The 246,893-nt window shown below is 39.4% G+C and overlaps 10 protein-coding genes across 15 annotated transcripts; 6 read left to right on the top strand and 4 right to left on the bottom strand.

The window, feature by feature from the left end:
* Positions 1–359: 359 nt before the first annotated feature.
* ercc5 (excision repair cross-complementation group 5) lies at positions 360–8,275 on the bottom strand. Its single transcript, XM_088296172.1, has 15 exons — positions 8,039–8,275; positions 7,741–7,916; positions 7,547–7,662; positions 7,343–7,444; positions 6,718–6,772; positions 6,396–6,542; positions 6,113–6,317; positions 4,301–5,212; positions 3,998–4,236; positions 3,785–3,904; positions 3,428–3,641; positions 2,673–2,817; positions 1,440–1,640; positions 1,274–1,358; positions 360–982 (listed from the first exon to the last, which is right to left on the bottom strand). Exons 1-15 carry the CDS (start codon positions 8,124–8,126, stop codon positions 485–487), a joined length of 3,303 nt encoding a protein of 1,100 aa, XP_088152298.1. The 5' UTR covers positions 8,127–8,275; the 3' UTR covers positions 360–484.
* Positions 8,215–12,776, top strand: blzf1 (basic leucine zipper nuclear factor 1). Of its 3 annotated transcripts, none has more exons than XM_088296176.1 (7): positions 8,215–8,526; positions 8,817–8,909; positions 9,547–10,001; positions 10,092–10,291; positions 10,829–10,957; positions 11,630–11,855; positions 11,947–12,776. In XM_088296176.1, exons 2-7 carry the CDS (start codon positions 8,891–8,893, stop codon positions 12,130–12,132), a joined length of 1,215 nt encoding a protein of 404 aa, XP_088152302.1. In that variant the 5' UTR covers positions 8,215–8,526; positions 8,817–8,890; the 3' UTR covers positions 12,133–12,776. The 3 variants fall into 3 exon arrangements, with proteins under 3 accessions (XP_088152302.1, XP_088152301.1, XP_088152300.1); XM_088296175.1 differs by having other exon boundaries at positions 8,215–8,640; XM_088296174.1 differs by having other exon boundaries at positions 8,216–8,551.
* On the bottom strand, positions 12,756–14,497 carry trmt10c (tRNA methyltransferase 10C, mitochondrial RNase P subunit). The gene has a single exon (XM_088296173.1). The coding sequence runs from the start codon at positions 14,284–14,286 to the stop codon at positions 12,841–12,843; it is 1,446 nt and encodes a 481-aa protein (XP_088152299.1). The 5' UTR covers positions 14,287–14,497; the 3' UTR covers positions 12,756–12,840.
* A 191-nt stretch (positions 14,498–14,688) lies between these two features.
* On the top strand, positions 14,689–15,795 carry txnl4b (thioredoxin-like 4B). Its single transcript, XM_088296838.1, has 3 exons — positions 14,689–14,891; positions 14,972–15,123; positions 15,318–15,795. Exons 1-3 carry the CDS (start codon positions 14,760–14,762, stop codon positions 15,481–15,483), a joined length of 450 nt encoding a protein of 149 aa, XP_088152964.1. The 5' UTR covers positions 14,689–14,759; the 3' UTR covers positions 15,484–15,795.
* Positions 15,796–16,235: 440 nt separating this feature from the next.
* mrpl16 (mitochondrial ribosomal protein L16) lies at positions 16,236–18,088 on the top strand. The gene is made up of 6 exons (XM_088296477.1): positions 16,236–16,343; positions 16,426–16,514; positions 16,882–16,953; positions 17,072–17,220; positions 17,307–17,600; positions 17,689–18,088. Exons 2-6 carry the CDS (start codon positions 16,448–16,450, stop codon positions 17,878–17,880), a joined length of 774 nt encoding a protein of 257 aa, XP_088152603.1. The 5' UTR covers positions 16,236–16,343; positions 16,426–16,447; the 3' UTR covers positions 17,881–18,088.
* Positions 18,089–18,822: 734 nt separating this feature from the next.
* cenpq (centromere protein Q) lies at positions 18,823–21,724 on the top strand. The gene is made up of 8 exons (XM_088296542.1): positions 18,823–19,055; positions 19,140–19,206; positions 19,456–19,555; positions 20,143–20,208; positions 20,382–20,511; positions 20,714–20,833; positions 20,992–21,066; positions 21,357–21,724. Exons 1-8 carry the CDS (start codon positions 18,948–18,950, stop codon positions 21,489–21,491), a joined length of 801 nt encoding a protein of 266 aa, XP_088152668.1. The 5' UTR covers positions 18,823–18,947; the 3' UTR covers positions 21,492–21,724.
* LOC148337170 (C3a anaphylatoxin chemotactic receptor) lies at positions 21,483–25,032 on the bottom strand. 2 transcript variants are annotated; one of them, XM_088296540.1, is made up of 3 exons: positions 25,013–25,032; positions 24,144–24,276; positions 21,483–23,084 (listed from the first exon to the last, which is right to left on the bottom strand). In XM_088296540.1, the coding sequence occupies exons 2-3, from the start codon at positions 24,267–24,269 to the stop codon at positions 22,143–22,145; spliced, it is 1,068 nt and encodes a 355-aa protein (XP_088152666.1). In that variant the 5' UTR covers positions 24,270–24,276; positions 25,013–25,032; the 3' UTR covers positions 21,483–22,142. The 2 variants fall into 2 exon arrangements, with proteins under 2 accessions (XP_088152666.1, XP_088152667.1); XM_088296541.1 differs by lacking the exon at positions 25,013–25,032 and adding an exon at positions 24,362–24,486.
* Positions 25,033–31,958: 6,926 nt separating this feature from the next.
* Positions 31,959–40,822, top strand: LOC148337169 (ephrin-B2a-like). Of its 2 annotated transcripts, none has more exons than XM_088296414.1 (5): positions 31,959–32,265; positions 33,862–34,145; positions 36,601–36,693; positions 37,868–37,981; positions 40,042–40,822. In XM_088296414.1, the coding sequence occupies exons 1-5, from the start codon at positions 32,153–32,155 to the stop codon at positions 40,425–40,427; spliced, it is 990 nt and encodes a 329-aa protein (XP_088152540.1). In that variant the 5' UTR covers positions 31,959–32,152; the 3' UTR covers positions 40,428–40,822. The 2 variants fall into 2 exon arrangements, with proteins under 2 accessions (XP_088152540.1, XP_088152541.1); XM_088296415.1 differs by having other exon boundaries at positions 32,167–32,265; positions 33,899–34,145.
* A 7,750-nt stretch (positions 40,823–48,572) lies between these two features.
* On the top strand, positions 48,573–132,399 carry gpc5a (glypican 5a). 2 transcript variants are annotated; one of them, XM_088295260.1, is made up of 9 exons: positions 48,573–48,919; positions 51,620–51,781; positions 67,919–68,379; positions 68,457–68,690; positions 69,476–69,606; positions 69,788–69,913; positions 94,623–94,743; positions 104,790–104,952; positions 131,173–132,399. In XM_088295260.1, exons 1-9 carry the CDS (start codon positions 48,778–48,780, stop codon positions 131,316–131,318), a joined length of 1,686 nt encoding a protein of 561 aa, XP_088151386.1. In that variant the 5' UTR covers positions 48,573–48,777; the 3' UTR covers positions 131,319–132,399. The 2 variants fall into 2 exon arrangements, with proteins under 2 accessions (XP_088151386.1, XP_088151387.1); XM_088295261.1 differs by lacking the exon at positions 104,790–104,952 and having other exon boundaries at positions 131,173–131,307.
* A 13,461-nt stretch (positions 132,400–145,860) lies between these two features.
* LOC148337167 (glypican-6-like) lies at positions 145,861–224,476 on the bottom strand. The gene is made up of 10 exons (XM_088295374.1): positions 223,861–224,476; positions 205,859–206,017; positions 186,029–186,420; positions 173,645–173,810; positions 165,515–165,645; positions 163,193–163,336; positions 162,674–162,703; positions 152,892–153,022; positions 151,963–152,138; positions 145,861–149,861 (listed from the first exon to the last, which is right to left on the bottom strand). Exons 1-10 carry the CDS (start codon positions 224,042–224,044, stop codon positions 149,638–149,640), a joined length of 1,737 nt encoding a protein of 578 aa, XP_088151500.1. The 5' UTR covers positions 224,045–224,476; the 3' UTR covers positions 145,861–149,637.
* Between the last annotated feature and the right edge of the window lie 22,417 nt (positions 224,477–246,893).

Below are 246,893 nucleotides of genomic sequence, written 5' to 3'. Positions count from 1 at the left end.
TTGAGGGAGGAGAAGGAGGAAAATAAAGGACACTTTGGCAGAGAAACGGTGTTGGTTGACGATGTTAATATGCATGGTCTTGTTTTTATGTTTGTTTCAGGCGGGGGGCGAAATAAGGACGGAATCACTTTAAAGGGACGAAGACGGGTGGACGGTAGGAGGGGGGGTGGGGTGGGGGGGGGGGGGGGACTGCTGTCAGACCGGCTGATGTCGGACCTGCAAAATGCGGTAAAGTGCCCATTTATGTTAAATGTGTCAATTTGTACAGGATTAGACAGTTTGGAGAACCGTGTCAGTGACTTGATGTGCGTTAAAACGTTTGAGTGGTCCTAAATATTTTAAATATCAAAATCCCGGCATACAAAAAGAATCTTCACAATTGTGTTAGAAAATGCACATGATTTAATTTATTATGAAACAATCAATTATTACATTCTAAATAGTATACGTTGTTTTAAAATACTAAAAATAAAACATTTCCTCTTTACTTTCCTCGTCTTCTTCCTCTCCTGCTTTTATTACCTCGACCTCTCATGCTTCCCTTGAACACAGATTGAGCAGTAACCATAGCAACTTTACCATCATTACTGTCCTCATCAGAGCTGCTGCTGCTGCGCTGTCTCGTGTGCGGTGGTGCACTCTTGGAGGCCTTCGTTAAGTGCGACTCCTGGCTAGCGCAGCTCACATCATTAAGAGATGCAATCAGAGTTTCTCCAATTCCCTCCGAACCCAAAAACCCACCTCCCCGCACAGATCCGTCCCGTTCGGTCACACTTCTATTTTCAGCTTTCTTCTGGCCCTGTTCTATCGTCTTCCCTTTCTTGGATTTGGTCGGTGACGCAATTTCCTCGTCAGACTCCACATCCTCGTTTCCGTTCTCCTTCCTTTTCATGCAGGTGATGGCACGGCGGAGACGTTGACTTCGAATCGCCTGCTTTTCTTGTTGCTCCATGCGGAAGAAGGTGTCAATCCGCATCTGAGTCTACAACAAGACAGCGGAAATATTATGTAAGGCTTGTCTCTAAATAGATCCAAATGGATTTCTGCAGCATGCAGTGGTGGAGGGACTATAAACTCAACATTTTTTTGAGAGGTACAAATATTTTAGTGGAGTTTGGTTGTCTGATTCCTTTTAGGCAAGTGGGCGTGGCCTTCTTTTGGAAGGTTTTAGACGTGGCAATCAGTCTCCCAGAAAGATTTTTTGAAATTCTTCAAACTAGGCACACAATCACATTCCAGTCGGAGGAACAATTCTTATTCATGTGCAAATGACCTGTTGTGTGTTAAGTTGCTTGATCACAGGCTGAAGCGTCTCTGCTGTTTTTCTACTCGCCCACCCGAAACGACTTTGACAGAATGTAAAAGGTCTGGTTAAGGAAAGGGTGTACCATCTTGTGCGACATTCTTATGCATTCATTTGACCTTGAGTGGAAGGATATTCTTTGATCACGTCCAGTTGCGGGCGTCCCCAGCTGAATGAGCTGTCTGACTCGTCCACGGCGGGCTGCAGGTAAGCCTGAGCCACCGCAGGGTTTGGGAAACCGGGCTGAAGTTTGAGCTCCCTCAGCTTTTTTTTCACTTTGGTGTCCCGAGGATCTGCAGTCAAACGCTTTTTCTCTTGAGCCTCTGACCACCACATACTACAAAGACAGAACAATTTCTACATTCATGTAATATTTAATGAAAGGGAAATATATCATTTGTGTTTGGTATTTTCTGTCCAGCCTCAGCCAAAAGTTTCATCTGAATTGGACTCAATGTTCCCTTTAATTTTATACACGTTTGTGCGTTCACATAAACACCCTGAGCTTTCCTTGAACCACGGTGAGCAACATCGGAAATCCACCAGTATCACACTTGTCCAAAAGATTAGAAGAGAAGAGATTATAACAAGCAACATGATGTATGTTATACAGAAAAAGAAAAACAAAACACCTTTATATCAAAATAGTATGGGGGGAAAAATTGCGTTCTCTTGCAAAGATAGTGAGATAATGCGAAGTTTTTTTTTGTTTTTTTTTAAATCCACGTTTATGTACATGCGGATCATCTTCCGGCTAAACGAAAGAAACAAAGATGGCGCATGTTCACCCATGGGCAAGTTTAATAAAATTTTAATTTGAATTTAGCTTGAAATATAAACAAACAAAAGACATCTGAAGCGAGTGCTAAACAAAAGATCGCTTGACCACAAGAAGCGTTCAAACTCAAAGTCCTTCTCTGTGATTACTGCTGTCTCCGATTTATTGTTGTCTTTCAAACAGCCGCGCATCAGAGGCTAGCGTAGCCCCGGAAATACACAAATGCGCAATTAACTAAAAAAAAAACCAAACTGAGTTATCTTGCAATCTTAGCGAGCAAAAACACAGTTATTATTTCTTCCATAAAAAATAATTAATTGAACCTCAAAACAATTGTGTGGTGCTCGCCAGCGTCACTGTGTGCGCTGAGAAGGTGAGGTCCGTGCGCCATTGCTCACGTGTGCAGCTTAGCAGGAACATTATTTGGACGGGACATCTTTGTAGGATGTCTTTTTAAGCTTTGGACTATAAATTATTAATTACTAATAAACGATTGTGATGGTCAGGTATAACAATAGTTTTGCCCAACACAGTTTATAAAACTGCTCTCACAGTATCAACTTTACAAATGCGTGCGGCAGTGAAACACACCTGAACTGCGTTAATGGCTCCAGCCCATGTCCAGGGAATTCATTCAGGATTTCCATACCAGTCACATGTCCCACCCCAGGCACACCGTCGGTGTAATCACTTCCAAGCAGGTAAGCCAGGTTGATCAGTTTGGTCCTGTCCAAGCCTGTGATGAAGGACAGCAAAGCGCAGAGAAAGAGAGAGAGACAGTGGATGTTGGGTGTATACGTTACATCCGCTATCAGGACAACAAGATTAACAACGGTTTCAGATATACGAGATGTAAACACATCGGATAAGCACTTGGCTGCGTCCTCATTGCCCCTGTCAACACAATTTTGATTTGTTTCAATGTATGAATGCCTGTAGTCAGAAGAATAACATGGCAAAAACTGAATTTATGACGCGGTATATACAGTACATCTGAAATTAGATTGGGCTTTTTAGATCTGCACACCTGTTGTATGTGTAGTCAATCTGAAAGGTGTAGAAAAACGGTGTACAGGTGTTCTAGTAAAGACCTTTTCATCAACGCTTGTGTGTTTGGATGAACCATATTTCGGTAGTCAGTGGAACAATTATACAATAAGAGTCGCGCAGTGTACTTCCAACCTATTATGAAACCTTTTTCACTTTCTATAGGTGTGGTGACCAGATATCCCCGTCTATACAATTTATTATGTTCATATTCAAATAAAATAAAAATGTCTTTTCGGATATGGAGATTTTTCAAATGCGCAAAAAATAACAACACAGATTAAATGGAGGCCACTGACCCAGTTGGTTCTGCACGTCACTGTACTGGTAGTGCTCCACATATTTATTCTGGCTGAAGAAGTTCTTGTAAACATGTCGCCCTCCAAACAGCCAAACGTCCGAGTCGTCAGTTATAGTCCCGTTGGTTTGGTCGGCTCGGTCGAGTGCGGCGCACTGCGCCTCGGCTTCCATCGGTGCCACCAGGAATGGAATGCCGAACAGTCGTAGGAGCTCCTGAGGCCACGAGAACAGCAAATCAAAGTCATCTTATTCAAAGTCAGTTCCGCAAGTTTTTACAATCGCAACAGTATCACCAAAGCTCAACATTTTTCTATTTTGAATGCATGTTTGTCAAAATGCTGTTTTTTGGAACTCACCTGGCTCTCCAGGTACATCTGACCCGTGACGGAGTTTGCCATCCTCTCCTGCTGCTGTTTCTGCTCTTTCAGATTGCTCTGCTCCGCCAGCAGAGAACTCTCTAGAGACTGCAGCTCATCCTGCAGCACAAAAGCAACACTCTAAATGACTTGTCAAGAGTGTTGAGACACACTTCTACACAAAAACAAACTACGCTAATTCATTGAGCTTACCACATCAAAATCTTCCCATTCATTGACTGCAGGAGCTGAGCAGGACGCTTTTTCTCTTCCCTCGTCCAACTCTTCCCCCTCGTCCGTCTGCGTTTTCTCGTCTTGCTGTTCGTCGAACTTCAAAGACTCGTCAGGAATGGTGGCAGCGCTGGACTGACTTTCTGCTTGCATGGTCTCATCTTCATGGATCTCCTCTGCAATGGCTTCACATTCCTCTTCTGATACGTCAACGAAGCTCTCTAGGAGAATTTTTTTTTTTAAATTTTTTTTAATGAATGAGAATTTATCTGCGTCGACTGTTACCATCTGATTGACCGTCATCACTTTCTGGTTCAACATCAAGGATGGTCTGTAGAGCGGTGGATTTATTATTTATCTGCTCAGGCAGCTCAAGATGTCTTGGCGCACCCATGAGAGGTTTCCCATGTGGATGCTCAGACACACGAGCAGCTTGTTCTTCCACAAACATCATTCCCTGCTCCGAGTCGCCTCTCTCGTCAGGCTTTCGCTGACTAAAACATATCGTCCTCGCGTCAGTCAGTTCGGCTTTGAGCATTTCCTTGTCCTTGTTCACGTTACTCGTCTCATCACTCACATTTTGCCCGTCAGATCCTTCCTTCACTTCATGACGAGCTGCGGCAATGAGAAACGCTTTATTTCTCTGTCCAATGACTTCATCCATCCAATCTGAGCCGATATTTAACAAATCAGTGGGTGCATCTTTTCCTGCGGTGTAACCCTTGAAATTTGTTTTTTCTTCGACATCTTCGATAGTGTCAGGTTTGTCGTTCTCTTCCTCAGAACTACTGATGACGATTTGCAACTTAGTGGCAGAGCTGACGCTTGGATTCCTATGCTTCAGTCCATCCTCTTCCTCTTCCTCCTCAGCCAGAGCTTGTTGGATGGCGATCAGAGTACGTGGAGAGACGCTGGCATCGCTCTCTTCCTGTTTCGTCGTCTCCACATCCGAGCCGTCACTCATGGCGGCCTGGATAGCCTTCATTGTACGAGGTGAAGGTGGCGAATCCAGTTTCGATACTGATGCTTTACAGTCTTGTGAACAGGAAACTTGCTTTTTGTCTTCGTCCTCGGACACCGGTCGCCACAAAGGCTCCGGTTTGTCCACTGCTCTTTTTATAAAGCCTGCCAGGGCGTTCCCGGTCCAGGGTGCAGAGGCTGGTTGGCTCGCTGAGGGATTTTTACTTTTGGTAGAACCTGCAGAGCAACAATCAATACACAGTTTGACCACATTATATTTGAATACGACTGATAGATTTGCACAGTTCTCATAAAATATAACAGAAGTACAAGAAACACATCTTTTAGGATTAGTTTAAAATTTGAACTGTTATGTAACAACAATGGAATCCACCTGCTACCTTTAATTGACTAATTAAGTGATTTATACATCTTTTCGCTACCACTTTTTTTCAGAACGATACCAGTACAGCGTTCAGTCTGGGTATAAACAGATACCAATTTCAAAATTGACAAAAAAAAACAAAAACAAAACTTCATAAAAAAAAAAATAGTATAGTGCCAACTACTGCATAGGAGGAGTTACTCAATGCATTTTAATTTTTTTTTTTTTGTCTAAAGTATCGGTGGCTGGTATCGACAGCCTCCACGAGACCTGACACCTTAAAAAACGGCTGATATATGCCCGATACCGATATGCATCGATACGCGCCCATCTCTACTAAAAACAGGTGTCTTTTAAATCTAAATTCAAATGAATAATTTAAATAAAAATATACATTGATCAAAGCAACCTCCTGTATAAAACATATTGCTTTTCGTGATCCAGTGTAATAATGCTCAATATTACATTTGCTACCCGTAACGCTACAGGATAAGCTATCAAGAAAATGGACGGAAGGTAATTAGCTGTAAATATTAGAAAAACCTCACCATATGATACACCACTAAAGACTATTTATTTTAATACAATAAACTAAACATTATTATATTTGTGAAGCAAGTTTTTTTTTTTTTTCAGAAAGGTACAGTACTGGATCTGGATGCACGGTAGCGTATCCAACGTTTTCAATGTGAGCATCTATAGTCTATAAAATACGCCGACAGCAAAAACTTGCAAATCCATGTTGAGCTCGCCTTTAATGAGGATGTAGTGAGAGTTGTCTTCTGAAACAAGTCGACGTGACTCAACGTCATGACTCTGCTGGTCTTGTTCCGAGAGCTGAGGCGCGCTGCCGGCACTGCGCTGGTTCATCTCTTTTTCCACTCCCTCCAGACGTTGATTGAGCTTGTTCCTGTGCAGCAAGCCGGACAACTGGTACTGGGAAAAGTCTGTGGAGAGCTAGGAGTGAATTTAGAAGTTAGGAGGCATGCGTGCATTTATGTAGCTGTGTAGAGATGAAGGGTATGACTGAGGTACCTCGGGGGGTTTGTGGTACAGTGTCCGACGCCGCTTTGAAAATTCTTTCATATCTTTGAGGATCTCGTGCCTCATTTCAAGTGGCAGACAGGCGAATTCCTCTGAGTTGATGTCTACAGAGTTGGGGTCCGCATACATTTCTTCCCCCTGCGGGATACAGCGGATGCTACTCAACTCAACATTATTTTATGGAGCACATTAAAATATTCATCCTACTCAAGTCAGGCTGAGTGTTTATCAGTTGTGAATGCATTACGAACACAATGACAACTGACGGCAACAAGATAAGCACAGGTGCAGGAAATGTACTTTTTTCTTTTACCTGATAAGTATCATCATCTGTATCCTCAGACTCTTTCTCTTTCTCCTCCTCTGAACTGTGAAAAAGATATTTGGGTTTGAATAAAGGGTTGTATATAAAAATGAATAAATAAATTAAAATGTTGAAGAAATTTCTTTCATCATCAAATTAATCTCAACTTCATTCGGAAAAGACACCATATATGTTATTCTACTAACAAGTATTGTTCTTAATGGCTTTTCAGGAGTGTGAATATAAGAGTACAGTACTCGATTAATCTGTTGATTATTTTGTCAATTGCGTGATGAATTGATTAAAAAAAAATATTATTTCAAATTGCATTGCACAATCAATTTTCGGGAATTATGAGCCCAATAGAAGTTTGGTCTGTAACATGTCAGAAAAAAAGGCAAAACTGTTTAACAGCATTTTCCAACATAAAAGCAATTATTGGGATTCAACACAAAGACAATCAGCCCACATTTGTGGAGGACTACTAAAAAACTGGGTTATATTTACTGTTAAGAAGTTAAAATTCTGAGCATTTGGATGATTTATAATTAAAAACAATTTGATTATCACAAAACCCTCATTTGATCATTGATTAACCGATATAAAAAACAAAAGAGCATTTTGGCCGTCTGACCTGCTTTTCTGTTCCTCATCGACTTGTGCCAGAGCTGGTAGAATGAACATATCATCCACCTCATTTCGCTTCACGCTGGATAGGCTGGGGAGAGGATCCTTACTGTAGAGAGACAAAAAGTTTCGTCCTCGTGGATGTATATTCATTGGTCCAGATGTTTGGCCTTTATATAATTTGTTAAAAGCACCTGTCTATGATGCTTACCTGTCACCTCCAAGCACAGCTTTGATAGCTTGCCTCTTCAGGAACGTCTTGAGGAGTTTCTCATTAGTCTTTTTGGACTCTTGGCTCAACTCTTCCTTCCTTTGCCTCCTCAAGGCCTAAGAAAAACCCCAGAATGAAAACATAAAAGGCGTGCAACCGTGTCCATGAGTAAAGAATCCAAAGTGTGCACCGACCAGTGTTTGTTTCTTCAGCAATGGAGCATCGCCATCAAAGACAAACACTGGCCTGATGCGAAAGAACAGCAGCTTGCAGATGCGGTGGAAGAGAGTGAGAAGGTGAGCGTTGTGGACACTGTTGCCTTCACGATCTCGGACCCCCTTCACGGCCTGATTCAGCCATATACTGATATCTGTTGGTGCCAGGTTAAGGTTCATGTTCGAGAGAGCACAGTTCATAACGACATTACAATTGAGAAAGAGGGTGAAGTGATGAGATGGAAACGTTTGATTAGATCCCCTAAAGTTTGGATACCAACAGCAAGAATTTTACCCTCCAGGGTCTCTGGATTAATGGGTTTCCCTGTGCTCTCCAGCAACCTCCAAAGTCCGTGCACTCCCATGGTGCAATTTAAAACTGCATGATAATATTAAAATTGTGCAATAAATAACCACACGTACAAATCAACTTTGTCTCGTCGTAGTAACAACAAATCTGTCCGTGGAGCAACCAGAGACGATGACAACGTTTCCGGCATCATTTGTACTTTAGCCCTGGTTCCGAGCTGTCGGCTCGTGCTTCGACAAGTATATCCTTCATCAAATGACAGTTATCGGTTATGCGACTGTATGAAATTATATTATTTGGGATTTTACTGGCTATTTGAGATCCAGAACAGAGTCTCAAATGTTTTAGAAAAACAATATAGCCTGAAAGACCTAGCTCAGGATATAATACACAGAATTCTACAAACTGTATCCGGTAACATCAACAGCTGGAATGCGGAGAACCATTGTCAAGTGGTATGTTGCTCTCAATATGATCTAGGTAAGTTAGATCTAATTGATAGAACTACTGGGTTGCTTCTTGCGACTTATTGAAGAAACCAGGGCGTATTTGCGGCGGCTTCCTCCAAAGTAAGCGCTCAATTCGCTAGCCTCAAAATTAGCCACGTCGGGAAGCAGCAGCAATCTTCATCTGATTGCATTATCAGCTCCCCTGCAGTTAAACGTGACTGTCGACTGCTATATAAAAGCTCTCGTCACGTGTGTGTTCTTAACAATTATGTATTTTCATGTTGTGTTCTATTCAGAGTAAATGCTGGAATACCCTGGACGTGGATCCTTATTTTTGCCTCGGACATCTGCTCAGTAGCCGACCCCCACCATGTCTACTGCTGTCAGGGGTACGTAACACTCACACAAACTCCTAATATCCGTAGGTGAGGAAAAAAGATTTTTGTTTTATCATCAAGACTAGTGTCACTCAAAAGTGCTTGGAAACAAAAGAAAGACGATGGTTTAAACTGTGTCACTGTTAAGAATTAAGAAAATTGTGACATTTTAATAACTTAAAAATGTGGGCAAAAATTGCCGCTTGTTTCAAATTAAGACAACAGAATGCCTGTGATGAGTGTTTCAGAAAAGGAATGTAACGGAGGCCACGCATGTTGTTTAAGTGTGGTCGAAATTATTAAAACAAGTACGAGTTCACAAGCTGCATAATAATGACAATTAATGAATTACATTAATTAATTAAGATTAACGAATTATTTGGAAGGCGGCACGTGGACAACTGGCTAGCACGATGGCTTCACAGTTCAGAGGTGCAGTGTTCGATTCCGGCTCCGGCCTTCCTGTGTAGAATTTGCATATTCTCCCCGTGGCTGTGTTGGTTTCCTACGGGTACTCTGGTTTCCTCCCACATTACAAAGACATGCATGATTTCTTAATACGAAGAAGAAGAACTCACTTATTTGGAATCGTTGGAAAAGCAATTGCATTTCTTCATTTGGGGGCATTTGTTTCAATCCTATCTTCCAGATTCCACCCGTGTTCCCGTAAGAGTTGCTGGCGATGGCATGGAAACTGCGAAAACGTCCTCCGCTACGGAGGTCAACGCAGATGCACTACTCTCAGGTCTTTCTGCCGTTCCCATCATCAAGGCAGCAAGTCCCAAACACAGCCCCAAGTCTCCCACTCTTCCTCCCCCTGTTGCCCCACAACCCCATGGTGTACTCCACCTGGGTAAAGTGAGTAAGGAGACCTGCATGGAGGTCGAGGCCATAAGGATTGTTGTCCCTCGTGCTGCAATAAGTAGAAGCTGCCGCGTAGCCGAGGCGAAGGTAGATGCTGGCCAACATGTGGAAGAGCGAAGTTCTTCCCCGCAGCCAGCGATGGATGATTGGAGAGGACAGCTAGAGAAGCTTCAGAACTCTGAACGCAGGCTTCTACAAGACAAGGAGGGCCTGTCCAATCAACTGCGTGTGCAGACAGAGGCAAGACACACACTGTAGATAGACGTTAGACGTCTTGTTTCTTTTTTTTGCAGGCATTCTAAAAATGATTACTTTGTGATGTATGACTAGGTGAACCGTGAACTCAAGAAACTGTTAGTGGCATCCATGGGGGATGACCTGCAGTACCAATTTGAGCGTCTGGCCCGCGAGAACAATCAGCTGATTCTGGAGAATGAGACTTTGGGTCGAAGTTTGTCGCACACGTCGGAGCAGCTGGAGCGCATGAGCATCCAATGTGATGTCTGGAGGAGCAAGTTTCTGGCCAGCAGGTATGAAAGAAACAAAAGTGCCACGTTGGCCAATTTCGATCACCACCAGTGACACAGTTACTCTTTTACCGCTCATTAAAGCAGACTATCCAATGAAAATCTTAGTTTTAACACAGTCAAATAGGTATTAATTGTGATTTGCTGTTTTCGCATAAATTGGTTATCCTGTCCGGCTCCATGAATAATTTTGACCTCTGTGCCTTTCAAAGCTGAGCTTCTACTTTTCCAATTTTGATGCAACTCTTTCATTTTAGCTTTAAAGCACGTGTGCCAATTCCGATCACATGAGCTACAACTGTTTTGCATTTAGTCATCCTATTGTGTGGAAAATAGGTTTGAAGGCACCACTTCAATGTCTGTGTAGTCAAGTTAATTGGGAGATGTCAGTGATTACTTAATAGTAAAGAAAAAATTGTTGTTGATGTTGTACAGTGGAAACAATTAAGTGGACGCAATAAAAACTAGGGCAGACCAGACTGACATAATTACCTTCTTATGTGGAATGACACCTTTGAACCCGCCTCATTGTGTCTCCAGAGTGATGGCAGAGGAGCTGACAAATGCCAGAACGGTTCTGCAGCGTCAGATCAGAGAGGCACAGGGCGCCATTCAGGACCTGCTGTTGGAGAGAGACGAGTTCTCGAGGGAAATGTTGCTCACTCACAGGTGACGTACATACGGAAATAATTGTGTAATTTTAATTTTTTTTTGTCTATACAAGGCACAGGTGAGTTGTTTTAATATTAATGTAGCAGTCCTTCCCGAACCTTTTGTCGGAATGTTTTAAACCTACACTCCCGTTAGTGAATGAAAAACTTGTAATTCCACTGGTCAAATATATCCACCTATTTTTACAAAGGGATAACATCCCATCACATTTTTTAGGAGTGTAACTTTTTGTTGAATGACTAGTTTTCATCAGCAGCATTTACCGAACGTTTTTAAATAATTTAGAATAAACACAAATGCCAAAACAAGCAATGGCAAAATAAAACATAAGGAAATAAGAACATGAACAAGACGTAAAATACATAACTGCATGAATAGATATTATCTTATCCTTGTGTTAAAATTGTAATAATGTTGACATTTATTCTAAAAGAAATATATATCTTTTGGCATGATATTTGAATTCATATTTATTTTTTGGTACTGTCATCAGAATGTATAGACCGGGTAAAATCATATTTCCAAACAAATCTCCATATAAAAGTAAAATTTGAAATATAAAACACTTCGGATTTTGAAGCATATCAGCGGCTTTCAAAGTCAAAATCTCACTTTCAGGAGTTGATGTGATTAATTCTGTCCCTCTGCCTTTGTCGTTGCTGTCGTCAGGTCCCTGGAGCAACTCCTGGTGTCTTTGCAGTGGGGCAGGCAGCAGACGTACTACCCCAGCGCACAGCCGCTCAGCACGGGAGAGATGGCAGCGGCCAATCACAAACTAGCGGATGCCATCAACTCTCACCTGCTGGGCAATACCTGCAGCGGTGTGGTCAAAAGCAGCAGCAGAGCGGCAGCCGACCAGCTGTGCAGCACACCAGCGGAGAAAATGGCTGAGAAGGTTCATAATTGTCGCATTTATGGGTCAAACTACTAGTTTGAATTACCACTGTCATTCGTGAAATTCAACGGCTTGCTGATGTGCGTTGTAGGTGCTGAAGACTTTAGATCCAATCTCCTGCGCGGAAAACAAGGCAGAGTCGCCGCTTGGTGACTCATCCCCCTCAAACTTTCTGGGCAATAAGAAGAGCATCGGCAGGTTTCACCCATACACTCGCTATGAGAACATCACTTTTAACTGCTGCGAACGCTGTACTGGAGACATCCTCGTGCTCTAGAACACCATCGTCTCAGTGCTCAACAACTCGTCTTTTTCCAACAAGTGTGCTCAAACTTTTTAAACAAATAATTTTCAATTTACAATAACCCTTTTTTCCCCTTCTGTAAACTAAAAATCTCAGTTTTCAGCCAACGTTACGAATTTCTTGTTCTTTGTAAGCACAAGAACTGTTAGTGCTTTTAAGTAATTGCCAAGCCAAGCTGTGTATTAGTACCTTAATTGGTGTCAAATTTTCTGTATAGAATTGGAAGTGCTATATTGCAATGTTGTACTGATCCTGATTAAGGATCTCCTGTTTTGAGATTGTTTGCATGTTTCAGAGTGATTACATCAAGCAGTAAAATGCAGTTATATTTTTGCAGCTGTTACATAAAATACTAGTTAAGTTGAAATGCATAGGAAATTTAAAACTTGTATTATTTTTTTCTTTTAATGTCATTATTTTTGGGCAGGGAAGGACATTGCTTTGTAATTAATGAATAACTGTATCTTTCTCAAAGTTGTCTATTTTTGTTTTGTTTTGCTAATTTAATAAAGACCAAAGCAGGTTCTACTGTTTAAAATGCCTGTTGGGTAACTATTTGTAGGAACCCCTAGAAAAGAAACAGCAATAGAACAGAATTAAAGTATTTCAATATTTTATTCACTTGAGTATGACATTCTCACGAACGTAAATGGAAACAAAGTGTCCGTTTTTGTCATGTCCTTAATCATCATCCCACCACTCCCTGTTTTTGCTCTCACGTCTTCCTTGCATGGTACTCTTAAGAGATGCTCGCACTCTAGTCGCAGCTGGTCGAGATGCACCAGACACTTGCGTCATCTCGGTAAAGCCAGACTCTCGTTTGGACTTGAATGCACTTTGGTCCCCACTTCTGAGTGTCTTGTGACGTTTTGGACCTCTTTGTTTTGAATACCTGTCCCCATTCTCTCCTGGTCTGTGATTGGTGACTTGTTGCTGGTTGTGGTAAAAGCCAACATGCTTCCTCTTGGGCACAAATTCTAGTGCCTCCTCCCATTTCCCCGTTTCCCTCATGCATATCATTATGCGTATCATCTGGTCCAGAGTCAGATTTTTGGCTCCCATCTCCCAGTTGAGGAACTCGTCCAGTGGTAAACGAGCTGTTGCCAACTGGAGACGCTTGGCATTGGCCATTGACAAACCGGAAAGAATCGACCGGTCTACGAGAGCGCCGATGATGTAGACTTTGGAGTGGTCAAAGGTACGGAGAACATTGGGGGAGTCCGCAGTGAGGTAAACAAGGCGATCACGAGGAAATACATCAACAGCATGAGCGTCTGTGTTGGTGATGAAGAGGCGATCCCAGGTTTCAGCACCATAGCGCTTGAGCAACTCCGTCATGTAGGCTCCATCTGGTTGTAGGTTACAAAAATGGAGATGGTAAGGCTCCTTGGCACGTCTGTTCCATCCTTCCACCTCCATCAGTTGGGTCACTGTGTTTCCAATCTCCCGCCTGGACATGTTGGACTCGTAGCTCATGTCAAAGACCAAAGGCTGGTCAAACAACATGGACTGGGCGCTCCTCCAGGCCAGCAGTCGGTCCAGGTTGCGATTCCAGAACTGGAGCATGAAAGTGTTTCTGAATTCGTTCTGATCCCCATCTGTGATTTGATCTTTTTTCTGCTGTAGTGATGCTTCCCTCTCTGCTTTCTTCTTCTGCTGCTTCTCCTTGCGTGCTCTTTTATGGCTTTCCCTCAATGCCAGATGTTTGAGGTACTTTTTTCGAGCTGACCTAGTGGTGAGGTCTGCCAGAATCTGCAATTCATCATCTGACATCTCTTGAGGTACCTGTTTACCAGCCAGTCGCCACATCGCAACCAGCTCCTGAGCTGCCACCAAACTGTTACTTGAACTCCCTTCTGGGATCTCATCTTCGTCACGCGCTTCTTCAGAATCAGCGTCGTCTTGTTCCGCTGATGAAGCTTGGGATCTCATTACGGATTTCCATTTGTCCAAGTCGACGTTCTCCTTTTTCTGTGGACTCCCAGTACTGAAAAGATGACTTGGTTGGCGGGGAGAAAGAGCTGGTGAAGCCCCGATTGCATGCGTTTTGTAGACTCGGGATAACGCAAACCCGCCACTCTTCCATAGTTCATTTAAATGTCGCTGAGTAAAGAGTCGTCGCAACATGGCAAAACAATTGGTATGATGCGGAAGTAAAAGTGGCAGTAGCAACCGGACAGCGACTGATGCAACAAATCTTATTTGCACAAGTTGGGATGTCTCACAAATAATTGTAGTACAAAATCACATTACGCCATGATCGTCACTGCCACCGAGTTGATCGATTATTTTGCAGTCCACGCTGGGTAATCGTGTGGAGGTCACGTTGTTTTGCAGTGTAACGTTAATAGATGTCGTGCTGAAACGGCGAATCTACATTTTTTGTTTAATTTTGCATTAATGGAATAAAATAATGGAAAAATGTTGGCGTTTGTTTGTTTTTTATTTAAGTGTACATTTGTTATACTTCTCAAAAGATAAATGGAAGCAATTATTTTTCCCTTGAAAAGTAAAGACGACGTATTTTCCTCACGGTAAACTCAAGGTGTTACACTGTAGTGACGACTTCCTCCGAAGGGAAACATTTGCCGATCCTGAAAATGAGTTTATTCTTGCCAAAATTGACCTGCAAAAAAGACATAGACGACGTTATCAAGACAGTAGCAGAAAAGGTGGTTGTTTTGAGATTTGGGAGCGACGACGACTCGATTTGTCTCCAGCTCGATGAAATTGTAAGTAGATAAAGTCATCTATAATATTAGTTAACTATTTCCTGCCTGAGTATCTAATCGCCGATTGTGTTGTTTTGTAGCTGTCAAAAACGGCTCATGACCTGAGTAACATGGCCTCCATCTACATAATCGATGTGGACAAAGTCCCGATTTACACCAGATATTTTGATATCAGTTACATCCCATCAACTGTGTTCTTTTTCAATGGCCAGCACATGAAAGTAGACTACGGGTGAGTACATCTTGTTTGTTAAACAAAGCACATTCCACATGCTATAGTGAGACTCTGGTTAAAGGTTTATACATATATAATTACAGCATGGCTAAGGCCCAATGACTTTATCTCAGTATTGTGTCAAGAAGTACAGAAAAAAATCTTGAAACAAAATATTACACAAAATAAAAACTGTTTTTGCTTCTCTTCAGCTCGCCAGATCACACAAAGTTTGTTGGCAGCTTCAAAACCAAACAGGATTTCATGGATCTTATTGAGGTCATATACAGAGGAGCCATGCGAGGGAAAATGATTGTCCAGAGTCCCATCGATCCACAAAATATTCCCAAATATGACCTCTTGTACCATGGGATTTGAAGTGAACAGTTCCTCGGTATGAAACTTGTCAACCATCATATTGATTTTGGTCTTACCAAAGAGTACTTGTTGGTAATTGTTACCGTGAGCAAGAGCTTTGTCGTGATTATTGTTTGAATGGCGAACTTACATTTTATTAGCATGTGAAATCAGATTGGTGGACAGGAATGTCTGAAACGCTACACTGCTATGAATGTTTTTTAATCATATAAACTGTTGTCATGTTTCCTATGGAAAAGAGTTTGGTTTCGTGTGAAATGTGTAATAATACAAATGTTAAGTTGCAATAAAGTTTTCTATTTTGTCAATAAATCTATGATCTTTTCCAGCTCTACAATATCTTGGCATTATGTATATATTTGTGTGTTGGGGTGATAGGGACAGTCTTGAGAAATTTCCCAAAGCAATTAATGGATTTTGTGTTAACTTGTGGCCATTTATGGTACAATACTCGCTGCCTTTTTCTAACTTCATGTTCGCCAGAGACATTGTAGACTAGAACACAAAGTGTAACTAAAGCAAGTTTAACAAGGAAGAAATAAATTCAGTGAACCCCGAAGAGCTCAAATTATCATTCATTGGTTTAAGGTCCAATGCTCAGCCACCACTATGTAAATAAAAGAATCACAACATAAAATCAGAGAATTGGCGAACAAGCTTTACTTCTTCATTTTGGCAGAAATGTAATACAGTACAAGAATATAGTAAGAACTGCACAGTGATTTTTGACAAGTTGCCCATTAGAAAGCGTTCTTCGTTTTTTCTTCCACTCCTACTCGACAGGTGGCGCTAGCAAAAACCGAAAGCAACACGCGAAGAAGTGCGGACGTGACGTACACTACCGAAGCGTGCGACCTTGTGTAATACTCGGCGTAAAATAATAAAAATAAGCCCAAAATGTTCTTACGATCGCATTGAGCCGTCTTGTTTTAATTGTTGTAGTGCCTCTATCAGGATTCAGAAGATGATCTCGCTTATCAAAACTGCAGTGAGTAGCGTGGCCGCCGTCTGCGCCCACGGTCACCAAAACGGTAACTAAATTGATTTTGTCTGAAGTAATCACTTTACCATATTCCCGTCTAATTTCATAACGAGAGATTTTTTTTATTTTTACTATGTGTTTTTTTTCTTTTGGAATCGATATTAAATGTCTTTACGTAATGATAAAAACGGCGCGGAAAAAAAACTCAACAGAGTATAACGACAATATCTGTTAGCATATAGTCACCGTTATGTATAATGTTGCATATTTCAAAACTTCAAAACGGTTGTTTTTAATAATGACGCAGCGGTTATTAAGTTGTGTTGAATAGACGCTTGCAGCTTGCTTTGTGTCTAATAGGATGGTTGGATTTTGTGCAGCATGTGGTCAAATCTTGCCAATATCTGTGCCTGCAGGTCTTCTACAAAATCACTTAAGAGTTCTAACTGCCGGAATCAAGACATTTGAAATCCCTCCTGACTTTAGTGGTAACAATTCTTCTTGGAGCCTGCGTAACACGATTCACGTCAAACTGGAAGAATATTGCTTGCATTATAACAAAGTGGCAGTGACAGTTCATTTGCCTGTATTTTTGTTTTATTTAAGATGTGATCCTGCCAGAAAAACCCAAACTGAAGTTTATGAACAAGGTGCCCAATTTGAAAAAAGCTAAGAAGGAGATGAAGAAACTACGGGACATTCAAGGCCCTGCTCGGACAGCAAATACCTTCACAACTGGACAGTATGCTATAGTGGTAAGATCACCTGTACAGTATATTGTACGCTAGTCTAAATTCAGTAATTTATTTTAATTAACATTTCACTTCCATCTGATGCTCAGGCAATGGGAGGAGGCTACCTTCACTGGGGTCACTTGGAGATGATTCGTCTAACCATCAACCGCAAGATGGATTCCCATACTACATTTGCTTGCTGGCGCGTCAGTGCTCCTTACAAGCCAATCACACGCAAAGGGCTTGGTCAGCGCATGGGTGGTGGCAAAGGAGCCATCGACCACTATGTGACTCCTGTCCGCTTTGGTCGCCTCATTGTGGAAGTTGGAGGAAAGGTGGAGCTGGGGGAAGTGGAGCACATTTTGATCGAAGTAGCGAAGAAACTTCCCTTTCCAGCTAAAGTGAGACAACAAAAAAAGTGCACTTACCTGACTAGAAGAATTGTAATTGCTCATTATATTAATTATTACATTATTGTGCTTCCTGTAGGTGATGAGTAGAGAAAGCCTGGAAGCCTTTCATCAGACTCAGGCCAATATGGAGGAGAACAACCAGAACCCGTGGACCTTCAACAGGATAGCCAAAGGAAATATGCTTGGTATCAGGAAGGTCCTTAGCCCATTTGACCTAAAAAATCATGGACGCTTCATGGGCAAATTTTACTTCCCAGGAAGGGTATGACAGACCCCCACGACAGAGACCAACAATGTCATCTCTACAGCTTTAACTTCATAAAGCTTTGGCTTTTTGGAATACATATGACTCTACAAACCTTTTGCATTCATATGTTATTTTATTTGTTCTTGTGTATGTTTTCTTGTAAAATTCCTTTCATTTCATTGCATCAATAAAACCAGTCTGTTTGAGTGAAATAAACCTTTTGACACAATTATATACACAAACGTATTTACACATTAAATGTGAAAATACAATTCCCAAAAAGTTATAGTTCTTGTGTATTTGCGCATCCCTTTTGAGAGAACATTTTTCAATTAGTGTACACTGAAGCTTTTACAATACAAAATTAATTGTACAATACCTGCAATAGTAGTACAAGTAACAATTATTCCCAGCGAACATCCCGCAATTGGGACCTTTATGCTTACAATTAGATAACATTTTGAATACAAGTAAACGCCTTCACTCAAATGAATCAAATTGACCAATTGGCAACCATTGAAATGTATTATTTGTACGCGGACTCCCTCTAGCGGGACAGTTTTATTTTCTTGTTTTAAAACACTTGTTGATGTTCAAACTGCGCATAGTGTTACAGTAGCTTACAATAATAAACGTTCTTTTAGGAATAAAGTATGTCTTATTTTGTAAACACTTAGACCAATCAAGGTCCTATATTTAATATTGGCCATTGCTTTTTTCGATATTTGTCCCAGATTTTGACTCATAGGTGTTATTCAACTCAGCTTGCTTGATAACAGACAGAATAGAGATGATCTTGAGTAATTTGTTTGTATACTTAAGTAACATATTGCAATTAGAATTGCATACTTTGTGTCTATGGTGAGGATAAAGGCGTGTTGGCGAAAGCAATTTTCCCTGACAAGATTAAGTGAGGGGTAACTAAAATAAGCGCATGCGCGTTTGTATAAACCCTGGCGCGGAAAATTGTGTTCAGGAAGTAAACGGCCATTGGCATTTTGAAAGTTGTAAATAATCCGCTTCATAACTTTACAAGTCATTCAACATTTGCTTAAGAAAGGTTTTACAAGACGTAATCGCTGCTAAAAATGAAGCCATTACGTGGTTCTAATCGAGAAGCATCAAAAATCCCCATTCGCAAAAACAAGTCTAAAAAGAAACCGACTCAGCCAGCAAACCCAGCAGCAGATCACCCGGTAAGACAAAAGTAACGCTTCTGATTCATACCACGTTCTCATAGGTTACTTCTTCCCTGACAGATTTACTATATTTTACTTTAGGATTTACCGCCCACTGACGACAACAATGGCACAACCAAACGCCACAACTCGCCAAAGAAAAGACAAGGTCTGAATAACGTGTTATTTTCTGGAGATACTAACACAACCTTTATTGTCATTGGGCGACCTTAATGATTCACTGTACAAATGAACTTACACATTTTCAAATGATCACTTCTTCAACATTCCTAGAAAATCACAATGCCCCATCACTATAGCTACTCATGTGGTCCTTGAAGGCTACCTGGTGAGTACGTTACACAGACTTGTTAGTCTTATGTGTCTGTCTTGTCTGTTTCTTGCATCTTCTGCACAGCTTCCGAAACTGCACCCAAAGTCAAAGTTTCAAAAAACCTCAAGCAGATCCGAAGATCCTCCATCAATGCACTGGAGAATATGTTGAACCTAGCAATACTGTGGGTTGGCTTTTTTTTTTTTAACCGATTTTACAGTTCGACAGGGTGTCCCATATGTTTCCATACATATCGTTTTTAGCATGTTGGAATTTTATATTCAAGATAGTGTCAAATAAATTAATTTAAATAAAGTGCCACAAATTTATATCATACTGATTGTGGGATGGCCAAGCAGTCTCATGGTTACAATCGAATTGAACAGAAAACATTTAACCGGGTTGATCAGCAAAACATACCTTCTTGTAAGAACGTTAAATTTACTGGATGAGTCAGATTATCAGGGGTGCCGAGTGTGGGGTGAATGGGTCATCCATTTGACGGGGGCATCCAACACACCACACCCTGGCGATTAAAAAAAAATTCAGGGCTTGTCCTTTGATGATTGTAGATTAAATGATGGGCATAAAGTTAGGGAAAATTAAGCGTGAACACTCTAGTAGTACTCCGGTAGTCATGTAAAGCATATTACATAAATAAAAGTGGTTTGCAGAGAATTATTTTTATTTTTCCTTTGTAAGGAAACTTTTTGGACACCCTAAATGAAAAAAAAAATTGAAGTGCAATGATGCTCTTTCCTATGTTTTCAGGGAAACTCTTGGTTTGAGACGGACAGATAAGGATAGCCAGGAACATCTAAATATTGTGAAAGACAGGTAAGCCATAATTTGGAAATAGTAGTACAACTCCCTTGAAGCTGTCTGACTTAAGCAGAAGAATAATTAAGGAATTGCCTAAAAATAATACATTCCTACAATTAATTGTGTCGTAATTGATGCACTGGAGTGACCATATCAAGGCCAAGTCTTACATGAAATCCCTTTTTTAGGTTCCTAATTCGTTGCGCTGAGCTTCAAGTTCCAATGCAGAAACACGACGAGTTCGGACAGTTCTGGCAACGGCACCGGGAGGAGAGCAGGAACTGTGAAGCCAGAAAGCAAACTCTGACTTCTATGGAGGTGAGCGTTTCAGAGGTTGAACCAGATGCCGCTTCAAATCTCACTGCATTCGGTATCAAAGCTGATAACATCATGATTGTTATCACAATAAATGGACTAATTTCATATACACAGTCTTAACAAATGTTTACGTTCTTGAAGCGGTGCACTCATTTTAAAGTATTGTGTGCATGTGTAAGGGTTAAATGTTTTGTCTTTCCAGGAGGACCTCAAGGCAGTGGCACAGATGCTGCAGAGCACAGAAGAGCAGACGTCCTCTTTGGAGCACACATGCAGTTCTCTGAGAGAACGACTGGAAGAGGAGGAGGAGAAAGTGAAGGAGGTGCAAAACATCAAGTTTCAATTCATTTACATTTGAAATGATTTTAATTCATCTATCCCTTGCACATTATACTAGTGATTTAATTTGTGTAAATGAAGGGTCTCTGCAGAGATTGGCAGTGATGTGGAGTTGTTAGAAGTGTGGTCTTGTTCTGTCAGATTTTACAAAGACGCAAGCAAGCAGTCCTCGGCCTCCCTGCTCTCCCGCTTCGGAAAGATGAAACAACCTTAGAGGTGAGCATGAATGCTGTACAATTTCACAATAACATAAATGTGTTTCACAAAGACTTATTGTGTAATATCTGTTTCCATTGTTGGACAACTCACTTTCAAAAAGAATGTGGTTAAAATGGCTGAGTTGCATTTCCTTCCCGGAGGAACTGCAAGTTTGAAAAAGTATTGATGGAGTAATATGTAGAATATTGAGTAAAACATCTCTGCCATTCTTAAAAAAAAAAAGAAAAAAAATCACGGAACACTCAAAAGTACTTCCTCAGTGTTTTCATATTTTTATTTTTCCTCAGGCTCATTTGAGAAAACAGATCCCAGACAAAGACTGTGAGACCATCTCGCGCAAGCTGGGGGCAATCTGGCAAAAGTCAGAAGAGCGTAAAAAAAAAACCAAACAAACAAACAAAAAAGCCACAAACCTAATTTAGACGAGCACATACAAATCATGTCGAGATACTTTGTAAATTTGAATTGTTCCCTGTTGGTGGTGCTTCTTGTTCAAAAGGCAACTAGCTGCTACTTTTTTTGGTTTTTTTTTACCGAAGTGGGGAGTATTGCAAATGTATACAGTAACTGAGTACTCTGAGCCACTTCGTTTAAAACGATTTTTAGAATGTCAAAAGTATACAATTGTAAGAATAAAAGTAAAGCCTGCACCAAATATTCAGACTGACTGATTGATTCTTTGGCACATTTTATTCTGCATCACACGTCTTCATTTTTATACACTAGCTTCCTCTCTCCACGGGAAATGTCCTATAAAGATATCGTAGCATGGAAATTGTGTCTGAATGATCCAGAAGAACGTCTGTGAGGTCACATGTTATCGATGTTGTTGAGGTTCAGGACTGAAATTCTTCTGCACCACACTCATCAAACCGTGGTTTATAGACCTTGATTTTTGCGCTGGGGCACAGTCATGCTGCAAGACAAAACCTTGCCAAGAAAATTAAGGAGATGAAAAAGGCTTTTGGTCAACCACTAACCAAAAAATCCGTAAAAATACTGAGTAACAGTCAGTATCACATTGTGACTCGATTGTTTCCAATCAACTAAACAAATAGTGTGAATTCTATTTGCTAAATCTGGGATTTATTGAGCGATCTCTTGCGAATGGACTCTGTGGAGTCATCATTGAAGAGTCGTTCAATGGTCGAGGTGACCGAAGCTCGGACGGCACGGCCAAGGCCTCGGGCGGCGAATACGTAGAGGACAGGGTTAAGGGCACTCTTGGCGTACACGAGGTACAGAGAGATGTACGTTCCGTAAGATGCACTTTTATAAAGTGTAACCTTATCAGGTCGTCCTTCAGCCAAGGCCCGCACGAATCGACACACAAAGTAGGGCACCCAGCAAATGAGAAAAAGCAGCATGGTGAGAAAGAGCACCTGGTACATCCTGGCCATCCTGCGTGAAGCTGACGGGGAGGAAGAGGTCGGACTAACGGGCACGGATTGCTGAATTGCGAGCAAAATTGACAAATTGCTTCCCAAAAACACCAGCAGGGGAAAGATGAAACCCGCTACCGTCTCAGTGACAAACAGCCCGGTGTCAAACTGGCCACTTTCAAGGCACTGGTATGTGCCGTTGTGTTCTTTCAGAACAGCGCTGTGCAGGTAGGGGGCGGACAAAATGGTGGCGAGCAGCCATGACGAGCCACAGACCAAAGGAATGACCCAGGCGGGGCGCCGCAGCCGAGCCCACACGGGCCTCAGGAGACACAGGCATCGTTCCAGGGCCACGGCGCACACCAGGAAGGCCGACACGTACAAACCCAAGCCTCGCAGGAACATGACCAGGCGGCATAAGGCGAAACCGAACGGCCAACTGTTGTTGTGGGCCAGGTATCCCAACATGAGGGGAGTCCGCAGGATCAGCACCAGGTCCGCCAGCGCCAGGTTGAGGACGTAGATTCGAAAACTGCTGGCAGCGCGAGTCTCGCCCTCGCTGCCTCTGCGAACGAGATGGCGTCTGCTCAGTCCAAGCGCCCAAACCACCAGCATGTTTAAAGGTACGCCCACCTTTTGGGAAAAAGACAACACAAAGACTACTTGACAAGCTGTCAACTAAAATATTATACGCTGCATAAACATTAAGACAGCTGCCAGCCCAGGTAAAATGAAAGTACGTCTATATCCGTCAATGGTAGCGAATGAGTTAATTAATTCATTCAGTGATTTCTGAAAGTCAGATCCCAATAAATCAACACTCCGAGATTTCAAATTTAGTCTTTGGTTTTTAAAATCAGTGATTCCCAATGTTTGCTAACAGCAATTCTCTTTTCTCTGTGGCCAAAAAGAATTGTCTCAAGTTTGTTTCCGTTTAGTTGAAGGTAAATTTGGGTCATCCAGTCAAGAATTCGTTTTCGACAAAAACATGACATAACACCTTAATGGAGCCCTGAGTTTACTCCAAATTTTGGATAATCACAGTAAACAGTTTGTGGAAGATTTTGTCTTTTTTTTTTTTAGCCATTGTATAAAGCAAGGTCTAAGCAGAAGCGTCAAACTCATTTTTTTCCCCCCCTGAGCCACTAATTATGGTTTCCTTAAGGATGCCCATTAAGACTGAAAAAACCCCAAATGTATACTCACTTCTTCATAAGAAACAACTGCCCTGACATTTGATTCATTTTTTTAAATTTACAAGCTAATAAAATTTCAATTGAGAAGTCATACAAACTTATTGCACAATATGCGCTAAGAAATGATTTGGTGAAAGATTTTTTTCCAAAATGAACAGAACAAATCCATGATTTCCATTCCTCCTTTTGTTTTTGTGGGCCACATAAAATGACGTGGCGGTCCAAGGCTGCCGCTGCAGGTTGGTTCATGTCCTGTTTTTAAGTCATCAAATGCACTTACTTTGGCTTTTAACAATTTGAGATGTTGACTTTAATTGTTTTGTATGACATAATGTCAAACCAATGCAAGACTGGAACCTCCGAACCGTGAGGTAGACATGTTCACCACTTGGCTACCTTGTTGCCCCAAAGCAACCACTTTCAATATCATATTTCTTAGAAAACTTTGGCCCAGTCACAGAGGAAATATTTGTGATAAAGAGAATTCGTCACCCACCAGGAAAATGAGCAGAGTAGCAGTAATCTGGACTCCTCGGACTGCCTCTGCCTGCCACGAGCTACTCGAGCCGCCCAGCAGTTGATTCACTTTTTGTGTTTCATTCAGGGCAGCCATCAAGTGCATCGGGATACTGAAACGGTGACAAAGCACATCAAATTTGAAATTTTTTTTTTTTTTTTAATTCAACTTTTCGCAAAGCCGAAAACTTGACTCACCGGCATGTAACATGAACAAAATGCAAGATTGCATACAAGCATGGGGCTTCTTGTGCAACTTGCCGAAGATTTCCACATCGCACCCAGACCACATGTATGTACCGTAAACTTCTGTTTGCTTTGCAAACGGTCTAAAATCTAAAAAGTACACACTCTGCATTGTTTTGGTTTAGATGGACTTAATTTCCTGCATTGTGCCATAAAATGGAGCCTCTTGATACCTTCAATATGTAATCAAGCTCGTGTATTATACAACACGGGTGTTTATACAGTGGCTAGATTGGCTACACTTTAAGTGTCAATCAAGTGTCATTAGATGAGAACGAAACACGTTGTAGGCTGCACACTTAGATGATGCATGTGCTCGATGTTCTCGAACAGTCGTGACTAAATAGTCAAGAATGTATTATTTCTTGGAGCCGAAAGCTGCCTTGGGGGCGTCTTCAAACATGCACCTACGCCTCACCTGTTTTCGTGGGAACAGAACACATGCAGTCACACCTACTTAGGGCTACAAAATATAAAACAATCTTTGATCATTTGTACTCACTGCATTTGTAGAGCACATAGTAACCCTAAAATATTGCATGACCTCTAAAAGCCAGCGACGGTCCAAAGTAAAATGTGCAAATGGAAAAATTGGTGCCTTACCTTCTTTTGGGGTGTGCGGCTTAAAGAGATCTAGTTGGAGACAGAGAAAGACGGCCGGTTGGCTATTAAAATTCTCCCTCGCTCTCTCTCTTTCACCCACCTTTCTTTCCTGTGTGCGATTGCTTCACAGGCATCCTCCTATGAACGCTGCAGAAACATGTATTCAAATCCAATTAGTCAACAATCATATTTTTTTCCCTCCCCAACACAATGATCATTTGGCAAAGTTAAGTGCTATCTTTTGGCCTGATGGAATACTTAAAAAGACTGCAAGCAAAGACGCACACCAAAGATTAAAAACATTGAATAAAACAAACCGACTTATGTCATCTTTCATACAGCAGACAGTTATAGTTCCACTTGAGACAACGTAAGTGGAATGGTTTTATGCAACAGTTGATTCTCTCCTGTAGATGTCACCACTATTCAGTTATTTTCATTTGTTAAAGCATGAAAGCAGAAGGTGGGTGACATCAAATAAATGCAATTTTTAAATCTGAAACCCCCCACACACACATTTTACAGTTTAATAATAATAATAATAATAATTATTATTATTATTATTATTATTATTTGTTTATTTTCACTGATATTTCTTTTTCTCCACAACTCAACACAATTTCAAACCGTGTTTATTCTGAATGAGAATAATAATCTATGATGAAATTTACAATTACTTTCTCAAATGTTTTAGGTCCAACGACCCGCTCATAATATTAAGGACAATTCAAAACGTTGACTCCTAATTGTCATGGGAATTATTATTATTATTATTTTGCATATTCATGATGCTGTTCAGTAGAAAGGAGCTTGTCCAAATTCAAATGAGTTCAATTCGATTTTTCTCCCTTACGTGCACTGCTTCCACTTACAGTACGAAGGCAGACCGAGCGCAGCTTTAATTTGCAAAAGTACAGTTTTTTTTTTAAACAGGCTCAGTGAAATGTATTATAATATATCTTTAATTTGTGTAACCGAACTCGTTTCCTCTCTGACGACCACCCACACTTCCTTTACATCTGCTAATTTTAGATGCAGAGTTTAAATCGGGTGAAACCAGATGCCTTTATGTTACAGAATAAAAGATAGCTTTGTTGCTAATAGTGTAAGTCTCAATATTATGCGAAACAATTGTGTCATTGGGAATAAAAGAAAAGAAAAAGCTGATTTTTAATTTTCTGCCTAAATTGCCACGTCTCGAAGAGAGCAGGTGAAATGTCATCAGATCATTTCAGCTGTATGTCAGTCAAGCTTTGTGCTTAAAACCGCGCATGACGAGAAAACGGTGCGACGTCATGTATGTGGCCCACGTGGAAAAAAAACCCATGAGTGACACACACAAACAGTTTAGAAAAGCGAGTGAAAGTCGTCAGGAATTTGGCTAAGTTAAATTCCACAGTGTACTTTCACTTGCGGGTTCTGGAACAGTTTAAGAAAGAGTTGAAAGTAGACAATGTTAAACACTTAAGATGATTTGACAAATTATTTTAGGGAAGTTTGAGGGTAGTCGAAGACAACTTTGATTCAGTCTTTTTTAATCACCCAGATTCGCATGAGTTCATTTGCAGCTCTTCAGTTCAGATAGTCCTTTTGAACGTCAACAACTGTGTCAACATGTATGAGGAAACAGTAAAAAGAATGACAGTAATAAGACAGTGATTAATTAATAATACCAATCGGACTCACCCCTCCGCCCCAAAAGAAAAAAAATTGAAACCTCAGTTGTTCATTTCCATATCGTGGGGGTCCCCCGTGATTTGACAACTCTTCCCCCACCCCCTCATGTCCACCATTAAACTATTGCGTCATCTCTTTTCATGTTTTCTTGATACAAGCGTCATTTCACACTAAATCACGCAGTGGGTGAATCCAAGCAGATTTTCATTTTAATGAAGCGTGCTGTTCTTGTTGATAGTGATGGCGCAACATTAAATCTCAAATTTTAGGTCAATCGGCGTTTGGGAGCTACAGCCCGCACAATTTTAATGAGTTTGATGAATATTCAACTTTCAATTTATATTCAATGAATATTACATGAATAGTTGACCTATGTATACTTTGACTCCTTACTCCTGCTAGATGAAAAAATACATCTCTGAAACTTTTATGCCTTTTAGAGATCATGTGAGAGATTAAACAAAAATTAGTTCATGTGACCCACAAGGTCAATTTTAGGGTCAAATTATTGGTAAAAAAAAAAAAGGTCAAGTTACGGAAATATGCACCAGCCTTTTAAATGATTGCAGATTTGGATCCCTTGATGAATTCCATTTCCTAAAATATCCGTTTTGTGTAGACTGACGCTGTAGTTCCTGAGATAAAAGGTTTCGAAGCAATCTGGCCACGCCCCTTTTTTGCTTGGCCTAATGAAAATTCGATGGGCTGCAACTACCAAACGCCCGCTCCGATTGACCTAAAACTTGAGATTCAGTGTTGCTGCCATCACTATCATCAACAAGTACAGGAAGTTTTATTAAAATCAAAATCCGCTTGGTTACATTCTTCCAATTTTTCGAGTGATTTGACATGGAATGAACCACAATCACCAGAATACTGTTTGTTTGTATCAAGAATGCTCATGAACGGTTTGCATGAGGACAACCATTTCTTTCTCTTTCTCTCTTGTGAGAGTTGATGGGGAGGCACCTTGTGTACTCTGAATCATATCACTATGACTTGGTTGTCGGGCAATCACATGCAAACGGTGCACGGCAGTGACCTAAGTGAGAAGTCTTAACGAGGATTGTGTGCCCACTCACAGTCATTTGGTAGTCTCAAAATCCCCATGTTGGGACATTCCCATAACTGACATTTTTGGTCCAATTCATCTCATCACCTGACACAATTAAAGGTGTCATTGCGTAGACTATCGCTTTTAATGCATGCTGGACTCATTATTTTAGACTAAGCTTCTCAAGTTGTTTTTTTCTTAATTCAAAGTCAGCTAGCAAAACAAAAAGACCGTAAATTGGACGGATGGACATTTAGCATGGAGCCAGAGGAGGTGTAGTTGTGCCAAAAACTTAAAAGTCGACCGCTCCTCACGCTAGCGGTTGTGGCGTTTTAACGCTTCACGACGAAGACAAAAAGTTAGCATGCTAGCATGCTAGCATAGCGGAACACATGCTTGCCACACGATCACTAAATGCCGATTGAGTAGATAAAAATAAACAAAGACGAAACTTTTTAGTTTGCGCTCCAGATAGTCTGACATTTTTATGTCTCTTCCTCCAATAACCGATGATAAACGGCAGTCTCGTGGAAGCAGTAGCCCGGTATTCCCCGACCCTGACTCTAGGCACATATTTGACCTTACAAAAATTTCATTCCACACTTCCAAGCAAATTGCATCAACCGGTTGATTATACTTACTGCCATCTAGAAGGACATTTACGTGTTTTGCCTGTTGTTATATATCACTGGCATAGATGACGGAACAAAGACACATTATGTGTAATAAATGAATAATAATGATTTGAGAATCCCTGGATTAGTCACTGAGTGTTTATCAAAGGGGGGAATCAAATTTCGGTGACCATGAAAGTCTGAACAGAAACTTCTGAGTTATAAAAAAAAAGGTGCACTCATTCTCTCAAACACTTTATGACCTAATTACATAAGTGCATGAATGAGTGCCTGGCATAACATCTGTGAATTGGCAGCATGACTGAAAACAACCTGGCAAATTTCAAGAAATGAAAACACCTCACTTCTGTAGGCAGCATTTACATACAAGACAAATGGCAATTCAGAACAAAGTTTTGATGTATGATTTTGCGATGCGGGATTTTACGTGACTCACGCAGACAAATGTTTAAAAGACACCCACATTCGGATGTGCTGCTCAATGGGAGAGACGCTCAGAGGGCGGAGGGAAGAGACGCAGTGAACTAGCATCCGTTGGGAAAAGAGGAAGTCGGGCTACATCAAGACAGGTCAGTGAATACTTAACATCCACCAGCGATACTAAAACATTGCTTGGATTTCTCTTCATTCTTAAGATCATTGACATTACATAATTTTGAAAATCGATTGCATTACATCAATGTTACAAATGTATAATGTAAAAAATATACTTTTAAAAAGGGCTTTCAAATTAAAGCAATAACTTAGAGCATGAATCTGAATTATTTTAACTGTTTGATTTACTTAAAAAAATCATTTTATTAATAAGAATTTTAAAACTCGGTGCTTCGCAAACCAACCCAGCTGGACTGAGGTGCTCGTGGGCAGTTTTGAGAAATGTTTAGAAAATAAATGTCTGTAAAGATGTCTCCATTTAGAAGAAAGCTATTAGAATAATCTTTGAATTAAATAAACTTCATATTTGGTGATTTTGCAGTAATTCCAAGACATTAATCAAGTAATTATTTGTAGTAGAAAAATGTGATTAATCGCAATTAATCATGGAATTTATTTGTAATCAATTAGTTAAAAAATGTAATCACTTGACAGCACTAGTTTTAAATAGTAGTAATTCTTAATTTTGTAAAGTTGAAAATGAAAGTTCCAGCACTATCAAGTGTTGAATGGTCAGTGATGATTTCATTGGTTTTGATGCAATGAAAAATCTAATTGAACATCAAAGCTAATTAGGAATGTGTCAACAGAATATGTTCAAATGTTCAAACGACAGAGTACAATGATGAACTGACTCAGAGTTTGGTTGTAAGCAACTGGATATTGACGGTTTAAAATGATCTTTTTCAGCATTCCACTAAAAGTGAGTTGGTCATGTCGGTGACGACCACAAAATCCCAGAATGAGGTTAATGCTAATCGTGATAGGGGTTGATTTCATGTGACACCTGCCATGTTAGCATTAGCTTCAGTTTGGGAGAATTCACCACAGATCAAATCATTGCCACTACCCAGGAATGTGGGCTAGAAATAAAAAAAAATAAAGCACCAAAAGGTACCAGCAGTGTGGAGCAACTCTTCACTAACTCTTCATTTCACATTTTGACACCACCATCATTGTGAGACGCTTCCTAGCTTGTAGCCTTTGTGCCTGTATCAATGATTTCATCAAAAAGGATTACCTTTTATGATCCGTGTTGGAATATATTTATAATCCAGCCTCTGTTTCCTTTGTTGCGCCTGGATTTGCACTTGAACAAAAGCTTGCATTGCTTTATTGTTTGTGAAATTATGCAGTGTGCATGTTTAGCATTTGTTTACTAACAGATAATCTATGAAACACTGTTTTCGGTTCAGATCGTACATATTTTAGATGTAGTCACTGTGGTTCACTTGTACGGTATATATTCATGTTTACAAAATGTCACTGTGCATGCTGATTTTGCAGTCACCAAATTTCCAAAGTTTAAAAGAATTATAAATACGAAAGATGTTCAAACGCTTTGAGCGTATGCAGCTATGACACAAACAGACATTCGTGCAGTGCCGTTCACCCCTCATTTGTGATTGCTTTGGTCTTCTCGCAGCAAATCGTGTCATCTTTTACACCACTTTCTCATAAATTCAGAACGCTCTAAAAATGGGGATTACAGCATAAAAAGCAGATTTAAAAACCCATCACAATATAATCAGGTAAAATTCAAATCAGTCTCAACAATGATGTTTTTATTTCATTTCATTTTGATTGACTTTGGTGAGTCTGTTCAAGAGATCCATCCATCCATTTTCTAGAGCAGACCAATTAGCCTGTTCAGTGTCACGGGAGGTGGAGCCAATCTCAAACCAATTCATGCAAACTGCACACTGGATCGATCATAAATCACCTTTTGAGACGGACAACCATTCACTGTCACATTTACTGAGGAAACAGAAGCCACACCACCTGCACCAAAATTAGACGATTTTTGCCGCTACACCATCAGTGGCACATTCAAGGGAGTGAAAATTCATTTCAGATGAATATCGTCCAGTTGTCCAGTGTTTAATGTTGTTGCATTATCTCCATGCACATTTGTGGACGCTTGAAGGTGACAGGGTACAGACCCAAATGTCCTTCAAAGTGATGCGTCGCCTGCAGCTGAGCCACTGACATTAATCATACACTCAGCGGACATTTCGCCGGGTTCACCTACACAGTCTAATGAGATCTAATTTTATTAAGACAATTTCCTGTACAGGGACACATTTTCACAAAAATTGCCGCTCAAAAATCTTAACCTCAGGCTACATTCTGAGCCGGTCAACCAAGAAGGTGGGAAATGACAGAGACTACGTTTCACTCTGACAGACTTGACAGTGATTCCCAAATATGGATGTAATGCCCAATCATCCACCATAGAAAATATTAGGGCTGTCAAAATTAAAGAATTAACTCAAGATGAATTTTTCTTTAAAATTCACACGATTAAATATTTTAACTCAGTTAACTCACTTTTATTTACTTCAAAAATAATTTGCATATCTTGCTCAGTCAAATTCAAAGACGGTACCATATTAGCTGTACATTTTCGAGTCGAAAAATGTGATTAATCGCAATTAATTACAGATTCTTTTGCGATTAATTCGTTAAAAATGTAATCGCTTGTTTGCAAGTTTCTCTCTGAGCAATTGAATGTGTGAGTAATTCGAGATTAATTCACAAGACAGTATACACACAGTCCTTTTTGTGATTTTTTTTGTGATGTGCTGGGAATGTCTTCTAATGAGAATATGTGTTACATTTATTGGATGTGAATAAGATGCACAAAGCACAATTTTCAAATAAACAATCCGCAATGAAACAGGATTATTCTGCCTTGTAATCATTTTGCAGTCCATGAATCTTGACAACCGCAGACTTAATTAAATTATGAAGGATCAAAACTGGGTCCTGTACCATTTCCAATGATCCAATGTGATGAGAGCATGACTAAAATGCGCCAACCAACCCGGGTGGCCCCTCCACGCATGAGCCGGCAAAGGGGCGGGCCGGCCGCTCAGCTGATGGCTGAGCTGCTCCACACAATCTCATTCCTCGGTGGGTGAATGTGGTCACGCGAGACGTTTTCTCGCCAATTACTCCCAATGTGGAAGGCTTCATGAACTTGCGGCTGCAACTTGATGGCATCTCGCCGCAGGATGCACCTGAAGGCACCACAGGCGCACATGCACAGGCAGCGCACGTTGACCTGCCCCCACTGCGTGTTATGATAGCGAGCCCACTCGTGGCTTTTGTCCCGTGATGGGGAGAAGAATCACATGGAGCCACGGTGCCGTCATCCTGCTGGCCGTCATCATGAGCTCATGTCGGGCCATCACTCTGGACTCCATCCTCTGGAGCGGCGCCAACACAAAGTGGGTACTTTTTATTGGACTTTCTGTTGCATGGTGTTGCACAGTAATAGTCATCCTTGTACTTACCACTGATGCATTCATTTTACTGCTCTAATGTGGATCAGGCAAAACGATTTGCACATGATTTAAAATCCTCTATTTTCAGGCTCATTATAGGTCTGTTTATGGGTTTATGGTTTATGGTTTTAAAAAGTTCCTCCGACAAACATTTATAGCACAATCCATTCAATCAGGTGTGGGCAAACTACGGCCTGGGGGCCATATGCGGCCCGTTAAACGTTTTAATCCCGCCCGCCGAACTTGAAAAAGAATTAAATGAATAAACCTTGTTGATGTTTTATTTTCAAAATACTGTGACATATATATATATATATTGTTGTAATGCCTTTGTTCATTTTCATTTAAAATCAAATGCAATTTTTTTTCCTCCAATGGGGTGAGGTTACCAAAACACTCCTTCCATCTGCTCCTGGTCCAGCCCCTCTGTTAAATTTTAGAACCCATTGTGGCCCGCCAATCAAAACGTTTGCCCACCCCTGTATTAAATCATACTTTTACTGTGGACACAACCCTGGTTAAGATTCAGAAGCAAAATTGTAGAAATGGTTGCCTCACAGTCCCTAGACCTCAACCCCACTGAAAACCTGTAGCGCGAGCTCAAGAGGAGAGTGCAGAGGAAAGAACTCGGGTCGTTGGGTGATTTCGAAAGATTGTGCAAAGAGGCTTGGTCGAATATCCCTCATTCTGTATTCTCCCGTCTTGTGACACATTTTCGGAGAAGATTAGGTGCTGTTTTGTTGGCAAAAGGGGTTTGTACAAAGATTTTACTTCGGGGGTGCTTGTAATTGTGCCACATATGATTTGATGTGAAATATTCTTTCTTATTGTGGGATTTCCCCTCCCCATTGAATAAATGCGCTTAAATTAAAGGTTGGATTTTCCTCATTAGAAAAAAAGGTCCTATTATATTTAGAAAACAAGCTGACTAAGTATTAAAAGCAAAAGAACACATCTTAACAAAAGGTGCCAATTATTATACAGGCTGGTGTATTTTACAATCGATTCTGATTTAACTCAATTCAGTACGTATCGTGCCAAAACACTTTTCAGGTAGCGGATTTGTACACGCTCCCCATGAAAAAACAGAAAGAGTTTCCCACGTGAATATCGAGACCCTGTGTGAGGCGGCCATCTGTCTTGTTCAATCAGTTCTGTCGAAGGGGGGCGTGATGGAGGGAGGGGAGAAAGCGACTATCATTTACACGCACTTTTTTGCAAAACGTACTCAGACCGCCGTACAAGAAAGAGCATGACTTCCATTCTTTCGTCCCGAAACATCAATTTTGGGGTCCCGATTGTCTGTTTTTGCATCTGCAGTGGGTGTTGACCTTCTAAGCGGTGCGGGCCGTAAAGGTCAGAAGACTGAGCTATTGCTGTCCCCGATCCGTGATTTGGGGCATGTAAGCCCATACTGATTAAGGCCATCCAATATAAAAGCATTCAAAATGACGTCCCCTTTTGAGGAAATGATCCTCAAACAGTATTTGTTCTCTGGTCGTCGTTGACTATTGATTGTCCTCATATTGTTCTTCACAGCTTCACTCCAGGTCAAGGTCTGGTCCTCTTCCCTCAGATTGGGGACAAGATGGACATTGTCTGTCCGCGGGCGGATGCCGCTAAGGGCGAAAAGGAGGAGTTTTATCGAATCTACTTGGTCTCCCGAAGTCAGATGGAGAGCTGCATTATAGACAAGACGAACACGCCCCTGCTGAACTGCGACAAGCCGCACCGGGATGTCAAGTTCACGTTTAAGTTCCAGGAGTTTAGCCCCAACCTGTGGGGCCTGGAGTTCCTCAAGGGGAAGGATTACTACATCACCTGTAAGTTATTTTGTAATTTATATGCGAGTAGGCGAGCATCTTCAGATTGGCACAACCACCTGCCGGGTGCTACAGGTGTGACGGCTTTTTGCCGTAGCAGCAACCCCCGTGCCTTTGCACACAATCACCCACCCATCCTGATCCAACAAGAGGCCATCATCCTTGTCGCCCTCTCAATTTGTCAGCTGGCGTGAGAGTCGCAAGCGTGGCCTCGTTATCGGACTGCTGTCAGAAGAACCGGCGCATCTTAGTGGCAAGCGATGCATGAGATAGTGAACAAGTGTGAGCACACAGCCTCCCCCGCCTCGCCACGCTTTGACAGCACACTCGGTCGGCTCTGGCAGGACAGTGCCATTCTGAGGGCTTACATGCCCCAAATCACACGAGGCTTTTACAGCATCAGGCAGATTTGACGTGAGCTTTCATGGCAACGTGGCGTCTTGCCTGTGCGATGTTGTTATCTGACCTAAATGCTCCTAACAAGTGTGTACTTGTGTGTTCGTCTTTGTGCGGACGCGCGGGCGTGTGCTTGCGACTGGGGTGACGGAGAGTTCTTGGTGTAGTTTTCCTTCTTTATATTGCAAAGAAACGCATTAACGTTATTTAATAATCCTTTAGCATCTCGAGTTGTATGTTTATTTTGCTCAAAAATCAACTGTCAAATAAAAAATTCATTTGTTAAATAATTTATGAAGATAATTTATTTCATCAAAAATGCTACAGTTTCCAGGATTTTTTTTATTTCGGTTCGTTGATATCTCCTTGCTTATATAGCCTACACTAGGCAAGATTACAATTTGTGATTGGATAGATCGATAGATAGATAGATAGATATTATTCCTAAAAATATGGCTAGCTCCTTAACAAGCTCTCCAGACAGATAGACTGAACGCTTGCTATGTAGCTAGCTAGGTAGCTAGATGCTAGCTACGTTTGTTGCTGCACAAGGTATCCCAACAGATAAATCTAGAATAATGTGCATGGCGGTCTCCTTGCAAAATTCTGAGATGAGCACTTATGGGTGGGAATTAATTGAGCAATTTTGATTGCATTATCATTCCTTATTGATTCAAATAAAAATGTTACTTGTTAAATAATTTACAAAGATAATTTATTTAATAAAAAATGCTACAGCTTCCAGGATATTTCAGGCTCTATGTTTATATAGCCTACTGTCGGCAAGATTACAATTTTGTGATTAGATATATTTTACAAGTGGCATGTGATAACATGGATGTTATGATCATTATACATTAAATACGTCTTTATATGACGTGTTAATAAAAAAGTTGTATTCCATATTGGAAGTGTTATCTCCTTTAGAGGAAAAAAAAAATCAAGCTTTTGTGAGTAATGCCAGTAGCCCTGGTATCATCTTTTTTACATAAAATATACCAAACTTTAGAATGCTTCTACTGTGATGCCATGTTTGTAAAATTCTGACTCAAAATATAATTTGCATGAAGTCAGTTCTGTGTAATAGGGACAAAAACTTTATATAGGGTATTTTATATCCCGATATTGTATTTTACTTAAAACAGCAAGAAATGAATGCCGATTTTCTGTTTTCTCCATTGATTCATAAAACATATTTTAGGTATAAAACACAATAAATATATGTATATAATAAAAACATTCATACAAATGAATGAAAATACAAATATCCCTGTACAATCTTGAGATCAAGGAACACAATTTTTCATCTTGGCTTGAAAGTCTTGCTTTACCCGAGTGCAGTGTCTCAATCTGAACACCAGGGGCACCATATAAAAGGAGTATGAAAACAAGAGATGTAGATAAGAGACCAAGAATATCGCATCTAAATGATAAATGGTGATAATATACAGAATGCGTTTGTATGTCATTATGTATCACTGATATCATCACTCATTTGCGCTGTAAGAGAAGTCGACTAGCTGAAGTGTCAATCCAGCAAACAAAAAACGATTCTTAATCATGCAATTACTGCTTTTTGATTCCCATCACATGTGCAAATGCAGTAATGTAGAGATTTATTTACATCTGTCCGATTCTTGATGATACAGCATGTGCACACTAGACAGAAAATTAGGCACATATGCACAATCCAATGAACTTGTATCTAAAAATGCTGCCTTGATACAGATAATTTTGTGCAAAACTGTCCGAGGTAGTGATTTTGTTTCCTTATGTATCTTATTGAGAGCAACAGAAACACCTTTCTCAAATCAAGCAACAATAATTAATACATTCTTTAATTTTGGACAGTGTCAATCAAAACTTTACTTCTAATGTTGTAGGAGCGGAGGCAGTATTTTCTTCAGGAGTCTTGCTGCGGTTTGTGTGCACATCTGCATTTTCCTTCCTTAAAGTGATGCAACATTTCGCAACTGGCAAAACACCTACCACTGCCTGATAATCATCTTTGACAATTGCTTCAGTTGGAGTAACTATGCTTGCTTGCTCCCTGTATCAGCCACATCTACAGGCGCTCTACAAAGTCTGGATAACACCAATGGAGGAGTGTGCAGGACCAAATCCATGAGGCTGGTGCTGAGAGTCGGGCAAAGTAAGACCTTGTAGATGAATATGTTTGGAAGCATTACAGCGTATAACACAAGGCATGAAAAATGGAGGGATGTACAGGAGGTATAGAAATTGTTAGCATCCAAATGGAATATAATGATATCAGTGCCTCCCAAAGGGTTAGATAATCTCGTCCATCAACTCATTCTCGTGCAGACTGGTGTCATAAATAATCCCAAATCCCTACTTCAAACCTCTAACTGCCCCACACCATCAGTTTCTAGTTGCATGCAATCATTTAGACGGGATGGCAGTCAATAATCTCCCCCTCCAATTGAACTGATAGTCCATTTTTATTACATTGCATCTGAAGATATTTATTTAAATACCTGTTCCCAACAAGTGTTTTCTTCTGCTTTAATTTCACTGTTGGCTAATCCTACACAGAAGAGAGTTTAATTCTGAGCTAAATGCACATAATACATAAATAAGTCATGTCAATATACGGTAAATGCTATACCGATTGCAGGTTTTTCAAAGTCCATTGGAGACCGTTTCCAAATATTCGACCCACCACTCTTTTGCGCAGCTAAATGCTTGGAAATGATGAATTTGTTGAAGCCCCAAACTGCAGTTTTTGCAGTGTTATTCACATGAATAATTGATCAGTTGGACTTCAACATGAAAATTCAGCGTTTTGTGTGTTTGTCAACTGATCTCGCAACTACGCGTTTGCTTTTATGTTGCATTTAGAAAACACCATTGCATAAACAAACATTTATCAGCAAGAGAAACCAGTAACAACTGAAAAGATTGAATTGTCATATTGAGTTAAATGGGTGCATATGTTAAAGTCAGTTAGCGGGACTCATGGACATTTAAGACGGTATATTAAAAAAAGGAAGACGTGTGCCTTTGCCTTGAAATTGAACTTTCAATTGAGTTAGTAGCTATACATTATTGATTACGTGCATGCAGTGTGAGATAGAATATTTCAACGCAAAAGTCATTTTAGCGCTGAATTACTGAAAAGACCCATAGCAATATTTTGGAGAAAAAAAATCAAAAGCACATGCCCACATTTTATAAGTATAAAATTCGTCAATAATTGATTTTTGTTGTTTGTCCAGTTATTGACAAAACACACATTTCATGTTGCTCAGAGTTGGTGTGTCTGTCCTTTCCTCCTTTGATGTGTTCAATTGCTTTTGTTGCAGGTTCCTCAGATCCCCGATCAACACTGCAGGAATCGCCGACCAGATTTTCACCCACACAACTAAAACCGAAAACAAAGGATGCAGCTAAGGATAATGACACCAAGAACAAAACCGGCAAGTTCAATATATCACATATTGAAATGCCGCTCATTAGAGCATCATGTTTGTTTCCCTCCCACCTCCAAATCTGTGCAACACGGAATGGTGATCTGTCAACGCCCGTGGAGGTCTGCTTACCGTTCCTTCTAAACGCAGGATGTCTCATTAGTCCAGGTCAAGAAATATGCGTTGTTTGTGAACCAATTTGAAAGGAAAAAAGAATGGCGGTCAATCAAGTCTTCAACTGTGTCCACACCCACAACGGCACTCCCGTTTTTTACTGCGCCAAGCTGCATGTTCCTACAAAAAGACAGTCAAGCCCGCTCCAGTGCTAGTTTAAACAGCGCCCCACGCTCGACCAGGGATCAGAACTGTATCATGTACCTGAAAATCCTGTTTTGAAAAGATCCTTTAACAAGAAGCATGCAAAGTCAATGCATGCCGAATGTAAAATCGAGGAATCAAAATGCACTGCCCTCTCGTTTGGCTTTACGTTTTTAAGTCATTAGTGATCGTAATTCTTTGGCTCGTTCACTGGCAATTTTAAAGATGAAGACTAACGCGTTTTTCGACATCGTAGTTGACTTTCTGAAGTGATTAAACTTGGCCATTAATTTCACTTTTCCACTCCACGGTAATGCCAATGTCGGACTTGATGCCTTTTGTCTTTATTTGAGGTGGTTGGTTGTCCACGCGGACTCAGTTCCCGATCAATGTGGCCTGAATGAAAGTGGGAATGGGATGTCTATCGCTATATGTACTTGTAAATGACTGACAACCACCCCCGGGTTTTAGTTCGCGTGTTTATGGCTCCTGCTCGCCTAAACTCTGAGAAGGAAAACTGATGTCGAAAAGGCATGGCTGGATGGTTTTCCATGGCAACATATTAGCGCCTTAGTAGTCCCTCAAGGCCGCGCTGATAATGCTAATGAGTATGAATCATGGTAACAAAGAACACTGGAGGGAAACCGGGTCTCTTTATTTACTTCCTAACATGTGACTGTCGTCCACAATAAAGAGATGAATTTGCTGATCTGCTTTGGTCAATTGATGATGATTTGGCTAATTAAAATGCAGCGTAGATGTCCTGGCTGGTAAACGACTGTTTAAGATCACCTAAATAGCTCAGGAGTATCTCAACCTTTTCCTTTTACCCTTTTGTGGTCTGTGGCGTTTGGTACAGTATACCGTTTGATTCATAGCTTGTGTTCCCTCCAAGAGGTTCGGTTTACACAACAATCACCTAGCAAAACCGGGAATTTTTTGTTTTCTTTATATTAAAAAAAGAAATATCCGAAATTATGATAACTAAAAATGATATTTCATGATGTGAAGAAAGTACATTCCATGTAGCAGCTTCTTGTCTTCACGCTCCTCCAATCGAAAACATTCGGCGTACGTGTGACTTTAGAAAAGGAAGTGTGTAAGGAATGTGAATAGCGGTGGAGAGGTGTGATGAAAGTCATTATCTTGAGAGGCACAAACAATATTGCTGTGGGCTGCAATTGTTGTTTTGGTCATGACACAATCGTGCATGCCCAGACTGAACTGGCAGTATATAGCACAAAAGTGAAACATTTTCAAATGGTTGCCAAATTAAATCTGGGAAAAATGTAAATGCACTATAAAATATAGTGGAAAGTATTCGCAGATGAGTGGGATTCGATCGTTTCTGTCGCTGTAATTGCCTGGAGCTCAACATTTTATTCATGTGAAGACACCTGTTCTTGTTTGCTTTGAGCACTCGCGCTTGTTAAGTCATGCTGCCAAAACGCACTTTTGGACAAAACGTGAGCAGCGCCATCTTTCCCTGCCGCCTTTGTTTTGTTTAGACTTTCCGCTTTGTATTGACGTGTGTCTTCAAGTGGAAGCCCTCTGGTTGATTGGCCTTGAGCAAATACGAGTCTGCGTGTGCCTCCTCAGTCCAGCCCTTTGATAAGTGCCTTCAGGCTCCAGTTTTCACAATGAATTGCATGTTCACACGTCACAACGATTGAATGTCCCCATCCCTCATTCTGATTCCCTCTTTTATCTCAGTTTCTGCTTGCCTCTTTGTGTCCTGTTGCCCCTGACAGACGCAGGCTCAGAAGCAGGGCAGCTCAACCCCGGTGGCAGTGGTGGCTCAGCGCCAGGACTGTTGATATGGGTTGTCTCGGCCTGTGTGATCCTCCTCCTCCTCCTCATCATCCCGTCGGCCGTGCTGTGGAAGTGCCGTCGCTGTGTCCCAGATAGGCAGCAGTCTGCGTCTGTGTCCCTCAACACTTTAGCGGCGCCAAAGCGGGACAGCATCAGCAGCGACAACGTTGGCTCGGACCGCAGCGAGATGGTCTTTCCTTTGCAGGCCTCTGACAGCAGACTCTGCCGACATTTTGAGCGCGTGAGCGGCGAATATGGACCCCCTGTGTACATTGTGAAGGAGATAACGCCACAGAGCCCCACCAACATTTACTACAAAGTCTAATTTGGGCTGCTTCCATTGACTTTTTTTCCTTGCCAAGAGGACAAATTGGAACATTGGCCTCTGAGTCTTTTTTGTGGACAGACAATCAGAGAGACGAGTCACACTATTACACACGTAGTAAATCAATGATGAATCAATTCTGATTTCTCATTGAATCTGTTTTGAAATATTCTGGAATTTATTGTCTCAATGTCATCTTGTATCTTCTGGAAATGTGTACAGTATGAATTAATTTCTCTCTTTTTTCTTTTTTTTTTTTTTTGTATTACCAATATATCTGATGTTGCACCCCAAATTGTTGAAACACCTTCCACTACTTTAAGCACCTTCATATTTCTTTTGTAGAACTTGAAATTGTTTTAGGTGAAATAAAATTGTTAATTTGTGGGTTTTTATCCAAGTTTTCAAACATTTTGCCATCCTTTGCAGTCAGCGTGCATTTTTATTTATTTTTTTTTTAAATCCATGGGTATGCGATAGAATCCTTCAGAATTTACATATATTTGAAATGGCAAAATATTTTGTCTGGCTAATTGTCATGACCTAAAGCCAAAGCAGGAAATAATTAAATAATGAAGCTTTAATTACAAAAAAAACAACAACAAATTGTCAAACATTTTTTTTAATCCTTCACAGAAATAATACATGTATAAAATGACAGCAGATCTGACAAACAATAGGGAGAGAAAGGAGCAATTTTCTATGTTAGCTGAAGAGCAACCGTTTTAAAAAAATACAAAATAACTGCTGTTCGTGCTTTCCTTTGGGTGTGATTAGAAGTGTGACATTGCTCAGAGTGCGTGTATTTTTATTCGACGACTAATGTGCAAGGGACATTGAATGTCAGTCTGCCCTCAATAGTATCATGCTGTGAGCATCTCTCCGCAATGTTGGGCTTAACAGATTAGCGTGAGGAAGGGTCTCTTGGATATTAAAATATTTACTTTACAGTAAAAAAAAAAAATAATTATATGAATGAGATATGATGGGGAATGTTAGCCTTTGGACTCTGCCCGTAAAATGAAGCGTTGACACTATTTTAAAAATCAGATTTGCCTCACTCTGAGAGAGAGCATAATTTCTCGATTTCATTTTTGAAAAAACAAAAAACAAAAATTGCATTCCAAGTCAACAGGTGGCGCTATAGCCGCCATTATTGATATACCTAATAACAATAAAACATTGGACATTAACTCATTCAATACCATTGACGGATAAATACGTCAAAATCCTTTTTTTTTTTACTGGGCTGGTCGTGAATGAGTTAAGAAAATGCATTATTCTTACAGCAATCACCAATCCCAAAAACCTTTTTTAGTGACTTGAAACACACTGACTGAAATTCAAGCAAAACATATACAAACAACTCTAAAATTGATTCTGCTCATCACATTCTCATCCACACCCACGTGAGCCATCAAGTTGTCGTAAATTATGGTCCCGAAAAAAAACAGTCAGCGGTTCATTGTCTCACAGTCTCTCCTGTGGCAACATGAATGCCATCCATGGATGAACACGTTTCATGCTCCCTCAGCCACATCATGCGATACATTTTCAACCTGTCAGCTTCCATGAGCCCTTCAGTCACCAGGGACGCGCTTTCACTTACTTCTGATGATTGCCGTAATTGCAGGTCTGCTTTTGTGCTGCTTTGGTTGCTTAATGTTGAACACAGGATAAATGCAGTTATTATTATTTTTGTTTTTATATAATGGCCAGTGAGAGTAGATAGATTTTAGTTATGTTTACAAGGGGACGCTCGCTCCCTTATGGCAAGGGTATTGTGCTGTTCTACTTTTATACTGGAGTAAGACCACCCTCAATGGCTCTACATAAACACCAATAAAATTTCTTGGACAACATCCTGTTTTTTGTTCACGACACTTTCTTGTCATAACTTGTGTCTTAAAGCAAGAGGTGTGGTTTTTGTGAGTTTTCTTGCAAGATGTTTTTTTTTTTTTTTGACCAATGTGAGGTTTCGCAGCTGAATAAGCCGTGGTCAGGCGAGGTGAGTTCAGTTGACCCCCGGGGTCATAAGAAGACAATGGCCAGTCGGGCCTCTATAGGAAGAACAAAACAGGGACCCATAGGCTTTTGGCTCTTGATGTGGGTGGGAGGAGCTTAGCTATACTAGGCCATTTTGGAAAGAAGGTACAGAAATGCATTTGAAGTCAGGGCTTTGAAAAAGTCACTGTGGCGTGTGCCAACATATGGCTTTGAATTGTCTCGCACAAGTTTGAATTTTCTCGAAAAAATAGCAGCCTAAAATGCTGTTTTTCCAATATCTGCTCCAGTCCAAGTCCCGTTTGTACTGAGAGAAGAAGAGTGGAGAGCGCTTACAAGGAGAGCCATATGCTTTTATCTGACCCCACAGGACGATGTGAAGTAAGCTGCCTGATGCCCCCACCCCCATCTCACTTCCACGCGGAAGAGCTGGTCGCACGAGTGGCTTTGTGTGGAGAGTCGGGGGTTGTGGTGGAGCGTGACCTCAGTTGAGAAACCACGAAAAGAAGAAGACACTTTTGTGAAAAGCAGAGGTGGCAAAAGTACTCACCCTCTGTACTTATGTAGAAGAGCAGATACTTGTGCAAAAACAACACTCTGCTTAACGTCAAAGTGCTAATTCCACTCCTTTACTTAAGTTAAAAATTAAGGAGTCTCAGATGTACTTAACTACAAAAGGAACAATGTTTTATTTTTTTGTTTTTGTTTTTTTTTTTACCGTAAATTACACATGTGTTCTGATGCAAAGATGAATACAAAATTGTTACCCGCTTTCATAACTTGTACTGAAAAGATGAAAATAGGTCCTGCATGAGGATCTTGATATGCTTTAACAGCTTTCTCTCTGCCACATTTCATAACATTCAGGTAAAAAGTCTTTTGGAAAAAAGAAGTTCTCAAGTAAACCTTCTTAGCACTCATTAGTTACTTCCCACAACTGGTGTGCCGTGAAAGGGAGCTTCCTCTTACATGAAGACGTTACAGTATGATATTTAGTTTGTTAGTTCCCTCTGCTGGTCGGTTCACAGACTGGATTTACTGTACTCATCTTACTTCAACATATTCTGATGAATCAATTTAAAGAAATACATTTGTATGGAACATCCACGTTGATGTTTTCCATTTGACCTCTGAAGTTGTATTGAGATTTATGGGGATTGTTATTGTTATTAAGAAGAAACCAGCCACACAAAAACTCTCTTCCAGTCTTTATTGGCAAAGGCATTGCATTGCTTCTTTGACCCTCTCCACTCCCGTCATACCTCAGTGTTTGAAAAGCAACATATATTTGATAGCAATATTTTAATTGAAGACCACAACAAGAGTTTCTCATTGTTTGACCTGCACAATTTGCACAATCTATAAAGTAAAATATTAATAATGACTCAATGTATGGATTGATGTGATAATGATGTCTGTACAGTCATATCTATAAATATCTAAAAAACTAAACATTATTAATGTGCAGTCATTGTAGTTGGAAACTGGTGTAATTTATAGAATTTGGCAGTTGTGCAAATTTGCAACAATGAGCATTTTGCAGAAAAGTGTGGAGTGGGTGGGATGGACATATTTTTGCCTTTTAGTTTACTTTGCATTACAGTGACAGTTATTTATTGATTGATTCATTGATTCAAATATGCTGTTTAGGTAGCTAAAAATGTTTGATGTTTATTTGGGCCTTACACCATGTCAAGTGGCCCACACTTTTTGTGCAGTTCTTCTGTTGTCATGTAAAGGATTTATGGTATTATTGTCTCCACTCTCAGCAGCAAGAAATGAAGCATGTTCGGATAGAAAAACCTTCCCATTCTCAAATGTCAGTGAATTTGAATTTTAAAGACGTAAATTAGTTGAAGTTAAAGATTTTTCTGAAAAAAAATGACAAAGAAGAAGAAAGACATATGTCAGAGTAAGATATCGTGTTTTTATGCTAGATATTGTTAACATGAAAATGTCATTTCATTTATTGCTTTCTGAATGATTCAAATGTTTGAATAGTTTTTGCACATCCATTAAGATTGGACACTATGTCGTTAAGTCCAAATGTAAAAAAAAAAATACATTAAAAAAAACAAACGCAGATGTTTGAATCAATTTTAAATATAATGTTTGTATGAAGGTGTTTTACATTATAATGCTGCCGTGTAATGGATAGTCTAAATATATTGGGTCAAAAATTTGGAAAGACTTTCAAATTCAAATGGTCTCAAAAACAGAAAGCTATTAACTGATAATGCATAGCTTTGAACTGAAAGTCATTCAAGGTCATAAAGCATCACAAAGCTCACTGTGAAAATATGCATGTGCAACGCCGTTACCTGGGCAAAAGGTGCCTATTTTGAAGATATCTAATAAAACATTGTTTTGAATAACTCTTTTGGTTTAATTCCTCAATAATTCTTCCTAACATAAAATACTTAAATATTCAACTACAATTCAGGACATTTTAAAATAATTTAAAACATTAAAAAACACTGAATCAAAGCGTGTAAAACTTGTATTTTGACTGTAATTGTATTTCACATTCATCAAGCGTATTAAAAGAAAATTACTACATTTTCCAATTGAGATTGTTTTAGATTTGACAAATACTGTTCGTCCAGAAATGTTTAATTTGATATGATTTTCAAAATGGGAGTGGAATCGCGTACAAGCCCTTCCGTCTTCATTCCTCCCTTGCATTGCTTTTAAACTGTGCAAATTCAACCAACCAAGCAAGAAATACGCATCTAAACGTATTCCGTTAATAAACGCACATTTAAATAATCCAAGAAGCAACAGGTCAAATATTCGATGCGCGATTCGTCTCTGCGTTTAGCTTTAACGTCGCTAAAAAAAATATAACTAATAAAAATCAAAACTTTCATTCAAAAACATAGTTTTCCACAATCATCATTGGGATTACCGATTATCAATCTCGTCAAATACCAGTTCGATTAAACTAAATGTGTGTTGGGTGTAGGCTGTTTGTCTTTGATTATGTTTGAGGTTAAAATTGGAATATTAGAAGAGCCTTTTCCCTTGTATCTAGCCAAAAGACGGCCGAGATGTAGTGCTGTGGGATCGTAGTGGTTCTGTCGGAAGTACCGTAGTTGATGTATGCAAATGTGAGGAGAGTTGGGGGTTGTAGCTACATATTTACGTTGAGTGGGAGCCGCCCTTCATTGAGCCACATGGTTCCCAACTGGTCGCCTTCGCGCCACTTTCCTGCGCCCGCAACCTTCTTCAAGCGGCGCATCGGCACCGCACATTCACTCGCAATCAGCGCCAGTCACGTCTCGTCCTTCGTTTTTGTCGCCGCGGGTCCAAAAGTTTGCGGAATTGTTGCGCGTTTAGTCCGCTTTTGTCGGCGGGTGCAGAGTGAACGCCAGTCCGAGCAAGTAGCGAAGATGGTGGATTTCGGCTGGTGAGTGTCTGTCGAGCGCATGTTTATCAGCGAGGAAGTCTGCTTTGGGCTGTTTTATTTTTTGTTAAGTCTTTGGTTTGAGATGGGGAATGTTCTGCTGGTGTTTAACGCGTGCATCGTTCCGCCGTGGTGGTTGAAAAAAAAGCAAAGCGTTTGGTGCAAATTATGTTTTGACGACGAAAACAGTGTAACATGAGGCGCATGGCAGCCCCCTCAGCTTCCACCATTGAGGGAATGAGGGAGATTTGAAAAGCTGTCCCGAGCTTTCCTCGCTGCGCTTTCGCAACTAGTTCCAACTGCTAAGCACACGGTAGAACTGAGTTTAATAAAAGAGCTGCGGTTTAATACTTTTTAAAAGCAAGTGGGGAAAATGCGGCGAATTGGCTGGCCAATTTCGAGTGCAGTGGTGTGTGAGTTAAAGTGCCCCCCAGAACAAAGCAGTAGCACATGGGGCAGTCTTAAGGCCGCACGCTTTAGCTTGCTAGCTTAGCAGCGTCAACTTGCTCCACTACAATTCCAACTAAATCTGTTCTAACTTGAACTGTAGACAGTCACACACGCATCGCTTTGTTTCTGGCACCCATCACAACAGAGGAGATAAGTAATGTACTTTATTAATTAAATGGGCGTGTTTGTTGTTGAGCTAGCTAAGGCTAACTTGTAGCATCACATTTCGTAATAGAGCCAAAACCTGACTTCAGAAGCCCCAACGGTTTGGTTCTAAAACCAGGCCACCGAATTTCCACTCCAGTTAAGATATATGTCGACAAAAGACACTTCGCGCGAAATTCAAGCGGCACCATTTGCCATGTTTTCGTCGTGCTAACGCGAGCTAGCAGCTGCTAAGCTAACTCCCTCAACCAGCGCAGCACGCAGCTGCCCGTTCTTCGCTTTAACGGCGGGGCTTTTGTGTTGGAAAGGGATTCGGAAGCACAACACGCGCGACAGAGACCTCGAATTAGACAATACACGGCCACAATTCTCAAGGTACGTTCAGGTGGCGTCAGTTGAGAGCGATTTACGCTAAGGTTGGCGCACTTCTCGGCGCCATGTTAAAGACGGTGGGGGAGGGGTGCAAAGCACTCCGCGCGCACGCGCTCCCGTGGAGCAAAAAAAAAAAAAACTCTGAGATTGCCGCTTATTCATATTCATTCATATAAAATCACTTAGTGTTTTGCGCACAGCGTTTGTCTATGTATTATCAGAAGATACCTTGTAGAGCACACGCGTTGCATTTGTACCTGTTGCAGAAGCAATACTTACATGTCTTCTGTTTTTCTTTTCCTTCCAGGGCTACTTTGGAGTGGAAAGCAGTACAACCACGAGCTCGTTTCGACCATGACACTGATCAGTCTGTGTATTGTCAAAGTGCTTACAGTGCAGGTAGTTCTGTGTAAAACCTACTGCAGTGGAGGCACTTAAAGCAATATGCAGACACGTGTCTGTGTGTTTACAGTCACCCCCGTCTTGCATGCGTCTTTTGCAGAACTGTCTTTGTGCTAAGGTGCATCTAGTGCAGATAGTGAAATAGACTAGCACCTACTGCCCTAAGTGCTCCTTCTGGCATAAGGGGCTGTGATATGCGCCACCAGACCAATCCTAATTTCTAATTGGGCTCAAATGTCTTGCAGTTCTCTGCTAGTTTTGCATAGTTGCACTACAAGAATAGATGAGTTGTGCAAATCTATGCAAAACTGATGGTGGCCTGCTTGCTCTCCACCTGTTTGGATCTTTTTTTTTTTTTTTTTGGATGTGGCATCCCCGCAATCTCAACTCGCAATAAATGCTTTCCTGTGCATTGGCCTAAGTGTTTTCCAGGTCTCCTCAAGGTGCTCCAAGGTTCGGCAGTACTAAAGTGCTTATAGTGCAGGTAGTGCTTTTCTCCTATCTACTGCAATGTAAGCACTTGAAGTATTTCTAACTTACAGACTCATTTTGAAGGGTGCATGTCCAGTGAGCCTAAGTTATGCTTATCATCACTTGGTAAGTTTTGCTGGTTTGCATCCAGCTCAAACTGGTGTTTGCTGTGCAAATCCATGCAAAACTGACTAGGTGGATGAAATATCGCCTGGGATTTCATGAGATTCTAACTCTACTGAAGTACATGTGCATATGTGAACGTGGCTTGGAACAGATTTGTGGAGATGTCCTTTTTTTGTGCAGGTGGGGATTAGTAGCAATGCTATATATTTTTGAGGTATTGCACTTGTCCCGGCCTGTATAAGAATTAGGATATGGTCAGACAGAACTGTATGGAACAATGAACCCCATCTGCTCATTAATCTGTCATGTATTTCCCCCCCCCCATGTGACACTGAACAGAGATGCAAGTGCTACAACGTTTTGTATTTGTGCTCATAAATAAAAATTGTTGAAATGGTCCAGCTTTGTTGTCTTTGTCATTACCCTGATGTACTTGTTATAGGTCAGTATATGATTTACCATGTTTGCTACAAATATTTGTCACCCTAATAGCTCTCAAACCCCTTTTTGTTTTTTTTACGGTTAACCAGCTAGTAATTGGAGCTGAAAATGTGCATCACTTTGAAAAAAAACAAACACAAATTATGCTGCCTAGCAATTTGAGTCGATATTTTGCGAACTGCTTCAATAATATATATCTGGAAAAAAAAAAGCGCGCCAGCGTGTAGTTGCACTTTTTATCCAGTAGATGGCGATGTCGCCTTTATGGTCGCCTCTCAACCGGGAACAGGTATCAGGAACCGCCTCTGCCAACTTGCATCGATGCTGTTTGGAGAGACGCCACTCATACAGCTCTAACTTTGTATCTGACTGGATGTAATGACTCTCCCACCGGTTCCCCGACATCCTCCCCGAAAAGCTGCCATGTAGTCGCAGCACACCTGAGCGGAACACAATACTTCTTCATAGCTTTTGGCGTGGATACAAGCGAATACTTTCTGAAAGTACAGCACGATGTGGACCAGTCGAGCTTTTCTTTTGGCGTGTTTGTGCGCCGTTTGCTTTGGGAACCCGCACAAATGCGACGAAGTGCGTAAAGTTTTTCAGCTTCGACAAATTGGACCGAGCCAGATGCTACCTTTAAGTCCCAGGCCAGGTATGTATGAGCTTTCAAACTACCTCCCATGTTTTTATTTGGATGTACGGTTCTATACGAAAACCCGCAGATGTAATGTTAGCGCTTGTCACAGATTGCATTGTTGCTGTCAACCTGTCATTTTCAAACGTCAAAAGCTGCTTTTGCACAATCAAGGCTAGTGCTGTCAAGCGATTAAATATTTTAAGTAATTAATAAAAAGAAATCCGCAATTAATCGCGATTAATCACATTTTTTCAACTATTTTTTTGTGAAGGTTGTAACAGATATTTATTGGAATAATATCTTAGAATGAATGTAAAATCACTAAATATGACGTGTATTTTAATTCAAAATTTTGTTTGATTCTTGAATACGATCTAAACGGAGTAATTTTCATTTTTTTTTTTTAGAAACAATTCTCAAAACTTCTACAGTACATTTAGGTCTACCCACAAGCACCACACTTCAGCAGTGTTGGTTTGCAAGGCCCTGTGGTAACTTGAGCACAGTGTTTTTGTTTTGAGATGATGTGCTAAAGATGTACAGCCAATATGGTCCAGTATTTGAGTTTGGATTTGCAAAGTATGCAAATTATTTTTGGAGTAAATATTTATCTGCATTAAAATTTTATAGATTCATCTCAGAGTTAACGCTTTAACTTTGACAACCCTAACTGTAGCACATTCTCGACATATGCTGCATCTATCTGTGTGAATAAATGCCAAATAATGCATTTTAATTTATTAAACATATATGTCATGTTTAAAAATAATTTCCCAAATGCATATGCCGTTAAAAATCCCGTCAGAAAGCGTTGCAGCAATGTAAAGCAGCTAAATGAAATTGAAAGCGTTATATTTTTGGAAGTGTTTTTTTTTAGTTTTTTTTTTTTTAGATAAACACATGTAGTTTAGTCAATGAGGCTTCACTGGAAGTTTTCTTTAAACACCATGTAATTGACATTTTTAACTGAATATAAAAGCTGATGTACTTTATAGAGTCTACATGTTGGCTAACAACTTGCTAATTCCAAACTTCACCACACATGCCCTCCAAAGCTGCTATTGTGGCAGCACATTAAAATGTCAGAACAAGACTCAAACCTCAATTTCAAATGTGCATGGACACTTTTATAGCTCAAAACTGCTGTTTTAGCACAAGTGCATCCTCAAAATGTCACTTTTTCCAGGCATCATTTGGTAACTCCTGCGACATCACCACTTCAACTGACATCACACCAGCTAAAACATCACCCACACTTAGCCTTTGCTCAGACCAATTGCAATTTGAAACATGGAAAATGCAAAACATTTTCTCCATGATTCTATCAAATATAAGCCATCCTCGGGAAATGCAGAGGATTATAAGTGAATGTGATGAGTTTGTGAAAAATAAATGGCATTAATTCCAAGAATCCAAGAGGGTCACAACACTACTGAGGCTTCCGCCAGATTAGGAAAGGTCACCAATAAGAAGTTTTTTTCCACAGTGTCCAGAATAACCCAAAAATCTGTTGAGCTTGATTCCCCTGTTGTTGTGGAAAGGGTTGAAATTCCTCCACATGTGCCATCACATGTTGAACCTCACATGGAGTTGACGGCTCCTTTGGGCAAGTCTGTCTGCACCCTGTCTCAACATGCCCGAGGGCCATTTGCAGAGCTTTGGCTCCTTTTCAAGATGTTCCAGTTGTCCTGCATGGGTGCACTGCAGATTGGTGACATTTGATTGGAGTGGGAAATCTAACACATCTCTCTGTGATCTGATAATGTCTCATTTATCACAAAAATCAACATGTTTGGGTTTTCTTGCTCCAGTCAAGACTTTACCACTTTGGTATTGCTTAAAAAAACATGACCATTATTGTTTTAGTCCCCATCACATTCTGTTTCTATATATGTGTTGGGCTGGGCTGCACTTGAAGCCACCTGAAGGAAAATATCATTTTGACATCACTGTTAATGCAAAAAAACAACAACTTTCCACCCACATTGTATGGACCAAAGTAATTTCGGCCATAATTTCAAGATAACGTAAAATGTTCAATCTATTGGTACTTTTTGCTCGACTTGCTGTTTAAAAAGGAGCTGAACAAACCTAGAGGTTTTTCTTTCCCTTTCAAGGAAATCCACATTTATAACTCTATGTGACTCCCACAATCATACTGTATCTGTGTTGCAACTTGTTGATGACACTGTGACACTCTAAGTTCAGTGGCCACTTCCCTCCGAGAACATCCAGATTGAAAACTTGCAATGGCGAGGAAGTGTTGACCACTTGTTAGGAGTCGTCTTGGTCTCATGATGTCAGAATGCTGCACGATGAAAAGGATTGTTTATAAAACAATTGTAATTAAACCAAGAAGTAATTTTCTGCTTCATGGATCAAGCACCTGTTATGAATTTTGCACTTCTGCTTCTTGTTAAAGAACAGCAAGTTGTCCAAAAAAGTACTGAAACATTGATCCATTTTAGAAAAGGTTAAATTAAGTTCACCTTGAAAAATGACCGTTGATTCTAAAGTCTTTTTTTAGTGACGTATACTGTATGTGATATTCACAGGTTAAAACTAACAGCACTGTAGTTTGCAAGGAACCAACCAAACAAATTTGAAATAGCTCAAGGCGGTATTAACAATTGGCCAATGTCAGTTAATATGTAAAAGCCTCCATGTCGCTAGATCTAGACGTTGTTTATAGTTTGTTTTCGTTGAACCTCCCAGGCTCAGATCTTCAAGTATGCAGGTCTAAAAGCCAGACCTGCTGCACCAAAAAGATGGAGGAAAGGTACCAGATAGCGGCGCGGAGGGACATCGAAAACCTCCTTCAGACCTCCAGCTCCAGCCTAAAGTTTCTCATCTCGCGCAACTTGGCTGCTTTTCAAGGTAAGACTCGGCTGGTCAGACACCGATCCCCGCTGAGGCATTTGGAGGTGTTAAATGGGGGTGATGTGGGCGCTTTTGAAAACAGAGTGTCAGTGTGAATGTGTGTGCAGTGAGGCCCCTCTTCAAAGCAAATAAGAGCATCTGTCCTGCTTCCACAACTACCCGTCCACTCTGATGTGGTGATCAGACTCTTGAAAGTGCCCCAGGAGGCCTTCAGTGCAATGTGACTAATTTAAACCCGATTGCACCGCGCAGGCAGTTAACACATCTCTGACTACTCGGCATGGAGTACTTTTGTCGGGTTTGTTTGTGGAAACGTGCCTATGAGAAAAATACAATCATCAGTTTGTCAACTGGTGCCACAGCACTGACAAATTACGCTCAGCGGGCACAGCTTTCGAAGGGATGCGGTCCATTTTGCTGACATATTTTTTACGGAGGTTTTGATGGCGCTTATGAGGTGACTAAGCACGATGAAGCTGACGGTGGAACATTTAAAAAAAAAAAAACTAAAATATAAATACAACACCTTACTGTTTAAAGTCATAGTTGGTGTTCTTTGCATTTATTAGACGGCTATTGTAATAGTGCGTGCTATAAACTTTTCAATTGCAAGTGGCTGTTTAGAAGATACATTTGGGACAAATTATAAAAAATCCTTCATCCCTCTTTCATTGTTGTTGCTTGTTAGCATCTTGCAGACTGATGCCTTTATGCATGTTAGCAATTGTGACATCAATTTGCTGTGAAGACTGAAGCAGTTCTCAAAACAATGAAAACTGAGGCAGTTTGGTATCATAAAGTGATTTTTCTCCTCAATTTCTTTCTTTAAATGACCTACAAAAATATATTGTGACATAGATTAACGATAGTAATTAACATCCGGGGAGTTGTGAAAAGAATCAAAGGGATTCTGATTCTTACACCCTTTCACCCTGCACTTAACATAGTCCTGTCAACCAACTCGTTCATTGTGATTGTGCTGCCACGGCAAAACGGTAAAATGCTGTGCTACGAGCCGGATGCTCACGCGTCAGAATTGGAAAAATATCAGTTTTGGGCAGCTGCGCCCTGTGAAGAAATCGCGGCGCATCCAAGAGGAATGATGGTGGTGGATTGATTTTTGAGTGACGGAGAAAATAGAGGCGATATTTGATGGAGTGTGTGCAAGCGTACGTACTGAAGTGTCCACTTTCTGCAAAGTGACTGACGGATCATTTGGAGATACATTCCTCGCTTTCAAGCCTCCAGTAGCGAGTGGCTCCTGGCTTCAAGGCAACAAACTTCCTCTGCGTGAGAAATCCTCCCGCCCAGTGTGAGATGTTTTCCCACTTCCACTGATACCTCTCATATGACGAGACAAGCTTATGACTTAAATGAGCAACTCTAGACATATCATTAAGACAATTTGCTTTAGCAGTGCCTCTCCGTTTTTAGACGTACAGTTATCTCGTTCTTTTAAAATGTGAATGATTTATGGCAGAGCAAAACTTGGTTGTAGGGTTTTAGTCGTGGTTTGTTCAAGAATGATTCTTTTTTTTTATTGTAATGTCACTATTTAGGCAGTAACTTCAGCTAAGACATTTGCAATTCTTTAAAAAAAATGCAATGTTTGGAAAATATTTTTGGGACAGTAGTAAATGTTATATATTTGGGGCAGTACTTAGATGAATTCGTGCTTGGAGCTTTGGGTGACTGTTCATATGAGAAACTCCAAATAGACTAGACTACTTGTGAGACTGCAGCGAGGCTCACTGATCATTATTTTATCATGCACTGCTTTATAGTTATTGTCAGGATTTGTTTTGTAGACTGAAAAAAAAAAACATTATCCCCAACTGAATTCTTTTACAAACCGCTCTGTACTCCACCCACTCCATTTCCCTGAAAAAGTGTAAATATGCCGACAGGCGTCTTACGCTGGGATGGCAGCGAGTGTGCATCAACTCTCAACAAACATTGGCAGCTGCTCCCGTCAAGCTGCACTGTACAAGCCAGCAGCTGACTCAGATCATCCTTTATATTCGCACTTTGGTGTCAGACAACTGCTCCAAGATTAAAGGTTTAGCGCTCCCCAATGTTTCTTAGAAGTCTATTAACACGGTCACAATCTACTAAATTGTGAGAGGATTTGGCAAAGCGTTGGCGACAGACAACTTTGGCAAAAAAATTCCAGTTCACATACACAAGTAAAAATATCAAACTGCGATAATAGTTGCCAATTTCCTCACCAACTCCATGTACTTTGGTGGGATTTTGTAGTCGTGAACAACTCGAGGCATGTAGGAGATGAAACTCCACGAAATATATTCGCAGTGCATTAAAAGAACACCAGAATGGAAAACTCTTTATACACTCATCGCACAAAACAACCTACACACAAAAAGATTATGCAATAAAACCAGCCCTTCATGGGCCCCTTTTTGTCTGAGCTTTGTTTGACGGAGAAGCTTGAGTAAAACAATTGTACCTAAACTCGGGAGGGCTGACAACCAGTCCAAGGTATACTCCGCTGCTTGCCCCAAGTAAGCTGAGATAGGCGAAGGCCTACCTGAAGTAACTGGTGAGCAAATAAATTCATGTAAAATCCTATTCCTATTTGATTGCTCATTGTAGTGTTTTCTTCGTTCTAAAAAGTGTTTAGACATTGTTTAACTTTGCTGATTTGCGTGCTGAAAGACATGCATAGCTTCATTAGCTACACATTAATATTTGAAATCCATACGGAGTCCTCATTATTGAAGGTAAAGTCTAAATGGAAATGTGAAAATGTCTTCTCATGCATGCTTGCACGCGCACATACACCCCCCCCCACACACACACACACACACGTACACCCCCGCACGCTGAACCACCCATGTGGCATTGTTCTGTTTGGCAGCAGAGGCTTTGTCAAATGGCACAAAAATTGTAGTGGTAACATGTATGGGAAGCACAGAGGGACAAACATCACATGTGGGGTCTTACATCTTAACAAAGTGGGGCAAAAGCTTTTTTTTCTTGCTAATGTTGTGAACATAAAAGAAATGCAAGTCAAGCATCGCCTCAGTCTTTCCTAACCAATTCAATGTTTCTGAATAGAATTAAGTCAACTGCTACTTATTCAAGTGTGAGTTTTGATTTTGTTTTGGACTGTCACACAATTCAACGTGATTAATAACATACCCCCCCCCTCCCTCGAGTGACACATTTTCAGAACAAGTTACACAACTGACATTCTAATTGCTTTATCTAGTTTTCTTGCACTCATGGGCATGGTGAAACTAAAAAAAAAACAACTTCTGATTGAGTTTGCAACAGATTGTCAGCCTGTACTGTAATTGGAGACACAACAGAAGAATGAATACACAGACAGGGGAGCGGTGAGTCAAAAGGGGATTTAAGGTTAATTGCCATTTTTTGGGCAAAGCCTTCAATTAGGCATCTTCAAATAACACATCTGACGGGGAACGAGGTACAAAGACATGAGAAGAATGCAGACATGATGCATAGAGATGAAAAAACGACAACACAAAATGCCATTTAAAAGGTATTATATAGTATGTATATAACTGTGGTTTTGTCTGTAATGGACCTTGTTTATAAAACTTCCTCGAGCATCTTTTAGAAAATTGCTCAATATGTTAAAAATAAAGAGTAACAGAAAGCACATAAGCTGCTAATTACAAGCAGAGCTTCAAAGCGCGACTCATCTGTTTGCAACGCTTCGATACATTTTTCTCATTTCTTCTGAGCAAATTGCCACAACGTCTTACTATCTAATCCTCAAACCAACTCGGACGCTGCCTTTCAAGTCATCTCACGGCGCAAAACATCTAGCCGGCCGGGCAACTGGGATGGTAAAAATGAAAAGATGAAGACCAAGCAGTAGATGGCCTTTGAGCTTCTTCCCAGCATATTACTTTATCTCCTCTCTTCTTCTGTCTGAAAGTCTCCCAGGATGGAATGTTTTCATATGCTGGTTTTGAGGTTTCAGCACAGTGCGTGCGCACACACGCACGTACGCACACACGCATGCAGCCTGCTGAGCCTGGCTTCAAGAAAAAAACCTTTTTTTCTCCAGCCGAGGCAGTTTTCTCTACCTTCCATGACAACCAAACTGCTCCATGCCAGGCAGGGGGCAAATAAAACTAGGGGACATAAACCACTGGGAGTCAGCTGCTGAGATCGTGAGGACCACTGTTCAAAAGAATGTTCTTATAAAGTTGCCAATTTGACCTTTTTGCTTCCTTTGTGGGGCCTTCAAGGAAGAGAGGGGTTCTTGGTGACTGCTATCAAGCTGCACTGGCAGATACTAGGGCTTGAGAAAAAAAAAGAAAACCGGCCACAAAAATTGGGAGTGCGTGGTTTTACAGAGGGCCAACGCACCCAATAGGCCCAGGGACTCCAAGGGGCATAAAACAGGTATGGGTGGAAATAAATCACCTTGAATATGAATTATATTAGTATCTATTCCATGTTAAATTGGAAGAGATGGTAGATGCATCAAATGCAAAGCAATGCCCGATTATATGAAAAAAACCCAAACAATTACAAATAAGTCCCAATGACTACGCAAACTACAGTCCATGCATGTTTCAGGGATGTGGTCGTAAACACCCCCCCCCCCAAAAAAAAAAAAAAAAACAAAACAAAAAAGCACACAAGTACGGGGAGAACATGCACATTCTCCACACAGCCTAGTGCCCGAAAACAGCTGGGATAGGCTCCAGCGCCCCCGCGACCCTCATGAGGAGAAGCGGTACATATAATGGATAGATAATATAATATAATATAATATAATATAATATAATATAATATAATATAATATAATATATGATATATATTATATTATATTATATTATATTATATTATATTATATTATATTATATTATATTATATTATATTATATTATATTATATTATATAACTCCTGTCAGTCTTGGCCAATGACAGAACAACTATGAGCCCTATATGGCAAACATTTAGCCGTTTTATTGACACTGTCAAAAAGGTATTCTCTAAACAAAGGTTTTCTCGATGTGAACTTTCATGGTTCCCTGCAATTACAATTGGACTCACAAATGTGTGTTTGCTTACTGACCCTGAAAGGTACCTGCTGCTTTTAAAGCTTTTTGAATAGAAGACAAGTCTGAATAGTGTTGGCCCCACAAAGGAAACTACAGTTTGTTGTCTAACTCTTTGCCAAACAAAAAAAGCTTACAGTTGAGAGGGAAATTAAACTGTTTAACTTGGTGCGGATCGAACATGAGTACTACCGCTAATACAATTTTTTTTCATTTAGCATTATATGGAGTTATTCTGTTAATAACTAGTTTGGCAAAAACTCTACATCATCGGCAACATGTTTTTGTGGGTGCAAGAAGTTGGTAGCTGGTGCTTCCGTGAATGGACACGCAGATGAAGGACGAGGAATGTCTTCATTCAGTGTTTGGTTTTGTTTGCAGCTCTCGCCGCACTCACTGCCTTTTATTTTTAGTGTGACCCAAACCATGTGCAAAAATAAAACATAGAAGCCTTACCACGGAGTGACAATAGCTTATGATTCAAAACCATGCCAACGATTCAAATATTGCAATACTTTAGTTTAGGTTGGTTCACAAAGAATGTCTGTAATGACATTACTTTAACCCAGTGTTTCTCAACCTTATTTAGCCAAGGCAGAAAGGTCAGAAAAAATCTCACGGCACATCACCAACCTGAAGTGGCCATAATTTATTCTTTTGTACGAACGGCAACAGGTGGATGCACAGATTTATTGCACCTTCTGCCGTCTAAGAACATTTAATTGTTCTGCCTGTCACTATACGTTGCTGGCATTGTTAGATGAACAAAGATATATTTGTGGTTAATATCGCTGAACTGCATCAACAAATAAACAAGAATGACATAAATATTTCCTGGGCAGTACTGACTTTTGTAAGCTACGTTCCAAGAACAATAACTGAACTGCCCAGCGATTCATAGAACATGCTGCAGCAATTAGACCACTCTAAGAGGAGATTTCACCTCATTTTGCTGTAAGCATGACAGAAACAAATAGAGAAAAACTAACAAGATGTCTGGATTCAACATCCGAAAACCTCCCTTGAAGATGTTGGCTACTTTGATTAGGCCTTTTTTTAATGCAGACCAGTGTAATAATGTTCAGAAAAATTAAGTAAAAATTGGATAATTTAGCGCTGCATATCCGATGATGTATGGGTCTCACGACTCATATATGTGCCACACAGAAATGGGCATTTCGTCCATTCTTGGGATGTAGGCTGAGAAAGATTTTTTTTTTTTTTTGAAGAATGGACAAAGCAAGGACGGAAGTGGGTTTTTGTCTGTCCCTGTAATCGCCCTTAACTGGGTCAAGTACGGTGTGTATAGAATTCAAATATTTGCACTTGGAGCATAATGAAATCTTGTTATGCCGTCGCATGTATTGTCCCTTTAACTGAGTTCAATAGATAGATAGAGAGAGAGAGAGAGAGAGAGAGAGAGAGAGAGAGAGAGAGCAAAAACACGGAAGCGATACGTGTGTGAAGAAGCAATTGAGAGCCAAAATAAGCATCTTAAATTGCGTTTAATCTGAACAAAGGGATGAAGTACAATAAATACAGCCATCTCTGCAGTGCGACCTCATTTCATGCTTTAAAAGGACGACGATACAGGACGATTAATTTATGAATAAGGACGGTGGGACGATGACGGAAGGGCGCCCAGGTCGCAGATGGAGGACAGACTGGCAAAATTGCGTAAAGTGCCCTTCTCTGGTGCCACTGGTCAGGAATTCCTGTTGTAGGCTCTCAAGGGTTGCATACAGAATCATTCTAGGGTAAAAGGCCTACTTTTACGGTCATGACCTTTATATGTTTATTTAAAATAGGCTTAGCAGTTAGAATAAAATATATACATAGGTTGAGGATCTCTCCCAGATGCTCTAGACAAACACTGCCACTTTTTGCATTGTAATACTACATTTCGATTAACATCTTCTCTCAATGAAAGTAAGCAAACCATTTTGAAATACTATTGCTACCAATCATGCGCAGTAGCTTATCTCAGAACTATAATTTATTTTCCAGGATTTTGGGCTCTAATCAAATCTGAGTCACTCTACATCAGTGGCTGTACTGTAGTATAATAGTTTCCTTTCCAGAAAAAAACTTGATGCGGGGCACAAATTGGCTCCGAGCTTGAGAATAGGAACTTGGCTGGCTTCTTTTATAGGCGTCTTTTAAAGGATCTTTTGTGCTGAGAATGGAATGAACCAGTAATGCTCAATTAGGAGCAACGTTTAATTTAGTGATTGACTTTGTGGTAATATATTGTTTACAAGCTTTTACTGGACTGATAGCAATTCTATGAGTAGTATGAAAAAAATAGAATGAATCACTTCAACAACTTTTGAAATACTTTCAGACTAATGCGAATCAACTAGTAACCTATTTATTATATGAATCCATTCCTAGGCCTTTGCTTTTTGCAGAAACATTCCATTCTAAGCATCCAAAGCTACATTAATTTGTTGATCCATGAAACTTATCATGGGGTCAATGTTTGGATGGATTGCAATAAAACTTTGATGATTATGATTACGATGAAGTTTTTATAGCAGCGTAATTGGAGCAAAAGTTGACCTGATCCAGCACTTTGGTTTAATGAGCAAAGACGAGAACATTTAGAGCACCGGGATAAAAATCAACTGCACCACAATTTAGACCTGCTTTCACTTGGTCTAAAATCCAGTCTATTTTCTGTCACCGAATTTAGCGAGGCTCAACATGGAATGCTAAATTAAAAAGTGCATGTGCGCCTGAAATATGGTCTTTGATTTCAACTCCATGGAAGACCTTTTGAATGAACTCGAGCATCGATTGTGATCTTGACCCTCTCTTCCATCCGTGACATTTGACCAAGAAAATTTTCGACTGTATGGATGGAAACGTTCCCCAATGACACTTTCACGAAGAATGGCTGTTCACTAAGTACCATAAATGCAAACCATCACCTTTGTATGGAGCATAATTTGTTTGAAAAGAGACTTGCTGCAACAAGTGCACTCGCACAGACCTGGCTCATTGGAAGATGAACAGTGAAGTATTTTGAATATGTTGAGCACTGGGTGAATTGGTTTGAAATCCAGGTTTTACTCTCACAGCTGCCCTCCACTCTTTTGTAAGGTACCTTTCAATCGGCTCGCTCTTTTGTTGTCACTTGCGTGTGTGTATACATGCGCATGTGTGTACCCCATCCAAAGCGGGGCCTCCTCAAGATTCCCACATGAATTTGGGCTCTGCTTTGTGGACAGTTGATCCAGGGGAGGACACAGAGTGAGGAAGAATGAACGACCGATGGAGAGAAGGTTTGGGAGGATGCCAGATCCTATTGAAAGTCTTTGCACAGTGTTTGAAGTCAGAGGATGAGGATTTAGTGGGAAACGGGATTAGTCAGAGTCAATAGCCTTCAACAATCCAACCATTTGGGGTCCTTCAGAGACACAAACTAGTTGGAGTAACTACTACTCTGCTTTCCCGCCGTCCACCAGCCACTTTTCTAATCATGTTGTTTAATGACGTGTGATGATGATTTTATTTTATATATATATATATATATATATATATATATATATAATCTCATATAGGAGGAGTACAAATAAAGTGACTCATGACCATGAAAAGGGATATAGCCAGAAAGCAGACTATATTCCAATGTAAGCAAGACAGAAAGCTCACAGAAAACGGGAACAAAGGAATGACCCAGCTTTTTTTCTGGTGAGCTGGTAATGCTTAAAACTTGGAGTTAATTACAATTGCAGCCAGGCGCTCATCTCTCTGTTCGACTCATCCCTTCATCGCTTATAAGGCAACTAAAAGCAACTCAGGGAAAACTGACAATGAAAGAAAAACAAAGCAAAGATTTACAGACAGACCATGGCAACTTGTTGCTAAGCATGAATTCACAGAGCTGAACCATAACTAACAAATATCAATTATAAGTTTTGAAAGCTCTTTTGTATGACACGTGATTCGTGTTTTGGAGACAGGGCAGCTTCAACAAACACCATCAGTTGTGTCACACTGATGCCAATTTTAGCTGGCTGACTCTGATTATCTCATGGAGCGGTCATTAGACAAGAGGTTCTCAAACTTTTTGCACCCTACATTTTGGATGTTATCAAGGTTTGTCCACACGCAAGACTCATTGGAGTTGCCACTTCCGGGCTAGCACCGTGACTTTAGTGCTATTGCACTTGTACCGTACGCATATTATTGCAATATGCATCTTGTTGCCGCCCACTTCCTTCGCTGTGATGAGGTCTGAAAATCAGCATTTTCCATAGTTGGTCCCCTCCTGGTGCGTTTGAAATGGAGATTTATAGCCGCTGGAGCTTGCCTTTAGGCCATTTTCTAAATGAGATGATGCAGTACTCCTAAACCATAACTGGATTTTTATGACATGTTTTATGCCCTATTAGAGATTCACAGAGTTGCATGGAAATGCGCAGAATAATTTTTCAGTGTCATGCTTGTGCCTTGAGTAGGCGCGTTCCTAAAAAAATGTTTGCAGTGGACAGCAATGATTGAGCCACCCTCGCAAACTGAGTGTCTTTTGTTTGGTGGTTTTGGTTCTCAAACCAAAGACCATTACAGACTTGCGTTCTTAAAATAAATCAGGCGACTCTCCTACATCGCACAGAACAATAACTTTATTTCAGCTACAGAGTAGAAGCTTTCCGGAATGCTTCTGTCTCCAGAGGTTCTCTGAAAAACGCTTCTTCTGATAGTTTGAAGGAAGTATTTCCTGCATTAGGAAGGAGACTCCAAGGATTAGTCTGCAAAGAAATCTTAAACACAGCAACACACCAAGCCTCGTGTGTGCTCTCCTCTTCAGCTCTTCCCCCTCATCCTGTCTGCTGACATGGCACACATAATGGCATAATTGTCCTGCTTATCTTCAACATCCTAACATGAAAAGTTTGTCAATCTTTGCAGCTAGAAAAGAACATGTGCCACCCACCCGACCCTTTTGATTAGCCCGCTGGATTACTGCTATTTGTCATGTTGAATTTTTTTTTCTAGATGCCACCTCCCCGTTTGTTTGTTCCTCTGAGTTCTCTTTAGTAGGATTATGCAAATATACTTTCCCAAGAGGGGTGTGGGTGTCGAGGGGTTAAATATTTATTCAGAGAGTGCTTTGTCGTTTTGTGGGCTACCCTGACCCACCCTCGGGCAATCGGAGGGACTCTAGTTTATTTCATACTTCCAATTTGAGTAAAAAGAGTTCTGGTTCGATTTTCCAAACCCTGAGCCTTTTATTTTTCTGTCACCCGCGTTAAAACTAATTGTCCACGTCTGTGCATTTTGGCAAACGTCAAGATTTGTTTTTTGTTTTAGCTTTAGCACTCCAAGTCGACAAAGAGCTAAACGATTTTCTTCTTGGTGACATTAATGACAATACGTATTCTAGAAAATGGATTTTTTTTTCTTTTTAATATCTTCAAGTCGAGTAATTGGCGTCTTGCAGTGCGCTGGGCCTGTTAAACAAAACCCTCCTAGTTCCTTTAGTCATGCTTTACAGTTTTCTAAGGTTGCTTGTCACAGGAAGCACTGAACTACTATCATGCACTGAAACTTTTTCAATCTGACTGGCCCTTTTCAGTTTCAGTGGCTGTTCTTTGCTTCGGAAAGATACGCAATGCCTCATATGTACAACCACTGACCTGTGTTTGTACACATATAAGATGTTTGACCTGGATGTACCAAGCACGCACACACGCACACACGCACACACACACGCTCATACTCTTCAACAAGAAACTCTTGTGTCCCACTTTATTGACCCCCTCTGCTTCTTTTCCTGAACGGCATATTAAAGGCTACGCTCACAACCGAACTCTGTGCTTTTTGAAGTGTTGGAGAGCTGCAACAGATCCTCAAATATTGACTCTTAAGCCTTGTGGAAGAAGACAGCAGTGGGGTGGAAAAATGAAGAGCAAAAGGGCAGAGAGGCTGATAAAGAAGGGATTGTTGTTTTTGTTATGAGGTGGATCTATTCAAATGCATGAAAGCAATCCTGAATATGTTTTCTTCTAAGTGGAAAATGTATTTTAAGAGGAAGTGCGGAGAGATATAGCCTGATGACAAACCTGAGACTGGAAATGTTATAAAATCGCCTGAATAAAGTCAGAGTCAGAGAGCACAGAGGTCCCCAACCACTGACCCGTGGCCCGATACCAGTCCGTGGGCCACTTTGAATAGGGCCGAGATGAAAGACAAAAAAAGCTTCTGGTTTGCTGATTATTTGAGACAAACAAATATCGTGACAGGCTTTTCTCTGTTCCATCCATCTATGATAGACTCGTGACTAGTGGTGCAACGGATCATTTCTGACCCGTAATCCGTACAGATCAAGCACCACGGTTCGGGCCGGGCACATCCACGGAATGGCTGATATAGCACACACATCTGTAAATCTTCTGTGCAGGCTGTGAAACAATATCCTCTCAATTGAAACTGACAGAAAAAGAAAAGACTTCAACATGACTTATCTGAATGTCTGTTTGTTGCTGTTTGCAGTGACAATTCAAGCAGGGGTGTGGGCAGGGGGGGCGTGTAAACAGATAATTCACCTGCCCGATTCATGTTTTTACGTAGCTCGGCCAGATTTGGACTATTCTTCTTCATGTTGCACTCCTCCCAACATGCTTGCACATGTCCCAACACAAACAAATACAAGCACACAGACTGGCCGTTGTCCTTCTTTCTGGTTTGTTTGTAGATCAAGCTTGCATGTAGACTGAGCTGCTCACGCACACTTTCTGCTTCATAGACGCTTTATGACCTGCAAGGACGTGCTGATTTGTCTACCGCTTGTATGCTCTATTTCCTTATCTGCTTCCTTGTTCCTTGTTTATATCATAGCTGGCAGTTTTATGCAGGTCTGATTTTATGATTCCTTTTCAGCTATAATTGTGTTTTGAAAAATGTTTTGCAAATATTCAGGATGAAATATAAGTGCTCGGTTGTGCGCTGTATTAGTGGTCAACTTCCCTGAAGTTCCAAATTTCTGGGTTGGAATATTATCTCCGGCCTTCCCTTGTGGAGTATGTTCTCCTCTTGTTTGTGTGGTTTTTCACCAGCTACTTTGGATTCCTCCCACATTCCAACAACCTGCTTGTTAGCGTAAATAAAGACTAAATTGTCAAAAGCAAGCAACCATTTACGCTCACAGTCCCAGAGTGTGAATGGTTGTTTCTTAATAGATGCATGCTGGGAGTGGTCTGGGCACTCTTTGAACTCGCCACACTGCTCTGTCCTTGGTTAAATGATTTTTTTGGATGCCAGGTTCTCAACCAGGGTCCCCGATCCTGGCTTTGCCTTGTGTACTGGATTTTTGGCCAAATGGTTTGTTGCTGTAAGATGTTCCACTCATCCTGTACATGGCGTGCAGATTTATCATTTTTTTAAATTTATTTAGGTTTATTGTGGCGGCACGGTGGACGACTGGTTAGCAAGTCCGCCTCACAGGCAAGGTTTGATAACGGGCTCCCACTAAATTGGCCCTAGGTGTGAGTGTTCGGATGAATGCTTGTTTGTATTTATGTGCTAGCAACCACTTCAGAGTGTACCCCGCCTACTGCCCATAGACGGCTGGGAGAGGCTCCAGCACGCCCGAGTACCGATACATCTAAGTACTTTTGATTAATAAAATTTCATTAAACACAATGACAAAAGAAAATAAATGTTCTTTCCGTTCTGATGGTGATGATTCAACAATGTTTCAAACTGTCACAATATTGTGCCAACGACTGCACAGGAAGACTTACTCAATGTCAGTTTTTTTGGGCCTTAACTCATTTAATCCCAGAAATTTTCATGAAGGAAACCCCTCAATTCCAGCGTTTTTTTGGATTTTGACTAATTTTGCGAGGCCAACAGAATAATGTGTTCTAATGCTAATAAAAACACAGAGCTCGGTCGCAAAAAAAAAAAAAAAGGCTAAAACGTATAAATACGTCTTTGGGAGGCGGGGATTACATTTTTGAAAACGTATATGTGTGTATTATGGATTGAATGAGTTAAGTGCCCGATCCGGTGGCCGGTATCATACTCGCTCAACCCTATAGTTGTCAGTCCGGGACCGGCATTTTCTCACTGACCCACTTTAATGCGAGCAAAAAAAGTTCAGATCATCCAAAATAGCCTCTGACATATAGAATGTAATTGAATATAGGAACACAGACATATTTGCAGGAAATAGTTGAATTAAAAACACATTGAGGCCAACAACTATCAAACAATCCAGGCCTACGTGTAACTTTTACGAGACCCACTTTTGGATCGCGACCCACCAGTTGAGAATCACTAGCCTAAAGCACAACAATCTACAACCGTAATTCTAAACATACAGGAATGTTTAACCAATAACTTTTTGGATAGTGTTATTCGAAAAGCAATATTATCCTTTAGCAGAAAATGTTTTTGATACACCGTATATGAGATCCCATCATACATCATGTAACTGCACCTGTGTTCTACCCTTTGTTTAAACGCCGATCAATATAACCCCCATGCCCTCCAGCATGGCAACATGTATTGTTTGATCTTGGAATATTTTTATCCATGTTAAAATATCACACTGACCTTATAACAAATGTTTTCAGATAAAGGAAAGAAGTATGTGTTAGCACATGACCGGAGGGAGTGAAGTCAAAGTAGTTTTCTACTTTTCAGTGCCAACTGCCAGAGGTCTCAACCTTTAGTATAACTCATCGCCAGATTAGCTCACACTGTCACAGTTAACTAGATCATCCTACTGAGAAAAAAAAAAAAAGCGTGCATCATTTGTGGGAGGCGGGAAGAAAATGGGATCAAATGTGAAAAGCCATTTAGACACAGATCAAAGCTCTACCTTACTTGAATTCCACTGAGAGTTTTGTTTAATTGGCATTGAAAAGCCGAAGTGTCTGGATGACGACTGGCCATTCTCAAGCTTTCAGAAATGAATTTTCGTGAATATTTATGCAACATAATGTGTTCATTTGAACTCTAATCATTATTTATACTCTCACTAGTCGCAGCATTGCATGCATTTGATTAGTCAGTTTCTTATTTTGAGTGGTGACAAAAGTATTTTGATTTGAATTTGAAATAAAATGCCGCAAAGATGTGATTCACTTTCATGGAAAATGTGACAGGATTTAATTTATAATATAAGAAGATCAAAGCAGCTTTAGTGAAGAGATTTTGTCTCGAGTCGGTGGGCGGAGAAAGTCATCTTGACTTTTTTCCTTTCGTTTGAAAGGAAAAAAAAAAAACCTTCTACGGGTTTTCCTCACAACTCCCCCTTTCCCCCCCAGCCTCTTGAGTCTTACGGTCGTCAGGCTTGCCTGCAGGCCTCGCTGCTGGCCAAGGCCTCCTTGCGAGACACTGCTTCAGTTTCTTCTGGGTTTAAAATATTATCAAAAACAATGTGTGTGTGTTCAGACTTGCTCAATGTGCAAGATTTTTTTACCCAGGTAATTAATCATGCCCTTTTATGTTTGTCTGGATAATGAAGGACTGAATGACAAGAGTTAGTTTTGAGGTTAGGAACTAAGATAAAACTGTCAAATTTGTTTGCCACAAAGATTTTTATGTAATTTGACAGGTGAGATTCATTAGTTCCACAGCCTTGTATGTTTACCTCTACCCGGGACTCGTGTTGGAATCCCTGTGGGATGCCTCATTAATCTGATAGCTTTGCCTCATTCGCCCGAGGCCTGTAATACTCTCAAACTGTATTTCCCGAGCATATTTTCCTGTGCTGTTGTGGTTCACTTGCCTGAATTTGCCTGAATTTGTAAGAATTTGAACGTGTTGATATGAACTGGCTACCTGTGCAGAGTGTCGCGTGCCTTTGGCCTGAAGTCAGCTGGGATTCGCTCAAGGTCCTCACCCCCCCCGAACAGGATGAGTGATATATAACATGGATGGACTTGCAAAGCCTTCTGTGCAGTCCCCGCTGTGTTTCATGTTGCCTGTGTGAGACAATGTGCTTGCAGGCATGTCAGACCCCTCCATCACCACATTATCATGTCAAAATGTGCCTCGCCAACCACATTATCGCAGCAAAAATAAAGACGACTCATTTAGCACCCCTATTGTGATCTTTGTTTTGTGATTAATTAACAAGATATAAACATTTATTACGAGTCAATTAAACAAGTCTCCAAGTTACATTTAATATCCACGACCACAGTAATGCATTTTTGTGTCTGTGGCAAGTGGAACATTTCCCCATCATATCCAGCAGATGGTGCTGTTGTGACACTAGCTTGCTCCCTTTCCTTGCGGAGCAGGAACACACTTTTTCCCCATCTGTGCCGTGCTTGGACCCAGCAAAAACAACACTCTTAAACCCGTTGGGGTAAAATAATAAAAAATAATAAATAAATAAATAAATGAATAAATAAATTGCTCCCACTACTTGGATTTGTTTTATACAATACAACCAATTATTTGTACTGAAGAAAATGGCTTGTTTTTATACAAAAATAAGTTAATATATTTAAAAAAATTACGACTCAAAGTTCTCAAATCTGGCGTGGTTCAAATGACCTGGTGGGATTTTGCTCTGGGCGTATATTGTTTTTCTGCTGTATAATGTACCGTTGCCTACCAACTGTAAGTGGTTGGTGCATCCTTTTCATATAAACCCCACTTGATGGTGCCTAAAAACAGATAAATGCAAAACTGGGAGATAGTTGTGGGAGATTTATTTATTTATTTATTTTCTTATTTATTCCCTTGAATTATCTGTTCTCGGCTAGCCGAGCAAGCAATTAAAACTGCAGGAATGGAACATGAAAACACACATTTCTTTTACTGTACATCTTCCATTTGTTGCATCAGGGTTTGCATCAGCTTGGAATTAATTCTGCTCATATATTTCAAGAAAAGGAAGTTATTCTGATTTTATGTTCTATCCTCTCCTCTCTCCTCATGTTGCAGCATTCACAGACATTCTTTTTTTTTACTTTTATTGAGCTTCGTTCTTTCACACTCGGCACCCACATTTACAAGCTTCATCATCTATCTTACCTGAAGTTGCAAGGTGATGAAGAGTCTTTTCACCTTGTGTCTCTCTGTTTCTATCCTTTCCACAGGCACATTTGAGGTTCTGAAGAGGCAGGCAGAGAACCACACCATCGCCCTGCTGCAGGAGTCCTACCGCAACATTGCTGATCAGGCCGAAGGTCCTGTGGGCGAACTCTTCACTGATATTAGTCTCTTCCTGCTTGGGTCTGAGCTCAACGTTGAGGACTTTGTCCAAAGATTTTTTGACACTCTCTTCCCGATGGTCTACAATCATTTCATCAATCCGGGACTCAGTGACCTATCAGCAGGCTACACCGAATGTGTAAGGTTATCGAGCCGTGACGTTAGGCCATTCGGCGGGGCGCCCGGTTTACTGGCTGATCAGATTGCTCGCTCTGGCGTCTCTGGCAAGCTTCTGATCCAAGCTTTGCACCTTGGCATTGAAGTCATCAACACGACTGATCACTTGCAGTTGAGCCGCGAGTGCAGAAAGGCTTTGCTCAAGATGCATTACTGCCCCCACTGCCAGGTAGGATTGCACTGTTCCAAAATCTGTTGATTGATTTTAAACAATTCAGACTGATTCCAAAGTCGTTTGTTTCACAGGGTTTAACTCAGTCCAAACCCTGTATGGGCTACTGCCTCAATGTGATGCGGGGTTGCTTGGCAAGTATGGCCGAGATTGACATCCACTGGAGGGAGTTTGTCCTCTCACTAGAGCACTTGTCAACTCGGATGCACGGGCCGCAGGATTTGGAGCAAGTGCTTCTGGGAATTCACACACTGCTGCACGACGCTCTTGGACTTGCACAAAGAAACGGAGCTCGTATTGCAATACAGGTCAGATCCACTTAGAGGCAACTTTGAGAGAATTATTCAGTATTTACTATTTATGAAGGGACAAAAGCAGAAGTGGCAAAAGTACTCACTCAGATTATTGTGTAAACCGGTGCTGGCGGAGTTGTATCGTAAATATATGCTCTACTTGATATAATTAGATGCTTTATTTTGTAGGCTACACCTGTACAACGCAGTATCATCCAAAACATGAGCAGTATCAAACACTGAACCTTAAAGTTCATCCGGGTTTTATGCACTTAAAACCTGGGAGGTATTAATTTATCATAATATTAAACATGTCTCACTATGGCCTCTGTAAAGTGCAATAAAAGCATAAATATTGGATTCATTAAAAATTATTTCGCAAAATATAATAGTGACATTTTTATTACAAAGTTCTTTTAGAGACTCTTATCAGATGCCGGAGTACCTAATGAAGTGGCACTGAGTCAAAGCATCTGCTTCGTACGGTTTGACTAATATCTAAAGGGGCATAGACAAAACTCCAGAAATTTCTTGAATTAAATTTAACGACGTATGTAAAAATGACATTCAGCTTGAAAAATTGCTCTCTTTGCAGCACAGGAATGTATGCAACATCGCCATCTAGTGGCGACATTGTGACCTATCGACACTAAACAGGAAATGCTCAGCTTTGCATTGTGCCCGCCATGCTCTCAGGAAATCATTCTTCACTTCAGAGCAATGCCTGTCATCCTGAAATACAGTATGAGTTACGTATCCACACGACAAGCTAATATTTGTCTATCTCCACTGGGTGACAGGTGCACAAACTGTGTGGACCACCCACCAGGAAGACTGTGCAGCCAGCCAGCATCCAACACAGCAGCAAAGAAGCCATCCACCTTAAAACTCCATCCAAAGTGTCAGGAAACTCACTTGCTGTTAAGCGACGGTATGTGAAAAATAAATAAATAAAAATAAATAAAAATAAATGTATATCCCGTCATAGGGCATATATAATGAAACCCTAAAGTTTTGATGAGTAGTTGGTTATCTGTTTTATTGTAGTACATTGGATGTATAATGCCGTCTAAATCAGCTTCCTCTGTGCCGGCATCTAATTGATTTTATAGGGACTTTCTGAACAGTCTCCGCCTGTACCGGACGTACTACGGTGGCCTTGCCGATCAGTTGTGTGTCAGTGAACTGGCCTCTGATGATGGCCTATCCTGCTGGAATGGAACCGACATCGTTAAAAGGTTTGAGCCTCTCTTCCTCTGTTAAAGCTCAGTTTCAAATCACATCATGCTATGATTGTATTTTCGTGTATATATATTTATGAGCGAGAGAAAGAGAGTCAGGGAGAGTTAATCAGATAAAATATGGCGTTAGTTGCAAGTAAGCGATGAAAACATCAAATGATCTAAATCCGCACTCATACTGTGACGGCTTTCGTTTCGTTTCATTTGCACAGTGTCAAAGGTTTGCTCCCGTGTCATCTCCTTATGAGATCATGACATGAGTGGGTCATTTGGACACTCTTTGACCCATTTTGCAGACACACCCTCCACAACCCCAATCTGACACTGATGTAGGGTCCCTCTATTATGTGGTTGTAGATCTTGGATATGAATGGTTGTGAAGTTGAGTAGACAAACTAGCCTCCTCCGCAGCATCGGTTAGCGGCCTTTTCTGCTTCACATCACAGTCCTTTGTCTTATGTGCTCATTCAAGGACCACCTCATATATCCTCAGACTGGGCTGTTTTGCTCGGCTGTCAGCCACTGTCACTGCTGTTGAAATGGGAGCGGGGCTTGTATTTCAACCTTCTCTCAGACTGGTCATGCGACTCAGTTTTGGTGAGAAGCAATCTGATGCAGAAAACAAAAACAATTTGTTCTATCAAAGTGCTTTTTGCATTGGCACTAAAGCATTTGGTAAGATTTCTCATTTTTGTAGTTATATTGTTCAAAATAACATCCCAAGTTTCCATTACAAAGAAGACGGCAGTCCCCAAGACGTGGGTTGTTTTTTAATTTGCAGAAAAAAGCAGAGTAGCGCACTGCCCATCATCACTGCCTTCCTTCAGCCTGCTGGGAAAATATTTCTTTGTTGTCTTTAGCCCGCCCGCCTTCCTTATTCATAATAATTGCCGTTAATAGGAATCTATATGCCTCATGTTTTCATTTTGATGTCTTTTATAGAGACACAGGAGATAAGAGAACATTGACTCAATTGTCTTCAGATCCTCAATCTACTGTTCTCCTTCTACTAGCCTCAAACCATAAATGAGTGGCTGGAAGTCAATACAAGCTGTGACAAATACAATAAATAACCTCCCGCCTAGGGGTCATAAGCCAACATCCACCGAGAGAGAGGGGAATAAAACTCACTGCTGGATGGTGGCTGATTTACAGAGGCTTAGCGAGGCCTCGGCGACCTTAAACGATTGGTTTGGTTCCCGTGTGTGTCTAAATCTGTACATATGAGTGTGTGTTGATGCCTCTCATAACAAATGGCCATGCGCTGCGGCACAAATTACTTTATGGTCTTAAAGTAGTGGTGAGAACAGCTTTGTCTTGTTTAATAAAAAAATGGATAAGCGCACAAACATGACTCAGGAAGCCGAGATTTATGGGAGATTTAATGCACGTCCTCATCTGGGTCGGTGGTAAACAAAACAAAAGGAACAAGCAGATAAGATCACAGGGGAGGAAACAAGCAGCTTCAGACTCTGTACCTTTTGTGAAAGGAGATGATGGTGTCTCACTTCACTGGAGATTTGTTAAACATATTTTTTTTTCTTTTTCGCTTTGGGTCTCCTGGCTTTGTCCTTGCATGCACTGTGACAAAGTGATTTAATTTGGGGGAAAAAAACATCATGTGTTTATTTTATGCCCTGTTTAGTGAGGTGCTAATTTGCCCAAGGCATGGATTGGCCTCAGAAAGTCAATGTGAAATACCTGCAGAACAAAACGTTCAGTCTGAACATTTGCTAATTAGTCTTTTTCACATGGTCGGAATTTCTTACCCGTATTAAATAGGGATGGCTATTTCACAACATTCCATGGTTCTTTTTAATCAGGATAATGTCACTCAGTCAGTTGATAAAGTTATGTTATACTAGTTGATTTAAATGTGATGGGAATCTAAATGTTATGATGCCAGCATCACATTGCATAGAATGATGCTGTTTGGAGAAGTGGTGCACTGGCTGAAGTCTGCGTGAGTCTAACTCAACTTCCTCTAGCTGATGTCATCGTGTGCCTTCTTTAAAAAAACAACAGCGCCTCTGCTGGTAGCAGCAAGGAATTATCAACAAGCTCCTCTGTTCACGTCAGCTCCTCCCACCAGAGGTTCCCTTGAGGAATGAATGAACACACAATTTGTTAAAAAATGTTGATTTTATAAACTCTAAAGTATATTTTTCGCACAGCAAACTGATAAAACAAACGTCTCGGCTGTCATTAAAATCGGTTTTCATTGTACCGTATTGCCAAACCAAAAGGAAAGAAATGGAACACAATGCCACTTTTTAAGGGGTAAAAATCATTCTCCACTTTTCATCCCCTTGAGAGACCAGTTAAAATGTTTGAATGAACTAGACAGGCAGAGAGACTCCAAAATAGAACACCTCTCAGCCTTTGGAAAGAGAGGAGGCTGTCCTCGCCTTGTCAGAAAGGTTAACACATTCCCACATGCTTTAACCATCCGTCATGGATACAACACACACACACCCACACACACACACACACAGAAGAAATGGCTGGCGGCCATGAGCTGCCTCCTTTTTGTGAGTACACACTCTCACTCACATGGCAATTATAGTGGCAAAGAAAAATAAATAAATCCACCTACCATTTTTTCCCTCTGGAGTGACAAAGATAAACTAGCTTCCGTCCTGGGAAAGGAACTCTCACACCCCACATTTACTTGCTAATTCCTGCTTAAGTCTGACTCTAACCCTTGAGATCTTGTGCAGAGGTTAGTCGGCTTATTTTGCACAAAATAATTTTTCTCTCCCCCTCCATTTTCTATGTCATTGAAGAAAGTTTTTGCTAGGGTAAAATAAAATCAGGATCTTCAACAAGTATGTAAAGGAGTCTGATGTTTTATTCATGATGATCTCTGCTGCGTTTGACTCGGTTTAATGCGGCCCGTATCGCCGCTGCCAACGTGCTCCAGGTGCGAGTCGGCATGTTTTCTGTATATTTTCAAAGTTCCTTATTCTAATTGAGTACATTTATTTCTTTAGGATAATAAGGCATCTTGACCTTGTATGCTGTTGGAATTTAGCACTAGGAGGGATGAATCCTTTGGCTTCTGTCTAAATGATGCTGGATGGCTGGCGGGCACATCTTCAGCATGGCCTCTCTTTTAATAGGCTGTGCTGCATGCTGGAGTGGTTGTAAGCGCTCACCTTTGACCTTTCATCTGTCTTTGCTGTCTGGGAAAATCCTGAAGAGGTTAATCACATGCTAATAAGAGCCACTGTAGTGCTGTCTCTTCACAACTTGTGGGTCTCTTTCCCCATCTCTTTTCATTCCACTCTTACTGAATTTGTCATGCGTCTTTATTCTCAACCCTCTGCAAAATGTGAAGCTTGCCATCGTGTAACTGAAATGATAGTTCATAAGCCCTGCTAATAGGAAGACCCTGAAGAAGCATTAAGAGCTTACATTTTGGTTGTTGGAACTTGGAATAAAAATCACTGTTCCCTACAGATTGTAGCCTTAAATAAACATCACAGCTGGTTATCTTTGTTTGAGCGTTATCACATATCAACGTGAAGTCTTCAAACATTAATAACCCTCCTGGACAAGCTTTTGCATGTCGTCTTATGAACCGACGCTTCATATTCAAGATGTAAATCGAAAAGGCTTATCCTTCAGGGCTGATTTTTGTACTGCTCTAGCTGACCTTGACCAGCAGATGGCGCTATGTACTTTGACACGGCACATTGCTGATACTTGGGCAGCTTCTTGTGCATCAATTTTGATGATGTACACCATGGCATGGCGCTCCTTATCTGTGTTGTCATTGACGTTGACAGACGGCTGATGAAATTCAAGTGATACATGCTGAATGTCCAAGTCTCGCCATCCCCTCTGCCATTTATTGCAATGACGAATTGACCTAATTTTGAACTGAGGAGACAACCTTTTTAACATATGCTGTCAAATATATTATGCATCGCTGTCCTCTTAGTCACTCTCATGTGTAGAAGTAAGAGACGTCTCCTTCCGCTGCATGGAGAAACACCATGCAATAAATGTGATATAAAATTCCAGGTACCTCTATGGCTGCCAGCTGTTCAAAAATGTCGACTTAACGAAAGCTGAGATATTTCTTCAGAGCTTTCCCGTGAAGCAGCAGGCTGTCTTACTGTCTTGTTTAGACCTCCTGTCCCTAGAATGTGAGTTTGTTTTGCCAAAAGGGTTTTTAACAACCTTGTAGTTACACTCAGTTGCGTGCATGGACAGAACATTATGGATCACCACAAGATTGTATATGCTGATACCTGCTTCTTGCATATGCTTGAAAGATTTGCAACATTGACAAATTCTAAACTAAGGTCTAATTAGATGTTGCTTTATCCAGGTCCCACATTTAGTTAATTAAAAAAAAAAATACAAATGTTTGTAAACCCGCTCACGAACCAAAAAAATGCGTAATAACCTTTGTGACAGCATCGTCATATAAAAATGTTCCTTTTTGGGCAAATTTGTGGTGCTGATCTCAATTTGAGACATGGACGGAGACAAGTGCGCATGTGTAGACGTGGCGAAAGCTGAGACAGAGGAAGAGGGGAATAGGGGACGTTCTTGAGGATCTCCTCAATCACGACAGCTGGCCACTGGAGATAACCACAAAACCACGGGAGTACTTGAGAGCTGGGTGCCGCTTGGCTAGAGTTCCACTCCAACATGACCTTATATCCTGCTTGGGTTTAGACACGGCACTTGGCCAGAGTACCACATCCTGACGATCATCCCAAGTGACAGAATCAAGACCTCTGGCAGGCTGGCGAGATGGAGTTCATAAGCCCCCTTGTACGCACATGGACACGTTTGTGCGTGTGTGTGTGTGTGTGTGTGTGGGGGGGGGGGTTTGGGGGGTCCGAGTGATTCATTTCCAATCATGCACACATATCACTACAAGAGACTTTGCAAGAGGCGGTGCATGTGTCATTTACTAATCATTCATTTTTCAACGATTCTACTGTCGCGAACATTAATTTCCCCCATTCAACACACACACACACACACGCACAAACACGTGCACACTGGAGCTGGAAGCTTGCCGCTAACATCTGGAGCATATTGTGACCCAGCCAGGGAGCAGGGCATTAACAGCCAAGGTCTTATTGTCCACTGATGAGCTGTCAGGGCACACCCCGACACCTACTGTTGAGTGCACACACGCAAAAGCATGCATGCACATACACACGGCCTCCGTGGATATAAATCATATTGAAAGAGGTGGGGGAAAAGGCTTCGTGCTCATTAGGTATGAGCAAAGGTACGGGCCTACTATGAGAAAAAGGCTTGTGAGTGATAGCTAATTGTTTAGAATGTGCAATCAGTACTCCTATCTCTCTCTTATCATGGTGTGTTTTAGACTACTGAATTCTGTTCTGGTGTCCCACAGGGCTCTGTCTTAGCCCCCCACCTTTTTATTATTATTTTTTTTATTTATTAGTGTAGTATCTATATCCTACCTCTTATAATCCCAATTTCTACCGACACGTTCACTGTTATGCGGATGACATCGAGCTCTACCGCCCCACCAAACCCACTACTGCTCTTCCTCCTCCTACGCTTTTTGACTGCTTCTCTGAACTTAAATCAATGGTTCTCAACTTCTGATCCAATTTTCTTCAACTCAACAGTGATAAAACAGACATCCTTTTAATAGGTTTTTCCAATTTCTTTCACATTTCCTTTTCCCTTCAGGCTAAGAGTCTTGGTCTTATCCTAAACAGCACTCTCTCCTTTCAATCACACATAAAAATCACATCATTTGCATACTTTTACTTATGTACCATTCTTCGACTACGCCCATCCTTCACCCCCGACACTGCTGCTGTCCTTGTCCTTGCACCGGGACTACTGCTACCCTCTTCTGTATGTTCTCCCCCTTAAGTCCCTTCAAAAATGACAACTTTTCCAGAACTCAGCTGCTCGCATTAACTCACGGACCCCCTTCACCAACCACATCACTCCAGTCTTCATCACTCCACTGGCTCCCTCTCCAGTACCGCATTCAATGCAAAATACTGATCTGCACCTTTAAGGCCATAAAGAACTAGATTTCCTGGCGCTCCTTCACATTGCGACACCCTCTCGCTACCTCAGACCTTTGTCCTGCCTCCACCTCTCCGTCCCGTCTGCACTTCTGACCACCGTATGGGACTGAGCCTTCGGCCGCTTTGCCCCCTCGTCTTTGCAAGGCAATGCCACCTGACCTCTGTGACACAGATTAATTTTCCCTCTTTAAAACTAGACTCAAACGCACCTATTCTGGACTACTTATTCACTTTAATGTAGCTCATTATCTTTTGCTATTTTAATTGATATTTTATGTTCTGTTATTTTATTGTACTGGTTCTTTTAATTGTGTTGTACGGTGAGCTTAAGTGGCCTGAAAGGCAGCTATTAATTAAATTCATTATTATTGTGGAATATGTCATTTCTATGGGTGTTTTAACATCGGAAGGTGCACTTGACATGAATGGCACCCAAAATAAAATGTTATTCTTGTTATTCATTTATCTAATGCTTGTACGTGAAAGACTCTTTTTAAATCAGTAAAGCAATTTTAGTAATGGACATCTATTAAAAAAAAAAAAAAACCTTCTGGCTTTTATTTCCTTGTTTTCTGTTGACAAGAGGAAAGTGCATTTCCCAAGTATTTGTCCTCTTTTATTGGGCAGATCAGGCTTGGAATGAATACAGATTGAAAGCAATGCAAAGTGTTGAATTCAACAATTTCCTGCTACAGTTGTGGCTGGCAAGAGCTGTGTGCCATCTTATCAAGGGCACAGCATTTCATATTGATTTTAGAACAGCACATGGACCGTGTCCATGCTGAGTTGTACTCCAGAAGAGACATTTTTCTTTGTTTTTTTTTTTTTTTTTTTGCGGGACACAAAGACTCTCGTATCTTTGTATCATTGTCTTGGCTTATCTCGCAACTGCAGGCTTTTGACAAGTCGCGAGGCACCTTGTGTTCTTTTGATTTGCAGCTCATTTGTTAACTAAACATGCTTCCCATTTACTTACACTGAGTGAAAAATGTAGTCGTCATTAAATATTCATTACTTGTGCAATTTGTCTCAGCTTTATGCAGTTTCTGCCTGTAGAGTATTCGGGATGTGTTGGAAGGTCAAATGACTCTTATCGACTAGTTTTGAAGGCAACCTTTATGCTTGTCAGTGTGCTGTTATTGATTCATTTTCAACAAATGAAAGACAGATCCTAATCTTAGATGTTTTCTGTTGGATTTGTGTTTGGTGTAAAGTGCCTTTATCAGAGTCTTGTGGGCAGCAACTTTGTACTCGCAAATTCCTTATACTCTTCAGAGGAAATCTACCTTTTAGCTCATGACCTACCTGAAAGAGAAGTGTTAATATGCTCTCATTAATCTCACCTCCTTATACTAAAAACTCTGAGCCCAGAAGCTCTCTAAACGGTCCGAAAAACTTCTTTCCGACATAAAACACAAACGTGCTGCAATAATCCGGCATACTACCGAATGCCCTGTGACCGGAATTTGCGCCTCATCACCGCAATTTTGTCATGTCGTTTCTATGTGGTCCATGCTGGTCTGTTTAAAAAAAAAAAATCTTTCACCTTCTCCGTGACTGCCCTTTACCTGACAGCCAAGATAAACGAGCAGAGTCCAGGGAGGAAGTTAACACAAACATGCATCTCTGCCCACTGGCCCGTGCTCATTGGCTCCCTCCTGCAAGGCCTTATTTACCTTAATGTTGGGAGGGTGTGGGAGTGGAGCTTGAAGGGGAGGTGCCTGCGTTAGGTGTTTGTGTGTATGAGGGCGTGACGTGTGATTATTCGCTATGTTGCCGTCGACAACCTTGAACTGCGCTGCGATAAAGGAAAGAAAACACAAACAACTCCACTCGCTCTGCCCCCCTGTTGTGCGTGTGTCCCAGATGAGGCTTTATGTCACCTTCAGCTAATGACGGTGTTGATGATGTTTGTGAGTCAGTGCCGCATACGTTTACCATCTGCTTCGTTCCACCAAGTTGGAGCTGTCCCCTGCAATGCTGCCACGAGGAGTCCGATGTGCGATGGAGTTTAGGGGGCCCTCGGTGCACACGGAAAGTGGCGGCCTGCTCCAGATGAGTCACAGTCAGTTCAAGCAAAACGTCTGACCACAAATGTAACTGAGGCAATGGCGGCTTTGTGTTTTTGGGCAAGTGGGGCAATGCCATATCAGTTTCAGAAGATGACACTTTGATGAAAGTTTTTTTTTGTTTTAATTTTAACATTTTTAACAAGAAGTTGCGATTCAACAGCAAATGTATTCTACACCTATGTAATTTGTATTTATCCTTTTTATGGTCACAGACTGAAGTGGCGCTCATCCCAGATGATTGGGAGTAGCGTATACCAAGGTTGTTATAGTTAATGAATACTAACAACAACAAAAAAAAAGATAAATAAAAACTAAAAAGCTTTAAAAAAATCCAAACTAATTCTTACGCTAATGAAACTAATTAAAACTATGATTATAGCGAAAATACCCTTGTATGTATTTATTTCGGTATCATGAGAATAAGCGGTTCAGATAAAGGATGGATGGATAGAAGGTTAGTCATTTGAGAATTGTAGTTCACTTTATTACACAACAGAGTGACTTTTTTTTAAAATTTTGAACTCAACAAATATGTCATACATAGAAAAACTGATATTAATACAAAAACTAATATAAATTATGACAAAGCATTAAAATAAAATGAAAAAAACCCGATCCTAAATACTAATTAAAACTCACTGGATTAAAAAAAAATAATAAAAACCACAAAATTAAAAAACAACTATAATAACAAGAAATAAATTACAAACTAATTATCTTGATCTATAGCAGGATTCACTGATCTGTTTTGCACCTTGGACATTCTACCTTTTAACAGGCTGGACTTAGAGGTGTGGTGGATAAACTCAGCAAAAACAAAATACCATGATGGTATATATATATATATATATATATATATATATATATATATATATAAAGTTAAGTCCATGAAAAATAGAACTCACTATAACCCCAAATGAAATAGAGCCCTTTGCTGTGTGTTCAGTGTGCCTTGAAATATCTACCTTTTTTAATTGCAGCCTCCACGGCAAATAATGTGTAATGTTGTTGCTCATACAACAGACAACAATCTTCTTTTCCCATCTTAATTAGCGTGTGCAGCTGATGTGGTTGCTGTGTGGTTAGCTGCAGGTTATGAGAGCTGTGACTGACAGGTGCTTGACCCCAGCTGTTGAGTCGAGTGTAAAAGGAAAGGTGTTGGCCGCTGAGAATCTTTAGATACCATCAGATGACCTCTGAGATCAGCTCAAGCGCTTAATCTCCACGGGGCTCTTTGCCTCTTTTTGACAAATCTTGACATTTTTTTTTTTTTTTTTGCTGCCTCTCACTCTCCAGCTTTTTCTTTGTGTCTGCCGAGATGTTGCAGTGAGTTGGCAGCCTGTATCAGATCCTGAGGTAATTTACTGGCAGCGATAAGGAAGTGGTGCACACAGTCTTCCATTATAGTCCACTGTGACAGGGCAATTGGAGGCCTATAGAACACAAGTGAAACAGGTGAATTAGGATGCCACATAAAATGGTGTCTTGCCAGGAAAATGATTAAACAAATTCAGTAGAAGAGTGGAATTGATAGGAGGGGGACAATAAATAATGACGTTCATATTAAGTTGTACTCTTTTTAGTAAACTGCTGTAGAGTGACTGTGATAGTGTAAATGACCATTTGAGTGGGTTATTTTTTTAAAGATTTGTCCAAAATAATCAATTAACCAATATTGACTTCATATTTAAATTAATCTGCAACTATTCAAAATGTAATTGGAATGTAAAAAAACTCAATTAAAGAAGCAGACTGATTATCTTTGCATTTAATCAAAATAAGACATTTGCAAACATCTGCTTTTATTCTGGAAAATAATTAAAGGACCCATGACTGAATACATTTCAAAAAGGTTGATGAGTACCGGTGCCTCAATCCTTCTCTTGGGATATTGATTAATTTCATCACTAAACAATACCAAATAAAAAGTAATTATGAAAAAAAAACTTTTGTAATACACTTTAATGAAAAATAAAGTTGCTTCTGATGATGGAATAATTGACAGAATAATTAATTATAAACATATTTGATAATGGCAACCTTAGTTATTTAAATTTTGCACTAAATAAGAAATCTTTATATGGAATGGTTACTAAATTGCACGTTGACTATATGGAAAAAAACATTTGGGGAACCCTTTCCCTCCCCTGAATCTTCATATTAGCAATATACTATATGTACTGTATATATTTTGAAAATTGCTTTTAATTGCTTTTTTTCACAACACAAATGTTAATTAATGAAACTAGCAACAGCAGCATGCTCATTATTTGTCCATATGACCATATTAATTTGCTTCTTTTTGACAATATTACAATGTAAGGTTGTTATTATTTATTATTACTTAGAATCTAGTCATTTATGGTTGGCGTGCTGTTTCTTTTCCAGTCAAAGCTTTTTTTTTTTTTTTTTTTTTTGCGATAACAATACTCTTGATATTTGTCTTTCTTTGCACCTACAAATTCCCCTAATTCAACAAGATAAAAGCTGAAAAGTTTTAAACCACCTCCAGGATGCAGTGGACATGTCTCCAAAATGGAACCACAGAGGGACAATCCCAAAAGACATAAAAGTGGCTCACAAATAACATTTTGGACAATTTCCAACTTTGTGGGAAGAGTTTGGCAAAGGCCTGACTCCAGCCTGACTGTGCACCAGTGCACAAAGCAAAACCCGTAAAAGGCATGCTTGGATGAGTTAGATGCAAACACCTTTAACTGTCCACCTGAAAAGAAATTCCCTTTAGTGTCAATTTCATCTGTCCAAACATACGAAGACAGGCACTCACAAGCACCAGATCATACGAACATGGCAGTAAGGGAGACGAGGGGGCTACTGTAAGGTGCCTTGCTTTAGGGTAACTTCAAAATTGTGTGTGTGCATGTCCAGTCTCGCTTCTTCAGACAGCCCAGGGTCGCTACCTCGGGGTATCTTTGAGAAAGCGCCTTACTGCTGTGGGCTATAAGACATAAGAAAAGGGCCCTAAATCAAGACATAGAGCGCCATGAATCATGTCAGCGGCGGAGCTAAAGAAGAGCGATGACACCATCTGTAGCAACATATGAATGGCTAACACAGCCACAGTGTTGTTGACACAAGCTGAAGCGGTGTGAAGAGGTTGTGAAGATGCGCGCTTCCGCTGGCTGCTGAGCCTGGAAACCGGTTTCAGTCAGAAATGAATTAGTTTGTTGAGTGCGGCATTTGTCACTCTGACGTTTTAGAAAATTGCGTAGGGGGAATGTGGTTTAAGTTTTATGGTGTATTTTGAAGTCTCTATCAACATATTTATAGTCAAGATCAGGGCGCCGGATTTCTTCTCTTGTTGTAGCAAGTTCTTTCATAGTCAACTAGATAGTTGAAATATGTTTTTAGATAAAAACAGAAACATCGTGTTGTTACAGTCCGTGTATGTCACTCAATATAAAGTGTACATTTACTGCTACCATCGAACTTTCCTAGCATAACTCATATTTTCAATATATATACATTGAGTAGATCAGGGCTGCCCAATCTTTTTCCGCATGCGAGCTACTTATAAAATAAAATAATTTACCTATTTGATTTATACATATATTTATTTGAAAAATAAATTGCATAACTGCATAAAACCATATTGCACAATACAACTAGTGCACATTTTCTGTTCTAACTTTACTTATGACTTGCGCTGAATGGAATGAGTCAACAATAGAGACCGGACGGGTGCTTGGACTTAATGTTTGCTCGTGCTGCGGATGCCGGTTGTGGTGGTGGATGGGATATGACGGGCTGCTCTGTATGTCAATGCAATCCGACCGACACCCCCTTTACGAGCTACTGGTCGATCGCGATCGACGCAATGGGCACTCCTGGACCAGATGATTCATACTTTTGGAAAGAAAAACAGGGACATGCAAATTGGTGCGCCAGGTATGGACACAGAATTTCTTGCAATGGTGAAATTAGTTTGTTTTGGGTCGGTCTGGGTCCTAATACTGGCCCAGATTCTTGGTTTTGACATGATTAATGTCAAAGTGATGGAATTTGGGCCAGCAAAGCTGCTTTGTTTTCATTGGCTGAAAAAGTCGGGTTGGGGGCGTGTCATTATGTTAATTAGCCCTGTTTTGTAACTGTGTGGAGAACGGCTTGCTTAAAGATGCTTTTTCAGCTTCACTTGGTTGCTTAATTTCGCGCATGAGCGGGCAGGCACTCCGGAGACCCATCAGCTTGTATATAAAATGACATTTTTTACGAATATTGTTTTTACAAATTTGTCTTATAAACATGCCTTTGTTATATTTTGTACATAGCGGTGTTGTTTTCTGATCATCAAACATTTTTTTTGTGTATGTGACAATAGAAATGCATATTCATGAGAAAAATTATAACAATCACAACTGTTATTTTGCCTCTCCAGTTCCCGCTCTAAAGGCAGTGTTTTAATATTTTGATTCCACTGACACTTTCATGCTACTACAGCCTCTTGGCACTGCTAAATTATTCTCCTTGAAGAAGGACTGACCCTGAACCGAAGACGCGCAACTTCATGGCCAACACTCTGGCGTGTTATCCACAAGCTCGCCACATAAATTCACCTTCCCTACCAATGGCATACATTCCACCCCGAGGGCTTGCAGTGGTATTTATGAGGGTGTTGGTGTTTTTGAAGTGCACAAAGAGCATGGAGCATTGTCAAGTGCTTCGTGTAATGAGAAGTCATGATCGAGAGGGGAACGCGCAATCTCACTCATGAATTATTTCCATCTTTGCAGTTGCTCGATTTGACAGAGGGAAGATGGGTTCCTTTCACTGCAAAAATTTCGACTTAATAAGGAAGCGCACTATAACTTGTATTAATGGGGCTCAATGCGATTCAAGTGAATAGCGCGCATGTAAAAGCACAAACTCTGTGATCCGTCTTTGTAAAGTGGTCTAAAATTGAGCCGTGGAACCATGAGCCCAAACAGCCGACATTAGATAGTGTTTTGGAGAATATAAATAGATGTAAGGGCTCTTTGCCCTTGCACTCAAATACAGTTGGCTATCCAAAAAAAAGAAAAAGGGGAGATACAGTGTGGGAGCATCAAGCGCATCAAAATATGAAGGGGGAGGCGACGGGATCAGTGGGCTATGAAATTGAGTCAGATCATCTGCTTTTACATTGTCACATTGTCACAGATTGTTGATATAACATGGCACGAAAATGTTAAACATTTCTGCTGCATTGAATACGCTTCATTGTGAACCGCCATTCACTTTGTTTGGGTGTGGAGCCGAGTAAATGGCCACCAAAAACATTCGGTTCATATCCATTTAATACAAATTGCTTTGTTGTCAAATATAATATGCAACCCGGCAACATCTCAGCAAGTATGTGTTTGACAAGTTGTCAATAATAATGAACTTTAACATGTTGGGGGGGGGGAAATGGTGTCATCTTAGCGGCAGCATCGTTGTTGCTATTTTGAATTGTAAATTGATGAGAGAATGATTATTTTATGGCACGATTTTTATTTGGTATAATTGTGCTGTTGATGCGGACGTTTCAATTTCCTCGGATTTGACATATGGCTTACTGTATTTAAAATCAATTACCCCACTTTAATATGCATAATTGTTTTTTTCCACAGCTCACTGTTCATAATGCCATTATATATTTTGGACTAAATATCATAAAATTAACTACAAACCTTGAGTTTTGGTGATCCCTTTCACAAGCAGAAACACTTTATCCTTTCAGTTGCTGTAATGCTGAGCGACAAGACGACTAGAAAGAACAAATATGTACAAAGCATCTCACAGAGGGTGATTAGACTGTTTTTTGGGTCCCTTTTGCTCTTTTGTTTACTTGTAGTCACTCGACAGCGTCTTCTCAGAGATTTAGGGACAGTGTATGCAAATAGAGAAAGAACAGATGTGGCTCCTTGTTTCTGCCAGCTGTGCTAAAATAATTAGAGCCGAGCAGACAAAAATTAAAATCTAATCGGTTGCATGCGGCAGCTGAAATTGTAAACCTTAAATTGATATGTAATCGCACCTTGCATACTGATTAAAAAATCATACATCTCGCTCTTACTTTTCTATTTGTAGTTAAAAGTTAAGTAACTGTTACCTAACACTATGAGCACATTTCATGTTTATCAAACTGGCTGGTTGAACCGAAGCCGTCTTTTCCTGTAGCTGTAATATGCCTCTCCTCAGAAAATATATCGCCAGCTTCTTTCGGATTTGAAATCCAAGAATCCAGTAACATCCCTGGATTAATTTTCATAATCACTGAGCGCGCATGTCACCAAGCAGCAATCTGCCTTTGCAGTTGTAAAGTGCTTACATTCAACAACTGGAAGTATTCCCATTAGTTTGATTCTGTCGGGCAAAAAGATTACAAGATGATGACGAGACTTTTTTTCCTTGCAAAATAAGAAGTGACATAAAAAAAAAAAGACCTTTTTTAGTGAAATTGAACGTGTGAAATTACGCCCCATCAAATGTGAGCGTTCAAAGAAGGAGGTTCAGGTTTTAGAGGGACGGCCGCACCAGATGGGCTTTTCATCAACTGATAACTTTTATGGATTCATGTTGCAGAAACATTTTGACTTTGAAACCAGACTGGATCGCTGGGACATTTACGCACAAATGCAAATTAAAATGATGAATTTAAGGGACGATACCAATAATTGGCAGCAGGGTGAAAAAGTGGATGGAATATTGGCCTCGTATTTCTGAGGCTTGGGGATCGATTCTTGGCTCCGACCTAATTTGTGTTTTATTTTTCTCTGGCTTAATCTAAAATATTTCCTACAAATCCAAACAATTATGCATGTTTGGGTTGATTGAAGGTTCAATCAATATAAAAAGACTTAATACTGAATTGTGGCGGTATAGATGTAAACTCTTTTTCACCATTTCTGTGTTCCTGCTATTTTTGGGCATGGCTAAAATGGGAGCCCCCTTGGACAGCGAGCATGTGTCCCCAACCAACCGCTAAATTGTGAGTTGCTTTGTTTGTTTTTTACTTGGCCTATTTCAATGAATCGTGTGCTAGCTTGCTATTCTGTCACACAACAGCTTAGTGTCATTATTAAAATTCCACGCAAGGAGATGACGTTGCGGATGAGCCTGACGCTTTTCTAGCTGAAAGGAGCTCCAGAAGCATATTAGCTTGCGAGCTAGCGGACGACCCAATGGGATATATTCCAGTCACCAGAGGCTTCAATCGGACATAGTATCGCGGTTCAAACTTAAACAGTTGTGTAGAAATAAGAAAGTCCCTCAATGAATCAATATCCATTTTTCAACGGGACATTCAGCAGACACACCCGCATATTGAGAGCAGAGACAACGGCTTGATTTTTCGCGGTTTTGAAGCCTCTTTTTATTATCTTACCAATTTTTATCCTTGAAATTTGACAGGGTTGTTAACAACACTTCTCTGTGGCGTGTCAATTGATTTTCGCTTTACAGGCTTGTAAACGCAATAAGGACTCTCACGCGGTAGCTGCTGTCAGCCACCGCTCCTGCTCAGACATTCATATGCAGACTCACCGACATCACACAACACTACACAGTACTTTCCATGCATGCAATTTTTAGCGGGTTAAAATATTTTTACAACACGTGTTTGCGTATTGCAATTTTTACCAAGGGTGGATGAGTCTGTTATCTATCCCCTGCGATGAACAGGGTTTGTGTGTATTTAGATTACCACCTCAGATGAAAATGGAAATTATATTACTATTTAGAGACTACTCTTGTGAGGAGAAGCGGTACAGATAATGGATGGATATTTAGAAACTACACATCATTTCCAAATGGGTAGACAGCATGTTTAGAGCAAAATTTGACCAAATTACAATCTATTTGTGCTTTATATTGCGTTCAATCAAAAATAGTTCCACTGTGCAAAAAAAAAAAAAAATAGGTAAATTATTGCTGGTTGACTTTAATTCTGACATGTTTATTTGCACCATTATTCTACAGTAGTGTTTATCGAGTCTCATTGTTTGTGTATTTACAGAACTCCCCCTGAATTCATAATCAGCCTCTCAATGTTTGCCTTTGCATCTCCGTGAGGCAGGTGTTGAAATTTGGATAAGCTTGGTCAATGATTGACGATGGCAAAGATATCTAAGCCTCTTAAATTTTGTGCCAGAGGGGGGGGGGAAATGTTTTTCATCAGAATGACAGTTTGCATAATCTGCTCTGGATTGAGACCAAAGTATTACTATGTGGGATTCAGAGGGATATTTTTCTGCGTTCTGAAATGAAAACTTACCAAGAGATGGACAAGTATGTCCTGCAGTGTAAAGAAAATTGCATGACCTCTAATGCTTGCGTCTTGATGACTGATGTCATGAAATCACTGATTAGTCTTTTATTGTCTGCTCTGCTCTTACCACATCTGCTTAATCCTGGACATTATCGCCCTTATGGGACATGACCATCTTTAAAAATTCCCTCTGTCTGTGACCATCTGGTTTTATGAGGCCATTGTACCTCCTCGATAGCCAACTTTTCCATTTGTCCTTATTACCTTCCATAAAATGGCAGTATTTAAGAGGCGTTATAAAAGTTCCATCGCTATTTGACGACGTCCGATATCTGGTTGGCATTAACCACTTGCATGATGCAGTAGTCCATTTGCACACGGAGGTACTCGCAATTGCAGGCAAATTATCGGTATAATATAACATTCCTTTTACGGCTTTACTCTGCTATAATAATGGATATGTGAAGGGTGAGGTGATTTGGAGATCTGTGTACCACACCTTTAGCCATCCCGATTGACAAGTAAATGTGTTGGACATGTTGAGGCATGCAGTACGTCAGTAAATAGCAATCTTATTATTGACTTTTTAATCTGAACTGGATGGGCTAACCAGTGGTTTAACAACCCACTTAAGGCTAAAAGTACAGTATACTCACGAAACACTTGTGATAGTACACAGTAAATTTTACTTTAAAAAAGACAGTCAGGTCCCAGTAAACTGTAAAATTTGAGAGTAAAATATTTGGTGCAAAATTCTCAGAGTAAATTTTACACTGAATTTCACGCTGAATATTTTACTTTCAAATTTTAGTCTGTGTAGTAAGACCAAATATAGTCTTTTAAGGGTGAAATGTAGCCGATGAAATTTACTGTGTAATACAATCTACTGCAGGGGTGGGCAAACTTTATGATTGGTGGGCCACAATGGGTTCTAAAATTTGACAGAGGGGCCGGACCAGGAGCAGATGGATGGAGTGTTTTGGCAACCTCACCTCATCGGAGAAAAAAAATCCATTTAATTTTCAATGAAAGTGAACAAAAGCATTACAACAAAATTTAACACATCATAGTATTTAAAAAAATGAAACATGAACAAGGTTCTGGCCGAATTAAAACGTTCAACGGGCCGCATGTGGCCCCCGGGCCGTAGTTTGCCCACGCCTGATCTAATGAGATCCAATATGCTATAGAAAACATTTCGATAGTAGTCTACAAGATTTTAACAGGATTTCATCAGTTACTTAAATAGTCAAAAGACATGCAATAACAAACTTTATTTGTCTTTATATTTTACTGACTGCTCAGAATAACCCACATATTGACTTAATTCTACATAAGATCTCGGGCTCTATTATGGATGCAAATGCCAGATTTTTGTACATACACTCACAAGGCTCACTGTGGGTGTTTTGCCAGTTTGGCAGAGTGGATGGGTGGGAGTGCAGCAGAAAGAGTGTCTTGGAGATACGCCTGGCAGAGTGACAATTTGGTGGCAGAAAATCGATATAAAGCTGCTTAAATCACATCCAAGGGTAAGCACAGGTTTGAATACAATAAATTTAATTCATAAATATGTAAAGAGTGGCCATTTTAGGGGGTAGGCCATTTTGGCACTTTCTATCGATTGAAAACGACATCACAGTTGCGCACAGCTCTGCAAACGACCAATCACGGCTGACATGTTTTCTGAAGCTGAGCCGTGATTGGTCGTTATCCAAGCCCTGAACAACTGTGATGTCATTTTCAGTCGACAGCAAGGGGCAAAATGGCCACCCTCTGAGATGTACAAAAACATATTTTAATTTTTTTCAAATTTATTTTATTTTATTTATTTTTTACTGCTTAACTCATATTTCACAAAGATAATGTTAATCAGAATGTCGTGTTTCGACTAGTGGGGCTGCATACAACATATTGTTGCTAAGACATTTTTGGAGTTGACTTCCCCTTTAATATTCGAATACTAACTATTGTAGGATTTCCCCATTAACTCAAAATGCATTTTTATATTACAATACTGTGATCTATTCTCACATTTTCGTGTGTTGCTGCCAAATTCTAAGAAACTGATGACTGTTAAATTGTCACTGAAGCAGAATGTGGGAAGATTTCAAAAGAGAGGGATTTATTCCGATTTTGTCCAGGCTACGTACGGCCTTGAGGGCACATACTATCTCAATATTTGCCCTGTGCGAGTCAATTTGGAATACCAGTCTCAGAATAGATTAAAGTACTCCAAAAATACAATTTACAGTTGGAATATTTTGTGTCTTAAAATTTCAGACGTGACCTTTATTTTATTCAACAGTTACAGTTTCAATAATTTAAATATTTTGAACTGTGAATCTATTTCAAGACATACAGTTAAACGCATAAATGAGAAAACATCTTCATTTTCCTCGATTCATACTCCAGGTTTTGAGGCCTGGGGGGGCTTGGGTGTGGTTTTGACATTTTACAGACTACAGGAGCTGGTCAACATATTATGACGTCATTCGGGATCTATTGACCGTATTAGTGTTATAACCGAATCTTGGTTCTTATTTCTGAAAACTTTAACTTTTTAATGGTTCCCTTTGTCAGAATGCTTCCCTTTGACATTTAAGACCACCACACTTTGCAAAAGTCTGTCAAAGAAATGCTATTGACCCTTTCAGGACCTTCGTCACAGTGTTCGCTGGAGGCAAAAGAAACTCACGCTAGAGGCAACAGAACAGAAGCCTGTAGAAAAACATTGTCTTCTAGTTTTATTGGTTGCCAAAACCGTAAAATTAAAACAAAAACTTCTATTTCATCCGAATCTCTGCCAGTTTGTGAAATCACGGACAGCTGCGGTTGACCGCGATTAGGCGAACGGATTGGACTAAGATTATCATCAACAATGCTCGTATTTGCCGTGCACACCTCATATCCGATTTCACATGAAGTATACGATAATGGAAGTTTCCGCTTGGAAAATGATATGGGCTAGACTGAGTTGTGGCTTAAATTACTTTAAGAAGTCATTATTTGGGGGATTCCTTTTATTCCCTGCATGCGCTAATGCTGCCCGCTTGCTAACTCAACATTAAATGTACGTTTCAGTTGTGACGAGGCGATAGCCCCCACAATGGTGCCGATGATTTATAGGCCTTCAGTTTATTTTTGGTGTAAGCACTCTTTTTCTATTACGTAGGTGTAAATGTCTGGCCATTGCACGGTCGGCAGTCCTGTTAAATTGTCCATCCGGTGAGTGAGGCCGTAGGCTTAGGTTAATATTGTCCCCGTCAGTCAACTTGTTAAAGTAACATTTACGGTCGTGTAGAGTGACTTTACTTTTTTTACTTACATACTCACTCAAATGACCGTTTTGTTTTGTTTTTTTCATAAATAAACGACACATTGTTGATAAACGGTGACGGGGTCTTGAAGCCACTTTTATGCTGTGGGATGGTATAACCTCTGCACCTTTGTCATGTCTGTCTCTTAATTCTATATCTATTGTAGTTATTTCTTACTCTGACTATGGCATTTTTATTGGTTAAGGTTGTGATCACGTTTTTAAAATGTCTGTACTGTATTGATAGAATTATATTTGTATCATGGCCGTTTAAACGGCATTTTATTTGATGTGGTATTTTCTAATTACCAGCATTTATTTTTATGACGTGACATGACAATTAAGTTTGATCACAATTTGCAGGCTTGGAAATACTAATCCACATTTCATGTTGTTCTGATTTTTTAATTTTTTTTATTTATCTATTTTTTTTAAATTGCCCCTTGTATCCTGGATCATTATTATTATTATTTTTCCCCACCGTCTGCCTCTCTTCAGAGATCCTGTGGTTCTGTTTCTTATAACGATTGATTGTTGTGATATCACTCTGCACTGCTGCTGTAAAGATCATGCACCGGCAAAGAGAATTGTGATACAGTTATTATGAATTCAAATGTAAACATGTTCAAAGCCATAATTAAAAAAAAAAATAAAATAAAAAAGGTATACTCCACCGTCACGGCTCCTCCCGTCGACTGCCGGGCAGTTCCTCCTCCACGCATTTATATGCTCCTCAATTACTTTCTGTCTCTCTCCTTTGTTTGTTTCTGATGTATATATACTTACATTCATCCATGCACTTTGCACATACTAAATAATATTTACACACTCACATCCCATACACCTTTTTATATTAGGTAGTTAAAGTTCAATTGGCCCATGTTGTTATCTGTGTCACCTAATTTTCGCCCCAGGCTTTGAGCCAGCCTGTGACATTCACCAATATACTATACTACGTTTAGCCACCTCTTTAGTGTGCATATCTGTAATTAAGCAATATGAGTGAGCGCTGACAACTCAGTAATTACAGATTCCTGTCACAAAAGCGCAATTAACTGCTGACCAACTCACAGATCCTATTAATTCCCGCCAGTGCAGCTCTGTCTGGAAAATTCCATGTTGATGCGCTCGCAAAAGCCAATACGACTTTAAGGCTTAGGGCTTTTGTGTAATTGGAACAAACATGCCAGTCTGGGTGTTAGGGGCTCAATCTTTGCCAAAGGATTCAGTGAGTGTTGTTGTGTTATCGGTGTTGTCGCTGCCGTCATTAAAGCTTCACAGTTTTTAATAAGTTATATATGTTGCAAACAAAGCATACAATCCAAATGATTAAAATTATTTTCAGACATACCATGTGATCAAACTTTTCTGAGTAACTTTAAAATGAGTTCTCAGTTAATTACCTTACTTGTTTCCCAAGTCATGCGTGACTAGAATCAGCATTTAAGTAGAATGAAATAAATTTCAACTGAATGTTTTACCCTACAGAATAGAAATTGATTTCATCCACTATCGTCCAAGTTTGTTCACAGTGTGATGCGCGAGTGATTTGTTCCTCTCTCTAGTTCCCTTAATAAGGATTCCCTCTTGAGAACAGAAAATGAGAGGGCTTGTACCAGACCAACACATTATTCCTCACAGGCTGCTCCAAACACATGCATGGGACTTCCACTTGTGTAGCGATTTTCTACCTTCAATGTACTCGGTGCACTTTAACACCGTCTCCTCATTCAACGTATTGGGAAAGCAGCTTCAGGACCCACTGGGGGTTCAGTAGCTTGCTCAAGGTCACTCTGACGTGGTCACAGTGCTCAGGATCGAATACACAGGTTGGGCCGATGAACATTGAACTTGAACACTACCTGAGCCATGTACCCCAAATTAAATAGCATGAGATTGTAATTCTGACACCGTAACAAATAAAATAAAATTGATATACTCTTAACTCGTTCACTGCCATTGACGGATATAGAAGCCAAAAATGACATTCATTTTACCTGGGCTGGCAATGATTAATTTGTTGTTTGTGCAAATATGAAAGCTTCCAGGCCACAGAGTTATTTTGTGAGGGCTAAGAAGTACATTTTTGGCAACATACTGCACCGTATTTTCTCGACTATTAGGCACACCGGGTTATAAGGTGCATTACTGCACCTTAAGGGAAGCAAACCAGCAAAGTCAAACTTGATTCTACTTCCATTCAACATCCATTCATAAGGCACACCTGATTATAAGATGCATTGTTGATTTTTGAGAGAATTAAAGGGTTTTAAGATCGCCTTATAGTCCGAAAAATATGGTAATCTTTTCTTTATTTGTCCTGCAACCATGACTTCCACTCATATCTTGTGGCTTTTAGAGCCAACTTACTTATAGTGTGACTTCTAGATACCTTTCTGGGGTCTTAGCGACTGCCAAATAGTCATGATCTAGCAGAAATACGCAACTTCACATTCAATAGATGGAACCCATCAAACCTCTGGAGCTAACGCTAGTAGGAGTATTCCTTGTTTCGGCCTCTTTCCACTATGGAAGTGAACTATCCTGTCTCCTCCTTCTGCTCAGTAGTGAGCTCAAGTGCTGCGGTCTCCACAGGGACAAGCGGAAGGCAGGTATCACCTTCTGGTCTGCTAACCGCAAGGCTGCTTTGTTTCTCACTCAGCCAACCATGAAGAGAACGCTTTTTCTAACTCCGTCATCTCCCGAGTCACGGAACTCCTTTCTCCATTACATTTTGATGAAGCATCACTCAGAAAATTAAAAAAAACAAGAGATAGTAGACTATTTGGAGACAGCAGACTGGTTCTCCGTCAATGCCTGGATGCCTAAAAGAGAAGATTTTGCTGACGACAAAGTAACAACATCCCCTTAAATGTCTTCTGGCGTCAGTTTTAGGAAGGCCAAAAAGTCAAGTCAAGTCAAATTGAACATAGTTTGTTCTGACATCTCACACTTTTGGAGGATTTGGTTTGCAAAGACAACAGTGGAATCTGAAACAGTCTGTTCCGCCGACTTTAAATATTTATTAGCTGTGCAGAGAATTTTTAAACTTGTTACCAACTGACTTATACAGTACGGTGATACCGGCGGTTTTCTGCTTTAAATGTCAGACTTCTTTTTCTTTTCTTTTTTTTATTCTCTTCACCTCAAGATTTTGATATGTGAACGTGTTACAAAGTGAAAGTGAAACTCAGGGCTAAATTGTAAACTGAATGACAAAGCATTGGACGATTTAGTGAATGAATCTTTTGAATGTCAAACTGCCGGTCCAATCACGAAAGACAGTGGTTGTGCCCGAAGCTTGTCGTGGTCCGATAACCCTTTCTGAGGTTATACATCTTTCATTTAGACCAGGGGGCATCCTTAAATACTGAAAGACTTCAACAAATTAATTAGACCCTACCTGATATAAGGTTTAAGGAATGATTTTGGTCATTGGATAGTAACTTGCGCTGCATGACGTGAGTGTACTTTTAATTAATTTCTGACCTGACAGTAATTCAAACCTCAGCATCCCGTAAAAGAGTAAAGACAAATAAAATAAATTGAGCGCTGATTGAAATGGATACGATCCACATTAAAGCACTTCGTGATCCTATCTCCTCATTTTTAGGACAGGTGGTCCAATAAATTTGCAAAGCACTCAATGTGTTAGTGTGCGCATGGATTTGTGCTTGTTACGTGTGAATATACTAAACTACATTTCATATTCCGCCACTTAAAATGCTCTTGAGTGTCGGTGCTTTTTTTGTATTGTGAAATCATCATCAACATAAATTCTGCGTTACAGCTCTGCACACTAAAAAGATTAACTGTTCTCAAGGCTAAAAATTGTAACTTTGTTGCATATGATTAGATTTCAGGACAACTGGAAGCATGAGATTAATTATGTTAATTTTTTTTTTAGATAAATTCTGGTGGACCGGTTATGTGTGAAAGGTCAAGTCAGGTTTTATAGATAAAAAAATAATACAGTGTTGACTTTCAGATTTTATTCAAGCGGAAACAAAATTATATATATATATATATATATATATATGTGCCTCGTTTTCAGAAACTCAAAAAATGTGAGTGTAAGTGTCAGTCGGCGTCAGTTTTTTTTCAGCTAACTCTTCCTTTTGAAATCGCTGGTCAGTAAGTAAGAAACAAACATCGAAAATACATCCGTACGACCAAGACACTATGACAGATTTTGAATTCTACCAGCCATATTTTCTTCTAAATAAATTAGACACCTTGCTTCCTGTGCTTTATTTATTCATTTAGTCTTCTCTTGACCCCAACTCGCTTCATATCACTCTCGTTCGTTAGCAAGGCAAGGCAAGGTAGTTTTATTCATATAGCACATTACATACAGAAGGCAACCCAATGTGCTTTGCACAAGCAAAGTCCCAACACCTACAAGCATTTACAAACACAACATTCAAAAACAAAGCAGAGAAAACAAAAGCAGTGTCAGCAGTTTGTATGTTTCCCTTGATCCATTGAGTAGATTTTATTTGATGAGGGGCTTGAGTTGCGTGTAAACCATGCTCACTCGCCACCCACCAATGTCATGGTGCTCACAGCCGCAAAGACAGAGACCTTTGGGTGAACCCAAGTCTTATTACCAAGCAATAACAGCATTGAGCTGCTTTCAAATAAGGATTAATGTAGCATATAGAAACGTCAAAGTGTACATCATAAGTGTGCGGTTTCATCCAGTGTACTCACTGTGGTTAAACGCTTTTAGTGTGATCATAAAGAATCGCTTAACCCGTATGGCATGCACCGCTATAGAGGAGCAGTGAAACGCATTGTGCATGTGCTGAGGCAAGGGAATCATGATTCTTTCACATTGCAAATCCCCGTTTAGCCCCAAGATGTTACAGCAATTGAATTACATCATCGCCTGTGTGTGACTTCTGAATATTAGTTACTTTTAATATTGACACCCGAAGAGGGTCGGCAATGATGGCTTCATTTATGTTGCGAGACGGTCTTTCCAACAGAGGAAGTCAAGATTTTCTTGTGTTCACAGCTACACTCTGCGTGTGGTGGGAAACGGGATCAAGGCCCAAGCTGCTAACCCTGAGGTCAAAGTGAAAGGAGCCGACACTGTGATCCATCAAATCATAGACAAACTGAAGCACATCAATCAGGTAGGCCTCGTCACTTTTTTGTATTTATACCCTTAAAAAGGTGGAGTTTGAACGCCCGCCTTTCCTCTAACTTTGGCAGGCAACGCTCCCAGACAGTCAAGCAAAGTCCTCGGTCCGCATTATAAGGCGCCCCGTCCACTGTGGAGAAAATTTCAGACTTTTAAGTTTAGTCATAGTCGTGAAAATACGATTTGTATACAGATGTTTCTTGATAAGAGATACAAGTCACAAGCCACCACTTGTGCTGTTTTTCGACTGACCGGTCATTTTGACATCATAAAACAATAAATGTTAGGACAGCCACAGTTGTCACGTATGCTCTACTACGGAGTACAATTCTAGTGAGATGATGATCATTATAGCGTCGCAAAAATAGAAGCACCTGAAGAACTTGCCACTGTTGTGACTGCATCTCCAAAGAGATGAATGCAGGAGTCTTTTTCTTACACAACAGTGATGGTTTTCTCAGTCGGAGTCTGACCTCAGCCTATCCCATGACCCCAAACACAATCATAAAAATGGATGGATATTCAAATTAGCTTCGCACATCTCGCTTTCATTGGGACTCCTGTTCTGTTTGTGCTACAATGGTGGCATTAGGGCACTGAACAGAGCCCTTCCTTCTGTTTGCTTCAATAACATCTGCTGGAGCAATCTGTGTGCAGTTGTGCTGCTGCGTGAGCATCTTCGCACGTTTACGTGTTATTTGCTTTAGTTTCCTGTGTGACAGTCTGAGGGCTAGGTCATCTTTCCTGACCTCATTCTGCCATCCTCGACCCTCTACTTTACTAATTTGCACCATCTGTGGGTTGTCACAACAGATAAATCAATATCATAATCGTTTCAGAGCTCCAGATCGGATTCAGTGGCTTTCATTGTTTGGCTTCCTTTTGCACTATATTTTGTTGCTATTCTAAAGAATGCATCTTTTTTTTCCCTCCCTGTTTGTTTAAATTGGTTTGGAATTGCTCCCAGTACTCAGTAGAGTTCACCATGTTATGACATTGTGTTACTTTCAACTCATCCACATTTCCCACCAAGCCGTGTATTTAATCACGACTGACTTACTAATTTGCACCATCTGCAAAATAAATATATATATATATATATATATATATGTATATATATATATGTATATATATATATATATATAACTAAATAAAATGCGTAGAGTTTTAACAGCAAAGCAAAGGTTGTGCATGAGCTGAAAAGCGAATATTTCAAAACGGGAGCAGAAATCTAATTTAGTGACTGCATGTACTTGTGCATTTCATCATAGATATCAGCATCACACGTAACTAGACAGGATTACATCTGTAATGAGCTGCGTAGCAAATACTGTGCTCAAGTGTCACTTGTCTCACAGTGAGCATCACTAACAAGATACCTCAATGATTCCGTTTTCAAAGAAATAGAATCGTGTCACATGAGTCTCACTCCGGAGAAAGAAGAAAATGACACTTAATGTATACAGCGAAAGGAATCGACTGAAAAGCAACTCCCTTTTTGCATTTACCTTTTCTGAACAGAACATGACTAATGATGTCAAAGTTTTAGGAGCAAAAAAGAGCAAAATAATTCTGCTATTCTGTCAGATTATAGCGACTGTTGCAGGTGAGAGTGTGGGTTCGGCAAAAACAATTACTGATAGCTCGGCTATCATTTAAAAACCCTCTGACATAGAAACATAAATTATTGAACGGTAGTCGTTGGTCTGACAAAAAAAAAAAAAAAGGTCGCTTAATCTTACCTTTACATTCATAGTCACCTACACTAATGCCGCCATCTGTGATATTAAGGACACGGAACCTCATGCTCAGCTCAATTTGTAGTCAGCTGTGCAACAAATACCCTCAAGTCTCCACTTTCATAATTCCATCATTTCCTTTGCTTGGTGAGTCTTAATGTGTTCAATGGAAAGCGCACTAGGTTTTCTTGACAGTGTATTATATGTTCCATAGAGACTCGCTGAAGTGTGACGGCTTCAGTTGAGAGAGGAGAAAAAAAAAAGATAAAACCAGCCAGTGCTATTTATCAAAATAAAATACAAAAACTGCACAGTACGGTTTGTGTCTTTTGTAATGGTAAAGTAGAATATTTCTGTTCAGTGTCATGATAAGAACTCACCATATCTGACTTTGAGTCAGCCCTGCTAAAGGAGATGTTTTTGTGATCATTCAACTTGCAAATAAACAAAAATATATATATGTGTGTCAACACCTTTATTGCTCTCAAGTCTGATTGCATCCCATTAGCGGCTAAAGACAGTTATTAAGGGCAACTACGATGTCATGTTGCTTTTGAGCCTAATTTCAGTTGATTTGCATTTTCCTTTTTTCTCAGGGAATAATTCCGCCCCTGCGGATCAGATAAACCTACTTTGCAAATTTGGCATGTCATTTGAATGAATCCTGCTAATTTTCACAAATGCTCTGTCTAAACGTAATTGCCGCATAATTAAACACTTTTTTGGTTCTTTACATACACACTTAAGTGTGGGTAATTTACGAGAAGAAATCAATTAACCTTGGATAGTTTCTCGTTGACATGTATTTCGTTTTGCTAAAATGTGCCTTACATGCTCAGTTAGTCCTGTGATTGGTTGTTCTACAATATCATTTGTAAACTGATTGTGAAACATAGTAAAACAAGAAGACATGATATTAAGTAAATTTGACACGGAAAAATTATGAAGTGACAATCAATAACATTAAATACATATGAAGTCATGTACCAATTATAACTTAATGCAACATATTTTAATTCTCAAATTTAGAAAGATGGCCTCAATTTTACCCACGAAATTAGCATATCTAAAGCAATTTCATCCAGAGATTTACAAAATGGAACTCACTTTGATTGAGATAATGAGTATTTTGTAAATCAATTTTACCTAATTAATCAGTAATTCTGAATATAATATCATATAATATATAATATAATATAATTAGTAAATACAAATCAATTTATTCAAGATAATTAGTTTGTATAAATTAATTTTGGCCAAATAATTAGTTAATTTAAATCAATATCCCGCAGATATCTAGTAAATATAAATCAATTTCTTATAAATAGTTTTTATAAATTAATTTCACCTACTTAATTAGTAAAACTAAATCAGAATCATACAGATATTTAATAAATATAAATAACTTTCTTCAAGATAATTAGTATATGTAAATTAATTTCACTTAATTAATTAGTGAATCTAAATCAATATCATCCAGATATTTGACAAATAGAACTCAATTTCAATTTAATTTGTATATATATGAATTAATCCCACCAAGTTAATTAGTAAATCTAAATCTAAAAGTCTCAAATATTTGGCAAATCTGAATTACCTTCTTTCTGATACATAGTAAAATTTTAGTTTGTTTTCCACATGAAGCTGATTTATGGATTTATTTAGTTTTATTGAGTTTTTGTTTGAATATACATAATTAAATCAGCGGTGTCACTTTGTTGCCTTCATTTTTTTACATAGCTAGTGGTCACTATAGTGCTAATCACATGAGAAATGTTATCGAGAAGTCCTGGGTGGAAAAAAAAGTGTCAGGCAACTTGACAGTTTCATTTGTAGTCACAACCGGTGTCGTGGTATGTTTGCCTGACTTGTGTGGAGCCCAAGTTGGTTCAGTTCCCACACGTTGTTACGTTATGAATGTGAAGTGAATGCTTGTCCGTCCCTGTGTTGACTGTCAAACCAGTCGTGGGTCTACCTTTCGCCAGCAGCCAGCTGTGATAGGCTCCATCTCACCCGTGAACCGAAAAAGGATAAGCGCTACGGAAAATGGAAGAGTGTGTCATTTCTATAATAATATGTAAAGTAGTATTTAAAATCCTTTACACATCTACTAATTTAGTTTGAGACGAAAAGCTCCTCATTGTCCAAAGATAACTTGTGTTCCCCTTGATAAAAATGACCAAAAAAATAGAAAAGAAAAAATTTGGAACAATTTTCAAATGTTGTTCCTTTATAACGACCATTCTTAGTATCAAATTGTTTTGTTCACAGTACTCACGTCTTACTTTCATGATCATCTCTTTGGAACTTGATTTACGAAGAGCTGGCTGGCATCTCATTAGCCGTACGAGAGTCAGCTGTCATTTTATTTCAACGTTTAACCCTGATAATGAATACCTCTGCACCAACATTAAATACTATACAGTATGTGGAATGAACAAAGAGGAGACAAGTGGGTTTAATCCAAGTTGATAAGAGGTCAGGATAAATAGGGGGCTAAAAATAAATAGCGTCTCATATATTGTCTTTTGTCTCGTAAAATGCTGTTGCGATTGAATGAAATGTCAATTTATCATTGGCGCGAGGAGGCGATTTAAAGGCCATGTTTGTGTGGGTTAATGGCAGCCCAGTTTGTGGCCAGCGAAAACATCAATTACATATACCAGTGCACATTCTCATTCAGTAGTCCGCATGAGCAAGTTTGTGCATTCGAGTATGCACCATATAGTATAATGTCGGCGTAAATCACTTTATTTGGACCTTATTAAAAGAAGGAACATGTGTATTGGTGCATAAATGGCAGGTTGTCAGTTTGCATGCGCAGAGAGAGAGACGCGTGTAAATTCTGAATTATGGATGGTGGTAAATAATGAAATTCTATTAACTTTTAAAGAGCCCACCGTTAGCCGTTTTTATTAGGAGAAGAGTGATGTGTCTATTTGACATTTGCATGGGCACACCACGGCTGTTTGTGTCTCATCTGCGTATTCATTCTGTTCCTTCTACTCTGTTTGTTTTGCCTACATGTGACCTTGACGAACTGACGTGCAGGAAAGGTTTGCACTTTGCCTAAACCTAAATGGAAATCAAGCATTACTATTCCGGCACTGAAACAACCGGGCAGAGCGCGAACACACAAAATAGAAATGCGGCTATTGACAAATTCATCATGCAATCTGGGCGCGCAAATTCTGGATTTCATCATCGTGCTCATCAGCAGCTCTTTCTTATAAATTATTTGTACGCTCCTCTCCTCCTTGGCTGTCCTCTCTTCTTGATGTGGTAAAACCCATCAAGAATCTATAAGCAGGTCCTGTCCCCGTGTCTCTCAATCATAATCAGGGCCCGGCAGCTTCTCACCCACTCAGCCTCTGAATTATTCACCAGTCATTGATGTGGTGGTTGACCAGCAGTTTTTCTTGTGAATTATTCATGTCTCCTCCCCTTCTGCGAAAGATTAACACTGAAAATGTATTCACACTTTATTTGTTGTGGTCGACAAAATTACAATATCTGACAGCAATGAAACAGAGATGGCTACTATTAATCTTGGATTGAAACAGTTGTAATATTTTCTTGCTTTGAAGGCATATTTATTGCACCTGTTTCATAGCTTAATGAATTCAGAGTGCTTTATGGCCTCATTTTACTTTCTTACAAGGGATTCATTACGTTTGGGCTGAGTGTGAAATATGACAAACTTCAAGAACTTGTCGTGTTTTCAACACACTCTCAATTTTGGTCATTGTCCACGATGCCGGCACGCAGCTTTACCTGCAGGAAAGAAATTAACTTCTACTAAATATGTTAAAGAACGATTAAAATTGTTGAGAAAAAGAATCAAATCAGCTTTGGGGCGGGAGTGTTGGGTAGTTTGTACTTTTTGTTGAACTTTTATTAGGTGTATTATAATAATTGATTAATGTGTTGATTATTTTGATGATTTAATTGATCAATTTGATTTAAAAATATTTTCAATCTCTTTATTAAGAAACATGACATGATTTCATATTAACAGGGGGGAAAATGCACAAACATCATTTCATTAGGATTCAGTTGGTGGTTGGCAATAAGTCAGTAGACAAAAATGTTGATCATCATTTTCCAAAGTAAAAATAAATGTTTTGTTTTGATTGAACACAAAGATAATCAGCCCGCTGAAAAACTGATATGATGATCATTTGGACAATTTAAAATGGAAAAAAAAAAAAGTATCAAAATGATGCTTTGGTTTTGAAAAACGATCACTGTAGATTATTTTGAGAATTGATTAGTTGTCGATTAATCGTTGCACCTCTGTATTTCATAAAGTCGTCTTATCCCGAGCTCCCTGCACTAAAGTCTGGAAGATGTCGGCCTGCCGCCACACTCACTGATGATAATAATAACTATTATGATGTTTATTTATTTTTTTTACCTTCTTTTATTCGGCTTTATACATTTTTTTGAGTGTCACCGCTGCAAATGGTTGACACTAAGTTAACATTTTTAGTGGCCTTCACTCCAGTGCGCTTACGGTACTTTTGAGAGAATGTGTGTGTGTGTGTGTGTGTGCGAGTGTGTATATCTATTTGTTCGTGTGGGTGGCATTGAGGTTGTGTGTTCGGTTCTTTTGTTGTGTAAATCACTTTTTGCAACATTTGAACACCTGCATATAATCTAAGATGGACTCAACTGATTGATTGAAGTGTTCTAATGATTCCAAAATCGTGTATTTTGTGGTTACCTTTTTAACGGCATTTTCTCACCTATGCTTGGAAATTCTTTGGCTTTTCCGAAGCTTTATCAATACATGCTTGATCATTCCTCGATCAATATGAAAGTGAAAAGTTTTCGCAACAATGACTCCGAAGTTTTCTACATTGCCATATTGTCATACTGCTCATGCTCCCAGACTGCTCAGGGTCCCAATAAACACCTTGTCAGCACTCCTGCTGGTGGCATGAGGAAAATGCAAAAAGATGGTGTGTGTCCCGGGAGCCGACTCTCATCTTGACACTTTTCTTCTCTCACAGGCAAATATGGTCATTGTGCAGCCCTTTTTTTCCCTCTCTGCCTCCCTCGTGTTTACAGATGGCGGGATGTGGGCAAAGATGGTGCTAAATGTATCAAATGTATAACATTCGTCCCTCCTGCAATGTTAATTTAGTCAACGAACACTATCGAAATTACTCAAACTAAAATTGAAAAACGTCTTCGTTAAGAAGATAAAATAAAAACTAAAATGATTTGGAAAAACAAAAACTAACTAAATCTTAATTTTACGTTTACAAAACTAACTAAAACTAACTATAATTGTGGAGAAAATGTGCTTTGTTTTCATCTTTGGCAATTAATTTAATACACGAGCCTTTGGGGTTGATTTTAAAAGCATTTCTCTTGTTGTTAACGGCACGGCCGTTTCGTGGAAGAGGACAAGGTCGAGCAGACATTTGGGAGTTGTCAACCTCTTAATGTTTGTCGCACAGAGTCAACAATATCAAGCAGCAGCTTAAAAAAAAAAAAAGCCAGCAAATGACGTCGCTCCTCCAAGACGTTGTCTTGAATGGCTCACATGCTCTTGACATTTAACTTGGCCCGAAACGCAACGCTAGGGAAAAAGTGCTTTTTGTTTTTGCTTCATAAATGAAAAAAAAATATGTATAATTCCACCCACAAATCAACTTTAGGAGTTATCAACTTGGCAAACAAGCCACCCTAGCGTTATTATAATTACGGCACATGCTTGCATGCCTGCATATATATAACAAATATTTTTGTAGAATTTTCACTGCATGATACTTAGTATGGTCTTTTTTTTTTAATCTTGAACACAATCAAATCACTTTTTTTTAAAAAAACTAAATCTAAACTAAAACTAAGTGTTTTTGAAAAAACTAAAACTAATAAAACCGAACAAACCCACCCTGAAAACAAATTAAAACTAACTAAATTGAAAAAACAAAAAAAAAACAAAGCACCAAACGAAATAAAAACTATAATTAAAATTCCCAAACTCAAATAACCCTGCTCTGCCGTGCTCACATTTGAAAAAGCAGAAATAAAGTAAACCTGGTCATCTTGCATAGTAGCCTATAGAGTAATTGCACAAGAAATTATCCCAAATATATACTCCGAATGATTCCTTTTTAATTCCATGTATTTATATTTGTCTTGAGGCAGTTGTGGAGCTTGTTTGCGGGCTGTCTGTCATGATGTTTTCAATACCTTAAACAGTGAGAAATGAAGATGTTTTCGCTCCAGCTGCAGTGTGCCAGGAAATCAGTGATGCCGCCGTTGCCAGTCTTCCATTGTCAAACCTGCCAAATCATTTACTGTGATGGCTCCTGTCACAAATATTTCTGTGGCGCAGTCTTCGCAGTTCAGCCAAAGTTCTTCTCCAACAACATTTCTTGATGTCCAAATGCATTTATTCATGCACCTGTGTGAACAAAGACGTGGTTCTAACTGCATTTTAAGTGCTCAAAACTTGGTTAAATTTAAAGAGCGCTAGTGCCTATGTAAATTCTAAAATGTACCTTTTTAGCAGTGGCGGCTCACCAATAGAGGGCGCTGAGGTCAGCTGAGTCACCTTGAAAGGCACAAAGATGAAATAAAAATGAGATGGAACGAATAATACTTCAAAATGTGTTTTTAGATAAGCGGGATGAATAGTATTCACTCACTGATGCGTAAAATTGATTTATATCGTGTCTCAAACGATGACATCATTCTACTTTGCCTGCACAGAACATCGTCGACATGACCTTGTTTAATACACACGTATTGGACACTGAATGAAAAACGAAAACTATAGTTTCCGCGGCTGATGTACAATTTTGTTGAAAAATAATCTGAATAAAAGCATCGGTCACATAGAAGCAGGTAATAACCCAGATTGTCCATTCATTTTTTGTCTTTGTGCATCTCAATACGGTCCAACACCCACGGTGCTGTAACGCTAATCAGGGTCAACCATGATGAATGCTCGGATCAAATTAATTGCCCGTTAAATATTGCAAATATGCAGGACAGTCTGAATTCTCTCATTGATTCATTCATTCGTGTGTTCTTCACTGACTGAGGAAATAAGTGTTGAAGGAATAATTCTAATTCCCAAAGCATGTCCATGTCCTAATTTGGTTCTCCCCAGTACTGAATGTCGGCTGCTCTCGTCTCTATTTTTCTGTATCGCAATGATTTCCTAAAACAGATGGACACCCTATTAGCAGGTTGTGTAGCATTAGGCTGTACATGTTGGTTGAACACTGCCTATTGAGCAAAATAAATAAATAAAAAAAAATACTCAGTGCAACGTTGTGGCTGTTATGTTTATCTGTTAGTATTTTCTGCACAACAAAATCCTGTCCGGCAACAAATACCGCGTATCATTTACAAGTAAGGGGGTGGTCAAATTGAGCATTGTCCTTCAAGCTTGCCACTAGTAAGAAGTAAAGACGACCGTCTAATTACATGCACACTCATCTCCGCCACCGCAGCATCCGTCACGCTGTTGCTCTCCAGTACCGAACCACAACAATATCTAATTAACATATGCAATACCTTTCTGATCAGCACAAAGCATGCTCTTGTTTCCTATGATGCTCCATGAATTTAGATGTCACAATTAGTGTTTTGTATTTCCCTTGTTACCACAAAAAAAAAATGTCAGTGGCGGTGCAGCGCATAATGAAGTGCTGGAATGAACACATTGTTCTTGTTTATCAAGAACATATTTAAAAAAAAAAAATAATCAGAGTGGGAGGTTAAAAAAAAGTGCCATATAAAGACTAGATGAAGGACTACTACATCCACAACAAAAAAAGATTTAGCTTTTTTGTTGAACTTGTTCTGAATTAGCCAATCGCAATTTGTTCAATAAATGAATGTTTGTTTGCCTGTTTGACTCTTCCGAGAGAGTTTGATTTCCAACTCGTGGACATTTTCTTTCTGTTTGGCTTCCTTCTGATTGTATACCATGCAACGTAAGCATTGACTGTGAAGGTGATATGTGTGCACATGTAAATAATGCAAATTGAGTGGGAATACTGAATGTTAATGCGCATAAATGATGTCGTCATAAAATGATTGTAGAAAATGCCACAAAGCTATTCACTATATTACATTTAAATAAACATTCAACGCAAGTGTCGTCATATTTTGCCTGAAGAAAAAGAAATTGTAATTCAAAGTTAAGTTGACTGCGTAAGTTTGCATATAGAAAACAAACTTTGGAATTAAACACATTGATTTAAGGTAAGAAATAAAACAACTTACATTTACCTAAAAAATAAACTACATCTTTGGTTGACACCACTAGCTGCTGCAAGGAAAATCCATTCCTAAACTGGGGACGTTGGACCAAATAGAAACGGGAAGCGGCGATGTGCAAGGACGTTACAGCGGTGACTGTGACGATGAAGATGGCTGTGATGGTTCAGGTGGTGGGGAGCTCAAGAAGAACATCCAGATAGTCTCCAAATGTAAGTCACAAGCTTTTTTTCTCACCCAACAAAGGTTGAGTAAAATATTCTTGAAATGTTGTGCCTATAATTTATGGTGAGCCTGTAGTTTTTGCAGAATTGGAAAAGATATACTGTACAGCAGGGGTCCCCAACCTTTTTTCTGCTGCGGATCGGTTCATACAAGTCCATAACTTTGGCGGACGGCCAACCGGTGCTGGGGGTGCGAGGGGACCTGGCACTTGTTGCTAATGCTATTCGCTAGCTGCTAGCCAGTAGTAGCCACTATGAATTAACGAGCGGTTTGTTAGCGTCCTCAATTAGCGACTGCATATGACTTCAAAATGCCGTTGTGTTGACGTTGGTGGCAACTATGAAATGTCAATTAAAAGTGCGAAAGGTCAAAAACGGAAGTAAAGTTACCGTTACCACGAGCGCCGACTTCAAAGTAAAAGTCTCCCAAGGCTATTGCATTTGCATCAACGACTCAATGTATAATTTGTTAAACTTTATTTTGAAGTTAGCAAATGCGGGGCTGGCGTCTTTGTTGAGTGTGTTTGTAGCTTGTCTTTCTGAAATGACGATGTCGGACAAGGGACAGAAAAAAAACATAATTATTTGAGGACTTGTTATTTTGCTTAAAAACACTTTTCAACTCGAAAAGAACCCCCAAAACTTCCTGATTCTATTCCTGTATCAGTGAATCATACAATCCCAATTCAAAGTTGGTGAAGTAAATCTGGATAATAATCTATCTTAATAAGAGTCATCCTAGACGCCAGTTTATGACTCACATAATAATAGTCATGAAAGCTAATAGTTTCAATGGGGGCATTAAGGCAATCAAAGCCCGTTACTTAAAAAATTATTGCCCCGGAGAGGATCAGTAACCCCCGATGAATCGCAGCGCTATGACTTTCCTCTTCACACCTTCCACACATCGCATGGATGCCTTCCTCTCCCCTCTCATCGTTAAACATGCTAACCACCGGATTAATCATCCCTCTCATTGTGCCTATGGCGACAGAGAGGGTGATGGTGGTGGGTGGTCATCCAAACAAGTCATCCACACTGGGTAAATGTTCCCCTGCGGCCTGACAGTCCGTCTGGAAGCTGCTGGAATTGAGGAAAGCTGCCCGTGATGTTTTTCGCCAAAGCAGCCTGCCTTGAGAATTCATGACCTCAACCCTGTCGGATATGTATTCACGAGTTTTAAAAGCTGTGAAATGAACTAAAGAGAACGAACGCTTTCTCAAGGTATCCGGGCTAGCGCGGCCTTTTTGTTAAAAGTGTGATGAGTCACTAGTTTCCCGATGATATGCTAAATGGCACAAACAGCATTTTGTTACAGCATGTTGCTCTGGTTTCAGATAGGTTTGCTCTGATCTGATTAGTACACTGATCTGATTAGAACAAATTATTGTGATCAGAGCAGCAAGCTGTGAAAATCTGCTCAAGCTGCATCAAGAGACTTCAGAGTCAAACTCTAAAACGCTAATTCCAAACGGAGCGTTTGGAACATTGCTGCATTTGTTGTCAGTGATGCTCGTTCCTCTGAGTGCAAAACTGCAATCATAAGAAACACACAATAGAAGTCATAACTAGGGTTGGGTTTTAAAAAAAAATGATATATTGATTTGAATCGATTTTCCTTTTCATAGCCCATGTATCGATACTTTTAATAACGGCGTTTTCTCCATAAATGTACGTGACTTCACGTGTCAAGCGAGATCTTGGAGCAGTGAATTTATTGTTTTGATTAGGTTATGTTAAATAAAACTAATAAACGTTAATATTCTTACTAATGCACCTTGTTACAGTCAGTTTGTACTAATTGCAACATTGGTTCATGCAGGTGAGAATGCCTTCCATACAAAAGTAAAATTGGTGCTGCGTAAAATCTTTGATTGAATCGAAAATGAATCAAAGTGAATCGTGAATCGAATCGAATTGGGCCCTTGTGTATCAAATCCAATTGATTTTGGAATTGTGTACCTAGTCCAAGTCATTACGACAAAAATAAGAGATTTGGTGCACAAAAATAAGTAAAGCAGAACTGGGTGGAACAGAAAATAGACAATGTTGTGTTGGGGCTCTTTTTTTTGGAGGTAATAATGGGCAATGGCTGTTAGACTTTGGAGGACAATGTGTCAGACGGTGTGTGTGTGTGTGTTTGCGCATGTGTGTGCGCGTGTGTGCGCCTGTGCATCAAAGCAAAACAGTAAAGCTGCACGTCTCACTGCAGCTGAAGCGCCGTTTAAAATTTAATTTGATTCCTTTCTCTGCAATTATCTCTAATCCTTCTCCCATGTCTTTGAGGTTTATCAGCAGAACATGCAGTAGATGGTATAGTCTGATAAGAAAATTCAAAAGGATAAGATCAATGCGAACAATACAAGCCTAAATTTGAGGGATTATCCTCATTAGACATAATTACGTTAACGTGAGATCTGTGTGAACTTGACAAGAAGCAACAAGAGATTACGCCAGCCTGGCATCACGTCAGCCAGGGCACAAGTAAATTAACTCGACAGTTTCCCAAACCACGAGTAGTCAGAAATCATGATTTTACTAATACATGAGAACTCTCGTTATCATTATTATATTATTATGCGCACGCTGAGTAGTCATAACTAAATTATCATTTGTCCCTGAATCGGAGCACTGGGCTGGTTCCCAGATATTTCCATCCCGAATTTTCAGTATCGCTGCTCTTTTTTTAAAATCCGTCCTCGATAGTCGTGACACAGATGACTGAGAACCTTCACTAAAACATGACAGTAGTGAGATATGAAAATAGCTCTTCCTCCCACTCCTTTTTTTATAAGTCTGCTCTCATTTCATGACTGCCTGGAAGGTTGGAGTCTGCCTTTTTCATTTATTTTTTTATTTTTACTGTACCACAGCTTTTTATAGTACCAACAAAGTGACTGTATTTGACTCTATTGAGATTGGTGGTCATTCAGTGCAAATAAAATCATAAAATTGTCACAGTAAATGGTAAGTTGTTCAGTGTGGATGTTCTTTTTTTTTTTTTTAATGCATCCATCCATCCAGTATCTGTACCGCATCTCCTCACAAGGGTCGCAGACGAGCTGGAGTCTATCCCGGCTTTCTTTGGGCGGTATGTGGGGTACATCATGAACTGGTTGCCAGCCAATCGCAGGGCACACATAGACAAACAACCATCCGCGCTCACACTCATACCCAGGGTCAATTTAGCGACTTCAATCAACCTATCATGCATATCTTTGGAATGTGGGAGGAAACCCGGAGAAAACCTCGGGGAGAACATACAAACTCCTCTCAGGAAGGTCGTAGCCGTTGTCGAACCCTGCACCTCTGAGGCCACCGTGCTAACCAGTCGCCTAACGTGCCGCCCACTCAAGAAACAAAACTTATTAAACAAAGAAACGGGCGTGACAAGCAGCTGAGTCCCCAACACGTTGAGGCTGTAACAATAATAACAAAGAACTCAAGTGCCGGAAGATGCCAGGAATAAACTCTCAAAAATAGCAAAGTAATGAACGGAAAATCACGAGCACAAACTGGGAGCGAGACCAAAGTACAACAGAGGATGTGGATGATATCAAAAGTTGGAGTGAGCAACAAGAAAAAAAAAAATGAAAGAAATGTAAGTGAGGAAGAAAACAATACCAGTACTGAGGATGTATAAAACAAGACGCTCTGGTGAGGAGTGAAACTCAGACAGGCGCATAAAAATGGGGTAAAGTTACGCCAGGAGCTCAGCACATTTGACCACACCCAGCCCTGAAAACGAAATAATGAACATCTTACAACATTAGTGTTACCAAATGAGTGTAGCCATTGAGAAAAAAACAAAAAAAATCCACCTCAGTCTTCTTATTCTTTTTGCTCCAAACTTTTCGAGTAATTTAGCTCTTTCTGCACCACACTTGACAATTCAAGTGGTTGTGCATCTATGACAGTGACGGGCCGTGCATTTCACACGCAGGCCTTCAGTGCAGGCCTACTTAGTCCTCATAACACCATCATTTCTGACACGACGGGCGGAGAAATAATATACAGATACATTCTCACACTCTACTGAGTGTTGGACGGCTTCGGCTCACGAGAGAGCTTCTCTTGAAAGGTTCAAAATGGCCTTGCAAGTTTAACTGCAATCAAATCTTCACTTTTCCTTCCTTTGGCTATTGTGGGTTAAAAAAAAAAAAACAAGAATAGATTTTGGATTTTCCAGCGGTCGCCGGGTGCGACTGTCTGGCCTGGCCCTGCCCTGTCACAAGTGATTATCAAATCACAGGACACGCTCGCACCGTCAACGTCAGTCCTGCGAGAAGGCCTTACTGTCATCAACTCGTGATCTGATTGGCTATCGCAACTGTCTATCAACTGTGAGAGCCCTCATCACTCACACAGCACAGACGCCCGAAGGGTCCCAGGAAAAGAATGCACCGCTGATATTATGAAATCTTCCCGGCAACACAAACTAGATGAATTCTAATTGGCAAAAAACTCCCATCTAAAATTACACCCACCACAAAAAAAAGACAAATATGAGCGACCTATTACTATTTGGTAGAAGCCAAAAGGCATTAAGATCCTTCATGCTACTTTGTAGGTGTTTATGAGATAAATATACACCTGGATTAATCCCATAAAACCAGTGCCGAGCTCAATTAATGCTATTAGAAAGCAATTCTGCCACTCTCACTGCGGTGTTTTATTATTCTGCTCCCAGTTGGGTGATTTTAACAAACATGCATCTAGAGATTTTGTGAGCTTTTTAATTAGACAAAGGCTAAATGAGATAAACGTTAATGTCTGCCTGAGAACAGCGAGATGCACACACATATTCATCACAATCAAAAAACGGGTGTGGACAAATTACTGGCTGATGCTTTGCCTTTTTTTTTTTTTTTTTTTTTTTCTTTATGTCCCGGTATGATTGCGGCATGCTAAAAAAAAATAACCCCCCCAAAACACTTCTTCTTTATCCAACACAGAACCTTTGCATTCCATGACCTTCTTTCTATGCTCAAACCTCACCAAGCAGCGGTAGGCCTCTTATCTGTTCAGCCTCGATTCAGCTGCAGACATTGTGACTGGCTGACTTGTGAGCATTGTGGTGCAAAACAACATCTGTCAGACACAGTGGCAGCATGGAGACACACAAATCGATTTCCAAGGAGTAAGCACATGAGGGCATGGAGAAAGACTCTCTTTAGGTGTGACTCTTATTAATTAATGGTGTCTCTGCAGGTGTTTGATTGCAACGGCCTGTCTCCTCGGCACTGCAATGCAGTGCAGCTGAATATAAAACTCCGCCACGATTAATGCTGAGTGATGACAGACTTAACTGTACTCAACAACTGGAAACCGAGGCCGTTTTGCGCGAGTTTCCAGCGTCTTATATTCTAAACTGTAAATGATATACTGTAACGGCAAGAAGTATTTTTTTTTTCAACATCCCTTCTGTGTTCGCAACTACCTGGAACGCGAGACCGTGTCTATTAGAAAGATCTTAATCCTCATTACGGTGTGAGATGAGATTAGCTCACCTGCTGTGATTCTCGCCCTCCTCCTTGCCTCTAATAATGGGATGCAAATCATTTGCAACAGTGTAGCTCATAACCTTTTGTCCAGTCAGCCTGACAGGGACGACTCCAAGATTGTATGAAGACAACTCAATTAAACGATCCCCGTGAACGAAGTAGCCTAATTGTTTGGCACGCTAGTCAGGAAAGCGAGCAGAGTGCTGGAACAGATCAAAACTAAATTGCGGTGCATGAATATGCACATTTTTAATGCGGAGACCACACGCGGGTATTAGAATCACCTCTGCACTGCAAAAATTCTGTTGGGAATTTTAATAAAAAAATGTATTAAATTAAGAAAAATGCTTAATATAAGCAAAAGCATCTGCTAGCACAAGAAAATTTTACTTAACCAATATTTTGAAAAATAAGAAAATAATACTTGGCCTATATTACTATAGGAGCTTGGAAATGAGTATTTTTATGCTACAACACGTATTTTTTTTTTTTTTGTAGCTGTGACATTTAGAACCCTTTTTTTAAAATAAATTCCCCAAAGAAACCGGAATCTCAAATTGGGACTGCAAACTCCAACGATAAATTAATACTTGACAGTGTCAAGCGTAAGTGAGATTTCAAGGGGAAGTCAACCCCCAAAATTCTTAGTAAGAATATATTCAATGCTGCCCCACTAGTCGAAACACATTTTGATTAATATTAAGTTTGTGGATTATGAGTTAAGCAGCAAATTCCACCAGATTTGGTTGCATGGTTGTAGCTAATGTCGTAACCTGACCATACAATAGACGATACAAAGCAGGAAAACAAGCCCCGCCCACCTCCCCCCAAATAGTATTTCCTTACAGAACTGCGCTATGCGATTACAATCCAACAACATTCTCTCTTAGCTGCTGTCGGGCTTCATGGTCCTGAAAATGTCGGGACTTGTGTGTCAAGCGCACTAACCAATCTCTGTGGGGGATTGGAAACGACACCAAAGGCAAAAGCTGCAGCGAGCAGACAGAGCTGTCACCACGTGCGTGTAAATTGTGATGGACTAACCTTAGGGCTGTTTGGATTGAAGCTATAAACTATGATGTGATATATTTCATTCTTAATGATTCATTCCTCAACCACTTTTTTTTTTTTTTTTTTTTTTTAACCACATGGCTCATTTCATACCGTTGCTTTTAGGTGTGCTATTGTGGTCATTACCTGAGCCTGAGCGAGGCGGTTATGTTTTCACCCACTTCTGCTCGTTTGTCAGCAAGATTACACGAAAACTACTGGACCATCTAAAATACATTTTGGGAAGCAATGCTGTTCATTCTGATCCTAAATGCAGGAATGACTTTTTAAAAAAAAAAGGTCAAATGGGTTTGAATTTGTTTTGGGGGTTTTTTAAACTCCTTTTTGTATTTATTCGGGTTGTCTGTTGATATTCTTGGGCTTGATTCGGTGAAACATTTGAGGACGATAAACATGCAAATTTATCAGAAACCAGGACGAGGAGAAAAATTATTTTTACAGCCTTGTCAGAATACACTTCTGGTTTTGAGCATTGCAGTCAAATGTGACTGCACACACTGCCCAACATAATTGAGTACACGCTCACAAATTTGTCCCAAAAAATGTAGACTTTCTTTTTTAAAATAAGTTGCTTTTGCATTGTGCACCACAAAATACTCACGCGTGTGCCACTGATGTACACACAAGCTTCTAACCCCCCTTAGCCAAACCACCATACAAGCTGCACCATCCAAGAGTGGAATTGCCATCATTAACCTCCCCCACACGCAACCCACCATGCCGAATGACGAGAGGATCTCCAGCAATGATTCTTGGAAACCATTTGGAGTGTAAAGTACGGCTTGGTGGGAGCAAATGGAGGGAGAATAATTGAAGACGAAAGACTGAAAGGCCACATAATAGGAAACATGACGGCTGTGATAACCTCGCAGCCAAGAAACATGGTGGCGTCCGAGATATGAAATGACTACACGTACACCACGAAACTGTTCACTGGACATTCAAATCGAAGGACATTTCGATAAAAAGCTTAATAATCCGTAAAGTAATTTAATTTACAAGCAATTGGAAACACCGACGTAAAAATATTGTGTTGAATTTACTTTTATTTATTTATTTATTTTTTCAATTTGTGCCATAAAATAAATTTGTCAGGATCCCGATAAATATTTTTGACCAGTATGGTCTACTAAAATCTTAAAACCTTTCCGTTTATGTTCTGGATGAGAGATAAAGCATTCATCCGCACAACCGCAAAACAACTCCTACCGAAATGTCTGGAGATATTCGAGGTGACTGCTTCAGATGCTTTCATTTTTTTTTTTAAGTTGACTCGATCACACTGATTATAATTCCTCGCACTCTGCTGCATACAATGTTGCGCACCACACACAGTGACACAATCCTGATTTGTTTACACAAGTGGCACAATTCTGATTATGCGTCAAGGCAGCGTCAATTGAAAACATGGCAGGGTATCAGATATCCTCAGATCAGAATCAGGTTTCTTTTTAGCCTGGGTACACACCTGATTGAAGTATTGGATATCTGCCAATGTGAGTGCAGTGTACAAGCACAGAATATACGGCGTCAATGCAAGTCATCAAAATAAACAGGTCGGCAACGTATACACACCCGCGTCTGGCCGAGCATCGCAAATAAGCACGTTGAAAAAACAGCTAGTTTTAGAGGCCGTGATGGAAATCCACGGGCCGTTGGGAAGAATTCACATATTTTCCACAAATTACCAATGGCCACCCTGGGCCTCTATTGCTGTAATGCAGACGACGTTCAAATTGAGTTTTGTATCATATAAGGATAATTGTAGGTGGACGGAAATATCTCATCTTAATAAAGAGGCGCACATAATTTTAATTATTTTTTTTTTTTTTGCAAGCGTTTCATTATGATTTTTAAAATGCAGTGATTGAATTTTCCCCCAAAATTTGGTAGAGCTTGTTTGTCCACCAAATTCATTCATTTGGCATATTCCTGTTATGGTATGAGTGTAAAATCATGGAGTTTTTTTTTTTTCTTTCGTTCTTCAAAATCCATTCACAAGGCAGCCTTCCTAACCCCAACACTATTTTCCCACTCTGCCTGTGTGTTGTTTCATGTTATATCCACAACCTGCACTGTCTGTAGCTGTTACATGCTTTTCTTACTGTTCTTTAAAAGGTTTGGGATCATTTTCCTGCAACAGACAAATAATACTCAAACCAAACACAATGTTTCTTCTTCTTTTGAATTGAGAACACTTTACATTTCTGGACACGTTAGGCTGCAAATCTGGCAGACGGCATGCTCATGCGGATTAGGATCTGTGAAATTATACAACAGAGTGTCCTTTTCTGGAAATGCACACCTTAACAAAATTTCTTCCTTACCACGTAGAGCAATTTGAAAAATATTGAAAGGTGATCCAAAACACTCCCCTTCTCATCGATAGTTGTAGCCGTGCGTTAGTTTCCGATGCATTTTAACCACTTTCCTCTGTCTTCAAATACGTATACAGTGCGTGGTTTGAAATCATTTTATTCCAACCTGAATGACTTTAACGGCGATCCTAATGAGCTTGGGCTTGCATCTGGAAAGGTTTCTCATTGTTCTAATGAACCACCGCATTATTGGGCGCGCCGTTTTAATAATCAGCTCGGTGTCGCAAACAGAGACCCTTTCACAAAAGTCTGCTTGATCAATGAAAAGAGGAGCTGAACTCTTCATTAGGATTAATTGAAGAAATTGATAGAAATTCTGTGAGTCCAACTCACTAAATAGATGCATTAGAAGCTCGCACATCTCTTATGTAAGATCCAGCCCTGCCCTGAAATAGTGCAATTATTTTTTTTTCTGCTATAATAGAGACCTAATTGTAAATCTCATTGTTTGGGAGTGTGTCATTGTTTGCCTTTGGGTATTTCACATCGTTTTGCTCCTACCACTGATGACTAATTCTCCCTTTGTATTATTTAGAATTGTGTGTATCATTATTTATGAACCATTCCGTAATGTCATATTAGGTTTTCTTTGTTTGTTTTTCCCAAATAAGAGAGAGTCTTTCAGTCTTTCATTATTTTCGGCTGAATCTCACACATAAATACTTCGGCACTGTTTTTTCTGTGTACACTCTCACTTTTTTTCTCTTATTAATGTGAGGGGGAGATGGGGCCCTTAAAAAAAGCAACCTGAGAGTGTTTTAAAAACATTTTAGGTCTGCCCTTGTAAAGACTTACCATCCTCCTTTAGTGTCATTGGCATCTTTTCCCCCGAAAGGGCATCACAAGGAAATATTTTTTTATGTTTAGCGCCAAACGTGGGATTGAATTGATTCGTCGTATTTGACCAAAAGGACTCATTCGCTGAAAAATATTTTCATCATTCTTATACAAGTCTTTATTACATTACCTGCTTCGTGGAAGGGACTGTGCATGATCCACAGCACCTGTCATCACAGTGACACATGACAGGCAGGTGTTCTCTCACTCACGTTCATGTCCTCTGAAAATGTCACTCAGCCTTCATCCCCGGGCCTCCAAGGTCACCCTTAGATGTGCATCACTAACCACAGCAGACCGGCGCACTGCTCTCCCATCAGCCCACCTCTCAGTCTACATGGTCCAGGCAGGGAAAAAAACAAAAAACATTGCAGTATACCTGTTTGTTGCAGAAGACCTCAGTATGAACACACCGCCCAAAAAACACACGAGGTGAAAGCAGAATGGAAAATTTTTTAGTGGCCCACAGGAAAAGGGTGAATCTACTCAGACTGATGTTTTGTGGTGACCTTCAAGCCATAATGGATGGAGAAATGCTTTTATCTAAGAGGAAAGCATTGCATTCGTCAGGGTGATCAAACGAGAGTGGCCTTGATGGTTATTAAATGCTTTAGAACATGATCTGCGCAACTTTTAAATTGGACTTATTTGAAAGATGTACTAAAAGCATGCACGAAGGAAAATGGGCACAAACTTGATTGCTCGTACAAATACATGTGGAAGCTAATTGGAAGCTGACTAACCGGGCGTGACCAGAATTGCATCTGCCAAATGCGCTGTATTGCCGTGCAGTTTATTTGGCATGTTCTGGGAGGAGTGTATGCAAATAGATTAATTTTGCATACACAATTTTTCAAACAAATTCCCATGACTAATGTTGTGTCTTTAAATACCGTTTCTAAAAGACAGGTGCGATTGGCCCTGCTGTGCGGAATTATGTTGAGGAGGAGCAGGCAAAATAAGAGGCAATGCGTAGAATAGATTTTCTCTGACCGTGGAATCGATTTTGACAAAATGTCTTGTTTGAAGGAATGTTTGATTTTTAAAAAAAAAAAATTTAAACTCCCCAAAAATATTTTTTAATAAAACAATATAGTAAAATATATACATGAAAAACAGGGGGAAATTGGTGAAAAAACACACATATAAATATAAAAACTGAAAATATGTTTAAATATTAAAAGAAATATTTAAAGGGGAAAAAAAGAAAAACCTTTGAAAAAATGTGCAGGGGTTGACTGTAATTTTTGCAGACATGACTTAGTTGCGCATACACCATGTCTTATTCTCTGTATAGAGTCATATGTGGGTGGGCTTTGTCATTTTATGCGGATTTGGAATGACATTCCGGACAAACAATATGCCTCAATAATTATTATTTTATTTTTTTTTTAAACAAAAAATGCACAAAACAAATTCTTGCTCAGCAGTTTTGTGCTGTCCTTGAATGGTATTTTTTGTGGAAGACGCTCTTTGTGCTGGGGAAAAAAGGCACAGTTGTGGTTATTTTGTTGTTTGATTTGAACCCTTTGCTGTTGCGTTAGGGGAGCGAATCTTTTATACATCCATCCATTATCACAATGTGGTACAAACCATGATTAAGAAGAGGAAAACCAGGTTAGCCTTTAAACCAAACATCTAATCAGGTGCTTAAATCGTTTTTTTTTTTTTTCATTTTAGTAAGCCTTCCTGGCCCATAATATCAAGTATATAAATCTAAAACATATCATATGCAATAAAAAGCAGATGTAAAGCATGAAAACTTGCGCATTTGTGTTGTTTTTCTTTGCGAGTGGCGCCATTGCAGTCGAGTGCAGCTTGTCTGACACGGGCAGGTTAAGACGACGTCCCACAGTTCGCTGACATCCCGATCCATCTCCCAGCTGTCGATCCGAGTTCGAAGCGTGTCCCCATTAGCACTTGCAATCCTCCATCCCTTGCTGACTGCCACACAATCTTAATTGGCCGTGTTAATTATCCAACGGCACATTATGAAGCGTCCTATTTGTGCAAATGATCGCTGACAATGAATAGTTATTGATCAACAATACTGGCATTCAACATACTCCTATTCACACATTAGCCTGGCATTGATTGCTGGCTGGACTTCCTGTGTGCAATGCTGAGAATCGATCAGTTTCCTAATGTGTGGTCCCGGCTTGACCATTAGAACTATCCATTATCACACTTGCCTTCCGCAGGCTTGTCACTGAGGCTTGGTGGGAAATTGGCAAGCAGTCATGATTGTGACGGTGAGGCAGAGCCAGATCGGTTATTCTGTTTTTGTCACCAAGCTGTTACGTAATCGACTGGCCCTTCATTACGCTGTTAGACGCATGAAGCCGTTGTGTGTGCGCAACTCATGTTGGTTGTCAGCAACCTGTGCTACAGTCCATACGATACGCTTTAAGCGTTGTCATCCGATTCTCGTCCCTTCAAATGAGTCTCTGTTTAAATCGGCCGAGCTACTGTGTTGGTTGCGTCCGACTTTATTGCTTGTATCACTTGTCAGCACATCCGCCGTCTATATTTTGAGTGCAAAGTTGTGGTCACTGGAGGTCCAAAGTTTTTCGGGGAGATCGATCATCATAACACGGCGAGGCAGTTTAATAACACTGCCGTGGACTCTTGAGAAGAGAAAGGCATTTACTTTGTATTTTATATAACGTGGGGGGCATGTCGGGGTGTAGACAGCTGACCCCAGTTAACCTCAATCCACGAATTATGCCATATCATACTTGAAGTCAGAATTAAATCTTCTCTTTGGGAAATAAAAGCAAGAGCAAAATGTGCTGTTGGACTGCAGATTTTCTGGCTGATAGTTTCTTAAGCTTTATTTTCTCCAGGTAAATTCTTGTTTTGCCCTTCTCTACATCTGGTTGCTAATTGCATACTTTTCTTTCACACGTGCGTGCTAAACTGTTGATACCCTTAGGTCTCGGGTGTCAAACTCAATTTTGTCAGAGGTCACATTATAATTATGGTTTCCTATGGAGGCCCTTAAATAAAATTAATTACATTTACAACAAATTGATGAATAACTAGTTGAGAGGTCAGATGGCAGTAAAAAAATCAAATGTTCAAACATGATTACATTTATTTTTCAATGGGGATTGGTAACAAACATTGATTGCAATATCGCAACATTTTTACAAGTTAAGAGAAGAAGAAACAAAAACCATGAAGTCGATGCATGTAATTTGCTTTCAACTGGCCACATAAAATGATGGGGTGGCCCAAATCTGGACCCCGGGCCTTAAGTTTGACACATGTGCCTTGGAAATAACTTAAAACGGAAAGAGTAACTAATGATGAGGCATTGCTTTTGAATTGTGGGACAACCATTTATTAAAAGAAAAAGTGGTCAGAAGAAAAATGATACTTCCCTAAATTCTATATTTATTCGCACAACCTTTACAATCACTGCAATTAAATAATTTATATAATTTATATCCTCCCTTCAACATTTCCATTTTGCTTATATCTTTTCTTTTCAACACTTCGCATTAGTTCACTTTTTTGTTCTGAGCCATTCTTTTTTTCTTTTTCTTCAAGCCGTGTAATTTGTTGGCGGGGAAACCTGTCCTCTTTAACTGCTTGGTCATGCAGAATGATGAATCTGTATACCTTTTTATGCCGGAATAGTTTTATGTGCAACGGGGGAATTTGAAATACTCACTGCATTTTCATCCAATACAAACAAACGCACAGTCAATTTGGTTTCATATTTTATCTTTATCCTGTTGGACTGCCCGCATTTATTATTCCTTTTGTTAAGTTATTTTAGTGACCTTTGTGTAGATTTCTTTCTTTAATGGATGGGTAAAAAACATTTTACCTGCTGGCACACATTACAATTAATACGCTAGACAAGATCAACAGAGTTCCTCCAGTACTTTTTGTTCCATGTGCATAGTGTAGCTTAATCTACTGAACATCTTTGCTCTGTATCGCGTGGAAAGTTTGATGTGGCAAGAAGCCCACTTGTAAATCATGAATATTGGATGAGACGTGCGGCAGATGAGCCGGAGCCCTCCAGTCAGACCTGGCATTAATTAAATATCAATTGGCCACGCTTCCGTACCTTATTTCATGCCACATTCACACCTTCTCTGGGAATTTTGAAGGAAAGTTAAAACCAAGGTTGTGGCCTTTGCAGTTTTTTTATTATTTGTATGTTCATGACACTGGATTTCTGACTTGATTTTAACTAAGGGCATGGACCTAAAACTTGGCATTGTTGTGATGATTTAGGTGAGGTTTTGTTATGTTGAATTCTACCCAGCTGTGTTCATAAGTATTTCATGGAGGTTATACAAAGTTGGCTGATTATATGACTCAACGTTAACAACTCACACATTTCCTAGCATCCAAAAGGAAAATGTTCATCCCCAATCTGTACAAGTCAAGCGTCACACATTTTGTATTTGATCAGTGATGCCATGTGCGGTTCTTGCACCCACGGCAAAACCAATATTAACATCTCATCTCTGCAATTGTGGCTTTCACCAGTCAGGTCGCAAACATTACAAAACCACGATTCACAAAATGTGTCTTGTTTGGAATTGGACATTTAATTACGTCCGATAAGATAATGGATGGTCACGTACAACTTTGGTCATCAGACTACTTGCACAGCAAGCGTATTGTCAGAACACTAAAACACAGAATTAACAAAAAATGGACAATGATCAGCAGCTCTGTTCCTGATATAGTGAATATGCTTTGTTTTAAAGTGATGATACAGTAAGAAAAAAAAGACAGCAATAATTCTGGGGTAGGGTAGACTGCAAAAACAGTCATTTTAAGTAAGATAAAATTGAACCAAAATGTGCTTATTTTGTGTTAAGTATTTTTGCTATAAAATTGACAAACAAGTTCATGTTGCTTGTTTAAAGACACTTATTCCATAATAATCTAATTTGAATGTACAGTCATGGCATTGACTTTAGTATTGTGAGGCATAAAACCAAACACTTTGAACATTTTAAGATGACTGACCAACAATCAAAGGACCTGAAGTGGGGATCAGTGATGGGTTTTCTTATTTTAGGATTTTGCAAAATCTAATAATAAGACAAATGTATGAAAGCAATGATAAAAAACTGAGGTTTGGCTCTTTATTCAGATGTCATGTTTTATTTTATTGTTTACTATGATATTTTTTTTGAATGAGTGAATATTTCTTTATTTTAAGAAAATCTTGAAAAATGTCAATACTACTTAAAAAAAAATACTCATTTCAAGGCTGCTGTGGTTGATATGGAACTGATATTTTCTTATTTTTCAAAATCTTGTCAAGTAAAAAAAAATCTTGTTCTGTTCGATATTTTTTCTTATTTTAGGTATTATTTTTCCTATTTTAATATATATATATTTTAAATTCCCAGTGTGTTTTTTGCAATGTATATATGTACTTTACTTTTTGGCTACTGGCCCTCAACGGAGCAGTGACTGATCTAAAGTCTCTTGACTGCCATTTTTTAGAAAGTCAGCTGCCCTATTCACCTTGGAGTCCCTTTGATGAGGTCCAAGGGATTCTCTTAATCCTGAAAGGGAAGGCTGGAGGGTGATTTTTTCCCTGCTGAGGGGATGAAACCACTTAATGGATCACAAAGTTAATCATCTACTGGGGAGAACCCGGTTTGAGCTTCAGGAATTGCTTCAGCCATTAGACCGAGTTCCTTTTGGTGCAGACACACACCGTTCGTCACTTATGCCTGGTTACCATTTAAAAAAAAACAAAAAAACGTTTCAATGTGTTTTTTAGTGAGACGGCAGCTTTTTTTTCCTTGATGTATGACATTTATGTGCGCTCAGGGTCCTGAGGTGCCTGCAAGTGTATGATGTCCTCAGAGTGGTTGCCTGGTTCGGACAAGATAAGAAAATCCTGATTTGTTTTCATAGAAAAAGGATTTGAATAGAATTCCAAGAATGACTCAAGGGATGCCAGACTTTTCTCGAAGAGTCTTTGAAATATTCACATTGGTCATTTTGTTGGACACATCTTTTTTTGCGATACCAACAATTCCCTTCAATGAATACAGATTTTGCTTTTTGATTGGAATCTTTGTCATTGGCGCATCAATTAGTCTTACTTCTCCAGCTTTGCTTCTTTTTCCCATCTCGTCATTGGAATGACCTGTTTTGCTTTTCATTGTGTTTTTGCCACATGCATGTCATTTAGATTGGAATTAGTTAGAGATGACCGTCGAATCAAAATGACTATACAAACATACATTCCACTTCACAGCTGTTGGGGGAGCTTAAAAGCTTGCATTTCTTCCTTATGGTTTATTTCAACGACCTGAGTAAAGTAGGACATGCAGACTCACCAGATGCTGTAATTTTTGTAACCTCCTGGCTCACTAACAGCTTCTGCCAGTTCTTCATCCTCAGCATGCCGAAGAGCTATCAGTGGCTTAATCAACCATAAGCAATTCCACAGCTGGTCCGATGAATTTGGGCCATGCCTGTTGCTGTGCGATCCCAGGAAATAAAGCTCAGAGACGCCCGTGTTTATCTAAAGGTTAATGGAAGGTTAATAAGAAAGAGATCAGAACACATTTAGAAACTTTATTCTGGAAACTGTGTTTCCTCAGAAGAGTTACTCCAGAACTGGGTAAGGCGTGATCAAGCTAATTAGCAAATCATCTCTTTGCCCGTTCAATGAAATTGTTTATATTTTATTCATAAGACTGTGATGTTATTTGGCTCAAGGTGTTTCATTAATATATCTCTAGTTTGATTGCGTTTGCTGTTAACACCTTCAAATTAACACCTTTTATATTGTTTTTTTTTTTTGCGCTGCTGGTGTTTTTATGGGTATAAGCAACTCCATGTCACGGCCGTGCTGAGCCGAGCGTTTAATCAACAAATACCGCAGTTGGAGAGTTTGCACAATGCTGAAGTTGCTTCAAAATACAAGCTTATGTTTGGCCAGATGACGCAAATTAATCACAAAATCCCACTTTATCATCAGAAATGGCAACATTTGGATTGACAGTTTTACATATTTCAATCACTTTTTAAGCACTTCTAATCTCTTATTGAAGCGCATACTCATTCATGAGCACATCCTTTGGCGCTTATACTCGAAGCGACACAGATTGGTGAATACTGTCATGGAACAGAATGACCTTGTGCTGACCATATCTATTTGGCGAAACCTGTTTTAGAGTTAACAAAAGAAAACGAGAAAAACGGCTTTGATGTGAGCAGCATGCGTCCATCTGATCAGACCCGCTATTTTTTTTTTTTCTTTTGTTTTCCTTTGTGGAGAAAGGCGCCGCACATTAAACATTTACAACATTCTCTCCTTTTGTTAACACTCTTTGAATCCTTCTGTTGCAATATTAATGAAATTGTTTTGGACGTGTCTTTTTGAACTTGACTGAATTTTTTTTCTTTTATTTTGTCAAATTATTTTGAAGTAATGTGGGAATAACAATTTTTCTAAAAGCCATAGTTGCTTTATGGTGATTAATAATAAAACTCTATGTCATGTTGATGCATTTGGTCAACATTCATCAGAAACAAAGTGACATTGTGAATAGAGTAGGAATGTGTATACCAACCGACTCCATTCTGGACCTTGATTTTTTTGTCGTTTTTTTTTTCCTGAAACAATTTGATCTATTTTTGTAGAATGCTTCCTCCTTGAGTAAAAAAAAGGTGTGGCACTGACGACAGGTGCAGCGCTGTGATTTTTTTTTTTCCCCCTTTCTGCTTTGTATTCTGCTCGTGTGTGCAACCTGAGACTGAGTGACTGGCGGTCAAAGCCCAGTATTGACTGCTCAGAGGATGTAATAGAGGCCGGGGTGATGGGATCCAGGACATGAACTCTCTCTCTGTGGCATGTGCTGCAAAGCTGGAGAGGAAAGAAGAAAAGCACCTCATCATTCTTTTGGCCCCATGCAGAGATGTGCAGGCCTCTGTGTTTTTAGAATAATGCTTCGCCCTTGAATTAGATTCCATTGATCTGCTCGGTGCTATAATTGCACACCAACACGATGGATGCTTGTCTTATTGAGAGGTGGGGGGGGTGTGAGTCCAGACATTTGAAATCCTTTCGCTGCAGAAGGTAAATTAAATCAGACAAAAGGCAGACTGGCCTGGTTAAAGGTGACTGGTTGATAGGAATCGTAGTCAAATAACTCTATGTCTGGTTTAGTTATCTCCACCGTGAAACTCTAGGCACTTGATTTTCTACTTCCTTTGGTTGGCGGCGATTTATGGAAGTTCTACTTTCTGAACTGAAATAATTATTTATTTGTATGATAAGACATCGTCATGTACTGTTGTCACAGATTAACTCATTTACAAAGGCTTCGTTTTGTTCTTTATTAAAATTTGGCATCATTTTGTCTTCAAAAGAAATGTTCAACAAATTTTTACAAATCAGCATCGTTAAACAGTAGTTTATTAATGATACTGCCACATACTAAAACAAACTTGACAGATTATATGATCACTATGCGCTTCCTGATCAAATGAATCTATCTTATATTTCTGGCAATTGAAATCACCAAATACGGTGGAAAAATATTTTAAATAAATAAATCAAAAAGTTTGAAAAGTTTTTGGCTTTAAATTTGTGATCCGATGGTCTGATATTGCTGTGAAAGGGCTTCACAGTTGCCACGGAAATTTAAGTTCCAATTTGTCACCAATACTAATGCTTCCGTTTATCGCCTCCGTTATCTTTTGTAAAATAGTGAAGGAACAAATCTTTATAATGAATGAATTTATGAACTTCGCTCTCATATTTGGATATTGAGTGTTGTATGTTGGAAATATTAATATAATATTTAATTAGTGAGAGATCTAACAAATCCCTAATTGAAAAAAGAATTTCCGGCAAAAAGAAATATCAACTGACGATATCAAAGCGTAACGTAAGAATGAATAACCTGCCACTGCCTGTGTGCATCTCGTGTAGCTGCTAATTATATTCTGTAAGATACATGGCTACTTGTGTCTTGGAGGGGCTACCAAGCGGAGCGGTTATTGTGACCGTTTGAAACAAACCAAGACTCGCATGGCATTCCTTTTCATGCATCACTTATTCAGGTGAAGTACACATCAGTCAGGCACTGCTATAGAGTAAATATATATGAGGAATAGGAAAAGGTCAAATGTGACATTTCTCGACTAACGCAATATTGAAAAGGCATAAAAAGATAATTCACTGACAAATGAATGGCACACTGCCAATCGATCGGATTTTGGGAGATAAACAGTTTGCTTATTTGGTATTCTGTGAATGTCAGAGTCTAATGAAAGTGGGATGCCATCTCCAGCAGAGTCATTTTCACTTGTTTTGCCCGCACTCAGACGTCCCTCCAAGTGGTCTCGGGTGGTTTCTTACTATTAAGCATCTCTTCTCAGTTCATCTTGTTCTGGGGTAAACAAAACAAATGAAGGAGAAATCTACTGGCTCAGAAATAAGCACTTGTCTGTCTTGTTTATGCTTATTTTGGCTTCTGCTTCTACTCAAATATGCCACACTTCACTTGGCTTGGCCTTGTTAAAAAGTGATTACCGTATTTTCCCGACTATAAGCCGCTACTTTTTTCCTAGATTTTGAACCATGCGACTTATATAACTGTGCGGCTTTGCTGTGGATTTCTCTTTCGCTGGTAGGGGCGGCAAGTATATCATTTTTTTTTTGTTTGGTTTGTTTTTACCCCCCAAAAAGAGTTGCTGCGTCTTATACACAGGTGCGCTTTATAGTCCGGGAAATACGGTAAATATACTCTCAGTGAACATGTACTTTGGATATGTTTAAATAGGATAGCATTCCAGATATGTTTAACAACAATTACACTCAGCATTGTCTAAAATATTTATTTAACAATACTTTCCAGTCACATCAAAAAATGGCCAGTCCGTCACCTCAACTGTCCGAAAGCTAAGCCATGTGTTTTTTTTTTCTCTCAATGCCCATGTGAAACGTTTCATGTTGAATGTCGGTGTGTGTGTGTGTGTGTGTGTGTGCGCGCCCGCATTTGTGTGGTCGTCGTCTATTTAATGAAACGGGCGATGGCTAATCATAACAATGCGTTCGCATGCACGTGTATTTTGAAGACAATACTTTCATGGAAGCACACAAAGCCTCTTTAGCCATTCTTGACACTGCACACGTGTGCAAATCATGTGAATCAGACAATTAGACACTTCTAACATTATATAAATGCATACAACGGCGCATGGAGAATAATCAATACGGAAAGCGGATCAAATATGATCCATTGTACTTTGCCAAAGAGGCCAGTTGGAGTTGTGCTGTTATTTGCCACAGTTAAGATCACAAATCAAAGCTTGACACTTTAACAAAAAAAAAAAACACTGAACACAAACTGCATGTTAGCAGTATGTCGGTCTTGCAGAAAGAAGGAATAGTTATTTATCTGCACTCCAATTTATCAAGCCTTAGATAAAAGAGAAGTGAATCTTTTCTTTCTCTAAACTCCAGAGTGTCTCCAAATGTTAATACATCCTCACGCTGCAGCACGGCACATTTCTTCCTTCTTTTTTTTTGTTATGGCAGTCACAAAACATGCCACCCATTTTTGGATAGGAACTTTTTTTTTTCACGTTTGTTATAATAAGACAGTGTTGGAGCAAGACAAACCTACCAATCTTTCTACAAATAGACGACGATAAAAAGGAAGCTCTGGGAATGGTGGTGCGGATGCAAACGAGGCTTTCGGGATCCGCTTGACGCAAACAGACTCAAACACAAACTCGCCCGACACACACGCGCACACATAGGATTAGAAAACTGAATTGTTGGGTTTTGCTTCCTCTCCTTAATCATGCCTGTGTAATCCTTCGAACTTTAGTTGCTCAGTACAGAGTGAAAAGATTTCTCTCAGGCTCGAGGGTTTATTTCAGGCTTTATTTCTGGCTGCAGGAGTCTAATAATGTCAAATCACACCAAAATCAATATGGTTAAATGGTAGTGAGTCCTCCCGCAGGGTGGAGTCTTCAACAAGCTGTACGTGGGGCTACCTTGACTTCTAAGAGAACAGAGTTTTTCTTTGTTTTGGAAAAAGGGTTGTCATCAGATGATTTATTTCATTTTTTTTTTCAAATTTTAATTATGAGAGCTCAGTAATGGCATAATTCACGCTCACCTTCTCTCTTTTCACAACAAGCAGCAGTTTGGCAATTAGGGAATAATTATCCCAAAAAAGCGACTTGAAAATGTGCTTGTACGCCGCTTTTCATTGTGGATTGTGACAGACGTGTTGGAGAATAGCGTGAACGTAAGCAAAGGCTTACTGCAAGGGCTGTGCAATCGCTGTGGGTTTTTTTTTTTTTCAAAACAAGTCCAACACTTGTTAAACTCTGAGAAACTGATCGGATTTTACAAGAAAAAGCAAGATTGCGAGGCCAGAGAATCTGAGTTGTGTGTGTGTGCGTGTGTTATGACTAAAGGAGGGAAAGGATCATGTTTCAGCGCTTTAATTTTGAAGTTGCAGTTATGAAATTGCACAGATCACACTTTTTGTTGCCTACGAAATTTTCAAAGGTGATTTATTTATTAATTTTTCCATCTTACAACTGACAACCAAGCTGTCCGATGTCTCTTTTTGACTTCTGTCTTCCGCAGAGCGAGAAACCTTTGAAATCACATTCTATTCTCCTTTTTTGTTCTCCCTTTGTGATTATTGGATGCGTCGCTGCACCCTGTAATACTAATGCTACGCTATATTTTGATTTGGCTAGCTAAATGACAATGACAACTCAGTGCGAAGACAGCGACGTAGTAAACAGTAGTCCACTAGCCTCCAAGATATCGGCTACGTCGACGGTGACGACACAGATACACCTTTCCTATTGGCGCTCCCACTTGAAGTTTACTGTGAAACTAAAAATAAAAGTAAGAGAAATACTTGCTGTGTATTTAAAACTAGGTCGGAGCGCCGATTTTTGGGGCAAGAGGACGGCGGACGAGTTTTTTTTTTTTTTTTTAAAGGATGGATTTAAGCAAGGCCGATGGGTTTTCGTACGCCCCATTAGACACCACGTGCATAGAATTCAAATATCTTTCACTCTCTCTTTCTCTTTCTCTCATGCAAAGGGCTGTGAAGAAGCAATTGAGAGCCAAAATAAGCATTTTAAGTTGCGTTTAATGGGATAAAGTGCCATAAATAAAGCCATCTCCACAGTGTGACCCCGGTCCGAGCTCATCTGTGAATTTGCCCCGTGTGACAACAAGAATCTTGGAAAGCATGCTTTGCGGCACTAAAGAGTGTTTTGTTTTTGGTTTTTTTTTTGTCATTAGATTTCTGAAAATTTTTTTCATTGTTCCAGTATTCATGCGTATGCTGTTCAGTTTGCTGTTGTGTAATAATATTAGTTTTGATGTGGCACTGTCATCCTCAAGGACCTGTTGACAAAGGACTTCCATACACCTTGTCATTTTATGAATGTAAGTAAATACGTAAGCTTATTATGCAATTAGAGTCTCGTTGTGTGCGGCAGTACTCACAAGTGTATATTCCTCATCCTCTTTGAAAAAACGAATATTACTGCAGCTTAACTCATTCACTGCCAGCCAAGTAAAAAAAAAAAAAAGATTTTTGACGTCTTTAGCCGTCAATGGCAGTGAATGAGTAATATGACGCTTAGCTTGTGTCTATGTCTGAATTCAAACTGTTTAGTTATTAAAATGTAAAAATTATTCAGATTTAGACCTTTATTAGAACTTTCGGATATCAGTGCCGTACAAAATGTATCCCTGAAGCAATGTTTGGCGATATTACGTTCACATACTGGGCCATACCAGCTACAGTCGAAGCACATCCTGGAACACTGACCAGCATACAACCACAGAGAAGGACGTTTTCATGACTTTTAGTGTTTTTTTTTCTTTCCTACAGCAGTTAGTGTGGTATTGATCCTTTGTGGTCCAAGTCCTCAGGAATCACTGAGTATTGATTTCACTTCAGTTGTAAGCCTCTCTTTCTGACCTATGTCTTTCTTCAAACTGAGCCTCAATGTCCAACCAACCTTTTCAAACTTCCTAACCACTCAGCTGTGGGTTTATTGCAGTCGCTTTCAAACAAACTTGCGAACTTGTTCTGTTAAACAAACATTAGCAATCGACTTAAACACATTTACTGATACTCATTTGAGCTTTTGCGACTTGATGGGCAGCAAGTTTGCGACAGCCCTGTTTTTGTCGAGAATAAGGGCATTTTGTGATGGTCAGCTGCAAGTTTCCGCCTTTAGCATGCCAGGACTTTTTACGGCATTCCAGGATTTCGCATGTTCTTGTTCTCGATTTGTGATATTCATACTCTTATGACTGCACGCCTGCCCCTCGTGAGGCGGTCTCACCAGTCGAGTGTGTGGCATTAGGAGGACATTAAGAAGAATAAAGAGTTAAAAATGTAAAACATATTAGAGTGATTTGAAACAAGTTATCAATAAAATCCATTAGTTGAAAATTTTCAACCCATAAATGTTGGCATGGCTCAAAAAGATCCAAAAGAGAAGCAGGAGTGGCGATGAAGCGGGTGATGGTGACACAGAACGACACATTAATCTCGCAAGTGTAACTGTAACATTAGCGCTTGTGATATACTTGTCGCAAGTGATGTCAACAATAATTGCAGAAAACAAGACTGGCTAGACATCTGTTCAAACATCCGACTAACGTATTAATTAACATGTTATTTATTCATTTATTACATTAGGTTTGTATTCGCAATCATCTATAATATATTAATAAATGGATTCATTAGCTTAATGAAACGATGTTTCTCATTGGCAAACTACCCTGGCAACAGTCAAATAAGTGGCACTTATTGTTTCCTCGTGACATCATGCACGCTGGGACATCTGTGATGCCGGCGCCCTCATACTGCTCAATGGAGACTTCACTCTTGCTTCTCTCATCTACTAACAGCTTGAAACATCATGCGCGACGAGAAGGAATAAAACTGTGTGTGGATTGCTAATGTAAGGAAATTGTGGTGGCTTTTTTTTTTTGTTAGTGGCTATTTCCATATTATACTGCGTTATATCCACACCCAACAGAATACCAATATATTTTTTTTCTTTCCTTGAATAGCTCACCTGTCATTTACATGACAAATTCTGTCTTAATAGTAAAAAGATTACTCCAGTTATGACTTTTGTGAGCTGCAAGCTATTGTCCACCATGTTTAACCGTGTGTGATGAATTATTCGGCTGGTACAAATGAACGCAAGTCTGACAAATGAATTCATTGGAAAGTTAAAAATTTAGTGGGACTGCTTTTTGCTGTAGTATATAGTATGCTCTTGAGCTGTGGTAAAGGAAGCAAAAATCAATATCAGGTGTGGATGGTCGCTGCTCCTGTGATGCCATCTGCGAGCGAGATGCATTGAAATCGCTGTCCTGGGGACCGCTACATAGCGGATCAATAGATGTTGGATTTCAGGCCACATTCACATGCTGCAATCATCAAGTTTTATTCTTGTAATGACAATTTATGTTGCGGAATTATCCAAGAATCAAAACTCAATGTCTAAAAGCAAAGTCAAATTGATTGCGCATTCTCGTTAGGAGATTAGAATTATCCTAAAAGTATGACGGAAGATTGAATACAAAGCTTCCGAAGCGGTTCTCATTTCTTCCAACGTAGCCTTTATCGACTCTGAAAGGTTATGGGTAAGCGTAATCCTGCTTTCGACAGACTTGTGACGCTCCGGTTTATAGTGTTCAACTCCAAAGTCCTCGAGCCGCTGGCCTTGTGTTGGAGTTTGCCCTCCTCTGTGAGGATGAACAAGATGAAGTCTGAGGTGTCCTGAGGAAACATCAGTAGAAGTAAAAAAGAGCACTTTGCTTGCAAGGGCTCTGTGAATTTCCTCCCTCCACACTTGGGGCTTCCAAAAAGGTGGAAGCAGCAAGATGGATGTCGACAGCTCCTGTGGTGCAGTTGTCGCGACTTATATCTTTTGCTGGCAGGATGCAATTTAAAAAGCATAATACTAACTTGGGTGTTGAGCCCAGGCAATTTATGCGGTTGATAATGCCCAGATTAGAAGAAGCTGCTGCTGTCTTTATCTTGTTTTTCAACTCCCTGTTTACATCGCCTCTGTAGATTGTCTGAGTTACACATTTTGATCTACTATCCACACAATATATTTGTTTGCTAAAATCTAGGCTATATACACCTATACATCCATCATTCGTCATCCATGCTGGAGCCTATACACCTATAAATATATATGTATATATATATATGTATATATAATTAGAGAGAGAGAGAGAGAGAGAGAGAGAGAGAGAGAGAGAGAGAGAGAGAGAGAGAGAGAGAGGAGAGAGAGAGAGAGAGAGAGAGAGAGAGAGAGAGAGAGAGAGAGAGAGAGAGAGAGAGAGAGAGAGAGAGAGAGAGAGAGAGAGAGAGAGGAGAGAGAGAGAGAGAGAGAGAGGGAGATGAGAGAGAGAGAGAGAGAGAGAGAGAGAGAGAGAGAGAGGAGAGAGAGAGAGAGAGAGAGAGAGAGAGGAGAGAGTCGAGAGAGAGAAGAGAGAGAGAGGAGAGCGAGAGACGAGAAGACGAGACGAGAAGAGAGAGAGAGAGAGAGAGAGGAGAGTGAGTGAGTGAGTGAGTGAGTGAGTGAGTGAGGTGAGTGATGTGTTGAGAGATATCGATTCAATTTGATACATATGGCCCCGATTTTATTAGATTTTCAATTCATGATTTACTGTTATTGATTTTCGATTCAATCAAGGATTTCACACCAGTACCAATTTTACTTTCGCATTGGAAGACATTCTCTCGGGAACCAATGTTGCATTTAGTACAAACTGCTTGCTGTAGTTACATTAGTCGTGCATTTTCATTTTATTTAACATGACCTTATCAAAAACAATCAATACATCTGCCTTCATGCTTGTTGGCGCTGACTTGTTTGTTTTGTTTTTATGCGTTACTTTTGCGTTGCGATAAGATGAAGTAAGAAGAAAAAGAGGTTATTAAACGTATCAATTTATGCTTTTATTAATTGATTAATTAATTAATTGACTTTTTAGACTCAATGATTCTACGGCACTGAGATGTTTGGGGCACCACGGGTTGAAAGGTGCATCAGGTCGCTACAGAAAAATAGACCACAAGATGATAAACCAAGCTCCTAATTGTTTAGTCGGAGAAATGCTACATTGCTGCTGTGAAGTGTGGGCTCAGCATAAATGTATTCACAATTGTGTGATGAAAATCCAAATACATGCATTTGCAGAAATTGTCCTTTTTTTCTTCTCATTATTTCAATGCATCGAGTAAATAACCCAAAAAATACTGGGGATGGCAAGGTTGTTGTTTTTTTGTTTTTTTTGGGGCATGAAACAGGTATTTTGTCTTTCTTTTGTGTAATAGCACATAATAAAAATAATTGTATTTGTGCTCTCCTTTCAGTGAATCCAGGTGTATCAAGTGATCATAATCATCATCATCCTCCTATAAAGGATGACAAGGTGAAGGTCCCATCCAGGAGCATCAGACTGACTGGATCTATTGTCGCCGTGACGATGCCTTGGATACATATGCTCCTGGCACCGTAACGGTTGCAGCATTCAACCTCAAAGCTTGGTTTGAAGCTTATTTATGAAAAAAATGCGGACATATAACGCTGGAACATGTAATAGAGCACCAATTCCACACAGTGCAGGACACACAGGCGTTTGCAAGCACGTGGAAACTTCAAGACATTTCCTTGTATTTAAAAGAACATGTTCTCCTGCTTTCATTCACTGAAGATTATTTTGTAAAGTGCCATCTTAATCTATATTTATCAACAATAATTATAGCATATTTTCTCACTTGCATTGCTTTAACTGGATGTCTGCACACTCGATAGATGGCCTGTAGATATACAAATATGCTCTTAACTAATGTCTTCAAAGATGCGTTTATTTAAAAAAAAAAAAGTCTACTGTAAAAAGATTTGGGAAATCCAAAATAATTAGATTTTTAAGCAAGGTATTAGCACTTTGAGAGTGAGTATAAGTGGCAAAATATTTCAATGAATATGCAATTTGCAAACAATTTACTTTACCTTTTTTCTTTTCCTCAGTTTTTTTTTACGGTCAGTTTAATTGGTAGATTTAAATTGTAAGGGCATGATGGAGAGAGAGAGAGAGAAAAGATACACGCAATCTACATACAATGTTGATTGTGAGCTGCCTGTTTTTTTTTCCTCCAGAGAAATGAAAAAAGATTTATTTAGCAAATGCCATGCATGCCGGTTGAATGGTGAAGAGAATATTGCTGAACCGTATGGTACGTGCCCTCTTGATCACACTGGATGTCCACGGGAGGGAGCACAGAATAAGCGATACAATACCAATATGACAGAAAACACTGACTATTATTAACGTCCGAAAGATATATATTTTGTATATTAACTGCTCTTGTTAGATTGAGAACAAAAATATTGTGTCCTTTTAATGTATGGCTGTTGATTTTATTTTTGTATTTTTTACTCCCATTCAGACTCTTCATTCCAGATTGAAATCAGCTCATTGATCATCATATTGATAGTCAAAGAGCAAAATATTATTACATATAAAGATGATTTCACTTTGGATGATAAAGTAACATGGTTGGTCTTCCTAACACATAATAAATTACTTTCATCCAAAAGCGTTATGTTTTTGTATCAATTGCATTTTTTTATTTTTAGAACTGAACTTTTGTGCTTTGGCTATCGATGTGATCCTTAAATTTAATAAATTCCCACAACACTTAAAGTATAAAATGAGAAAACTCCCTCACTGTAAATAATGAACATCACTTCAAAACAAATGCTCCGCAGTAAACCAATGTTCGTGGAGAATCGTTGAAATGTAGCTAGTGCTTGATCATTCGTCTGAAATTGTCATGACAAGTTTCACCAGCACACCAAAAAATGTACATAGTACAGCATATAGAAAGACTGTGGCGATTAGTCCCAAGATCAGCGTCATGTTTACGTTTGTTAAACACAACCACCATCTTGCAATTTATCACCCTCATAAATATGTTCAGCAAATGTATTACATTATTGGAATACATTCAATTTTGCTTTTATTTCGAGAAAACAAATGTTGTCTCTTACTGTTATTGCTTTGTTTTTATTCTGAGGCCAACTGGTAAACATAGTGCACCCATTTTCAGTTTGAGACTTTGACTTCTTCCAATAGACTTATTAAGAGCCAACACTGCTTAGGATCAGCAGCATGGTACAAATTATTCAATCAAACTCAGTAACAAAAATCGCTAACATCTGAGACTAACTGCTAATTTTTTTCATTTTTATTTTTGAGTCATGACAACGATACATTTTTGTTCAATTGTTGATTTCTCAAAGAGACCCCAGGTTCTACTGGGAAATATGAAAATTAGCAGTCCTGAATTTACCATGGAAAAAAAAACTTTCCAAAGCAGTCTCATACGTGAGAATGTTTTGTATTTATTTTCTGCCATAGCCTTAAACGATACATCAACATAGTTGTTTTAATAAAACAATGACAATTAAAGATGATCCAAAAAAATGTTTGGCCACCATAGATCAGTGGGAAGAAAAATAATTGATTCTAACAGTAATATAATTCCAAGTCATCCATCTGCCAGCATCGGCATCTAAAATTTAGTTTGCATTGAGCAAAGGGCAGTGTGCCAACGGCCACAAATAATGACCTTAATTTGGTGCCGAATGGAGTGTGAGAGGAGAAGCAAACAATGTCACGTGTACATAATATGTTGTGCTCACACTAAGGGCTCTTTTTTCATCATCTTTGTAAATCTGCCACGAGGTGAGTTTAGACCCCACTCTTGGCAATTTTTTCAGATGTGCTCGGTGTGGTGCGTTTTGCCGTTGTGGGTGTGAACACAGGCAACTTGATTTTCTGTTCTTCTCATTTACCTTTAAATGCATCGCATGAGAGGTGCACCGATAGTCCTTCTCGTTTTAAAGCCCGAAGTACTTCATATTCACTTTGACATGCTAGGCACAAATACTTCGACATCTCTGGAGTCTTACGCCATTGTAACCCCTGGTGGACCATTTTATTTCCCTCTCACCTTCTCTTGCGATTATCTTTCTTTCAGAGAAAGTGTCACAAGAGCTGCCATTATACATGCAGTTTCAATCCTTTGATGTTGGCAGAAATGAGGTCCAGTGAGGCGCAGAGGCTGTTTGCACGATGTCACACAATCAAGGCTGTTTCATGCCCCACATTTGGAAGATATTTAAGGCAAAAAATATCAGAAGAACTTTACTGGATTCAACTGTTTTTTTTATTTATTTTTTTAAAGAAATGTTCATTACATTTACATGTTTTCTCCTCTATTAGCGCTATAAACAAACCTTGCTTGGCTGCAATACTTGTCTTCACATATTGAGACCAAGAAGCAAATGTGACATTAACGACAACGAGTCAGTCCGTTTTATCATTCACATTTGTATCTTTTTAAAATACTTAATGCGTAGGTGTCAAACCCAAGGCCCGGGGGCCAGATCCGGCCCACCACATCATTTTATGTGGCCCGCGACGGCAAATCAATCATGACTTCATGTTTCTCGCTAAAATACCTAAATTGCAAATTTACGTCAATTTTAAAATCGTTAAAATATTGCAAGCATTTTTTCTTTGGTACCAACCACACTTTTAAAATGAATTGAATGGTTGTTAAACTAACAACATATTCCTGGATTATTATATTAAAAACTAGTTATGCATCAGTTTGTTGAGTATATGTAATAATAATATGATGATGATGATTTATACGGGTTCATAATAGCCCACCGAGCGAAACCAAAACTATGATGTGGCCCGCGAGTAAAATGAGTTTGAGACCTCTGACTTAGATAGTAGCATTTGTTGTCTTGAGGGGCACGTTCTGGACATTTCGCAGAAATTTCTGCTGAGTCCTGCATTAAGTATCCCTAAATGAATTTTATACTTTTGTTTCATACACTGATCATAGTGACCTTGACACCTGTTGACATTTAACCTCACCTTTACTGGTATCCTTGATATATAGCAGTGCTATAGATCACTGCTGAAGCAGTTTCAAGGTCATTAATACCTAAGAGAACTCTCCTTTTTGTGCGTCAAGATTATTTCACATACTAGGAAGGCTAGAATCCAATACTGTAAATGATAGGATTCTTTTCATTTCCATAAAACAAGTTTGTCCAACTGACTTAGGCAGTCAAGGCTGCGTGAGTGTGTGTGTGTGCGTGTGTGGGGGTGTGTGCACTCGCTTAAGTAGGTCAGTTGATTATATAAAAATCTTAAAATATTATCAGTGGTGAAGAGTATAATGCAGACGCATGGACTAAGATAGATTGTTATTCATCAGAAAAAATCACAGCATCATACCAGGAACACACACAAAAGCAAAGACTTCAACATTAACATCTTTGGCAACCATAAAATTCATCTCATATTGTGTGACGCATCGAAAAGAATTCTCTGTGCAGTCAAATGTAACTTGATCGTCAAGCAGTCAGACTTTAGAACTGCAAACTTTCTTCATAGGTTGCAGCTCTGGACCGCCAGAAAAAAAAAAAAAGGGCAAATATTTTATTATACTGACTGAATGTTAAATATTTTATCAGTCTCTTTCTTGCAATAGTCCCCTGATGCAAGGTGGACGTTGGGCTTGTCATTGGTACCCGACTTCATCCGGCTGCATTGCGGGCGGATGTTACGCCAGGTCCATTTATGACACCAGCTGATGCATAATTTATGCTTCCTAATTAGGTGGTAGAGCAGCGTGGTGTACACTTCCGTTATTTAAACAGCTCAATTTTTTTGGAACTCTTATAGTGTGCGGTGAACTCGAGATGACCGTTGTGGTACACCACTCCGAAAATGAATCGTCACTTTGTGGAGGTTTCATCTGCTGAAGTCAAATTGATCCAAAAGATAAAACCTCAATGTTGTGTGGACGGTAAATTTGAGTGTAACGGGACGGTCAACTCTGTAAAGTCGGCCTCTTTCTCCATTGAATTAGAAATGAAAGAATAGAATTAGAAATGGCTCATTCTTGCCGGTTTACGCTGTGAGGAGCGCAATATCAAGTGATTTATTGTTCCTGTGTATCATCAGCTTGTTAAGCTTTGCTGACATACTTAACAAAATGTTGCAAATGTTGGATTTCTCAGCCAACAATTCTTGGTTGCTTGCAAGCCTCTTCAGCTTTGTCTAGTCTGTTGAAAAGTGGAGCGCTTTTTGTACCTGGCACAGAAAGCAAATGTTAGACATGCTGAACCAGGTTGCTATTTTCCCCAAGTCCTTTTTTTGCGAGTGCGCTATCATTGTGGTGACAGCCTGAACACAGCGCGGCTCTCTTGATTCCTCTCATTCTGAAGTCAAGTGGCAGGTCAAAAGGGGTAAAGCGTCTTTTTCTCCTCAATGCCGCATGCTAATGTGAAGTCAGTCAGCAGTGAGCCGGCAAGCCCCCCAGGATGGGTTTTACACTCAACTATTTTTTTGTCTGTCGAAAGATCAGGGAGGGTAATCTCTGTCTCCGCTATCGAGGATTGTTCTGCTCTTTATCCTGAATCCACAGGGAGAGCGAGGCAGCGGCGGAGTCAGACTGAAAGGATGATAAGAGAAATTATTGGAAACCTTGAGTGTTCAAAAGTTAAAAAATGCATGAGCAACATGATAGAGAATGACTGAAAGCATTAAGAATGCGACATGTTTGAGTTCAAGATATAGTGTGCGGCAAACACGCAATGACAGACAGCCTGCAAATATCACCGCAATGTTAAGCCACTGTGTTTTTTTTATCTTTTCTTTCGCCGCACTGGATGGGGTGGAGGTACGTGTGGCACCAGTTTAACATAAGCGCCTTTCGAGAATCAGTCATCGGGAAGTGTTCATGTTTGCTGCAGTAACCCAGCTGTGGTCCGTGCTCTATGATACCGACTACAATCTACTGAAATATATTTTGGACTTCATAGGAAATACTATGGGGGATTCTAGCCCACATTTGGTGGTGGTCAAGCACCCCTAAATTAAATCCCAGCACCCTAAAAAGTAGGGACGTTTTCTCTTTTTTTTTTTTTTTTTTTTTTTTTAATGTATGGCTTTTTAAAACAGGTTTGAAAAGTTAATGATCAGACTTGGTCTGATTTGTTCCACCCTATGAGGTTCTGCCGCTCAATACCAACCCGCTATTATCATTTCTCATTGCTGCATTCAATTGTAACTTACTGTGTATGTTGTTATTAGATGTTAGCTGATGTTCTTTCTCGATCTGAATTGTTTGAGGTAGTCAGAGACACCGCCATTCTCCCGTTTCAATTGGAAGGAGAGATGCGAGCTATTGTGTCATTCTCACATGTTCATTTTTAAGGCAAGGTGCTTCTGAGGAGCTTTAAATTATAACTTCTAATCGGACAAAGAGAGATTTGTATAAAGCCATGCAATGTATCTTGCCCGGTCGGGTGTTCAGCACTCTTGAGCTTGTTATCCTGGAATCGCCCCCTCACCATGTTGTAAACCACATAGTGACAAATGGCTTACATTAGGACGGCTTGATTATGGGAAAAAAAAAGTATTTTTGTCACAATCATATAATAATGAGGAATAATGAATGAAATTGTAATGAATCAAGCGATTATTTTTTGGGGGGTTACAAAACAAAAAAATATATAAATGGAAATGTTCATAAAAATGACATTTGTTTTATGTTAAAATAAAAAAAAGGTGCAGATGCATAAATTCAACTATGGGTTCCTTGTATAAAAAAAACAGTAGATTGGAGTTTAATTATTATTTATTGTTTATTACTATTATTATTATTATTATTTTATAAAATGACAGAAATGTTGCAACAATTAAATAAACAATTTCAATAGAATGCTCAAATTTAGTTAAGTTTCGTTGCATGTAGTATAGTTTATAGAATACTATATAATTTTCTATGCCAATTTTGTAATCATTTTGTAAAATGGGGTGAAACTCCAGATTTGTGTTTCAAGAATGAAAAAAAAAGGACTATAAAAAATACATGATATAAAAGCTATACTAAACAATACTAAATGATGTAGTGCAACTCGCAGTAAGAGCACACATGTTTTATGTGCAGCAGCAATGGAGTCAGGAATGTTGATTGTGCCAAGTAAACAATATGACGTCCACAGAGCAAATCAGTCTGCAAAGCAAATGCAAGGAATGACTTTCCTAATGTTGATGTGAGGTGGCAACAGGAAGTCAAGCCTCCAACCAACTTTCAACACAGTACCGTGTCTTGCACAACGTGTTAGAATCATGTCAACACTTCTTAATTGTGCCACATTGCAAGACTATGGAGGTAAGTGAAGTAAATAAGTCAAAACAATCGCTGCTTAAACTCCACGTGTGAAAGAGTGCACAGAAGTGACTGATGCCATTACGGTACTGTTGTTTGAACAAGAGCATGATCCCGTGGTGTTGAATCCGGAGAAAAGAAGTGGTAAATAGTTTGTGCTTGTATTAAGCAAACAATACTTTGGAATAACATGCCATCCAATGCACTCTTCAAAAACAATACACGCCTCTGATCAATGTCGCACATGTATCGTCGGTGGCGGTCCCCGCGGAGTGATCCGATTCAAGTAGTTCACAAAATGTGTCACACACACACACAGTCAGAAAAAAAACATCCCTGTATCTGATCTCACGTGATGAGCATTAAGTAGAACACAAAACCAGTTTCAGTTGAAGTCTGTCAAAAAACAATTCATGACACCTGATTCCTTTGAAACGTATTTATGTCTTATTACATAGTGCGGGGTTAAATCCATTTAATTGCTCAGCTCTTATGGGAGCGAAAATTGAAAAGCAAGGTTTAATTTCAAAGTTCTCTATTTCCAAGGGACTTTTCACGTCTCCAAAGCCCTAACACTATTACTTTGTCATGTAAAAAGCAATTACAATGACTGGCTGAATGAAATGTGTCACCAGAGGATCTATTAACAATGTCCTCAGACTGCGATACTTACAGTCCCTACCCTACTTTCAAAATGCATCTCAAGTTGTTTGAAGGACAACTAAAAGGCATGGTTCTGCCACGTTTGGCACATATCTGATGTCACACAAATTCTTGAAGGAAGCGTTTCTACATAATATAGGCTCTCCAAAAGATCAAGATAAACAATTCTTAATTGCTATAATTTTTCCCCCATATAACAATTTACTGATATTTTTCAACAGTTGTTGCTACCACTACTTGAGACTATTTTTCCACTCTCAAGAAAATTTGTCAAACAGCATATAGCGGCTGACTTTGAAAGCGAGTGCTTTATCTGCAGCGAGAAATAATGTCGATAGACTAAGTCAATTTCTTTCAGTCAAGCCAGTGAAACTTAGATATGGCTTTAATTATTTTTTTCAGTATCTACTCAATCCAATGCATTAAATTAGCAAATTAAAATAAGTCTGTGAAACCTACACATTGAAAATACAATTTTAGAAGATATTATCTGTAGTGTTGGGGAAATTACTTCCAAAATGTAATATGTTACATATTACATGTTACTTGCATGTGAAAGTAAGACGTTCCTTTACAATATTACTGTCTTTGTGGAGTAATGAGTCACTCAAGTTTAAGTTTTACTTTTAAATTACTTTTTATTGGGGATTAATTTATTTATTTATGATTTTGACACTTTGAAAGGAAAATACAAAATTGTCTACCATACTGTAGCTTGTAAAGTAAACTCGTCATTTAATTATATATATGTGGGCTATAATATTAAATGGTTCGCCTCTACGGTGGCAGATTGCGACGTTTGATCTATATTTGTATCAATAAGAGTTCTTTTTAATACAACTATATATATATATACATATATATATATGTAATATATACAATCTAGAGAGAGAGAGAGAGAGTGTGTTATAGATCTATAAAATAATTGAAACTTCAGTTAGTTGTAATTGTTTATACTACATCGATAAAAAGGAACTATGGAAATAATCGCGCGCATCAGGCTCTATTTTAATGGCGCATATTTTAGTTCGTCGGATTGGAGGTGCCGTGGCGTGACGTCATCTGCCAACGCACGGCTTCGGCTTCGTGCAGACGAGATTTGCATTTTGATTGCGAACTGCCAATCAGAATGACCGCTGTTTTTCAAACTACAATTGTTGGCACACAATTAATTAAAATCGCATCTAAAAAGCATAAAGACTCAATTCGTCGCAATGTATTCGCTGCTTTTACTTAGGTTTATTCCTGCTTGTATTTTGATTATACTGCAACGTTGCCGGGAGGCTGAGACACTCCCAGCTTGCTTTGCGGCACTTTAGATGGGTTTTGTGTGAAAATCCGTGTTTTCTTTTGGTTTTATTTCTTTTATCCTTATTTTGGTTGTTTGTCGTTGCCAGTATGTTTTATTTAATTGATACTTAGTGATATTCTTGGGGTTTTGATGTGGCACCGTGACCGTGCATGGTATGGCGACAGTTAAATTTAGCATCGGTCTCGAACGGCTAGAGTCGAAAGTCTGTTTCAATGCATGTGTATGAGATAAAAATAATTCCTAACTGTTTCGTGAGCTCGACAATATTTTTGGCCTATGTATTGAATGCAACTGTGATTGCGGGTCGTGTCACAAACGGTAGTTTATGTCACTAATCAATGTGTAAACAAAAATTAATCGTTGGTAGTGGATTTCAAACGTGCAACGCTTCTGTGACGATTGCCCCACATTATCGCTTGCGATGTACGTGAGGGTGTACGCAACCATCTCGATCAATATATTTGATCAAATTTGTGTTAAGATCCCCAAACGTGTGAGGTAGTTACTAGGCTCAGTAACTGTGATAATATTACAAAACATTGATTTTTTTATTATCATTACTTGACTACTGCTAAAATGCAAGATATTACTGTACCGTATTGCTTTTGTAACGTGTTACCCCAACACGGATCTTCAGTGTACTGCATTAACAATTTTACGTAAAAAGTAAATAGTAATTGTCAAGTCATTCTTCATCTGTTAGGCAACTGTTTTATCGTGAATCAGCCATGTAATGTCGAATCATTGTCACGGAGTCCTGGGAAGGAAATATGCAATATCATTTGTAAGCCATGCAGACACCTGCTTTGAAACATCTCTCATGAGCCAGAAACAATCTGTAACTAATTATTTCTTTGCAAGCCAAATAATGTAGCTGTCAGCTCATGCTATTCATTACGAATCTGATGTCAGGGTGAGGAATGTGAAATTGAAAACTAGTGCCATCTTCTGTGGACTGGCTACTATAATACTGCTGCTTCAATTTGACAAAATGATTCTTTTTAACCGAAGCTAGCTGCACTATTTCAACTCCATTCCAATAAAAGCTTAATTATTTCTTCGAATCACAAGTCTTTTCTGAGAGCCACATCAATTAGCACATAGGTCCCAGAAAGAGAAAAAAAACCTTCCTGTATCACATCGACTTTGCTCCTTTCTCACCACTCAATTCATAATTGAAGCATATAAATAATTGTACATACAGAAAGAGAGCCTATAATGAATAATTCTGGTTCAGATGTGGAGCTGTGTCGTGCAGTCCCCACTGATGCTGTCATGTGCAAATGAATAAATGGATGTTTGGAGGAGCTACTTAGATGTAATGGATGTGGAATTGCACTAAGCTTTTTGTCTTTTGTTCTCGGGCTAAAAGATATTTTTCTGCATCGGCTGACAACATGTGACACAGAGCCGAGTTTGAAGAATGACTTGATGCGGTTGAAGATGATGTAACTTAAATGCTACGGCCTTTGCCGTCATCAGCTCCCGACCCAATTGGACACCTCTGGGAGATTCTTGACGAGTTTGACAGCGCTCTTCAAAACACCAACTGAAGGGAATTCTTTTGAGGAAGGGTGCCCCCTCCTTTAAGTTTCCGTCCCCCCCCACCACATTTCAGGAAAGTTCATGAGATTAAATCAAATATATGACAGGGTGGAGCTTTTCTGGTGGCCCGTGGTGGCCCAACACCCTACAAAGACACTTTAAGGTTTTATTTCACCTGTCTGCATAAATCTCCGCAGTGTTTAACTCGAGCAGTCTCCTTTGACAGCTCAAGAAGTGTTCACTGAGAATTTGTTATTTCAACGATCCTTTCTTCTCGTATTTGCTGCAAATATTGTAACACAAGCTAGTGGTGGTGCAAGGGATCATCTTTGAGCCGTGATCCATACGGATCAAGCGTCACAGTTCAGGCGTGTCACCAGTGGTTGGTGAAAAAAAAAAAAACTGAGCGTTCACATGAGGCAGCAGAGGAAGTTTAAAATCCCTCATGGATCACGTAAGTTGCATCGATGGGAGCATTTTGGGAATTTGGGGTGAAACGAGTCCTCAAATTAGTGATGCAGGATTTTTTTTCTGCCTCTTGTCTTTGCACTGTCATTCAGACAGACAAGTGGAGGAAGCTGCAAAAATATTCAACAAACACGGACATTTAAGGTCTGCGGCCTGCAATCAGATACATTTTGCAATGGTCTTTGTAGAATTTGGCCGCCGTGGTGGCATCACGGCTAGCTTGACTTCCATTTTCCGCATTTCGGCTTGCCTTATCGCAGTTTTAATTGACGTTACATAGTTGCCACCAACATCAACACAGCACCAAACCACTAGTTAATTACGCCGTCGGCACAAGTCTCCGCCGTCAGTGGCTAGCAGCTAGCTGTTAGCATTAGCAACAAGTGTCCGTAGTTAAACAGCTGTTCTTTACCTTACTTTTTTTCTTTTCTTTACTTCTTTTTCAATATTGTGGACCTTAAACATTTTGTAATGCACTTTCCATATTTAAAGGAAGGGAATTTGCCTTAAATTGCACTTCTATGTTGATTTTTTTTTTTTTATGGGCCAAAGTGTTTTTTTTAAAATAGAGATTAAATACATTTTTATTTATTTTTTTGCTGATATGAAAAACGATCCGTTTGGTGACTCAAACTCCATGATTCGGTATGAAGCGCGACTTATGTGATCCGTTGCACCACCACAAACTAATGCGTGCCTGGCATAACTTTTTTTTTTTTTTAATCATTGGAACGCAAGTTCTTGACTTGATTAAAGTCTGCTTAGCAGGGAATTGATTTCAAAGAAAAAAAAGTATTTTCAAATGTTTTCTGTCAGTAAATCATCACCACTCATTAAGATATGTTCATGAAGTTTATACGTGGCTGATTTCATTCTTGTTGCCTAAGCAGCTGGCTCATTACAAACTGTAGAACTTAGCAGGAGTGTTGGTGTGATCAAGTTGCACAACAAAACTTCAGAATTCCCTCAATGCAACACTAGCAACCAAAAACAAATAATGCAGAAGAGTAGGATCATGGGGAAACGCCGACACTTAAAGTGCAAACAGCAGGATGACTTCAACATCCCCTTCTCACCGCAAGTGTGGTTAAATGAGACGTTTAATCTGTGGAGGGTTTTGGATTTTCATCACCAGCTGTTCCCAGCCTTATGTGCGGGTCACTAAGTGTTGCTCCTTGTGACTTGCAACCTTGACAGCTGGCTGCATTTGACAGACATGCGGTCAAAAATTTGGATTTTATTGTTGTGACGGTTCATTTAGGTCCACAAGCATCACTGGGGGATTCCTGCTCGCTTCTACATATATAAATGGATATTAAAACAAAAAAACAAAACGAAACAAAACAAAATCTATTTCTGAAGACTGATTGAAAAAAAAAGGATCATTGGGGTCCTGTTCTAATTTTTGTGTACTTTTATTTGGTTGGACAGACGTCCTCTTTTCGAGATGATTAAAAAAAAAAAGCACCCAAATCAATAAGCAAATTACAACTAAATCATTGACATTTCATGACACTTTTTTTTTTTGTAAAGGCAAAAAACGTCTGCCTGTTCTTGTGTGAGTTCACCCGGGGTAATTCATTTCCCAGCTCACCCATGACCCTAAACAAGTGGTTAAAATGAATGAATGAAGTTATCATATCAATTTTTATTTGTGCCAAATGCCGCCTAGTGTCTCGTGAGCTTATGTTGGCGTATCCAATGACATATTTATCTTTTTATTCATTTCTCATTCATTTCTGTTCTGCTTATAATCCCACATTCACATAATTCGAAATGAAGATGAAAGAACGAAAATCTCAACAGTGGCAAGAGAACAATCGGGTGAAAAAAAATCATTGGAAGAAGAGGCCACTTGGATTTCGGGTGATAAGGCAGAATAAAGGAAACAGAAGTAGGGCATTTCAGGGATCTTGAGTTTTGACGCAGTACTTGAAGGTCTACTTCATATTTTAATGGAGAAAATTAATTCCTTGCAAGCAGTCATGACGTCTGATGTCACGTCATATGATTCACATATTTCCTCTTTCCCAACATAATAATTGTTGAAAATATACGTGAAAATGAACAATAGCTTTACACCCGGTAAAATGGTAATATTTGCAGAAATGTACAATGATGGCGGGTAAATCATTACATTTTACGGTAATATTTTGGTCTACAATTCTGAACCATTATTTTTATATACAGTTTATTCTTTTTTCAACCAATGGACATCTAATGGCTAAATTCCAAAGCAAAATTTTTTAATTCATATCTATTGACCTTCATATAGAGATGGGCATGCGTCTCATGTTTTTAGAAAGGGTTTTGTAATCTCCAATTACAATTGCCTACTGTCGTCTAAAAGCAAAAGCATGTAATTTAAGGGTTTACATTTTCAAGCAAATGAGTCATGACTGCCTTGGATGGTGCACAAAGCTAAACATCTCACAAACAAATTTTGTTTCCTGATGCATGCGTTAGGGCCACCAATTGCATTCAACGCTTCATATTAGGCTGACCAAATAACTGAGGTGTCAAGAATTTAGTCCATCAAACTAATCAGAAGCTGCTGATTGCCATTCCTTTTTGTACAGTGTGCAATAAACACCTTCCAATGACACTTGAAATTGGCGCTAATTCAAAAGGTGAATGGGCTGACTCAAAAGCTGGTTAAAAATCTGATAAATTTGCACATTCGGTGCCCACCTTACGGTAGAAACAATCATAGTAGTTTTCTTCATACTTTTTCAAATGATTCCACTTTGTTACAGCAAAGAGTGGGAGGAGACTTGAGTTGAGAAAATGAAAGTGGAAAAAGTCAAGATGCTGTACTAAGAGCATAGATGGGCACTTGACCCCATTTTGCCGCTCCATCCTCCGCCCCCCACCCTTGACCTGGACACCTTTCCGTCCTTACCCTTTAGTACTTATTCATAAGAGTAATTGTCCTCCACCCCCGTCGTCGTCATCCCGTTAAAGCCATTCCGTCCTTATATTTCGCCCGCGGCAAAAAAAAAATAAAAATCTGCATATTGACGTCATCGACCAACATTGTCTCTGCCTATGTGTCCTTCTTCTTCTCCCTTTTCTTCTTCTTCTCCTTTTCATCCAGACCATATGTTCCCGCCGGTGCGTTTGCAATCCCGTACGCGCAGTTGGGTGACCAATGGCGCGAATGAAGCATGTAAAAACCAATTTTTGTCCTTAGCCCATTTGGGCAAAATGAAATGAACTTTTGGCCGCCTCGCATCAACGTCGAAAACACACGTAGAACGTCACGCATGCACATGAGGGACGATTATAGGGAAGATGAAAATCCACTTCCGCCCCCGCTTGGTCCATCCTTTTTCTAAAACCTCCTGCCCATCCGTCCCTCAAATGGGCTTCCATCCATATGTTCCTGTTTTTGTGTTTAATTTTGTCAGAAGGCCACCAGTTAAATAACGAGCGCTTCTTATCACTAATAGTCAATCTTTAAGTGGAGACAACCACAGTTTTGAAGCTTGAATAACAGTACGTTACATGATCTATATCAGTGTTGAAAATGACGTAAGTTCTCCTTGGAAGTAATTAACTTTTACTATTCAAAGATGAGCATTCTTACCTAAATAAATTGGTCGCTTAAAATAATTGAAAATACACCCTAATCCCCCAGAATGAGCATTCTGATATTGTGCGAGTGCAATTTCCTACAAAATTCTCACAATAAGACGAGGACACCATCAAGGCATTTTATGGTAATATTGTCTATGCATTAAAAAAAAGACAGAAAAACAGAGTTTTAAAACAAAATCTTTAATATTACTTTCTATTATTTTCAGTAACAAAAGCCAAATGAGCAATCCATTCAATTATTTTAAAAAATGGTAAGGCATGTCTGCTGTTTCAACAACTTCAGTTCCAAAAGACTTCAAACACTGTGCATTGGCAGCTGTGCTCCTCGGTTATCGGATTTTGCAAATGAAACATAGTACCACACTCACAGCATGTCTTAGCAAAAGTGCATTCAACGTTTTACATCGAAATGGAAAGGACCTTGCATAAAACATTTTGTCCAAAACATTCTGTTAAACCCACAACCTCAAGTTACTTGTCACTTATGTTCTTTTTTTCATTTTTGAAATGCCAAAGAGTCTAAAAAGGAGACAAAAAAAAAAGATGTTTCCCAGACAAATTAAATTCAGTTCTTTAAGCATCTTAGACACTGATGCTATATATGTGACAATGCTGTGATAGTTTTTTTGGGAGTGAACACATAAGACAAAGGAAAAGGGCAAACATCGCTCAACACAATCGGAGAAGAGCAAGTTCTTTCGGGAGCAACTTCATAACATGTCTTTTTGTATTTGCTTCACATTATTTCAGGGACACCAATAAAAAACCTCCTTATTCTTAGTCAGCCAAAACCCTTTTTATAGACAACTATCTTGTTTGGGCTCTTAAGTATGCAGGAGTGTCAGCCTTCGTAAAACCACAGATGCTCATACACAGCTGTTAATGCAGAGTGGGAGGCCAAATTTTACTATTAATTAAAGTCGATGTTACAATTCGATAAGAAGTGGACTGTTGAAAAATGCTAGTACTGAGCTAAAATACCAAAATAACTGGGAAATGTTATAGGATGACATCATATCAACCTGATTTGACCCCCGGTAAGTGCTTTGGTGCGATGCTAAGAAATTCTTTGCCGCATTGTCCGTGAGCTATGGATTAAAAAGTACAATATACAGGAATTAAGAAGAGATGAACTAATTAGTCTCAAAGAGGTCAATAATTTTTTTGTTTGACCGAGAAAGTATCATGCGGGCATACGTTAAGGAAAGGCTGGGGAGACTGTGGAATCTATAAAGACAATTTGCCAAAAATGTTTTTGACAAACAATCGCATTCGTATGAATTAGATTCTGTCAGCATTCACACACGGATAATCTAAATGTTTGTTTAAATTGCAGTGATACTATTAGACATAACTCATGGAGCTGACAAAAGACTTATCTAAATGTCTGAACATTTCGCCTAGATTTTTTTCTGTTATTTCTTTTTTAAGATGCTGCACGTTACGAGTTTTAAAATGTCATTCTCCTGGACTCTGTGTGTATAACTATGGTGTTCCACAGGGTTCCATTTCGAAGCCACTGCTGTTTTCATTGTATTTGGTGCTCCTGGGTTCCATCTTAAGAAAGTACGGTTATTCCTTTCACTACTTTGCGGATGGCAGTCACATCTATGTCCCACGAAGCAAAAATAACGCTTTCTCGTTAAGGCCACTTTTGCCCTATCTGGAAGAAATCAAAGCCTGACTTGCACTAAACTTCTTGAAATCCAACAAAAAGAAAACAGAAGTTATGGTCCCAAGTGGCTTTTGTAGAGCTCACCCAGATGACTTCGGCCCCCTGGCATCTTATCTAAAGCCTACAATTTAGAATCGGGGTTTTTAATTGTACCGGTAAATCGGTGCTGCTGTCAAATCCAGCTTTTTCAAAAATGCTATCTTAGGCAGCTGGCTAAAGTAAAGCCTTTCCTTTCACAACAGAAAGAGTAATCCATGCCTTCATTACATTTCTGGATTACTGTGATGCACTTTATTTTGGAGTCAGCCAGTCCTCCCTCAAGTGTCTCCAGTTAGTCCAAAGTGCCTCCTCCTAACCACTTAAGTTGAGCTCGTACGCGGGAGCTCTGTTGAGTCGAGTTGAGAGTGGTGTACTTGCTGAGAAATAAACATTTCTAAACAGTTTGCGCTTCATGTCTCCAACCATGCAACATTCTGCTCATCTATTTCTGTACGGCTCTCTGTTTCACGCTGGGAAGTCTTGTCCCTGATTCAATTGCACCATGGTGAGTTTGCCGGGAATCTGCTGGTCACCTCCTGCTAATACACTTTCTGCTCAGAACGAGATGACACAATTAATTCGCTTCTCATTCTGTCCTGGACTGCAAGCTTTTTTTTTTTTTTGTCGCAGTCTCTTCGCTAAACCATATGGTCAAACACAAATACTTTTAATTAGCAGCAAATGTTGTCTCAGTGGATAACTGTACAAATATTTGCTCATTTGAGAGGACAACAGGAGCACCATATTTCTATTGTGCTTGTCATTTGTGTTGAAGATTTTTTATTTTTTAAGGACAACGGCCGTGAGGGAAAAGTGCTTTTTCTCCCTCTGGGGAGCTGCGAGGAGAGGAGTAATGTTCCATGCCCGCTACATGGAACGTGTAATCTGTTTGAGAAGCTCACTGCAGCTGTTAATTTGCTCGAGAGGAAGGCTTTGGGAAAAATCTCAGCTGAGAAAAGTGAGTGACTTTTCAGGTGTTTATCTTTAGACACACTGCATCATAGTGACTCTGCACCGCCCTGCTACTATGAACGTTTGTCCCCTTTTATTGGTATCCCTGCAACATGTCTGGAACTTGGCTTTTTGTGACTCAAGGTCACGTAAATTATATGTTGGCGCATGAATCTAGCCGTGCACCAGAAGCTTTTATATCATGTTGAAGTGAAAGTCTGTACCAGATAGACTGGAGGAGTATGAAGTGACCTTCGTCGTTTGTTTATCAGCACATCGCCCTAACCTCTGCACTCAGCTTAGTTTCAAATCGACGGCTTTGTGGACATTGTGCAGAGACCATAACTCTGACTTGTATTTGAAAGCTGTGGTCTGATGGTTAAGTAAATACTGAGGGGTAACATTTTCTAAAGGAGGTCCGAAAAATAATTGAAGCAAGTTAGTAATATAGAATTTGACAACCCCGGTAATGCTTATCAGTCTTTAACCAGACCAATAATGTTACATTGCAGTACCTTCAAAGAAAACACATAAATTATCGCTAGGTACAGCATGATACCAAAATTCCAACAATTGAACAAAAAAAAAGTGGTATTCTGAGTGTTTTTTTTTTTTTGTAGAATAAAAGCAAATCAAGCCCACAAAAATATATCAGTGCAAAGCAGTTCCCTCGGTGAAGTCCAACAGCCGCATTTTGGAGAGCAAACGTTAACGTATGAGATGGTTAAAGGAAAGCAGTCGCCTGAAGCGATCCTGATACCGTTTGTCTGAATGAAAACTCAGATCTACTCATGTGTAATCTTGTCCAAAATCATAAAATCCAAAAGCTTTAAAAGCCGGCATTGAAATAAATAAACAAAGCATATCTGAGCTTTATTTCCTTGCATGCACACAGTAAGATTTTTTTTTCGTCTGTCCAAGTGGGTGGGCAAATAGGATAAACTGAACACAGTCCCAAAGTTGTTGTACAAAGGAAAGAAAACGACATTCCTGCACAATGTAGAAAACAACTGGCAGGAACATCATAAGGTGAGTTGTCACCTGCGATGATTTTAAAAATGCACTCCCAAACAATGAGTGAACGCCACCATTTTTTTTCATCTGAGGTGAAAGCTTTTTCAGTTTCGCCAGCAAGCATTCTTTTGGGGGTTGACAAGGATGCGGCACACGAGCACAGTACTCATTTCAGTCCAAGCACACAGTCAGCCACTCTCAACAGGGTGTGTTCCAGAAGGTTCTACAGGTCTGGTGAAGGAGCAGCCATCGGATGGGCTTCAACATACTGGACGCAGCAGTTAGTGAGGAACCAACACATGTATTATCTCCATCTGGGCTGCATTGCGCCGAATGACGTTACGAGGGTGGTCACCATTAAAATTTGTGACGGTCCGTGGGAGAGCGTCTTGCCTGCCGCTGCCGCCGCTGTGTGGACGTCGCTTCTGTCGGCTCCGATCACAGGAGCTTCGGATCCCACAAGAACGGCCTCTGTCACGCAGCCGTCTGAGCAGCCGCTGCCGCTGCCAGAACTACTGCCTTCGTCACCTGGATGGGGGAAGCACACGTTGCTTAAATTATTCGGCCATATGAGCATAGATACATATTTCTAACACATCTTGCAGTTCTACACCAGGGCTGAACGATTTATCGTTTTGGTACCAAAATCGCGAGATTGTCAAATCACATTATTACTGTAATAGCTTATTGTTTTTAACTCATTTACTCCCATTGACGGCTAAAGACGTCAAAGATCCTTTTTTTTTTTTTTTTTAACTCGGCTGGTAGTGAATGAGTTAATGGTATAAGGACATTTTCTGTCATGTTTCTAAATGTCACTGTACATTGTAACAAATGAAATTGAAATTGCAATAAAAATGTTCCCTGAAATGGTTCAGCCCTATTCTACACCACTGCAGACAACAAACCCAATTATTCATTTTGAATAGTGGGAAACCTGTTAAACGGAAATGAAACCAAAGCATCAGTTGAAGCGGCATCCAAGAAGAGAGACGCCTCATTTTGGTTGTGTGCTTGGGGACATTTCCAACCAATACAACAAATTGAATTGGTCCTGCTCTAAATGTGTCTGTGGTTTAAACAAGGAAGCAAAGAAAGGATGGTACAAGAAGACACCACTACACTTTCACGACTGTCGGGATCCATTTCTATTCTCCATGGTACCAATTTTCGTGATGTGTCCTGAGGGGTTCACAATTGAACCTGTAGGTATAAATAATTAGTGTTTATGGTTGGAAAAGGGTACGCAAATGGTCAAAACAGGCAAAGGGACCATCTCTGTACCACTTTGTTGAAATGTAACGGAACAAAACAGTGCTAGGTAATAGCACTAGCTAGCTACTAGCACTAGCGATTGTGTGTAAATGCCTTTCAAAAGAGCCCACTATTGTAAAAAATGGAAAGAAATAAACAGCAAGAGTTATAAAAATAATAATAATAAAATAAACTGACAGTTTTTTGTGATGCTGTGTACTTTTTTGACTTTTCTGCTACTTTTCAATTCCCAGGATGCTTGTGGCATGCTACTGAACTTTTTCTTTCTCTCATAAGGTCCTTTATCATTATCATTTAAGCATGTCTCTGTTACCTGTAGCTGATTGTGTTTCTTAATTAACTGTCACGTTAAATTGAAGTCGCACATTGAAAACATGAGGCCATGGCACAGTTTTGTGCGACGGAACAAATATTACAATCCATGTTAGTTCCATTGTTACTCGATGAAAGTGCTCACGATTTAGTACGACATCTGTACATGTAATTGTGCACATCTTGGTATAAAAATGGTAAGCCTTCCTCGGTATGTTGGCAGTGTCATCACTTGCTTGATTTTCTTCTCTAATGGAGGTGAGCAGGTGCAAGTGCTCCTAATTGATATGAATGATGCAATTACAACTTCAAACTGATCAGGTTTAGTAGAGGAATCATTTTATTTTATTTATTTATTTTTTATAATACTGCCCAACCCTGGTCTAAACAGTTCCTCTACCCATAAAGGGTTGACTTATGTGCTGACATAAAGGTACATACAGTATATGCCTACAAACGGTGCAAATCATAAAGGTCCCAATATGTATCTTATTTAATGCTTACAATAAATGCGACAAGCCATTGGACCCTTGAAGGTACAAATTTTGCATTTTTTTTCTGACAGTATACTAAAAATAGAGATCCACACTGCATCTGTGTTGTGATTGTTTCCCGTTCAATGTCCCCCAAATCATGTGCAAGACAACGGGAAATATTCTTTGTTTGAATTTTTGTTATTCCCGTAAGACGACGACAACAACCAATTTACTGTTTCTCCTCATAACTTGCCGACTTTTTCTCGATAAACGTTCGCTACTGTACGATTGTCTGCATCACCATGACAACGGCTATCTGTTAAACTAATGATTCCATTCTCGCCCCATTGTAAAAACGAATGCATCCTTCGGAGTTGCATGATGTGTTGCCACCAGATAATCAGCCGGAATCTTCCTTTGAAGGCGATGGCTCGTATATCTTATGGAATAGTTATTTCTACATGTGTTTGCACATAAAGTGGATACAGTATGTGCATTGTGAGCGAAGAACATTTTTTTCAATCTTTACTCAAAATGAAAAATATAATAATCAGAGCAACACTTACTGGAGTCTTGGAAGTAAATATCATTTCCATTGTATGCATTTTTCAGCTTGTTGGTCATCACACGCAGTGCCATTATTTGTTGTCGAATTAATGTGTCTGGCCTGGTGATGTCCAAGTTCACCTCTGGGTTGTTCACCTGGTTGGTTAGCCCCTCCTTTACCACCTCTGGGAAATATCTAGAAAAAAATAGCCCACAACAAGAATTATTTTGGTGAATGTAATATCAGCTCTGTTATTGGTTATTATCCCATGTCAAGTATTTGAATTTTTCAGGTTAATACCCGCCCTTTATTTAAAAAAAAAATACAATAGCGCATGCATCAAAGTGAATCAGTCATTTCAAGGGGGTGAACGAGCAATATAAAATTCTCTCATTTAATACTCGTTTATTTTTACATTTGAGAAATAATGTAAGGTTCACCTTGTTAGTGTCGAAGCAAAATAACGCTGAGGATTTCATTATGCACTGTCCACTCATGTCTTGACTGTTAATGTCGTTTTACTGTTGCAAAGCAATTGATTCCCTTCCCACATTTAGAGTGGTGTTTAAAAACAGTGCTGGCACAAGCAAGAGAATTAACATCTTTTATTGCACCATCTGTGATTTTGTTATTTGCGGGAGGGCAAAGGGGATGGATGGTGTGGTAAAATATTCAGCCTGTCTCTCTGGTTTGCTGTCAAAGGAAGCGGCCAAACCAATCTTCTGTACAGTTCAGTGATCTCCACACTGCAGTGGTAATAACTGAAGATGAGATTCCTCCGGGTATTCGAATCTTGGCGCTTCGAGCACTTCTCCATATGAGCACTAATTATTGTACGTTTGGAGTTCATCTCATAAGAGTGTTGTTACTTGAATCCCGAGCAACGTACGATCACCCGGCAGCTGGCCCACTTTTCTGCCCATTTGAAGAGCCACAAAAGTTCCTCACCTGGCCTTGGTGTGACTATTCCAACATTGCTCTTCGTCAGGCTCAGTCAATTTGCCATCGGCGCAGATATCATCTGGTAGATTGGACCAGAACCTTTTGGACACCTTCAGTTTCTCTTTGATGTCAATCACCTGCCGCAGGCCAAAACAGAGCACGGATAGACATTAGCATGATTTTGACTTTACTTGTTGAAAGGCTTAAGGCTCGGACAGAAGTGCTTGGGGGGGAAATGCGTCGCAGAAAAAGGTGGATGTTTGTTTCATTTGCTGTACAAAAGTATTAACTTGCGATATGTGCATGCAAGCTGCACTTTCAAATAAGATCCAATATTCGAGTTATCGAAATGATTTGTTTATTTGACACAGGGCAGCATGAAAACATTCTGGTTTAAACCTCGACTCAGGCCTTAACTTTCCTTTGTATTTCATGGGCTTTCATTGCACGCATGGGTTTACTCCTCCCAATTTCTTTCTATTTCGTAAAAGTCATCCAACTGAAGACGAGTTACTCATTAGATGAGTGTTGATCCATCCATCCGTTTCCTTTCACTTATCCTTTCTTCAGCTTTTCCAGGGAAATCTTGAGCCATTCCCAGGCTTTCTCCTCAGCATTTATCTTAATCATATGCCCGAGCCACTTCATGTGGCTCCTCGAGGTGCAGAGGACAAACGGTTGTACTTTGAGACACTTTCAGATGGCTGAGCTCGTCTCGAAGGGAGAGCGTCGACACACTGAAGAGGAAACTCGTTTGGGCCACGTTTTGTCCGAGATTGTGCTCTTGAGAGATGTGGGCATTAGTGCTTTGTGACTGAGAACGGGCTTCTGGCAACCACGTTACAGTTTATCGTGTGTGTAACTCAGCTTGTCACTTCGTCCATAATAAGTCACTAGTCTTGTAACTAAAATTTGACTCCTCAAGAATTCTGGAAAAGCACCAAATTGGCAAAGTGTCGAATAAATAATGAAGCCGATTGGGCTGTAAAAAGATGAATTAACTCGTAAACTAAAGCAATGTGCTTAAAAAATTGCAACACATCAAAATCAAGAAGGTACTGATAAATTGTAACATTTAAGCGAGAGCAACTTCCTTAACTTTGCATCACGTCTCGTCATTTTTTTTTTTTCAATCCAGAGAGTTTGTATTTCATTTTCTTGCCTCATGTCGCGTCCACTTGCATCCATAATATGTTTGTCTTTGATTCCTACAAGAGCGACGAGGAGTTGCGGCTTGAATATTTGGAACAATTCTCACCCGTGACTGATTCCATCTGGACTCAGCACGAAGTTTGAGTGGGTGAAAAGCAAACAGGAGGGGGAAAACATGGGGACTCATCATGAACAGATGTTGTTACCATTGTGTCTGATATCATGATAAGAGAGAACACAAGTCAGCTCAGCAATCTCAGAACCGATTATTACAATCAAGTAAGAGCCTGCGCAAGAAATCGACTTCAGCAGCTGCCTTTCCGGGGGCAAAAATACTCTGTTTGATTTTGACATTTAACAATTTTCATTACATAATTTCCTCTAATCAACTCAAATTAAAAGAAATCACATTACAATTTTTCCTGCTGTTCAGTTCGAATCACAAAATATTGGATTTTTTTTTAGTGCGTTTCCTCTTTTCTGTATTTTTTTTAATTGGCTACACTCGCTGTCTCACTTGCTCCCCTTCTGAAGAATCAGAATCAAAATGTTGAGCAGCTAATTAATGGATTGGCCATTTCTATGTGCTAGTATCGAAAGAATATTTGCAGAAAAGACAGACAATACGTTCCATCTTTCTCAATTGTGCACTACACCATGAAAGGAATTTGGTCGACCGCTGCAGAAGATCATTGTCGAATTCACAATGACAACTTTCCTGGCTGCAGAGTCAAAGGTGAAACTCGCCCCCTCCCTTTTTTGTTTTAAGAAAAATTTTAAGTAGAGACTGGAATAGAATACAGTACATAAATTCTTTAAATAGAAATGATAGTAATCCCCAAATCAACGGTGAGCTCTTCATTTAGTCAAGTCATTCGCTAAATCCCCCTTAGCAAGTGTCTTTCATCGTTCATATTTTAGCTCGAGCCTCATCCAGAACTCAGAATCAGACATGGCCGTTATTCCAAGTAGGTGATGTCAAGTGAGTGGTGCTGTTGGAAAATTCTTTTTTTTTTTTTTTAAAAAAAGTTCAATCCAGTTTGCATTTATTGTCATTGTAGAATACAAAAAAATGTGTACTTTTATTCCAATATGATATCTAATGTCTGTTATAACTATCGGGGGACGCATAATGTACACGTGTGGATTGTTCTTGACAAACTCTGGAAACTTTCAAACCCAAAATACATATTTAAGTGGTTCGCAGCCGCATGTCTGTGCTTTTATTGAGCGTGTTGTTTTATTGAGTGTGCTATCTTGTTTTATTAAGTACGTTTCTATGGAGTCACATCACATCTGGTGCGTATTGCATAGGATCTATTTTGCTGGATTTGCAATATTAGCTTTATATCCAAAATAATCCTCATGTAGAATTATAATCCTATTACATTTGGATTTCTAGCAATTGTTATGACATTTCTATTCCTTTTTTTTTTTTTTTTTTTGCTCACATTGTACAGCGAGCTGTCTCAAGAGGAGAGCTCACTCTTTGAATTTCTTCTCCAGAGACTTCTTCTTTTCTTTTATGTTCTGAGGGTTTGAGGGGAGTTTTATTTCCTCTCGAGCATAGAAAGCTGCTTCTTTGAGAACTCTTGCTGGACCCTGAAGTGACACAATGTACACTCACCAGCCACAACATTGGCCACGGTTGAAAAAGATCCAAAAGATGAGCTGTATACAAGCAAGGTGGCCTGCTCTTGATTGACAGATTTATTTTTGCGGTGTTCATTATTATCGTGGCCACGACGTGAAACATTGCATAGAGAGGATTTTTTTGTAACTTTTAGAATTCTAGTTTACCAAACACCTCTCAGTAAGTAATTAGATATTGCATGACTCACTATGCCTATTGTAATGGGAATCGACGAGAGGAAATGCCATCAATTATCCACGGCTGGAGAAATAATATACAGACAGACACTTAGCTAGCTGAATTCTCATTGGATAAAAACTCTCACATAAACTATAACAGGGATATAAATATTATCATGATTTCTTGATTTTTGGTTGTGAATGTTAGGCCAGCAGTGAAGGCCTTGACCGGCTATCACTGATATAAAAATGGAATAGTCTAACAATCCTGGTCAAATAGTAAGGCTGAAAAAACCCAATTCGTTGTACTCAGCATGCATCTGACAATAACAGGCCGCTGTACTAAAAGACTCAAAATAAACCAAACAAGCTCTCCAGAGAAGATTGAGAGGAATGTTGGAGATTCTTTCTCTGAACAGATCTCCTCAAGTAGCCCCCTTTGCTCCTCTTGTGTGTCCAATTAACTGTAATGAGTTCAAAGCACAGGTCAAATTTCGTGAGCATGCATGTATGGTCATGACCATGACGATTATAGAAAGAGTGACGGAGAGAAAGAGAGAAGAAGTTCGGTATCGGCATCTTTGTGTGCTGTGCATTTCTGATAACTTTGAAATAGCTGAAATGCTTACGTCATGGGAGGAGTTTCATTCTTTGACATGTATAAGCAAGGGTCAAGGCAATATGTGTGGAGAGAAATATCGAAGAGCCACAGGGTACAAGACTCTCTTGACTATCACGCTGAGCATATTCAATATATTTGGAAGGTGGACTCTTAGCAATAAGATCGAAGAGAGTTCAGAGTAGAGTAATTGTTTCCCTGGGCAGTTGCGTTTGCAACGGGTCCAAAGGAACAAAAGGTTGGGCAATTTTTCTCATAAGAAATTGTTCAATATCAGACTGTAATTTTTGTGGAAAACCAAAAGGAGCAAGTTGTCACAGAAAGAAGTTTTGCCTTTGAGTTGGTTGTGACGAGGCACGCTGGAGTTGTATTTTCTTCTTTTTCTTTATTGCAAAGGAAAGTGTAGCAATGTGGCTTATGTTGAGAGGCAGTATTTCCCAGGGAGAAACAAATGCTCTGTCTTTTCAAGATGGAGTTTGAGTTGCTCGACGCGGGCGCATTAAAGACATGCAGAGATGCATCCTCCCCTCTGTGTGCTCGATGGGTGATAAGAGACGCAGATCTAAGTAGTGACGGGACTTTGACTGATTTAGTGATGATGGGAAATGGCACTGATACACAGCTCTGAGGGACAGCGGGGTTCAAATTGTGGACATTCTAGAGAGCCTGTTATTTAGAGCTATTGCGAAATCCACGGAGCTCTAACAAGGACCCAGCAGTAGAAAATATTTCCAGCTCAGGCTAAGGCTGCAACTAACTATTATTTTAGCAATTGATTATGCTTTTTAGTGAGTAATCAATCAATCAGTGAGAGTATGATTCCACCAAGGACCCACCTGTATGTGACCGTTCACCCTGACCGGGTTTTAATTTTTTTTTTTTAGGTACCGTAGTTTGCACACGTGCCCTTGGTGGTATCTCCTTCGACCTCAGGTCCTCCACTAGCTAGCAGAGCTAGCTTGAGGGCTCCACGAAGGATCTCAGCTGCTACCAGAATTGTGCTAATCTGTACGGAGATGTTAGATATTGTTCCTTGTATCTGCTCAAGCCATCCGCCCAGTTTCCCGATCAATACTGGCTCCTCCGTCGCCTTCGCCATCCACATTTTCTCTCTAGCTCTTCAGTCCTTTGTGTGTTTTTGTGTGTGTGCATATCTATCTATCTAGCACAGCACATACATCTCGAGAGCTGTATGGAAATCATTGTTACGCTTACTATCATTATTGGGAATGTTTGATTTTAGAGGATCCTCAATGGGGAAAGATGTTTTAGCGCAGCATGTCCATGCTAAACAAACCATGACCTGCTTAATATAAGCACAGATGGAGGTTTCAAACCCGACTGGTTTCATGTGTTATCCCAAGGGTAAATATTCCATTTGGGGAAAGGGCTTCACAAACAGATGGCTCGCTGTCAGGTAAACTTTCAAAGCAACTTGGAAAACTAAGTTGGTTACAGATTTATCAAATACAATAAAGTCTGTGTCATTTTAATTGAGTTCAGAAAATCATAAAATGGCATCTATTTAGTGCAAATATAGAAATGGGAACAAATATTGCAGGTGTGAGTAATATATTTGGGTACAAAAGGATTAACAAAACAAACTGCAAATAATTGGAGCATTTATTTAACCTCAATGCATATTATACAAGGTTGGGCTCTGGGATAATGAACGGTATTCTATTTGAAGAGCACATGGCCACCATCAGGAACTTCAAATTGCCTCGGAGATCTTAGAGATTATTGCAAAATGCATAAACCTCATCAAATTGTAATGGGCGAATCACAACAAAAAAAAATGAAACTGAGAGGAACTGAAAACCTTTATGGCATTACTAGGTTATCTTTGTACACAATGATTTTGCACAAGTGCATCAAATAGTTTGGTAAAATGGATTTCCTTTTTCAGAGTGACGTTTCTTTCAACTTTGAGGTAAATCCTTTGCAGTGGAAAAGTCAGGTTGTCACCTTCTTTCCCAAGTTGGATGAATAGTTGCGCGTACTTTGTACAGCGAAACAGTGAGCCAACAGCTGGATGATGAACAGGCGGTGGCATCATGGCAGACAAGCTCCTCGGGGGGGTAAAGCAGACAAGTTTGACGAATCACCTGTTTGGGTCCAAAGGGCCCAAATGGGAAATTGCTCCCCATTTAGGTGGAAAATTGTGAAGTCATAGTAAGATTGAATGCCAGCTGCAAGTACATAGTAGTATTTTTTGGTAAAAATGAACTTTGTAGAATTGAATGGAACTATATATGATGTCTAGACAAACAGCACCAACAGGAATAGATAATGAAATTTCACGTGAGAACATTTTTTTCCATCACTGTCAGCAGTGATGCTAGATCCAAGTTGTTTGTGATTTTAACGAAATCTTAGTGGCTCAGATGATCGCTGGATGGATGGATGGATATTTTTCCAGTTTTCATATGGCAGTTCAGAGATTGCTAATTTCACAGGTTCACTGACAAATTATTACTTAGAAATGACAATATTCCAACCTGTCCAGACTCATAAAAAATGTCTTTTCGCTAATTTGTTAAAGGGGAAGTCAACCCCCCAAATTTTCTTTGCTGTAAACTTGTATATGTGCCTTCACTATTCTAAACCCGGCATTCTGATTTAGATTGCGTTCGTGGAATATGAGTTAAGCAGCAAAATCCATCTCTTTTTGTCCATCTCGGTGGCCATTTTGCCAATTGCTGTCAACTGAAAATGACATCACAGTTGCTTCGGGCTCAGGTAATGACCAATCACGGATTACCGGTTTTATGAAGATGACCCATAATTGGGCGTTAGCTGAGCACTGGGCAACTATGATGTCATTTTCAGTCGACAGAAAGTCTCAAAATGGCCGCCCCCGGAGATGGCAAAAAAAAAAACGCTTAACTCATATTCCGCCTACGCAATATTAATCACAATGGATAATTTCGACTAGTAGGCCTGCATAAAACATCTTGCTAATAAATGTTTTGGGTTGACTTCCCCTTTATGGGCAATTTTCTTGACCACACGTTTCCAAGATGCAACAGTAGTATTTATGATTCTAGTTGCTCCTAAGAAAAATATGTCTCATCGTCCTTGTTGCCTGGTTGATTATTATATTTAAAACTCAATTTGTTTGGTGCACATTTTCATGCCAGACAATGTTACGTATCTACTATAAAAAAAAGGTAAAACTTCCACCAGCCTAAAACTTTTCTTATTGAGATTTATTATATAGCAGTAAGATATGTGGAATCGCAGAAGAGGAGAAAGAGACAAAGAAAGAAAGCACCAACCGCAGCAGCCCCTGCCAACAACAAAAGAGTGTTTCCCTTCTCAACATTTTCAGTTTGTTTGTCTCGTTGAGGTTTTTGAAATATGAGACAGGAGCCAGGTAAAAATGACAATGGCGGTTGCCAACGACTGACGGCCTTTCAGCTTGAGCAGATAAGACAGGAAATCTATTAAGACGTTTTTGCGCCAACTCACTCCGAATTGGATGGTATTGTCAACGTGAAATCATGCCGAGCTTCTAATGGTGCAAGACTTTAAATATGACATCAAGATCAGCCTCTGTCTTTATACCTGTGAGCAAACAAAGTAGAGTGAATTTAAAACTATACAGTTAACTCACAATGGCTTGAGACTTTGACAAATCATGCCATGCCCGACAATGAAAGGGTTCACTATAATTGGTGTCTGCACACCTATGTCGTATTTTGTCTTCATTCAACTGCGTGGGAGTGAAGCAATTAAGTTGTAGACAATGCAGACAAAGCTCAATGCTTTTTTTTTTCTTGTCTTGCTGCTTGAAGAATGCATTGCTAATTCATTTGGAAATCTATTGGAAAAGAGTCAAATGGGAAGGGCAGGCAGTTCTTTTAAGCAAGTGTGATAAGAAATGGAGGAACACATAATTCCCTGCCCTGAAGTGAATATAAAATATCGAAATAGAGAAAGCTTAACGGCTGAAATTGAAAGAGGAATACCTGCTTGCTAATACGGTTTTTAGAGACTTGCAGCCAGAAAACATCACTTGACCACATTGCAGCAAAGTAAAAAGGTTGCACCAAGGCGAAGTATTTGGGTAGCAGATGTCTTTCTTCTTTCTCCTATTAAAACCCGGACGATCAATATGACATTTTTTTCTTTGCGCTACCAACATCTCACATGCGACTTTCTGATATTGCAGCCAAGATGCCACCAGCACATTGCAGTGTTTTGGAAACCCAACAGCATCCTCACCCTGCGTTACCTCAGCAATTTTTTGTCCTTCACACTTTTTTGCTTTTTCTTCCCGATTTGCACCCAGTTTGGGGCTCTCAAGTGGAAAAGTGTACTGCAGGCGTTGTAAGAGTTGAATTAGAGCAAAAGCTGGACCCATCTACGGCACATCTAAGAGTTTAAAGCAACTTGGCTATGTTGCCATTGGTCATATTGTAATTGGCAGTCCTGTCTACGCTTCCACTGAGCAGAAAAAAAATCTCAAAAGACAAACCATTTCTACACTGAATGAAGTTGAGAATGGCCATCTTTTTTTCCATACATTCCCTCCAAAATAGTTTTCCAAAAGTTTTTGTTGTCATTGCGCTCTGAGTGATGTGACTACACTCATCAATGGGGCTGCTGTGTCTTACTCCGGACCGCAGGGCCCTCCATCCCTAAAAAGCCTATCCCAGCTGCCTTCGGGCAGTAGGCGGGGTACACCCTGGACTGGTTGCCAGCCAATCGCAGGGCACACAAAGAGGAACAACCGTCCGTGCTCACAATCACACCAAAGGACAAGAATGTGTGTTCATTCAACCTACCATGCTTGTTTTTGGAATGTGGGAGGAAACCAGGCTAGAAAACCCACACAGGCACAGGGAGAACATGCAAGCTGCACACAGGAAGGCTGGAGCCATAATTGAACCCTGTACCTTGCAGCTCTGCACTGTGAAACGATCACCCACCATGCCGCTCGACCGCAGGGCCAATAATTTCAATCTCACTCACTGATGAAAAAACACAGATGAGTGTTTTTTGCTGGTTTGCTTCCAAAGCACTGTCAAAACCCTCCAAAATTCAAATAGCCTGCATTTGTGCGTGTGTTGCGGTTCGTGTAATGCATTCGGTGCATATCGGTGTGAGAATTTAATTTCCCTCCAGGGTAACTGTGTAAACACGTGGTTGAGTGCCACGCTGAACTGACATCGTGGCCCCACTATCATACTGTTAATGGAAACACTTGAGAAGAGGCTAAATGTGCAGCACGTTGTCTCTTCAGGCATTCGGGAAAGAGGTTTACTCACTGAATGGCCTCCAACAGCTTGTCTCACTTTCACAAGCAAGCTAAATGACAACATAATGATTGTTATCTTAAAGAGATTATAGACTACCGAGAACACGATGATGGATATTATACTCAATTTCTTCCATTAAGCCATCCTAAATTGTACACTGCTCCTGTCGCATTGGGTCTACTCCTAATATAATGTGATCTTTTCTGTATCAAAATCAAAGCATGCGGAGCAGCCGTTTCATTCGGCTTAATTATATCTAGATGAACAACTGGGATTTTAAACAAAACCCATGCGCACAACCAGGTATTATTCTTTAAACCGCTTGAACCTGAGCTCATACATATGCAAGGTTAGAAAAGTTCACTTTTCTCATGCGTTTCAGTCTTTGTGTTCGTAACAAGATCCAATTCCAAACTGTCACACTGCTGTCCAGAGCTCTACATGGTCAGGGCTCTGGCCTAATTCATTTCCACACTTTTACTGAATATAAAAGGTGCCATAATCTCAATTGAACCAACATCTGCCGGCCACAGTGCTGTGCTTTAGCTTTAAAGACAAGATAAAGGTACTTTATTTTATAAACAATGGAGAATGACATTTGACCTCTGCGTTTAACCGGTCCCTGATGAACAGGTGGCAGTAATTGTAAAGGACTCCGGATTGAAAGTCAATGGAAGAGGCCTAACGCGATTCTTCATTCACAAGCACCAGCACGTGGTCATATTTCATAATCTCTAACCAGTTAGAAATGATAGCCACTTTGCATAATATAAACAAACTGGAAATGAGCCACAAGTCCAATGTGATGGCACACATCCGAATGACCCCTGAGCAGTGTTTATGCAAATCGGCGGGGAAAGATGTGATGTGCCCCAAGCCCATCACGTCTTAACTGACCCAGTGTGAGTGCACAAAGGAAAGAAGAAGGTAATTCTTACACTGTGTTGCATTGTCATCCAGACACCCCTCTAGGTGAAGCAGCAGCAGAAAAATGAAGAAGACAAAGATTTAATTGGACATAGGTCAAATAATGGGAAGACATACTCGTTAGTGGACGTTAAGTTCCATGATAAATGGCGCAATTTAATCCATCAATAGGACAACCTCAAATCATGTTCAATAGTAGATATGATTAATGTGCATATTTTCTTTCTCATCAAGGAAGAGAAATACACATTCTAATGTTTGCATTTAAAAAAAATTACTTTATCATCCGTATGAATAGGAAAGGAATTTAGTACAATTTTACTATATTTGTGGGAGAGACTTTCCGAGTGCAACTTGTAGTCTAAAAACATACAAGAAAGCTATTTGCAATTATATATGCCCCAAAATATTTATATAACCGACTACTGTGGTTGTACGTTGCAGTACAACTACACCTATAAATCCTACATCAGAGCAATAATGATTCTTAAATTAGTAGATAAACGTCATAATCTTGTGCTCACACATACCAGTCGATCTAGGCTCGTCTCTGTGGCTGTGGTCGTCTTTTCCTCGGGAGGGTAAGGTCTGAAACGAGCGCTGAACACATCTGAAATGCCACGTGCAGACCTGCCTATGGATGAAGGTTTTGGTGGGCCACAACTCTGAAAAAACTAAAAGGAAGGAGACAAATTTGAGAGATAATACGACATGGCGTAAAGAAGCTAAAAAAGAACTGCTAATAAGAAATGCACTCGTTAGAGGAAATGCTTTGGATTGTTGAACTTTTGTTTGCATTCACACCTTGAGGGGGCGATTTAGATAATTGCGTTATATACTTCGTTAATGGTGTAACATTATTTGAGTTGAACTCTCAAATGATTATAGGAAAATGTTGCTCATTATAACTTACTGCTCAGCTTTGGAAAAAAAACAGGCATCAATGAACGCGGCTAATGGGAGGGGAAAGTACTCTCAATGAATAATACTTTACAATTGGACGGGCACTGGAGAGTAGGTTTTAGAGCGATGCAAAAGTTCAGTAATTGGAGTGAAAGAAGACATGTAAAACATTAAATTCTTGAACCAGACATTAATCTGTCTGAATTTGTCACGGCGCATTGTGAGTCGAGATTACTTGACAACTGTTGCCAATGCAGCCTCTGCTGGGGTGTTCGGATCCAAACAAATTCAAAGAGCAAAACTCATCAGCCTTTGTGGCCTCTGTGCTGGCCTCCAATTCAATGCGTTGTGGAGCTACACGGCTGTTATGACAAGGTCTGTCTTTTGTCTAATATTTATCTATCCTTCATCGTGATTACAATTCTTCTATCCTGTGCATCACACAGAAAAAGTGATTTTCCACAGGTCAGTGCTACTGAAACGAAGGGACAATGCAATGGGAATTTTGGGAGCGATCGTAATCTCACAGCAATCTTTTAGCCAAGCGCAACATTTCGAGACGAGAGCCTCAGGTGCATAGACAATGGCTAAAGTTATAAATTGCGGCCGGTGTGATATGGGGAAGAATAGGACATCTTATTCATACTGTCGCGTGTGAATCTAGCCGGGAGATGGGCTTAAATACACCAGAGTGTAAAAGTTGAAATGAAGCTTGCCTTTTGATAAGAGAAGTTTTGTATTTGCAGCTTTGAATTTTTCTATTCCAAAGACGGCTGAGCAATTTGAAACCGAAAGAGGTTGAAGAATAAATTAGCTTTTATATTTGCAGGTTAAATAGAAGTCATCTCATTTAACAGTGAATCTTGAAGGCATTAAAATAAATTAGCTGATTGAAAATGTAATTTATAACGATGTCCCGGCCTCAAATCATTTACGGCAGAGGTTCTCAACCACCGGGCCGCGGCTCGATTGATTCACTGATGATGAAAATAAAAAAATTTAGTACTTCTGGTTTATTTATTATTTGAGGCTAAAAATATATTATTTTGAAAGGTGACAGGCTTTTCTCTGTTACATCCATCTATGATGGACTCGTGACTAGTGGTGCAACGGATGATCTTTGACCGGTGATCCGTATGGCTCAAGCACCACGGTTTGGGCCGGGCACGATCTGCAGAATGACGGGTGAACATAATCACGATAATAGCAGCAGAAGAAGTTGAAACCTCACATGGATCACGTAAGTTGCATGTATGGGAGCAGTTTGGCAACTTGCGGTGAAACGAGTCCTCAAATTAATGATAAAGGATTTTTTTTTCTGTCTCTTGTCTCAACGCCGTCATTTTAGGCTGACATGTCAAGGAAGCTGCAAACATTATCAACGAACACGCCACCTCCACAATGGCTAACTTCAAAATAAAGCTTACAAAATAATACATTGCATCATTGATGCCAATACAATATCCTTAGAAGACTTTTACTTTGAAGTCGGCCTTCATTTTGGCGTAACGGCTATCTTGACTTCCATTTTCGACCTTTCGGCTTGCTTTATCGCCGTTTTAATTGACATTACATAGTTGTCACCAACGTCAACACAACGGCATTCCATATTCAATCGCTAATTTAGGATGCCTACAAACTGCCAGTTAAGTACGCAATCAGTGTATGACATGACACAAGTCTAGGGAATTAGTTGTTGCAACTACTGGCAAGCAGCTAGCTGTTAGCATTAGCAGCAAGTGCCCGCCCCCCACGCACCACCAACACCAGCTGCCTGTCCGCATAAGTTTTGGACTCTTATGAACTGGCGAAATAAAGGTTGGGGACCACTCATCTACGGTCCTATTTGAACACTCCAAGAAAAGCAAGGCAGTAGTTGAGTTTTGAAAATGTGGTGTTTTTGTTTTCATGAAATAAATTTTGTAAGACACATCTATGGAGAAAGTTACCTTTGCTGACAGTATCTTGTTGTTGTCCTGCATAGTCATAATGGCCTCCGAAATCTTCAGGTCAATTGGCTCAATGACCGCTTCAATGTGAAAAGGTCCTTGCAGTCGCTCTGCCACCAGCAACATGGCGTCTGTCATAAAAATGATTACGAAAATGAATTTACAAAAATGCTGGCAGATGGAAGATATGTCAAAACAAATGTCAACTTGTTGATCTTTGAATTACAAGCAGTAAAAACAGGATGCTCGCACACCGGCAAATCTTTTTCACATCACTCCAAACAAAGGGAGACGTCCTCGCCAAGTCTGACAAGTGCCAAACAAATATGAAACAATACCTGCCTGCTCCTTCATCTCAGACGCACACAATACAAGTGAAATATGCAGTCGATATAATTCAATACAGTCAACACATTTTTTCCTTTCAATCGAGAATTCGATTCAACACATCACACAATTGTGTGGCGTTGGATATGATCCAATCAACATTCTCAGCCAACTATCTATTCTCAATGACAACATTCCACATTTATGCTTTGGGATGTGACTCAATAGCCACAGAAACAAATCATCTAGCCACCATGCTTCAATTTCAATATGTGTTATGTTTTATATTCAGATAAAAGATCATGTTTGACGAGGAGATGAAAGCAATATTTGACGTATTGCACCCAGCCATGAAGGTTTACAAGTAGTCTTTCTTGATAAATATTCCCATCTAAAATATTTTTTACAAGTGTGTTCTATTATTTTGATTATGTAAACATTCCGTAGTTTTGAACTGTTTTTGTTATGTATATAAATCGCATTGGAATGATTAAAGCCTGCAAATACGTTCATGACCGTTTCTAATCTTAGAACAGAAGGTAAAACGTGGCCTGCAGAGGTAATAAACAATTTACGAGTCCAACAATATGTGCTCTGGAACATATTATTCAATTAATATTCAATTAACTTCAAAAGGCATTGTTTTATTGAGAATCTATGTAGAAAACAGACAATGAGAAATGCATGAAAATAGAAACAAGTGACAAAGTACGTAGTCGTTATCATTTATGGTTGGGCAGCGTGTAGACGTGTTGCTGTCCCTCAAGCCCGTTTGCTGCATTTTATGTGAGGTGATGTGCGCTCTTTGTATTGGATTATCTGTCCATTATCCCCAACCACCAGGCCGCGGGCCACTTTGGAGGGGGCCGAGCCGATGAAAAAAAAAAAAAAAAACTTGCAGTTGCGGTTTATTTATAACTTGGGGTTGGAAAATGTTATTTATATGGTGAGTTCTATACGTTGAGACAGTTGTTCTGTGGTGTCCACATTTCAGGTGGACACTGCTAATATACTCAAATGTGGCTTCACGTTTATTGTAATATCTACAAACTACCCCAGTTTTTGTTTACTCTCATGTACGTTATAGTTGCTCTGTGGTGTCTGTTGCATCGCAAGAGTGACCACATTAAGGTACATAAAAATACGCAGTGGATTTGCGTTTGTTGTTGAAACATATTATTATCCAGCCATGATTTTATCAACCTGGGAGAGTAGGATTGAAGTTTTTTTTTTTTTTGGAGTGATTCTAAACGTTGTGTTATGCCAGGTTGGCGAGCTAGTTATAGTGCAGTGTTTATTGTGCAATATTTTAAGCATTTGTGTGTTCAATAAGAAATGTTTTGAAATTCAAACATTTTGGATGTCCACCAGCTCACCGTCTCAAAGATTTGTCAGATTCCTCTATTCTAGACAATCCCATAGATATGACACAAGCGAGATTGATTTTGAAGCAATGCTTTTGAAACGGCTTTACCTTGAACAGAGGAACGAGAGCCATGATAGACTCCCCCTTCTCTATTTCTTAGTGGTGACATCTTTGAAGAGCACTCTCCTTTGTTTACGCTGCAATCTAAAATCGAAGCTCATGCTTGCTTTGATTTCCATCAAGAGGTCAGTGCAAGGGACCAAACTCAGCCCAGTGCCGTTTTTAATGGCAAATTTTACGCAGTCGCTCAAAATGCATGTGGGGAATAGCCTCAGAGGAATTCAAAGAGCGCTGATACCATATTGGAGACAATTCTTTGATTCATTCTGTAAATGCAGCAATGACCTAAATCTTGCCAGTGGTAGACCAGTGACCACTCTAGGGCACGCCTTTGCTTTAAGCCATCTTGGTCAGCTCCAGCTCACGTGAGCCATCTTTTTTAAAAAACATTTTTAAATGTTTTATTATTATCATCTAAGAAGACATTAAAATTATAATCCTGGTAAATAATCACCTTTTTTTTACTAAATCTACCCGTAACCTGATTATGCTTTATTTTTAAATTTTTATTTATTTTTTGGTAACTGTTACATGTATTCCGTTACCCCCCAAGCTTGACTATAACCGAATGATTAGATTTTTTTTTCTCCTCTCCCAAAATAGCATGTGGCTTCTTGCTTGTTATTTCCTAATAGTTTGACCAGGGGATTGTTAAGGCACTGACAAACTAGTAAAAGAGCCTCCGGGGGAAACACAGTGCTCATTACTGACAAATTAACACAAATGTACTTTAACGTTAATACACTTGGAAATAAAGGAATGGTATTAATAGTCAGCAGCCACAGTTAGGCCTCAGATTTTTTTTCGTGGTTAATATTTTGAAATGTGATTGTGGTACTTTGACACTGCCTAATTTAGAGTATTTTACCGCATTTGATAAGTATAGTATAAACAATAACTTTTTTTTATATTTTTTATGAGGTGTGTAGAGTCTCTTACTCGAAATGAAACTGACAATTTGTGCATGTTGTGTGTTGACAATTTGGTTTGAAAGATTCTGTCCAAACAGGCAGCATGATATCAAATTAATCTAAAGCGCTCTAGATACTTTTAAGTAAAGGCCAAGATGCCAACAATTTAGCGCTAAATTGCATCTTCACTCTAACTGATTACACGCTCAAAAAATTGCTATAGTGAACATGATGGACTTCATCTCAGGTGTGCAGTCCCCCATCAACATTGTTTAACGTGAAGATAATATGCTGCTGACCTTGACTAGTGACGTCATGAGAGGAGGATAGAGCCAAAAGGCGAAGCTTTCGGTTTACCGGTCGGTTTCCACCGTCACCTATGGTCACGGCGTGTAGACCAGGAAAGAAGGACCAAGATCACAAACTCAAGCGGCTAAAATGAGTTCTCTGCACAGAGTGTGCGAGCTCTTCCATAGGCAACACGATTCAAGCAACATGAATGAAATTTACATCCTCGCCCATTGGCTCAAGTCGTGAAATTTCAACTGCAAGAGACATATCACGTTGCAACAGACGCTCTGCGTCAAAAATTGAGTTACTACAACACACAAAAGGCACTCAGACAGCATCCAGTGAAGGCAGCATGGAGAAACAATGGAGGACAAAATAATTATTGCGGTCTGTGGGCACCCAGATTGGTAGAACGCAGCCAACTTCCAATATGAGCCAAAAAGGAGCAGGCTTGCAGAATGGTGAGCGAGGGTGTTGGCATAACATACTTATATACAGCTATTGAAATATGAACCAACATAACGATAGCATTTAGCAGTAGCCACCGTTTTAGCACAGACATCGCCAACTTGACTGACGGGCGATGTTCTTATATTTTCGTTCGGTCAGAGAGGAGGAAGCCCTTGTGGCACAAATGAAGTAGCTACGTTCATAGTTCCCTGCGATCAAACTCACCTGGTTGTTATAGGAACAGCTTGGAATCCCCCCCCTTGAAGAGCCAGACAAAGCGGCAGGGAAGAAGGAAGTCTGAGTTTCTCTCTTTTGGTTACTGCCCCCACAACCCAATCCTGATTAGCGAGGGATGGATGGATGAATTTAAATAGCGGAAGTCTATTCTAAGTCTGTGTGACGCCACGCAGCTCTCAATTGGCAACCATTGTGCATGTTCATTCATTTATTATGGTATTATTAGACAACGGGTCATCATCATTATGAACCAAACCTGTGTGGTTCCACTTGTAGTTTGGACTATTAATAATGATGGAATGGAATGTTATTAATGACAACAGACTAACACCATGTGACCATCTATGCATTCTGTAGATAGAGTGCAGTAAAGTGTGAGCCACCTTTGTCAAGCGTCTATTAAAATAAAGCCCTCGAAAAAGTGTCTAACCTCACAGTCTCACATCCGGGAGCCCTAGTTAGAAAAGGACAAAAAAACAATATTGGCTTGGGTTCCCAGGGTCAAGGGAGTTGTGGGGAGGTAAGGTTACGTTTGGAAGCAAGCCAGGCAATTAAAAAGAAATGAGCAAATGAAATCAATGAGGATTGTTTACACTCTGGTGTCACTAAACCGAGGGCAACACATCCTAATTATGAAAAATACGGTGTGAGTGGCAAAATGTAAGATGACAAAACAATGGGCCTAATGTGTATATATATATATATATATATATGAATAAATCTTTTACTATTTGTGACGAGATAACACGTCATTCAAATTAGTGGTGGTAGGCTATTTAAAATTAATGTACTTTACTGTATTTGTGCAATTGAGCACAACAGCCGTGCTTTGCAAGCGACCCGTTGCGCTTATCTTCTTTTTTTCCACGTGTGAAACAAATTTGGAATGTTCTCCGAATCTTTCCTCCTGTCCATTGCTTTTATATATGAGGCTGCGGTAACAGTCCATGTGGAAAAATTATTGCAAAATCCCAGGATAAGCGAAAAAATCCATCTTTTTTTCAATTAAGTTTTGTACATTTTGAAAGTGTGCGCTACAGTGACACCACAAAAGGCGAAACGTAACATGTGAGGGCCAACTGTAAATAATATTGTAAACCTTATGAGCATTACTGCAGCGATCTGCGTATGGGCGGGGCTGGCCAGCTGTTGCTTGTGAGGGCAGCATGAGTTGGCTGCTGTGTGCATTCAAGCAGGTGTTGGCATTTGCTTCAATCGGCAGCACGCCCTCGTGTATGTATTGGGCTGTTTCAAAAACACCGCTGCAGTAAATTATCTAGAGAAGCGAGGTATCAAAAGCTCAACGCTGCTGTGTGAGGAAAAAAGGGATCAAATTATTATATAGAATATAGTATTATACAATCCTGTACTGTAAGCTAAAAGGCTGTGCTGTGCTACTAAATTCTACCTCAATATTGCAATCTCAATTGCAATTAAATCCCATCCGATCTCTCTACAAAGATAAAAGTAATTTAAATCCAGCAGAGTCATTTTCTTCTTTTCAAGTGTGTGTGTGGGGGGAGGGAATGACACAAAACTAAACAACACGTGATAACCATCTTTTGACAAAGCCACTTGTCTGTCAGAAATAGAAGTGATTCGGATGCAGTGGGGGGGAAGGAGGATGGCGGGAGGGAGCAGTCGTATGCCTCATCTTGTCTCTCTCAGGGTATTTTAACAAGGGGCTGACAAGACAAATGATGATGATGCTTCCGTCGAGATGCAGAGCTGGCTATATTTGTCACCATGGCAGTTGACGGATGGTCTGGTATCACACACCGGACACACACACACATGCGTGCATACCACACTTGCAAGCAAGTCAATTCCAGCTCCCTTCAGGTTTATACAAATCGTCCGCTTGTTTCTAGATGGCAAAGAGTTTTTAATGACATTGTAGACAACTCAACAGTACTGGGACTCTGATTTTACAGGGTCGTTCATACATGCCATTCGTCCGTGGCATGTCATCAAGTATGGCTATCACATAAAAATGAGAAACAAGTCACATGAGTAAACATTGCTCCAAGGAATGTAAAAAGAACTGTTTTAGAAGGCTATCCCCATTCGTCACGAATGAACAGACTCTGACCTGAGTGACTTTTAAATTGTGGGACGGTGCATAATTCATATAAAAAATACAGTGAAGGATAATCTTCTCTATATGTGTTTATTTTTAGTTATGAATTTAACCGAATGTCTACTCTAGACAGATTCGAAACTTGAAGATAACCTGGAAGTTAAGTTTTTCAGTCACGTCAAATCTACTGTGTAATTTATACACACTGAACCATGTTGCTTATTTGTTCCACTCACATTAGAACATACAATCTTTATCAGTATCACACTGGTCAGTCTTCTGTCGTCAAACTTGAAGCAAGTCCAATGTCAGTTCGATATTACAGTCACTGCTGTCTAGTTACAATTGTGATTGTGTTTGCATTCCTTTTTAGGATTTGGATTTCCACTGCAGTTTCTTAGCCTTGTACTTACAATGTAATAGCATTACAATTCATGATCACATACAGTATGTAACTTGTTTGTTTCCATTATTTTTCTCAAAAAGAGAGTCACGCGTTTTAAAAAGTCCATATACTTCTCGAAATCTGTGGAAAGAAATATAAATAAATATAAAAGCTGGTCTCCCTCTTCCACAATGGTCCTGCGTGATAATGACATTTCAAGACAAAACGTCGACAGACAGATGTCATTAAGTGAAGAAAAATATTCGTCCAAGTGATGATTGAAATGAATCGTGATGCAGACTGTCTACAATTGATGATTTATGTACTCGAAACTTTCACTGCTGAGAGGTAACCTGTGATGGATTTAGCAGTGGATTGTGAAAGACAGATCAATACTTTTTGCAAGTTGCAGAGTAAGCTCATCAAAGTTTTGGGGGAGATAAAAAAAGTGCCTATGCATACAAAAAAAAATAAGAGATTGTAAATTACAAAATTCAGAAAGATACTATATTTTGAACTTTTGAAAACACAAAGAGAATATTTTGAAATGAACTAACAACTTTCTCACTTGGTCGCACCACCTTTTTTTAAATTTTTTTTTATTTCCCTAATGGTAGCATAAATGTCTTTAATAAAACATGCAAATGAGTCTGTTTGCATTCATCAATTAAAGTTACTGATTGATTTGCTAAATCAAATCAAATTCTGAATATCAGACTATTATTATTATTGTACTCAGTGTACTGATTGTGTACTTCGCGATTGGATGGCAACCATCTCAGGGTGTGCCCCGACTATTGGCCGAAGCTTGCATGGGCTCCAGCGTCCCCGCGACCCTCGTGAGGAGAAGCGGATCAGATAATGGTTGGCTGGATGAACACTTGAATTCAAACTTCCAAAGCAAAACAGATTGCAACAAATTGGCGTGACAACATGAGGTGTTTGAAACAGCGCCATCTTTTGGATCTGTTGGACCACTGCCCTTCTCACTCTGGTGTAAAAACGAAGAGGAAAAGTCAAACGAGACAACATGGAAGAAAAAAAAAAAAACTGCATCCCAATAAAACCTGGGTGCAATAAAATCAATAAATTTTCACAAGCATCTCAAGGGTTCCCTTCCTCTAACCAGATTTAAAATTCTGTTACAACAGCAGCTTTTCCCATTACTGTCAGGAACAATGTCCCGTTGCGGCGATGGATTTGCCTCTTCACAAGTGAACAAGACACTAACTTTTTAACAGATGTCATAAAGCAGAGAGACATTTCATTCAGTACACTGGGGCCTGTGTTGATCTGAGGCTTCAGACATGCCACCAGAGAGAACACATGCTATGCAGTCTGGAGGCTTTTTGGAATACAATCCTGTCACAAATCAGCAAGTGGCTCAGAAGCACACTTTGCTTCACATATACTCGTCAAACATGTCATGGGGCTAGAATTCAACTCATTCAAGAAGTACATGACAAATAAGGCATTAGCCTGAAAATAAAAAAAAATCAAAAATCCACAGGGAACATTGAAGTGCCTCCTTTGTATGCATTTAACAGTGAGTCTTTCAGCAAGCAGCTACTTACAGCCTAACTGCAGTGCTCTATTACTCAACAAGCTCAGTTGGAAACACGACAGAAAATATGTTTGCCGAGGATCTTCTCTGCTTTATCAATCCCAAACAGCAGGGACCACAGCCAGCTATAAGCACTCTGCCCGGGTCCTCGCAATAGAAAACACCATTGCACAGAAGAAGAAAAAAAAACCGAGGGAATGGCTGAACAAATACGATCTTAGTTTTGTCTCTGTAAAGCTTTCAGAGCAGAACCAAATGCAGCACATCCAATTGAATTCCCACAGAGACTATTCCAAGAGAACAATGAAAAAGTAACATTGACGACTTGAAAGTACACAGAGATGCATACGCACACAGGACAAACAGACGCACAGACACCACATGCAATCATTTACTTACCAGTAAAAGTGTTCCATTCAAGATCCAGGTCGGCCTGGTTTGCGAGGCAGCCCCTCATGACGTTCTGACAATAGTTTCGGCAGGGCTTGAGCCCAGGCAGGCTTCGGCAGTATGGGCAGTACAACATCCTGGTCAAGGCTCGGACGCATGCGGGAGCAACATTTACCTGCAGAGCAACCAAATACATAGAAAAAAAAAATAGATACATACTTATTGCATTGACATAGAAGGCTGTCAAGCAAAGAATAAATGTTAAGGCATGACATTTTACTGATTTGGGGATATTTGATTCATAATCCCTCTATCCATTTTCTATACAATTTGTCCACAGTTGGTTCCAGCTGCCGTCTGCCTCCTGAGAGTTGATACGATTTAAGCGTAGCTAAATGTTCAAAATATAACCAGTCTGGGTTTATGTGCACATTCTGGCTCTTGTCCGCTTCAGCTTGTTTAGGCGGAGAATCGATCGACACTGGATTTTTGATTTTGTGGAGGTGACATGAGCTCACGTTTAATGTCAATAAATCCAAACTATCGTGCAGAATGCTTTTATACTTTCACAGGTTGAAGTGGACCACAGAGTAGTAATGTGCGTTTATATTTCGGTGGCAATCGGTCGCCGTTTTAGATAACAGAATTGACAATTCGAGCAATATGACTTCGCTTGCCTCCCTGTTGCGACGTAAACACGGCAACCAGAAAAAAATAACAAGCTGAGCTCCAAAGAGGGGGCGTGCCAATTTGTTGTAAATCTTATTGCGAAAAAGCCCTTAAATCACTGCAGGCTTTTTTCTTTTTTTTTTGGGGGGGGGGTGGCGCATTTTAATACTGATGACATTTTTAGATGCAAACCTATTAAATAAGTGTCAATGTTAACGTTAATGAAGCGTCCCTTTAACCTAATATGCATTGGTTTGGCTTATCAAAGGTAGTAGCTGTAGAATACGGAGAAACCCACATACCACACAGGAGGGCCTGAGTCTAAATTGTTACCCAACGGCTCATACTGTGACCCAGATGCGCTAAGCAATATTCCACTGTGCTGCCCTATGGACATTTTACCATTTTGAAAAGTTTAATTAACAATAACAATTAGTGCTAGTGCATAAACCTTCCATTGGGTGGTATTTAAAAAAAAAAAAATTAAGCACTCCACATATGTCACATGTCCCGAGTGTGCAAATGTAAAAAGTGCATGCGATAAAACAGCGTGACAACATGAGGTTTTCAACACTGTCCATCTTGATCTTTTGTGAAGGCTGCGCCTTTTGTTAGTGGGCCATGCCACTGCAATGGCTTGAGTGAAAGTGACAGGATTCTCACATCTGCTTCCCTTCAGAGGTGGGGATGCAGAACGAGGAGTACATCTGATAATTGGCCTGTCAGCCTCTGTATTCATGCTTGACTCTAGATTGTGTCCAGCATGTACTCTGGAGACTGCTGTGCGCCTGTGTGTTAGAGTGGTAACACATCAGACAGCAGCAGTCATAAGATTGAGACCACCGGCTGCATTCTAAGGCTTTGACTTCACTCATCATTATTTTAAGAGTTTAACCGATAAAATTCTAAAAAAAAGAAAAAGTACTTGAAATACTCCTACTTACTTCCAAATGTGTACTCTTTGTAATAATGATTGATAATGAGGTATTTGTGGACCGGTTCAAACTAACAGCCACATGATAAAGAAGGAAATATGAAGCGAGGAATTAAAAGATGGTGAAGAATGGTTAGGAAATGCACAATACAAATTGTCATCTCGTCATCTTTTAGGAGGGAAACAACTGAAGGGACATCTATCTATCTAGCTATCTATCTAGCTAGCTAGCTAGCTTGCTTGCAGGCTAGATAGCTTGCTCGCTAGATAACTTGCTCGCTAGCGAGCTAGCTGGCTCGCTAGATAGATAGCTTGATAGATAGCTTGCTAGCAATCACTCATTCATTATTGTAATCATGAACAAAAACTCTTGGTACACAAAACAAACACAGTGAAATAAAAATAAAGGAGAGATTAAAGCGACAAAAAAAAATGGTAGGAAAAAAAAGTTTACTTTAATAACAGTATTTGTGACATCTGAGTCTCTGTCTCACTTCCATCTTGTCTGTTGTTATCGCTGTGGTTCGTCTTTGATTTGGTACAATAAGTATGTGCGCTATTGTGTGGAAAAACAAGCAGGAGACTTGAAGCTCAGGAAAATGCAACCAGTGTGACATAGACTCTATTAGTGAGCTTGCTGCCACTGTTTGGCAGCTGGCATCAAGGATCAAATTCAACATCTTTGACATTTGCAATCTGCCACTGACATCACGCAATGTCTTGTAAGAAGCCATTACAACTAGGTTGCTTGTTGCCATTTCCCACTGCTTCGTGTCATCTGCTTGTGTTATGGCAAATTGTTTATATCACCCGAGGAGCATCGTTAACAGGGTGGCATTTTTAGAAAACAAGGCACATTTAACAGCTAACACGCTTGCAAAATATCATGCTCGATTTATGCACAGGCATTTCCCATTTGGATGAGAGACATTAAAGCAGTTGCAGCTAATAAATCCCAAAGCAGCCTTCATAAAGAGTGTTTTTTTTTTTCGAGCCAAAGTACAAGTATTAATAATGCTATGTAGAGTCAAATGCAGACATTTACAAGTTATAAAATAAGGATTTGTTAAACACAGCTTGTAATGTTGGTTTCCATTTTAATTGGCAAAGGATTTGAATTAAATCCTTGAGAGAGAGAAAAAGAAATCAAAATATATTTACTCTAGAGCGAATCACTTATAATTGTTTTGTAAAACCTTGTGTTGCCTCCTGCTCAAGCATTTTTTGACACGAACTCCAAAATAAAAATATAAGGAGGGTTACATTGAATTACAGTATAAACACAAAGATCCACAAGAAAAATGGAAATTTACACTTTGAGTGTGTCGTGTGTCTGTGAATGCGTGTGGGTGGCTGTGAGGTTTTCTAGGGGGAAAAGAAAAAAAAACAGAGATTGGAAAACAACACATACTGCCTGATAATTCTATTAATAGCCAAACAACTAAAGTTATCAACGTTTCACACTTCCAGTATTAATGTCATACTGTTAAAAACAAAGCGCACTTCTTCCAGTTGCAGAAGTAGCTGACAGTGATAACAAAATGGTAACTTTTACTTAATAACATGACATAAGACATTTTCATAACACATTCTGATGCAGAAGTTAATTGCAATTGCAAACAAGGCACTTAAAGAACACTCGTGTGTTTCCGCGTTCTTTATCAAGCAAGACCGAGTTGCGTGCTCTGCTTTGAGCCACCACGACACCACTGCCTATGCACAAGCCATGTGGGCTGGTCCGCTTGAATAACAAATGAACACCGAAGTAATAAATACTTAAAGCACCTACATTATACAGATGAACATATTTTTCCTCATAATTAATCACTTTTGGGCTCTTTCAGAAGGCTGTCTGTGTATCGCTCATGAAGGCGAGTCTTGGTCTACATGTGCTGACCCATCAAAACTCATATTGGGAGGCGGGGGGGGGGAATTCAATTAAGGTGCGCTTGCCCCATGGCAAGCGGTCACGTCGTTCGTGCAAACCTCATATATACAACGAATGGGCGGGCGGTGTCACGTGAAGTTTGGTTTGTGGCGATACTGCATTGAGAATGACAAATTGCATTTCATTTTAGAAAGTGCCGCACCAGTTTGGGGGGTGGGGGGGGCAGCTTGGCGGCCCGTGGGTTGGATGAGGCTGGTGGGCCGCCTATTGAGTTATGGATAGATGGTTGGAATAAGATGCGAAGTTTGTTAATGATTGTAGGTGTTGTTTATTGCTCGTGTAAAGCACATTGAGTTGCCTTGAGTATGAAATGTACTATAGAACTAAATCTGCCTTTCTTTTTGAAGGCTTTTGCTATCAGAAATGTTGACGTGTGGACATATTTGTATGTGGCGGCTCGGTGAATAACTGGTTGGTACGTCTGAAGTTCAGAGGTGCAAGGTCTGATTCCGGCTCCTGCCATCCTGTGCGGAGTTTGGATGTCCTCCCCGTGCCTGCGTGGGTTTTCTCCCACACTCCAAAGACATGCATGGGAGGTTAATGGAACACTCTAAATTGGCCCTAAGTATGATTGTGAGAGCGGATGGTTGTTTGTCTTTGTGCCCTGAAATTGGCTGGCAACCTGTCCAGGGTGTATCCTGCCGATTTGCCGTAGTCTGGGCGCCTATCCCATCTGATTCTGGCCGAGAGAAAGACTACACCCTGAACACACAAACGCCATCAATGAGCGGGAACCGATCTTATGCTTGCCCGCACACAAGTCTGGCGAATGTACATAGAGCAACTGCGACACAAATATTTAAAACAATATCCCAACCTGTTGAAGCTGCGCTTGACTTTTGTGAACATGTAAAATGTTACATTCCAAAGCTTGTCTGTCATTGTTTTGCCCGTGCCTATAAATTTGCTGTGTACCCTGTATGAAGGGTAATCTGATAATCTTGTTAGCACATCTTTACACTTGAGTGACTGGAATATTTCACAGCAGGCTGAGGGCAAGACTGAGACGCAAGCTGCCTCAGATCTAGTGTAAGATTAACACACACTAATCTACCCATCCGATGTTAAGCACTATGCATGCTGTTTGTGGGTACTGTAAGTGCGCGATATTATAATGAGAGTGTGGGCATGCAGAGAAAGTGGCCTGCTCATCAAACATCTGCTTTGAAGGAGGAATAAGAACTGTTCACCTGTCAAACTATTGAGCTCTCATGAATTTCTTCTTTATGAAGTATTAACATTCTATTCTAAAAGCAGCGATCTTGAACACTGACTGACTGTGCACCTGATAACACGGCCTATATAAAAAGTCACACCACATCAAGAGTAGACTGATGAGAAACACACACACACAATCGTCAACAAATGACACTCTTGGAAAATATCACCTTGCCTATCCAACAGGGTGTTGCCATGCACATATGGCGTGAACTCCCTTCAGGGGGAGAGCAGCTGAAATGGCTCGGTGCCACTTGTGAGAAATGACAATATCTTTGCAAGCTAGCAAGGCCAATCAAGGAGAGCGCTGGTGGGACACTGATGAGACCGATGCCAAGAATTTGTCTCAGCCGGTCTGTCATCATTTTTGTCATTGAGCGCATTGCTTTCACGGTGATTGGACACGGGTATGGGACTGCATTGCTGACCCGGCGTCCCCACTCAATTACACAGTCATTAATGTCGATTGCACTATGACTGATCCGTCATTGTGCAAAACAGATTGCCACTTGTTCCAAAGACAAACATTGATCACAAAACATTCCGGGAAGAACATGCAAAAAAAAAAAAAAAAAAGAACTCTAAACTGATGTTCGAGTAATTCCTTACAAGAATCTTGTATACGCTTCACAGAAGCATATAGTAAATCCTAAAATCCCACATCAAACGCTCGGCTTCTGCAGCACTGACAAGTGATCTAATGTCTAATCATGCTGTCAGACTTTCGCACAGCAGGAAAATAAAAGTGACTGCAATGAGGTTTAAATGCTCGAGGGTGAAATACCGTCCAGATCCCCAATGATTACAAAATAGTTGAATAAAAATGCATTCACGATGGCTGTGTAGTAGACACTAGAAAACAAAATTAGATATAAAGACCAACTGGTGTCTAGAACGGAATATGCAAAGTTAATGACTGAGTAATTATATGCATACAGTATAGTCAACTCCGCTTTATTTAAAGAGCAGTTTAAAAACGACCGTAGCAGCATACAAAGTGCTATACGTAAAAAAAGGAAAAATGAGACATATAAAAACAAAGATGGCTAAAATAAATTAATAAAGACAGGAAACATTTAGAAAATGCCAAGTCTCATGCTCAAGATGACTCGAAAAAAAAAAAAAACGAAGCTGAATTGGCTTACTTTTTTTTCTCCATAATTTTGAAGGTTACCTTGAAACTGTTGTGAATGGAAATTGTCTGGCTGACTTTGTGAGTAGTTTGGCTATTGGGCCATCATTTACTAGCATTGCTTCAATGCAACAGGAAAAACGTTTGGAGAAATTTTGTTTCTGTTTATTTAAGTTCATCTGCTGGAACATGTAAATAATTTCAGGAGGAATGTTCTACAATTAATCTTTAGGCTATTTCGAATTTCTGTTTCTGGAATAAAAAAAAAAAACATTCAAGAGTTGCTTGTTTTTTTTTTTATTTGTAACAAACATGAGTGATGTCATGTTTGCCGTGATCTATGATTTTTGTGCCCTCATCCTGCTCAGGAGACCTCAATCTTTAGCTCTTCTCTCATCTTTTAACAGCTTCAAACATGTGCAACAAGAGGGAAATAAAATGCAAATGAGAAATGATTGGAGATTTTGTCTTGTTATTTACAATGATGAATGATTTTTGAATATATATTTGACATTTTGGTCAGTGTATATTTTTTTTGTGCATCACGTCATACAGTTTTTTGTATGTGTTTAGTTGTATTGCTTTTATTTTTGCCTTATTTTACTCTGCTGACTGCCGCCAGGTCATCATTGCAAAAGCGAACCTGTTCTCAATTGCCTTATTGCACAAATAAAGGTTACATAAATAAAATCAACTCCTAATATTGACTCGCAGGTGCCCCGCCGATTTCATTCACTTTTGTTTCCCCCCAGCAACCACCTCCCTTCAACGTGAGACTCCCTGTGCTCCTCATCTTCAATGTAGAATGGCACCTAAGAAGATTCTAGAGAGAGTCTGCTGTGAATCAATGCATGTCTACCTGCCTTGTCAGAATATTAATAATGTGGGCAGATGTGACTCTCTGAAAGCACAGCGGTCCCCCGTGTGACCTGCATGAGTCAGCTCAATTGTCTGTCTTTCGTGGCCCCGCTGATTTATCCTGACACGAACCATGTTATGTGGCATGTCTAGAGCAGCAGTTGGGACTGTTTCTTTAATTTACAGAGACAAGCGCAAACATGTTAAAAGCCAGCCTCGTGCTAGTGGTGCTGCTCCATGAGCTATTTATCATCTCTTGTGGTTACATGACATGCATAGACAATATTGTTGTCCCACCACATCAGTGGTTTGCAGATAAAAGAGTATTCTCTGTCCACCTGAGGGAAGGCCAGCATCTCATCCAGAATGTCAGAGGGAAAAAAAACCCTCATTTGTTCTCAAGAAGATCCCGGGACAATTGCTGACAACTTGCTCTGAGAGCACATTCAATAAAAATGTGGTGGCATTCCGCTTCATTCAAGGTGTCATGAGAGCTTCATTATGTGATCTGGTGTATGAAGAGTGACTCGATGGCAAAGATAAATTGTGTCGTAACGATGGATGATTTTTTTTTTTTTTAATGGATCCCGTTTCTGGGTTGCTCTAAATGTCATTCTGCACAATACATAATGGGAGTGAAACTGTATCATTCAGAAATAAAACCCAATTGAGCAAGCGCATCCTGTAGTCTACAGTCAGTTTCTTTATTATCCTTTCATGTCTTTGTATTTGAAAGAACACGCTGTTGGTCATTCTTCCAACATTCTGCGGTTCATCGCAGATCAATATCTTTTAATTAAAAAAGGCATCTTTGCCGCAGCACATTTCCCAATGATGTGCCAAACCTTTTCGGAGCCAGTTGCCATCTGCCATTGCAGCGCTGTGGCCGAAGCCTCATCCCAGGCAAGCTGTGAGCGCTCGGCGCCAGCGAGAGAGGACTAGACAGACGCTGAGCATGAGGGTGAGAGACGAGTGTGCGGTGCGCGTATGTGGGACGACGGCTTTATTTGAAGAAATAGTCATCCTTGGAAACTGAATTTTACTACTACTTAATGTTGTAAATAAATACCTCTACAGGTTTGTCATCTGTAATATTTCAATGGCAGTAAGGAAACTCTAATTTATAGGATGCGATGGCAGAACGAGTGACAGTGCCTAAGGAAATCTCGGCCAATAATGATTGTTAGCGCTGAGCCAGTATTTTCCTTTCTCTTTTATTTATTTTTACAAACACAATTGTTCTTCGAAAAATACTGAACAAAAAAAAAAAAAAAACAAGAAAAAAAAACAGGATAAACTTGGGGAAAATATATGCAGGGGTCTACTGTAGTTTTGAGTGGTAATATGACCAATCGCCACTAGATGGCACTTACCCGGGGGCATTAACAAAATGTGAGTAGGCCTCATATTTATTCTTGCGTATTTGGAATATTATTTAGGACAAACAAAGTACCTCAATAATAATAACATTTTGACTGACTTGATTTTTGTAAAAAAATAAATAAATAGATAAATAAATAAATAAACTAAAAAATGTGTTCTCGCAGTTAATGTTAGTCTGCGTTTATTTTGTCGTTTACGTCAAACACTTTCTTGTTTAATTAGGATACTTGATCTTTTATACATGCATTGATAAATATATTATTAATAAAATAATGAAATAGATTAAGATCGCGAAGTTTGAATGTATGCATATGTAAAATTGCATTTTTGTCATACTTCTGTTTAGGAAGTGTTGTGGGTCCTGTGTGCACCCCCAGTAGCACTGAGGAAAAATGGTGCACCCCCTCAAGCATTTAGACGGATGTGCTAACCACGCTTTCATCATGCCACAACTGAGAATTATTTTACATTTTTAATTAGAATTAAATAATTAATTCAATTTAACACTGTCAGTGGCGTAACAATTTAAAATGTTTTTTGTAGATGTGGTGTGATTAGTGCGTCTCGTTTACTTGGGAAAAACTTTGGTGTGTTTATTTTGTATTCCTCTTTTAGAACTAGAACTGATAAAAAAAAAAAAAAAAAGAACAGGACTCAAGTTCAGGAGCTAGTACAACATAAAGGAGAAAATATGTTCCACAGGAAGTTTCTGTAGCTTATATGTTCTCCCCACCCACAGTGCATCCTGGTGGAGTGGTGGGCGGAGTCACAAAAGGGAAGCAATTCCAATCAGTCCGATCCACCTGGTGCTAATCAGCAGTCTGTAGTATTTAGGTTCAGCCCCAAACAAACAAAACTGCCGGAGTATTGCTCTGCATGTGGTCCTGCTGCTTGCCAAGTCCTGTGGGTTCTCGAGTTATCTTAGTTTGTCTTTGCGCCAGTAGTATTTAACGTTGGTTAAATAAGTTCTACTATGTTCTTTGTGTTTCTTTCTTTTTTAATATTAGCATACCAAGAGTACTTAATGTGTTTGTTTCTTTTAAGTGCTCTTGGACACTTTCTGTTTAGTTTTTGTAAATAGCCTTTTGGACCCCTTTGTTCTCGCCCATTTTCTATTTCTGTGGCCCTGTCCACTATTACTTGTTAGTCCCTTCTTGTTTTTACTCTCGCGACTATGTTTTGTGTTGTTGTAGTTCAAATCAACTGTTTGAATAAAGCCTTTGTCACTGCTCTCAAACACTTGCATCTGCATGGTGATCCCTTGTCTGGCCGTAAGGCCATCCATAACAAATGCAAAGTGTTGTGTTTTTTTTTTTTTTCTTTTTTTCTTCCGTACAAAACCACAAACAGTCTAAGTTTCTAATACCGTTGACAAATGGAGAAATCGCATTTAAAAAAAGACTGAATGAATATCACGTTCACCACACAGTAAATTGTTCCACCTATTGCTTTTCAGCAAAAACTATAAAATGAATCAAAGATATACACAGCATGTTGCGTGTGAAGGTTAGAAAGCATTTTTGATCTTTCTATTCAAGTATCTGCCAGTTTGGGTAATGAGATCAGCATTACAGTATACGCCATCAGGGAAACAAAACAAATCCCGCTGTACAAAATACCCTACTTCTTTCCATCCTCATGACGAAACATGTAGCAGGCACGCGGCTGGTTCTCATGCTCATGCAGTGTAAGTGCTAAGTGCTCTAAATACGCAAACTTTAAACCGTTCAAAAGGTCCAAATCCCCACAATCTTCTCTGAGCAGGTCTGAATGTGGTGGACTGTGTTTTAAGTACCCCCCCAGGATAAAACTCTTAATGGTCATCATAAACTGTAATCCAGAGAGATTCTGCTCTTAATCCAGGCATGGTGTCCATGTCGGTGTTCAGTGCAATCGCCTTTTGTGGAGTGAGATCTCTCCTGGTTTGACTTTATTGCAAAAGCAGCAATTATGAACGCTTCCTCTTTGTTTTCATAACATTCCGTGCAAAAGAAACATGGACAATTGAACAGACAGATGCTTGAAAGTTTGTCTGGCGTGTAAATGACACTTTTTTTTTTTTTTTTTTGGTAGTTTTAAAAGCGCCAGTTCAGTAAATTTAGTCCAAACAGGAGAGGACGTGAACATCACGAGAAACAACTTATTCTGATACCTTTTACATGTGCATTTTATCTGGTGAGTATCATTAACTACAGTGATTATTTCTTGTGAAAATAAACACACTAATGAAAAAAAAAAAAATGTCCGTCATGGTTAGATCCGTATTCCGTCAGAAGATGAAACTGGAATTATTGAGTGACCAATGTCACCTCACACAATTCAACTGCACAACATTTGATTTTGATATTGCTGGAATTTGATGTAAGTTTGTAAAATTATGAATATTTTCATAAATTATTAAACCTCGCCAGGAAAGTACTTTTTTTTTTTTGTGTGTGTGTGTGCTGGCAGCATCAGCGACCTAATTTCCACACTTTTCTCTGGAGCTTACTGTTGCTGCTATGTTGGAAAAAGAAAGCATGTGTGAGCACTTGTGCTTCATAGTTGAAGTGAATGCTCAAAAGATGTTTGTGCATCTCTACATTCTCTTAGTTTCTAATTTACTAGTTTGACAATGTTGATTTACAGAGTCCTTTTTTCCCCCCGCTTGCGTAAAGTCCATTCGACGAGCCCCCGGTTAAAATCATGCCGCAATTCCTGCGGTTTGTCGAGAAACGTGCTCTTTGTTTTCCATCACAAATGAAAGTATACCCTGTTAATGGAGGCAGCTTGTTTTCTTGTTTGAGTTGTTTTTCGCCCACAGAGGGTAATGTCTTCTTCTTGATTTGATTTGACAGTTGGCAACAGTTTACAGGACTCAAGTGGAACAACAACGACGTGAACAGTCAAGTCATGTCTGTCGTCGGTCCGTAAAGCGCAAGTCGCTCGCTCCGATGTTCGCTTTGACTTGCAGTCGCTGGTGATAACTCATACGCTGCGAGGTGGGAAATGAAAAGTAACTAGTAAACAGAACCTTTTTACTGCAGACTTGCTGTGAGAAACTGCCGAGACAAATCCAAAAGGACAATGAAACTGGCCTTTAATTCAAGAGAGCGGTGATTAACTTGGTCATGAAGCAGTGAGCAGCTAAAGTTAAACGATATATGACCTCACAGTGAAAGCTGTGAGAAGTGAAGGTAATTGTTAGGTCAAGGTGATTTGTCAAGTTGAGCTACTTTTCACTTGCAGTTTATGAACGGTCACTAGCCTGACAGCCTTCAGCGATGCAACACTGTTTCCTGGCTGCGCTTCATAATTGATGAGCGGGCATTGAATGTGGGATTTGATCCTGACCGGTCGTGCCTTTTAGGTCGACGACTGATGCATCGTTCAGTTCAACGCTTCCTATAGTGATTCTCTGCCTTTGAAAATTAGCAACTATTTCCTCGATGCACTCAAAGCTAAGTTGAATGGCTGCTGTGAGTTGTTGATGTAGTATAAATATATCTAAATAATTAAAAAAAAAAAGAATAATGCAAAAACATTCATCGAAATATTTCAACCATTTTTGCAATGCACTTTTTACATTTTGCTAATCATTTCAAATAACTAAGTCATATCTTCAGGGCAGGTGCGTGAAGGGGAGTGGAGATGAAATCATTAAAATGTGAAATGATAGTTGCCTTCATGAACAATCATATTGTACAGCCACACAATCAGAAAATATCACAAGACAATTTCTCCTTGAAAAGTAAAATGAAGAAAAATGCCACTAACACTAAATATGAAAAATAGAATCCCAATTGATTTGTTTTATGGCAAATATTAATGATTAATGCAAAACTTTGATGTCAGAAAAAAGCCACTTTGCTTGAGTCTTGATTTTTTTTTTTTTTTTTTTTAGTCAATAATTCTCAGAAAACAGGAATATGTTAAAACTGTTTGACATCAAGTCTGCAGTCAACTAAATGCCAACTTTGTTTGCAAAATGTGTTTGATATTGTGGCCGTAGTTTGTAGCAGAACTGCACGGCATCACAGTGAGATCTTTTTATTCTTCATAGAAAAAAAACCCTTCAGATTAAATTACTATATAGATATAAAAAAAAAATATTAAAAATATATAATTTTGGTTTACTATAGCATGCACTAAAAGAAAACAATCACAATATGGCATAATGGTAAAATTCCTTTCAGTCAAACTGGCAAATTTTTTTTAAATGGCAGAGAATATAAGCAAACACAGTTTTCGTAGGCGGAACATGAAACTCACCTTGGCAACCCTGTTGGCGACCTCCCGACCGACCATGAGGCCCTGGACAAAAGTCCGTGCGGCAATCAAGGCCCTGGTGACCTGAGCCTTGAGTTTCCTGGGCACATCTCCGAAGGGCTTGAGTTGATCTGAGTATTTACTGACACACTCCAGGTAATCATCCGTGAAGTGGTACTGGGAGTTGAATAGTTGGAACATCCGCTCCAGCAGCCTGGACCAGAAATCATTGAGCATCTCCTCCAGGTTGACGTTGCCCCCTGTGTAGTAGCGCTTTAGTTCAGTGAACAGGTCCTGGAATACCTCGGAATTTTTCATGTACAGCTTCCCAAATGTCCTTGAGAACAGGCTGTTCAGAGACCTCTCGGAATTGTCCAGGAGTTCCAAGAAAAACTCTGTATGGGTTGATGTGAAAGAGGAAATCAAGTCAGAGGATGAACAAATATGCAAGATCTTTACACCATGTGCTGACTTTTTAATTCATAAATTCCATATACAAGACTCAAAAGGCAAAACATAACAGCCAAATCTACAGGTGCATCATTAAATCCCCAATTTAATGTAGTACTCGGAAAAAATTATATAAGGGTTTTACTTTTAGATGTGGTCAGGAATGCAACAACATAACGTTTGACATCTTAAGAAATAATGACACTAGTCCAAAAAAATTAGTTAATTTTTTTTATTCAGTGACGCAAGTGAACCTTTCTCGTTTTTGTTTTCGCTAGCACATCAGGTTGTCGTGACGATAATAATAAACCTCGCCTGCGTGGCACTTGTCTTGAGCATGAAGACACCAACGCATAAGAGTCAAATCAGCTGGGGAGTCTTTCTAAAGCCTCCTAAATAGGATCTCATGTTAAGCTCCTAATTAATGTCTCCATGTCAGATATTCCTCCTACCTCGAGCTTTGTAAACAAGCATGTGGCACATGAATCAACATTTCACGTGTCAGGCTTGCTCATAAAACATTTGAACATTTGGAGCCTCGTGAGCTTTACCGGCTTGTTAGCCTCTTGGCACGACAGTATTACAAATCCCCAACTATGATGATGAGCAATTGTTCTTGTAATGCATTCCTTCTTTTCCTTCAGTATTGCTTCGAATTGTACTCTAAATATATATTTTTTTCTAAATAACCAATTGTATTTTCAATCCAAACATGACTATACTTCCGTTTGAATGTTATACCAATGGAGTTGATTACCGAGAACGTCTCCAATCACGACAGAAAATTGACGGGTGTTTACTTATAACCTCTAAATTGCAATCCTGCTTAACTGTGAATTAAAATCACTTCAAAGATTCAGCAGCTGTTGAATCTATTTGACGTGTTTTGCAATGTATTGGTATTTTAGCAAGCTGCTCAGCCCAAACACGTTTCCCTTATTTGAACTGTATCCACCCTGAAGAGATTGGGGAGTCGTCCCTCGTCACTTTTCTTTTTTCTTGCTTGCAGCACGATGACCTGCAATTACACCTACCTTTGTTTAAATATTGAAAGCCTGTGGGGCTTTTTCCAATTGGATCAAAATCAAGGACAGGCAGTCTCATGTGGACTGAACATGTAAGGTTGGCTCTGTACAAGCCTTAAAGAAGCTTTCCAGATGGATAAACTTTAAGAAGGCAAATCACGGATGAGCACTTTAATTTCACAAAATATGTTTGAATAATTGGATGGACAATTTCGCTTTCCAAAAAAAAAAAAAAACTTCTGGTATTATACAGCTCTGATCTTAACTAGTTGGTTTTCCCATTTTCAATATTGAGGTGAGATGCTACAGGCAGTGCTTTGCTGTTGAACTACAAGTCAACAACAACAGAATCGATTTCCCTCGGAATTAAATATCCAAAGAGCTACCAGCGATGACAATTTGTCCCCTGAAAACAATTGATGATCAGTAATGACGCAAACCTGCTGGCATAATTATATGACATTTGAGCTCGCTCGTCATCGTCAAGAATCCATCTCGTTGCCGTGCGTCTCTGCAGAAATGATGCCGGATTTTGCGAAAGCTCGAACAACAGTCTAAGCAGACACGTTCGCCCAAGCGTGCAGAAATTGTGGCGGAACTTGACCGGCGTTGCCTCCCACTCTTAGTAAAACTGTTTTCAGGATCTGTCATCCATCGCTACCAGCCGCTCACAACTTTGGTTCAAGATTAGAGTTCCTTCGTCAAGCGTCCAAGAATGATGGCAATCTACCGTCCTTTTTCACGCGCACCCTACCCCATATAATGACCGCCTTTCCTCGATGAAAATACGATTAATAATTATTGCATTGATATTCCATTCTTTTAAAAAAAAGTGGCTGATATTCATGAATGTATAAATAATAAACGCGTATTGACCACAAATAAACGGTTCTTTTAAAATCATCTTTGATCGAACAGTTTGAGAAAACTAAATTGGAATATAATTGTGAAACAGGTTGAAATGCAAGGCGGAGACAAGTACTCAAGTTTATACTTGCAAGGAATACAAATCAACCTGCTCCACACTATTGACAGACTTCATTTTTCGTATTAGATTCTTCTCAAAACACCCGCATTGTGCAACTATTTAGCTTGATGTGATTTGAAGGCCAGAGCCTTCATAAATACTGCAGTGGGAGTTTCAGACTGCAGCCGCAGCTGGCCAACTCATTAATGGGACAAAACTCATAACTGGCCACATAATCATACGACTGAGAGTTATTGACCTTGCACAGCGTTCAACAGCTTTGGAAGGAACAAATGTTTTTGCGCTTACTGACAAGAGTAATTGGTACACACCGACATAAATTAGAGCAAATGTCTGAGCAGGTAACTATCCTGAAATCTGAGTTGATGCAAAAAAATGTGAGAATAAGAAGAAGAACAACAAAAAAATATGGAAATCTGTTAGCCAGTAAGCAACTCTGAGCCGGAGTCTTGAGCCTCTTAAAAACCGTCCGAGGATTATCTCTTTTTTGAATCGCTGATGTATTTGTAGGATGTTTTAAATATTATACAAGAGTATTGTTAAGCTCTGTCAAATGCACAAAGCATGTTGAGTGAGACATTTTTTTAAATCTGATCTCCCTTTTTTTTTTAATCACTTTGTTGACTTTTTTCGTCGTTGACAAACACATCATCTGAAGGGAAATAATATCTATATTTTGTTTCTCTGTGAGAAAATACTGTACAACGATCACAATATAATTACGTAACGATGGGCTTTGCGGCGATTACATTTGATACTGAATATATTCTAATGAACTGTCCAAGTTATTCTGAGTGTGACAAATCAATTTTTAAGAAGAACAGCAGCACAAAGGAAGCATGGATATTGCCATAATTAGCGGAAATAATTATAATGACTCATAAAAGGTGACCTTTTTGTCATGAAGTTATTTTTACCTCATGAAATGCAATAGCATGCAAATAAATCTAATTTGCAACATTATTTATGTAAAAAAAAAAAAGTTATCATTTAATATAATTTTTATCATCTGATCCAAACAACAGCAACATGGCGACAAGATGGACATGTTGCGTTTGTTGTGACTTCTGATGGGAACTTTAAAGAGACTCACAATCGCAGCCAAACAGTTCAATTCTTGACTTTGAAGGGTATCCAAAAGCAAAGCACACCGTATCCAAGTGACATTGATGAAATAGTTCTCGATGACATGGTAGGTTTATTTGATGCGAGACGGCTCATCAATCTTCAATAAATTCATTTTGCACAATAAATGAGTCACTTGGCTTTGATGACAGTGCATTTTCAGTAGATTGCATTGTGTGCAGTGCAACTGCTGGTGAATCGCATTCTCCTCACATACTTGCTGCATATAGCAATAGAACTGACAACATCAATACGAGGTACTCATAATTAAAAGCCCCTTTTATAGGATCCCGGTGAATGGCGGGCCACTTTCGCACAGCCCATCAATCACTGACTGGCAGCTCATTTAAGCATCTTTAATATTACAGTTGCTGCAGCCACCGCCTTTTTACAAACACCAATTGTTAGAATAGAATCTCAGCGAAATTCTGTGGGGGGCGGGGCGCATTGTACTACACTTTGTTGCAGGAAACCTGACAGACAGAATTGAGGAAAAGCCACTTGTCAGTTCCCCAAAGAAATAACTTAATGCTCCCTGATTGCAGCCGTGAAAGGGGGGCACATATTTGCCTTGGATAATGGGCTTTTAGACGATAATGGCGCGTAGCAAGCCAGCCAAATACAGGCATATTACAATTCAGCATCTGTTATATTAGAAGTTGTTCCGTGTCGTCCAAACCAACCATCTGGCCCTGTAAATAAAGGATGAGTGGATATTGGTGCCAATTTCCAAGTTTGCTGCAAGATCAGTTCCGTCTGGAAAATTGCGCAGCCACAAACAAACGTAAAACTCTTTGACAATGACTGTATTGCAGTGGTGTGCAGCCAGGGTCTGCGACGCCTCCTCTGAGGCGGGAAGACTGATGCACATTTACAATTGACATGAAATTGTATGAATTTGTTCTATTGAGTGTATTTTATCCATTTCATAGTCTGTCTTGGCTGCGTAGCTTCCAGTAGCTTACACGTGTTAAATGTTTTTTTTTTGTACAATAAGATATCAGTTTCTGTGCATTTTCATGTCAATGTAATCTGCCCAGAGCCTTCAGATTCCAGCGTGCTGGCGAATGACACAGTGTGCAGTTGAGGCTCATGAATGTTGGCCATGAATAAAAATACATTTTATAGGAAGAAAAAAAATGGACATTTTGAGGAAATATTGGCCAACACCTTACCTCACTGGCTTGTTTCAATTCGGAAATCGTTTTTTTTTTTGTCACTTGTGACAACTAGCTAGCATTACACTAGACAATAGCATCCATCAAGCTTTGAAGAGCGAAGTATGATAGCTTCTGTCTATATTATAATAATTTGTTATTTTATTATTTTGTCTATATTAATCAGTATCGCTAAAAAAAATTGCTCCTCAAAATAAAATAGTTGCTCTTTAAATTAAGTCATTGATCAGCAAAACTGCTTTTCAAATAAAAAAAGTTGGCTGGAGACTTGCAATGTACGAAAACATTTTTGTCCTCTTATTCAATAAATTTTGATTGTGAGCAGCTACATTGTAGAGTAGATGTAATAATTAATCTTCAAATCTCTGTAATGCCACACAGTTTTATTATTGGTGTAGTATTTTGTAAAATTGTTACATGACGGTGGTGGTATTAAGTGATGTTTTTGTGGTTTGCTTTGATGAATATTTTTGTTGATATGATGTCTTTACTACAGAGGACTTGCATCAAAAGTTGATATATACAATTTTCATGGTTAAAAGCCTAGCATGGCATGAACGACGTGTTTAATTTGGGATAAACTACTCCCCAAATTGCAATTTCATTTACATACCCTGTACAAGGAGTCATAAAAATTATGACAAATCATAAAATAATTCATAAAGTGGTTGAAAAAGGAAAACAAATGGGCACATCTGTTGTAGCTCAAGCTTGCTTTTTTTCTTTCGCAGTAGATGAAACACAACTGATGTCGCTAGTTTTTCCTTCAGAATACTGTCTGCCACTTCTAGAAGCTCCTATCATCACATCTCAAAGCACAAGAATAATTGTCCTTGAGGAAATTAATTACCTTTTTGCACTGCCACTCTCGGTGGAAAGTGGGTCTAAGTTAATGAATGATGAAAAACTGTCATATCTTTCACTGACACTCATTTTTCTGGTTGGAGTTTTGAGCCACTGAGTCTTTGATTGTTTATGCACATGAGATTTTTGATTTATGAACTCATTTCATTCAAAGACACGAAGTGACTGCTTGCAAAACATGGAGTTGCACTCAGCCCAAATAGAATTTTGCGAATTTGTTATGCTTTTTACCAAAACATAACCCCTTGATATTTTTTGCTTGAACTAAAGACCTTGGGAATTAATCTTTTTTTTTTTCCTTATGAGTTTTACACCTCCTGTTGATCATGAGAGTTCCACTCAATCTGCACAAATAGTCTTATTGACGCTGAATATTCACTGTTCAAAATAAACCTGCAAGCTTGTAGTCCGCTTGAGGTCAATTTGGGCCAATTCCATGTCTGGCTATGTCCAGCTTGTTAATGATGCCGAAATCTTTACAAAAAAGAATGGTTTGTAGTTTATTAATGCATTTTTTTCTGTCTATTGCAAAGATGAGGTGCTCACAATCTCAAGAGATCATTACGTGTTTTTTACCTTCACTGGCATTCAGCATGCAAGGTGATTGTCACCTTGTATGTTGTTATTATTGAGTGACAGTTTTGCACTAATCATTGATTTATGTTTAAGTAAGACTCGAGTAAAATGTGACCTTGAGCCAGGTTTACAGATTAAATGAACTAGATTTTTCTCATGTTTGATTTTATTTGAAATCATACATGCATTTTCTTTTTCATTATTGTTGTAATTTAAAACAGAACAGTGCCTTGGACAGTTCTATGTGTCTTAACTGAGTTAAATTCACTGACATTTTGAGATCAAAGAATTTTTTTTTTTGATTTTTACAAAGAAATAGTAATCATCTGGAATATTGAGAGAAATTAATTGGGATTTTCTTGTTAGGCAAAATCGAACAGGACTTACTACAACTACTACTTGTAATAAGAAAATACTTAATACCTAATTCCTAATATTATTTTAAAATAAGTAACCGGATATAACAGTTCAAATAAAGTCACACACGACTGATAAGTGGAATTGTCCGCCTAACTTCAACTGCTCAATTTAGCAAGATAACTTATTTCCAAACACTGTCCTCTTTACACCCCGAATGTACTGAAGGACCGCAATGCACCATTCTCATTGGGTTGATCCTCTTCTTTGTTGTGAATAGGGTCCTTCAGCCTAAGGCTCACATATGGAAGGATGAAATCCTCCAATTTCAGTGACTGTTGTGTTTTGTATCTACAGGGCATTGGAATGTGAGAAAGCCTGCAGAATGGGTTTGTTGTGGTCAAAAATAGCAAACGCTACCAGACAAAAATCGTACAGGAACAGACATGCTCCATTAAGGGACTATCTGTTAATTCAAATAAAGAATAATGCACCAACATCACTGGTCGTTGGGAATAGCGGCCTGAAAGAATCCATTAACCCACTACCAATTTTTCGGAATATCAAAAAGTCATTTGAATGTTCAATGATTAAATTCAGCTAAATGCTCTCAACTTTGTGGGAACAATTTGGTAGCAAACATTTCAGTTTTTCAAACAACATTACTCTAATTATCCTGTTCATGCTCACGTAAGAGACAGAGCCAATCCCAGCTGACTTTTGACGAGTCCTAAGTCAGGCACAGGGAACTAATGGAGACAGACAACCACTGACACCTATAATCATTTTAGAGTCCTCGATTCAACTAATGCCAACGTCAAGCAAAATGAATGTAGCTGATTTTGGGCCGACAGACGTGTCGCAGATCAACGTAGTGTCTCGTAGCGGATTTTGAGTCGTCGGGATGACTCGCAGTCTGTCTAGTGTGACATAGTCACGATTGGTTATTTGGCGTTTTGGACGCCACCACGAAAGTCTAACCTGTCAGAAATTCTGACCAATAGGAAGACAGTGCTCTCCTATTTACGTATAAACAATAAAAATATTGGGAAGTATACGAAGCATTTCAACTCATGCTAAGTTTGCTAACTGCAAAGCCAGTAGTGGATTTGCAAATGCGGTGTTATTAAACAAATTTGTTTAAGACAACACACAAAAAAAAAAATCACCTGTTTTCTGAAGCTGAGCCGTGATTGGTCGTTATCTGAGCCCTGAGCAACTGTGATGTCATTTTGAACGACATAAAAAATGTGTAGCCTGAGACGGCCATGAGTCAAGTTTTTGGCTCGTGGAAGAAAACAGTTGTAAAAACAAACAAGGAACCTTTGTGGTCACTGCGGCGATTTGTGGACCTGGAAACAAGGAAAGCTGCAGTTTTGTTTTGTGTTTTTCACCAAGGTGCACAACGACAGATCCTGTGCCAAATATACACTTCTTGACATATGCTGTACATTCCTTGATGGTGTATCTTAAAAGTCCAGGATATATTTCAAGACACATCTTGATCAACCTTTTGGAAGACCATCCAACATTTTTACTCACATTGAAGCTCTGCAGAAGAAAGAACCCAAAAGGCTAAATCCTGTTTAAGTGGCATTTACATGACATTTCTTTGTCCTGCTTGACATTTGCTGAATTAAATATTCCTTGCGAAGACCAACTTGTATTGTTTTTTTTTTCATTTTCATTCCAGACCTCACTGATACCATTTTTATGAGTTCTAAATAGAATGTTCGGAAAAACAAGACAGTTTGATGCTTTCAATATAGTTTTTTTTTCCAAAGGACCGGGAATAGATTAAAAAAAAGCTGCAGGGAATAAACTGTGTTGGAGGGCTCTGTATTGCGCTTGATTGACCAATAAATTGTTATAATAAAATCTGTAAGCATGATGCAGCCGCCAACTCCGTTTTGAAAGTCTGCCGGTTGTATTTTTGCTGACATTAATTTGCCTCCATGGTGCGCCAAGAGAGCATTTCATAGCCAGAAAAATAGACAACATAGATATTTTTTTGTTCTTGATGAGTTCCTGCCAGCAGCCAAAACTACAAGGTGACACATAATAGCAGCTGTCTAAAATTTCAGTAAAAAACACATTTTCATCAATTAAGACGCACGTAAACACACCGGAATAAAAACACATCCTGGATGACCAACAAACCTTAGCGTTCAGCGCACGAGACACACAGATGAACATTTCAACAATATGACCTCCCTCAACAAGGCAGAAAGCCACTTCCTGGCTCAGGTAACTGCTGTAAAGCGTTCACAGCAGGTAGTCGGCCTGTTTTTTAGATAATGAGGCTTGGCAAGTTTTAGAAGCTACACGCTAAAAGTAGCACACTTTGAAAGACCTCATCACTGCAGGCGGAGAAGGACAAAGATAGTCAGTTTTGAGAAAAAGACTTTATATGACTTTATAAGAGTTTGTTTTTTTTATTTCCGATATAAAAAGATGCACTGTTATTTTTGTGATGCATTCCAGCACAAGAAGATAAAGATTAAGGTTCTGAACCACCAAGTATAAATGAAGATTATATATCATCAATAAAAAACCTGATTTGATCCTGCCTATTTTTCAGTGGCCTGATTGTTATAACGGAACAATTCCACCTGAATTCGGCAAATAATTGTCTTTCATCAAACACAATAGTGTTGATTCCTTCTGACCTCTCATGGCAACTTCATCTGAGTCACGATCACGCTTTGGAATGCAGGTCATATTCATGGCAAGCATGAAACTGTCACAATAAAAGGCCAAAATGGAATGAAACTAAATGAAAGTTTCTGTATGATTTTAATTTAGATCAGGAAGAAAAGTATCCACATCACTTTATTCGTTTGGGTAACAATGCTGTCAGGCTTGTTGACACTGAGAAAGAAAAAAATAAAATAAATAAAAAACACCAACCCACAATTATACAAAAAAGTGATTTTTCAAAATAAATGGATTCATTCGACAAAGTTGAATTCTTATTTCAGTATTTTTCCTCTCAGTAACAGATGCTTTGCAAATATTCAATAAATCATTTCATGAATGCTGCAACCTTGCCAGAGAGAGAGAAGAAAAAAATCAGCTCAACAATTTGTAATATGAATAGACCAATTAATCACTCCGTACTTGGACACACTCACAGACTTGAATACATATTTCTTAACTCTTATCTTTTTTTGATGAGGCGGCTGTATCTAAACTTTCAGACTGCATGTTGACTGGTGCATGAATCAAATCTGCTCCGGTATGCGAGTGAGAAAACAATCAATGCTTTTATGGCCTTTCCCGGTGCTCGGGTTACTCTTTCCGAAAGCAACTTGTAGATCAGTGGGCTGTATGTAGCTCCGACCCTGGTCGTCACGATAACGTGAAATTGTCCTCTCGATGCTGATGCTAACGTTAGATCATTGAAGCTAGACTCCAGAGGCCCATGCAGATGCTGATTTTGAGGCACTTGCCACTGCATTGTCGTCAGCCATGCGTCTGCTATTAATTTGCCACAATTCTCTCGCTTGTATATCAAAATCGTTGTCCATTGTGTGATGTGCAAGCGGAAGGTGAGTGTCCAGGATACTTTAGACACGAGTCTGCACCCTATTTGTGTGTGTTGGAATGCTACTGAATAATGCAGTCAGTGTGAGGTTGCGAGGTGGTTCTTAATCAAATTTCAATTGCACAATGTCTTTTTGTCATGTGGAAATACTCCTTAAGCATCGGAAAAATCCGCCACTTTTGCTGCTTTAATAATGGGCCCAGCGAGGAATTTGTAAAAGCTCATCTGGTGAAATCTTGAAGAGGCTCGGCGTGTCATTACAATATCGCTGTTGTTTTGGATGAATGCTGCTGTGAGCTGTGGCAGCATTCAAAGCGATGCGCGCTCACCACTCAGCCTTGTTAGCGAATCGTTTTTGTGATCCAATGGCGCTGCTTTAAGCGTCCCAAGGATACAGATGACATTTAGTTGTAAGCATACCTTCATTCCAGATTTGGCTCTGCATTAAATATCCAAGGCAAAGCAAACTGTTGTGATTGTCTGTTGGATTCATGATGGTGCCATAAGCCACCTTTTGCTGTGGGGCATCTCGCTGTTTGACACAAAGTTCACGACTGACAGACGCCAGGGAAGTCAATTAGACGAGCTCAAAGAATCAAAGTCATTTCCTCCACGGATGGGACTAAAACTTGTTGAATAGAAACGGGCAAATTGGCTGCTTCTTTGCTGTGAAGCTGAATGGCATTTTTGTCTGTGTGGTTGTTGGAGTGTGCATTAAAGAATTCATGCAGCGCTTTCGATGACGAATCTTAACTGTAGAGTAATTCAAAGTACTCAAACGAGAAGTAAAGAATCATCTCTGCCCTTGTCACTGATGTCATTTCTAATGAGAAGAAAGCATTTTTTTTTTCAATCAAAAAAGGGATTGAAGCTTGAAACTATGTGGGAGGGTGATGGTGCCTGCTTTGTGTGGATCAGGGAGTACATACTGTTCAAAAAGATGCAAGATAAGGCATTTTCTAAATAGCCAACAACGAATGAACCGGAATATTTTGTTGGAAGTTTGTTTTTACAGCTCTTGTTTTAAATAATTCGTCGTTCTCATTAGAATATTTTTCCACGTAAAAAAAATAATAAAAATTAATCATCATTATTTCGAGTTTTATCATCCGCAGCTACAATACGAAAAACGCTTGAGTCCTATATTAGGCTTCTGTCAAAAATACTGTTGGGCCTCAAAAGTATTACATTTTTAATTAAATAATTGCGGGTTCACAAACGTCAGCATTCACTTTCTACAGCTGTTTGACCACAACCATGATTTCACTGCGGCATACAATCAAAAATGCGGAGATTGTCGGAAATGTCCAATGATGTTTGAAACTAAAACAAACACCGTATTGTGTGTTATGCACATATACATACAGTATACTCAAGATATAAGGCAACATTAAAAAAAAAATCAATTATGATAATAACAGTGTTATGTCTGAGGGGTAGCAAGCCAATTGACCAATTTGTCTTGATGTGAAAAACAATTTTGCTTTTCTCATGGTGTCAGATTTAAGTTTGTCCTTGTTACCTTGAAATCACAAGGAAATGGACGTTGACCTATTAGTTATCTGGTAAATATCACCGCTATTCATCTTTCATTCCGTGCCAAAGAAATCAAGACTTTTTAAACTTTGTATTTTTAAATATCCAACACCCCATTTCTGTTCAGTGAAAGAATTAAAAAGAAGAACCCCATTTTGCCAAGCCCTTGGAATTTGTCCTCATCTTGGCTAGAGCAGGACAAGCATTCCTCTTATAACCTCCCCTTGAAGCTCACTGGTGGGACCGAGTTAGTGTGCTCTAGCTATGCAGTCATCCATCCTGAAGTAGAAAAGTGACATAAGGTTACGACCTGCGCAAGTTGATGGAAGCTGCCACCAACTCTCATCTAAAGCACTGCCGGACAAGCCCATATTCCGCCTTTCCTCAGAGATTTGATGTCTTCCTGACATACACTTAGTATAACACATGGACACCAAAACAGAGGTTATTTATTCATGAACATTTCCAGGAACCGTGTTTGCGCGTGGTTTTAGATTTCATTGGAAATGGACATGGGACTGTCACAGAGGTTTCGTCTTCATTACTGAGATGAAGGGTTGAAATCAATGGTTGCCCTGGTCTGAGTGTCCTGCCCCTCTTTGTCTCATTTAATGTCCTCTCTGGTGTAGTGACATTCTTGTGCCATTAGACGGCTGCTGTGTCCTACCTTGTCCTTCTTCAGTGGCTGTTTTTTTTTTTTTTAATGGCTGTCTTTTGAGTAGCTGTTGGGTCATGTTGCATACATATTTTTGGCAAAGTCTTCGATCATCTGTCGTGCCAACAGCGGGATCAACAGGCTATCTAGTACAAGATGGTCTCGGTAGTTTTAAAACAACCTTCTGTCTTCCCGTTTGCAAACAAAATCTGGACGCATTCTGGAAAATATCTCATCCAAGACGCGTGAAATAGCGGTGGCCAAAATTTCCACAGCAGTTGCAAAAATGTCACATTATTGAGGGGTTCAAGATATGTCAAATAAATTTCCCATTGGTCCATTAATCACGCCTGCATCACCGATAGAGCCACACTTAATCCAACTGTTACATTTGCACAGTCACTGAAATGAGTACAGAGGATGCTTCGAGGGTCTCGTAACATGAACTCATAATTTGACTGAGTCCATATTGAACATAGATGAATTTGCTTTAATGAGCCCACTCACATCACTCGGCAAAATTTTCTGTATGTCTTGAGTGATCTTGTGAGTAATGCAGCAATTTAACACTGAGATCGATACGCCGGAAGAACCTGAGTCATATTTGTCATTAAAATAGGAAAGCAACAAAACCGTGATCCACATCGGATTGGTGTCCTGTGCAGAGCGTAATACACCGACCCCAAATTTAGAGGGCCTTTCTAGGATTAAAAAACTCGAATATTCCCCAAATTTGCTGTGACCCTGAACAATGTAAATGGTCCCTTTCACTCCCCATCCCTAAATCAAAATTTGTGTCTTGGACTTGCATGTAAGTGCATCAATGGTCTTCATTTTTAACAGTCGTATGCATTTGACTGTTCATGACTAACTGCAGTTACAGGTCAGTACTCCGATTAATTCACAATGACAATAATGTGCTTTCATACATTACCTCGGAGCAATCAATTCATCATAGCATTAATTAGAAGAAAGGGGAGGGCGATGAGAAGTTTAACTTGTTTTACTTTAATGATGGCATTTCAAGGTCTTTAGATCTCACAGGGATTCCTTCAAAGAAAGCAGACCAGATTATAGCCTGGAACCTCAGGGATCACAATTTTCAACCCTAATCCCTGAAGGATACAGTCATTTCATGTGGGACTACATGGATTTTTTTTTTCCTGTCGTGGTTTATCCTCAAGTCAAAATGTCAGCTTGCTCCTTTTCTAGCATTCTAGGGAGATTGCTATGACAATGTTTCATGGTGACTGTAGGGAGTCGCCCTTTAATTGGAAAGGAAAACATTCATCTTTTCAATGCAGGTTTGTTCTTGATAAACATTACAATGTGACATTTACAAAAAAAAATAATTAATTAATCACTATTATATAAAAGAAATCCCTAACGACAGACATCAAGTACATTGAGAATAAATCTTCAGCTATGTATCAAGTGTAACATCTTTGATCAATTTATTCATTGCATAAATTATTTATACTATCAGCCAATTACGTGACGCACAAAGAATTATCTTAGTTGAAAATCACTACTTAAATAATCAAAAGATAATTACCACTTCGATATGCACAATTTTAAATCAATATAATTAAGAATAACACAAACATTCAGAATGATTGATCCAAATGTAAACAGAACATTTGTTTTATATATTAAGACAAAATGGGTAATTATAATTCCAGTCTTCACATCTTAACTGGGAAAGTAGCATAATGAGGACCTTTGAGACTGATGTAACCATTTGATGCCAGCGATGAGTTGTTGGCATTTGACTTGGTAAGTACTTCACTGAACATAAGTATGAATAATAAATGTAAAGAGCAAAGAGTTGGTGAGATGCTAATTCCGGGGAAATTAACAATCCATTTTATCAGTGCTTTTTAGACTTAAAAAACTGCAGAAGGCTTTTTGATTAATTTGTTTAAATCAGTGTTAGCGTAGGTAACACTTGGACGGAAAATCTACCCCAAAATGTTCTTGACAAGAATATGTTCCTACTAGTCAAAACTTGCTAAATAGGAGTTAAGCAGTAAAATTTACCCGTTTTGCCACTTCTGGATATTGCTGCTTAACTCATATGGAATATTAACCAGAATTCTAATTTTAGTCTAGAGAAGGCCCATAGAACACATTCTTGCAAAAAATATTGAGCGATTGACTTCCCCTTTAACTACCTTCTGACAACTCGCTTTGCATTTTCACACAACATTGGCTTTCAGGGTCAGAGACATCATCACTCTTTGTCTTTGAAGTATAGCGCTCCAAAATTGAGATTGCACGATGTTGAAAAAGTACTGTCGCAATCTATCCATTGTGTGCCATCATTCCATCTAAATAAAATATGTTTGCCTTGTAGGCTAACTGAAATTATCCATCTTATGAAGTCAGTGGGAACAAATTAGTTTTTAAAAGATGTGATCGTTTGGCAAATAGCGCATGCTGAGAGGATCATTTATGCCAATGAAATGTATTATTGGATATAATAGACTAGAGTACATACATTAGAATCATTTTATGTGGGAACGCTGTCTGCTCATAGAAAGAGTACAAAAGAAAATGGGAAGGGAGCATTAATGTTTCCTAATTAACATAAACAAACAAGTTAAGGCAATAATATTTCATGCCACATAAAGATTAGATTGATTGTCAACCGTGTTCGTGGCAGCCTTCCCAGCCCCCCGTGTCAGTCTACTTTGGACACAACGGGCTGAGAAGAATTTTAATATTAAATAGTATTTTTCTCAAGAAGGAAAACTACGCCTATTGGATGACTCTGTTATCCATCATAGAATGTGGTCAACCAGAAGTGTATTATCATATTTTCTATGAATATTTCTATTTTATATTTTCATATATCTCTCAAGTAACAGTACTGATGTCGTTTTCAAATTGAGGAGGATTACAAAAATGTTAAAAAAACAAAACAAACAAAAACAGAAAACGTTTGCAAGTAATCTGCTTTTGGAATATTTATTGATTTGCATAAATGAGGAATGATGTTTCTCAAGTCAGCTGAAGGTTGCGGCAGTCGTGTGAAATAAAAAGGACGGCACATACAGTAAATGTAGCAGATATTGATTTATCCCAGAAGTCGACCATGGTGGTCTGCCACAGCACAGCGAACTCGCTTCCCCACCCTTATCTCCACGCCTGTCAGGGGAATCAAAACGATTATGGTTGCTTATGTGCTGATTGTGTGTACAGAAAAAAGATCACCTTTCAAAACACAAATTACCGTACTGGGTTTGAGAATATTTGACAAATCTGCATGCATTTGATGTTGAGATGTGAATAAACTTTAAAGTCAGCAAATTTCCGAGGTTTAGTCGCTTTAGTTTGTGACTCTTTAGGTGAATTTCAAGTTTATCTTTAGTTTTTTGACGTTGTTTTTATTTTGGTTGTTTTCCATTTTATCCGGTTGAGGTTGTGAATCGTATATTGATAAATGCTGTTATCATTTAGGTTTGCTGTGGAACAAAAAGAAATTTGACCATCTAAAATCAAAATTATGTATTTAAGAAGGTATTTTTTTAATGGGGAAAAAATATTATTCATTCAAAAAAAAGTATATTTTTAACTTCAATAATTTCAAACCACCTTCGCTGAAAAGTTTATGATACATTGTGCTAACTAGTGTCTTGACAGATCTTTTCGAGTGTGTGGGTTTGAAGAGACCACAGAATGGAGAGCGCTGTGTGTTGTGGTTGAGACTGATTTTGCTGAAATCGGGTGAAGAAAGGATTGTTGACGTGAATGGGGGGCACAGCAGCTCTCAACACTGAGCAGAGCACCTCTACTGGGGCACGATCAAAGAACTCAGTCAACCAAAGCTACAGCTCAGCCCAGGCTTTAGTCAACCAGCCACAGATTAATCGAGCCAGAAGACAGCCGGAACAGCATTGGCCACTACGAAACCTGGTCAACAATGTACCGATACCCAGACAATCTAACATGGCTTGATGAAACAATCTACCGCATTTTCACGACCATAAGTACCTTATTTCACTGTATTAAAAGGCGCATGTATGCTAAAACATACGCTACCTTTTAAAAAGTCAACAGCAGCAAAACTGTGTCCGGGGTTCTTTTTTCCAAGTATTTAAAACGACAGATTCCCTCTCATCAGTGTCAGTCCGTTTTGTCGCCCTGTGGCTCTTCAGAAATGAAGCCGGCTTTTGCGAAAGCTTGAACAGTGCAAGTAGATACATTAGCAGCTAGCATGGCTAACGGTTAGCCCAAGCATCCACAATGCATTCACAAATTGTGGCGTCGTAGTAAAGTTGTGTTCGCCATCTGTCATCCATCACTCACAACTTCACGTCAGTTTGAAGACCATGTTTCGACGATGTCCAATGGTAGGAATTCCTTCGTCAAACTTTGAAACGATGACATGTTCCGAGTTCATTTGCTGCACTAAAGTACCCACTGGGGAGGTGCCTTTCGCGTCCACTTTCACGTCCGCATGCTGTCCCCAGTCACGTCCGCCTTGCCTCTATATCTGCAGTGTGCTGCCAGGAAATGCGCTCAGACTGTCAAGCAGAGCGCTCATGAAAGTCACAAAAAACAATTACAGTTTTGGAACTCGGGGCACACACACAAGACGTGCCGCTTTATTCCCCGTCCACGTTGTGCAAAAATATTTTTAAATTTTTTTTTTTTTATTTAAAAAACTCGTGTTTTGTAGAACTATTTTATGTTCTAAGATCAAACCTTAGACCTGGACTTTCTTGTGAGATATTTTACAAAAATAAAATTAATAAATAAATTTTTATATTGTGAATGCCAGTGTCAATGCGGGGAATGAATGTGCGACCGGCTCTCTCCGATCATTTGCGATAGGCTCTAATTAGCCACCAACCTAATGAGGACAAATGCTCTGAGAAAATGTATGGGCAGATGAAAGATAAAAGTTCCTGACACGCACAGAGGCCAAGCGTTTCCCTATGGAGACTAATTAATGCGGGCCGTGGCTCAGCAGGTAGCGCGGGTCATGCAGAAACCCAGGAATTGGCTGAGCGAATCCCGCTCAGTCATGTGTCGTGTACCTTGCCTCCGGTACACTCACATTGCTGTGCGGCTGGGTGTGAATGTTTGGTGGTGGTCGGAGGGGCCGTAGGCTCATTTTGGCACTCACGCTACTGTCAGCCTGCCCAAGGCAGCTGTGGTTACTGAAGGTAATTTATCATCACCAGAATCAGAATCAGAATCAGAAATCCCTTTATTGTCATTGTAAAGGTGTAAAGGTGTAAAAAACCAAAGAGTGAATGTCAGCGCATGAATAATGAATCCATTGTGAAGCATCTAGGAGTATCCAGAAAAGCGCTATAGAAAACTGATGCATTATTATTATTATTATTATTATTATTATTATGTATTTATTTATCTTTAACTGTAAAATTGTGATTGAGGCTGTAACATTTGTATGAATAATTTTAGAAGAAAAAAGACATATATTGGATTGAGGGGGAAATTCTTTTCCATGTCGATGGGTTCGGCAAACTCCCATGGAACCTTGAGAACCGTGCAGAAAGTGAAGAGCTGCTCCACTGTTCCACGTTGCTCCTCCTGAATTTGAGATTTAACTTTGCGACAGCCCTTACCATTTGCAGCTTACCAGCGGGGCTGAAGAGTGTAATTGGAAAACATACTCGGGTCCCCCTTCTTAAAAAGGAGGACCACCAACTCGGCCATGTAAGGTTGCAGATGTGTGTCAACCAGGACGCCGCCCCCTTTTTAGTAAAACAAAGGGCGGTTGAGCAGATGATTTTCTAGCTTGCACAGAAATCATCTCAAACTGGATCATTTATCAACAAGCCCTACATTTTGTGAACATTTCAAACAATCGCTCCGATTGCTGAAATGTGACATTTGCATTTTTTCTTTAACCTGATCACAATTACGCCAGCATTGTAAATACATAATTATATTATTTCCAAATATTATTTTGATCGGGCCTATATCATTTTCAATTTAGTTTTTCAATTCTCCAGTAAATTATGTGTGAAGTGTTATTTTCGCAGCCACATGGCATTTGCAAAAGTATGAAAGCGGCTCTGAAATCAAAGTGATTAAAAAAAAAAAAAAACAGAAAACAACAACAGCTTTGTGCAACTACAAACCTTTTAGTGTTGTATTTAGGTTCTCACTTAAGCCACTTTTTTTTTGGAATGCTTCATCCGCTGCTATTAATCTTTCACAGATGTGATTCTGCTGCTGCTTACATGTCCATTATCCATTTTGCGTCTTTTTGTCTCCCTTTGACGAAGGTTGCATGCACCAGACTCACTCATGCTGTATATGAAAGTATTCCCGTTTGAACGCCATAAGCTTGACAATCGCCAAAAGATTTTGTGAGAAGACAAGAATTTATCGGAGCGGAATATCATCCAAAACCACTCTAAGCGTTGTAGTTTTGTGACAAGATTGAAGTTTATTATTTAATAAGCGTATGTGACAGGAGCTAATGAAAATGACAGCCAGCCCTAAAGACTGCACCCACCGATGCAAGTTTATCGAAGTTTTGACACGGAACAAATGCTCTTAATAGCGAAATGTTGGACTTGCTTGCAACTCGGGTAGTAATTAGTCTCACTGTTTTGGGACCTTTGACCTTAGATGGTAAATAAAAATATACTTTTTAGATCAGAAGAGAAGACTTTAATTTGGGTCAAGTTTTCTCCCTATAAATTACTGATTATATCGAAAACATTGAGCGAGTAATTATAATATAGACGTGCATAAAAATGTCAATTTCTTTCTTGACAGTTGTGTATTATTCAACAGTGCACAAGCAGGTTATAAATATTTGGAGCCAAAAGGTTTGACTGCATAACAAGACTTGTTTATCGTTGTAGTCTATTACCATATTTTGTTATTCGAGGGAATCACATTGCAAAAAAACAAATAATGTTGAGGCTTTATTTTCACTGTTTCAATGCCTTGCGGTCTCATATCACACAAATTATATTCTGCAGAATTCCCTTTATCACAGTGGCTATAAGTACAAAATAAAAGATGATATTTAGCGGACCTTTTTTTTTCTGACCTGTGCAAATTACATTTGTATCAAAAATAGCCTTTTGGTACGAACTGTGCAATTATGCTTTGGGGCGCATTTTATTGAAAATTGATAGAAATAGAAACTTGCCTTTTTTTTTTTTTTTTTACTGCGTAGTAAAATGAAGCTGCTATTATCATAAAGCCCTAATGGCGAGCAGTTAAGAGAGAAAAAAAATGCATTCAAATAAATGGACCAACCCGGCATATGTCGCTTGATCTAAAAAGGAACATGTCTACCAATGTACCAGACAGGATAGAAAACATTGATGAAAGCGAGAGAGACCTCTTAAAACCAGGCAGTCTGCCCATATCTTATTAATACCAGTCGTGGTAATTATTAATCATTCCATCAGGAGTCTGCATAGACAAGTCTGACAGGACTCGCATGAATACATTTGCTAAGAGTGTCTGGAAAAGTAATTCCGATATTCTCGTATCTCATCTATGGCAAAAAAAAAACACGACTGGCTTACCATCAAACTTTTTATGACTGGAAACAAACGTCACCCTCATGTTGCGGCTGCTCTCCTCCACCAGTTTTTCAAACTCCGTCTTACTCTGCTGGTTGAGCTCGTCTTCCATGTCAGATGTGCAGCAGGTGTATCCCTGAGGACAGACACGCAGGTGCTCACCTGCGAGATAAACACAGAAAAACAATGTTTTCACAATCATCAACGACCACGGCAGTCACGTTTTTCAAAGGCCCGCGCTGTTGTGTGTTTGATCACAATGCTGTTGTGATCTATTTATTTATTTATTTTTCTATTTATTTTCATTTTCTTCAGATGAGGACTGGAAGAAATTGCCAAGGATGACTCGGTAGAGAATGACAGCCCGACCGATGAAGTGCAAATGAAAAGCAGTGCATTTATAAACTGTAGTGCTGTGGGTTTTTTTGTGTTTGTGTGTGTGAAACAAATTGTTTTCAGAGTATGTAACATATTGCCGTACAACAACTTTTTGTGATTATCAGTGGTGTGCATAAATCAAGTGGTGCTGAAGCACTTGCCCCGCTTGTCCTCTATCAAAAAGGTGCCCTTTGGAGAGTTAGCCTTTTTTTTTTTTTTTTAAACAGTTTACTGAGGTCAATGTTGACACGCAATTTTAGAAAAGCTGCATGATTAAACGCGTGAAAGTAATGCCCCGATATGCCCCCCCTCCTCTGCACACACACCGTAACCTCTGTCTCTCTCTCTCTCTCTCTCTCTCTCTCTCTTCCTCTGTCACGTGAACGAAGCACAGCAGGGTAGCGACTGGAAATGGTGATGGGCATGACAGTTCTTTTAAGTGAACTGAATCTTTAGAATCAGTTCATCAAAAAGAATCATTCGGAAGATTTGTTCACCGAATTGTTCCCCTTTCCCCCGACGCACACACACGCACGCACACGCACGCACACTCTCCTGGGTGACCAGGTGAATTAAAAAAAAGAAAAAAAGAAAAAAATGATCATCCTGATGTTGCAGTAATTGTAATTTGAAATGAAGCACGGAAGATGCAGCAAGCATCGTGCCGCAACTCTGGAATGTACTTAATCATTAACGCATTTACTGCCATTGACGGCTAAAGACGTCAGAGATACATTTTTTTTTTTTTTTTTTTACTCGGCAGGTAGTGAACGAGTTAATCAGTCCTGAGAGACAATGATGAGCGCCGCATCACCACAACAGTTAAACACAAATCCATTTTTACTCCACAGTAATTCAAAGGCCTTACGTCCACGGTGACCCAACTCACGAAAGCAGCAGATTTTGTCAAACGACAGTAATTGATTGGAAATGATTTTATTATAACTAAATAACTGTTGAATGGTATTATATTTTCATCCCCAACGCATGTCTTGAGTGGTGTGCATTTTAAATCTGCGCGGAGGTGGGTTGCACCAAAGATGGAATTTGAAACCGAAGCTGTCAATACAAGCAGGATCGCAGTTGTGCAAGTGAGTTGAAGACTCCCGTTTGAGGTACTAGATGAAGGGCTCTCTATTTTTTCCATGCGATCATAATGACCAACTCTTGCTGTGCGTGGACAGTTTCTTCATTTTGATATGCCGAACCTTCCTCAAAGGAAGCGCCCTCAAAGTCCTTTGTTTCTATTTTTATGGAAAAGAAATACTCAACGTTCCATTTTGTGGATTGGAGAATTTGAATACATTTGCCTTCATGCTACTTGGTGCTGACTTCACTGCTTCGTCATTTTGTTTTGATGCGCTACTTTCACGTCGTGACAAGATCTAGCGAGATGCGTGAAGTCATGTGAATTTATGGGAAAAAACATTATAAAAAGTATCGATAAATGGTTTTATGAATTGATATTGGGCTATGAAAAGGAAAATTAATTCACATCAAAAAGAAAGAAAAGTGCTACAAGAACTATAGCCATCTATTAATTGTCACGCAATCCAATAATTTGAATAACTTCATGTAATGAGGGCTTATTACAGCCTCATCTGTATTTATTGTACATTTAATGTTTCATGATTATCTGCTGATTAAGATGTCTCAGCCCAGTATAAAAATGCACATGTACAGTATACTTCTGTAAGACAATTCTGACTAATTTGAAGCACAAGTGAGCTGAGCGCACGTCGGTTGCACCTGCAGACAGAAAATTGATTTCCAGAGGAAGCATTTGATGAGATATTGTCACGCTTCACCACAATTGCCTTAACTATTCCCAAGCTATCAGACGTGCCTCGATTGCCACCCAGTCCACAGTGCCCTTTTTCTACTACACGCCGCAGCACATGAAATGGGTGGTTTGCTCAGAGACACACAATGGGGACTGTGTTCTTCTATTATAATAACCGACCGACAAGGTTTAAGCATTTGTCTCTTGAAAAATTCTGAAAAAAATTGGTATTGTGTTTCCTGGACTCAAGATAAATCCCTAATTCCAGTGCTCTGGTTTAAAATGTACCTTCATTTCATTTTACAGTACCTCCGGAAATAAATTTGACATATTACAGCAGGTTTTAGTGATGATTGACACTTTCAGAGTGATATTAATTTGACAATATATTTATTATTATGATTGTAATTCGCAATTGTTTAAAAGTACGTTTATCACACAAGCGTTAGCAGTTTGTAATATTTTGGTTCGTGAGCATCAAGTGAGTTAACTAGAAATTCTGATGCACCTTTCTTTTTGGATCATTATTCATTATGTTGTCGTGGTGCATATAATTTCTTATCATCCGTGTAAGGACATGTAAGTTCATGGACGATATTCCATTTGAAGAATTCACCCGTCATTAAAAACAATATCCTGGTTGATTGGCCAAGAACAGTTCAGAAACATTACTGACGTCCACACGTGAAGTGGCAAAGTAGGACGTTGTCCACAATTCATCAGCAGCATGCGTCCAAAGTAGTTTGCCAAATCTTTACTGTCCCCGCATTTATCACTCCGCACTTCGGCTCACTCGTCTGCCCATTTGATGTATGCTGATTTGATGCATTTAATGTGTTCTGTCAGTTCTGTATTTTGTTGTTTTAGTTTACAAAAGAAGAAGCGATGGATTAGTGGGAGGGTGTACGGTTAAATTTAAATGAGTGAGCATGAAAGACAAACTGTAAATAAGCCTTTACTTGAGTGACAACAGTAACAGAAGTGCCGATAGATTAAAAGAAATACATGTTTCATCAAGACTGCCACTTCGGTTTTACTGCCAGGCGACAAAGATTTATTTTAAGCCGTAGGTTTTGCCGTGCCACCTACACTTAAGATGTGTTACACTGTTTCATTTATCATGAAGCATTGGTTATTAAGAAATCATATTTTGGTTAACCTTGTTTGATAGGTAAGGCCATTCTCATTTCTTGTCGAGGTATTATTTTATCAAGATTATTTTATTTGTTACACACGTTTAAATATATTTAAATTATTGATAAAGAAAAATGTTGGAGAAATTAAATTATTTCACCAACTAAAACAAGACAAAAAATGCAAAGTAGGACTAAGACTAAAACAAAAAAAAAATAAGAAAACAAAAACAATAAATAAATAATAGTGTTTATCCACATAATCCTCAGAACAAATTTTATCATATTGTTTTAGATTAGCCAAATATTGTAAATTCGTCAAATCAGAATTATGGAAATTCAAATGACTATGGTGGACGGTATCATTACTCAGGAATCAAGAAACAACTTTCAATTTTGATCTTTTTTAGTCCGCAATCGGTCTTGAACCTGAAAATGTGACTCCTGTACAGACTGAGCCACCACTGCCCTTAATGTAATCATAAACAGTTTGAAAAGTATGCAGCTGTGGTTTAGATAAAAATAATAACTTTTATTCCCATGTGTGATAATAGAGAATGTGATTAACTCCCACAAGGATTCATTAGTCTACCTGGCCAAAGGGCAACAAGCATATGTTCCACACCATCTGGTACATCCCTTGACCATGCTTGTCTGCATTTACTAAAGGGAACACTTTCTGCATGCCAATAATTCGAACAGATCCTGAGGTCAAGAAATAATCCACGATAATCCACTATCAAGTATTATTCTACGAAAATTGTGACTAATCATTTTCATGGAAGTAAGGCGTTGAGGGAAAAAAATGCAAGTGAAATTCCGACAATATGTGAACAACCAACAGTATAACAAAATAAACACATCCTGTGTAGCTCTCGATATTATACACAAATATTGTCAAAACAAGCAGTGAATGAGAGATCAATGACAGCATTCTTAATTATTAAAAAAAAAATCAATTGTTGTTGGATAATATTTATACAAATCCACCTTGACACAATACGAACCCAATTCGCAGTGCCCCTGTGTCCCCCCCCCTCAAATCCGCCAGTGCTTATATCAAACGTTACTCAGAAGTTATACGGGCAGCAGCACTGTCAACTCTGTCACTGTTTTGTTCGTTTTGGGAGTGGGCTTTACTTTCAAGTCCAACCACTTTTAGTTTTCCTTTTGTCTTCCCTGTCATGTTTGTTGTTGTTTGTGTCATACGCTGCCACGGCCACCAAACAATATTCCCTTCCTTGTTTCCATCGATAAGGTCGTCACAATTCACTCTTCAAAAAACAATAGCCAACATGGCTCATTGATATTCATGTTGCGCTTTGTGTGTGTAGACAGAGCAACATCTATGTGTGCAGTTTTCCGATTGAAGCAGTGAATTGTCAAAGGGAAAAGGAGAAATTTTGTCATTTTCAGCTTCTGTCTATATGTACCCGTTGAATCCAATTCATTTTTCTATTAATGAGGCTCCTGGCCTCTTCACAGACTGATCAACTCTTCACAAATGATGAAGTAAAAAAAAAAAAAAAACCTCTAATGTGCAAGTATGTGGGCAGCACAAGAGAGCAAAAGTAAAGAAAGCAATATTGTTAGAGCATTTAACAACTTTTCCAACCGCTTAGGTGACAGTGCACATGGGTGCGCTGGCCAAGATTCGAAAACATGCTGTGCGCATGAAAGGCGAAGCAGCGTGTACCAATAGTACATATTTTCTTAGCAGTAAAATTTTGGGGAAATTTTTCTCACACAAAAATCCTAACATTCTGATGTGTATTTGGTGTTCAACACACGTACAACCAGATCACATTCAAGCAGGCGGTCAAATATTAAAAGAGGAAATTGCGCAAATGGTTTGGATCTACTCATCATCACCTTTGGGTTCTAATGCAAAAAAAAAAGTACTTACAGTTGAACTCCTTATGCCCAACAAAAATTAAAAAAACAAAAACAACTGACATTAGTGCCTTGGCGTGGCCCCTGTGGAAAAGTGATCGGGATGTGATTCATTTTCTCACTTGGCAGAAGCATTGACATTCAGAATTACATTACTGTCATGTTTGGACTATATAGTTCCGCTTAAAATGGATTCTGAGGCTGCATTAAGTGGTTGACATTGTTGTCTGTGAAATGTGGGACACAATTGGCTTGTCTCGCGACTGAGGTATGACTGCACTGGCTTTTGGCTCTTGGCCCATAATGGAGCCTTACCTGGAGTGACCTTGGCTGGAAGACAGAATTCAGTCGTGACATTTTAAAAAACCTGAATGAACATGTGAATAATTTGCATCTGAGCTATAAAAAAAGACAAAAGTGTCATGTTGTGAAACGTCCTATATAAATAACGTTGTGTAGTATTGTATTGTTCTTTGGACCACCAACCGCTAGCTCAGTTTTGCTGATGTTAAGTTTAAAAAGCCTCAACACGTCAATCCGATGTCGGACGTCGGAAAGTCGGCGCACGCTGACTCTTTAGTGTAGCACGCCACGTCGTAAAGTCGAAGCAGTCGTTGGGACGTCTTTCGGGCGTGTTCGGTTAAATGAGCACTGTGATTGGCTGTTAGGTAGCGAATCAACGCGCTGGACACAAACCGTAAGTGACGAAAGCGGAAGAGACAACGTAATCACTCTCATTCACAAAAAAAAACAGGTGGTTATTCGACATCACAATCAAAAGCGACGCACTACGCTGATGGCAAAAAAAAAAAAAAAAGCTACACCGATGGCATCGGACGGCTACTACTTCTCACGCATGCGCAGAGTTGTTGGCGTCTCTGTCAGATTTTGCCGTGTGTGCTCCAATCATTTTCCGGTCCGACGTGCCGACTTCGAGGCCGACGTCTGATTGTTGTGTAGAGGCCATAAGGAAGTTTTACCACCTCCAGCCTGTGATAGCACGCAAACAGGATTCAACTTAGGTGAGTGACTTTTGTCTTAGGTGAGTGATTCGTGAGTTTTCACACAAATGCTACTTTAATCTGATGCGCAATTTTTATTATACACACGTGTTTTCTGTACATGCTTATTGTCATGTACATGAAGATAAAAGCAAAGATCATAAAATACCGCTTACCCTAATAAGGTGGTAATGACTGGGCCTCCCCAAAAGCTCATTGCTCTTACTTTGAGTCCAATCTGATTGTTGACAGTTATCCTCTGTTAGATATATTAAATAATAAAGATTGAGTTTTAACAAGCAAGTGTGCACATGTGCTTTATGGGCCATTATCACTTGTCAACAGAAATGCAAGAACTGGAAGGAACCCCAATTACTGCACTAAATCACATCTGTCTGCATGTTGAAGTGGGGAAAATGCATCAGGCGTGATTGATCTCAGTGCTGCTTTGCCATCTGGATCTCCTCTCCATCACCCACATCACCCGCTTTCAACTGAATCCACTGAGACTTGAGACCCTAATTGAATGTGTCCAAATAAGATGACACAGATAACTCCCACGATTGCTCCAGCCATATGTTAGCAATCTCGCAGGGTGCTAAAAGAATTTTTTTTTAACTTTCAAATAACATCCAGGCTTGAGTCCCTGGCGACAGTTATCTGAAGCTCACTGTTTTAAAGTAAGCTCACGTGTGTTGTCCTCATTGCTTTAGTCAAATAAATGGGAAGAGTGGTAACACAGACTGATTTATTTACAATTACCTGTGTTTCGTCTTTGGTGACATTCCGCAAATAGCGGAAGTAGGCCCGATGCTTTACAGTGAAGTTGTGATATTAGTTCGGGTTAACAGCAGAGGCTATTATCTCCCTTGATGAATTGCCTTCATGTTTCGACCAGGTTTTTTTTTTTCTATCAAACTCATAATCCAGTACGTATTTCCTCAAAGATGAGAAATGCTAGAGGCATTTAATTTTTGTTTGGTGACTGAATTGCATCAGTCAGACTCTGAAGTGAAAAGCGTGGCCTAAATGACAAATTATTACTACTCATTTGAAATAATGAAAACGCAATCTCTGTACGCCACAATTTCACTTATGACTCTAAGCAATGTTCATGGAGACCCGCTTTTATAACATTCATCCAGGAGATTGCTTGTATTATATTACAAGCCGCTATCAAGTAATGGAATGAAATGAAAATAAACGTATCCCTTAATGATATGCAAACATCATTGTCCAACACAATAATACAAACTGCTGAAAACACAGAAATGATACAAAATACAGGATTTCAATCAGAAGAGGAAAACAAGATCTAAGATGAGATACTGTCGTATGACACTATATGACTATTGTGTTGTTGCACGTTTGGAAATTTGAAATAGACTAGTTGAATTTTTTTTTTTTCCGCAAATTTCAATCTGTAATTGACTCAGGGAAAGGACATTAACCAATATGCAGCCAATGTTTGAGTATTGAGGCGTGTTCCTCTAAATTAGTCCTATCAGACGTTGGAACATTGGCACAAATTGCGTTGAATGGGATATAAACACATGCTGTTGAAATTATAGCAACGTCCCTTTTCTGCGCAAGAGGCTGCCTTTTCCACCTGTACCCGAACTCATGGGCCACCTGAGCAGATGTGTGCAGAATAGTTAGTGTGCTATCAATTTCCTCAAAAGCAGATGGAATTTTTAAGCAGTGCCATAGTACCTCATTTTTGCCACATAAAATATGATTGGAAACACATTTAGCTATAACTACAAATCACTTACATTTTAAAATGTATTTGAATTAGTAACATACGTATGAGGATTGTAATTCGTTCAAGGGAAAGTAATCATTTCCTGCGATTGGCTGGTCGTTCACCATTAGCATCTTTATTGTATTTTTTAAAATCATCCCACCGGCCGTGGCACAGCTCTGAAGAGCGAGCAGAGTTGTTGGATTTGCGGGGAGTGGAGCACAAACGAACAAGTGCTTTTTAGGGTGGAAGGCAAGTCTTCCTTGTGTTCACTCCACAGATCTGTGATCTCCCTCGGCCAACTTTACATCATCTCCCCGTGGAGGTCTGCTCACAGTTCCTTAGAAATGTACTTCGGATGCTTCGACCACCTGCGTGGCTATCCAGCAAAGCAGCTTTTCCTTTTGCCACGTCCAGAACGATGCGCCGATAAAAGGAATGAGTGGAGTCACTCCTTTTGGTGGTGAATCAAGTTGTGTTCACGCCCACAACGGCGCAAAATGCCTGTATTAGACTCTCACACTATCAATGCTAATACATTCATAAGAATAATTATTTTCACTAAAACACACTGAGTCTATTTCAACTTCACTGCAATTTGTTTAAATGTTTCCGTAATTCACCTTAATTGCTTTTACAAAATCTTGGCTATTCAAGACAACACATCGGGAGGTTAAAGTCTCACAACTGAGGGCTAAACATAACAGCTGGTGGTCTGAAGAGCCTGCGGTGGAGCCTCAGGGCGGGAAATGACCAGCCCACTCATTTACCAGCTCAGACGTGAGGCAGGAAACAGCAGGATTCTGGGACAGGCAAACCCTGGCTTCAATTCAAATTGTAGCAGGAGCCAAAGCACAAGGATGTGCCAAGATCCATCACAAAGTAAAATGTTTCATTAGCTGTTAAAACATTTCTTACACTTTTCACAAGGACCTGACTAAATGAATGTTTTTGACAGGTTCTTTCAGAACTCACATTTTTCCACTCGAAATCCAAATTCAAGAAGCAAGAAATAGTTTGCTGATGACAATGCAATTGACTTTGTCAGAAATGTAGTCAGTCAATATATTATTTTGTTTGAAGTTTTCAATAGGCTGCATACAAGATAAGATTCAAGATACATGTCATGGACAAATTGGTGTATCTTATCTGGTGTGTGTTACTGAAAGTGTAATTAATGCCGAAGCTCCGGAAGGAAGCACCTTGCATTATGTATTTTCCTCCCACTTTAAAACGGTTCCCAGGTGTCTGAGTAACACGACTGTAACATGTTGTCAGAAAACAACATCAAGGCATACTGCTCACTTAACATTTTACACCCCCGTGTAGCTATTATTAGCTGCTGCTCATACCAACCCGTACGGTAACCTGCTGGACCAGTGGTGACTACTGATTTGTTTATCATGGCTACAGAGCGCAGGAGAGCCTGGAGTTTAAAAAAAAAAAAAAAAGCAAGCGTGCAAGTCCTCACAAAGACACGGCGGATAGAAAGCGGAAGAGCTCTGCTATCACAATGAGGCAACAGAGGGTCAGAGAATACCCGTTGACCTCTAATGTATTTAGCAGCATCATATCGTCTTGGGAATTTTCAGAAAAGCCTTTTATTAAATGTTTTAATTAAAGCAAGAGCAATTGGCCCTGAGGTTAAGATAAACTCTTGACCTTTTTTGCGTCAACATAAAAATAACTCCAATTAGACTTGGGATGATCTCAATTAGTCACCTCACCTTAGGGTACCGATGGGATCACACCAGACTAGGTCATGAACTCAAGTAATTGCTATGCATTTTTAAATTTAAATTATTGCTGGAGAAACGAGTAGTTTATAAGGAAGATTAGTGTGTGGTGTTTTAGTCCTGGATTTTTCGGGGGTTAGTAAATACTGAGACATGAGATCCCCTTGCAGAAAGTTAAATGTGAGTAAATCGCAAACTGTCATGCAAGTGCTTCATAAATGTGTTTGTTTATTCCCTACTTGGCCATCGTTTACATTATATGTAAATATCAGTCTGTAGAAATGCAAACTACAAATATGCATGGTCTTAAACACCTTACAACAAATACAATTAACACCTCATTGCCTCTCATCTAAAAAAAACATGTGCTGCCATTAGGCAGCTGTAATTGCATTCATCCAGTCAACAGACTGAAGCGTGTCTAGATTTAGCCTTTAAAAAAAAAAACGTTGCAAATATAAACGCCGCAGTTCAAGCAAGTAGATGCCTCATTGTTCCTCCTAGTTTAAAAAAAGAAAACACAGGAGATGCTATTGGGTAGCTGTAAATACCTTTACCACAGCAAAGCAGTACAAATTAACCTTGAATACCTTTCACAAAATGCGCATTTGTATGGTATGGTCTTAATATAAATGCCAAGCTTCCAATAAACAATCCCCACCATGTTCCCCAATTATTTAAAATAACTGAAAAAGGGGGTGCAATTGGGTAATTGTAATTGCATATAATTGACAGTGTGGAGCTTGACACTTAAAAAAAAAAAACACTTGAGCTAATAATAATGCTTTGCTTCCAATAAGGTGAGCCAATAGAATGGATGTATTGGGGAATTTATGCTTTGCCATGTGATAAGCACTGCGTCATCGACAGATGCTGGTCAGGCCTGCCACACACTCAGCGACGCATCCGAATGTAACGAAAATGTAGAATCGCCTATTGCAGTTGTCGACTCGGCCCCTTACACCTGGTGAATGACCTTTGCACACATATCTTTTTGCTACATTGAAAAAACTATGACTCCTTGTGTTCTTGTTGGGATTTTTTTTAATTCAACCTAAAACAACATATCGTGATTGTTAAGAAAGAAGTACCTTATCCTTCTTTGCAGGGGACTATATTGCTGCCTTTCAGCGACAGAGACTCTCCACACTTCACTTTCTAACCGCAGGTAAATGTGAAATTATGCATGTAGTGATATAGTATTAGAAAATGTGAGTGAAAAAGTTGTAGAAACGGATGGACACACACATCACTGCAAAATTCAGCAGAGCATTGTTCCATTCCATGGTGACTGTTTACAACCGCTGGTTTGGAATTTGCTGTTTCTGACAGCACCTGATGTTTCCTTGACACTTTTGAAACACCTTGTTTATTTGTACTAAATGCTTGTTTACTTCCAAATCACTGAGGAGTGTCTAATTTGCCATGTTAAGTCAGCCATGGGCAATAGAAAACAAAAATAAAAAGTCCCCCGTGTGAAAGACATTTGCAGCTTTGACACCTCTGTTGAATCCTCGAGGTCTCCCAACAGCACACTGCGTCATATCTCAATCAATCGGATGTCAAGCTTGAGAGCCCATTCCGAGTTCCTTCAGAGGTAGAGAGTCTCTATGGGTGCTGAGAAAGTCCCTAAACAAGCAGCCACGGTGTACTCAAACTCCATCAACACTAAATTAGAAGAGAAAGACAAAGCAGTGAGTAGCTCACCTACTCTCATAAAATAATCAGGAATATTCCCTAAAAAGTTACACCATGCGCCATACTCAACTCCCACTCCTCTCCGTCAATCAGCCGCAGAGAAATCCCGAGTGGAAACACAAATATCGCTTGGATGTCTCCCTGCAGCAGTATTTCTGTCAAAAATGCTTTTGTTTCAGCTCCCAAGTTGATTGTGTGTAACATTTTAAAGAGTTGAGTGTAAAAGCAGTCTCCTAGGCATGGCTCCATGTTGTGTGGCTCCTTCAGCGCTTTCCGAATGCTGATTTATATACCGTATGCTCACTTTAATCACATCATGTAATCCCTAAACATTAGATGTTTCCTGCAACATATTGTGTATTTGCTAGTGACTCAGAAATCTTTAGTGGGTAGAAAAGTCTGAAAACATCATCCATTACTGTTTTACTAGCAGCTGATTGAAAGCAAGGCAAAGTGCTGCGGTGGAGCAGTCCATATGCTATCTAGAGGCTTTTCACACTAAGATAAAAAAAAAAAAAGGTCCTGCCGCGAAGGATAGCTTTCAGAAATCCTGCAGTACATGCATATATTGCGGACTCATTCATTCTTTCTCCTTCCCAAAAACAATTGTTAGATTATAATTCAACATTCCAAACTAAGGCAGAAATAAAAACAATCCTCAATGCTCCTCCAGCCGCCTGTGTGCCAAGCACGTTCTTGGTAGTGCGAGTCAATCGTGTTTCGAGCTATGATCAAGAATTGCTAACAATTGTCCAATCAGTGAGCAACCTCCAAACAGGATTCAGGTAGCTGAGCTGCATTTTGATAATTGTGTTTCATTTCCTTGTCAAGTCATTTCTCAGAATCTGCACTTTAAACAACTTCATATCATTTATGTACCTCCTGACTAATGTCGTCCTTAATGGGGATGGTTTCATGTTGAAGAGAAAAAAAAATACATCAATGAAAATTAATATTGGTTTATTCATTTATTATTGCATGATTTCACTAGAACCTTATTTCAACGGAATTTAGTCTCACCGCAATTTAAAAATGTTGCCAACATCGTAGACAGTAGTTTCAATGTAACACCATTTTCAATGATTGTTTTCTAATTTGAATTAAACAAATAAAAATGACAATGAGATATTTTTATTTAATGACAGGAAGAATTGTGGTATGGTGAATGAGGTGCAATTGTAAAAGCTCTTTGAGTGCTAACTGAGGTCACTTGATAAGGTCTAAAAGTAGCTTGCAAGTGAAGCCCATTTACATTCCAACTCATTTAAATGTACCACACAGACAAGCTTTCTAACCTTGGAAAAAAGTAAACAAAAATAGTCCAATGCTGCAATGGTAAGCAAACGAAAAGGAAATAAAAAAGCCTCACATATATACACACTCACACACACACAAATGCGGGCTAATGTCCCACACATCTCATTAACGGTTCTCTCTGAAGATATATACTGGAAAGAGACCTATTTCTATTGGTGTACTCAAGAGCATTTTAGGCTTTGAAAAATAAAAACAGTCTGCAAAATTTGTATATGAAATTTGCCAAGTAACTGTTGAAGGTCAGTCACTTAAGATGTCAAGGTAAGACAAAATGCCCTTCAATTTTGAGTTGCAAACATGTATGCATTGCATTATTGAAGTTTTTTGAAAACGTGCAAAAATTATGGAAAATACAAGTTTAGAGATATAACGTTTAACTATTTTTTCATAAACTTGATCTTCCGATTTTTTTTTGTTTGTTTCGACAGCAATATGGATTTGTCATATTTACAACGAAAAGCCATGGTGTTATTTTTACTAAGAAGTAGACGACGAGTGGCAGTAAGAAAAAGCAAATGGGTTCACCCGATTAATAAGTCACGGCAGGATTTCTGAGAGTTCAGGCTCCTCTGGCGCTTTGGTGTGCTTCAGGCTTCTTGACAAAATGTCTTGCTCCTTTCACTCTGAAATCACTCCACCACCACCAGCATAAATGAGGACTTTTGGTGTGTTTCATTTTTTTTATTTTTATTTTTTTTAGTTAATTTTAATTTAGTTTTATTTATTTTTTTATTTTAGAGCAGTTTTGTCAGATTTTATTAGTTGTTTCTTTTTTTCAAAAAGGCTTGGTTTTAGTTTGGTTTTTATTAGTTTTAGTATTCATTTTAGTTTTTTATATGGCGTGTTTGTCGGGTGCAAGATACAAAAAGTCACAAGTCAAGTATTGAGTAATAAAGTAAAGTACTCCTCTCAAACGACTGTTTGACCTCGCTTCTTTTGTGCAGACTCACAGCAATACCAAAATAAACACGTAACTCAGAAAAACCCGTGTGATATTAATTGACAAAGCAAAAAAAAATATCAAGGTAAGACATAGTTTCAGATAGCTTCCATTTTTTTAAAAGCATTTTCATTTTTAATTCATTTTGTGAGCAAAAAATGCTTTTCTGTTTTGTTTTAGTTTTTTAGTAGGTTTTCATTTACTATAATAATCTTGAGTCCCACAAGCCACCAGGCGCGACACGGCCTTCCATCGGTGTGCCGTGACAACACTCACACGTGAAAGGAGTTGATCGACGCCACACTGCGCTTTGCTGTGTCCTTGAGATCGCCTCACACTGCCACGATTCACGCCACGACTCATTATATCATCTTACAAAAAAAACTTACTGACGTGTGCACCTATGCTGTAAAACAATAAATGGATTAGATTTCCTTTGAACAAACCAAATCCAACTACAATCTTTGAGGTAACCCCAGAGGTAATTGTTACGCCACGAAAAGAAAAGTGAAACAGTATTGCATCATACAATGTTTTTTTTAATTTTTTTAAATCTTTTGAAAGAGTTACTTTCACCTGTGAGATTGCAAAACACTCTTTAAAGTCGATGTTTATATGAAGTGCCTCGGAGCGTTCCGTGGCTGTTCTGAACAAAGAGCAAATAATAAAGTAACAACGTGAGTCGCGCACAAGGACAAACATCTGACAAACGCTACGGCATTGTCAACGTGCCCAACTTGATTACTAATGAAGTGTATTTATAAGTTTCAGACGCTGCGCGTGAAGAGCACCACTTGGACTTCCCTGCTTGAATAATAATTCTGACAAGCAATTAAGTCCAAATGAACAGCGCTAGAGCTTTCACACCCCTTTATTGCTTTACTGTGCAGTAATCCATTTGGAAAAACTCACAATAGTACTTAGAGAGAGGAAGTATAGGGCGCTTGTAATGAATCACATGACTAATCATTCTCTTATTTTGTTCTCTCAACTGTGTGAGTGAAAGCATTTCGCAAGTACAGTGCGGCCAATATTAGCCGTGTACCAGGGCAAGCAAAGGAGACACATTATTTCTATTTTATGTCTGCCACATTTACAGTTAGATATTGACAGGCTGGAGCTGGTCGAGTCAAAGGGTTACATTTTAAAAATACAACACTGACAATTGCTGCCACAACAGATAGAGTAAATTATCAACTCATTAGATTCTACAGTTAATGAGTTAGTGTACTGTCAATCTGTAAAAAAAAAAAAAGAAAAAAGTAAAAAAAAAAAAAATTAAAATAAGTGATTGCCCATCCTATAAAAATATGTCAGTAAAATATCATAAGTCGAATCAATTTGAGGTATCTGCTCTGACCATTTATGAGGTTCTTTATGTTCTGGATGGCGTTTAGGACCCTGGAGCCCATGAGACTCATTTAGCTCTACAGTTATATTTCCATAATAGTTGGACTTGAGAATTTAAATGGGAGCTTTGTGAATGTGCTCAAGACAAAAAGAAAAATGACAAGGAGAATTAAATTAGAACTTCAACCACCATGAACACGAAGCTTATATTTCCAATGCCCAAATGCTCGACTTAAGTGTCGCTATCGTATTTCAAACACAACCGAATTAGATTTATTTTTATTTTATTTAAGATCAAGTGTAGAAGTGCGATGTTTGCATGAACCAGCAGCTATATAAACACGTGGCTTTTATTTGTCACCACAGATATAATGATCACTTGCACGGGGCTGTCAAAATAATTATTTGATACAAATTTGATCTTAACAAACTGAAGTAGCCCCCCCCCCCCCGCCCCCGCAAATGTATTAAAGGGCTGTGTTTCCATAGCAGTCGCATGACAAAGCAGCTGATGGAGGGGATGAACACTAATGCTTCTCATGCTGTTTACCACACGTTTCTATGAGCAGAGCTAATTCTCCAGAGGCTCTTATATAACCTCTGTTGGATTTATGCAAAGGTTATTGGGAGACAGCAAAATCCAATAACAAACTGTGTATATCGTGTAAACTGCTAGCTATTACGTTTGATTCCCACCTAAAAATATTGTAAATTACAGATTGGTTAAAATACCAGTGACGGAGAGAAACACATTTTATTTGACTGGAATATATACAAATTTTCGGATAAACAGGATGACACTCAGATGAACAATCCAAATTTTGATCAGCATCAAGTTGGACACCTAAATAGTTATGTAAGGACCTCTTGCATATGTGTCCGTTTTATTCTTAAAATGGATGCATTATATGCAAGGAAATTATTGAGGTTAACAAATGTGAATAATAAATACTGAAAGCGTACAGTTATCCTTGATCGATGTCAATATTGCTTGATTACTTCTTTGGCCCATGACACACCATTCATGCAAAATGCAAACGAGTATATATTTTTTTTCCCCAACAGTGAATTCATATTTTATCATGATCTTTCAATGATTAGAGAAACATCAGATACGCCTAAAACATTTGGCAGCGCTCATTTCACGACGACATTATTTAGCTTCAATTTTACAGAGCTGTAAAAAAATCCCGAAAGATTGAATTTACTTTAAGAAAGTGACACAACATGAATAAAACATGAGGAAAATCTGAAAATATAATGGGCCTCATGATCAGTGTTTTATTCCCCCGAGATGGATATGGAGAATGATTTCAGTGGCCTAATGAAAAGAGGCTTCTTGTACTGTATATCAAGGCAACACTGATTACCGCGTGAAACAAGCCCACAAGTGAGAATCATTTGCAGGCAGCGGAGTTTAAACAGCAACATTAACTTCAGCTCATCGGGCAGACACTCCTTTCTCCCCGCTCCCAACATTTTCAACTTGCAATATGCATTTTTAAACGCTCTCCTGATACTTAAGTGTTACCCGTTCATAGCAAATTCCAAACGACTTGAACACATCTAAAGAACAGCAAGGACCTGCTCTTGTTTTATGATAGATATCCAATATAAAGTATAAGAAATGGATGTGGCCATATTTTAACAGTTGTCATAACACGTATAAGTTTAAGGAAATTATTAAATACAAACTGAATTATTGGCCTCAGTGAGTTTACATGCGCATTTCGGTTCATTTAAAAGAAACCGAACCCCCGTCTATGATCATTACTGGACAACATTATCAGTTATGTGTGATTACTTTTTTTTTTTTTTTGTAAGGAGCAATAGAGTGATTAACTTCTGACCTCTCTCGGCATGTCGCTCCTTTCCTCACGTGGAGCACACTATGTTTACGGACTAATCTTCTTCCCTTTGACCATAAATGTGATTACTGCCACACAAGAGATAATAAAAACTCCTATCTGTGCTGTACCAAAGAGCATGAATTAAAAACTAAGCTGTAGCCTTGAGGAATATATAAGAACCCACATCAGAAAGAATATTTGGTGCTGAGTGCATACAGCCCCCTACTGGTAAACAAAATTCTGTGCTGAGTCAAATCAAATGTACCAGAGCCGGCTGGCTGCATGTTTTTCTGTTGAATATGAGCAACAGGTACTCTTGCCAGTTCCAAACCGTGTCTGTTTTTCATATAAGCAACCACTTTAGTTAAATACTCAAGTGGTGCCAGATAAATATCATAAGTGTGCAGCTCACTTCTTTTTGCAACAGATTGTGTTTAAAATATTTGACTCAAGGGTCAAGTCATTTTTATGACCATCTGGAGCTCATAAAACACTTAATATAATATTCGTATTCGTTGATGTGCATTAAGCTACTTAGAATAATTAAAAAATGGCCAAACATCAACAGTTCTGAGACGGTTTTGATTATGACAATGTCAACATTTGAAGTTTCGTCATGCATTTTCCTTGTGTGCAATCATCACTTTTTTCAAAAGAACACCAACATTATATTCTAATAATATTTTTAATAATATTTCATAATTTTCTGCATTATGAGCAACTTCAGCGTATTCCATGTCAAATATAATTGATGAATAAACTTGCAACCATGACAGAAGAATATTGAAAACTGAGAATCAACATTCGTTATTACTAAATGAAGGCTTAAGAAGCATCACATGCATCCAATTTCCATCAATCTTAATGGCGTCATACAAATACCACCATATGTGTATGAACGCTCTTCATGACACTCTTATAAGATATAAGCACTTAATTGACCCTGATCATGTTGACACTTTATGTGATTTGTTTTTAGTCCACCGGTGTTATTGATGATGCTCCAACATCACAAAAAGGCCCTGCTATAAAAAAAAGGAGATTGCTGGCGATGACATAGGGCAGATTGCGTGTGTCCCATTTGCTGCCATTATGTGATGAGACTGTGATGGGATGGATGACACATGCCGATTGGGAGGAAGATGCATGATGATGATGATGATGATGGCCTGTTACCCTTACCTGATATTTCCTGGTGAGGTACATTGACAAGACTGAATCCCTTGGCATGATACGCTTGTCTAACTTCGCTGCAGCTTCGAGCTTTGCTCTCAGCACAGAAAGACGTGCACAGCAGCACCCACAGGGTGCACACAATCACTTGCAGTCTCCACATCGCAAACCACCGCGTGGAATCCTCGATCATGTCTCTTAGAAAGGATAAATCCACCGGGAAGGAAAAGGAAATCTTGAAAGGATGCTCGGAAGAGGTCTCCAATAATTAATCTTGATGTTCATAAAAAAAGAAGCAAAGCGTACGTCCTCTTCATTGTCAGCTTGGTGGGTTGTCTTCCCCTCGTGTAAGAGGCTCCCGTTAGTTCCGATTGCACTAAGCGCGGAGAAGCAGCGATGCCCAACGATGTCAACTTGTCCCGCCGCCGACGTGTCAATGCGAGTCGAGTGATGAGGAAATGAGACGCACGCAAAAGGGAAGGGCATAACATGGAGTGGAGTGACCGCGACTTCAGCAGCAGAAGCAGACAACGTCCAACGGCGCGCGCTGCTGTCCTCTGCACTTGTGCATCCTCAATGCGCACAGCAGCACACGTACGCACTTGGGTGGTCGCACATGCGTCTGTTGGGGGGTGTGGGCGCCCTCAAACGTATCAGGGCACTGGATCATCACAAAAGCTCTCCCAGCCCCAACTGCTCCCCCTCCCTCCCCGCTCCATTCACTGCCCACAACTTTAAGAACACGTTCACAATTTAATTAGATCCCATTTCTAAAAACCCTTAGGACCCCAGGGAATCAGGATCACCGTATACACAAAAAACAGAAGAAAAAAATGAAATCAAGATATGCTGAACATTGATATTCATGTAAAAATGAGCTCCGCACAAAAGAAATCTGTGGTGATTATTTTTTTTTGTTGTGTTAGGAATTTAACCACACATTGGAAGCCCCAATTTTGGAGTACCCCCCCCCCCCCCCCCCCCCACCATCTCAGTTTGTCCACATCATGGAGGGGACCACAAGCGTTGTAATATTGTTTCCTGCCTTGATTTGTCACGTTCTGTTGTCACCGAGTGTCTGAAATGGTGACTATAGCAACAAAATTCATATGCACACACACACACACACACACCACTTCAACCTGAGAAAATATAAACGCGATCTGTACAACATTTGGGGTTTATTAATATCAAATGTGAGCTCCTGTAAGCAAAAAACACTAACCCTCCAAAATATTATGATCATTTTATTTTTATTTTTATGGCAACTGGATGTAGTTTTCGTTCGTTTAGTGACACAAAAGTTTTGTTAGACTCAACATATAGGCGGGCAGCCGCCATGGATGTTAGTTCCCGTGGCTGCAGATACAGCTCTGCCATTGAGGTGCGAGTGGGCGTCAATTTTAGATAAACAGTCCTCAACTAGCCTCGGAGGTCGCGATGCGCCGTACGCTCGCTAAGTGGCTGCTTTGAGAGAATCAATGTCAAAAAGTGAACTAGAAGACAACAATTTCAAAGTTGGACTTTGAAAAATCTCTCTTGAGGATATGTCCAGAAAATGGATGGATAGACTTTGGACAATTCTGAGCACCCAAGCTCCACCGAAGAGGCTCTACAGCCGAGTGAGGCCGCATTGCGTACATCCTTGAGGTGGCCATTTTAACTCAAGCTAACGCTTACGAATTAAAATCCAATCTATAACAACCTATAAACAATTACAAAGATGTCCTTTATTAGTCCCACAATGGGGAAATTTGAAGTGTTACAGCGATTTCAAAATGACTCTCGAAACACATTTTGGGAGGGCGTGGCCGTATTTCAAATTTTCAGTGGGTAGTTTCATGATTGTTATTTACAGACTTCTCCAATACAAATTGATAAAATAACATGCAAACTAATCTAATTTTCTTGATTTAAAAAAAAAAATACATGAATTGATTATGCTAGTGAAAAATCGACCATCTCGGACGGATGATCCATTTAAGCAAATGACGTGCCTGAAATAAACAAACCTGCTCGGAAAAGACCTCATTAAGATTGACATGCCATTGATGATTTCCAGTTGTGCCGTTGATAAGGACCAATGACAGCCGTCTCTCGAGCCCCCTTCAGCTCGGTCGGGCCCTCGACAACTGCCTGGCTTGTATGCCCTTTTCCAGCATGTCTGCTCTTGCATCCAATTGCACTTCTATACAGTGGCCAAAGAACTAAATAACTAAACTCTCACACTGCTTGAGGAAGAACACAATGACGGTGAAGCACACATGAATAAACCGTAATGAAAACTGCAATTCAGTAAAGCGTCGGTCTTGCTTGTAATTCTATTTCATCTGAATTGCAAAGAAAGAACGCATGCAGGGTTTGAGCCATTAATTTAAATTTTATTTTGAAAAGACAAATCTGGTTTTAGCCTCTCGTTTTTTACACTTCCTAATTGCCTTAGTTGTCCATAAAAGCAGGCAATTTGATTCATCAATTGTTGTACGGCTGCTAGCACAGTCTTTTCCAAACCTCTATTCTATTTGAAACTACCTCAGATACATGTCAAACTTTATATTAAGTTGACTAGAAACATGTTCTTGAATTTGACTTGTCCATCTTTTATGGGCCATCTGCACTCACTTTGACGTGGACGCATCATCCTGTAAGGCCTAGTTAGCTTGGAAATATTGACTTGTGGAGTCTCTGCTTATGGAGACGGAGTGCTCACCTGTGTCATCAAGTTTTAATTATCTCTTGTGAGTCGTTTCCCCCCCCTTTGCTTCACTGGGTGATCAGCCGCTTGCCTTTACTCATGTTTTATCACCTGCAGTTAATTGATCTCACTCACACACACACACACACACACACACACACATGCACAGTTGATGTGAAAAGTGTAATTCAACATTTAGAATAAAGAATATCCTCAACCAATGCACTGTTAAAAAATGACACTTGAACCACCACCACTGGCCTTTTAATTAAACCGTACAGTTTTATTCATATTATGAATCCAAAACTGATCCATCCATCCATTTTTTTGTACTGATCGGCCTCATTAGTGTCATGGAGGCTATCCCAGCTGACTTAGGGCACATACAGACGAACAACTATTCATAATTATCACACATTCACATCACTGGACAAATTAGAGACTTAATTACCCATACATGCTTGTTTTTTTTGTTTTTTTTTAGAATATCTCCATATGATTCGTAACCTGGACCTCAGAACTGCAAGGCTGACTTTTATACTGCCTCAAACCAGATGACCAAATGCTCTTGTATATTAACCGTCCAACAACAACTACAACATCTCAACAGCATTCATTCCGAATTGTGCTTCTGCTGACGTTGAGCCGAGAAGCCAAACCATAGTAATGCTTAAATGGAAGGATGCCTCGCTCGAGCGACATTGCGCCATACATGACAACAGAGCAATCTGATCGATTTCTTAAGTGCTCTGAGGCAATGTCATGACACCCTGGTGACATCATTTCTGCTTTCTTCCTAATTTCACCTTTGAAATTCTTGCAGCAAAAGTCCCAAATTTGCAAATAAGTTATCAGGTGAGACAACAGTAATCATTTTTACCTGTCTCTATAGCGCTTGGACAATAATATGAATCCCTGTCAGAACTGTCCACTGATACTCTAAAACTAAGATTGAAGTGAAGTTGTCTGGTGGTCACTATACTGAATCCGAAACTATTGAGATAATAACCTTGTTTAATTTTGTAGAAAAACAATCGGAGGAATAAAAATCTTGATTTGGGAACTAAGAGCATAACAGATATGCTATGCACGAGTTTTATCCCAAAACAAGTTAGTAGCAAGTCTCACCTCTACTTATCATGTGGTCTTAACTAACTACCACCGTAAATGAAGTCATTTAAAATACTTCTTCTGAAGGAAAGACATGGCACCATCACATCTGCTCCAGAACAATGTGAACAGTGCAATAAAGACGAATTCCTCCTTTACCTCTTCTGTCCCGTTGTTTATCCCAGATGGTCAGCATCTTGAAGCTGCTGCATGCTTTAGCGCTCTAGTTGGCTTGCGTTGCATCATTCCCACTTGCTCTCGAGCTGCTTGTCTTGAATCTGTGTAGGGAACAATGAAATCTCAAGGCATTGTGGAGTGAAATGTGCAGATAAGGGCTAACAACACAAGGCTACGAATGAAATAGACTAATTGGATGCCCCCTGAAATGCTTTTAAACAGCAGTGGAAGGAACTGAACCGTTCAGTGAGTATAAAGCGCCCTTTTAACCCGAGACAACGGGATCATTGGAGGGGGGCCAGAATTAACTCTCCAACGGTGCACAGTCAAAGTCAACAAATTATTAACTTCAGCATATTCAACTATATATATATATATATATAAAATATGTGTGTGGGTGGGTGTGTATATACCAATTCTGTAATTCCTTAAATATGTTTGAACACAATTCAAAACCAATAATCTTCTGTCCTTTTCATTCTATAAATAACTACATTTTGTACCTTTGTCTGTCTTTAACAGAATGTTACCAAGAGTTTTGCTTACGTGTGTAGCTCTATGAGGCATGTCTTACATAGTGTGTCTGTGTATAATCAACTAAATGAAGTGATTAAAATGTTCCCCAAAAATGTGTTGATACTTCAGAGGAGGCTAGAAGCAGCCGCTGGTGTCATTTAAATGAAATGGAAAATCAAATGTGTACGGCCTTTGACTATTAATGCAATTTAGAGCAGTTGTTTGATAAAAGTAAGAAGTAATACATTTCGTCCTTGATGGATTGTGAAGCGCCACCATCACTGAAAATAAACCACTTAGTGATTGATGAGATATGTCTGCAAAAATCTTTTCGTTCTCTCACACAGAATTAACATTTCCATTTCCTCTTACGTCTGCCGATATTGTTTTTATTTCCTTTAGATCTATGACATGTTCCCCATGAAAATGTTGACTCAGACCAATCAAATTGAACGTGTAGAACAATAAACAAAAAGATTCATAAAATTGATTTGGTTTTGGCTCACATCTCATTGCCAGCAGCCGCAAATTTCCCAAATCAAATGTGTTTTCCCTTTTCACCGCAGTTTTATTTGCACGGTATTATCACAGCCCGACTGAGTTAATAAGCCTTTGCTAATGAGGCCTCACGTTGATGGCCAGGAGGTGATCCTGCAACTGGATCGATAGCTCACCATGAGGAGTCTGCACAAGGTTCATCATGACTCACTCACTGCTCCATGGGGAAAAGTAAGCTTTCGAGAGCAAAATGCGCACCTCTCTCAACTAGTGGTAATCGTGCCTACATGGTCCATTGCTTTTAATGTATATTATATTTGAAACTAAAATCTGCTACATGACATGTACACAATAAACTATATGGACAAATGGCCTGGGACGCTTCTCCATAAAACCCGCTGGGAATAAAAATGTACAAAAAGATGAGTGACAATCGTAGCACCAGAATGTCACCAAAGTCCCGGTTGGTTATCTGACAGCTCTTACCATTATCCTGACATCATATTATAATAACGCAATGGTGTGAGGTTTAATTAGAGTGTTTTGGTAGTCACGTAGCATGACTGATGCCCCAAATAATTATATGGAAAAGTTAGACAATGGCTATAGAAATCTACTGGATTATGTGAAATAAGTGGAAGAAGAATTTGAAGGTAAACACAACAAAAGGTGAGCTTATGTTAATTAAGTAGTTCATTAAAACTCTCACATCATCTCTTTAGATCCTGTTCTGATTTTTATAACCTACAAATACATTTTTCATTACAAACCCTAGTTTAAAACGGAGTTGGGTTGAAGCATTGTGTAAGGCGTGGGCAAACTACGGCCCGGGGGCCGCACGCGGCCCGTTAAACGTTTTAATCCGGCCCGCTGAACTTGAAAAAAAAATTAAATGAATAAATCTTGTTAATGTTGTATTTTCCAAATACTGTGGTTTTTCAAAGACACATATATTGTTGATGAGGCGAGGTTACCAAAACACTCCATCCATCTGCTCCCGGTCCGGCCCCGCTGTCAAATTTTAGAACCCATTGTGGCCCGCCAATCAAAAAGTTTACCCACCTATGGTGTACGATGTAAGTAAAAAAAAAGAATACATTTATTGGCAAATGTCTTTCAACCTTTACAACTAAATTAACTACAAAGAGAATTTATTTAATGTTCAAACTGATGACCAGCATCATTTTTTTTTTTCAAATATTGTCTCATTCACAAGCTGAGTGGCAAGCAACGACTGGTAAAGTTGAGGAATTCTCAAAAAAACACCTGTTTGGAGTTAATTAGAAACAGGTGAGTGTCATAAATCAGTATAAAAGGAGAATCCCACTGACCTGACCTGTCTTCTGTTGAAAACCTGCATGGCATTCTGAAGCACAAAAATAGAGAATCCTGAACTGTGAGTGAAAATAATTTGGCACCTACAAAGCTTTAACAAGTCCTCAGTTCCCAAATGCTTACTGAGTATTGCTAAAAGGAAAGGTGATGTATCGGAGTGGTAAACATGGCCCTGTTACAGTTTTTGGGGAATGTGTCGTTGGCATCAAATACAAAATAATGGAATTTGGCAAAAAATCTCAAGTTTAGCAGTTTCAACATTAAATACGTGTACTTTGTGTCTTTTGAATATGGGTGGAAAACGATTTGCAAATCCTAATTTTCTGTTATTTACGTTTTACTCAACATGGCAATTTCACTAAAATTTGGGTTTGTCGTTTTTGAAGTGCTCAGCATCCAGTTTCCTCCGGTTGCTTGTGTGTGAGGTCCACTGTAAACAGATGAAGAATAAGGTCACTTTGTTCACGTTAGCACAGCAAGCCATGGAATGAATTATTGATGAACATATATAATTCACGAGTGTTAAAGACAAATTACAATTACAGTCAAGAAAAAAAAAAGGTTTGGCTCGGCTTTGTGATAACTAAATCTGAGATTGGAATGCACAACTTTTTTTTTTTTTTTTACTTGGAAAATAGCACCAAATGCCATTCCTTTACACAAACATATGTGCGTCATTTGAGTGAACCGTGGACGCACGATTTGAGCACAATCTTGAACAAATTAGATTTTAATAACTTGAAGTTTTGTGCTCTCAAAGGATGCATACGCTAATACTGCCATGACAGTATGGATATAAATTGTTAACATCCAAGCAACGTATTCATGCACCACCATGAGCAAATACAGTCACATTAGTTTACTGTAGATTATTGGACGCATGCAGGCCTGATTTGCTAATCTCTCTGTTGACATGTGATGCTCTACACTCGGTTCTCATGAAAAATGGACTTCACATGAAAGTACTAATTAATTAATAGTATAAAAACAGAATGTATGTTACCCTTGACCGGTAGCCTATGGAGACCAAAGAATAGTCAACAGTCACACCAAGTAAAAACAAACAATATATATCAGCAACAACTAATCTAGGGAGAAACTTTACATCAATGATGCTTGTGCCTCCTAACGATTTCACGTGAAGACATAATCAATAAACCGCATGTCGGCCTAAATGTTAAATCACAGTTTGCCCATTCCTTAATCATGTTCACACAACATGGAAAAGGTCATGTCAGACGAGTGTCAATCTGTGGTTGTTTGGCCTCATTTAGATTAAACAAGAACAACTGGTTCACCTTTACTTTCCTGTCTGCGGTGGAGTCCTTTGTTTGCAGGACTAGATCATTGAAATTCACCTCAGAGAGTGAGGGCAACAGAAAATGTTGGATAAGCATTTCACATCAACAACGTCTGCATCTAATCAATGGTTACCTCGAGAAAGTACAAGGTTCTGTTTTTACATTCCCAGACCTCACACTTTATTTGTTTATTTTTATTATTATTTTTTTTAACAACAGCTCTAATAGTAGCGCACTTTCTTAGGGACAACAATTTGGTACCAATGACATAAGAGTTTAAAAAACATTTACTACAAAAATTTTCTTGTTTTGTTTAAGTACTTGTGGCATTTTGAGGACATGAAATACAATGAAGTGAAAATGGGTTTCAAAGTGGAATTGAGAGAGAGAGAGAGAGAGAGAGAGAGAGAGAGAGAGAGAGAGAGAGAAAACACCTTCGTAAGCGTGTAACCTTTACCAGCCAAGTGCAGCAATAAAATTTATCTCCTCTATCAATCTTGGCACAACAATAATTTACCTCCTTTTATTACTGATTACCAGTCATAACATACTGCACTCGCAAATTCAAATACTTCTGTAAATTTAATTTCAATGAGCATTAAATGGAGGCAGCCAAATGGAAAATCAGTTTTCCTGGGATCCATTTAGTCCCATCCATCCATCCATCCATCCATCCATCCATCCAATTGGGGTGAACCCAATGTTCCGCTATACCAACCAACAATTGATGAGATAAAATAAAGCTGTTAAAAAGCTGTCCTCTCAGCGCGGCTACGCATCCATATGTGTGTGAATGTCAATGTGTTTAACTATCGTTTTTTTATGACAAAAAAAATTCTGTCTCTACTTTTATTGATCTCTTTTAATAAATTGGATGAAGAAAGGGGTGTCGTCTGAGGCACGGAGCTCTCCTGCGATTTATACTGTTACGAGGTGGACATGCCAAAGCAGATAACAAAGGAAGCGCAATGAAAAAGCCCTTTAATAAACACAAGAAGCAACAAACAAACCGCTAATGAAAAAATAACGATCACAAACGATCTTTTTTCTCCATCGAGTCGTCCATTTTTTTTTTGTTTTGTAAATGATCATGCCAAATTATATTTGCATTGCATTACATTGCAGTGATGGAACCCCGCACGTCATTATTCGTGACAAGATATCTGCAGCCAAACTAGCCACAAAAGATGGTCAACTCTAGAAAGATAGTTACATAACCAAATTCACAGGCGTGAGTGAATTTGGTGGAGCAGGTGGTAAAGGAACCCAAGAGTCACCGTCCAAAACCCCGTCTGCTCTCAAAGTGGCCTTGCGCAAGACACTGAAACTTAATTTACTTTGAATGAGCCTTGCAGTTCCTTGGATGGCCACAAGTGCATATTAGTGTATGAACGTGGGAATGTGAATCTTTGGAGACCGTAATGGTGTAGGAAAAGTGTTATGTAAGTGCTTGCCATTTAAATTCACATCACTTGTTATGAATGATTTGGTAAACTGCACATAAACCGCAGTCATGAACGGTAAATGATTACAAAAAGCTCCAAAATCAGAGTTATTTTCCGACATTAGCTGAAGTGGATTACGGTTTAATGACTTACAACATTGGCATTAAATAATATTTAACGTAACGCTTGACGAGAAATTAAACAGTTCATATTTTTTTTTCGCCCCCCCCCAAAAAAAGTGGCACTGCTCCGTTACGCCTCAGTGGATTTTAGTTAATTGCTTTAGAATTCCACTGTTTCGGTGAAAGTAACTCAAATGTAAAAAAAAATACTGTAGTACAAGGGTGAGGTACATGGGTGATATTGACTAAGATATGGGCTACACCCTAGACTGGTTGCTCGCTAATCAAAAATTACAAAAGTAAAAAAAAGTACACCCCGACACACACACACCCACACACACACACGCACATGCACACACCCAAAGACAGTAATGATAAATGAGGAACAGCTGCAAATGATTTTTTTGAGAATAAATACATTGCAAAATGTGAGTGAAGCAAACACAAATCAAAACAAATTCACCACAGACTCATGCAACTTGAATCAACATGTCTTCTTTGGACATTCTATTTCTTCTTCTGTGGACCACATTTCTTCACATTCTTTCAGCTGCAGTTCTTTATTTTATCTCATATGAAAAAGGATTCATTCTTGAACTCTCTTCGCAGTGACAAGGTTGACATTTCCTCCTCTGTGAATGGGCAAAATGTAAGCCTCAGATCAGCTTTCCAACTCAGGAGATTTAGCTGACCTTTAAAAATGCAACAGGGGATGAAAGAACCTCACCTTGAACTTCAAATGCAAGTATGAGCTCTTAAAAAAACTCAGCTTTTCCACATTGTTTGAAAGACAAAAGTCAAATATTAATGTCTAATTAACTTAAATGACTAGACTAGAGCACAACATTTAATGGCAGTTCACAGATAACGTGATATTAGGCCCTTGAAAGGTTCTGAGGATTAAATATGAACGACATCAAAGTCAACGTATTGGACATTTTGTGGGATCTTTAGATTTGGCCATGACATCAATGCTATGTTAAAATATAGAAGATATGGCCAATGTTCAAAGATGGGCATTTCATTCCAGAGGTGGAATGGTCCGTTCATTTTTAGAACAGAGGACGAGAATGTATTTAAAAAGGACAGACTAAAGAAGGCTGGAAGTGGGGTTTGGTTTGTCCCTTTAATCATCCTGAACCGGGTCAAGTACATTGTGTAGAGAATTCAATATGCTGTTGTACTGACCCTTTAGCGGAGAGCGAGAGAGCGAGAGAGAGAGAGTGAGAGAGAGAGAGAGAGAGAAAAAAACACAGAAGCAATATGCACAGCTGTGTGAAGAAGCAATTGAGAGCCAAAATAAACAACTTAAGTTTCGTTCATTTGAGCAAAAGGATGAAGTGCAATGAATACAACCATCTTTACTATAACTGCGTTCTGCGTTGTTTGCAGGGTAATAAGAATCTCCCGGTGTTTATAATATAGACCAGGGGTCCTCAATCCTGTTCCTCGAGGGCTGGTGTCCTGCAGGTTTTCCATCTCTCTATGCTGCAACACAGCTGATTCAAATGATCAGTTAATCAGCAAGTGCTACAGAAGCTAGATAACGATCATCCAGGTGTGTTGCACCAGTGAGAGATGGAAAACGGGTAGGACATCGGCCCTCGAGGAACAGAATTGAAGACCCCTAGATAATACATCATTTAATAATGTGGAGACCTGAGGCTATTTGTCCAAAGTGGCTAATATGGCTAATACAAATTCATTTTTATGGCTAAATTTAGCGATTGTGCCTTTTAATCAGTATATTACGATAAGTGGATGTGAATATGAAATTAGCCATTTAATGACCTTTAAATAATGTTTATGAATTATGAAACCACTGCTGTCAGCCTCTCATCATGTACAGATGCTTTTTTTTTGGGGGGGGGGGGGCGGTGGACGTACTGGTGAAATGCACGCATGGAAGTGGTTGCAGGGCGATTATTTTAATAATAAGGATGGCGGCATGATGATGGAAGGATGCCCAGGTCGTGAATGGAGGACGGACCGACTGCCAGGGTAAAGTGCCCATGGCTGCCTTTGTTTTTGCAAATCAAATGAAGACTAGAAGTTATTAATGACTGTTTTTGCGTGTCCTCACACTTTTTAAATAGTGCACAATAGTGACAAGGCAACATTCATATTACAACCACTAGCCAAGCTGCTTATCCTCACGAGGATCACATTCATACTGGAGCCTATCCCAGCTGTCCAGTTGTTTCTTACTGGTCTAAAGCATCATTTGACTGGTGTTTGTCACACATGTGAGAACTCAAGTGCAGAATTAAGAGGCGTAATTATTCTGAAGATGAAAACTATGGATTTGTTGAAGCCAATACAGAACATATCACAGTAGAACACGGATAGGCAGTACCCAATGAAGCTCAATACACAACCACGGCCAAGCTGATGAAAAGCAAGTGTTGTACTTACTACTGAGATAATGACCAGGTGCAAGGCTGAGAGTGCAGCCTGAAAGGTGCGTCGCTGAGAAGAGTGGCAGAGGTGGGTGTGGGTGTGACGGGAGCAGGGAAGATTGACAGCTGCTTTACCAATTGCTGTCACGAGCTGAAAAGTGAACCAGAGTTGGGGTCACAAAGACTGAGCATCATAGGATGAGAGAGTTGTTTTTTTTGTCTTTTGAAAGGCATGGTAAATTTAGATTGTGTGCCTGTGCGGTAGTATTGTAGAGCGGACTTTTATACTAAATTGAACATGACAACATAACTCATTGCACAGGATACATATTTGCAAAAAAAAAAAAACAAGAATGTATTTCGGTGTTTTGATCATTCTTGGCAAGAAACAGTTGCAATAAAGGTCCCTGTGAGGATGAGAGGAAGCCCTATTGATTTGTTTTGGGTCCTTTTGCCCAGGAAAACAAAATGACAAACCGGTAAAAATCATCCCATTATTTATTACCATGGCCATTTTGCTTTTTCGGCTTTTGACATGGAACTCCATTTTGTAAAATATGACATTTTCCTCACAGTTTATTGCAATGTTAAGATCTTTGATATCAGGAACCCAAATACTAAAAAAAATAGCCCCAGTTCTCAAAAAATGGCATTGTAAAGATTTATTTGACTCACAAGATGAATTAGAGAAATTATTAACAAGAATGCTTGGTGGCTATTTAATTTTTTTGTCTTATTGCAATTCAGGCGCTAAGATTTGCTTCATTCTTCAATATCTTTGCCCGCATAATTGTTATTCTTAATATTTTAGGAAAACAATAAAAACACATTTTTGAACACACAATGGTATTTTAATTGATATTGTAACAAAATAAAATAAAAATAAAAAGCGAAAGGAAAAAAAAGATCCAATAAAAGCACCAATGCGTGTTCCAAAATATTTTTTATCTCGTTTTCCATAAATATTGAAAAATCACTTGGGCAAGTATGCTCAGTGGCCGACAATATATAAACATTCTATGAGACCGGCGATTCCGCCCCCCACATTAAAAGCAGTTCCCCATCGTCCTCATTAGGGCTGCAGGTGAGCTGGAGCCTAAACCTGCTGACTTGAGGTGAACAGCAGGTTACACCCTTGGCAGTATGTCAATTCTTAAACTAACCTCACTTGCATATTTTTGGAATGTGGGAATAAGCCTGAGGAGCTGGAGAAAATCTATGCAAGCACAAATACCCCCCACATCACCCGGCAGGTATCGTGACAACTAACCAAACAAACAAGAACGTTCTCCTTATTAGAATAAACGGTGTTAGCTCATGCTAACTGCGCACCCGTTACCCAATATAATCAAAATATACATGAGCAAAGTGCTTTGGAAAGAGAAACATAATAAAAAATGAAACAAAGTTGCTTTTCCCAAACAGCCGGCCTATTTACGGGCGTCCCTTTAATTTTTGTTGCGTGACGACTACCGTAGAACACCCACTCCCCCCACGTCGATGACGTTTAGGCCGCACCACCCATTCCGGAGTTGAATTTTGGTCCCAGTACACCCCTGACTCTGAGTATTTATATACAATGCCTCAGAAAATCAAATATGAGTCAGTTGCAAGCGTCCCTGTGGTCCAGTGGAACATAATGGAAAACTGAGGAGGTGGGTTAATAGTGCCTCTCTCTGCCAAGACAATTATCTCCCTCACCAGTAAATATCTCGGAATGAAATGATTGCTTCCCACAAAACCAATGTTATAAAATGAGATGCGGCTAGCTGCAAAAACGTCCCACATTACAAAACATGTTACTGTACCTTAAAAAAAAAGAAATCAAACTCATTAATCTCCACGACGATGACCGGGAAGCAATACCAGCAAGATAACTGAATTTCTTCGATGTTTATATTGGTGAGTCAGCACAGTTATCAATCGCCGACACCTCAACTCCACAACATAAAGATTCGCCACGCCCCAAATAGAAATGTGTTGTTGCTTTTTCTTTGGTCGATAAAGTGAGCTCTACAACAGTTTCATAAAAATGGCTTTCAGGGCAATAGATTTGTTTGTTTTGATCCCTGCAAATTGTTAAATTGCATTTAGCATCTTGCTAATGTAACGATGCTGAGCCTTTAGTTGTTCGCTATGTGAGATTTTGACCAATTTAGGAATTAACCTTCAAATTGATTCAAGGCAAGGGCAACACAAGGAAGCATCATCTATACAGCACATTTTTATAAACAAGATAACTCTATGTGCTTCACATAATGAAAACTACAACATCCAAAAAAGATTTAAAAAACACAAGCGCTAAAGATGTTTATGAGCAAAGTAAAGCAATAAATTCAGTATCTAATGTGCGGCATGTGACGGAATGGCAGTTTTAGTCGCGCCAGAATGTAGACCAGGTTTTGTCTGCATTACGAACGATTCCCAGACAACCTGAAGAAAATCCCCCCAAAGTGATTTGATTGTAAGACTTCACCTCTTAAGCGTTTCTTATTTTGCATTCATTTGTATGTATTTTATTTTTTTATTTATTTGAGCTGCTCAGCTAACATAGCTTGGGCATGGGCAGTGACGTCATAGTGGCTGGCTGGAAACTGCGGGTGCAAACTAGTCGGTTTCCGATTATAAATTTGATTTGGCTGTGTGCGTCAATGATAAAGTTAGTAGCACCACACGTACTACTTTAAATGCCTTTTAGCATTAGCTATTACTCGCTGTATCCGAGCGTGAGCTTACATTTACGTGATGATTATTTGTGAAAGTTTCTGTCTATCGATAATAAAAATTAGGAAAAATTATATGGTTGATTTTTTTTTTTTTTTTTTTTTAGGTGAATGCGACATACACAACAAAGACACACAACATTTGACAAATTAAATTGTAACAATGGCTGCGGCTGAAAGGGTTTTCCTCGGTTGCGGTATGAAGATTGTGCTTTATCTCCGGCTGTCATAAGCAACATTGCTTTCTGGACCGCATCCAAGCCAGGCGTCTCACATGTGTGATTGTTCCGAAAGCTCTTGCCTTGCAAAGGAGGCCCATCCTGTTTTTCTCAGATTAGGCGACCAGCTTCTGTCTCACCACGCATTTCATCCAAATAGTCTTGAGAAAATGGTATTGCCCTCAAGTAGAAATGGGATGTTTCTCGCAATACTGAAAATGTTAACAGATTGTGATCTTTTTGCACTTTAATGAAATAGATATTAACGTGACATTTGTTAAAATTATTATTATATTATAATTATTATAAAATACGTTTTGATAATGTAAATGAAAACAAGAATAAAAATACCAGCATAAACATTGTATCAAAACAAACACCAAACTGAACTTTTTTTTAATTATTGGGGGGAGAAAACCAATTATTTTGTGAGCTGCGCAGATATTTTAAACTTTCACATTTGAAGTAGTATTGCATCTATTTAGGAGAGGCAGCAAATGTGGATCAGTGGAGTTACTTGATTAGTTTTCTTGACTGTGTCATACACTGACACACTTGGAACTACTGCCAAATTATAACAATTAGAATAGGTAGGCAATCATTCTTCAAGCGCATCCTTGTACTTTTAGGGCATTTGGAAAGAAATGATTGAAATGTCATCGTGAGTCACATTAAGGATGAAGGAGTCACGTTATAAAAAGCATTGCGCAAACATTTTGGTGACATCAGGAATCATGGACAGGTCTTAACTTGTTGTTTCACTAAAGCTAAAGGTGATTTAATAAAAAGAGACAAAAAAAAAAAAAAGCATCACCAAACACGCTTGGCATTCGGACCTGTTCCCGCAGCCTCTGGAGATGTTCAACTCATCAACCGTTGGCCTCCGAGGAACTGCTCTGTATCAGTGAGTCATTGCTGAAGGATCAGAGTGTGGCCTGAAATTAACTGGATATTGATTCTGTGCACAGCAGTCCCCATGACAGCTATTTGAAGCTAAATCCCTCTCCTCCACATTCATACTATACGGTGACTTAGTGGGGATTCCAAATGTTTGCAAACAATGGGTGGGGGTGAGCGCTCGTGTGGGCGTCATGTGTTGTGTGAAGCACCCGCAGGGGCAGTAAACGTGAAGTTAAATTCAAAAGCTCTACTGTATGGAAAGGCTTCTCTGATTTCTTATTAGAGATTTCTTATACTCCAAACTATCAAAGGCGGGATTTTTTTTTATTTTTTATTTTTTTATGATTTAAGATTACCATCCATCTCGAATGCTACCTTGAAGCTCGTATTCGTCACAGAGCCACCAGCAGCCAACAAAATCCTGCCTTCACGCCATATGCAGTATACCTTCCCAAGCCAATGAAATTCCGCACAACAGCTGAATCGAACAATGAAAAAGAAATTTGGCGTAGCGAGGATGTGTCCTTTGACATCCACTTGGCGCGTGTGACAAATTTATGTCTGCAAGTCAGTCTCAATGCGAGGCCTCATCACACCACATCTGACTTAAAGCTATTTTTAATTTGGATGGATGTCATTTTATCACCTGCTTATTTTCGCTTGTTAAACATAAAAACAACCCAAACACAAAAAACAAACTAACCTCAGAAGTAAGTTTGTGTTCCTTTAACAAAGCAGAGTGTGGTCCATCATGTAAAAATCTGCCAAAACCACAAATGCCACCCAAAACTGATAATTGTGCTTGTTGCTGAGTGAGCTATGGATGTGTGGTGCAGTGACAGCAACCATTAAGTTGTGTACAGAAAGCATAAGGGCGGCTTGTCAGCCACCGGGGAGATATCAGAGCTTTTTAGTAGAAGACAGGAAACGTGATGGACGGCCACACCCTCGTGTAGCTCCCACTCAATGAAGCCAGACCACTTAAAGAATGCCAACGATTGCTTGCCCAAAATCCACAAACTGCTAAAATCTATGAATAATACATGAGCAATCAGGGAAAAAAATGTGGTTTCTTGAGATCAACACGTGTATCCGTGTCTTTTGTTAGTTGACACCTTTGGGGATGGTGAATATTCATCAATATTAAGGTGGTCCTGTGTTTGCTTTTATGAATCTGTTTTGTTTGGAGGCAGTGGAAATAAAATGGAAATTTCTTACAAGAGACTGCTGGTCATGCTTCATAACCAATGTAAACATTGTACAGTAACTCTATAGCTCAAACTATTTATGAATTATGCATACAATGACAAAATTATTGGATATTGCTGCAAACCAGGGTTTAGATGTTTTGAGTGTGTGTGAGTGTGTGTGTTTATTCGTGTAAAGTGATTCTGTAAAAGTCGGCAAACGTGCACTGAAAAAGATTTGGGGAAATTACTCCATTTTATTTCGTCAATTGGTTGCACAAAATAAATCGATGTAGAGTCTACTTAAAAAAAAAATTTCTGGATCCAGAGAATTTTATTTATTTATTTATTTTCAACGTGCTTTCTTCTCTGGCTTTATACGTGGCTGATGGCAATTATTTGATTTATTTTATGATTAATATTTTTTATCACCACAACCTAAAAGACTGGAGTAGCACAGCATTAGAAATATGTTTTATACGGGAAGAATGTTGATATTATACAAGCTCTGCCGTAGATATTGGCGCTGATGATGATCAGCCTCGCCGTTTAAAAAAAAAAAAAAAACAATTCAGGAAACTAATTGGTGATCTCGCTAAGGTTCATCTGAACTTCTGCTGGCTCTTTGCTCTTTAATGGTCGCAATATTATAAATAACTACAAATGACCAGACAGATGACTGCGAGTTGAAGTCAAAGAGCTTTAACACCAAGAAAGATGACTTGGAGAAAGCTTGACACATGCCCGTAGAACCTTATCAAGCACACAGAGGCAGAAGAAGGTAAAAAAAAATGAGTGCCTATTCATTATCTTTTAGTCAATACCCACCCAGGGGTGACAACCTAAACAAATTGTCAATATACACACTGAAAAAAATGGTTGAATTTACTCACTTTTATAAATATATAGAATATAGAAGTAGAAACTTTCAAACAGGAAACAAAGATGAGCAAATCAACCTCAACAAATGTGTCATTATCATTTTGCTACGGCAGTGGTCTGAAGCTTTAGTGAATGCCACTTTCAGAACAACGACCAGAACAACAAAACTGAATGTTTTTACTTTTGGAAACTGAAAGCCCAATCGTGGAATCGCCATGCACTTTATGTTGTGCATGAGTCATAGTTTACAATCCACAAAAATTGAATGGCAAGAGTCCCTATTGCGCTTTCGTCACATGAAGGTTCACACATCGTCTTTTTTTTTTTTTTTTTAATGTTGTGCCTACTTGTGAATTTAAATGCAACACATCAGGCTTGGACAATTGCAAGTGATTAGTATGCTGGTAATATCCATACTCTTAAGATCATTAGAACAGATAAACACCAGCAGCACATTTGCAGAATTCTTTATGCTAAATTATCTTCTTTTTCTGGTGGACAAAGCGTGCTGCGGAATATACTGTGCCTCAACATGTGCAAGTCTCATATTTCCATTTAAATGCCAGGACAGAGTATAATAAAGTGCTGTGTTCTTCAGGGAGAGAAGAAAAGCTCTACGCTGACATGATTAGCCTTTTTATCCTTTGCTTCACTCACTGTGTCATGCTGCCGGGGGGGTCGGGTGGGGGGGGGTTTCGCCTTTCCTCAAGCTTTCTCAGAGATGGAGACATGCTAAACTGTGGATTGTGTTCAGCATCCAAAGGCGACATTGGAGCACTTCTTGATCCGTTTGCATGACATCAAATAAAGGCAGCCAATTTGAATAATCACTGTCGGATATGTAAGTGTTATTTCAAACTGTTTAGGCGACACAAAGAGTCCGACTGATGTGCGGAATAAGATATGCTAAATGTCTGCATTGAAGGTTCTGACAAATGCAGGAGAAGGAAGTGGAGTTGTACCGCTGCTAATGCTGCTATTTACATATATGACGCCGGCAGCCGGGAAGACGGCCGAGTGACGGTGCCTGATGCAGAACGCAACGTTGGCACGTCGGAGCCATTGGGGTGCAGTTTTAGTCTCCATGATGAATTGGCATTGGATTTCGTGACACTCTGGTTGACAAGCAAATCAGTGTATGAGACCAAAAGTAGAAGTGACGCACGCGACGGATGAAGCTGTATGAAGCCTATCGTATGTTATTATTGTCATGTTAATCAGTGCAAATGCTAAAATAGTTTGAAGAAGTTTGTTTATGCTCTCATACCCGGAACATTATTGCTCGCTGCAGTATGCGTTCACTCACAGCAAAAGTGCAAATCAGACTAATTAACGTAAGTGTGTCAAGTGAGTCCAAGTCAATTTACAAGTTGGAAAACTGGAACAAACCAAATCAGATGTAAGACTGGATAGAGGCGTGAAACAAAAAAAATTAGTCCATATGATAATCAATTGCTTTATGTAGCAATTCAGATCCAACCTAGCATATAAACACGTATTATATTTTAACCACAATTCTTCTTTTAAAACATAGTTTGACTTTGAAGATATTACAGGGACTGTTGCAAAACTGAATGGATTGTAAGGACAAATTTCTGACAACCCACTTTATAATTCATTAATGGTTCAGTGTGTCGAATTTAGCGCCATCTAGTGGTGAACAAATAGAATGCGACCACCTGAACTCGAAGCAGACGCACTACAGTGCCTCAAAGAGATCACACTTCGCATTTCTTCAGCAGAGGTGGAAGCCAAACGTCTTCACACAAAACTTTTATGCTTTTCTTAAGTGACAAAGTGACAAAAAAATGTACATCGATGTGATGGAACATATTTTTGTGCATATTATTGAAATTAGTAATAGGTTTTGAAAATTAAATAACATTGAAAAATCATCACATCTTTCATGGCTGGGCAATTGTATACTTCCGCTTTGTGGAAACAGTTTGGAGAAGACTCTTGGCTGTTTCGGCATGAATTACGCATTTCAGCTGCACACCTTTTCCAACAACACATTGACATAAGCCCTCGCATCACATTGGATGAAACGTTAACGGCTGCCATGGGTATAACCAAGGCATGTTTTGTTTATCGCTTTAAAGTCATATTCCACTGCAAATCCTTTGTGAATAATTATACAATCTTAATGTTAAGTATCTCAGTAGTAACGTTTTTTTTTTTACCCACTGGCACTGTGATATACAGTTTTGCTCTCAAAGGGTCAAGCCAACCTTGAAAGAAAAATAGCAGCCATTCAAGTTAGAGCGAATGCTACTCTTTGAAACATTTCATCATGGACATTTGAATATCAAGCCACCTATATGGGACAAAGCAAAAATGAGCAGATAGTGATCTCGGAGGGGCTTCTGTGGAATGAAGTAATCTAAATGCATTTCTTGTCTGACACAGCACACTTTCAACATTTGGTTTATAGAAATGTTGCCATTGCCAAAATGATCAATAACCCCATTAACAGCACCAAAAGAAAACACTTTCTCCACCTCCCTCCAGGGTGCTCTTCCACGGCCCGAGTCTGGGAATTTGAATGGATAAAATGTGTCCACTTTAATATACGAAGGCTTCTCAATTCAAGCTTTAATAGTTCAGGGTGCCCAAGCATTAACAGCCGAATGAAACAAGCCAGACATATTGCAGACACAAAAATGATAATACTTCGCTCTCTATTAGTATTTCCAGACATTGTGCAGCATTCTTTTGGTTCTGCCTAAATTATGTATTATTTCATAAAATCAGTAATATTCGCTGTTATATCGTTGAATTAAGTTCTTGTGATGTAACAAAGTACAACTACTGCATTACTGTACTTAATACTTAATTTATATTTTTTTTTTCTAAGTTAAATGGATTGTTGAAGGGCCCATCCCAATTCTACCTCTTCGTACTCGTTTCATCCCTGAACGCTCGGTTGTCCCAATTCTTTTGCATCAGAATGTGGCGCCAGCTTGGAGAGATAGCCCGAGAGCTGGTGAAGTGCAAGGTGAACACGTTTGTTTTTATTTATGGTCGTTTCCTCATTTCTCAACTTGATCCGTCTCGGGACAAATGCACTCACAAGCGATTAAGAGTCTTGGTGAGCAGCCGAAATGATGAGCCTATCAAGGTAATAGAACTTCTCCTCACACAGCAAAAATGTATCCAAACTCAGGAAATCACAATCTATCAAATTAATATGCAGATAATACTTCACTTTTTAAGGGTGACCGCCTAATATATGAATACAGAGAAAAATAGTGGTTGTATTAAAGTGCGCTCAGTAGTCTGGAAATTGCTGTACTTTGTTTTCATCACTGAGCTCACGCCATCAATAATTTAATTCATTAATTCAACATTTTCATTCTTTTTTTGTCGATTTCACTTTCCCTCAAATCCATTTTAGTGGGTTGGAACGGTGAAGCATAATATGAATAAAAAAAAAAAAAAAACAATAAGTGATGTTTGTTTGGCCAACAGCTCGTTATTGATAAAAAAAAAAATAAAAAAAAAGGGATGTTGCTGTCCAATCCCATTTTTTGCAGAACTGCATTTGTTGCTGTGTTATATTAGGACATTAAATTAAAAAGTGATAAACTTTGTTTGGAGTGTTTGGCCATTTAGGAGTTTAATGATTTTATCATTGCTTTCGTGCATCAATTACATTTAATGTGGGTTCCCTTGCATTTATCAGTGGGAGTCAATAACTGTTCAACAACAGCAAAGGTCATCATTGGGGGCCAAATGGAGCTGGACTGTTCACAAGGAATTTATCCAGCCATCCACTTTCAATAATGGTTATCCCGCTTTGGGCCGGGCAAAAGAGGAGCAGCATCCCGCTCTGGTCGACAGTCGATCACAGAGTACATATTAAGGCCGACAACATTTTATGCTCACATTGAGTGTAAATTGCACCCTGACTGGCTGCCCTGACAAATAATTCAGTTCCGCTGATATTTCCATTGTCGAAGTTCAAAATCGACTCCTCACTCTGAAAGTGTCATCAGCCAATGTTTCAGTGACAGACACGGCGCTCAGGACGTGCAGGCTGCAGGATACGAAAAGATGTCTGCCAGACGGAGAGGCAGCAGGAGAGACACAAATCGATTTCTTTCAGGACACCACAGAGAGTGTACGTGGATGAGGGTCTCCCTTGCAAAGCTGTTCTTAATTAATAGAGTCTCAATAGGGGATTGCATGATATGATTCTTGCCTCAGTACCACAGCAGCCAAATGACGGAGTTCTTTCCACAGCACACATCCAACTGGCTTGGATATTACAATTAAAGCACACGCTATGTTTATTCAAATTTTTCACCATACTCATCGAGGTTGAGACACCCCTGGTGATTTAAAGAGAACAAATACAATACATGCTTGATAAACATATTGTAATGGACAAATGTTTTTACGTGTATTTTTTTTTCATTTATTTGCATGTAGCATATGCATGCCATTACACAATGACATGATTATTTATTTGCTGCTCGTCATCTGAAATGGAAACCGAAATTGACCTGATTTCACCCGATTAAATGTCTTACTGAGGAAACGTGCAATGTCGCTAAAAATGAATTACTATCGACTTGGGCTCTGTGATCTGAACATGTGCCCGTTAAATATTAGTAAGCAATTTCACGCTTGCAACCACCCAATTGACGACATCATAATGGATGCTCTCTGACAACCTTTATCAGGATCTCTTAATTCAGCACTCACTGGTATTTTTTGCAGTGACAATCACGAGATGGGCGCAGACGATCCCATTTTCTTCTGCATTGCCGATGTATTTCTATCCAAGTTTAACATCGCATCGTGGGCCACCACTGAAATTATGTCTTTTTTTTTTTTAAACGGTGAATTTTTCTGCCCCTGATGATTGCTCTCAGTGGCAGAGGTGTAATTGAGTGCTTTGTTTTACAACATTGATGGAAATGCAGGGTCACAGGCAGGGGAATTCGCAGTGGGAAGCATGGGCTCAAGTTAGAAAAAGAGTACTGGTAATTTATTCATAAATAAAACAATGTTTTCTTTGTTGTTATTGTCAATAGTCATCTTATTCCTTTAAACGTATCTGACAACAGAAAAGCATATATATATATTTTTTTGGTAGTATTTACTGGGTTTATCACACGAATGAGAAAAGTAGCAGTGACACCATGTAGCATGAACTGCTTTCAAGTCTACAATGTGGGCTAAAAGCACACAACAGGCGTCAAAGTGCTCAGCACAGCGTCTCGGAAAGTCATCAAAATGTTGCGGTTTGCACTTTTTTAAATAGTCACTAAACATGCATCAGACAGCATGAGCAGAGCCTGCCACCAACCTGCCGTAAAACAAGATGACCATCTTCTCTGAATGAAGCAAAAGAAATGGGGTAATCAAGGGAAGAAAATGTACACCACTGAAGAGCTTCAGAAATGACAAACTCGGTTGCATAAGAGGTGTGACGTAAAATCTGGAAAAAAAAAAGACAGCAAAAAATTACTTCGGCTGAGTAGAGGGATCGCTCATCATTCAATTTCCCTCGAATATCTCTGCAA

Source organism: Idiotropiscis lumnitzeri, chromosome 5, assembly GCF_059441095.1.
Source record: "Idiotropiscis lumnitzeri isolate Australia: NSW breed Sydney's pygmy pipehorse chromosome 5, RoL_Ilum_1.0, whole genome shotgun sequence".
Taxonomy (NCBI): Eukaryota; Metazoa; Chordata; class Actinopteri; order Syngnathiformes; family Syngnathidae; genus Idiotropiscis; species Idiotropiscis lumnitzeri.
This window is presented reverse-complemented; position numbering and strand designations above follow the sequence as displayed.

Excerpts from the sequence above, each read along its gene's own strand:
- ercc5 (XM_088296172.1), bottom strand. The coding sequence starts at position 8,126 with ATGGGAGTGCACGGACTTTGGAGGTTGCTGGAGAGCACAGGGAAACCC. Across the intron at positions 7,917-8,038 it reads GGGTAAAATTCTTGCTGTTG|ATATCAGTATATGGCTGAAT; the intron begins GTATCCAAACTT and ends TGGCACCAACAG. Across the intron at positions 7,445-7,546 it reads GCTGTGCTTGGAGGTGACAG|TAAGGATCCTCTCCCCAGCC; the intron begins GTAAGCATCATA and ends GTCTCTCTACAG.
- blzf1 (XM_088296176.1), top strand. Across the intron at positions 10,002-10,091 it reads AACTGCGTGTGCAGACAGAG|GTGAACCGTGAACTCAAGAA; the intron begins GCAAGACACACA and ends ATGTATGACTAG. Across the intron at positions 10,292-10,828 it reads AGCAAGTTTCTGGCCAGCAG|AGTGATGGCAGAGGAGCTGA; the intron begins GTATGAAAGAAA and ends TTGTGTCTCCAG.
- trmt10c (XM_088296173.1), bottom strand. The coding sequence starts at position 14,286 with ATGTTGCGACGACTCTTTACTCAGCGACATTTAAATGAACTATGGAAG.
- txnl4b (XM_088296838.1), top strand. The coding sequence starts at position 14,760 with ATGAGTTTATTCTTGCCAAAATTGACCTGCAAAAAAGACATAGACGAC. Across the intron at positions 14,892-14,971 it reads GTCTCCAGCTCGATGAAATT|CTGTCAAAAACGGCTCATGA; the intron begins GTAAGTAGATAA and ends GTTGTTTTGTAG. Across the intron at positions 15,124-15,317 it reads CACATGAAAGTAGACTACGG|CTCGCCAGATCACACAAAGT; the intron begins GTGAGTACATCT and ends GCTTCTCTTCAG.
- mrpl16 (XM_088296477.1), top strand. The coding sequence starts at position 16,448 with ATGATCTCGCTTATCAAAACTGCAGTGAGTAGCGTGGCCGCCGTCTGC. Across the intron at positions 17,221-17,306 it reads CTGGACAGTATGCTATAGTG|GCAATGGGAGGAGGCTACCT; the intron begins GTAAGATCACCT and ends TCTGATGCTCAG. Across the intron at positions 17,601-17,688 it reads AACTTCCCTTTCCAGCTAAA|GTGATGAGTAGAGAAAGCCT; the intron begins GTGAGACAACAA and ends TGCTTCCTGTAG.
- cenpq (XM_088296542.1), top strand. The coding sequence starts at position 18,948 with ATGAAGCCATTACGTGGTTCTAATCGAGAAGCATCAAAAATCCCCATT. Across the intron at positions 19,056-19,139 it reads ACCCAGCAGCAGATCACCCG|GATTTACCGCCCACTGACGA; the intron begins GTAAGACAAAAG and ends ATTTTACTTTAG. Across the intron at positions 19,207-19,455 it reads CTCGCCAAAGAAAAGACAAG|CTTCCGAAACTGCACCCAAA; the intron begins GTCTGAATAACG and ends TCTTCTGCACAG.
- LOC148337170 (XM_088296540.1), bottom strand. The coding sequence starts at position 24,269 with ATGCACTTGATGGCTGCCCTGAATGAAACACAAAAAGTGAATCAACTG. Across the intron at positions 23,085-24,143 it reads CTACTCTGCTCATTTTCCTG|GTGGGCGTACCTTTAAACAT; the intron begins GTGGGTGACGAA and ends TTTTCCCAAAAG.
- LOC148337169 (XM_088296414.1), top strand. The coding sequence starts at position 32,153 with ATGGGGAGAAGAATCACATGGAGCCACGGTGCCGTCATCCTGCTGGCC. Across the intron at positions 32,266-33,861 it reads TGGAGCGGCGCCAACACAAA|CTTCACTCCAGGTCAAGGTC; the intron begins GTGGGTACTTTT and ends TGTTCTTCACAG. Across the intron at positions 36,694-37,867 it reads GGTGCTGAGAGTCGGGCAAA|GTTCCTCAGATCCCCGATCA; the intron begins GTAAGACCTTGT and ends CTTTTGTTGCAG.
- gpc5a (XM_088295260.1), top strand. The coding sequence starts at position 48,778 with ATGTGGACCAGTCGAGCTTTTCTTTTGGCGTGTTTGTGCGCCGTTTGC. Across the intron at positions 69,607-69,787 it reads TCACTTGCTGTTAAGCGACG|GGACTTTCTGAACAGTCTCC; the intron begins GTATGTGAAAAA and ends TTGATTTTATAG. Across the intron at positions 104,953-131,172 it reads CATCCAGATAGTCTCCAAAT|TGAATCCAGGTGTATCAAGT; the intron begins GTAAGTCACAAG and ends CTCTCCTTTCAG.
- LOC148337167 (XM_088295374.1), bottom strand. The coding sequence starts at position 224,044 with ATGATCGAGGATTCCACGCGGTGGTTTGCGATGTGGAGACTGCAAGTG. Across the intron at positions 173,811-186,028 it reads TCGCCAACAGGGTTGCCAAG|GTAAATGTTGCTCCCGCATG; the intron begins GTGAGTTTCATG and ends GTTGCTCTGCAG. Across the intron at positions 163,337-165,514 it reads ACAAGATACTGTCAGCAAAG|TTTTTTCAGAGTTGTGGCCC; the intron begins GTAACTTTCTCC and ends CCTTCCTTTTAG.